The 240,451-nt window shown below is 47.3% G+C and overlaps 2 protein-coding genes and 2 long non-coding RNA genes across 11 annotated transcripts; 1 reads left to right on the forward strand and 3 right to left on the reverse strand.

Annotated features, from left to right (window-relative positions):
- The first annotated feature begins 92,051 nt into the window (after positions 1–92,051).
- Positions 92,052–219,733, forward strand: Tnrc6c (trinucleotide repeat containing adaptor 6C). 7 transcript variants are annotated; one of them, XM_059272209.1, is made up of 22 exons: positions 92,052–92,179; positions 135,797–135,896; positions 137,020–137,041; positions 153,046–153,372; positions 164,865–167,462; positions 178,664–178,876; positions 183,066–183,232; positions 185,862–185,942; positions 188,148–188,205; positions 191,917–192,059; positions 193,809–193,958; positions 195,124–195,264; positions 198,694–198,813; positions 201,193–201,276; positions 201,533–201,773; positions 206,915–207,082; positions 209,751–209,942; positions 210,400–210,543; positions 216,636–216,830; positions 217,634–217,704; positions 218,311–218,450; positions 219,085–219,733. In XM_059272209.1, exons 2-22 carry the CDS (start codon positions 135,834–135,836, stop codon positions 219,443–219,445), a joined length of 5,679 nt encoding a protein of 1,892 aa, XP_059128192.1. In that variant the 5' UTR covers positions 92,052–92,179; positions 135,797–135,833; the 3' UTR covers positions 219,446–219,733. The 7 variants fall into 7 exon arrangements, 6 of the variants coding, with proteins under 6 accessions (XP_059128192.1, XP_059128190.1, XP_059128191.1 ...); XM_059272207.1 differs by lacking the exon at positions 92,052–92,179 and adding an exon at positions 92,860–92,967; XM_059272208.1 differs by lacking the exon at positions 92,052–92,179 and adding an exon at positions 92,860–92,967 and having other exon boundaries at positions 195,127–195,264.
- Positions 110,775–112,709, reverse strand: LOC131917993 (uncharacterized). The gene is made up of 2 exons (XR_009380805.1): positions 112,366–112,709; positions 110,775–111,076 (listed from the first exon to the last, which is right to left on the reverse strand). It is a non-coding gene; the product is annotated as an uncharacterized LOC131917993 (long non-coding RNA).
- On the reverse strand, positions 191,399–210,769 carry LOC131917994 (uncharacterized). 2 transcript variants are annotated; one of them, XR_009380807.1, is made up of 2 exons: positions 209,676–210,769; positions 191,399–191,921 (listed from the first exon to the last, which is right to left on the reverse strand). It is a non-coding gene; the product is annotated as an uncharacterized LOC131917994 (long non-coding RNA). The 2 variants fall into 2 exon arrangements; XR_009380808.1 differs by having other exon boundaries at positions 191,399–191,924.
- A 5,177-nt stretch (positions 219,734–224,910) lies between the features above and the next one.
- On the reverse strand, positions 224,911–238,431 carry Tmc6 (transmembrane channel like 6). The gene is made up of 20 exons (XM_059272213.1): positions 238,310–238,431; positions 236,886–237,021; positions 236,658–236,776; positions 236,436–236,531; positions 235,768–235,926; positions 233,987–234,092; positions 233,789–233,885; positions 233,358–233,615; positions 232,786–232,976; positions 232,205–232,349; positions 231,242–231,397; positions 230,828–230,979; positions 230,558–230,737; positions 229,041–229,136; positions 228,798–228,873; positions 227,790–227,923; positions 227,506–227,682; positions 227,323–227,401; positions 226,439–226,506; positions 224,911–225,337 (listed from the first exon to the last, which is right to left on the reverse strand). Exons 2-20 carry the CDS (start codon positions 236,939–236,941, stop codon positions 225,202–225,204), a joined length of 2,481 nt encoding a protein of 826 aa, XP_059128196.1. The 5' UTR covers positions 236,942–237,021; positions 238,310–238,431; the 3' UTR covers positions 224,911–225,201.
- Between the last annotated feature and the right edge of the window lie 2,020 nt (positions 238,432–240,451).

Here is a 240,451-nt window from a genome sequence, read left to right on the forward strand (position 1 = left end):
TGGCGCCAGGTCCCCCTACAATGGCAGTGGCATTTGCACATGAGCTGTGACAATCATCTCTAGATTCCTTATCACACTGTGCACAATGAAGATGCTGTGCAAATCCTTGGGCTGTGTTGGGTTTGTATCTGTATTTTATGTTTTTTTTTCTCCAAACACCTTCCTTCCATCATCGGGCAAATTTGGGGAGAGGGAACCACAGATTCAGATACAGAAAGCTTCCTGCCTGGGGACTCAAGTCAGAGTCTGCTTTTGACTATCCCTAGTCACACAAATATATCTTGCATCTCTCCTGATAACCTGCCTGGGGGGACTGGATCCACTCTCAGAAGCTTGGGGGTTTCTTTATGTTGAAAGCCAGTGAGCCACCCCCTGCTCACACCGAAGGCCAGTGAGCCACCCCCTGCTCACACCAAAGGCCAGTGAGCCACCCCCTGCTCACACCGAAGGCCAGTGAGCCACCCCCTGCTCACACCAAAGGCCAGTGAGCCACCCCCTGCTCACACCGAAGGCCAGTGAGCCACCCCCTGCTCACACCAAAGGCCAGTGAGCCACCCCCTGCTCACACCGAAGGCCAGTGAGCCACCCCCTGCTCACACCGAAGGCCAGTGAGCCACCCCCTGCTCACACTGAAGGCCAGTGAGCCACCCCCTGCTCACACCGAAGGCTAGTGAGCCACCCCCTGCTCACACTGAAGGCCAGCAGCCACCCCCTGCTCACACCAAAGGCTAGTGAGCCACCCCCTGCTCACACTGAAGGCCAGCAGCCACCCCCTGCTCACACCAAAGGCTAGTGAGCCACCCCCTGCTCACACCGAAGGCCAGCAGCCACCCCCTGCTCACACCAAAGGCTAGTGAGCCACCCCCTGCTCACACCGAAGGCCAGCAGCCACCCCCTGCTCACACCGAAGGCCAGCAGCCACCCTCTGATCAAATGTGGTACCTAAGTCTGGAGGATGCTCTCACATACTCTCAGTTACCAGGAGCACACACTGCTGAGGTTGCTGATGCGGTGGCATGTCACAGTTAATGCTACCCTTGACAGGGGATGGAATAGGGTAGTGGTTGGAATGAGAAATGTCTCCCATAGTCTTGTCTATTTGCATACTTGGGTTCTAGTTAGTGGCACTGTCTGGGGAGGTTTAGGTGGTACAGCTCATATGTCATGCATTTGACTGCCAGCTGATGGCACTCTCAGGGGACACTTGGGAAACTCTAGAAGAGATGGAGCTTAGCCAGAGGAAATTGGTCAGCAGGGGTGCACCACTGAAGAGCACATCTGCTTCCTGTCTTCCATGAGGTAAAGAACATCTTTCACCACCTGCTCCCACTGCCGTGATGCTCTGCCTAGGCAGGAGTGCCAATCAGCCGTGGACTGAACTCCCTCGAAACTGTGAGCCAACATAAAACTCGACTTCCTTATTTTCATCAGGTATTTGGTAACAGTGATGGTAAGAGGTCACAGAGAGGCCTCTAGTACCTGACAGAGACTTGGGAGTGCCCACACTGTTTTCAATTTGACACCATGAGTAACTAATCACTAATGACTTAAAATAAATCTTTGGCGTGTATTCAGTTTGTATTCTATGATGGTCATACTGTGTGTATGTATTGCGTGTGTGTGTGTGTGCGTGGGTGTGCTTGTGTGTGTGTGTGTGTGTGTGTATATGTTGCATGCATATGTGTGTCTGCAGCATGCATGCACCCAGGCTCACAGGCAGATCCCAGAAGATGACACTGGCTTTCTTGTTCTACCACTTTTCAACTTACTCTCTTGAAGCAGAGTCTCTCACTGAGCTTAGACTAGGCTGGCAGCCAGCAAGCCCCAGTGATCCTCCTGTTTCCACCCCCACAGCACTGGAGTAACAAGCATGCAGAGTCTGCCCTGTTTTTAAAATGTGGGTGCTGGGAATGTGGGTCCTCATGCTTGAGCAGCAAGTATTCTGACCCTCTAAGCCCCAGCCCCAGTGAGCTGAGACTCTCTTCACGTTGACAAAAGCAATGGAAGTGATTATTGCTAAGACAGGTGAGCACAGAAACCCACCAAACTAGACCTTCAGCATGTGACCTGCAAGCATACTTTCCCAACCTTGTCAGAACAGCACAGACCAAGACAGTTCGAGAAACCAAAGTTCAAGCTCAGCCGCGGGCAGGAGGCTCCTCCTGAAGCTGTCGTCTCTGGTTGTAGGTGATTCTTCTCCCACATCTTCACGTGTGTGCCTTTGTTCCCTTAAAGGACAGCAGTCACCAGGGCTGGGGCCCACCCTAGCCACCTCTCGGCTTAACCATTTCTGTTCCTTGAGGCAGTCACGTGTACAGGGACTTCTGGAGTTTTGGCTTACTCACGAAATTTGGGAGGATACAACACGACCTATAAACAGATATGTAAGTTCTGTCTGAACTGAAACTGTTTTGGGGAAGGAAAAAAAAGTGAAGGGGTCAGCAAGCCGGCTCAGTGGATAAAGGTGCCTGCCTCCAAGCCTGACGACCTGAGTTCAATTCCCAGGCCCCACAGGGTGGAAGGAGAGAGGTGACTCCTGCAAGTTTTCCTCTGATTTCCACAAGTACACTATGACGTGTGTGTGTGTGTGTGTGTGTGTGTGTGTGTGTGTGTGTGTGTATCTATGCTCTCTCTCCCTCCCTCTCTCTTCCCTCTCCCCCGACTCTACACATATAAGCATTAAAATGTAATTTTGAAATGTTGTTTTAAAAAGAAAAAAAATAAGCGAAGGTCTTTCCAAAGTGGGGGGTGGGGACTTATTTCTTACCAGATGGCCACAGTTTAACTTCCTGAGCATTCCAGCTGACCCTACACCCTCAAGATAGGTAGATAAGAGCCCTGGGAGGAGCGATAGATCCAGCCAGGCAGGTGGATACCGGGTACTGTAGCCAACACAGGAGTCCCAGATGCTGCAGGGTTCCTGAATCCATCTAACCTTCCCTAATCCAGCCCCAGGCAGCCCTGCTGCAGGGTTCCTGAATCCATCTAACCTTCCCTAATCCAGCCCCAGGCAGCCCTGCTGCAGGGTTCCTGAATCCATCTAACCTTCCCTAATCCAGCCCCAGGCAGCCCTGCTGCAGGGCACACAGAAGAACAAGACACCCACTGAAGGTCCCCACCTGCTATCCAGCATCCTGCTGGGGACATCACTAGCATGGGATTCAGACAGCTCCAAGCCTAGGAAGCCTGACCCAGACAGGCATGCAAGGAGGAACCTTAGGCCTGTGCACTGAGTGTGGAGTCTCGAGGAGGGAGGGACTCCCTCATGTACTCTCCCTAGCCCATCCCCAAGACTCTGCAGACACAAGCAGAATGCAGACAGGAACTTGTGGGGAGGAAATCTGCCAGCTGTGGTACCTACTGCAAGCCCCAGGGGCACAGCTCCAAGTCTAGTGGAACTTCACCCATCTTCTGCATGTGTGGGAACCTGTAGCCAGGGTGGACCATGGCCTGGGAGACTGTGCCCTCTCCCTTCTGTAAGAATGGCTCTCCTGTGTGCTGAGCTCAGCACCGATGGATGGTCACCTTCCAAGGCTTGTGGATAGTCACTAATTAATGTAATTACAGTTGTGTAGAGATTACCTAGTGGGCGGGTGAAGTTGCTGTCTGATCATTAGAGGTGATGAAACCCGCTGAGCTCCGCTGGGACGCCGCCTCAGCCTCCCAGCTTCTGTGCGAGTCCAGAGTCCACGTCATAGGCAGGAGAAGAATGAGGGTGGTCTAGGGAATGAGGAACAGTTAGCCACTCCCTGTCTGTGACCTAAGGGCTCTATAGCAATGGCTGGTCTGGAGGAAATCTTGGCCTGGACCCTGGGGACTGAGAGAGAAGAACCCATCTGGGATGGGCTCTGGGATGGGGGGCGGGACTAGGACCCCAGGGCTGTGTGAGGACTTTCGCAAAGGCTGTGAGGCAGGGTAATTCAGGAACAGGTCTGGGATCTCCAGAAAGTCGCTTGTTTGCTCATCCATCCATCCATCCATCCATCCATCCATCCATTCATTAGCCACTGCTTTTCCTGTTGCTGTGACCAAACAGTGACAAAAGGCAGCTAAAGAATGGAGTATGTTTTAAGAAGAGATGCAGTCAGCTGTGGTAGGAAGACACAGTAGCAGGACCATGAGTCACCTGGTCACACTGCTTCCTCAGTCAGGAGCCAGAGTGACAGGAAATGGGACCAGGCTATCAGGGTTCAAGGCCCTCCCTAGGTGACCCACTTCCTCCAGCAAGCCTCCACCTCCTAAAGGTTCTGGTCTTTCACATCAGCACTGAGTGTCCAAGCACACACTCCTGTAGGAGATATCTCACGTTCAAATAGCATCACCTCATAAGACATCTAAACGAGAAACCATTTCCTGTCTTGGGGGGAGGCCCAGCACTCTCGGCTTCGAAATCGGTCTCCATTTGGTCAGTGTTTTCCCTCAGGGGTCCTTGCTTGTCCCCAGCAGGCCACCAGTGCAGCCCCATCACACACCCCTCCCTGGACTGTGTGGGAGAGTGCCCGCTGTCCTCCGGGATTCTCTGATGCACTGAGTCCCCTAAGAGTCGTGGGAGCATCGACTCAGAAGCAGAAAGGAACACTGATAGCCTTTAAACCGTGTGTGTGTGTGTGTGTGTGTGTGTGTGTGTGTGTGTGTGTGTGTGTAGGAGATGGGGGTATTCATATGGATGTATGTTTGAGTGTGTGTACGTGCGTGTGTGTGCATATGTGTGTGTGTAGAAGATGGTATTCATTGGATATGTACTCGTGTATGCATGTAGAAGATGGGATATTCATGTGTGTGTGTGTGTGTGTGTGTGTGTGTGTGTACGTGGAGAACAGAGGTTGATACTGGCTACCTTGCTCTTGATCAATCACTCTCTCCATTTGTTTATTTGTTTGTTTGTTTTGCAGTGTCTCTGGTTGGCCTGTAGCTCTCCAATAGGCTGGCTGGCCAGTGAGCCCCATGGATGACCCTGTCCATCCCCCACAGCACTGGGGTTATGAGTGTGTGCTACCATGCCAGGTTTTTTATGAGTTCTGGAATCCAATTCAGCTCCTCGGTCTAGCATGGCAGGCCCTTTACAGACTGAGCCATCCCCCGGTCCTGACCTTTAACCTTTCTGAAGCAGATTAGTCACTGCTGATGAAACGGGTTTTGATATTTACATGTTGACCTGGGGCTGGGGGTGCTGTTGGGTAGGAGAGAGTTTGCCTAGAGTGTCAGGACCCAGGGAGTCACCTCTTTTCAGAGCCCTGCTACTTGCCACATGGGGTGGAGAATAGGAAGAGGGACCTGTCCTCCAGACCTTGTCAAGGAACCCACTAGTGTCCCGGGCCCTCTTCACTACCTCCCTTCACCTCTGACAGAAAGCACTGCTGTCCTTCCCTGTATCTACGGAGACAGCGTCCAGGGCTTCCGACTGTCCAGCACCGAGGCAAGCCCAGAGTGAGAACTGCAGGGACAGACACGCCTCGGGTTCTGTGCTGGCATCTGTTCAGGGCAGCTTTCTCTACAGAGGAGAAGGAAGGGCAGGGGTGGCAGGGCCTGGCATCTGGAGACTTTGGATTCAAACAAGAAGCCCCATGGAGCCTTATTTGGAAGGGAAACTCGCCAAGTCTCAGAGCCTCGTGAGTCAGCCGTCAGGAATGCCCGAGACATTTCATAACAAATAATAAGGCCTCCGTATTAGCAGCATTGGCTCATTCGGCCTGCACAAACCTGTAAGTAGGCAGGTCCCGTGTTTTATCGATGAGATAGATGCACACAGCCCAGGCAGCCTGTTCGAGGTCACGGTGGGAGAAGGCAGTGGGAACAAGGGCTTGGCTTCCACCCCAGAGTGGCTCAAACACAGCCACCTTGTAGCCCTCCAGCGCCTCTGATGCATGAGTCAGTGCCCACAGTCTGTGTAAGAACCTGAACTACATAGGACCTGGGAGATTAGCATGAGGAAGATGCTGTAAAAAAGCAAGTCCGGGGCCGGGCGGTGGTGGCGCAAGCCTTTAACCCCAGCACTTGGGAGGCAGAGGCAGGCAGATCTCTGTGAGTTCAAGGCTAGCCTGCTCTATACGGTGAGTACCAGGCCAGTCAAGGCTATATAATGAGACCCTGTCTCAAAACAAACAAACAATAACAATAATAATAAGAAAGCAAGAACAAAAGCTAGTCTGGCCTCCTGGAAGCTGTTCACTCCTCCTCAGCATCTTGTACTGGTCATTAGGGGCTGTGTTCCAATATCCCCACAAATGTGAGTGCTTACAACCATACACACACACACACACACACACACACACACACACACACACACACACACACACACCTGTTGCCTCAGGGCTCTGTAGCCTGGAGTCTGTTGTGGCTTAGCTGGATATCCTGCATCAGGGTCTCTGATGCAAGCTGTACAGTCAGGGCCATGTAGATAAGGACTCCTCAGAGAGGATGGGTCCCCCAAACCACATGGCAGCTGGCAGTGTTCAGTGATTGTGGCCCACTATGCTGAGTACCTCAGTGTCTTCACAGCTGTTGGCAAGAGGCTGCTTTCTATTCCTTGATATGTGGGCCTCCCCGGAGTGGCCCCTGGTACCATCAAAGCCCAGTGGGGAGACAGGGAGACTACAAAGGGTATACGCAGCATATACGCAGCATATACTCAGCATATACTCAGCATCAAGGCAGCCTGGCTCTGCCCTGGCTGTCGGAGAGGAGACCTCACCATAGTGCAGCCTCCTCAGAAGTGAGAGAGAGACACAGTGTTCCCGGAAAGGAGGCATGGATCCCACGTTTGCGGACACAGGTCTAAATTACGAATGGCAGGGCCCAGGTGTTATCTGGAAGCTCTGGACCAGGTTGCTAATGGTTGTAGTGGTTGAGTACCGGGGGAAGAGGGAGAGTGGAGGGGCAAAAGGAGGAACTGTTCACTTAACAGCACCCAAAGGTGACCAAGTGGACACGCACATTGCCACGGTCTACCTGTGTGTGACAGAAATACCATATCCCGTCTCAAAGATGTGCTAGGAGCAAGGGAGCACCAGTGAGTGCTGTGGGGGAAGACAGCTTAGGAGGGCCCCTCCCAATACCCTCCCTGGGTCACCCAGCTTCCAAGGCCTGCCTGTGGAAAGGACCTCTGTCTATAAACATGTCCAGGCAGGTGTGACCTGGAAAATTCACTCTGGCTCCTGACAGTTCCTCACAGACAACACAGAGGAAGGGCTGAGCTTGGTCAGGCTGAGCGCTGGTCTCTACTCATGGTTAACCCCCAAGACTATCTGAGAGACATAGACTCCCTCTAGGGGATGAGGACCACCTCTTCCTACTCCTGAAGCCTACAGGTAGGTGAAGGGGTGTGATGAGGCAGGGGTGTGGCCCCGGAGGCTGGTTGCCAGGGTATGTAGCATCCCTACAGTCCAGGGAAGGGCCTCAGTGAGCTGCCCCGAGCCAGGCTGACCAGGCTCCTGGAGGGTTCACCTGCCATTGTTCTTCAGCAGTTATCCTGGTCACGGCCTCCCTAGAGACCTCGGAGAGCTGCTGGCACCGATGTGAGGAACACTTAGACTGAGAAATTCCCCAAGCTGTGGGTTACCGGGAAGCGACTGTGGGAACACACGTGAGGCCACAGATGGGCATCTCTACTGGAAGGCCCCTCATGACAAGGACAAGAAAGGACTAGAGCACAAAAGAAAGTGAACCACCAGGATAGGCCCTGGACTAGGGTAGGCACAGTGCCGGCCCTAGCATGCACGCTGTCCCGAGCTGGAGCCCCAGTGCTGTGTAAACCCCACACAGTTACCTGTAATCTCAGCACTCGGGAGGTAGAGGCAGGAGGATCAGTTCTCCTCTGAAGCCAGGCAGGCTACAGGAGACTGTAGCTAGAGTTTTCCTGCCTGGCCCACAGTCAGGACAAAACTCTGTCACCCGCCAGTCCCACAGCCACTCAGACCTGACCAAGTAAACACAGAGACTTATATTGGTTACAAACTGTATGGCCATGGCAGGCTTCTTGCTAACTGTTCTTACAGCTTAAATTAATCCATTTCTATTAATCTATACCTTGCCACGTGGCTCGTGGCTTACCGGCATCTTCACATGCGGCTTGTCATGGTGGCGGCTGGCAGTGTCTCTCTACCACCTTCCTGTTCTCTCAATTCTCCTCCCTGTTAGTCCCGCCTATACTTCCTGCCTGGCCACTGGCCAATCAGTGATTTATTTATTGACCAATCAGCAACACATTTGACATACAGACCATCCCACAGCAGGAGACTCTTTCTAAAGGGACAGGGAGGGGCACCTGAGGCAGGGTCTGTGGGCGCATGCCTGCTCTGGAAGGAAGAAACGTGCCACCAAATGAATGGTCAGTCCTGCTACACTCAACTCCACGGCTCACACAAAGCAAGTGAGTGTCAACGGTCCAAGCGCCAGAAACCAGAGCAGCCACGGCTGGGTCCAGAAAGGAGCTGACGCTAATTACCCCTCAGAAGTGAAGACCTGGCAGAAGGGCCAGAGGGGCATGGGAGCCACGATCAGGCCCTGAGCTGGGGGAGCACTAGCAAAGACAGGACATTACGTCAGAGACAATGTGATGGGGCCTTAGAGGCAGGGAGAGGCTTCCCTTTAGCCTGGAAGGGATCCTCATGGAGAGGGACAGCTTCAAATCAAAGTGAGAAAGCAGCTGCTGGTGTGACAGGAAGGTGAGAGAAGGCTCGGGAAAGCCTGCAGAGAAATTCTCCACACAGAGTATGGAGGAGCCAGGTACTGGGAAGGACCATCAATGAGGGGCTGGGGAGCCATAGCACAACATGGCTTCTTAACTTTCTGCCCCAGAGAGTGAGCTGTGGACCTGACTGCTTCTAACGGTGGGTTCCGACCAGCTTACAGTGACCCGCATCTGAAAAGGGCAGCCTGTGGTCTAATACCAGACCATGCACCAAGACACCAAGACGTCAGCAAGAGTGACAGGCAGAGTGTGAAAGGTACGCAAGGGCTCCAGCCAAGGCCTTCCACGGATGGAGCAGAGAGACAGCCCACACACCTGCACAGGTGAGGACACATTAGCACGATTGGGCTGTAAACATTACTGACTCATGTACTCCCAAAGGCTTGGGAGAATGAAGGCATCCAATTTACATAATTTGCAGGGTGTGACTTGCATGTCATTTGCATAACTTTAGTGGATTGACATATGAAGGAAGAGATTCCTTGTGAAGGACAGAATTTCAATGTCCAATAGGCTCCCAAGAATTCTGGTTTTCAATCCCACATGGACAAACCGCCATTTGGTATGAGAGGCTAAAAAGCGCTTGGATGACCCCGCCAGTGAGAGAAAGTGTGCACTGCTCTTCAGGACAAGCTACAGACTGTGTGTGTGTGTGTGTGTGTGTGTGTGTGTGTGTATGCGCGTGTTGTATGTGGGATGTGTATATATGTGTAGTGTGTGTGGTTTGTGTGGTATATGGCTGTGTGTGTGTGTGTGTGTGTGTGTGTGTGTGTGTGTGTGTGTGAGAGAGAGAGAGAGAGAGAGAGAGAGAGTCTTATCCTCAGAAGTCCCCAGATGTCACCTACGCCATTTTTTTTTTCAGCATGTCTCCTTCCCACACGCTGGCCACCAAGTTGAATCCAACTCCAGACTGTCCTGGCAGTAAGGACACAGCATGTGGGCTGGGAGTTCTCATCCTTAGCTGAGGAGATCCAGGGCCTCTGTTCTGCTACCTCCTGGAACTGACTGCTTAAAACTGCTTCCAGAAGCCTTCAGCAACACAGGATGTCCGCCCCTGCAGACCCTGGTTTTCACTGTTGTTATCTGGGGGCGGGGATATTAGTTGGTTGGGTTTAGCTTCAGTATTATTTAGACACACACTTTTCAGGGCTATTCCAAACACAGGTGTTTTAAGAATAGTGTCTTGTGTCACCCACTGGACTTGGGGTCTTGCTCCTTTGATCACTAATAGGGACCCCTTTCAAGTGAAAACCTCAAGTTTTTTCCTCTCTGTGCTTATACTTACTGAGCTCATGAAGAGAGGAGAAGCCCATGTAACAACTGATCTACCCATCCTTCTCCCACTCAACAAGCATCTGTCAGCCATCTACCCACTCACTCATCTATCCACTTACCCATTCCCATCCATCCGTCCACCCATCCATCTACTCTCCCATTCTTCAACCCAATCTCCCATCCACCTATCCATCCAGTCACCCATCTATCTATCCGTCCATTTGTCCATCCGACCATTTATCTTTCATCCACCTATCCACTCACTCACTAATCCACTTTTCCACTCCCATTCATTTATCATTCCATCCACTCTACCATCCTTCACCCCACGCTCTCATCTACCCACCCACCCATCTACCCATCTATTTACCCATCTGTCCTCCCATTCAGCCACCCACCAATTCATTCGTTCATCCATCAATCCATTCAACAAGTTCTCCTCCCATCCTTCCATTCGCTCATACATGCCACTGATCATCCCTACCCCTGGCTTTTAAACTCTGACCTTGACAAGCCACAGCTCCTTCCCCCATCTGGTGGAGAAAGCGATGTTCACACACAAGAGCAAACAACTCTGAGTGTGAGATGGGCCTGGAGACAAAGCACCAGGAAGCATGAGGGGCACACTGGGCTAACGTAGACAAGGCAGAAGATCTGAAGCTGAACCTCCCCTGCGGGCTGGTGTGTGAATCCTCCCTTACGTTCTCTATCTAAAAGACCCAGAACCTGCAACTAGGAAACTTCCAGAAGGCAGGAAGGGAGACAAGGTGGCCTCCCTTCCCAGGCAAGGAGGCCTTCTAGACTCCCAGAGACCAGCAGTTGAACATCCCTAAGGCTTCCTTCCTGCTGCTGCACTAGAGCTGGGAGGAACCTCTGTGCCCCAGGGAGGCCAAGAGGAGGAGGGATGGGCCATCTCGGCATCCCATGCCCCTAAGAGGCCAGAAAACACTGCCATGCACAGCCAACGCTGGTCTACTCTCAGAGAGGAAGGATCGAAAAGCAAAAACAAGGCCTGACCTGTTTCCAGCCTGCATTTCCTGCTTGGGAATCTGCAAGGTCCCGCTGAAGTTCCCGGCTACTCCTGCGAATGGCCCCCAACCCCAAGGGGTCTCAGTAGCTCAGCCTGTGGGGCCTGTGGGAGAGACAGAGGAGGGAGAGGACAGACAGGGTTGATGGCAACTGTGACAAAAAGTAAGAATGAAGAGGAGGAGGGAGGAGAGAACACTTCCTGCAGCTGCAGAGGGGTGGGGTCATGTGGAGAGGAAGGAAGACAGGTCAATACATCAGGGCAGTGGTTCTCAACCTTCCTGATGCTGCGACCCTTTAATATAGTTCCTCATGTTGTGGTGACCCCCAACCATACAATTATTTTTGTTGCTACTTCATAACTATAATTTTGCTACTGTTATGAATCATAATGTAAATATCCGATATATGATCCCAAAGGGGTCGAGACCCACAGGTAAAAAAGAACCATGACTTTAGGTAAACTCCAGATTGCATTCCTAGAGACAAGTACACCACATAGCTCTCCCAGGCTCTCTGCCCTCCCTGAGTTGGTACCACCTAAGGATAAGGGGTGTGGGAAAGCCAGAAACCTCAGTCCACCCCTGAGAACAGGCTGTCTTCTGACTTGGGCATTGGGAAGTGACCCTGAGTAGAAGACACCTGCTGGGACAGGAAGCCATGGAGGAAGTGAGCCAGGAAGAGCAGCTAAAGATAGGGCTTCTGGGAGGACCACAAGGCCCGGCACTGGGTACAGACAGAAAGCCTCTCCTCTCCAGGCTCCAGGCAAGCTTGGCCTCAGGGCTGCAGACCCGCACTGTGGCGGCTGTCCTCACTAGGAGCAGGAGCTGGCTGGCGCTGTTCAAGGGCTGCCAGGCTGCTGGGCTAAAGAGCCGCCTCTATTTTTAGCCTAGCCTACTTGTTTTATTTATTTGTGTTTTTGGCTCCTGTGTAAGAGATCTCAAGCTTTGGTCTGCCAGAATGAGGCTGCATTCAAACTCCATCCCACGAATGAGACCCCACACTCTGGCACACAGACGTACATGCACACTCACACACAGACATCCACATGTGTGCACCCAGAGACCAACACACACAGGTGCCCTCCCGCCCCCCTCTGCTCTCCCCAACTCCTCTGCCCCCTGCTGTCCCCTCCACTGTGCCCCCACTCCTCTGCCCTCCTCTACGCAAAACATCCCCACTCCTGGTCTGATTTTGAAAATCAAACCCTTATAATGACTGAAAGTCCAGTCCATTCTGCAAAGGAAACCAAAATGAATCCTTCTATAAGGCCAAAAACGGCTTTTGAAGGCACAGACCCCCTGTTGTTGCCAACTGGGAGAGAGCAGTGGATGACAGTTTGTCTCCTAGTGGGGTTGCTGTGTGTCCCACACCCTCATAAAAGGGACCCCTCTGTGAGAAGCAATTCCAAGGCCTGATTTTTTGTTTTACTGCTGCTCTATCGTGGTTTATGAAGAAGCCATGGGGGTGGAGGAAGCCAGGCAGCCCGAAGCAGTTTGCTTGTCCCAGCTATGGACTTTCAAAACCTGTTGTCACACCCCAGGCTGAACACCTTCCCTTTGCAGAGCATGACTGACATGTGAGGGTCTGTGTCTGGGATTTACTCATGGCTCCATTGCCTCAAATCCCTTTACTATGGTCCAAAGGGTGTGTGTGTGTGTGTGTGTGTGTGTGTGTGTGTGTGTGTGTGTGTATGTATGTGTGTGTGTGTATGTGTGTATAACTTTTTGTTTCTATGTTTTGAAACAGGCCTTTGCTATGTAGTCTATCCAGGTTGGCCTTGAACTCACAGTGATCCTCCTGCCTCTGTCTCTTGAGTGTTGAGATTACAGGTCTGTGTCACCACACCCACTCCTGTTTGATTGAGACAGCCTCACTCTGTAGCCAAGCTGGACTTGAACTCTCAATTCTCCTGCCTTAATCTCCCAAGTGCTAGGGTTCCAGATCAAGCCTGGACTTAGTTTCTTTCTTCTGTCCTTCCATCCTTCCTTCCTCCATCCCTTTCACCCTATCTCTTTTTCTTTTCTTTTTTCAGTGCTGGGGTTGGAGCCCAAGGTTTTCCATGTTAGGCAAGTACTCTGCCACTGACCTATCCCTTCTAAAAGACTCCTTTTAGTCACTTTTTCCTAGAGAAGAAGAAGATGATGAAGATGAAGAAGAAGGAGAATATGATGATGATGATGATGATGATGATGATGATGATGGAGAGGGAAGAAGAAGGAGAAGATGAAGATGAAGGAGAAGAAGGAGAAGAGGAAGAAGGTGGAGGTGAATGGCCTCTGAAGCTCAGCCGCTCTGGCTGGTGTGCCCATCCCATTACCCACAACCACTCCTCTGACACTGGGGTATACTTGCCTGTCGATAGGGCACAGAGAGGTGACTGGGCTGCTTGGGCAGATTTCTAGGTGTGAAGCTCACCACGGCTCCTGAGGACCCACCGATTGCAGCCAGCGAACTCACCAGCTCCGTCCTGCCAGCACTGCCTGAGCAGAGCTCTCTGGCTTATTCTCTCCGGGTCACTTGCTGGTGTTATTAAAACAGAGTGGCCTTCAAGAGACAAAGAGCTGCACTTTGGATCTGAGAGTCTAGCCCAAGAATTCTGTTCTTTCAGGCTGAAGATGTGTAGCTCAATGCTTACCTGGCTGGCATAAAACCCTGAATTTGATCCAGCAAGCACCACATATACCAGGCGTGGTGGCACACTCCTGTAACCCTGCCATGCAGGAGGTGGAGACAGGAAGACCAGGAGTTCAAGGTCATCCTTAGCTACCTAGCAAGTTTGAGGCTAGCCCGGATTATCTATTTTACAGTTGATGATGACTAACACACAGCTCAGGCCTGGGGCCAGCCTCCAAGTTCACTCCCTAAACTGAGGCCCAGGCTGCCCTTCAGTGCCCTGAAGGACTCAGGCTTTGCTCTAGCTAGACCCATTGCTCAACTTCTCTACCTCCTCCTGGGTGGAGGATGCTCCCTGCTCAGCCTGGTCTCCAGATATTGGGGAGCTCAGAATGTGCACCCAGGTAAGAGGGGAGTCTCCTTGTAGGGAGACTGAAGGAAACCTGTCTTCTAGCTGCTCTCTGTGCCCTAAGACACACAGCAGGGCAGTGGTGGAAGGAGTTTTTGCTCTTTTCTCACAACAGGGGGTGACTTCATGTTCTCACTCCCCGGAGGTTAAGGAAGCGTGGGAGATACTGAAGGGAGCCTCTTTTGCTCCCACCAGGCCTCTGCCAGCCCTTAGAAGCTGCCAACTTTCTGCCATGTTCTTGGCCTCGCAGGAAGAGAAGTGGATAGCTGCCAGAGAGAGCTCTGAGCTGAGATGGGAATAGTGAGCATGAGTGACAGGAGCCAGGCAACCTCTCCAGTGGAAGTTGTACAGCCTTTGGGCCCTCAGCCAAGAGCGCGTCTCTACTGGCTGGCATCAACTGCAGTGCCTCAGCTGTCTCCTCACCGGAGCAGAGGGCCTTCCCTGCTCTAGGTGTGTCATCTGAACACACCACAGCAGAAAGGCTCTCTTGCTGCCCCGTGGTCTTGCTGCTCCGTGGCCCACAAAGAGGCTTTGGAACCAGTTCTCTGTCCACTGTGGGGCTGTGCCATGTCCCCTAAGGACTTGCTGCTCCCCATGGCTCTAGGTAAATTGCTTTGCTGGGCTGAATTGCTCTGGTGGGACGAGTAAGGCCTGTGTGCATTTGGGGACCCTCCTGCCCACCAGTACTGAGACCCCACCTGCAGGTCTCAGTCCTTCCTGGACTTCAGGGCCAGGTCTCAGAGGACACTAAGGCCAGCTGAGGCCTGGGTGAGAGGATGGGACTGTGAGGAATAGGGAAAATGGACACCACACTGCCAGCTGTGTTCAGGCAGTCTGCTGTGGAGGTCCTGAGAGATGGACATGGGGCCCTGAGTCCTGAGGTCGCTGTGGAGACAGGTGGCGTCATGGGCTGGAGTCGTCTAGGAGATGATCTCCATTCCCTTCTGCACATAGCTGGTTCACTGACCTTTATTCACAGACCTGCAGGAAGCATCCTCCACGTGCCCAGTGGGCAGGAGGCTTCCCAGCCATTGGGCAGCGAGGTGAGCTGCTAAGCCTCCTCAGTCCCCAGGGGCATCCTGCTACTGGAGCTCCCTGCCCCCCCCAACACTTATTTTTTACATTTATTTACTCTGTGTGTTTGTGTACGTGTGAGTGTGTGTGTGTGTGTGTGTGTGCGCGTGTGTGTGTGTGTGTGTGTGTGTGTGTGTGTGTGTGTGTGTGTGCTATGGCTGGTGCATGGAGGTCAGAGAACAACTTTTGGGAGTCAGTTTTCTCCTTCCACCATGTGGAGGGCCCAGGAACTGAACTCGGAGCTGTCAGATTTGGCAGCAAGCGCCTTTTTCCCACGGAGTCACCTCATCCTGCTGGACCTCAAATCCTTCTAACTTTCAAGGCTTGAACCGGGTCCACCCAGCACCTGGGACCTGGCTTGTGTTTCCTACAAAGGCTCTGCCCACTTGGCTCTCAGGCCTCTGCTCCTGCTTCTGCTTAGCAGAGGCTGGCCTGGCTAGATAGAGTGGGGGTGGTGGGGTCAGGGATGTTTGTGTATCCACACAACTCCACTCCTCCTTCCCAATGCCATGGATCCAGGGCCACAGGGACATCGAAGCCACATCAAACTCAGCTGGCTGCCCCATGCACTGCCACCTGTCACATGCCCCAGTGCCTAGAACCATAGAACAGCTCCAGGCATCACAAAGGCTGGTTCTGGGCACCTCAGAGATTCCCATCCACTCCCAGAGGCCGCAGGGGCCGTATCTGGCAAGTAACTCCCCTCTTCAGCAAACAGACACCAAGAACCAGAGTCTTTCCTCGGTCCAGGGTTAGTCCTCCTCTTCCAGGGAGGCCTCCTAGGTGACCTGCAAACCTGACCCTGCTGGTCTCTGCCCTCTGTGCGTGAACACAGCAGGGCTTCTATGCTTGCAAGCTCTTTACCATGGCTTGCCTCGTACCCCATGGCCGATCTTGCCCCATACAGAGGCTAATGGAAGGACCCGATCCCTCCCTGACTTCTTTTCCACCCTCTCTGGCGTCCCAGGAGCAGAAGCTATCACTCAAGTGCTTCTGGCTGATGTGCCCTGGTCACAGAGAAGAGGGGATGGTGAGCCTAGGGGCTCCAAAGTGGTGTCCCATCGAAGGTCATGCATCACCCACCCCATCTGAGTGAGGCTGAGTGGCAGCTTCTGGGCTTTTCCTGTAAGGTCTGGAGCCACAGGAGCAATCGGGAGGGACCTCACGCTACTGTATTTGTCGAAGCCTTCCTGAAGCACTGGGCTTTGCTCGGCCTATTACCCAGAGGTCTCGGCAACTGTGTGTGACCTGTGTTCAGCCTTGGGATTAGCTCTCTTTAAAGACTTTCTTGTTTTATGTTTTCATTACAATTTTTCATGCAATATATTTGATCACGATTTCCCCTCCCCCAATTCCTCCCAGATCCTCCCTACCTCTCCACCCAACTTTATGTTCTCTCTCTTTCTTTTAAAAAAACAAACACACATACACACAAAAAGACAAGAAACACACACGAAGAAAAAACAAAAAAAGGAAGCCAAAATATATAAGAAAAATACTGGTAAGACAAAAAAATGCCCAAACAAGCAAAATGAGACAAAAAGTCTGCAAAAATACCATTGAGATCGGTTTTTTCACTGGCCAACTATGCCTGGGCATAGGGCCTACCCTGAAGTGTGGTTAATATAGCCAATGAGACTCCATTGGAGAAAACCGATTGTTCTTCTGCCAGCGTATCGGCTGCAGGCTGCTTCTTGGTTAGGGGTGGGAGCCCATGTCTACGTGCCCCTCTCGATTTTCTTGTTTCAAATTTTATTTTTACATTTACTTATTTTGTGTGTATGTGTGAGGTCTCATGGGTGTCAGAGCATGCACCCATGAGGACAGAGGGCAGAGGAGATCAGAGGACAGTCTGCAAGAGCAGGTTCTCTCCTGCCGTGAGGCCCAGGGATCAAGCTCAGGCCATCACATTTAACAGCAAGTATCTTTACCCACTGCATCATCTTGCTAGCCCACTGAAAGGATTCTTTTCTTTCTTTCTTTTTCTTTCTTTCCATTATTTTTTGCATATGAACATTTTGCCTTCACGTATATCTGTATACCACATGCATGAAATGCCTACAAAGGCCAGAAGGCTTTGTATCTCCTGGAACTGGAGTTACAGATGGTTGTGGGACACCATGTGGATGCTGTCCCACACAGGGAATTGAACCTGTGTCCTCTGGAAGAAGAGTTGGTGCTCTTAACCTCTGAGCCATCCAGGTACTGAAAGGGTTTTCTAAGCAGGTAGTGGGGAAGCCATCAAGATACACACAGACCAAATAAATAACCACTCATGGCAATAGCAAGATTGGCAGGGACCTTTATTCCGAGAGTGGGGGGCTGGGGAAGCCTGTCCAAAGATGGGAAGTGTAATACATTCCGTGTCACTCTGAAGACCATGCTCTCAAGGCTCCCTAAGCCAATAACCATGATAAAAACTTGAGGAGCCGACAGGGGACACACACCCTCGTGTCACTTTAAAGACACATCAGAACAACAGATGACACCAGGCCTGGCTTTTCTCTTCCCTGCAGACCCGTGTCTGGCTCCTCCTCTGAGCCCTTTTGCCCAGTTAATTCTGCACAGGCTGGCTTGACTGGGTGAGGTCAGTGTCCCTGGATGACACCTAGAGGATGAGCTTTGTCTGGACACCTGCATTCCTCGTGGAAGGGTGAGGCCTGTTATAAAAGGGGTCCCTTTGGGATGCCTGCTGCTGGCCCAGTACCACCTCCAGGCGGTCTGGTGGATGCAGTGTGCTCTCACCCCAGCACAGCCAATCCCACGTTCACTGAACTGTCCCATCATCTCACAATCCCCGAGAGTGTGCTGTGTAGGCGTCTTCAAAGCTGGAAAAGGAACAAGGCAGGACAAGGGGGCCTGAGTAGCTGGATACAACCTGAAAGACACAGTCCCAAGCCCGGCTCCAATCCCGGCCGCAATGGTGGCATCTAGGCAGGCTGGCTCACCCACTATGGAAAAAGGTACGCAGGCATTTGAATGTATTTTCCTTTCTTTGAGTTCTTTTTTACCTGCATTATGTGTTTTGCCTGCCTGTATGAATGTTCACCACATGCATGCCCTCAGAGGTCAGAAGAAAGCATAGAAGCCCCTGGAACTGGGGTTACAGATGATTGTGAGCTGCCGTGTGGGTGCTTGGAAGCAAACCAGCGTCTTCTACAAGCACTCTAAACAGTAACCCAGGCTGGCCAACTCTAGATCCCCCTGCCCCACCCACCCGAGTGCTGGAAAAGCAGGCACACACAGCCACACATCACCCCCTCTTGGCATCTCATTTAAGACCTGGAGGCCAAGATGACTCGAGGGCAGTACTCCCCATTGACATGAAACCATGACAGGCTCGGACTCTTTGTGAACTCCTGCTTCCCAGTCACTGCCTGCTGCTCAGCTTCTCTGCCTTCAAAGAGGGATCATACCCAGCCTGCAGGCAGATCAGGTGAGATTCAGAGCCTGGAGTGGTGGACAGATAGAAGCCAGAGCGAAGTGCTGGTGTTGAGGACAAAGGCATACCCTCCGGGTCCGCCCGCCACAGGCTGGAAGACTTGCCCATCACTCTAGCCTCCAGCTACACTCAGCGGCTGGCCGGTACCTCGCTTTCTTTCTCCCTCTTCCATTGTCCTCTGCAGCAGCGGATAACAGTAGTTACTGTCCTTTGTGGAGGTGTTGCACACACCTCAACACACACCAAACAAGGCCACACCTCCTAATCCTTCCCAAACAGTTCGTCAACTGGGGACTAAGCATGCAAATATATGAACCTATGGAGTGTAGGGGTGGGTATTCTCAATCAACAGACCAGTGTCCAGAGGAGGAAACTGAGGTTGTCAGCAGGTGATGAGGCTTGATGGCAGCCTTATATCTGTCTGGTGACCACTGTGCCAGCTTGAAGGCTTCAGCCTGCAAGCCATATGCAGCTGAGGATAGCTGTGAGTGCTGCCCAACAAAAAAATTGAAACTTTGAGACTTTTAAAAGATTATTTATTGTTGTGAAATATTAATTGGAGATGTGTTACGTTTGTTTATGCTGTGGAACATTTGTTTAATGATGTAAAGATGTGTTGCGTTCTTTTATGTTGCATTTGTTTAACTCTGTGAGGCTGTGTTACTGTGCCTGTCTAAAACACCTGATGGTCTAATAAAGAGCTGAACAGCCAATAGCGAGGCAGGAGAAAGGATAGGCAGGGCTGGCAGGAAGAGAAATTAAATAGGAGAAGAAATCTGGGAAGAGACGATCATCAAGGAGAAAGAAAAGGAGGAGAGGAGGACGTCAGGGGCCAGCCTCCCAGTTACAGAGCCAGCAATGGAATAAAAAGGAAAGAAAGGTATACAGAATAGAGAAAGATAAAAGCCAGGAGGCAAAAGGTAGATGGGATAACTTAAGTTAAGTAAAACTGGCGAAAAACAAGCCAAGCTAAGGCTGGGCATTTATAAGAAAGAATAAGCCTCCGTGCATTTATTTGGGAGCTGGGTGGCAGGTCCCCCAAAGAGGCAAAGAACAAAGTATAAAAAAAACCAACTAATTTTTTATTATTTTAAAACTATATATATATATATATATATATATATATATATATGTGTGTGTGTGTGTGTGTGTGTGTGTGTGTGTGTGTATCTGTGTGTGCATATATGCGTGTGAGTGCAGGTGCCCAAGGAGTCCAGAAGAGGGTGTTGGATTTCCCTGGAGGTGGAGTTGCAGGTGACCTGCCTGATGTGGGTGCTGAGAACCAACTTGGGTCCTCTGCAAGAGCAGTAAGCACTTTTAAGGGCTGAGCAGTCTTTCCAGCCCTTATGAACTTTCTCTTTTTGTAACTAGACTGTGTGATTCCCATGAACTTTGTAGATATTAATGTCATTCCACAATGTCAAAAGGTTGGACACGAATGTTAGGATCCATTGTTCCCCACTTCGTGGTTTCTGCCTATCTACACCCCTCCTGGACTATCAAATGTATTTAACATTGAATAATCACACACAATCATTGATTCAACAATGTTTACTGAGGACCCACTGTGTTCCAGGTACCATGTGTAGCAGGAATCTTAAAAGTTCTTATTAATAAAATCAAACCCAGGGCCAGTTATTGGGGTGAAATGATGGATGGTCAGAGAGACAGAACAAGCCACAGCTAACCTCACCTGGCCAACTTCTCAGCTGATCTTGTTTCCTCGGGCTGGAAGCTTCTGTGTCCTCATATCTGAATGGTTCTCAGCTGAACTGTGCTGCTCAAAACCTAAAAGCTTAACCTGCCAAATGCTTCTAGTTTCTGGTCCTCACGCCTTATATACCTTTCTGCTTTCTACCACCACTCCCTGGGATTAAAGGCATGAGTCACCATGCCTGTCTGTATCCTTGAACAGATGGATTTCTGCCTCTGGAATGCTAGGATTAAAGGCGTGTGCTACCACTGCCTATCCTAAGTATCTAGTGGCTTTTCTGTTCTCTGACCCCAGGTAAGTTTATTAGGGTACACAATATTTTGGGAAACACAATACCACCACAACCATGTGAGGGCCTGAGGCTAGAAAGTAAGCCAAACAGACAAAATTGCCTCCACACTCCCTTACCTGATGCAGTGTTCCATTGCTGTGAAGAAACACCATGCCCATGGAAACTCTTAAAAAAAAAAAAAAAGCATTTAATTGGGGCTGACTTACAGTTTCAAAGGGTTAGTCCATTATCATCATAGCAGGAAGGAAGCAGGACCTTTGTCTTAATTACTTTTCCATTGTTGTGAAGAGACACCATCTCCAAGACAATAATTAGACTAAAGAGTCTATTGGGAGCTTGCTGACAGAGGGTGAGTCCATGACCATCACGGTAAGGAGCATGGCAGCAGGTGGGCAGGCACGGTACTGAGCTGTGGCTGAGAGCTTGAAACAACACCCAGGAGGGAGAGAAAGCTAACTGAGAATGGTGTGGTGTGGGGTTTTGAAACCTCAAAGCTCACTCTCAGTGACACACCTACTTAGGCAAGGCCACACTTCCAAATCTTCCCAAACAATTCCCCGGAACGGGGGACCAAGCATTCAAATATATGAACCTGTGGAGGCCATTCTCATTCAAATCACCACAGTCTTGAACTCCTGATCCTCCTGTCTCCACTTCTTGAGTGCTGGGATTACAAGCATATGCCACCTCGGCTGGTTTGTGTAGTGCTGGGGATCAAACCCAGGACCTCCTGCATGCTAGGCAGACACTCCACCAACTGAGCAACATCCCCAGCCCTCTCTGGTGTTTCAGTGTTCCTAGGGAGACCTTTGTAGTGGCGCGCGCACACACACACACACACACACACACACACACACACACACACACACACACGGGCTCGTTCAACAGTTTAGAGTGGTGTGTGGTCCTAGCTCCCTCACCATTTGTTCCAAATTACCATTGTGTTCCTTTCTCCGTTATGACTGTAGCCTAGCATCTGGAAGGCATGCATGTGGCCCACTGATACGATGTAATGAGAGCTGTACCCACCTACCTAGAGAGGTCACACACAGAGGATGTTCGACCTGAGCTTGGGGCATTGTTTCCCTGAGTTTGTACACAAAGACCCTCCATAGCAGGGTAAACTCCAGGGTAGTGGGCAGACTCCAGAGTCGGGTCTTTGTTTAATAGGAGTCTCTTTTCTCCAGGCATCAAAGGGATTAATTTTGTAGAGTAAACAGACTTCAAAACAGGATGCAGGCTCTGAAAGCCTGCACCTGGCTTGCTAGTCCTGGCTGGGTAGAGAAGGAGAAGGATTTGAGGCAGCACATGAGGGAAAGAGGGGCCAGGAACCTTCTTGCAAGCATTCAGCAGACAGGCTCTGCTCCTACAACTGATGCAGAGCCCTGACTGACCTGGCAGGGATACCCTGGACAGTTAGGTGAGGCCGGCTTCCTACCCTGTTTTCCTGTGTCCACCTACACGCAGGAGCCTCACCTCCTGGCTGACTGTATCCAAAGATGTGCTTGCTACATTCCAGAAGGATTTGAAGACCATGCCTGGGAAAGACACATGTTCCCTGGACTGGTGGAGTCCCCTCCCCAAGCAGCCCCTTTCTACAAAACCAGAAAACTGGGGGCATCTTTGGGATCCTGACCCCTTGGGAATCCCCAGTTCAGATACTTTAATCCCAGCACTTGAGATCTCATGCCTTTGCTTGGGAAGTCACTTTTAATCCCAGCACTAAAAAGGAAGTGATATGGTGGGCAGAGAAAGGTATATAAGGAGTGAGGAGACAGGAACTAAAGGCTTTTCGGCTGAGGAAGTTCATTAGGCTAGAGGCCTCGGTTGAGGCTTTCCGACAGAAGCGTCCCTTCCAGCTAGAGGCTTTTCAGCTGGAGCCTTTTGGCTGAGGACTCAAAGAATTTCAGTCAGAGGATTTGTGGAGTTGGTGAGGTGAGATGTGGCAGTGGCTTGTTCCTCTGTCTCTCTGATCTTCAGGCAAAGTTTATTAGGGTACACAATATATCACCATGAGGGAGCCACAGCCACCAGCCCAGGGCCTCGAAGAGGACTGAGCTGTGTTGATGGCTCCTTATATCCCTGCACCAAGCACAGTTACTAAATGCTGAATGAACACGCGAATGAAGGAATAAACTAAGGATGAATAACTGAGAAAGCCTGGCTGCTCAAAAATAAGCTAGCCCAAGTGTAGCAGAAGTTAACGGAATATCACCAGAGGCCCAGGAGGCTGGCCAGCTTCAAGGCTCAGTGACAACCCCCAGTACCATAATTCATAGCATGTAGCCTTGTGGGAACATGGCTGCAGCTTTGGTCCTGTGACCTGGAGGATTTGGGAAGGACTATGGAGGCTGTGAGAGAAAAGCCATGTCTCCTCCTAGGCCAGCTCTTCTGTCCTCTGATGTATACACCACTTGGAGGTTCATGTGGCCAGCAGATGTAGTGAGGAAATCGCCAACCCTTCCCATTTGCCAGTCATTCCCAAGGGCCTTCCTGGAAATGGATCTCACACTTCTCTCAAAAACATCTTTAGGGGCTGGGGAGATGATGGCCCAGTCAGTAAGTGTTCGCCTCAGAAGCATGAGTGCAGAGTCTGGATCCAGAGCCCATGTAAAGAGCTGGCACTGTGGCCCTGGGGTCTGCAGTCCTAGCGGTGGTGAGATGGGAGGCAGACAGGCAGGTCCCTGGGAGCTCCTGGGCCAGTGTCCTAGCTGCACTTCGGTGATAAAAACGTTCTGACAGGCCGGGCGGTGGTGGCGCACGCCTTTAATCCCAGCACTCGGGAGGCAGAGCCAGGCGGATCTCTGTGAGTTCGAGGCCAGCCTGGGCTATCAAGTGAGTTCCAGGAAAGGCGCAAAGCTACACAGAGAAACCCTGTCTCAAAAAACCAAAAAAACAAACAAACAAACAAACAAACAAAAAAAACATTCTGACAAAAACAATTTGGGGGAGAAAGGGTTGGTTTTAGCCCACAATTCTAGGTTACAGTCCATCCTTGAAGTCACATTAGGAGGAGGTTGAAAGAACTGGTCACATTGTGTCCACAGTCAAGAGCAGAGAGAGATGGGCACATGCATACTCACATGCTTGCTTGCTTGTGCTCCATTTGATTTCTCCACTCATCTGCCTAGGGAATGTAGCCACCCATAGCGGGCTAGGACCTCCTCCATCAATTAACATAATTAAGACAACCTCCCCCGACAGGGCCGCCCAAGGTAGACAATCCCTCACTGAGACTCTCCCCAGGTGATTCTAGGTTATATACAGTTGACAATTAAAACTAATCATCACAGCCATCTAGCTTGTCCCAATGGCAAAGTTCCAGGCCAACCCCTAGGAAGCTGTGCAGGGCAAATGTCTCTGAGGGAATCAGGTTACAGAAGGCAAGGAGCCTTGCTTAGTAAACCAACGGTAGCCACTGGGAAAAAGGCTGCCTGCAGCCTGTTGGGAAAGGGCAGGGGTTGGGCAGGGCCGCAGCCCCTGTCCCCCCCAGCAGATGTGCTAAGGCTCAGAGGACAGGTGCAGCTCTCATCAGGGAAGGTGCTCAGCAGACATTGCAGAGGCAGACTCTCAGGGACCCACAACCATCACCAGGAAGTAAAAGAAGCAGCTTCCCCAGGTAGGCCAGTCAGAAGCCCTGGCTGCCTGGGAACAGAAGGGCGCCTGGCTTCATGGGTTTCTCATACTCGGTACCACAAAGTCCTGTGGACTTTGCTTGGCCAAGGGTGGGAGAACCCAGGCTGAGCACTTAGGGAGGAGCAAATGAAGCTCCCTGAGGCCTTGGGCCTGTTTTCAGACTCTAGCTTGAGAATGGGGGCAAGAGTGGACCCAGGTTGTTCTTCCCCGTGCCTACCGATTTGGGAAGGGAAGGCTCAAAATTTTCAAGTTCATCTATGTGGAGGGCCTGGGCCCACGCCTTTAATCCCAGCGCTCAGGGGCAGAGGTATGTGGATCTCTGTGAGTTTGAGGCCAGCCTGGTCTACAATATCAAGTTCCAGGACTGCCAGGGCTACAACAGAGAAACCCTGTCTTGGATAAAAAAATAAAAAAATAAAAAAATAAAAAAATTTAAAAAAAAATGAAAAAAAAAAAGAACTTTAGAAACTTTTGTTATTGTTTTTGCAAACTTTACAAGAGCCTCTGACAGTGATGAACCCCTTCCTGGATGCCTCCCAAGCCCCAGAAACTCCAGTTCCTTGGGCCTCCCAGGAAATCCACCCTGGCACAGCAGAGTGACACATAGCTGTGCACTGGTAAATGCTCAAAATTTTCATAATGAAATTATTTTAAAAGACTCTTGGCACCGTGTTTCTTCAGACCTTGCTGTCAATTGTGTATATATATCTATATTGTATATACATATATACACAATATAGATATATATAGCTTACATCTTCACAGAGTCATTACTTAAATAAAATAAGATAACCATGTGAATGTGTAAATGACTCGATGGCGCACAAGCACCTGCCCAGGGGGACCATCTGTAGCTGCTGTTCTGCAAATGGCTGGCACCATCAGACGCTGAGCCAGGAGCCTCCCGTCCTATCCCACCGTTGACCTCAGGAGCAATGCTGTTATGTAAGGAGGGGAAAGCCAGGCCATGGGAGGCCCAGCTAAGCCATCCCTGTGCTTACAACAGCCAGAGCCCTGTGCAGCCAGCCAACCTGGCCAGAATCACCAGGCTTCCTCTTTGACACGGAGCAAGTCCTGTGCTCCTCAGAGCCTGCTTCCACTAATGAAAAGTGGAAATGAGAACCACATACCCCTGAGACTAAGAGGGGCCTTGCACAGAGATAGGGTTCAGCAGACGGCCAAAGCTCCTTTCTCTCAGCTGGAAGAGGGAAGGCAGGGCCTGTTCCTTGTTCAGTAATACCAGGCCCCACTTGTCAGCACCAAAGGGGCTCAGATTGCAGAAACTCCCAGACCGGCTCCAGCCTGGCCGCCCTGACCACACGCATGCACCAATTCTGCCAGAAAGGCCAGGCTGCGGTTAGGAACAGCGGCCATTATCGTTTCCAGAAAATTCCTTTGAGCAAGGAGAAGCTGCTTGCCATTCCTGGGGCCTCTCAGCTTGCACCAGTGTGGTTTCCAATCAAGCTGGGCTGCACCACACACACACACACACACACACACACACACACACACGCATGCACGCACGCACGCATATCTTTATTTTAACTGTCCTCTCTCTGCTTCCCCAGAAAACCTGGGAATATGACATCCCTTCCTTTCACTTCCCCTGTGACTTCCAGCTCTGGTCTCTGATGACCCAGGTGGTGTTTATTCTGTCCTCCAGAAATGCCCTGGAGGGCTTGGTGTGAGTAGGAAGCCTGGAGATGGAGAGCGGGACCACACAGGAGAGAGCTGGGACACAGACAGTAAGATTCCCGTCTGTACCTGCTGAGTGAGGTTGTTAATTCTGCCTAGAGCAGGAAGGAGGACTAGACTCCCCAGATTGTCACTCAGGTATGACTACAGGTTAGCCTGGGAGGGTCCTGGGCACAGGTGAGACATCCGTGTCTTTGGGACAATAGGTAGAGTCAAAAGAGAAACAGAATGTAAAGGAGTGAAATTAGCAGTCTAGAACAGCGGTTCTCCTCGACCTGTGGGTCACGACCCCTTTGGGGGTTGAACAACCCTTTCACAGGGGTGGAGTATCAGATATCCTGTGTATCAGATATTTACATTTCGACTCATAACAGTAGCAAAATTATAGTTATAAAGTAGCAACAAAAATAACTTCTTGGTTGGGGTTCACCACAACATGAGGAACTGTAGTAGAGGGTCACAGCATTAGGAAGGTCTAGAAGGAAAAGCAGAGGGTGTAGGGGAGAGTGAGAAAACAGAGAAAGGAAGGCTTGAGGCTAAGGGCGGGGCCTCAGCAAAAGACAGGTCTGCCAGAGCACTAGATTTACCTGAGCCTCAGTCCACTGGAGCCAGAAGGCCAAGTTCTGAAGTACTGAGGCTGGTCTTGAAGCAGCCAGCCACACCCACTTCCTCCTCTACTTCCTCTTTCCTTCAATGATGGGTCTTTCCTCACGGAACTAACAGCCCTGTGCTGTGAGCATCCTGGGAAGTGCAGAGTATCTGCAATCCACAGCCCTGGCCAAGTGACCAAATGCCAGTCACGTGAGTGAAGCATCTTGGGGGCTCTGACTCCATCTAACACATTCCTGGCCGCAGCTCAAGACCTACCCAGCTGAGTCCAGATTCACAAGATAATTGCCGTAGTTACTTTCAAATGCTGTGACAAAACACCATGACCAAGGCAACTTACATATGAAAAAAAAAGAAAAGTTGGATTTGGGACTCAGTTGCAGAAGATTAGACTCTATGGCCATTATGGCCGGGAGCATGGCAGCAGGCAGGCAGGCATGGTGCTGGAGCAGTAAGCTAAGAGTATACATCCTTATCCAAAAGTAGAAGCGGAGAGACCCAACTGGAATGACATGGGCTTTTGACACCTCAAAGATTTGCCCCCAGTGACACGTCTCCTCCAACAAGGCCACACCTCCTACTCCTTCCCAAACACTTCTATGCTGGGCCTCATTCTCATTCAAACCACCACAATAATAAAATTAGTCTGTATTGATTTTTATATCAGTATACAAAATGATGGTTTCATTTTTAAGTAAAAAAAAAAAAAATCAAGCCGGGCGGTGGTGGTACCCACCTTTAATCTTAGCACTCAGGAGGCAGAGCCAGGCTGATCTTTGTGAGTTTGAGGCCAGCCTGGTCTACAGAGCGAGATCCAGGAAAGGCACAAAGCCACACAGAGAAACCCTGTCTCGAAAAGCCAAAAAAATCATTTTACAACTTCACTAGAATGACTTTGGTGGCTTAATGGGCGTCTTAGTCCATTTTGTGTTACTATCACACAAGATCTGAGGTTAGAAAATTATAAAGAAAAGAGGTTTATTTAGTTCAAGGTTTGGGAGGTCTAGGAGCACGTCACCCTCGTCAGCCTCTGGTGAGGGTTTCTCACACAGTATCTCATGGTGGGAACACATGCAAGGCAGAGCACACAGCAATAGAAGAAACAAATGCCAAGGGAGCCAACTCACCTGATGCATATTCACCTTCCCAGGAACGCACCCAATCCCAAGAGACCTAATCTCCTCAAGTTCAGGCGTCAATCCCTTCAGAAGTCTGTCTCCCAAATGACCCAGTCACCTCCCACAAGGCCACACCCTCTCTTGATGCTCCTGGAGCATTTGGAGATGAAGCCCTACATATGAACCTTCCAGGGCAAACCACAGCATGAGGTCAGAGTCCCAGCCAAAGGAATCAGAGGGGACATGCATGTGTGTGAGTGTGTGTGTGTGTGTGTGTGTGTGTGTGTGTGTGTGCAAGCTGTTCAGGGAGCTGGAACTTGCCCTTGGAAGAAAGACAGAAACAGGGTGCCTGATGACCCTTCTCTGCCTGAATGGTTTCTCTTGACCAGATGTCATGACTTCCCAGGGAAAATGCCCCCAGTCTCAGCAGCAGGATCTAGCAGAGCCTTCAAGCCAAAAATCAGCACAGCCTGGTAGAGCATGGGCTGGAGCAGGGCTCTGGGCCCTAGACTCAGAACTGTAACCTAAACTCTGGGGTCTGTTTTCCCCTGATGTGAAGCTGAATGATGTCTAGACTATCTGTCAGTTTTCCAGGCAAGATAGAAACACTATCAGGAAAAGCCAAGTTTGTGGGTGCACACCTGTGTCACAGCACTTGAGGGGTAGAGGAAGCCGGATTAGAGTTTAAGGCTATACTCTGCTACACAGTGAGTCAGAAGCCAGTCTGGGCTACATGAGACCCTGTCTCAAACAAACAATAAAAATGTATCAGGACAGAGGTCAATTGTAAGGGATTCTTCTTCAGGTTTGTGTGTGTGTGTGTGTGTGTGTGTGTGCATTAGTGTGTACACGTTTGTGTGTGAAGACCAGAGGTTGATGTCAGTGTCTTATTCAATCACTTCTCACCTTTTAAAAGATTTTAAATTACATTTCTATTTACTTAGTTAGGAAGGCATAAGAGTGGAGGGCACAGAACAGTGTGTGGGAATCTCTCCTTCTACCAAGTCGAGCCCGGGATAAAACGCAGGCCTCCAGGCTTGGCCGTGAGCTTGTTTACCCCCCAACCTCTCTCTCCCATTCTTCATCTTATTTTTGGAGTCAGTCAGGGTCTCTCTCTGAACCCAGAGCTCACCATTTATATAGACTAGCTGGTCAGAAAGCCCCATGGCTCTGCCTGGCTCTGCCTTCCCAGTGCCAGGATTACAGAGGTGAGACACCACACCAAGCTTTTTATGTGGGTGCTGGGGATCGGAATTCAGCTGAGCTATTATTCCAACCCCAGAAGAATCCTTACCCTCATTGCTAGTCCACAGAAAGAGAGGAGGCTGAGAGCTACAACCTGGGGTCTAACCTGGGGTCTGTTGAAGTTCACTCAGGCTAAGAATGCTTGTCGTCAGATGAAAGCACTGTGGGTCCATATCTTCAGATGAGGGATGCCTAGCTGGCAGAGTTTATGCAAATATGTTAAAACTGGACAACTTCTGAAATACAGAACACATCTGAACCCCCCCATAATCAGGTAAAGATGCACAACCCACACAATGCATTTATAGAAAAGAAAATCTAGGGTGATTCAGGCTGCCCACGGTCCTTTGACGCTCATGAGCAACCCATGGAGCCCACCCAGTCTTCCGCCCTCAGACGCCTTCTTAGAGACAAAGAGAAAGGAGTTACTTCTGCAACCTTCATACCTGTGGAGGAGCTGGCTCCCTCTCTGCTGCTTATAACCCCGTTCTCTGCTTCCACCATCAGCACTGGTTCCAGCAGCCAGTGCAGCCCCTAGAGTAAAGATCAGAGCATGAGAAGCCTAAAAGCATCACCAAGTAACAACAAAGCCTTGCACCTTTTTCCTACTGACCTTGCTGCTTCCTGCACAGGGCTTGCAATTAGAGGAACCTGGGAGAGAGTGCAAGAGAGAGAAGGAGATGCACCATGCGGGGGAAATAAATAAAAGTCACATATCACATTAGGGAGAGGTGCATGCTGCCAACCAATGGCAGCAGAGCATCCATCCTAAAGGTTGCACCTTGAGGGGGGTGCTGAGCTGTTTCCATGGTTTCTGGCCCTTCATAACATAATCCTCACCCAAACAGCACTCTTCCTGATCACCTTGTATCTGCGTGTGAGAGGAGAAATGAAGTAAGAATGATCGATGTGCTGGTATGGGGGGCGGAGGGGTGAGCATAGGGTCTTCCTCCGGGACAAGTGACTTGGGTTCCCGCCTGGACATTTATGAGGGCAACTCTGACCTAACTCTGATTTATAAAAGTCTAGAGTCAAACGCACAATGGTTTAGAGGGGAAGGGGTGAGATGTGAGCAATGGGCCCAGACAGAGTCCAGATACATCTTCATCTCTGAAAGGATGGGCAGGGTGGACGGCAGGGCTGGAACCCTGGTGCTGACAGTCCCAGCTCCAGCCTAGAGCACAGGAGTGCAGTAAACAGCAGCTTCTGGGAAACGAAACAAAATTTCATTGAGGCACAGTGCACATGCAATGTAAGTCACCTTTCCCCACACCCCCACCCCAAGACAGGGTTTCCTCTGTGTAACTCGGGCTGCCCGGGAATTTGCCCTGTAGACCAGGCTGGACTCAGATTGAGAGATCTGCCTGCCTGCGGCACGCCTTTAATTCCAGCACTCAAGAGGCAGATGCAGGCAGATCTCTGTGAGTTTGAGGCCAGCCTGGTCTACAAAACAAGTTCTGGAACAGTTTGGGCTGTTACAACGGTAAACCCTGTCTTGAATAACCAAAGAGAGAGGGAGAAAAGAAAAGAAAAGGTCTCTGTGACCCCTCAGAGTCCTTTCCTGCCCCTATGCAGTCTTCAACCACACCGCCCATCATGGCCTCAGGCCACCATGGTTTCTGTCCTGGATTTCTAGAACTTCCTTAGCCTCTGGCTTCTTTCCCTTTGGAAGTTTTGAAGGCTCTTTGTTGTTGACTGTACCCACAGCCCTGTTCTTTCCATTTCTGGCTAGCATTCCATCACACATGACTAAATGGCAACTTTTTAAAAATTATGATTTGGGAGGGGTTGGCATATGTGTTATGATACACTATGGAGGTCAGAGGGCAGCTTCCACCGTTACCTGGGTTTCAGGGATGAACTCAGGTCATTAGGCTTTCATTACAAGTGCCTTGACCTGAGGAAGTATCTCATGTGTCCAGTGGTAACATTTAAATATTTAATTGTGTGTAATTATGCTTCCAGCCCTGATTCAGAGTGCTGGTCCCTTTATGATCCTACTGCTCCATCTCAGATGCAGCTCAGCAGTTAAGAGCACTTGCTGTTCTTGCAGAGGACCCAGGGTTCAGTTCCCAGCACCCACATGGTGACTCACTGTCACCTGTAACTCCAGTTGCAGGGGCTCTGACACCCTCTTCTGACCATATGTATACACTCTGTGTGTGCGCACGTGTACACACACACACACACACACACATGCCTATAAAATAACATATATTTTAAAGAATTCTTTTTTAAACATAATCATTTTATGCAGCCCTGGCTGACCTGGAACTTGAATCCTCTGGCCTCAGCCTCAAAGGTGCTAGAATTACAGGCACGGGCCATCATCCCTAGTGCTGAAACATAAGAAATTCTTTTTTTTTTTTTCGAGACAGGGTTTCTCTGTGTAGCTTTGCGCCTTTCCTGGAACTCACTTGGTAGTCCAGGCTGGCCTCGAACTCACAGAGATCCGCTTGGCTCTGCCTCCCGAGTGCTGGGATTAAAGGCGTGCGCCACCACCGCCCGGCAAGAAATTCTTTTTAATTCTGGAGTTATAAAGGTTTTATTTTTTATTTTATTTGTGTGTGTGTGTGTGTGTGTGTGTGTGTGTTACATCTGAATAGCGTGTTCAAAGAGAGCATCAGCTCCCTTGGAGTGCAGTTAAAGAGTTATGAGCAGCCCACCATGGGTGCCAAGAGCGCGACTCAGGTGCTCTTAACCTCTGAGCCATCTCTCCAACCCAAGAGATCCTTGAGTGTTGGCATGTGCCAAGTGGGGGCCAGTGGCTGGACAGTGAGCAGAAGAGGGCAGCATCGGGACAGCACTGCCCAGACAGCCCCTCCCCATCAGCGATCCTGCCTGCCTGCCTTCCTGTCCCACTGTTCAGCAAACCCCGAAGCAGAGGGAACCGCGAGGCTTTCCAGCGGCCGGTTTGCTCACCCTTTGTCCTTTTCCACTCTCTTTCATTATCGTTGTCAAAATGCTCCTAATACAAGGCAAGTTCCCACAAAAGGAAAGAGAACGAGGCTCAGAAAGAATATGCCGGACCCACGCTGCCAAGAGCTTCCCTTGACTGCCAGAGAAGCCATGACCTGGTGCCCCCAGAGCAGAGGCTGGAGGGCCTGGGGACTGGGAACCCGCCTCCCTGCTCCCTTGCTGAGCAGAGGCATAGGTAAGGCTGGGGTCTGACCTCCAGGGACATGTACTTCGGACCCATGGGAGACCAAAACGGGCACCACCGCCCTCCTGGCTTTGGTGAGAGCTATCCAGGGTCTGAGAGAATTGGTCTCAACAGGACTTTTCTCACCTGCCCTAAGGCAAGAAAGCCTTCGGGGTGAGGGAAGGAAGTTTAGATTGGGGTGCAACGCCCCTGTGGGACAGGTTCCAGGCCTGGTCACCGTGTGGGCTCAGACCTTCACTAACTCCTCTTCCACATGGGCACAGGTGATAGGCCCCACTGCCCTACAGAAAAGCCAGCAGGCACCTACTACAAGATCCCCAGTAGCCAAGTGAGTGGTCTTCCACGACACCTCCCTCCATCTCAATCTGACCCTCCTGTAATCTCTCTCTATCAACTTGAAAAAACTCAGATCTTGGTGTGATCTGAGGGGGCTGGCTGGAGGAGACCCACCCAGGCCTCAAGAGGAGGTGACATGCCCCTGGCTGCCCGTTACTGAAGCGAGGGAGCTGAGCCAAACTGCTGCCGAAATGAACTGCTGCTTGTGCTTGTCTGCCTGGGAACAGAGGAGAATGAAGCCAGCAAGCCTCAGGCTCAGGAGGAGACTGGGTGGCCGGGTGGTGAGAGCATGGAGCCAGACTGCCTGGGTTCAAGTCAAATTAAATCTGCTCACTGTCTTCTGGTTGTGTCATGTGGACAGCATGATCAAGGAAGTTATGACACTCCCTCTGAATCTCTGCCCTAGTCACCACCCAGAACACATGTGGAACAGTGCCCAGTACACAGTAGGTGGCCAGGAAGGCCTGTGTTCCAAGCCCGGCATTATCTTGCAGCTAGGCTCTACCCTGTCAAGCATGGCAGCTCCCGCCCCAGCTGGCAGGGTATGATGATGGAGGATGGGTGCCCCACCACTCAGACAGGAACCTCTGACTCTTGAGGCCTGGCCTCCTGCCTGAGACAGAGGCAGAGCCAGGAAAAGCAAAAGCCACAGGAAGGCCCTAGGCTGCTGCTTGGTACCCCACACTGTCCAACTCCTGGGGGCCATTTATATCAATGATAGCTCCTGCCCAGGCTGTGGGGGAGTCCTGGAGGCTTGCAGGACCCACCCTGGGGAGCATTTGCCCACCTAAAGCTGGTTATAAGACTCAGAGGATAACACCAAAAGGAGAGAGGCAGAGGCCCAGGTGATTGGGTGCCAGGCCAGCCTGGGAGATACAGGCTGTCCCTTCTCCTGGGGCAGGAGGCCTCCTCTCTCCCCTGGAGAAACAGCTTCTTGCACCACTTCCATGAAGCCCCCTACATGTGGCTTCCTCTCAGCTTCACCCCTCAGTTGCAGCCAGTTCCATGTAAGATGTTAACCCGTCCCACACTGGGGAGACAGACAGACAGAGAGAAGGACACAAGGCTCGGAGTCTTCCAATGAAGACAACATTGGGGGAACCAAAGAAAAGAACAGTGGTCCCAGTGACAGATAGGCACAAGCCACTGTGTGCATATCCCACTACACATGTGTTCATGAGTACATGTTGGCTATATGTGCAGGTGTGTGAACACAAGATGTGAGTGTGCACATGCGTGTACACAAGTACCTAAGGTGCACAAGGGTGTGTGGTGGGCAAAGGTACCAGGGTGATGCAAAAAAATGTGCAGGTAGGTCTACAAATGGAGTGTACTCAAGTATGTGTATAAACATGTCTTGTGCAGCTGTGCTCATGTGTGCAAATGTACATATGTAGCAAACCTTAGAAGAAAGGGAAGGAAAGGAAGACAGAAGGGCAGAAACCCCGTCCCACCCCACCCCTGCTCTCAGTGAGTCAACCAGCAAGCAGCCCTGATGGTCTGATCTCTTCCCAGAGAGTCCATGGGATCCACACACAGCCCCAGGAGTCCACTGTACGTTATCATCCTCAGTGTCAAGGGCCCCTTCCATAGGTGAGTCCCTGAGACAGACAACTGGTCAACCCTGGCAGATCCATACAGTCTTCTAAACCCTAGGTTTTGTGGGGTGGGGGGAGAATCATAGCATAAGGGACGATCTCTCCCTTCCTAGAAATAGCTGCCTAGGTCAGGGCTGGAGCCCCACTTCCTGCTCCATCCAGGGCAGCTATCTGCACCTCAGCTGCCTTGTCTGTAACATAGGAGGAAGGGATGCCTCATTTGTTGTCGTGTGAAGATCAAATCTGTCCTATTTCCCAGGGCATGGCCTAGGATAGACTTTCCCTCTCCAGATCCCAGGACATGCTCAGCTTGCTCCCCTGCCCATATCTACAAAGAGCTCTGATGCTGCAGACTCGCAGCAGACAGGCCCCCTCTCTCATTTCCATCCCCGTCTTTCTCCCCACCTAAACCTGGATCCTTTGGCCCCATTCTTCTCTAATGGATTGTTCCATCCTTTAGGAATGCCCCACAAACATCTGTCCATCTTGTACCCAAGTCTTATATACAGAGAGGGGGACACCTCTCTTGGGGGCTTACACTGTGCCCCTGACACCCACCATCTTCCCTTCAGTCCTAGCGGACTGGGACTGCCTAGCAATTAGCTTCCCTCCCTGGACTGTATCCCTTTGAGGGCAAGAGTCTTGTATGCCCTGTGTCCAACCCAGGGTATATATCCAGGAAATATATGTGAAATGAACAAGCAAAGAACAAAACCCCACCCACAGGGCCAGGGATGAACTGATGATGGCTGCTGGGGAGGGGGGCCCTTCTACATCCACTCCATCCCCCTCCATGCACTCTTCTCCCCTACAGATCCTGCCATGTCCAGCTTTTACTCCAAGGCAGCTTGAGGCTGACGGCTCTGCCATCATCTGATACAGGCTGGCTCGTCAGCTGTTGCCATGGAGACCAGCCAGCAGTCAGCTCTGTGCCCTCCTGCTGCTGGGCATAGTGAAGGTATAGCCACAGAGAGAGCCCACCAAACAAGGGAAAGCATGTAGCTCCACACCCAGAGAAGCCTAGGGCTGGTCTCCACCTGCCTGCCTACCCCTCTTTCCTGCAGTTGGTGACCTCAGGGAGTCACTTCACCTCCCCTTGTCACCTCAGGGGAATGTGGACGAGGCTGTCAGCCTCTGCTGCTATGTAGAGATGAAATGAGCCCATGTAGTGTGTGGGACTGATGCCATGCCATTTTGACTTCTGCATTAGCTTTCTAGGAGGTGGTTGTGAGGGGTTTTGTCTCTGACCTTTATCCTGACCCATCACCCCCAACTCAAGTAGGGCTCCAGGAAAGTGGGGAAAAATGCATTCATCACAGCACTCAAAGATTTTGTGTGGCACCTGAAAATAAAGACAATGCCTGTAGGCAGGCTGGTCACATTTAAACATGGCCTGACTCTGACGGGCACCATAATGTGGCTGCCACAGTGGCTGCCTCCTGTAAGCAGCTAATGCGCTAAGGCTGGCTGCCCAGCTTGGGAAGATTTAGAGTGGCATTGCTGTGTCTGAATGGCCCCAGAGTCTCCCTAGTGAAGCGGGGGAGGGGGGGCAGGGGGGAAGGTATACCGTATACCGACATATGGAAGCTCTTTCTGGTGATGGCTGGGGCCGGAATATGTTAGGATGCCAGGACGAGGGCCAGCTCTTCAGACCCTGCATCTCATGTATGCACCGCAAACACTTTGCCTGGTCACTGTTCTTATTCGTGGGCACGGGTCTGTGGGGACTCAGCTCCAGGTGCTTGCGGATCACGTGGCTACACCAGCCTGAGTGGGCAGGGGAACTCTGCACCTGGATTTGGGGGAGGGTGCTGCAAAGCCACCTGGCAAAAAATGTGAATTTCTCCACCAGGAGGGATGTGGGGAGGGGCCGGAGAATTGGAAATAAGAATGGAGTCTATCACAATCTATGAAAGAGAAACTGTGAAGTAAAATGCCCCTTTCGGGGAGGAATGTTGGGTAAAAATGTTTAAAGGATGCTCTACCCAAACACCGGTGCTCTACAATCACAAGGTGACCCTGGCAATCTCTATTATAGAAGAGAGCAGAGGGGCCCTTGAGCAACAAGACAGGGGGACCCACCTCAAAGAGCGGGGGAAGCTGAGATTTGTCTTATGAATGCAGCTCCTCTGAGGATTGCTCAAGGGTGGAGACAAGCTGAGGGAAGCCAGCCTGGCATTTCAAAAGCTTTCAGGATACAGACTAAACGGTGGCTATATTGCTATTCCTTTGGACTCCTTGGCAGCAGCCAGCCAGCTTCTGGGTATGTGTGGTTAGCATCAGAGCCGGAAGGCTCTGCCTCCCCCTTATTCCTGCCTGAGAAGCACTCCCTCCCTTCCTCGGCTCCCACCCACCTCCTTCCCTCCCTCTCTCCCTCTCCCGCTCCTGCTCCCCTAGAGGGACTCAATTCCAAAGTGTAAATATGCAGTGTCTGTCTAGCTTAGGGCTGCTGTGGGTGTCAGATGAGACAGGGCCTTGGACAATGACCCGAGAGGGGAACACATTCCATGTGCAGGGAATGTCACTTGACCCCAATTTTGCTCATGGGGAGAGAAGGAAGCACAAGCTAATTCGACGTATTTTCAGAAGTTTGTCTGTTTTCTAGTTTCCTTTTATTCTTTTCCAAAGCTCTGCTCACCCAAGAAAATAATGTAAACACTTACAGTGGCATTTTTGTGGCCCCGGGGGTATTGATCTTTATTGTGAATCCAAAAATAGATAAGTTATTAATGTTCGACAGTGCAGTGTCAAGATATCTTTCATGGAGAATTCTGCTTGTATTTTCTCTGGATTAGGAAGGTCCAAAACCAGGGTCAGACACTGGCCCTTAGGGAACAGTCTGGAAGCAGCCTCCTCAGCTTCCGTCAGGCTCCTTGTGGGGGAGATGCCCAGTGCTCCTCAGGCCCCTCTGTCCTTCCCCACTTCACCCCAGTCTGTGCCTCCCCTCTTGAGCCCTACTCCATGACAGATACATCTCAGCTTAGGATGTCCCCAAAGTACAGCCTGGGGCTCAGGTTTGGAAGACGAATACAAAACTAAGTGTCTCTGGGTGGTTGTATGTTCCCTCAGAGATCATCCCAAGTTCTAAACTCTAGGACCTGTCAGTGGGACCTTACTTGGGCATGGGGCCTTTTCCAGTGGGATCAAGTTAGGGTGGGGTCATAATGCACGGAGGTGGTCTCTAACCTAATGACTTGTATCTTCAAGAGAAGAGGAGAATTTAGACACAGGCTCACTAAGGCAGAGATTGGAGTGGCAAATCTTCAAGCCAGGACAGGCTAAGCATTGCATGCGACCACCAGACATAAGGAAAGCAGCATGGGACCAAGTCTCCCAAGAGCCGGTCCTGCCAATAGACACCATGTGACCCTTGTCTCCATCTATGAACGAAGCTCCATGGTCCCTAGAAAGAAACAGGGTTTCTCACAATGAGTCCTTTTAGAAGCATTGTGAAGTCAACACCTGTGGCCAGTAGGGAGGCTGGTACAGACCAGCTCAGTCTTTGGCTTGGGCAAGGGTGATTTTAATGCCCACATCCCAGCATCAATCATGGCACTCAACGGGGCACTAAGGTTTGGGTGGACCCTCTGTTAGGAGGTCATTACTGTTTCACCATTCAGGGGTAGTCTGGGTGTCCCAGACCAAGTGAAGTCAATCTGGGAAAAAGATAAACACCATTCTCTCTGTAACCTCCTAGGGAATCTTTCTAGGCCCAGGTCCCCACAACTGGGAGCCTCCCACCATGGGCTGAGATCGAGGCATTACCTCAATGGCACATTTTGCTGAAGTCATGCACTCAGGTGGTAAGCACTAGGAAAGGCTAGCTTTACTAAGAGGCCAACAACTACGTGATGATATAGGGCACAAAAGGACCCTGAGTCTTTAAGACAAACTGCAGCCCACTTCAGCCTTGAATGCCAGACCACTGGTCTCTCACATTGCTCTTTCCAGCTGCTAGGATCACTCAGCCATGTGGAGGACACACTGGCCAGGACAGACACCTCCTAGGCCTCCCTCCAGACCTCAGCCTTTTCTTGGCTCAAAGCTGTTGAGAGTCACAGCTGACCAGGGCTTCCTGGGAGGCCACTGAAGACTCCTGGTATATCAGTGGGACACCAGCCATTAATCACTCCTTTCCTTGCTGTCGACCCAGGCAGTCTCCTGTAGATGCCACATAAACACACTTCACCTTTAAAGAGCCCCTGGTGCTACCCAGAGAGAGAAGAGGAAAGGAGAAGCAGAGGAAGGAGGAGAGAGGAAAGGGGAGAAGCTGAGAGCCTCCCCCACCCACCCCCAAAGCCTCCTACATCCCCCTCTCTGCCCCATGGGACTTTATGGGACTCTCAGGTCACCGAGGGGAGAAAGCTGAAAACAAGCAGGGATGGCTGCTGTGACCGACCCCTCCCCACTCTATCCATCACAGTGACAGAGCCCTGGCCTCTGGAGTCCAGGGGGCTTCCAGACAGGACAAAGGCCAACAAAGATGTCAGCATGCATCACTGAGTCTGCCTGTCCCCACCTCCCAGAGACCACTGCTGCTGTGGTCACCGATGGCTGGGACTCTGAAGCCATAAAAGCAGGCAGAGGATGGGGCACAGACCCCACCACTCCTCACCTTCCCACTCTCACATCTACATCACCAAGTTGCAGAGCAACTGCCGTGCTCCCAACATGGTAAAAAAACAAAAACAAAAACCAAAAGCATAGGGTAGAAGGCGAAACACAAGGTCATGTCTGACCCCAGGGAACCTGACACAGGAGGGACCCTAAGAAATCATTCAGATGGGTTGACATAAACCACAAAACAGGCGGGAAGGAGGCTGTGGAGCCCTGACGAGAGTGGGACAGCTGTCATCTGAGTTTTTAGGGTCAAATCCCAACAATCAAGGTTTTTTTGCTACTTGTCCCCAGTGCCAATTAAAAAGACAAGCGTTAGAAAAAAGCAAAGACAGATTTTTTTTTTTTCCCAGTGTGGCCATGTTGGGACAAATGGGGCCAGTGAGGTGACTCAGTGGAGAAAGGTGCCTGCCGAAAAGCTTGACAGTTAGACCTCCCAGGACCCACGTGGTGAGGCACAGATCCTAATCCTACAAGCTGTCCTCTGACCACACACACACACACACACACACACACACACACACACACACACACACGGTAAGGGATAGATCCTAATCCTACAAGCTGTCCTCTGACCACACACACACACACACACACACACACACACACACACACACACCTGTCCATAAATAAATCAATGGAATCTAGAAATGGAATCATATAAAAAGGGACAGATGAGCCGGGCGGTGGTGGCGCACGCCTTTAATCCCAGCACTCGGGAGGCAGAGGCAGGCGGATCTCTGTGAGTTCGAGGCCAGCCTGGTCTCCAAAGTGAGTTCCAGGAAAGGCACAAAGCTACACAGAGAAACACTGTCTCGAAAAAACAAAAAAAACAAAAAAAAAAAAAAAAAAGGGACAGATGAAGAGACCCCCCTCCCCAGCCCACCTTTAAAGCATGACGCGAAGTTCAGGTTTAAATAGAGGACAAGAGGTCTGGACAACCAAGGTCAAGGTGTGGTGTGGCCCTGCCCAGGACTGACTCATCGTTGTCTCAACTCCAGCGGGTCCTGCAATGTTATCAAATTCTCAGAACTGTATGAAATCCCTACCTGGGAAGCAAGTCCATTCTCTGGATTAGCATCAGTGTTCAGTCTTTCCCTCCCCGCAGCATGAGATTCCTGTGGAAATGTTAACTCTTTGGGGTCTTTTGTTTCTACAGTCAGGCAACAGATGTGTCTCTCTTTAAAATATTCTCTCTCCTGCCAGAATGGTTAGAGTCCAGAGGCTGGAGAAGCCAAGGATTCTCCCTCTGAACAACAGCCACATTTGACCCTAGCTAAAGTAGGAGCTATCCACACAAACACAGGCAACCTCAATGGACTAGCTAGGAGATGGGGGGCCATGCTGGAATCCTGCTCTCCCTGGAGGGGTCAGTGAGGCCAGCTCCAGGAGGCTGCTATACTCTCTGGACACTTAAGTTTCAGAAGTGGGTGTGTCGCTTCCTCCTGGTAGCAAGTTCAGGTGCTGAGAGGTGCCCTGCCCATGGCCAGACCCTCCCCTGAGCGGCCACAGCTAAGGGCTAGATGGGAGGTGGGTCAGAGCTGTCCATCTGGGCCAGCTCAGGACAGCACGCCTCCCCCAGCTCCTTCCCTCTTCTTGTTCCTTGCTGTCCGGCCCCCACCCCCACGCTCCATCTGCCTCCCAGAAACTAAACCTGCAACCTTCCTGAAGGGTGAAGGGAAGACCCTGATTCAGAAATAACTAGTCCATAGTCCAGATCAGAAATCAGCTCCCACTGACTGGAAACACAAAAAAGCTTCTAATTTCACTGTGAATACTCTGCTCTGCTTCCAACAGTACCCCCTCGCCCCCCCCCCCCGCAGAGATCAGCAGGGATCTGAGGCCTCCTGGGGAGCTGCACTCCCATACCGACTTCCCCTTAGCTCACAGTTCCGAAACTAGGACACAGCACATTTGGGATGATGCCACCAGGCAGAGAGGGACCGTTCTACAGAAGGGCTGTGCGTAAGAGGTGAAAATAGCATGTGGAGGTTTGGTCACACAGCAGGAACGGCCATGGAGATACACAAGGCCCATGCTAGGACAGACCATGGGGTGAGGGCACAGAGTGGAACTCAGGATCTCCAAATCTCCTCCGAGACAGCTGCAGGGCTACGGAGAACAAATGCCACAGGGCCAGGGGGAGACTACGGAGATGGCCGAGAGGTAAAGGGTTTACACTGCTCTGGCAAAGGCCCAGAGTTCGGTTCCCAGTACCCACATCAGGTTGCTCATGACCACCTGTAAGAACGCTCCAGGGGGAGCCAATGACTCCTTGGGCACTGCACTCACGTGTGCATGCCCACACAGAGACATACAATTTAACAAGTGAAAATAAATCTTCAAAGGTCGCACAGATCTGACTCCTCACTACACCTGGTTACTCACCTTGCTCTCCCTACCACAGGCAAAGAGGTCAACTGAGTCACATGCAGAGGGGGGCCCCCTCCTCTCCTCCTAGGGCCCTGTCTGAGAAGTTCTAGGTCAGAGACAAATGCTTCATGGTGCTCCTGGTGCTGCCAGGGTCTGTTAATCACACTCACCCTCCTAAGCCCATTTCCACTGACTTTCCAGAAGCATCAACCATCGTGGTGGGCGGACCATTCACCTGACGCCAGCTTGGAGCGGCTGGAGGATTGTGCCTGTCTGTTTGTTTATCTCCAGCAAGCTCAGTTGCTAAGGATTTGTTGAATAAAATACGGTGCTGTTTTGTTCGCTAGTTCTGACCTGCCTGGCGTCTTCATTTGTCCCTTGGAGAGAGAGACTTTCTGACCTTTGCTGTCTGATGTGTCTGGCAATGTGACAATGATTTACAGATTCCGGTCCCTGCAGGAATAGCTGGTTCCTGTGACAATGGCCAGGTGAGCATGTGGCTAGAGAAGTCTCAGGATGAGTGAGGACGAGGCAGAAACCCACCCCTCAGGTGAACCCAGGGCCTAGAGCCACTTAGGTGCTAGACAGCCATGTAGCAGGAATCTTAAAGAGTCTTATTAATAAAATCAAACCTGAGGCCAGTTATTGGGGTGAATGCTGGAAGATCAGAGAAGCAGAACAAGCCACAGCTACCTCACCTCACCAGTTCCTCAGCTGATCCTGTTTCCTCAGACTGGAAGCCTCTGAGTCCTCATCCAGAATGAATCTCAGCTGAACTGCTGCTCGAAAGCCTGAAAGCTTAAGCAGCCAAAAGCTTCTAGTTTCTGGTCCTCATGCCTATGTATCTTTCTGCTTTTTGCCATCGTTCCCTGGGATTAAAGGCTCACTTTCTGGGATTAAAGGCGTGAGTCACCATGCCTGGCTGTTTCCAATGTGGCCTTGAACTCAAAGAGATCCAGAGGGATTTCTGCCTCTGGAATGCTAGGATTAAAGGCATGTGCTACCACTGCCTAACCTCTATGTTTAATATTGTGGCTGTTCTCTTCTCTGACCCCAGATAAGTTTATTAAAGTGCACAATATTTCGGGGAACACAATACCACCACACAGGCAGGACCCTCAGAGACAGTGGGAGCCAGAGTTCTCTGGTCTAGAAGCAACTTACCTCACATGGTCATGCTGACCCCTGAGAAAAGGTTCATGGAGAAGCCTGGAAAACAACTGGGAACAGGCAGGAAGAAGAGGTGCTGTACCAAGGAAAGCCTGGGATTCCACAGAAGAGGGGGAGCCTTCCCTCTCCTGTGGCAAGTAGCAGAATCCCAGCGGGGCCTTCACCCAGCACAGAGCTTTTACCCCTGAGCTTCCAGCCACCCCACAAATCAGGTTTCCATCCCAAAGGGCCAGCCAGGAAAACCAGCAAAGGTCAAGGTAGGAAAGGCAAGAGCCAGGCAGATGTGTGTCCCATGGCGGGTTCTGGAACCAGCCAGGAGAAGCAAGGAAGACAGGAGCTCGCAGGAGCCACTGGGGCTCAGCCATCTCTGCTGCAGTATCATTTGCAAGTGGCTTAGGTGGCATGTCATGTGAGATTGTTTATGAAGGTCGATTCCTAGTTCCACCCACAGCAGCCCTCCTATTCTCCGGCTGTGAGTCGGCTCCAGTAGCTCTTTGGGTCGCTGACCTTTAACTTGAGACTGCAGCTGGGGTCCAGCTCTCCGTCAGGCACTGGACATCTGTCTGCCTTCTCTGACTCACTTAATCTGAGCCTCAATTTTCTTATCTGTAAATGAGGAAAAGGAATGATTAATGTTAGTTGTTTGACTGAAGAAAATGGAAGGTGACTCAGAGGTAAGAGCACAAGCTGTGTAAGCCTAAGAACCCAAGTTCAAATCCCTAGGACCTACGTGAAAAGCTAGGCATGGTTGTGTGCACTCGAAACCCAGTGTTGTGGGGAGCAGAGATAGGGGGATCACCAGGGCTTGCTGGCGGTCAGCAGAGCTCCAGGTTCAGTGAGAGACCCGGTCTCGAAGGGATAAGATGGAGAGTGACAGAACAGGACACTCAGCATCCTCCTCTCTGGCTTCTGCATGCACCCATGCACCCATGCACCCATGCACCATGCACAACCACACACATATGTGCATGCATATGTTCACACATACATCAGAGAGAGAATGTGTTTTAAGAGAAAAAAAAAAAAAAAGAAAATGTCTCTCTCCCTGCCCCAGCAACTATTAACTGTGGATAAATCCTTGGTGGAAATGCCTCACGAGCACCTGCCCTTTCCACAGCAGAGTGGCCGGTCCAGCCTTGTGCAGATGTTGTGTAGGTAGCACAGCTGCTGTGCCGCAGCTAAGTCCCACCCAGGGGTCAGCATTCCACACCACCTATTCTTTTTGTTACCAGGGACAGCTTTGGACCCTGCCACACACGGGTGTGGGGAAAACACAAGTCCTTTTTCTCTAATACTTGGGCAAAGGCATATTTGAGGTTCAGGGTGGCTAGTGACTCCAGCTCAAAGAAGCTAGGGAGGAGAATGTGGGGGTGCTAGGAGGAGTCCACCAAGCCTGGCAACTCCATACTTCCCCTGGGAGTGATGGTACCGCTGACACCCTCCTGCCACCCAGAGCGCGACAGGCCTGACCCTGGAGCTGGTGACGTGAGACCGGCAACATTCAATATCACTGGCAATGGTCCTTCCCAGAGAAAGGAACTACCTGTGCCATCCTTGGGCCTTTGTCTCACCTGGAAGGGTGGTCAGACACGGGTAAAGAACTGCCCTCTGGGCCTGCACAAACCCTAGGGAAATCATGGCCTGATTTGTCCATCCTGCCCGTTTGTGACTCATCACCCCAGCAGCTACATGCCCACGTCCAAGGCTCTGCCCCAGCCTCTCTCTCTTGCCACCATGCCTGTCCCCCTCCCCCAGAACCTCAGCTCCTAGTGACCAAGGGACGTTGGCAGCTGGCATTTGAGTCCACCCTGCTCCTCAGCTACCGTCCACATACCCCGCTTGTTCCAGGTACAAGGGCAGACTGGCTTTCCGTCATTATAGACTATAGCACAAAAACACAATAAAATACAATGAATGTTTTCTCAGCAAAAAAAAAAAAAAAAAAAAAAAAAAAAAAAAAAAAAAAAATCCATTAGATGAGTTACTGTTGTAATTTAATAATGGGATGGGAAACTACAGCAAATTACCAAAGTATATAATTAAAGTAAATCTATTTTAAAGTCCTTTATTGCTTGATATTTCTCAGCTCTCACGCTCTTTCATCTCTGCTCCCCATCGTAACCCCCCTTCCCTTTTCTGCGCGGGAGGGGGATGGGAGTGATGGATGCCTATGGAGCTTCACTACTCAGCTGCAAATTCTGCTCTCAGCTTGCTTCTCTCGAATGGACAAGATGTACTTGGTACCCCTCAGATCAGGGCTGCTCCCTTCCAGGATTACATGAGATCTACCACCCACAGGTGCCCAGGACCGCCATTCCTGGAATCTCAGGGTTTAGGAGCTGATTTTCAAAGACGGCCTGGGCTGGGGAGATGGCTTAGTACTTGCCACACAAGCATGAGGACCTGAGTTGGGTCCTCAGCGTTCACATAAATGCTGGGTGTGAGCAGTACATGACTGTCATCCCAGTGCTGGGATGGACTCCTGGAGCTGCCTAGCCAGACAATGTACCAAATCAGTGAGCTCCAGGTTCAGTGAGAGACCCTGTCTCAACAAATAATGGGAGACACAACTGAGGAAAATGCCCAATACTAACCCCTGGTCTTCATGGGTGGTCACACATGTGCACATTCACACAGACATGTACATACAACACACACATAGAAACACACACATGAGAAAAGAAGATCCTTCTCATGGGGCAGACAGAAGCCATTGACCTGTGGGCCTCAGATGTGCCCAACTCTTCCGTTTCTAAATGGGTGGTACACACAGAGAGCAACAGGAAGGCAAGGTGTAGAAAGGCTCAGAAATTAACCAGATCACACAGCGACAAGTGACAGAATTGGGATTTGACCTTGAGCACTTGACTGTAGCTTGAGTTTTCCTGCCTGGCCCATAGTCAGGATAAATCTCTGTCACCTGCCAGTCCCACAGCCACTCAGACCCAACCAAGTAAACACAGAGACTTATATTGCTTACAAACTGTATGGCCGTGGCAGGCTTCTTGCTAACTGTTCTTACAGCTTAAATTAATCCATTTCCATTAATCTATACCTTGCCACATGGCTCGTGGCTTACCGGCATCTTCACATGCTGTTTGTCATCGTGGCGGCTGTCAGTGTCTCTCTGACTCAGCCTTCCACTTCCCAGCTTTATTCTCCTCCTTGTCCCACCTATACTTCCTGCCTAGCCACTGGCCAATCAGTGATTTATTTATTGACCAATCAGCAACACACTTGACATACAGACCATCCCACAGCACTTGACATCTGGCCAGCTGAGCCCAGGAAGTGCCCGTCTGGGGTGCTTCTCTGCTGAAGGCCAGACCCCCGGGTGTGGTGAGCCAGGTCAGCTGCTGCAGAGGCTCAAAGGATGGGGAGAGCAGAGGGGCAGCTGTCACTCAGCCTTGTTTCTGCTTTCTAGAATTCAGTGTAAGCAGGAGGGGAGCCAGGTGGCCCAGTATGTGCAAAATTAAATCCACGAGCTAGACATGGTAGCTTGTGACTGTAATGCCAGCACTTGGGAGGCTGAGTGAGGCAGGGGAATCACTCTGAGTATGAGGCAAGCCTGAATTACAGGATAAGATTCTGTCTTAAAATAAAGAGGGGGTGAATTACCTTCATCAGAAGGCCTACAATATGTCACTGAAGGTCTCAGACCTTAAGCTTGGAAAAAGAGACTTCACAGCCCAGACTTCTAGGGACAGGAGGGACAGGAAGGGCCAACTGAGACTATACCCACCTCAAATCATCTCAGTGAAAACAAGTATTTTTTTTTTGGAAACATCATCTCCTGTAGCCCAGATCGGCCTCGAACTCACAGAAGCTGAAGATGATCGTGTGTTTCTGCTTCTCCTGCCTTGACCTCCCCAGTGCTGGGACTATGGGGTGTGTCACCCCACCCAGTTTTATGTGGAGCTGGGAATGGAACCTTGGGCATTTTGCATGCTAGGCAAGCACTCTACCAACTGAGTTACATTCCCAACCCAAAGAAAGAATGTTTATGGACCCTTCAAACTCAGGAAGACATGTTTTCCCTTTCCACAGCCCCCAGACTGCACACAAGGACCGAGGGACCAGGACAGAGACAAGACCACATGCTACTTTGTTAGCATAGTGAGCTCTTGGCTTTAGAGAAAAAACGGCCCTCAAGAGCATCAACAAAAACTTCCCTGACTGCCAGGATGTTTTGAGGGAGACGAGATGCTGCACAGAGCTATCACCCCAGTCAGCCAGCAGAGGTTCTGCCCTCCTGGCTAAGCACAGAACTGAGCTTTTCTTATAGAGGGGACCCAAGGAGCCCCAGCCACTGGAAGAGGAGAGAGAGGAGAGGTTGCTTTAATAGGCTGAAGGTCTATGCAAATGAGATGCAAAGTAGTATGCAAATTGCACCTTCTGTTTCTGAATCTCTAGTGTTTCCTGGGATGAGTCTCTGCAGCCCTGCGTAATTTCTAAAGACCACCTCTCCTCCAAGCCCCTTGTACATCAAAGACAGAACCACAAGCTCAATAAGGTAGGTGAGTGGGACTTCACAGAGGGCAGGGGCCTGCTGCTGCATCCTCTGCAGCACACAGCCCCACCGCCATCACCACTACTACACTTTCCAGTCCAGGATAGTGCACAGAGATATGCACAAAGAGCCCCAGGGATGCCTGAGAACAGTGAGGACAGGCACACGCATGTCCCTGAGCCTCTTTGCAGTGTCAGGACGGTGTGCTGAACCTGGATGCTGTAACGTATGTGGCGTTCTCCACTAAGACACCCAAGGAACAGTGTAGGGCTGTTTCCAGCATGGAGAAAGAGAGCCAGGTGGGAAGCCACAGGAAAGGAAGGAACAAGACTCATGGCCGTGCTCAGGGGCAGGGAGGAGACACAAGTCAGGACAGGATGGGCCTCCTCCTGCATCCCATTTCCAGGACTAGAAGGTGTGGCCCTTAAACAAAGGGATGTAGAGGGTGAGGAAAAACAGAGAAGTGAGAAACTTCAGAAAACACTATGGGGGATCAGTCCCCTGCCCCAACCCCACAACATGGCTGAGTCCTGCCGTCCTGGCCACTGACCTATTGAGGGCCTAGACTTCTCAAAAAGGCCATAGCATTAGGTGGCTCCTGTTCTATTCAGGGTCCTCAAAGTTGGTCAAAGATTCCTCAAGGATGCTCCACATCCTTCATCCCTTCCTAGGTTCCTTCTCTGGGTCCCTCTGACATCTCTTTGTCTAAGAACAGTGGGAGTGGAGGGAAGAGAATAAAACAATCAAATCAGGTGGTCCCTTCAGTACCTCACTACCTTCTGGCAACCTCTTTGGGTGTTGTTATCAGGCTAAAGCCCAGAGTGGCATCAGAGACCTGGGGGTGGGTGACGCTGCCACAGATGTCCCCTCCCCTCTGCTGGTGTCACTCTGCTTCTTACACCCTGCACTGTTAGTCTTTCCTCTCCAAAACTCTCCAGCAGAAGAGGAAGCCGTCTCAGAAACAAGCCCTACTCTGCAGCTACAGACCCACCAAGCTATAAACAAGGACAGACACGCTCACCCGGACCACACAGACTTCCCTAACATGGCAGCCGGGGCCAGGGACAGCCTGCGGTGGAAACTCTGAAATACATCCTCTCTCTCTCCCTTCCTCTAATGCCTACACCAGATCAGAGCTTGCTGCCATTCATTTCTAAAGTAGCCCCCCATTTCACCATCATGGAGATCGCCCTCCAAAGTGGGTGTGACCTTTGGCAGAAGCAAAGCCCTGGGTTACAAGGGAAGCTGGCATCTTGCTGCTGAAAACTCCACCCCAGGGATGACCCCATCGAGACTGATCACTGGCCAGCCCCTCTGAACAAAGCAGGCACTGGCAAAGTGTGATGGGCTGAACTGTCTTCCCCCAGTCCTTGTCAGAGCCTTACCCCACGGTGAGGCTGTGTGCGGAGGCAACTCTTTAGGAGATAATTAAAGCTGTAATAGGACATTCACAGAGAGTGGGACTGTGTCTGGGTTAACATTCGTGGTCAGCCTCACAGCATCTAGAATCACCTAGGATACCAACCTCTGGGCGTGTCCCTGAGGGAGTTTCTAGATTGGGTTAACTGAGGTGTGAAAACCCACTCTGAATGTGGGTGTTGCCGATCCATGAACTGAGCACCTGTACTGAATAAGGAGACAGTGAGCTGAGCACCCAGACTCCTCCCTTCCTGCTTCCTGCCTACAGATGCCAGGTAAGCAGTTGCCGCCCACTCTTGCCACCACATCTGGACTGCATTCTCAAACTGTGCACCAGAATAAATCCTTGCTCACTTAAGTTGCTTGTATGACCTCAACAGGAAAGGTAACTAATACTGGCCCTCAAGATGGAGCTGGTGGCCTGAGGACAAGAGACAATGGCTCCCTCTTCCTTTCACACTATGAGATACCAGTGTCTGTGGTTTCAGCCTCTAGCCTGTGGCACGTGATTATGGCAACCAAGCAGGACCTACAACCTTATGTGCCTTTAGAACTAATTAACACAGACATGGAAACACAGACATGAGGGTGGCCCACCAGCGACAAATAGACTCCAGAAAAGGTCCTATAAACTAGAAACCATTCTGCACAAGACCACAGGACAAGTGAGGTCCCAAATGTCAACCCAAGCACACATTTCCTGCCACCCTCCTGCCTACAGCTTGCTTCTGGCTTCGCTGTGGGTCCACCTGGGCCAGAAGTTGTCAGCCCCACCCTCTGGATACACATCTCAAGATGCATGCCTTTGGCCTATGAGAGGAGAGGAAGGGGGCATGTGACAGTTAATACTGTCAGCTTGAGAGAATGGAGAATCAGCTGCCAGACAATCCCTTGGGCTGGGGTCCTGGACTTGATACAGGAGGAAGAGAGCTGAGCACTGGCCTTCCTCTCTCTCTGCTTCCTGACTGAGGATGTCATGTGACCAGGGCCTCACTCCTGCCCTCCTTCCCCACCATGGACTGCATCCTTGAGCTGTGAGCCAAATAAACCTTTCTTCCTTAGGTTGCTTTTGTTGGAGTATTTTATCAGCAACAGAAACATTATTTAACACGGGGGAAAAATGCACTTGCCAGGCCAGGCCGGTTCTGAGCTGCACAGCCAAATAAGGAAGCAACAAAGGAGATGTGAACCACACTCCCCAGGCTCTAGGAGGGTGTCCCACCAGGGCATCGCCTGGAAATCCCGCCCACTCTACAAGCTGCAGAAACACCACAACTGCGGACCTGATAAACAGGATATGGGAGGTGAGTCCAGCCGGCCCTCTGATTAACCGTATGACTCTCTTTCTCTTAATTTCTCTCGGCTTCCATTTCTCCATCTGTAAAGCACGTTGTTATGTCTTACGAGCGATCCCAAAATCTGGGATTGATCAGGAACTACAGGATGTTTAGTTAGGGGATTGCTTTATTCTTTCTATGAGAAAAAGGAGGGACCAGTACCACTCCCATACTGCAAGTGAGAAAACTCGGCACAGGGTAGTTAGACCATTTATCCATCATCACACAGCAAAGATATGATGGGGATGGGGCCTCATCCAGGTACCCTGATTCAGATCCCACTTCTCAGACACTGTTTCCTGGTGCCAGCCTTGCTAGCCAGCACTGAGAGAGCTGGACAGTGGCTGCTCTCTTGATACCATTTTGTTTTTTAACCTCCGGTGAGGGCTAACTAGCTCCCAAGTACTTCGTAACAAATGACCCCAAGACAATAAACTTAAAACAAAACAGGAGCCAGGAGTCCAGGCGCTGTCTGGCCAGGTCTTCCAGTTTAGAAGGAGGACACTGCCATCAAAGTCTGGACTGCCAATCATCTGAAAGGAAGATCTGCCTCAATTCTCTCAGTTATTTATGGGCTGTCGAGCTGGGACTGTGTGGGCTGTTGGGCCTGCTTCTTTGCTGGCTATCAGCAGGAGGCCACCCTCTGCTCTAGCTAAACAGCCCCCTCCATTAGCAACTCAGAGCTCATCCAACTGCTTTGTCAAAGCCAGCACAGAGAGCGGGGCGTGTTCTGGCCGGACGGTGTGACAGTCCTATAGTAATCATGTCCATTTGATCAGGCACAGTCCCATTTGAGTCTTGGGGAGAGGACCACACTGAGACACAAGGTAGTAGGAGTCATGGAGAACAATCTGGTGGCCTCTGTGTGACATGGTGGTCACACAGTCACATCCCCAGTTTCCAGATGCAGGAAGAATGTCAAGAAGAGGTGACAGACACATCCAGGCTTCGTTTAGCATGACAATGTTCTCAACACCTTTGATGTCACTGTAAAGAGGTGGACTGGTATCCTGGCTGCGGCAGATCCAGAAGAGAAACCACATTGGTAATCTGTAAATATCCAGGGAGTCAGCCCTAGGCTGCAGGCTGTGGGAGCCAGGAGACGGAAGCTTCCCTTACTGTTGGGATCCTGTCATCTAGGAGTGTCTAGGCTGCACTGTATGCAGTCAGCACGAGCTGATGAAATACAGAGTTGAGAGTGGCCAGGGCTGCTGGTCCTGCCTCTACCCAATGGTCACTGTGGGAAGGGAGGTCGTCAGGCTACACACTGCTGCCTCTCCCATACCTGTCTTTCCTCTTTAAGTCTTTCGTTGATTCGAATTTGTTTTTAATTATGTGTATAAGTGTGTGACTGTATACAGGTTTGTACACCTGAGTACAGTGCTCATGGAATCCAAAGGAAGGTGTTATTTCCCCACCAAGCTAGAGTTATGGGTAGCTGTAGACGTCTTGACTGCGCTCTCAAACCCTCTGCAAGAACAGAAAGTATTCTTAACCACTGAGACGTCTCTCTACCCATCCACTTCCTGTGTGTGTGTGTGTGTGTGTGTGTGTGTGTGTGTGCGTGCGCGCGCATGCGCGTGTACATGTGTAGGCCAGAGGATGACCTTAGGTGTTGTTCCTCAGGTCTAAATCATGTACCGCCTTATCTGACTTGTTTTTGTACTGTTGCTGTTTTAACTTGGGTTCTGAGTATCCAACTCAGGTCCCTGTACTTGCAAGCAAGCACTTTACCAACTGCGTCCTGTCCCTGGACCCCATTTGTCTCTTCATCACAAATGGCTGAGGAGAGAATAAGGCCTCCAAGGAGGTCGATGCATCCTTCCTCCCCTACCTCACCTGTTTGGTCTCTGTTCTAGAATGGCTAGGTTCACACTCAGGCTCTGGAGGGCAGGTAGAATGTTGAAACTGCCTGGAGCCCAGACAAGCTTCCAAGCTGAGCCTTGGGAAGAGAGGCCTTTGTTAGGCGGTAGTGGGAGGGGAAGGCAGTCTCCTCCCTGAATACAAAGCCTGCTGGTGGTGATATCTAATGAAGACTTTTATGATTGTAAAAAAAAATTTTTTAAATCAGTCTCAGTGCTTTCAATCCAAGAGTTCATTTGTTCCCTCATTCATGCACTAAATAAGCCCCTAATTAATCTCGAAGCTTGAAGAAAGGAGGCTAGATTGCCGCTTTCTCTGCAAGGACACACTTCATATTTTGGGGGAGTTTGAAGAGCCTCTTGAGCGCTTCCTTCGGTGGTATTTTATCAGCTTTTTAGAGCGGCTTCATTAGGCTGTCGAGGTTGCTAATTGCATTACCATATTTTTAAGTCTCATAGGTGCGGGTCAGGTTTGACATCCTCCAAATTCTCCCATCTACTTGCCAGTTTGACATGTCAGAGACTTCCTGCACAGTTTGCTTCAGGAACAAGGGAAGGCAAGATGCAACCGCCACCGCCTCTCGGGCCTGCTGGCCACCACTGGCACGACAGTCAAGGAACTGAAGCAGGGGCTGCGAGACGGCTCAGTGGTAAAGGTACTACCTGCCTCCAAGACTCAGGACTTCACTTTGATCCCCAAGGTTCCCATGGTAGAAGGAAAGAATTTACAGGGAAAAAAGCATAGCTTTAAAAGTTACTGTGATGTCATCCTATGGAGAAAAAGATCCCTCCAATACCCTAGCCAAGGAGAGAGAAACAAAATAAGCCCATGTGTGCATGCATGCATGGCTGTGTATAGATATAAACATATGTGCACACGTGTGTTTACATAGACATGAATATCTGTATATGTGTGTTTAGACAGATATAAAAATGTAGGCATATATGATAACTAACTGTACATATGTGTGTAGGTAGATAAAAATACATACGCATATATATGATTATGTATTTAGGTAGATATAAATATATGTGCATATATATGAATAACATAGCTATGTTTATATATATAAATATACACACATATGAATATCTATATATTGCAAAGCTATGAATGTAGATATATGTGTGAGTATAAACATATGCATATATGTATGTAGATATGAACATATATACATATGCTGTATTAGTTATTTTTCTCATTTTTGTGACCAAATAGTTGAAAAGCATCGAATTAAGGAGCTGCAGAGATGGCACAGCAGTGAAGAGCACTTCCTGCTTTTGCAGAGGATGCAAGCTGCGTTCCAATTACTGGTCTCAGGCTGCACACAGCCTCCTGTTACTCCAGCTCCCAGGGATCCGATACCCTCTCACGCCTTCCACGGGCACCTGTACACATGTAGCATACACTCACATTACATGTAAACAAAAGCTTTTTAATGATTTTTTAAAAGGGACTGGAGATATGGTTCAGGAGTTAAGAGCATTGACTGCTCTTCCAGAGGACCTGGGTTCAGGTTGCAGAAACCACACGGTGGCTCACAACCTGTAACTCCAGTTCCGGGGGATCCAGTGCCCTCTTCTGGCTTCTGTAGCACCAGGCATGAAAGTGGTGCACATACTATACAGGCAGGCAGAACACCCTTACACATACACTTTTAAACTTTTTTTTTTTTTTTAATTTAAAAAGCAGGGAAATGATAGGAAATGGTGCTGGGCTATGCATCTCGAGGTCCCGCTTTCCCTGAAGAGCCACTTCCTCCAGCTTGGCCCCACCTCCTAAAGGTTTTACAACCTCCCCAAACAGCATCATTACTAGCTATAAACAAAATGGAAAGCTAGGCCAGGTCAGGGAAGCTTCGGTGAGGAGTCAGGAGTCAGGAGCCCAACTCAGCTGCATGTTCCCAAAAAGCAACTTCACCCTTGTAAACATGCATTCCCCATGTGCAGGAATAACTCTAACGTCCCTAATGACACCCGAAGGCTGCGCGCCTAGTCATGTCTCCTCTTGTGTCCATTGCCTCAGTGGAATAAATGCACAAGGCTTTATGCTTTTGGCATGTGCACAGTCCATGTATGTGCCAAGGAATACTGCTGGGTAGGTGCCAGGATTCCTCTTTTGAACTTATGGTCCCTCCGGTACAGCCTTCCTCAGCTTTTCTTTCACTTTTTTCAGTGTGTCCCCAGTGTGCCTCTGTTGTGTCCCGGTACCTAGCATGGATGGGTGCTATTCAGGTGCTTGTGAACTCTCTGGGACAATGAAAAAAACACCTACACACAGACACATACACAAGTCCGAACACACTAGCAGCCAACACTGAGGGCACAGTCCCTCCCTCCTCTCAACCCCTTGCTGTCCCAAGGCAGGGGCATCCTCCTGCTCTGGCCACACTCCTTCTTGCCCTTCTCTCTGCAGCTGTCAGCCCCCAAGCTATCCTCCACAGTGGACCCATTTGACCTGCTGGAAGACGTACACATGGGACTTTTTAATGACTATTTGCACCCTTCTAAGGTGATGGGCTTTTTAAAAGGCATACTGGAACCTTCCCTTCCCTCTCTCAGAGAGTCACTGGGTGTTCCAATCCAGCAGTCTGCCTCCAGGTTCCTGGGGAGCCAAGGAAGGAGGGTCAAATTTCACACCCGACTCAGGATGTATAATTTATGTGACGGTCACCTGCCTTGGGGACCTTCCCAGAGCCCACCTCAGTTTCATCTGTGAAATGAGAGAGTAACGACTCCCAGCAGGCTGTTTCTTGTGAGGAGTCAATGACCTGTGTCATGCAAGACTCGGAGCAAAGCTTGTCCCGCTGTGAAAGTTATTATTGTCATAGTTGTTTCATGTGTGTAGGGAACAGGTGCCGAGGGCAGGACACGGTGCCACACACCCACAACCCCAGCACATGGGAGGCTGAAGAAGGAGGACCGTGAGTGCATCCAGCCTGGGTTACTTAGTGCCTTAGTTCTCGGCAGCTTCAGCTACACGGTGAGACCATGCCTCCATAAAACAAAGGCAGAGACTAGAGAGGTGGCCCAGACGGTAAAGTGTCTGCCGTCTGTCCTCGTGTGCTCTCTGCCGATGTGACAAACACGGGGACCAAAGTCACTGTGGAGCAGAAAAGGTTTATTTCCTATTACATCCCACCAGGCAGGGAGCCAAGGCAGGAACCTGGAGCAGAAGCTAAGTCACAGACCGTGGAGGAACACTGCTGACTGACCTGCTTCCCCGGCTGCCTCAGTTACCTTTCAGAGCCAAAGCCCAACCGCCGAGGAGTGGTACTGCCCACAGTGCGCTGGGCCCCCTCACATCAATCAACTATCCAGAAAAGGCCCCCCAGACATGGCCACTGGCCAGTCTGCTGGAGACCGTTCCTCAACCGAGGTTCTCTCCTCCTCGATACGTAAGATTAACTATGGTATCTCCCAAGCATGAGGACTAGAATTCAGATCCCCAGCACCCGTGTGGAAAGCCAGGACAGCATGCAGCCTGCGAGCTTGTCACTTCAGCGCTGCGAGGTGGAGACAGGCAGCTCCCTGGAGCTCACTGGCCGGTTGGTCCAGCTAACTCAGCAAACTCTGGGTCCAACAAGAGACACCGCCTCAAACACTCGGGTGGAAATCAGCTGAGGAAGACGCCTGGTGCTGACCTCTGGCTTCCACACGTGTACCTGCACGCATATGTACACTCACACACCAACTAGTGCACACACACTTATACAAAAAAAAAAAAAAAGGGAAGTATTAGTAAGAAATACAGTTCTGCACTGTAGCCAATGATGGCTGCTCAGCCGGCTACCTCCCTCCTTTCTGAAAACCCCTCCAGCGTTCACAGTGCCCTTCTTTCAAACTACTGCTGCCTGGAGGTTTGCACCCCCACTCCCAGCCAGCCAGCTACTCATCCAACTTCATCAGAGGGAAGAGGATCGACACAGCTACTCCCCTAAAAAAAAAACAAACCATGTGGCCCCAAATCAATTCAGTTTGGCAGGACCAGTTTGCATCTGTGTCCAGCAGTAGCCTGTGGTTTCAGGGCAGAATGCAAATGATAAATTCTGGAATTAATAGCATCCAAGATTACTTCAAGTGCAGGAGCTTCCTCTCTGCAGGAAACAGCAGCGACCCTGTCAGCACATACCCTTGACTGTGGGGAGAGCGTTATTGCGGGTGTCTTATCTCGTTCAACGTTATTATTTCTCAAGGATAAGATAGCAGTGTGAGCCTATCAGAGCTATCAGCCCTCTGCTGCAGTTACCTATACTTGGTATTCACGGCCGAAACAGAAAAACCTTCTAGGGATTGTGAAAGCGACCAGAATTTCAGGCAGGGGACAGGTATTAAAAAAAAAAAAAAGAAAGAAAGAAACAAGCATGGAAACCAAGTAGTGAAATATTCCCTTGATTATGATTAAGGGAGGAACCAAGCACGAAGATTCAAAATGCCTTCTCCCCTCCCCCACACCCTCCCTCCCCCTGCAAATCATGACTGATGCGATTTCTCGTGGTTTTCAGAGCAGGAGAAGTCACCAGGGCTTCATCTGTTATGTTTATACTGACAGAAATAAATCTCTGCATTCGGAGGGAGGCTGCCCACTTGGCCCATGCTGTCTGGGGAATCGGGCTGACCCCACCCCAATTCCTCTAGCCTCCATCAACACCCCCACGACCCCCTGTGGATGAATCTAGAAAACATGGACCAAGACACACTTTGGCCTTATTGATCACCAGGCTGTTTCATTACCTCTGTGGACTGTAGATCAATAGGCTCACAGCAACATAATAGACTTTTTAAGAAAATCAATTAAGCAGAATATTCTTTTTTTTTTTTTTTTATTACAGAATTGAGTTTGCATGGCCCTTGCATAGATGTGTGGTTTAATGTGTACAGCACAGCTCCCTCCAAGAGCCATCTCATAAGGCACCAAGGCCAAGCTGCAAAGTGCACTGGCAGCAATAGAAGCTGGCTGAACTTAAGGCTGAAGAGGAATCTCAGGGAAATCAGGGAACCAGCCCAGGGGGTGGCCTTGCTAGAGAGCTGTGAGTAACCCCACTGGTCACCTTGCCTGATCCCTGCACATCCTTCTGTGGGCAAAAATCTGTCAGCGTGCCTCACTCATCTTGATTTAAATGACACGGAACTGAAGCTTCTTCAAAAGCTCAGACCGCTCTCTGCATTTCCCATTCAGAAAGCAGGAGGAAGCTGGGCGGGCATAAACATGAAATACGGCCAGGCTGCGGCTGTGCAGGTCTGCCACTGTGCCCAGCATGTCTCTTCCCTCAAGCCTGCAGAGGAGCGCCTGGGGCTCTGGGAAGCCGGGCCCAGGCTTTGTAGGAGATGGGGAGGCTTCTGACACCTGCAGCACCCCTCAGCTGCCCACGAACATTTGGAGAAAGAGGCAAATAAATGTGGGGAGGGGGGCGCATGTGTGGCGTGCAGGTACATGTCAGTGTAAATGCGGGAGGAGACCGGAGGACCGCCTCCATTGCTGCTCCTCAGGCACCTTCCGCATTTTGTTGGAGATCTGCCTTGTAGATTGTGCTCCTAGCCAGCAAGCTCCAGGAATCCACCTCCCCAGCACCAGTATGCCAAGTGTGAGTGAGGCACCACACTTGGCTTGTACCTGGGGTCTGGGGACCCTAACTCCGGTCCTCATTCAAGCACTCAACTGACAGCGTTATCTCCCCGGATCCCATGCTAGGGTTCCCGCAGCTCACTGACACAAAAGCAAATCCAAAGAGCGCTCCAGGGAGTAGAAGCACACAGAATACTACAGGGGGACACACAGAGGTCCTCAGCTGGTGGGGCCAACCCACTCATGATGCCTTCTGCTTCAGCCTTTTGGCGCTTTCTTTCTGGTCTGCCATGATTATGTATGATACACATTTTAGAAGAAGAGGAGGAGGAGCAGATTCTCTTCCCCTTTCTGGCAACTCTGAGATAAATGATTCAAATGGCCATGGTGACGTTGTTTGGAGCCCAGCAGGAGAGTGGCCAGAAGTCCAAGACGCTGCCAAATACGGGGAACCACGTGTCCCAGCCCGTGTAACATAAATAACCAAGTCATAAACTCCACAGAGAAGCTGAGCGCTGACATTTAAAATTCTCCCTCTGCTTTGTTCTCCTGGTTCATGTCATCGAAATACCAGGATGGAATCTCAGCTGTAATTTATGTCCATTTTGGAGTGGATCTTATTCACCGGCATTTCCTCCTGTCTGTGTCTGGCTGTCTTGAGCCTGTCCTTAGGTAACTCGGGTGCTCTTTCTGGGCCTCCCTTCTTGCCTCAACCCTGGGTAGATACTAAGAGTTAGTTTATTTATTCATTTATTTATTTGGTGTGCTCGTTTGTGTGTGTGTGTGTGTGTGTGTGTGTGTGTGTGTGTGTGCTCACCTAACATGTGAAGGCCAAAGGAGAACACTCCATAACCCTTGCTGGTGTGAGAGATGAATGGCTGGCCGCATTGATCCTCAGCTTCCCTCAGAGGGTAGTGCTGGGGAGATTCCTGGGGTACTGGGGTGCATGCCCCCTATAGGGAAAGGGAAACCGTTAGAAAGAAATACAAATGGAGGTCTTCTAGATCCAGTGATTTGGGGGTGACCACCTTCAAGATGGATGTATTGATTACTTTTCCAGTGCTGTGGCAAAACACCCTGAGCAAGACAACGAAGAAAAGAAAGCCATTAGGCTCATGGTTCCAGAGGGTTAGAGTCCATGACGGCAGAGCAAAGGCCTGGCAGCGGCTGAGAGCTTGTGTCTTCATCCACAGCAGGAAACAAAGAGCACACTGGGAATGGCAAGGGGCTTTTGAAACCTCAAAGCCCGCCCCTGTGATACACTTCCTCCAACAAAGTCACAACCCCTGATCCTTCCCAAACAGTTCCAACAACTGGGGACCAAGTGTTCAAATATCTGAGGCGACGGGGGCACTCTCATGCAAATCACCACAGAGGGTTTCTAGTCACAACAGACTTCACAGTAACTAGAAAGGATCTCAGCCAAACACTGCATGAGCCATCCAAGGAACCATGCTGAACCTTCCACACTGAACCACTCAGAGATTCAATGCTAACCCACACGGATACCTGGTTCTGAGACTCTTGGGGAACCCCAAAGGAAGAAGCAGCAGCATCCCATAATAAGCAAGGTAGAAACAACATCTCCCTGTGTGGCCTGTTGGTATAGTTTTCCCCAGAGAACTCTAAAATTTTGTTTTTATAGGTCTTACTATGTATCCCTGACTGACCTAGAGCTCACTAGGTAGACTAGGCTGGCCTCAAACTCACAAAGATTTGCCTGCCTCTGACTCCTGGGTGCCAGGATTAAAGGCATGTTCTGCCATGTCTGGTGAGAACTTTTTTTCCCCCTCAGAGAAGGACTCAACTAGACAAGGTATCATTCAATAAATAAACACAGGGACCTTCTATGTGCCTTGAGTTCCTCCAAGGAAATATCCTCAGGTTAGCCAGGACAAAGGGTCTACCTTCCAGGGACCTGTATGCTATGAACAAGACTGATAAAGGCAGCCAAGGCTGGGGCTCCTCAGCAGAGTGTGCCTGACTCAATTGCTCCTCCCCCTCCCCCAGCTAGAGGACTGCCCTGAACACAGTGCAATTTGTTATTAGACAGCTTTCTGTTACTATAACAAACTATCTAATGCCAGGTAATTATAGAAAGAAAGTTTATTCAGCCCATAGATTTAGCTTTGCTTTGGGAGTACTGCTTGTGTGCTGTTGTGACAGGCCTCTCTACATATTACAGGCTGGCCTTAAACTCACAATTCTCCTGTCTCAGTCTCCTAAGTGCTGGGGGGCTGAAAGTCCAACAGCACAGCCCTTCCTGGCGGGTGGAGCTCCTTGACTGCATTGCCTCATGGCAGAGGCCATCATGGTGGGCTGTGTGTAAGAAGAGGTTCCACATGCAGACAGGGGCCAGAGCATGGGAAGGGGCAGCAGTGACCTTCCACCAAGACCCGCCTCCAATGTAATCACAGTGAGGACCATGCTCTCAACACATGAGCATGTGTTGAGGAGGGCACCCTCAAACCATGGCCAAACCATAGCACTCCCCAGAACTTATGGACTGTTCAGAGTTTATGTCACCCTGTATCAGGTTGATAAAAGAGATGCGTTGTGGGGCAGGGGCGGGGAGTGGTTTAGTTGTTAAATTGGTTGCTGCATAAGCTTGAGGACCTGAGTTCTGATCCCTGCACCTGTGTCAAAGCCGGGCCTGGTGGTACATGTCTATTATCCCAGTGTCTGGAGAACAGACAAATCTCAAAGACCACTGGCCAGCCAGCCTCACTAAGTCAGTGAGCTCCAGGTTCAGTGAGAGACTGTGTCTCAAAAAACAAGGTGTGGAGTATGGTGGTTTGAATGAGAAATGTCCTCTGTTGGCTTGTGTATTTGTACCAGTGAGTGGCGTGGCTTGGGAGGAGCCTTGTGGAGGATGTACATTCAACACTGGGGGTGGGCTTTGAGCGGTTATAGTCTTGCCCCACTGCCAGTCGGCTCTCTCTCTGTCTGTATTAGATGTGATCTCTCAGCTTCTTGCTCTGACCACCAGATGCCATGCCTCCCCAGCATTATAAACTCTCCCTCTAGAACCACAATCCGAAATAAACTCTGGCTCCCCTAAGTCACTTTCGTCATGGTGTTTTAGCACAGCAACACAAAGTAGCTAATATAGAGGGCAGTCGAGGAAGATACCCAGTGTTGACCCCTGGCCTCCACACACGTGTACCCACAAAAACACACATAGGAAACGCATGCATTGCACCATGAAACTTTCCATAAGAGCAAACATAAGGACCTTATAGAAGCTGAGCAGGACCATATTTTACTGGCCTCAAACAACCTTTGCACACCATGCAATTAAGCCTATGGACCATAAGCATTCATGTGCACAGTACATGCACACACACACACACAATACAATACACAAACACGCACATATGCATGCTTACATTTGATTTGCATTAAGTACATTCTCATTTCCTCTATCCTAGGCATTTTCTGCCAGACCCAGCCTAGATCAGTGGTTCTCAATCTGTGGGTCATGGCCCCTTTAGGGGTTGCATATCAGATATCATGCATGTCAAATATTTGTATTATTATTCATAACAGTAGCAAAATTACGGTTATAAAGTAGCAACAAGAGAATTTTGTGGTTGGAGGTCACCACAGCACAAGGAACTACAGTGAAGGGTCACAGTGTTAGGAAGGTTGAGAACCACTGCTCTAGATTATGCTTTGACCTCTGTCGTGTAACAGTTTCCTGTTCCTGAGACTGAAATATTCCATCCTGCAGAGTAGCTCTTTAAACAGGAAGGCAAACAACTCAAAATATCTCCAGGAAGTCCCTGAAACTGACCAGATTCACTAGGCCCCTCCCTGCCAGAATAAGAAATGAAAGCTGAGAGTCAGCCTCAGGAAAGGAAGCTGTGGACGTTCTCCAGCCTCTTGAGCTGCCTGCAGGCTGTGCAGCGCTCCAGGTTCCCATCTTTGTGAGCTGTCACCCATGCTGGGGTGGGCTTTGGGAATGCAGCTGTCTTTGAGTTACTTCTGCTCCTGTAAGTAACCCCAATAAAACTCACGGATTCACCAAATTGGACTTGGGTGGTATCTGTACTTTGCTCTCTTGTGGGACCCCTATCTGGAGTGAGTAGATGAGTGTGTTGTGTCTCCCCAGGAAAAGTTTTGACTTACGACAACCTCTTTTTCACACAACAAAATGACTGATAGGCTGAACAAAGGCCCCTAAGAAATCTGGGTTCTATGTCCACGGCCCTCAGCTGCTGCTTACATGGAAAAGAGAACTTTGCAAATGTGATTAAAGTTGAGGATTTAGGGCTGGAGAGATGGCCCAAGGATTAAGAGTACGTACTGTTCTTGCGGAGGACTTGAATTTGGTTTGTAACCCTCACATTAGGCAGCTCCCAACTGCTATAACTCTAGCTCCAGAGGATCAAACACCCTCTTCTGGAATCCTCGGGCACCTGCACTCACATATGCATACACGTGCACCATGCATGTGCACAATTAGAACTAAATCTTAAAAAAAAAAAAAAAAAAAAAAAGTTTAATTTGAGGATCTGGTGATGGTAAGTTAGACCAGGATCACAGAAAGTTCTCATGTAGACTCTTATGAACAGGGCACAAAGGGAGTCTTCAGAGTAGACTCCATGCCTTCAGAAACTTAGATTGTAGTGTAGATAGAGGGTGATGCCATGAGCCAAGGAGGGCAGGCAAAGCTAGACCAGGATTCCTCCTAGAGTCTCAGAGTTGCTAAAACCTTGATTTTCTTCTCGCAGAACTCACAGGCGACTTCCGAGGGGCCAGGCAGCGGATTAGTAGTGGGATTCTCGCCTAGCATGCACAAGTGTCAGGTTACACTTCTAGCCCCCCTTCAAGAAACACCCTAGCCTTTAGAACTAGAAGATAATAAATTTTATTATCTCAGCAACTGAGCTTTTGGTAATTTGATACAGCAGCTGTAGGGAACTAATACAGCAGTAAAGTGTGTCACAGTCACTCTTTCTGTGATTTGTGATTTTTAACAATAATTTTAATAGAAGAATAAATTTTCATTTAAAGAATCAAATTCAATAAAATATTTCATGTATGCACTAAAATTTGCATTTACAAAACATAAATATTTCTTGCCACAGTCCATGCTGTTTCATTGTTTTAAAGTTGAAACAGAAATAAAAGCTATGTGTGCTCCTACAGATTGATGGGATCGGAGCCAAGCTCTCTTTCTTCGATGATGCCAGCGCTGTGCGGTCGTAGTTCATTTCCACTCCGCTGTCTAAATGTAGGGGAACGGGAGTCTGCCAGGGGAGGACATATAAAGACACCTAGGGGCTGAGATAGAGCCCCTTGCCACAAAAACCTGTCCTGAATGAAATCCCAGGAACCCATGTACAAAGTGGATGTGGTGACGCATATCTATAAACCCAGCACTCCTGCAGCAAGATGGGAGACAGAGACAGGAGGACTCCCCAAAATCTCCGGGGCCAGCTCAGAGTACACGGCACACAGGCAGAAACGAGAGACCTTTCTTCAATAAGGTGGGAAGGAGAGAACCAATTCCTGAAAGTTGTCCTTTGACCTCCATATGTACACCTGAGTGCTCGTGCTTGCACACATACACGCACACACAAATAAATGTTTTAAAAATTGTTTACTTCTGTTTTGTTTTTCAGAAAGGGTCTCACTGTGCTTCCCTGGCCAGCCTAGAACTTGCTGTATAGACTAGTCTGTCCTAGAACTCACAGAGATCCACCTGCTTCTGCCTCTCCAGTGTCGAGATTAAAGGAGTGAGCCTTCATGCCTGGCTGTGTGTGTGTGTGTGTGTGTGTGTGTGTGTGTGTGTGTGCATATGTGTGGACGTGTGTAGGTGCCTATGGTGCCCAGAAGAGAGTGTCAGATCTTTTGAAGCTGGAGTTACAGGCAGTTATGATTTGCCCAGCATGAGTGCTGGGAACCAAATTCAGGTCTTTGCAAAAGCAGCCAGTGGTCTTAACTATTGAGCCATCTCTCCAGCCTCAACAAATATTTTCTAAAGGCAATCAGGGCAATCCTGAACAGTCTCAAACCATAAGGAATTGCTTTCCAAAAGAATGCAAAGAACCATTCTGGTGACAGGGGTCAAAGATACGTCATTTTAAAAGTGTGTTCATTTGAAGCTTACATTAAGACTCCACAGTGACATAACATGTTTCAGTGTAAACAACTGATGTCCATCAGACTTGGTCAGTGTTAAGGTGTGTGGTGTTTAATAAAGAGCAGACCAGCTTCCATGAGTTTTATTATTGTTTTGAAACTTGTTCTGGGTACTGTGTGTTCTCACTGCCAGCATGTGGAAAGGACAGCTCCTGTGCCTGCCCTGGTACCACACTGGTTTCTCGCTGTCCAGGAAGAAGGAAGGGCGTTCTCTTGGCTCAGAAGCTAAGCTTTCCTTTGGCCCTTGGTTGCCAGGGGTCCAGGGGAACATCCAGGGCAGTGGTGGGGCTCTGGTGGCCGTGATGAGAGAACATGTGGGCAAGAGGTCAGAGGAAGAGGAAATTCCATGAGAAAGCCTGAGCCCTTCATGAGCAGAAAGCTGCAGAGATCCTTCTTCTACCCCACCCTGAGCAACCTGCAGAGGATCTATGGGAAGGATCAGCTGATCTCCCAGCAGCAAAAGGGTCCTTCTTCAGGGAGCACTCAGTCTGCTGAGCCCAGCCTCCCTGATGGCCCTGCTGAGGCCACCAACTCTTAGATGGCACATATAGGCCTACCCCTAGAGGAACAGGCTTCAACCAGGAGCTCCTGTCATGGGCCACTTGCTTCTGGTTGACCCTGGGAACCAGGGCATCTGGCTGTCTCCAGGCATGTGGCAGGCCTGAGGAAGGATGAAGTCACCGGGAAGCAGAGACAAGGAGAACAGGATGACAGGCCACTCTGCCCACCTGGCTTCTCCTCTGCAGCGTGCATGTCACATCATCACACTCACCACAACCACTCCCTGTCTCCATAGTGCTCCAAACGTGGGTGGCTTCCCGGTAAAAAACGGGGAGGCACCTATGGGCTTCCTGAACTGGGGGCCTGCAGGGCTATAGGATGCATTGGAAGACCTTGCCAGCAAGCAGTGTGACGCTGCACCTGCCCAAGAAAGCCAGTTATGGCACCAAGTCTTCCCCCCCACATTCCCTCTAAGACAGGGCTTCTTGGTACATCAAATGGCACCTCATCATCTCACCATGTCATTATCCTGAACCCCTTCCCCTGGCGCTCCATCCCTCAACCAGGAAGGGTCTTTGCACACCCCTTATGCTTTTAAATTTACACTTATTTGCCCCCCCTTCTTTCTCTCTGTGTGTGTGTGTGTGTGTGTGTGTGTGTGTGTGCGCATAATCTTGTATAATATTAACGGGACCAGCCTTAATATTATACATCCCAGGGGCTCAGGAGAGAGAACTACTAACGGCGAGGACTATTTTCGGGAAATAGAATCTCAGCACACCGAGCTCTATAGTCCACTTGCTTTAATTCCTGTGGCATAACATCCTATATACACAGCTTCAGGTCTGTTCTCGTGCCTAGCTCCTTTCTTGCCTGATTTCTCTCTATACTTATCTATTGCTCCCTCTAAGTTCTATCTTAATTCTCTCGTCTTAACTCTGCCTCATCTAGGTCCTTTTCATCTTGTTCTTAGCCAGCTAGTACTTCCCCATCTGGCTCTTCCTCATCTTCCATCTCATTCCTCTAGTACTCTCTTCTAGCCCTTCAATCTAGTTCTTCCCCATCTCAGTTTGTTCCTCTCAAGTTCTTACCTGTCTAGTTCTTCCATTCTCCTTTCTCTTCTCTGTCCCCCTACGTGCCCTGGAAGTCCCAGTACAAAAAGGGAGGGTCCGAGCTAAATTGTGTAAAGCTATTTACTTAACATCCACCTCACCTAGGCGGTGTCTCCTTGTGGAATTTACCTTAAGTCAGGAGACTTGCATGTGGGCTGTTATCACTGTTAGTCCTCGGAAGTTGGGCGCCCCCCTGGGCGGTATCTCCTGTTAGTCCTTGAAAGTGGCTAAGGGAGATAATCTGATTCCAGAGAAAGCCTTTCCTGAGGCTGTTCTCCAAATTCCTGGAATGTGTATGTCCAAAGAGTGATCAGTCTACACTGTTAGCCCTTCTAAGGGAAAAGTCAGTTGGGAAAACTATGAAGGCACACATGAATTTCCTAACAGAACACAGCTGATATATAACAAGCCAAATAACACCAAAAACTCCTTGGAATTTGGCTTCCTCTGGAGGAATTCCCTGATCCCTCCAGGTAGTGACTTTGCTATAACCGGCTGAGTTCTTATGATATATTCCTGCAGCCCGCAGCACCGTAACACGTATGTGGAGCTCAGACGACATTTAAGAGTCGGTTCTCTTCTACCACGTGGGCCATTGAATCACCTTGCCAAGCTTTGGCCTACTTAGTTTGATTTTAGGGAAAAGGTCTCCAGATGTAACTCAGGCTGCCCTGGCACTCACTGTGTAGGCTGGCCTCAAACTCAGCAATCTTCCTTCCCCAGCCTCCCCAGTGCTGAAATTATGAGCAAGAGCTACCACTCCAGCCATAGCTTTGGCCTTTGACCAGGAGCTTTCTGGAGAGGTAAGGACTTTCAGTAGTGCCCCTGGGGAGTCATTTAGAGGCTTTAGGGGCTATTCTAGGGGTCACCAGGACCAGCGCTCCATCCGTCCGTTCTGAATTGTGCTGGAGTGAGAACTGGGTGGGATGGGGAGTGGTGGGCAGGAGTATTTCCCACCCTGTCGGAATGCAAATCACTGGCAGCTGAGATGAACGATCCTGCAGGATGGCAGGCAGGGTTCCCAGTGGGAGACATTTGTCATTTCCACTCTCCAGCAAGAGCCCCCCACCCCCCGCCCCGCCTCTGCCATCCCTCCTCCCCTCCCTCCCATCCTCTGCCATCCCTCCTCCCCTCCCTCCCATCCTCTGCCATCCCTCCTCCCCTTCCTCCCATCCAGGTAGCTCCACCAGGGCACAGGTGCCCCAGACGAACAAAGGCAGCTCCCTGCCCCCATCTTCTCCTGTCAGAGGAGACTCTGTCTGGCCTGGTGCCACCTTGGATGTGGATTGCCCAGACTGTGCACAGGACAGCACCTCTTGGGCATAAGGCAATGGCCCTTTGTCTCTTCAGGGATAATACGAAGCCTCATACCTCTCTCCTCTGTGGGCTTCCCGGCTAATTGGCAAGTGTGTGCTCTGTGGCTTTGCAGCTAAGATTTTCCATGATGTCAGCAGAGCTCCAAGGTGCCTGGATTCAACCATCAGGCACAGAGCGGGGAGGGAAGTGTCGGGCCTGGTTGTGTTACAGTGAGAATTAGCATCCTGCTTGCCCCTCTCCCACTGCTGTAGAAATGGCTGATGAAGGGATAGCTGAGTGAATCTCCCTGAGACTGTGACGTTGCCAGAAATCCAACACAAACTATCCGGGCATCTCCTGTTCGGAGCTCCTCATCTTGAGAGCAGAAAATGGAGAGCATCACACACAGGACAGGACTCAAGTGTTCCAGACCAAGTGCCAAGAAGTAACATTTCACAAAGTCTGAATGAGAAGCCTTTCCTCAGTCCTGGAAATCCTTCCTCAGTCCTGGGGAACTGCTCCACCTGGCCAGCTGCCTTCCAGTGCTTGGAGCTGATTCCCCAGTGATGCTGAGCTGGGCTAGTGCATCGTACCCCTCCTCCCTCCCCCTCCCCCTCCTCTTCCCACCCATCTTACCCTTCCTTGCTCACAGCCAGCCTCCACACTGGGGGCCCAACAAGCATTTCCCTGCTGAATGAAAAAGCCAGCACAAAAAGTTCCTGTAGGACTGAGGCAGGGCAGAAAGACAGAAAATATAAAAGGAGAAAAAGAAGGCCTGGGGAACTAGCTTGCACTTCCTGCTGAATGAAAGTCAAGAAATTTCAATGAGCATGCCTGTCAAGACGCTCAGCAGGTGAAGACACTTGCCTGCAGTCCTGGAGGCTTCAGTTCAGTCCCTGGGACCCACACAGTGGAGGGGGAGAATTGGCTCCCACAAGGTGCCGTCTGACCTCCACATGTGGGCTGTGGCACATACACACACACACACACACACACACACACACACATAAATTAATACATCAATAAATGTGATTTTAAACGAGGAAGAAAACTTCAACATAACCGATAAGCCAAAATTGCCTCTAGAGAGAAGCCCAAAGACTTCTCCAACATGGATGCTAAGAATAACAACTTAGGACCACAAAGTTGAGCTCTGACCTCCAAACCAGTCCAGTGACATACCCACACCCACACACTAGTCAGTACAACTTTAAAACAATGTTTAATTTAAAAAATGAACTATGCCTACTTAGGGCTACAGTGTTGGCAACCTTGAGTTTAACTGTGCCAGCAAGCCTCTTTCCCCAAACCCAAAAATGCACCCCAGAAAATGGCTTTATGCTTCCATTTCAAGGAAATTATTATTATTTTGTGTGTGTGTGTGTGTGTGTGTGTGTGTGTGTGTGTGTGTGAGCATGTGTGTGTGGGGGTGGGTGGGTGGGTGTGAGCATGTGTGTAAGCATTTGCATGCAGGTGCCCAAAAAGGCCCGAAGAGAGCGCTGACTCCCCTGAAGCTGGCAGGAGTAAGCCACTTTGCGGATGCCGGGGACTCAGGGTCTGCAAAGGCAGTGAATGGGTGCTCTTAACCACTTAGCCATCTCTCCATCCCTCCAAAAAGAAATTCTTCAAGATAAAATACATAAATAAATCACCTCATATATATTTGACTTAATTTTTAAATGATACTTTAATTTTTTAAATTTAATTTAATTTTTATTTATATACTTATTTTAATTTATTTATTTTTTTGTTTTGCTTTGTTTTTTGAGACAGGGTTTCTCTGTGTAGCTCTTGGCTGTCCTGGAACTCACTCTGTAGACTAAGCTGGCCTTGAACTCAGAGATCCACCTGCTTCTGTCTCCTGAGTGCTGGGATTAAAGGCATGCGCCACCACAGCCCGGCTTAGTTTTTTATTTATTTAATTTATTTATTTATTTTTGCTTATGAGTATATGGGAGGGACATGTGCATGTGGGCGGGGCATGCACATGTTGGAGGAGTATGTGCATGTGGGAGGGGCATTACATGTTGGGGGGCATTGTGAGGGGCATGTGCATGTGTGAGGGGCATGTGCATGTGAGAAGGGCATGTGCTTGTGGGGAGACATGTGCATGTGGGGGGCATGAGCATGTGGGAGGGGCATGTGCATGTGAGCGCAGGTGCTTGTGGAAGTTAGAGGTATCAAATCCCCTGAATCTAGAGTCACAGGCAGTTGTGAGCCATCTGACTTGGTGCTGAGAACTGAACTTGGGTTCTCTGTAAGAGCAGCAAGTGCCCTTAACTAACCCATTTCTCCAGCCCTGAAATGTTACTTAATTTTTAAACTTTGCTTAATCTTTAAGCCATGTGGTAAATTACATCTTACATCTTTTCTTTTTTCTTTCTTTTTTAAACAGGGTCTCCCTGGCTGTCCTGGAACTCACTCTGTAGACCCATCAGCCTCTGCCCGCTGAGTGCTGGAATTAAAGGCGTGCACCTCCCCACTGCATGTACAGAGCATGTGACTTACACCCTTTGAACAATGTAATTTAGTAAGTCACAGAACTACATAGAGTGCTGTTTTAAAGACACATCTCTTGAGAAATCTTCTGGGAAGTACACGCCCATGACTTGGATGTATACTGTGCCCTTAAATCTAAGGCATGGTCCCATCTTTAACTCTGCTTAATAAACTGGCTTTGCTTCCGGTTGCCTTGTCCTCAAATTCTTTTCTGTGGTTTAAGCAAGGATCTGACTTTATCTGAGTGGTATCCCTAAGCTCCTTGGGCTGCTGGCAGGCCTGACAAGCTGTGTGTCCCCACTGCCCTGACAGAAGCAATACACACTCAGTTCTGGAAAGAGTTAAAGTTCTTCATCAGCGTTGGGGTTGAAAGCACATGCCTCCCTTTGGCCTTTACTCCTTCACATTTACCACTATCCCATCAAAGTCTACTTATTGAACATTTGCTATGCACTGTGGGCTGCTGGTGAGTGTGAACTGTGAACTATGGGCTCTGTTGACTGACTTGTCATCACCAAGGGCACCCAGAAAAGCTGATTCAGTGCTGTGTGCCTTAACCCCAGCCTCCCTGGAGCAGTCTAGCCAAACTGGTGAGCGCTAGGTTCAGTGAGGGACTCTGTCTCGAAAAATAAGGTGGAAGGTAATTGTGGAGGACACCCAGTGTTGAACTTTGGTTTGCGCACACGTGCGCACACACACACACACACACACACACACACACACACACACACACACACACCTGGACATGCACACAAGGGGTGGGGGGCAGGGAGGAAGGGCAGACCCAGCCTGTGAGCCAGGTTGGGAGCTTGACTCTGACCGACCTTCCCTCATGTCTGTCTCTTACCTTCTTCCGGCCTTCGTCTGAAAGCCCTTCTTGCCTGTGTCCCCCTTTTGTCAATGAACTATCCCAAGCTCCTGAATTAATGAAGGATGCTGAATCTATTCCTTTCTTTCTAGGTTTGGCTCTTCCCAACACGGGCTTCCTCTGCTGGAGAGAAGGCCTTGCCACACCCCACCACCTGCCCCAGCTCCCTCTGGCCCATCCCAGTCTCCTCTCCAGCCTGATGAAGCCTCGCCCTGCTGACATCCCACAGCCCTGGTCCCACACTCCACTCCATGGGGATCATGATGACTTTGTCAGCTCAGTGGCCTGAAGAGAGATGGGATGAGGGTGCACTGAGAACAGAGAGGAGGGGGCCCTTCAGTAAATGCAGATGTTTTTAAATCACTGTAATTAACTGGAATGGATACTGTGAATTGGAAGCATAAAAGCTAAATGGGCTTTTAACTATTTGTCATATACTTCAAGGGGTCATTGGAGAATAGAACACAGGGACGCGTTCCTGCTTTCTTCACAGCTGTTTTTGCCTGGTAAGTGTTGGGCAGATGTATACACACACACACACACACACACACACACACACACACGCACACACGCACACTCTCTCCCTCTGTCTCATACTCACATAGGAACACTCAGCACACATACCCTCCACTGTCTGTAATGTCTTTCTTTCTCACACTCAGCAAGACTGCCCTCAGGCAGTCTCAGGAACAAAGAAGAAACCGAGTACCACAAGCACAGGCTGGAAAAGTCTAACTTTGACCTCCTTGGAAAATTTGCTCAGAGGCCCTAGGGTCTTCCTGTCCCAGAGTTATATGGGGAAAGGGGGTGTGGGGGGCATGGCTTCTCAGGGGACAAACCCACCCAAGCTTGACCACTTGCCTCTGCCCACCCCAGTCAAGGGGTATATCCATGGACTTGCTGTCCCAACTCCTTCCACTAGAAAGGTGTGGGCAGGTTGCACACACTTTGGATCAGGATCCACAAAATGCTCGGGCACTTTTTGCTTAGACTTGTTCCTTCCCCATTTCAGGGAGCAGAAAGGAATCTGGGTCAGCTGTGGCCTGAGGGGCTTTGAGAGGCTTCGTAAAACCCCTCTGGCCAAGGGCCTCTTCACACCTTCCTCTAGACCCTGGTGATGGCTCTCACCCACTCTTAGCCTAGCCAGCCTGGAGGAAGGAAAGCCAGAACAGGGTTTTTCTGGGGACACCTATCCTGTGTGTCCTTGACATTGATGGTTCTGCTACAGGATGAGGCTAGGAGTCTGGGGCAACCCCACCCAGCCTACTATGTGCCCACACATTGTTCTGCACAGCTGAGACTTTCCTCTGCCTCTTTCTTTTGTCACACCCTCCCACTGGGCCCAAGCCTTAGAAAAGGAAGGGAGCCAGGGAGGAAGTCAAGGGCCAGACAGCTTCGATGGTCTTGGGATGGCTTCTAGACTGGAAACCTGCTTCTCTTGTTTCCCACAGAGCCAGCAAGGCCCTTTGGCTCTCTGCATTAAGGTTGCAGTGACGTAGGTCCCTTCTGAGCCAGGCTAAGATCTCATAACTTGGAGAACCAGGCTTTGGCAGAGGACAAGTCTTCCACCCACCCCGGACAGACTCAAGAGCCCAGAAACTTAAGCACATGACCTTGCTTTTAGTGTGGCCAGGGGAGAGCATGCCAACTCTCAGCTCCCCTTCCCTGAACTTCCCTCCCTTTCTCTATCTCCAGAGCACCTCCAGGGCCGCATCTTTCAGTCAAGGGCAAGACCTACAGTAAGAGACACACACACTATCTCAGCTAAGTGACCTATGTGCCTGCTTGTCTCTAAACCACTGAAATCAATGGATCGCAGAACTTACCCTTCATCCTGCGTGCTGGTAGGTTATTTCACCCTGGCTTTCTGTTTTCTTCTTTCACTTTATGCATGTGTGCATGCATGCTCCTCTGTGTACAGGCGCATGTGTTGGGGGTGTGAGTCTCGGGTGTCATCCTCAGAAGCACCATCCAGCTCCTTTGAGACAGAGTCTCTTATTGGCCTGGAGCTCACTAATTAGACTAGCCTGACTGGCCAGTGAGCTTAAAGGCTCCCCTTGTCCCCTCCTCCTCAGTGCTGAGATTACAAGTGGATACCAGCAACCAATGTATTTATGTGGGTCCTGGGGATCAAACTCAGGTCCTTGCGATTGATTGCAAGGCAAGCACCTTTTACTCCTATCCTTCATCCTTTTTTTTTTAGAATTAATAAACTCTAAAAAATTTATTTTTTTATTTATTAATTTTTATTTTATGTGTATGAGTGTTTATCTGCATTTATGAATGTGAACCATGTGTGTTCAGTAGCCATGTAAGCCAGAAAAGAGCATCAGAATTCTTAGACCTGGAATTATAAATGGTTGAAAGGTACCAATGTGAGTGCTAGGAACTAAAGCTGGGTCCTTTGCAAGAGTAGCAAGTGTTCTCCACGGCTGAGCCATCTCTCCAGCCCTACAACCTTACCTTTTCTAATCTATCACTAGTTTTCACAATTCGATGATAAGCCACTCACAGGCAGAGTCAACCCTATTGAGTCCCACATAACAGGCTCCAGCCTACACCACTTCCTGTTCCCTACCTGCTCTCTGCTGGCCCAGAGAAGCCAGACACAGATGAATGTCCTTTGACAAGGGCTGGCTTAGGCTAGCGAAAATATCTGGGTTTTAGTTCTCTTGTAGGTTCATATGGATGTTGCCTAAATTCGCAGGCCCAAGCAGACGTCTAGAAAATCCTGTCTCAGCGCTGGAGCTTCTCGAATATCCTGTCCCCATGCCTAGCTTTCTTTCCTGCCTTGCATTCTTCTTGCCTCTTCTTTGAGTTTCATTATATGGAGAACATGTCACCTCTGCCACCTTGTCCCAGCCAGCCAGGACTTTGTGGCAAAGGCTTTGCAGATAAGAGAGGAGCTGAAGCTGGGTGTGGTGGCCCATGCCTCAGTCCTAGCACCTGGCGAGCTCCTCCGGGATAGCCAGGGTGACACAGGGAAATCCTGGTGGGGAGGCAGGGGATGGGGGGGGGGCGGGGGGCAGGGGCTGAGTACATTTTCTCCTTTATTGTTTACTTTATGTGTGTGGGTGTTCTGCTTGCATGTTTGTCTGTGTAACACACACACACACACACACACACACACACGCACACGCACACGCACACGCACACGCACGCGCACGCGCGCGCGCACGGTGCCTGAAGAGGCCTGAAGGCAACTTTGGATCGCCTGGGACTGGAATTGCAAATGGTTCTGAGCTGCCATGTGAGTGCTGGGAATTAAACCCTGCTCCTCTGGAAGAACAGTGTCGGACCATCCTCTCACCAGCCCCAGAGCTGAGTGTCTAGGAAGCAATCACCTGACAGTCAGCCCTCCTTGGCATCCTGCTGCGTGTTATCTCCCTCGCTGCTCTCAGATGCCTTAGAAAATAGGATTTTACCACCACTGTCCTGTGAGAGAGAAAGGCAGCCAGTTAGTTACTCAAGGCTTCTGGATCCTGCTTGTGGGGCAGGGAGGGGTGGGAAGGAAATCACACATAGGCCCAGGGATATCAGGGGTGGGGAGGAAATCACACATAGGCCCAGGGATATCAAAGTCAGGTTCTCTTTGCTGGGGTTGCTGCCCGCCAGGGCTCGGTGCTCAGATAGCAGAATGTGCCTGCAGGAAAACAGGGATTGTTCTGCTAAATGAATGTGAACCAGTGTTCCCTAAGGGCTCTCAGCATCCTCCTCGCTTAAGCCAAGTGTTCCTACCATATTCCAAAACTGCAAGGGATAGGAGGGAGACAAGGAGAGGAGTGGTGAGGCAAAGCATAGACAAAATCAGACAAAGAGGGAGAGAGAGGTGGGGGACACGAAAATGCACTTTCATTCTGTAAATGAAGGTGCATTGTATAATTACCATCAAAACAAGTTTATCAAGGGCGAAAATGGTATCTCAGTCTATAAAGCACCTTCTGAGAAAGAAAGAGGACCCGAGTTCAGGTCCTCAGAACTCTCATTATAAAGGGAGATGGAGAAATACTAGTTAAGAACACTGGCTGCTCTTGCAGAGGACCCAGGTTCGATTCCCAATATCACATGACTATTCACAACTGCCTGTAACCAGTTCTAGAGGATCTGATGCTTCTTCTGACCTCCATGGGCTCCCTCACTCACGTGGTACACATATGTACATCCAGGCACACACATATACAAAGAAAGTAAATATATATTTTTTAAGCCAGGTTTTGCAAAGCACACTGTAGCATGAATTGTTAGAAGGTCTTATTAATTAAAACAAATCCGAGGCCAGTTATTGGGGTGAGCACTGGAAGATCAGAGAGACAGAACAAGCCACAGCTAACCTCACCTGTCCAACTTCTCAGCTGGTCTTGTTTTCTCAGACTGGAAGCTTCTGTGTCCTCATCCCAATGGCTCTCAGCTAAACTGCTGCTCAAAGCCTAAAAGCTTAACCTGCCAAATGCTTAACCAGGCCAAATGCTTCTAGTTTCTGGTCCTCACACCTTATATACCTTTCTGCTTTCTACCATCACTCCCTGGGATTAAAGGCTCACTTTCTGGGATTAAAGGCGTGAGTCATCATGCTTGGCCATATCCTTGAACAGATGGATTTCTGCCTCTGGAATGCTAGGATTAAAGGCATGTGCTACCACTGCCTATCCTAAGTATCTAGTAGCTTTTCTGTTCTCTGACCCCAGATAAGTTTATTAGGGTACACAATATTTTGGGGAACACAATACCACCACAGCACACCTGTAGTCCCACAGCTGGGGGCAAGGCAAACAAGCAGATCTCTGGAGCTCATTGGCCAGACAGACTAGCCAACTAGATGAGCTGCAGGTTCAGTGAGAGACCCTGACTCAAAGGAAAATAGGGTGGAGAATGGCTGGAAGACACCTGCCTGGCCCGTGAGCTGCTCATGAGCTTCCAGGTGAGTTTCCCACCACCACCTCCAATCTCCCAGGACTTTGGAACACTGAGGCTTCAGTGCAGAATCCAGCTTTTTCCAGGGTCTCCTGGGATGTGAGCTCAGGTTAGCAGGCTAGCACAGCAAGTGCTTTTACCTTGGGTCATTTATGGCCCAGTTTCTATACCTTTAACCATTCCAATTCATGGAAAACAAAATTTGTAGTCACAATTTTACTTTATTTTCAGGTTTGTTGGTTGGTTTGTTGGTTTGTTTGTTTGTTTTTCGAGACAGCACTTCTCTGTGTAGCCCTGACTATCCTGGAACTCCCTCTATAGAGTAGGCAGAGATTGCCTGCCTCTAATGGGATTAAAGCCATGCACTATCACTGCCTGACCAATTTATTTGCAGTTTTATGTATTTGGGCCAGTAGGTAAAGTAAAGGTGCTTGCTGCCAAGCCTGACAACGTGAGTTCAATTCCTGAAACTCACATGACGGAAAGAGAAAACTGACACCTTGCAAGTTTTCTTTTGACCTCCACACTCATCCCTTGGCATGCCTCTCTCTCTCTCTCTCTCTCTCTCTCTCTCTCTCTCTCTCTCTCTCTCTCTCTCTCACACACACACACACACACACACACACACCACAGACACAGACACACAGACACACATACATCTTTTTTTCTTTTTCTGTTTTTGGTTTTTCGAGACAGGGTTTCTCTATGAAACAGTTCTGGTTGTCCTGGAACTCACACTGTAGACCAGGCTGGCCTCGAACTCACAGAAATCCACCTGCCTTTGCCTCTCAAGTGCTAGGATTAAAGGCATGTGCCACCACCACCTGGTCACAGAACATTTTCTATGATTATTTTTTAAAGTCTTACGTGTCTGTTTTCCAATGTATTTTCCCAGCAGATTGGAGGGCTGTTTTATTTTGTTATTATTTCTTTTCTCTCCAGTAGCAATTAACCTGACAAACCTCTGTCCCCTTGCTTTCCATGTAGATGAACCACTTCAGACAACAGGAGATAAGCCTGGCGCTTTGCATTGGAGCCTTCTGAGAGAAGGCTGCCTTTTCAGAAGCATGCAGAACAATGGGGCTCGTTTTAACTGCGCAATCTTAGTAATTAGAGAGAAGAGGTCCCTCAGGTAACTGCTGAGAAAGGTCCCTTAATTTGACCCTCTTTCACACAGTCCAATTTTCAATAAAACCAGACACTTCACCTTATCCCTCAGGAGACCGACTCTGAGTCTGTAAAGCCTACGTCTTGCTGGGGCTCAGTCAGTTGGAAGGCCTCCCTCCCCAGCCCTTCACATCAACCAGCCCTCCCAGTTTCTGTCTGTTTCTTACCTAGAGACAGCCCCCGAACCCCCATGGCAATATCAGTCAAGTGCAGAGTGCTCTTCCTTCCTCCCTCGGCACCTTCCTTATTATTTTTGATGATCTGCTCAAACCTTCTGTTCCTACTGTCAGTGGAAATGCAAGGCGGTATTTGATGGTTTATTCATTATTTACTTATTTATTTATGGATTGATGTTTCTATTGCAATTACTGTTTTACTGGAAGTAAAAAGAGAAACAGATACCCACTTCGTACTCCAGAACACCCCTTACTATTAAACACAAGTCGCAGTATAGATGCCCATAGACTGCAAACTGCCTGAACTCACAGCGATGATGCGTTGCTGTGTACAGGAAGCTCCAGGTTGGCTTTTGGCCTCAGCTCCTCCACCCCCCTCACTTTTGTTGTTTGTTCCAATAGCTCAGGATGGAGGCAGCCACTGCAGTCAAATGTAATCTTCCTTCAGGCATAGCTTTCAGTTCCAGTACCCAGGAGACATGGGCATTTCTGGGGACGCTTATCCAATTCTGAGAGTTTGCTTCTATGCAGTGGGCTTTCTCACCCAGACCCTTTGCATCGCTGAGTCTTGGCACCAGGGAGCGTATCTGGTGTTTAGGACTGGTTGTCCACGGCACAACACAACACTCAGAACAGGATGGCCTCACAGGTAGCAGGCAGGTAGGGTCCTGGTGGAGAGGAGCCTGGCCATTTCCCTTCCTTCCTGGTCTGAGGATAGGGAACAGTGTGCACTGGCCCAGCACGTTTCAGTTGTCCCTGGGCCCTGCGCCTTCATTTTGTTGTTGTTGTTGTTGTTGTTGTCGTCGTCGTTTATTTTGCTTTTTAAAACATTTTTAATTCAATTTACTAATTTTGTGCATGTGAGTAGATGACTGCCCACATACCACAGCATGTGTGTGGAGGTCAGAGGGTAATTCGTGGGAACTGGCTCTCTTCCACTGTGTGGGTCCTGGGGATCAAACTCAGGTTGTCAAGCTGGGCTGCAAGTGGCTTTGCCCAGTGAGCCATCTCTCTAACCCTATTATACATGTACTTATTTCTTTATTTATGTTTAGACAGATCTCACTATGTAGCACTGGCTGGCCCATAACTCACTATGTAGACTAAACTGGTCTTGAACTCAGATATCTGCCCACATCTGTCTTCTAAGTGCTAGGTTTACAGACATGCACCCCCACACTCAGACTGCACCTTTATTCTTGAAGGACAGGCGGCAAGCCTCAGTGGGTTAAAAATGTGGCTGCCCAGTGTAAGCAAAATACTCTTTCTGAACCTCGCACAAGTCATGTAACCCAGTGTGATATACAGCTTTTCTCATGTTTATCTGACTGTATTCAATGTAGTTTTCCACTAATGAAACTGAATTCTTTCTTAATAAATGCAATACAGTGCTGTTCCTGAGCACCCAAGAATTTAAGATTATCATGGGCAACAAAACTCTATTCTTTAAAAACATAAAACAAAGCTGGCTATCGCGGCCACATAGGTCGAGGGGGCTGTGTGTGTGTGTGTGTGTGTGTGTGTGTGTGTGTGTGTAGTGCATGTAAGTATATGCATATGTACATACAGATGTGTGTGCCCTGCATGCATCATGGAGACTCAAGGTCAATGTCAGCTGTCTCTCAACCTTACTTTCTGAAACAAGGTCTGCCACTAAGCCTGGAGCTCACCAATTGGCTGGACTGGTTGGCCAGTGAGCATCTGGAATTCTCTGGTCTCTGCCTTCCCAGTGTTGGGATTACAGGTACTCACCACCAAACCTGGATTTGTGCATGGGTGCTGGGGATTCAAACTCAGGCTCTCTCACTTGCACAGCAAGCACGTTTCCCGCTGAGCCATCTCTCCAGTACCCATTTTTGGCTTTCTGAGACAGGGTCTCATGTAGCCTGGCTGACCTTGAAATCAATATGTTGCCAAGGATGACCTTGAACTTCTGGTCTTCCTACCTCCTCTTCATGAATGGCTGGGATTAAGATGTGCATCATCACACCTAGTTTACATGGTGCTGGGGGTCCAACCCAGGGCTCTGTGCACACTAGACAGGCACTGTCAACTGAACTACATCCCCAGCCCAATACAAACTTACTTTGTGAGAGAGACAAAAGCGCCTTCTCTCCTGCAGTCTGCGTCTAGCCCTGCGGCACCTTCCTCTCTGCAGCTGTTGGGAATGGGTTTAGGCTGGAGAGGTAAGAGGCCCTGCTCTTCCTCTTGTCTTTTTCCTTAAACCCCAGGCTCTTGCCGAGCCTTCCCCGTGATACTTACAGTCACAGACATCCCCAAAGCCTCCTCTAGTGTCAACGCTTAGCTCTGCCAGTGCTGCTCCGTACTGCTTAACTCTCCCACCACGCACTCAGATGTCACCATTAAAGCTCTCTAGTGATGGTCACCACCGGCGCCTACTACCTGCTTACTCCAGCCAGCCCTTCTCATCACAGAGCCGGTGGTGGATTTTATGACTCAGTTCGGGAATAGACTCCCTCCTTGCTTCCTGGGCACAGTTGCCTTGTTCCTCTCCTACCCTGCCCCTTGGTGGCTCCCTCCTCTTCCTGCCCATCTTAGTTTATTTTCCCATTGCCATGATGAAGTATTCTGAAAAGAAGCAGCCTAGGGAAAGAGGGGTTTGTTCGGGTTCATAGCTGAAGTGTATGGTCCCCCATGGCAGGAAGCCAAGGCTGAGAGAGCTTGGAGTAACCGGCCACATCACATCCATGGCCGGGAACAAAAAGCCACAAAGGCTAGTGCACAGCTCTCCATTTTATAGAGGACAATTTTCCATCCAGGGAATTGTCTCACTCATAGTTGAGTCTTCCCACCTCAATTAACTTGACCAAGATAATCCCTTCCAGGCATGGCCAGAGTCCCATCTCCTGGGTCATTCTAAATCTCATCAAGTTTGACAATTGAGATTAACCATCACACAACCCATAAATACCGTAGCCCTGGCCCCAGACACCGCTGCTCCATAGCTCTCCTTGAACGACATTTTAGTCATGAACTAGGACCTCTGTAGGGATGGTACTCAAACCTACATGCCGTACTTGAACCCAGTCCTGAATAAGGCTATCCTGCTTGGAAGACTCCCTGCTGGTGAGCTTTCCAATACAGTATAAATGCCTGAGACCATCAGTTTAGGAAGAGAGAAGGGATCTTTGCTCACAGCTTTGGACCATGCACACAACAATAATAAACACATTAAAAAATGGTAAAAAATAGTTACAAATAATCTCACCACACAGAGACAACAACTGCTAGCAATCGGGAGGCTCGTCTTCTAGCTCCTTTTATATAGTTAATGTGCGTGTAGCCAAAACACCCATACACATATATAAATTTAAAAATTAAAATAATAGAAAAATTATATGACAATCAAATAATTGTTTCAAAATGCATTTATTTGGGGTTTTATTTTAAGTAGATGTTTGGTTGGTGTACCTATTTTATTTATTTATAATTTTTAAAGATTTTTTTATCGTGTGCATTTGCTTGCATGTATGTCTGTATACCATGTGCATGAAGTGCCCTCGAAGGCTAGAAGGTAGCTTCTGATCACCTGCAATTGGATGTACAGACAGTTGTGAGCCACCTTGTAGGGACTGGGAACTGAAATGGGGTCCTCTCTGCAAGATCAGCAAGTGCTCTTATCCACTGAGCCGTCTCTCCAGTCCTACTATTCTTATCTTATTGTTTATATTATTTTATTTTTATGTACATAGCAAGTTTTTTTTCCCAACAGAACCATCTCCAGCTCAAAAATATGCTATTTCAAAAATGTAACCTGAAGTGTTTTCAAAGTTCAAACTGGGAAACCAAAGAGCTGGCTCAGCAGGTAAGAGTGCTTGCTGCTCTTCCAAAGGACTCAAGTTCAGTTCCCAGTGCCAACATTGGGCAGTTCACGACTGCTCTCCAAGGGATCTGACATCCTCTTCTGACCTCTGAGCCACGTATCTTACACACATGCACATACACCCCTCCATACACACACACACACACACACACACACACACACACACACACACACTAAATGAATACATTTAAAACATTTTAAAATCCCTAATTGAAATGAAGATGTCAGGGCCACCATCTTGGCGATCTCACATCCTATGACTTCTTCAGTCCTCCTCTTTCTTGTTCTTCCGGAAGCTTATGAAGAAGATGTTTAGTCTTGGCATTTCATAGGCTTCCAGCTTCAGCCAGCAGTTCTCAGGAACAAGCTCATGGGAGAACGTGACTATCCTCCTAAGACTCTCTGCAGAGACCCACTCTCGCCCTCTCTGACGCTCCCCTCAACGGGCTGGGACGACAGCTCGCTAAGCCACTGGGCATAATTGATAGCACTAGGACAAGACAGTGCCTCGGCATCTACTCACCTTCACTGTTTTAATCTCTCTCCAAACAGCCATCTAATGGATCTACGTTACTGTAAAATGCCAGGAACAGTGGGGTGGGTGTCTATAAATCGCTCAGAATCACAAGAGGTCCTGCCCTCTACCTGATTTAGGGTGCTTGAAGAAACCCAGATGAAAGCCTGCTCCATCCAGGCTCAGGGCAGAAAGCAACTGGGAGAAGCAGCAAGAAGCACAAAGTGATGGGCATTACGAAGGAACCGGGCAGTGTCGACCTTCTGAGCACCATCAATATGCATTCACTCCTGTGGAGAGCAGTAAGAAGCAAAGGTTGAGCCAGGCAGTGGTGGTGCACACATTTAGTCCCAGTACTTGGGAGGCAGAGCCAGGAGGATGTCTGTGAGTTCAAGGTCAGCCTGGTCTACAGAACGAGTTCCAGGACAGCCAGTGCTACATAGAGAAACTCTGTTTCAAAAAAGTAAAAATAAGTAAATAAATAAATAGAAGAAGAGGAAGAGGAAGGAGAAGCAAAGGTTGAAATGGCCATTTGGAAGCTGCCAAAGGTCTTGAGAGATTACAAATGAAGCCGTTGACTGATGTGTTTTATCACTTAGCACTTCATGGAGGTGCTTGGTTTGTGCCAGGCACCAGGGAATCCAGCTAACAGGAATGGCCCCAACCTTCCAGCAAGTCTCATGGCCAACTGTATGGGAAGAAAAGCCTGCAACCCTACAATGACCATAGTGATAAAAGTACTCTTGAGGTGACACAGGCTAGCAGGGCCAGGTTCATGTGCCAGCAAGCTTGGGACCTGTGCCATCTCACAGGGCTCCACACATGGAAGCCTGTCCCTGTGGGCATTGCTATCCTTTCTATTTATTCATTCTCCCAGAGCGTTATTACATCCCTACTGTGTGCAAGACTCTTTTCTAGGCCCTGGAGAGAAAACAGCAACTGGGAGCACTGAAACGTGTAGAACCCCAGCTAGAGTAGACACCACAGAGAAAAGCACCTACTACTTGCAGAATCCACAGACACTGAGTGACCACCTACTGTGTGCCACCTTCTACACCATAGGGTTGCCCCGGTTAGTTTTATGTGACTGTGACTTGGTTAGAGTATGGCATTTAGTTGTTCGGTTAAACACCACTTACATATTACAATGAATGTACTGTGTGGCCAAGAATGACTTTGAACTTCTGATCCTTCTGCCTCCACTTCCCAAGTGCTGAGATTAAAGGCACATGCCACCATGCACAGTTTGTTTATGGGGTGCCAGGGGTCAAACCCCAGTTCTCATGTACGCTAAGCAAGCACTCTATCAACAGAGCTACACCCCCTGCCAGATGTGAGTAGTATCTACATCAGTGTGCTTTGAGAAAAGATCATCCTCCATGTGATGCAGCAGACCTCATTTGAAGTCTGCTTGTTGAAGGCCTTAAAAGAAAGCAGCCCAAGGTTCACCAATAAAGAAAGAACTCTGCCCCAAACAGCTTTTGAACTCAAGATGACAATATCAACTCATCCTGGGCCTCTGTGGGAGTCCATTCATTCATTAACCACCAATCAGTCTTTCTCCCTCTCCCTCTCCCTCTCCCTCTCCCTCTCCCTCTCCCTCTCCCTCTCCCTCTCCCACCCCTCTTTGTTTCCCCACTGATGGTCAGAGTTGAGATGCAAAGGAAAAGGTTGCTGGAACCCTGAATGTGCCTACAAACTTCATGCCCCCACATTCCTGCTGCAAGTAGGTTAGGAGAGCTGTCCCCAGCTCAGCCAGTGTTCTCTTAGCAGGTCTTTCACCAACAGCCTCAGGAAGCCCACCTGCAGAAGCTGCACATGCAAAGCTCGCTGCTGGCTGGACACACGGAGAGCGTAGACCCCCTCCTCCCTAGTAGCTCTCACGCTTGGTCCCAGTTGAACTCCAGCACTTGGTGGCACACCAGCCCAGGGAAAACACATGTGATGATCACTGCCCTATATCCATGGCATGCCTGCAGTCTGCAAAAGAGACAGCAGCCTTCCAGGTGGTGGGAGAGTGTCACCACAGCCATGAGGACAATGCATAACAAGGTCTTTTAGTGATATGTATAAGATTCTCCAAAGAGAACTCTGCTGAAATGTCAGGTCTGGTGCTTTATTTAAAAAAAAAAAAAAAAATTAAAACATGTGTCATTGCTGCCGATCTGTGCTGTCTTCTGGGAACAAACACAGAGGCCCATTGTGTAGGCTGCCAGTTAGGAACCATGTTTGACACCAAAGCACAAAGGCCTGCTTGTGCCCCAATGGATCTTTCCACATAAATCTTGGGACAAAGGAGTCTGAGTTGGTATGTCAAGGTCTGGAGAGATCTTTTCTCCTGTTCTGCTGGCTAGTGAACAACAAGGATGACACAGAGGTTATCTCCTGAGTCCCATGTCGTCACTCCACTGACAGTACCCTGTCAGACGGGGCTGTTCAAGGGCTACACTCTTCCTAAGGGGAACTGTACCTAAGGTTGTGTGGTGTGTCTTCTCTGCAGAGCTGGAGAAGTTTTCTGTTTGTTTGTTTGTTTGTTTGTTTTGTGTGTGTGTGTATGTGTGTGTGCACCTGTGTACTCTTGTGTGGAGGCCAGAAGTTGACATCAGGTGTCTCCCTCAATTGTTCTCCACCTTGTACTTTGTAGGCAAGATCTCTCACTAAAACTGGAGCTTGCTGACTTGGCTCGACTGGCTGGCCAGCAGGCTCCAGGCATCCTCCTGTCTCTCCCGCCTCAGTCGTGCCTGGCTTTCACGTGTGTTCAGGGGGATTGGACTCCAGTCATGAAGCTTGTGTCCAAAGCACTTTCCTGACTGAGCTGTCTCTCCGACCCCAGAAGGAAGACTCTGAAGGGTAGCAAGAAAAGGAAGCCTGAGCAGGGCTCCAGCCCTGGAGAGGAATAGCCCCTGCTCTGACCAGCAGAAATCACAGGGTCTGGGGGCTGCAGAAATGGCTCAGAGGTTAAAAGTATGTACTGCTCTTCCAGCAGACTCGAGTTCAGTTCCCAACACCACTCCAGGGGAAACCAACACCCTCTCCTGGGCTCTGTGCAAAGATACAGGCACACACATACACATAAATACAAAATACTTAAAAGAAAAGATAAAAAGAACTCTAGGGGCCTTCCGGAATCCTTGGGGTTCATGAACCTGAGAAAGCAGCTCTGCCCAGAGGCAGGGCCCCTCAAAGCCAACAGCAGAATGCCTCCATCTGACTTTTTTTTCAATAAAGCTGACTCACTTATTTTTCCTGCTTTGAACAAGAGGGCTAACAGAAGTAAGAGTCATTTGGATAAACACAGTCCTCACTAAAACTACAGCCTGTTCTTTAGGAGTAAATTTTGATTGTTAAATGGGTAGAGGAAGGAAAGAGAGGTGTTTCTCCTGCATACTGTAGAAAAACAGTGTCAACCCCTCGGAGCACAACACTATGGCTGTGGAATGTCAGCATCACTCTATGGCATCAGTTCTCCCAGGTTCCAGAGAGGAGGACTTGGCATTCACATAACAGGCTTCACATCTGAAAGGAAGTTCACTATGTAAGCGATTGCGAAGCCATTGAGCAAAACAATAGAACTGCTATGCAAATGTTTTACATGAAGTTATTATACTAGTGTGAAAGACTTCAGTGTGAAACTTTGCTTGTTTTAAGATATATTTATTTTATGTGTATGTGTGTTTGCTTGTATGAGTGTGAGTATCATGTGTGCAGTACCCACAGAGGCCAGAAGAAGGCATTAGATTCCCCTGGATCGAGAGTTACAGACAGTTGTGAGCTGCCATGTTGGATGCTGGGAACTGAACTCAGGTCCTCTGCAAGAGCAATAAGTGCTCTTAACTGCTGAGCCATCTCCCCAGCCCGTGAAATATTTCTTATTCCTAGACTGAACCCAGAGCACACGGATTGAGCTACTCCAGCTAGCCAGCTTGCTCCTGTCTCTGTCTCCCAAGTGTTGGGATTACAGGTGGGTTGTCACGCCAACCAGCACTTACCTGGGGTTTGGGAATCCAACCTCTAGTTCTCATTCTGTGTTTAAACACTGAGCCATTGCCCTGGCTTCATTTTGTGGTTTCTCAAAACTATGCCAAGATGTGAGTCTGGAAGAATACAGTCTTTAAGTAGTCCTGCCTGGCCTGGAGAGCAATATGTAGACCAGGCTAGCCTCCAACTCAGAGAGATCTGCCTGTCTCTGCTTCTTGAGTGATGGAATTAAAGGTGTATACTACCAGCAGCAGAGGAGTTTTTAGAGGCAGGGTTTCATGTAGCCCAGTCTGGAGTAAACTTTATACATAGCTGAGGCAGGCCTTTAACTCCTGATCATCCTGCCTCCACCACTTACATACCACCACACCCAACTGGAAATGCTCCTCAGTGTGAACACAGGCATCTTTCAGGACTAGGGACAATGGAGCATTGCTCATCTTTCCAACTTTCTATATTTTCTACATTATTTCATGGAATATAGTATTTTATATTTGGAAAGAATAAAACAAAACTAAACAAACAAATGGTCGTTATGGTGAGAAGAAGGGGTGGGGATTTCATTATCTAGCCTCCCCCTTGGTCCAGTGTCATGTTCTCCCCATGGTCTGACAACTAGCCACTGGGAACCCTGCCCAGGCTGTTCGAGACGAACAATCAGGACCGCTGGCTGACTCCAGATCACACTAGATTCCAAATTTAGAAGCCTGGCAACCTCTGAATGTCACTGGACTTGGGTTTTTCTTCCCCTTTCCTCCGGCTTTAGCTACGTGTGCGTGTGCACTTCTGTGAGTGTGCAGCAGAATGTCCACGTCTGGGTTGTTGGGATCCTCCTGAGAGGCACACCGGCCCCTCAGCAGATGGAGCAATGGCCAACTCTTCTCAAAACAACACTGGCACTTGAAACCTGCTCCTGCGGAGCAGATCTCAGTAATGGTTCCCGGGTGGAGCTTTCCAAAACAAAGGCTGCATGCTAGAAGGTACACAGGGCACCTCCTTGGTGGTCTAAGAACGAGACCATCACGAGGTGATGATGCAGTACACACTCATAACCGGGAGACCGGCACACAGTGTGACTGGCTCCTAGTAAACCTGCTCTTTTTCCTCAGCCCACCGACTGCTAGAAGGCGAGACCTGGGCAGCTGAAACAAGCCAGTAAGGATTTTGGCCCTGTTCCTCTCGTTAGTCAACCTGTTGGTTCTAGCAGGAACTTCAGCTCTGAGTGTTGGAGGTCAAACTGGTCTCATTCTGCAAACTGCTACTGAAATCTGCTTCTGCTGCCCAAATTGCCAGCTTTCTTTTCCATCTAAGGGCCCTTGAGCCCAGCATGTCATTCTGGCCCTGCTCCCGATACTTACCCCTTCACTTCCAGCAGTTTTGTTTGGCATAGTATTTTGTTTATTGTTGTTGTTGTTGTTTTTCAAGAGAGGGTTTCTCTGTGTAACAGCCTTGGCTGTCTTGGAACTCACTTGGTAGACCAGGCTGGCCTCGAACTCACAGAGATCCGCCTGCCTCTGCCTCCTGAGTGCTAGGATTAAAGGCGTGCGCCACCACCGCCGTCTATTTTTTTTTTTTTTTATTACATTGTATGTATGGAGTTTTGTCTGCATGTTTGTCTGTGCAGTCCATGTGTGCCTGGTGCCTACGGAGGCCGGAAAGAAGCATAGGATCCTGAACCTGAAGTTACAAGTAATTGCAAACCACTATGTAGGTGCTGGGATCAACTCTGAGCCATCTCTCCAGCACTTTGTTTAGTTTATTGAGACAGTTTCTTTCATAGCCCACGGACTGGCCTAGAGCTCACTGTGTAGCTGAGGATGAATCTGAACTCCTGATTCTCCTGCCTCCACCCCGCAACTGCTGGGACCACAGATGTGCACTGGTATGCCCAGCTTTTGATGTCATTTTGATGGCCTTCCACCGCAATGCCACATGCAGTGCAAACCAGCAATGTCTGGTAACAGAGTCTCCCGTTCATCCGCCGTTTACTGAATGCCTGCAATGTGCTGTGCACTGGAGATTCCACAGCACGCCACTCAGACAGCTCTGCTCACATGGAGTCAACTAGACACTTCACAGGAGAGCAGGGAATCCAGCCCCTGTCGGGGCACAGCAGCCATTGGGGCTTGACCTCACACCACCGGGGACAACAAAAGAAATCCTCTGTTTTCCTTTGTATAAACATATTTGAAATAAATCCTCAACCGGCATTTATGGGAAATAAAATATCAGCTTCTTTCTAGGCATTTATAATAGTTTTAAATTTTTAAATTATATTTGTTTATTTTATACATTTTTGTGTTGGGTGTGGGGTATGCGCCTGCCACGGCTTTCTGGAGTTGAATGCAGGTCATCAGGTCTAGTAACAAGTGCCTTTATCCACTGAGTCATCTTGCTGGCCCTTAAAATTTAGTATTTCAATGTGTGTGTGTGTGTGTGTGTGTGTGTGTGTGCGCGCGCGCGCGCGCACGCGCGCGCATGCCATGACTCTCATGTGGAGGTCAAGGAACAACTTGGGAGAGTCAATTTGCTCTCTCCATCCTGGGACTGAATTTAGGTGGTGAAGCCTGGTAGTAAGTGCCTCTACCCACCATCTTGCTGGCAACATTGAAATACTTTTGGAGGAGGCTGGAGACATGGATCCATGGTAAGAGCACTTGCTGCTCTTCAGAGAACCTGGATCCAGTTTCCAACACACACATAGCAGATCACAAGCTTCTGTAACTCCAGTTCTGACATCCTCTTCTGGCTTCTAGGGGCACCAAGCAAATGTGTAATGCACATATACACATGCAGACAAAACACACACAAAAAATAAAAACAAGGAAATCTTTGGCTCGCTTTAGGAAGCAAAACTGGTCAGTGATATGCTCTCTCTTGTCTTGTATTTTAGAGGAGTGTGACGATAGGTAGGAAATGCAATGAGGAAATTAGGTACTTCCTAATGTATAATCACTGCAGAAGCACTTACACATGCATATGTACTTATATACGTTGCATTGGAACAGGAGCTGCAGAAGGCAAGAAGGGATGTATCTTAAGGGCTGGGCCTCCCTTGGGTGGGTGTTAGTAACAGAGGAAAAGTGATATGCGCTATCTGAGGAATGTGAACCAGTCCCAGCAAGCCCTCCTACTGCTTTTCCCATCTTCCTCGTGTCACCTGGAGTGACAATGGCCCTGATGTCCTGGCGTCCCATGCATGGTCACGTCTACATCTCTCTCTGCAACGTCTCCACTGCTTTTCTCATGGCTGTCATTCCACGCCAGCTCTGCTTTGTTCTTCCTTCAACAAGTAGTTATTAAATACCTACTGCATGCCAGGCACTGTGCCAGTGCTGGGATAGAATGGCAACAGAAGAGGGAGTCTGGAGCCTCAGGTAGGGGGAGATACAAGCAGTCACCAGGGCTCAGGTGGCAACGGAAGGGAGAAAACAGAGAGAACAAATGGATGATGAATGAATGAATGACCAGTTGTTTGAAAGGTCCTATGATCCTCACTCTGATCCATCCTCCCATGGTGCAGCCTGGAAAGCCACCACCTATCACAGCATTCAGCATGTCACCTCCCCCTCAAACTTTGAGCGGTTGTGTTCCAACTCTCAGCCTGATGGCGGTCTCCTTTTTGTTTCTGTGGCGCTGGGGATGGACCCCAAGTACTCACATATCTACACAAGCGCTCTTCCCTGAGCAGTCCCCTCAGCCCATGCTGGCTCAACACGCTTCGCTTCCAGCCTAGCTCTCTGCTCCTCATACCCCCTAACTTAAGGGATAACCCATTCATTATGGGTGTTTGTTCTACCTGTTCAGAAATTTCACCCCTAAATTCTGATGCTGAAATCCTATTTATTTGAGGGAGAACACTGGAGACTGATGGGAGGTGGCATAGAAGAAGCAGAGACGATGCGGGAGCAGAAGACAAGTAAACCTTCTCCTCAGCTTGCTCTTGGTTATGGTGTTTCATCACAGCGCTAGTGGCCCTGACTAAGAGAGCTGTCCCCTGAAGTGAGAAGTTGTGACACTGGGTCAGAAAAGTCACGAAGGAAGAATGTAACATCACTTACAAATATGATAGTAGAGATGGACATGGAGGCATTCACCTATAACCCCAGCCCTCAGAAGCTGAGGCAGGAGGACTGGAGCAAGAGTTCAAGCCAGCTTGAGCTACATAACAAGGTTTTGCCTCCCCACAACAAACAAAACAAACAAAAACCCACACAGGCATGGTAGCTCACGCCTATAACCCCAGTACTCAAAGGGGTGAGACAAAAAGATTGCCTTGAGTTTGAGCTCCACAGTGAGCCCCAGTGGAGCCTGGACTACAGTAGAAGACTCAGAAAAGGAAATGGGGAGGGGCAATGGAAAAGGTGCAAGATCTGCAGAACAAGGGGCAAAACTGTTCCTATAGTCACTGTGCCCTGTCTGCTGCTGACTGTCAACAGTTCAGGCAGGCAGATGTCTATTAGGTTGTGGTCTGTGTGAGTTCTTGCAAATACCGGCTCAGTGAGTGTAAAGAACAGAGGGGCTGGCCTAGAGTGAATTCAGACAGCGACTGGGAGTCCCCATCTGTGATATAAAGCCCCATTCCTGGTTTATCACTGGCTCTACCATGAGTACCGAAGCTGTAAGGAAGCCGTGGATGCCTGCCAGCTAATCTCTCTCCTCCCTCTAAAGAAAGCTTGCAACCTGAATCTCCTTAGCTCTGGCCTGGGTACACCAGATCCACCAGATCACCAATTTGGTGGAACTGAACCAGAGAAATGGCAGTACCCCTAAGCCACCTGCCTATCATCACAGGGCTCAGATAACGGGCTTTTTGGAGTACTCAGGACCGTGTATGGATGACCTCCTCATTGTGACTTGACAGTCATCTTAGGTTCTGTGTCTCACCCCGAGTCTTTGAGGCTAGACCTGAGCACATCCAAGGCTTCAGAATCTAACTCTTCCCCCTGTGGGCTCTGTTTCAGCCTTTACCCACCATCCACTAAGACGGGAAGCTAGACCCTATCTAACTTCATACCCCTTATCCACCACGTGGATCCCCTCCAACACTCCAGAGTCTAAGTCAGACTCATCTGTCTAGAGCGTCCTGTCGGACCTCAGTACTTCCATTTGGTTAGTTCCTGTCCACACAACTTTACCGGGCTCCTACCCAGCACTACCATCATCCACCTGGGCCTTCTTCTGCAACTTATCCGCCGTATTTCCCAGGAAGGTTCTTAGCAATCGAAAGCCCTACTTTGTCTTCAGCATCATGGACCGCCGTCTGTGATGCGCCCCACCCATCACCTATTCCTGAGCTGTTGCGGGCCCTGGAAACTCTCCCTTGATTCCCCAGGCTTGCTGGTGCTTTCTCTTCAGTGTTCCTCCGTGAGCTTCTGGTACTGTTTTCCTGGCCTCCCTCAAGGCTCGTGCCATAGGTCCTCTGGGAAGGTAGCCAGGAGACAAGCTACCTTCCTGAACACCTCCATGGGAGGTGATCATATTTCTTTGTGTATTGCGTGTGTGCATGTACACGTGTGCACATGCATGTGGAGGCCAGAGAACACCTCAGACATCATCTGCCTTGATTTTTGTTTTTGTCTCACTACGTAGCCCTGGCTGGCCCGGAACTCTCTTGAATTCAGATGTCTCTATGTCTCGAGTGCTGAGAGTAAAGGTGTGCACCACAACAACCAGCCACTTTGTTTTTTGAGACAGGCCTGAAACTTGCCAAGTAAACCAGGCAAGCTGGATAGTGAGGCCCTAGAACCTTGTTTCTGCTTTCTCAACACTGAAATTATTGACATGTGTTTTTTAATTTTTCGTGTGTGTGTGTGTGTGTGTGTGTGTGTGTGTGTGTGTACCAGCACTGGGGAATGAACCCAGTGCTTTGGGCATGCTCAGTGAGCACTCTACCACTGAGCCTCAAATATTTTTTCTAACACCACAGGTCCATATGCCAAACTATGAGTCTTAATTTTGAATTAAAAAAAATACAGTCCACCTTTTCTATGGGTATTTGGAAATCTAAGGTAGGAAGAGATCCTTATTGTGCCTGGCTAAACTCCAGGGGAGGAGACGATAACAAAGGAATCTGGAAGAGAGAAAAGGTTATGATCACAAAGTCAACTTCAAGAACAAATGTTAAATGACGTCATTTTGGTTCAATATTCCAACTACTGAAGTTTACAATGTTGGCCCACCCGCATCCTGGGCTCCTCCTGATTTTAGCAATCTACCTAGTGCATGCAGTGTATCTGCAGGATGCTATCTGTGCTCCTTCCTGGATCACGTGATAATACCTGCACTTTTGAGAAACACAAAAGATGCAGGTTCTCAGCAGTCAAGAATTAAACTGAAGTCAATAAAACGCTGACTAGAGAAGGCAGAAGTCACTGTGTGAGCCACGTTTGCCATCAGATCTTTCTAAGGGATGTGGGTTTTCAGGATGGGAAATACACAACAGGCGTGTGAAGCCGGCTTCGGAGAGTGAGTGAATCTGACGATCCGAGGGCTTAAAATACAGCAGAAAGAAGAAAGTGTACGGAGCTCATGGGACCCTAAAGGGAAAAGAGAGCAGGGAGTCTGTTGTGTCCCTTTCATCCAAAAAAAAAAAAAAACCATTTCAAAGCATGTTACTGACGGCGGCAAAACTGCATCGCGAAGGTACAACAGAGCGTTGTCTCTTCTTCCAGGCGTTGACACATAGACAGGGAATGGCCTTTTACAGCACCAACAACTTTCAGAAGCATCGCCGATTTCCCAGAGCGGCAAGGCGGGGGGCGGTGGAGAAGAACTAGCCTCCTTCCACGACCTTCCATAAAAATGGAGAAAAATCGGAGCTTTCAAAAATCTTCTCGTGGCTTGAACTGAAACTTGAAAGAGGACTCTGCGGAGCGCACACTACGCCTGATTGCCCACAACGGATTATTATGTATACCGAGGAGGAGCCAAAGAATGGAGGACCGCGGCGGGCTACCGAGAGCCAGGAAGGAAATGCGGGGTGTGTAGTAGCGGGAGCCCACGGTCTTCGGGTGGGCAGGTTGCGTGAGCGGCAGGGTGGGGTGTGGGAGCTGAAAGGAAAGCAGGCCTCCCGTGGGGGTTGTTTCGCAGCCGGGATTGTTTGGCTCGCAGCGGGGCGCTCCCCCGGGAGCCGCTGAGAGAAGGAGGGGGCCAGGAGGCAGCTGCCAGGAGCGCGCAGTGAGCTTCTAGGCCGCGGCCCGCGCACGTACGTGTATGCACCGTGGGGAGGTGCAAGGCGTGTGCACGGCACGGGCAGGACGCGCGCCGGTGCGTGCGCCAGGTTCAGGGCGCCGCTGCGCAGAGGGCTAGCGCCGCCGGGCGAAAACGCCGCGCAGAGCCGTGACGCCGCGGGGCGCAGACCCGGAGGACCCGGCGGCTGGGTAGAACTGAGTCTGTACCCCTTTGGCAGGCACGCTAACGCGGAGCCACAGTGCCCAGAAACAAGGGGTCACTCCGCGAGGCTCTTCGCATTGACCAGGAAGGAGAGCCAGCTCCGGGGAAAGGCGCGCGTCCGAGGCGCGTGAAGAGCGCGCAGCTCGCAACCACGCGCGCTCCCCGCGCGGTCTGGGCAACCACAGCGCGGGCGGGTATTAAGGGAGAAGGAGGAGGCGTGGTCTTTTCGGGACGAACCAATGGGCTCGGGAGTGGTGCCTGGAGGCGGAGCTCAGGATCGAGGAGCTGATTGGCCAGATCGCCCTCCGGTATGCAGATACGGTGGGAGTCACGTGCCAGGGGCCGGTACGACTTCCTGTTGGAGGCCAACGCGGGGCGGGGCCGGGGTGCGAGCGCCGCGTCTGGCTGGAGCGGGGGGAGGGGGGGTTCTTGTCAGTTAGAGCAACAAGATGGCCGCGGTGGCAGCTCCGCACCTCAGCGCGACGGCCCCGGGAGCCGCAGCCGCCGTCGCCGACCGCGTCGCCGCGCAGCCCTGAGAGCCGCCAGGCCGCCCCCGGCTGTCCCCGTGACAGGCCGTCCCCGCGCCGTCGCGCTCCCGCCGCCGCCGCCGCGGGCCCGCCCGAGCCGGAGCCGGAGCCGGAGCCGGAGCCGGAGCCTGGGGCGGAGGGAGCGGAGCGGCCCCGCGCCCAGCCGCCCGCCGCCGTTGCCGCCTCCTACCCGGGCTGCGTCCGAGACGCGGCCCGCCAGACTGAGGAGCAGGGCGCGTCGCGGCGTCGCGGGCACTGGACCTGGACCTGCCGAGACGTGCCGCCGCCCACCCGCCGCCCGCGCCGGGTCTAGATCCCGCGGCGTCGGCTCTGAGCGGGCCCCCGCCGCCGGAGCGCCTCCGAGGGCCCCGGGCGGCCGAGAGCGACCTCGCCACCGCCAGGCCCGCGCCGCCGGAGCCCCGCGGAGCCGCCGCCGGGGACGGAGCCCAGGTGAGCGCGCCGCCGCAGCTGAGCCCGGAGGTCTTCGGGCCCTTTGTTCGGCCGAGCCGGAGCGCGGCGGCCCCGAGCGACCCGCGTGCGACGCCGGCAGGGGCTGACGGGCGGGAGGAGAGGCGCGGGCAGCGAGCGCCGGGCCGGGCGTGCGGCACCGGGCTGGGGGACCCAGGGGTCGGACGCTTAGCCGTCCCCCCCTCCCCGCTCGCTCTCTTTTTAAACTAATGCAGTGGAGGAGAGTCGGTCTCGTTGCACGGTCCCCTGCAGACCGTGCGTTTCCAAAGGGTGGCATCCACCGATCCGCAGTGTGGCGTTGTTTAGCGAGCCGTACGCGACCCCGAGGGCCCCCTGCAGTTGTGAAATGAGGTGGATTTATATGTAACGGTGTTGCAAACGGACTGCGGAGTGCTGCGTGCGAGGAAGACGCGCCGCCGCCGCCGCTGCAGCCATCCCGGCCCCGTTAACAGATAACGAAACCCGAGCGCCCCGACGCCGCCTCTGCTTTTAAGGGATGCTTGGTCCGCGCCTTCACCAAGTAGGTGAGATGTAGCGAAATGCATCTGTAGCAGTTAAAGCCTGCAGATGTGGACGTCAAGCTGTCCCCCACCCCACCCCCCTGTGCGTTGGCCGGGCAAGGAGACGGTTGGCGCGCGCGCTGCGCGTAGCTGGAGGAATCCTGATGAAGGATGGTGCTGGGATGCTGTGCGGGAACCCTGGGAGGAGGAGCCGGCGGGGCTCGGCTGCACCTATAGCGTTCTGAGACATCTGACAGTGCTGATGCCTCCGTATGTAATTAGTTGAGTTGTCTCCAACCTTTGCCTTCGCCAGATGAAACCTCCATTTGGTCTGCTCGTTGGCTTCTGGGTATGAAGCATAGATTCAAAACTCAAAATGGTGCTCCATTGATGGCCAACTTGGGCATCTTAAAGGAGTTGCACGTCTCCTGGCTGGTTTGTGCCATTGTGTTGCCCAGCTTCTGGGTGGTGGTTGTTTTCTGGGTATCTGGTGTGCACTGGCTTGAACCAATAGAGCTAGTCCGTTCATGACCACATCGCTGAATGGCACCTGACTGTATACGGTGTTATTTTAAGCAGTTTCCTGTCTTTAGACTGGAATAACTATATAAATGAATTGAGACCCTCAAAATGTGACTCAAGTGACTTCAGAGGACAGTTTTAAGTGTGTGGGGTGCTGACAGTTATGTTCCTGGATTGCAGACTTCTTTCCCTACGAAATGAGAGGCTGAGTTAGATAGAACAGCCCAAGCCAGTTGAACTTGGCTGTCAGAGGGCACCTTGAAGAAAATTACATTTTTCCAGAACAGAAGAGGTGAGCCTTGCTTTTGACATTTCAGCGTGGCACTCACTAAGATGCTTTCATTGAGGAAAATTATACATAGGCTTTTAAAATGCAGGGTTCTGTTATATTGACTGAATTGATTTTGCTGCTCATGGGAGGTCTGAGTAGTTGGGACTTTGTTTATCCATACTGAAAAGATATGGATATATCCTACCAAAATACTTTAATATATGCATTCTTAGAAGATTCTTGAGAGTCAGCCGTAATCCCAGCACTAGGGAGGCAGAGGCAAGTGGATCTCTATGAATTTGAGGCCAGCCTGGTCTACACAGTTCCAGGGTAGCCAGGGCTGCACGGAGAACCTTGTGTCTCTCCTCTTTCTCCCCCCAAAAAGATTCTTAGGCTCTATTTTTCTTTCGTATTTTGAATAAGGAGAAAGTAGTAGTTCTGAAAGTAATAGCTAGATGTATATGATTTAATTATGTGGATTTGATTTTAAAACTATGAGTTTAAACTCATGCTTCTTGTCCAAAGCAATCTGACAGGGACCTCCTATGTGCTAGTATGGTGACAAATTAAAGCTTAGACTCTGAGATTGGCAAAGGTTCATCTTAATTGCACTTGGGATTCTGGTGTTTAAATGTTCTGGTGGTTGTTGGGACTCTTGTAAATGATGGTCTTTATGTTTAGTGTTGTGTTGTCACAATGACAGATATACTTTAATAAAAGGAATATTTTGTAACAGGCTTATATTTATGCTTATATTTTGGAGTACTGGTTATGCTGGAGTAAGGTGCATTGTTTCATTTGACATCATTGGCTAAAAAGTAGCCAAGCCATTTTTGGAGACGATTTGAAACTTTAAAGGACAGTATTCCTCATTGCTGCCACCTTTTTGTTAAGCAGTGTGTGTTTCTAAATACTGTTACCCAGAACTAAACCCAGGGGGAAGTCAGGAGTGGGATGAAGAGCAGCTTTTCTTCATTGAAGGGAGCTTTATGTGGAAGATAAAATTTCTGCAAGAATTGAGTGTATTACCCAACCCATTCATATCCACCAGCTGGGGAGAAGGAGGTCCTGCCTGTGAACTTACTCTTGATGGACCCAAATTGACATGGAGGAGGTGAGATTAATAAAATTACTTTTTGTGTGATTTGATTTGAGCGTGTGAAAGTGTCTTTGGCTTCAGAAATAGCTCCATTACAACCTAACGTGTAGAAGAGCTGTTTTGTAGACTGCCACCTTCTCCAGTATGAATTTGATCCATGAAGGGAGGGAGGGGTGTGTATGTGATGACTATTTACGACTCAGCCAAGGCTTACTGTGCCAAGGTACTATTTGAGATCGTACAAGAAAGGAGATTGGTTGTAAGTTCCTTAGGTTTACAAATAGCATCTGAGACAATGGTGATTTGGGGTTGAAGCTAGCTAAGAAAACTAAGTTTGAAGAAAGCATGAAAAGGAGATGAGGAGTCTGGATTTACAGCAGTCCTTGGATCCTGGAGAGGTGTGGGTGGAGGGAGCAAGAGGCAGAGCCCTCATCAGGCAGGGCTTGGAAGGTTCCAAATGAGCTAAGAAAAGCCAGGTGACAGTTTTTGTCCACTTGGGTTTGTTTTCCTTTAACTGAGATTACTTTGAGACAGTTAGATAGGCTTTTACCTCTCATTCAAGCATTCTTTCAGAGGGCCTTGTTGTGTGTGTAGGTGAGCAGGAGGGAAGTCTCTTGAGAGATGAGCAGGTGATGAAGTTCTCTGTCAGGATAAGTGGCTTCAGTGAAGGGGACTTAACAATACTTAACATCTTAATCACCTTGTTTGAAGACATCATTGCTTTGAGTAAGGAGAGCAGAGCGTCATTTTTGAACCAGTCAATATTTGGGGATAGATTTTTTTTTTTTTACAGATTTACTTTTTTAAGCCAGTTTAATTATGTAAATTAAATTTTTACAAATTGGCTTTTATATACTTGTGTTGTTGTGAGGAGAGTGTTTCTTACAAAATAATATACCTTTTAAAAATAAACTTTTAACACATAGATGTATTTCTATTGATAAATTTTCAGGTTATTCACAATTTTTCAAAAATATAATCACTTAAAAATACGAAGATTACTTGCCAGAATGCATATAAGTGATGTGAAACAGAAATGAAAACCCCTGTCCAGAGCGTGTTTGGTTTATTTTTTATTCTCCACTTTGATACAACACGGCTTTGCATGTTCAGGGTGCTGTGCAACTCCATACACTTTGTGCAGTTTTTTAGAATTGCACTAAAGTGACTTCTTGGCCTCAGATGCTTCCAGAGAATGAAGAAGCTATGCAGAGATGGAGAGCTATTTGTTAATTTAAGAATGCATTCCTCCCATGTAGCCCTCAAAACACTACAGAGCTGTGTGCAGAGCTAGACAATCTGGGCACCCAGCCATGAAACATCCCTGAGGCAGCTCAGACAGTGTACACACTCTCCTGAGCCCGCCTTCCACAGCTGCACACCACAACAGCAGGATCAGCCTTGTGAAAGCAGCCTTCTTGCTCGTGTAAATCCTGTGGCTCTTGGAGTCCCAGCTGTGATATAGTTGTGATCAAGAGTGGGCAAGAATGTGACTTCTGAAATATATGCCTCTTGCAGGCAATGAATTGAAATACTTTCTCTAGGAATTAGAATATGGAGTTGTCACTACCCCCTCCCCTTTTTCCTATTTGTTGCAACACATCTTTCCTGGTACAAACACGTGAGCTCACCTGGCCATGCACAGTCTCAAGGCTGAGGAGTCCTTTGGGAGATGGGTTCCCAGAGTACAAGCTGGGTTGGTCTGATGGGCTTTACTTTCCACTTCACCTCTTCATAAACCTTTCTGCCACAACAAATTTTTTTTGTATAATAAATGATACCCCAGGAGCCTTCAAATGCCCAAACAGATGCCTCATTTCTCAATCTAAAGATCTTCTCTATCTTCCTTCTTTAGACCTTCTGGTAGAGAATATTCTTTATATGGTCAAGCATCCTTCTTCAGAAGGCTTGAGCTGTGGACCTACAATATCGAAGCATCAAGTCAGATTATTCTCCGAAGCCAGAAAACTTTCACAGGAAAAAATTATCTGCTTGTCTTGAGCTTGCATTATGGACTTTTTATTCCCAAAGATCATTTCTTTTTAATTACTCTTTGAACTAAGCAGGAGAATCCAAGTTAAAATAGCAAGCTGGAATTAAGCTGGATCTGCAGGTAGGAGCCGGCAACTCAGGCCCATGCACTGCCTTCTTGCTGAGACAAGAGATCAACAACAGAGTTGTTCAGAAGCTGTGGGAGAGGGGTGCAGGAGTATTCCTTGGATCACATGCTGTGTTCCCACAGTTCATATGAAATATGAACTACCGAGAAAGAGGAAGAGTGCAAGGAACAGGCTTATAGTAAGTAAGCTTTGTTCTCAATGAAGGAGGCTAGAGGCTGATATTTGGAGCAAAGTTTCTTCTGTCAGCAAATACCCTGAGGAAAGAAATTGGTAGTTCTATAGACCCTAGTGCCAGAGTCACTGAGGACAGTTGTGAGGTAGGGAGGTGGTCAGTATCTTGTCAGTCAGATCTCCATTTAGGAAAGTCTTCAAAAATGCATAATAAACATTCAGTGTGGCTCCATGTCGAGACCATATTATTTAATATTTAACGGTACTCCCTTAAAGTAGTTGCCTTTATTGCTCCCATTTCACAGGTGAGCAGATGGAAGAACAGAGGAGGAAGGAATTTCCACCGTAACCTACAGTTCATAGGAGATGCCAGAATTCAAACTCAGTGCACCCCAAAGCATCACATACAGAAATAGTGTGGCTTTTAAAATGATCTCTTAATCTCAACTCCTTTGCACCACATTTCACCCACCCTACTGCTGGTATTGACAGCATGCTTTCTGAGCATTTTCTTTGTGTTAGCTAATAAGTATGAGTGTTCTGGTCATGTATAGATGTGAAGAACCTTAGCTGGTATAGATTGGTATAGATTACCAAGGCTGGTCAGTCAGCCTTGGTATGTGCCTCAGTCCTCTAGTGGCCAGAGCTTCTCCTTGTTCCCCTCTGCTGCTTTCTGTGTGCACAGCTACAGTGAAAGAAGGGACTTATGGACTTCCTAGAGTTGGCCTGCTGGTGATGGTATTTAAAGAGAGAACAGTCAAGAAAGGTTTGGAGGAAGCTACACACCCATACAGGAATTTGGCAAAAATCTATGGTTGGTGTATGCTTATGTAGTCATACACTTACCATATCCTCTTTGTAAGGGTGAGTTTCAAAGTAGATGCTTAGAGAAGTCCAGCCCAGTATTTCCCAGTCTTCCATGACCACCAAGCACAGCTTCCCTCTTAACTTGTAGTTTAAGGGAACTGCCCTTGGGAAATGCTGAGGGTGTGCCCATCAATCAGAATAGAAAGTGGCTTGATGGGGTGATGGTGGTGTGGACACACAAAACTTGGCTTGAAAAGTCTTGGTCCTGAAAGATGGAACTTCCTTGAGTGAAAGTGATAGCTCTACAAGGAAATAATGGGCAAACCAAGTTAGGGGGACACCATGGCTGAGACCTAGAGGGACTCTGTACTTAATAACTTCAATGGGCACTGGGACCTAGTTTTGGTGTTGTTAGTGAGTTTGGTGTTAGTTTTATGTTGTTAGTTGTGTGTTGGCAAGGGAAAAAAAACAAACATTGTTTGCCTGCTTGGAAACATGAACAATGGTGGATGGGGAACATCCCTTGAACAGATGCAGTGTTCAAATTATGGGCAGTATGACTGGCTGTGTGTGACAGGTGGCCTGGGTGGCATATTGACGGGGTGGAACTGAAAGATATTAAGAATTTGCAGGACAAAACACACAGGGTTGGTGTGGGTTGTCAGAAAGAAGGAATTCTAAGAGGCATGCTGCTCTTTGGAGGGTGTACCTGGAAGGCTTAAAATTAAGCCCCCAAGAAGCCATGGTGAAATGTCCCGTTAAATACAACACATCCTTGGTAAATATGGTTGGAGCAAGAGAACTTACTGTGTGAGGTTCTGTCCTGGGGTAGAAATTTGGATCACAGCAAAACCCAGGCATACATCTGGCCATGCGAGAGTGGGATTCTGGTGCTAATTATGGTGAATGCTATCAATGAAAGCAAGTTTTCTGAGTACCTGACAACTTATATAGCATCCCAAGATATACTTTAAACTTTATGGACATGGAATATTGACCAAAAGGAAGAAAAAGCAAATATTTTCAAAGTTGCAAAGAAGCAAGATTGGGGTATCACATAACTATTACAGTATAGCTACATTAGTAGTTTCATTGGGTGTTTTTTATAGATTACAACATTTTATTAAACAAATGTAACTTCCATAAACTTAAGGAACAATAGATTCTTGTTTAACTAAGACAAAAGATTTAAAAACAAAATAAACTTTTCTCTTTTTTACTCCTTTAGAATAGAATGAGAAAGTTTTTTAAATTTGTTTTTTTGAGAACAGCTTACTGTGTAGCTCAGGCTAGCCTTGAACTCAGTATTCTGCCTCAACCTCCTGAGTGCTGAGATTATAGGTGTAACTGCTACATTCTATCTGAGAAAACATTAAAACAAGTAAAATTGTTTTCTTTTACATAGTTAGGTGAGGAGAATCTTAGTCATATTGTACTTATCTATTAAGTCTTTAGTTAACTGGTTGCACATTAGTGCAAAAAATCTTCATTATGCTAATCATTTCTTTATTAGGCTTGAGTTAACTGTTAGTAGGAATATGCTATTCCTCTTTGTAATCCCTACAATCACTATGGTATTTTGTAAATATTAAGGTAAAATTTTTCAGGGGCTGGAGAGATGACTCAACAGTTAAGAGCACTGGTTGCTCTTGCAGAGGAGCAAAGTTCTGTTTCCAGCACTCATTTAGGGCTGCTTGCAACCTCCAGGAACTCCAGTTTCAGGAGATCTAATACCCTCTTCTGGCTTCCACAGCCACTTGCGCACCATGTGGCATATGCTCACACAGACACATTAATAAAAATAAATCTTTAAAACTATACTTTTAGGGATCGTTACTATAGTTGGTTACTAGAGAAGTTTCTCTGTGTAGAGTACTAAGAAATAAATATTTTCAATTCTGAGTCATGTATTTCTTCAGAGATGCTGCTTCCACAAGCAATCATGAGGGAAAGAGGGGAGTTGATAATTGAGTACTTCTGCTCAGGTTTTAGCCTTTTAAGGTAATGACTGAATTTTCAACTAGTCAGCCTAGTTGGGAGGAACAATAGAAGGGTGATGAGTCCATCTCAGTGGACATCAAGGAGATCCTTGCATCACTTTTTTCTATGGGTACCTGGAGGAATGGGTCGCTATTTTTCCCTGAGGCCCTGGTACTTCCAGTAAATGTCCCCAAGTAGAATCGAGAAAGAACAGCACATGGTATTTCTCACAGACATTAAAATTTTAGGTTTAATAAATAGCAACAATAGTATCTGTTGTGTCAACACATTGGATGACTATCTTTAGATACAAGCCCATTGAATACATGAGCACAATCCAAGGAAGAGATTACTCTGGCCAAGCTGAATTACCCGGTTAGCATATATTTAAGCTTATTGTTCACTTAGTAAGAGGATTTTTAAAGGATGTTGTCGAAATTCATTTCTTGGAATCACTTTTTATTGACTCTTAAGTACTTGTCAAAAATTTTATGTGTACGTATTCATTCACTCGTTTGTGGTTCTGAGAACCCAACTGAGAAGTGTCATGCATGCCAAGCAAGGACCTTTCCACTGAGACACACTCCCAGTCCCTAGCTATAGTTACTTAAATAGCCCCCGTGTGCCTATTTAGCCTTGGATGGCAGAACTTTGATTTGGTAAATCCTAAGGCTGAATAATTTTTATTTTCTAACTTGTAATTTTTCTGAGTGAATCTTACATTAGTCTAAGACACATCAGTTTCTGAATTTAGCCTTTAAATATGCTCAAAATTCTCATTTGTTTCTCTTGCAAAGCTTATTGTCCCCACCCCCTTTCCTGAGCCATCCTGATGCCACAGTCAGGAACCTGGGGAAAGGAACATTTCCTATACATCAGAGATAGAGTAAAGCCTGGATTTGGGAGCTGTGTACAGTCTGTCAAGCCAAAGACTGCAGCCCATGAAAGGTTCCAGATGTCACAGTAGCACCAGTTAAGGAGTGCTGGTCAGTGCCAAGTTCAAATCACTAAATGAATCACCTTGTTTATTCTCTACATAGATGAGAGAAGAGGCCAGGCCTACCTGTCTTCAGTTCTCCCTATCCCCATGGCTCTGTTACACTATCTCATTCAGGCTGGCTGAGTGATTTTTATCAACTCTAACATCTAGGGGAATCTTTGATTTTTGATCTGAAGTATCTGGCCTATTCATAAAAGATTTCTTAACCATCGGTACATGGGTCTCTAATGAGGCTGGAAGTTGACAGCTCCAGTCAGTGTCATTTGGGACTCTAAGTGAAACGCCTTTGATGTGTGTGGAAGAAACAGTACTCATGTGGAAACCCTGGTGTAAATGTTCCTTTCCCCAGGTTCCTGACTGTGGCATCAGCATCGCTCAGGCAAGTGTGCCCGTCTTAGTACTTAGAACTTGTGGGTTATTTTTATTCTGCCGCAGCAGAATAAAATTTTCTTAGAGCAGTATTTGAAAATTAATATTACTGAAAAATTTAAGTCCGTTCAAGGATTCTAGTTTTAATACAAGTTATGAAAAGGGGGCACACATTTCTGTGAAGGAGGGGGAGGAGGAAGAATCTGTGTCACCTTGAAACGGGAATGCTTTAGTTAATGGGCTAAGTGCAAAGGAAGCTGAGCCTTTGATATACAAGAGCCACGTGTGAATGGGTGATGCCTGCCTTTCTTCTGTCTAATTCAGCCACTTCCTATTCAATCTCAAACCTCAGTGGGAAAGCAATTTCCCACACTTGACCCATTTTTCTACAGCAGTGTATCTTTCTTTTGGTCCTTTAACACAAAAGTTCACAGGAATGGAGTATTGCAAGCTTCACAGTCTTACTGGGAAAGGAGAATCATACATCTGACTTTGGGACAAGCATGTTATCTTTTGTTCCTTATTTGGCTAGACTTTACGTTTTTAGTTTGCTACCGTGATTTTCAGTAGAGATACATGTTAAGTGATTGAAATTGGTAGAAAGGCAGGAAGAGTATTGGAGCCCAGGAGCTGGAGACCTGCCTGGGCAAAGAGTAAGAATCTTTTTCTTTTTTTTTTTTTTTTTTTTTTTTTTTTGAGACAGTGTCTCATTATGCATCCTTAGCTGGCCTCAAACTCACAGAGATCTGCCTGTCTCTGCCTCCAAGTGCTGGGATTAAAGACATGTCTCAGGCCTAGGAAAGAAAAGAAGACGAATCATCATGTTAGTAGGAAAATATCCCATTCTAAAACAGAAGAGGTTTCAACAGACATTTCATCAGAGAAGATACATAGATGGTTGGCATGTACGAAGGTACTCAGTTTCACTAGACATAGGGAGATGAATTGAAATTACAGTGAGGCACCACATCACTATTAGAATGGCTATCATCAAAAGACAGTAATGTGAGGGATGGAGATGGTCTAGATGACTGTCCACTGGTAAATATATAAAGAGGTGTGGTGTGTACTTAGGAATACTACTCAATAATTAGAAATAATGGAAGTGGGTATGATGGTGCACGCCTTTAATCCCAGCACTCAGAAGGCAGAAGGATCTCTGAGTGCTAGGCCAGCCAAGGCTACATACCAAGACTGTTTTACTCACATAATCATAAATTAATTAGTTGAGTAGTAGTAGTAATGTAATGTAATCCTAGAACAAGGATGAATCCTAAAATATATTGGCTGGGGGGTGGTTTTGCTCATGGTAAAGTACTTGCCCTGAGATTGATTACATCACATCACTACACAACAAAGCAGACAAAAATACATACCAAGAAGCCAGAGTTCACATCTATGATGGTTTCAGAAAGGGCAAATCTGCAGAAACCTAAAGTATATTAGTGGTTGTCTGGAGCTAACATGAGAGGGGGCTGGCTGAAAATGGGCATCAGGAATCTTTGGGAGATAACAGTGTTCTAAATCCTAAAAGGATTATAATCACTGAGTTCACTACTCTGACAATTCACTATAGGTCTTCAGAGAGAGAAAGAGACTGTCTTGTACCTCAGAGCTTTGGTGCATACTAAAATTGGTAATGCTTTTATTTGACATTTTTGGTTTTTTGCTAAAAGTATGGAGGACTGTTTTGCTTGGTTTTTAGGTTTGCATTAGCACTGCTGTTGGATATTCTAAGTGATAAAGTCATGATGATTCACAGTTGCAGTGTTACTAACAAGCAACACACATCAGCTCTAGCTTATCTGCTGTGTTTTTAACCATCATTCTTTTTTTTTTTTTTTTTTGTTTTTTTTTTGGTTTTTTGAGACAGGGTTTCTCTGTGTAGCTTTGCGCCTTTCCTGGAACTCACTTGGTAGCCCAGGCTGGCCTCGAACTCACAGAGATCCGCCTGGCTCTGCCTCCCGAGTGCTGGGATTAAAGGCGTGCGCCACCACCGCCCGGCAACCATCATTCTTAACTAATGTAAACTATTTAAAACTATAGTTCTAGGCAGTGGTGTAGTGCTTTCCTAACCTGCAGAAGGCTTTCTTTTCCATCCCCAGCACTGAAGAAAAGAAATTACATAGTTCTGTAGAGAAAACCAGGAAACAAAGAAGTGGTATGACTTACTAAGGTCAGACAGTCTTGGACTCAATCCCAAGTCTTGGTGAAACTAGTTCTGTGTCTTTGGGCATAGACAAATGTCAAAAGAAGAAAATTGTAAAGCATATTAGTTGATAAATGTTCTTTAAATGATGGTCTTCTTGCCAATAACCAAAGAAAAGTAAAATAATCAGGATTTAAAAAATTACTAAGTTGGCAAATGTAAATACAAGCCTAAGGAAGATGAGCAAATAAATTGTTCCAGTGGCTGGTGGGGGTACAGTGGAAAGAGCTGCAGATAGTGAGGTGGTGAAGTAATCATGCCTGTTTTAAAGATTGAAACCTTCTTTCCCCTCATGAGGTTTTCTTTTTGTTTAGCATATATATTAAGGGTTTTTTTTTCATAAATTAGTCTGTGCATGTTAAAAATATGCTAGTCAGTAAATTTTTATAAGTATGCACTTGTAAAATCATCTTCACAATCAGGGTAATAACTATGTCTGTTGAGGTGAAGTTTTGAATTGTGTGGGTGGAAGGAAGAAGCAATGTCTTAAAAGTTGGGCCTCCCTGAACTGATGGTGGAAGAGGGACTGGGGAAACCACTTGTTTAGTCAAGGTTCTCTCGAACAGACCTAATAGAATGTATGATTAATACATGTTGCACAAATCCTAAATGCTCTCATAATAAAAACCCAGAGCAAGATAGCAGGGTGAAAACTGAAAGATCAGAGAAGCAGAGCAAGCCACAGCTACCTTACACAGCTAATCTTACCTCACCAACTTCTCAACCTGACAGATCCTCTGCAAGAGAGTGAATTCCTGTCTCCTCCCACCTTATATTCCTTTCTCTGCCCAGCCCTGTCACTTCCTGTTTCAACCTTCCTAGTGCTGAGATTAAAGGTGTGTGATCCCAAGTGCTGGAATTAAAGGTGTGGCTAACTCTGTAGCTGGCTCTGCCCTCTAATCTTCAGGCAAGCTTTCTTAGTTTACAAATATATCACCACAGACACACAGTATAAAAGAGGGGTTACTAGAAGAATACCTATAGCTAACAGGGGCTGGGTAATTCAGCTGTGGCCCTCTGTACACTGGAGAGGCTGAGAACCTGGTAGCTCCACAGTTTCCAAGATAGATGCCTCAGTAGTGTCCCAATTGGTGCTTAAGATCTGGAAGGTTCCTGAGGCACTGCCAGTCTTCATTCCACGTTAGAACTCAGGGAAGCTGAGGTCTGACATCAGTGAAAGACAGCAGCAGCAGCAGCAGCAGCAGAGCAAGACCCCACAGCCCAGCAGGCAGTGAAGGCAGGCAAGTAACAGCACTGATTTCCCCTGGGAAGAGGGTCTCCTCCCCTCAGCTAATTCCTCTAGAAATGCCCTCACAGACCCACGCCAAGGTGGCATGTCTCTTAGTTGATTCCAGGTCCAATCAGTTTGACGTGATTAGTCATCATAGCAGTCTTGTGATTCTGCCTTATAAAGGCAGCTGTACATAGCTGAAATATGTAGCTGTCATTCTTTCTTTCATTCTTCTGGGAAAGTAGTAATCTCAAATATTATTTCATCTTTTTTGAGTAAAATCTGTTTTTCTGTGTTTCTGAGATAGGATCTTGTGTAGTTCAGGCTGGCCTGTAACTCACTATGGTCCAAGCTGACTGTAAATGCATACATACACCCTCAGCCTACCAAGTGCTAAATTACTGGCATGTACCACCATGCCCAACTGAATTGTTCTTTTGAAAATATAAAGCCATATGTGGTGGCTTTCCCCTGTAATCCCATAACTTGGAAGCCCGAGGCCTAAAGGATTGCCGTAGGTGTGAGGCCAGCTTGGGCTATAGAGGAGAGGACAAATATAAGAATATAGAAAAGCATTGTAGTTGTGAGACTTTGGGGCTTTGTACACAAGTAAAATCTGAACAAAAGTGGGAGCTATTATGGTAGCTATCTTTTGCTTTTCTTTTTTTCAAGACAGGGTCTCAATATGTCCTGACTGTGTAGACCAGGCTGCCCTTGAACTCATAGAAATCCACCTGCCTTTGCCTTCCAAGTGCTGGGATTAAAGGCATGTGTGGTGGCTGTCTTTTAGCCTTGGCCTGTAAGACATGTGAATAGAAACCACATCCATTCTTACCATTCCTTTGTAAAATAGAGTATATGGTCATGCAAAGAGAGAGAAAAGGGAAGAGAGGGAGGGAATAGTAGATTAGTTACCTTTCTTGTTGCTGTGACAAATGCCTAACAAAAGCAACTGAATTCAGGAGAGAAGGGGTTGTTTGGCTCAGTTTGAGGGACTAGTCCATCATGGTGAAGAAGGCATGGTAGTGGGAACATGAGGCTGCTGGTCATATTGCATCCTCTGTCCAGCAGAATGCTGGTGCTCAACTGGTTTCCTCCTTCCTTGAGTCTAAAACCTCAGCCCGTGGGATGCCTGCCCCCCCATACACATACTCTTTCTTCTTCAGTTAAACTTCCCTGAAAACACCCTCCAGGCATCCCAGGAGTTTGTCTCCCAGGGGATCTAAATCTTGTGAGGATGACAGCCAAGGTTAAGTATTTTAGATACCATCTTCCAGCATAGTCCTTTAAGTTAGGAAGAATAGCTATGAAAACCTCACCTTATCCTTATTTCTCTTCATCAGCTCATAACCAGTTTCTGATAACCACTGTCAAGCACAGTCTTGAGAGTGTTACTTCTGGGTTGTATTCGTAGTTATGTCTCTTGTAAGGTAATTTTGGCTTAATTTCTGGGTACCTTCTCTATCTCACCTGGAGGAGATGCTTAATAATGCACCCTGTGCAGTGTGCACGTGCTTGCCACACAGCACAGAAACACATCGTCTGTTTCTCACAGTCACACCTCTGCTCTGTAATTACCTACTTGTGTGTGCATTACTGTAATTTCAAAGAAGTGACTCAAGTCTACAGAGTGGTATTATTTTAACCCTATCGAGAACATAGCCATAGTAATTGATTAGTAAAATTTGTAAGGTGGGGAAGGAAGTTTCTTCACCCTGAAAACATCATAAATGCTGGAATATTAAATTATTCTTCAAGAAAGAGATGTAGGATGGAATTGCTGTCTTGTTAAGACTGTTAGGATATGTTTTGCAGCGTTAGTCAGTTTCACTTCCTGCATTTCACAAAGGGAACCCAGTCAGGGTTCGAGAAATACAAGTCTGCCTCCTATGCACTTAATTTCTATGATGTGGTACTTGGGTACTTCAGCAGTAAATAAGATGCCTGAAAATGCATAGTCACTGTATGTTATATGTATGTGTATACATGTATGTATCTTTCTGTGTATAGTTTGGTTTCTTCATTTTAGAGGTATGTGAAACAGGAGAAAAAATAGAATGCTTTAACATGGTGTTGACACTTAGCATACACTTGGCATGAATTGTTCAGTAGCAGATGTTTCAATATCTTTCTTGGGATACCTTCACTTTCTATTCTTTATAACAATCATAGATTTATGCCTTTTTGCCTTCCTTAGATTATTAATCTTGTAGGCAAGTTTGTGTTTAATTAAAACTTAGCTTATTGACTTATAGTATGCACTTGGTAAATACTGCTTGGCTGATTAAATATTGAGTATTCATGCTTTGGAGCTCTGTGATGACTTACACAATCTTCTTGCCTGCTTCTTGAGAATTGGGACTATAGTTATTATACCATCACACCTGACTTTAAAAAAAAAAAAATTTAAAAGCTGGAGAGATGGTTTAGCAGTTAAGAGCACTGGCTGCCCTTGTAGAGAACCTGATTTCAGTTCCCAGAACCCACATGTTGGTTCAAATTCATTTGTAACTCCAGTTCCAGAGTATCCAACACCCTCTTCTGTCCTTCATGTGTACCAGACACACAGATGGTACACATTCATCCATGGCAGGCAAGCACTCATATGCATAAGGTAAAAACAAACAAGCCTTTTAAAAACAAATAGATTTATTCATTTTATATGTATGTTTTGCCTTCATGTATGTATGTGCATCATGTGGGTGCCTGACGCCCTTAGAGTTTAGAAGAGGGTGTATGGTCTCCTGGAACTGTAGTTGTAGTTAGAAATGATTGTGAACCACAATGTAGGTGTTAGGAACTGAACCTGGGTCTTCTGCAAGAGCAACAAGTGCTCTTGACCACTGAGCCATCGTCCCAGCCCCAAAAGATTATTTGTTTTTATGTATGTATTACTAGTGTTTTGCCTGCATTAATGTTTGTGTACCACATGCATGACTGGTTCCTGTGGAGGCCAGAAGAGGGCATTTGATTCCCTAGAACTGGAGTTAGAGGTTGTGAGCTGCCATGTGGGTACTAGGAATTAAATGCAAGTTCTCTGGAAGAGTAGCTAGTGCTCTTAACTGCTAAGCTGTCTCTGCAAACTCACCCCCCTTTCTTTTGAGGTAAGTTTTTAGTAGGAAAGAAATGTTTATTGACCCTAACTTTGTGTTAGGCAGGATCTTCACTTTTCAGCCTCCTTTAGACTCCAAAAGCTTAACCAGAGCATGGAAAGGTGTTGATAAAGTAATTCTCCCCGGGATGGGGTCTAGCTCATTGGTAAAGCACACACTTAGCACATGCAACACCTGAGTCCAGTTTGTAGCATCAAAAGACAGCCAAACAAAGCAACTAACCTTAAGTTTCTCCTTCTCAGAATTGGCTATCTGTTCATGGTTTTTTGTTTTTGTTTTTGTTTTGTGTGTGTGTAAGCCATCTGAAAACTTAGAAAGAATTGGCTGTCTGACTTACTTTATGAAACTAGTTTAGTTGTGAAACAAAAAATGAAAAATGATAGCCACAATACTTACTTTAGTTTTATTGTAAAACTTGGTGTATTAGGATTCTCTAGAGGAACAGAACTTATAGAATGAATCAATATCTTTACCACTCCCCTCTCTCTCAGAGAAAGGGGATTTATTAGAATGATCCCACTAATCCAACAGTGGCTGCCTGCAAACTGGAAGGTCCAAGAATCCAGTAGTTGTTCAGTCCATGAGGCCGGATATCTCAGCTAGTCTTCAGTATACGCCAGAACCCAGAGGAAGTAAGCCGGCGAAGGGATAGGTTTGTTAAGGGATAGGTTTGTTAGCAGGAGCAAGCAAGCAAGCAGAGAGAGAGAGAGAAGCTTCCTTCTTCCTTGTCATTTATATAGGCCAGCAGATGTGACCTAGATTAAAGATGGAGCTTCCTGCCTCAAAGATCTGTATTAGAAGTGGGTCTTCTGCTGGGCTGTGGTGGCACACACCTTTAGTCCCAGCACTTGGGAGGCAGAGGCAGGTGGATCTCTATGAGTTTGAGACCAGCCTCATCTACAGAGTGAGTTCCAGGACAGCCAGGGATACACAGAGAAACCCTGTCTCAAAAAAAAAAAAAAAAAGTTGGTCTTCCACTTCAAATAATTTAATAATTTAATTAAGGGGAAAAGATCACACACAGATATGCCATTTGGGTTTCAGTTAATTCCAGATGTAATCAAGTTGACAACCAAGAAGAGTCATAATAGTTAATCAAAATGATAACTCATCAGTATTAGCCATTAGTCTGTCTCTCTCACTCTCATTTGCTCTCTCTGTGTGGAGTTTTGTGTGTGTGGGTATGCCATGCTACCCGTGGGGAGACCAGAGAGCAGTGATACCAGGTATCCACCATATGTGGCAAGTACTTTTAGACCTTGTTGCACTGGCTCCAGTGTTGGTCAGTCTTTTCGAGATAGGGTTTCTCTGTGTAGCCCTGGCTGTCCTGCAACTCACTCTGTAGACCAGGCTGGCCTAAAACTCAGAGATCCACCTGCCTCTGCCTCCTGAGTGCTGAGATTAAAGGCATGCACCACCACTTGGCGTGGTATTTCTTTAAAATGTGATACTTAAGAGAATTTGAGAAATGCAATAGCATGCTTAAAACAATAGGCTAGGGGCATGACTTAGTGGTAGAAACACTGGCCTACCGTGTGTGAGATCTTTGGGTTCCATCCACAGCCCAGAAGAAAAAAACAAAAGAATATTAAAATGAAGACTTGTTTGCCTTTGGACTACAAAGAACTCTACTGATGTTCTATAGCAGGTCAAGTGAGAATATCTGTAAGATTATCCCTGTTGCTTGCTGGAGAAAATTGCCGTCCAAGCCAGTTTCCTTTTGGACTTCTGCTCTTTCTGGGTTGGACAGACCAACCTTCTGCCAAAGACTAAAAAATGCCAGTGCATGATTGTCCCTGTGTTTGAAGATGTTGGACATTACCTTTGTGTGTGCAAACTTAAAGAGAAGCTTGTTTTAATGAGGCAGAGAAACTCTTGGTACCATGTGACCCTTCAAAGGTGTTTGCCAGCTGCACGCTCTGACTGAAGGGCTGGATAGAAAGGCACAATTGAGAAGTTGAGGAGAGTTATAGCAGGCACACAAACCTAGGGCTTACAAACTATGGTTTGGGGGTGACAGAGAAGGGAGGACCCTGCAAACAATCTAGCTTTTGGTTGGAAAAACCATCTGGGGAGAGGGGACTTTTATGTTCAGAGTCAGAGTAGCATAAAGCTGAAACTTTTGAATCATCTGGAATTGATTAATTAATCACCCTAGTCTTAAATGCCTGTCAGAGCAAAATTACACCATGTCTAGAGGAAGGTAACCTTGTCCAGAAGCTTGCATAATCTACAACTTTCCACACGTGAACAGTGAGCTGAACACAAAATGTATAAGATAATCATTGAGAGTAAAGACAGGCAGGCAGTAATAAGGTCTCCCACTGAAGAGCCAGATGTAAAAGTTGTCACATGGGGACATATTGATTAATACAGTTAATGAATTAGATGACAAGTGGAGAATTCAGCAGAAAACTGAAACTATGAAGTTCTTAAAATTCTATGCTTGAAAAGTACAATCTCTCAAATTAGAAATTTTACAGTAGGACTTTAGTGAATAGAAGATAGACCAGAAGAAAACTTCATGCCCCAGCTATGAGAAAGAAGGCTGGAAAGTGAAAATGCAAGAAAAACAAAAATACCGAAGAAGTAAATGAGACACTGTTGAAGTCCAAAATACTTAGAATTGAAATCTCAGAAAGGAGAAAGAATAAATCAGGAGCAGTGCTTTAAAAAAAAAAAAAAAAAAAAAAAACCAGCCACTGAGACTGGAGAGGTGGCTCAGTGGTTAGGAGCACAGGCTGCTCTTCTAGAGGACTCAGGTTTGATTCCCAGCACCAGCATGTTAACATCTGTAACTCTAGTTCCACAGAATCTGACACCCTCTTCTGTCCTCCACAGGCACTACTTGTATGTGGTGTGTAAACATACATTCAGACTAAACACCATACACATAAAAATAAATCTTTTAAAAAAAAAGAATCACTAAGGTCTTTGAAAACTAATGCAACCTGGCAGCCAAAAATTTAAAGGTTTAAGTATCACTGTAGATCTGCACAGAATGAGGAGAGGGCTGAACAGGGGGAGGAAGATGGCTAAAACAAAATACCAAAACCTTGACATTGACATCAGCCAGGGGAGCAAGCCAGGCATGGTGGGACACACTACTCTCTGCTATTCAGGAGGTGGAGGCTAAAGGATCACTTGAGCCCAGGAGTATTGGTGAAATTATTAAGGCCATTCCACATAGTTAAAAGGGAGGTTTATTTAGTGGCATAACTTACAAATGAAGGGATAGGTAGGTTGCAGGGTCTGGGAAAGACGCAGCGCCATCCGGCAGTGTTCTCTAGAGAACTCTGCTCCGTCTACCTCCACTCCAGGGTCCAGGAACCATCCGGATCTCGGGTCTTTAGGGCCCTCTCTTGGCCCCGCCTTGTAGGTGTGACAGTTACCGAAGCCTCAGTGGGGGTTGGAACTTCCAGATCAAGGTTGGAATGGCTACCCACTACACAGGAGTTCAGGTCGACCAGGGTAACATAGGGAGATCCTGTCTCAACCAACCGAATGAAGAAGACACATTATCTTCAAAGACTGAAGATCTACTTTGTAAAGCAAATAGAAATGAGAGGACAGCGGGACAGTAAAGTGTCCTGAGAAAGTAACTGCCAACCTAGAAATCTCTATCAGGCAAAAATGCCTTTCAAAGGTGAAGGTAGAGAATAGGTGCTTCTAGACAGACAAAAAAGAAAAGCTTGAGAGACTTTGCCATCAGCAGACCCATGCTGAAAGAATTGTAAAGAAGTTTCCTTGTGTAGAAGGAAACATTTTCCTCACTGGAAACACAGAAAAACAGAAAAGAGTGAAGAGCACAGGAGATGCTAAATAAGAAAATCTGAAGTGCTACTAACTGTAAGATAGCAAAAAATAGTAAAGGACAGCGGCACAGAGCACTAGAAACCAAACAGTTTAAAGTGTTGTGTGGTCCTGTAGTTTGTGTTAGACTTTGGTGATGCCATGCCCTAGGCAGTCTTTCCTACACTGGGTTAGTGAGAGAAGCACACTCTAGTGTCCAAGGATAGGGATCAGTTCCAGCCCTTCTTAGTGAACAGTGGACTGTTGGAGTTCAGGAAGCCCATAGCACATGTTGTCTATATGAACCTATGGTCTGTATGTCCTGGTTGGAAGAGACATAAGAAAGCTTGCTTCTTTCCCTCTGGTCTCTACTTGTGAGCACAGAAAGAGAAAACAGGCATCTGCAAGCCAAGAAGAGGTCCTCACCATAGGTCAGTCATGCTTGCTCCTGATCTTATTCACCTCTACCTCTAGAACTGAGTAAGACATGTTATTTAAATCACCCATTCTATAATGCCTAAGATCTGTATGCTAAGTCATCTGTTGTCCATGATGGGTTAACTTCCTAGCATCTAGAACGGTAGAAGCTATGTACTAACCTCATAGGGAATGAAAAGAAAGATGTCACTCAATATATTTTCTGCAGGACATGATTTTTTTTTTTAATGGAACTTCAAATTGAGAGAAGCAAAAAGAGCATTTATAGCTACCAAGCTAATGGTGGAGAGAGAGGGAAGTAGAATAGTAACTGTTTAAAAGATTGAGGGGAGAGAAGAGACAGAATAGGTAGGGCAAGTTCAGAAGGAGTGACATGATCAACCTCCCTGATAACAGATCCCTTCTTCCCTGAAAGTCAACAGCATCAAAGGAGGAAACGACAGACTCAGCCATGTTCTGGGAGGCACAAACTCACAGTCCTATTTCCAAGGGATAACAATAGTAAACCCTGAAAATAGTCCTGCGAGTTCACACCTAATAACTCACCCAGAATGTCGTCTTGTTATCCTAGCAACTTGGAAATGAGCGAGGATTTGAAATAAATTTGAAATAAATAAATTTCCACCAGCGGTCACAGAACAGTTTTGTTGAGTTGGAAGATAAAGGCAGTACTTGCTCTTTATGCCAGTGAACCAAAAAGTAGAAGAGCTATTGCTCTCCTAGGATGCTTACTCCTGGTGACTGAGGAGAAATTGAGGTGATGCTGTACCATGAGGCAAGGGGTCTCTGTAATTGGGGACTCCCTGGGATGTACTGCGGTAGAACTTCTGTTCTGGTACTGAAGAATAATGAAACACTGCTGTACCCTCTGTTGAGGAATCATGTTGTCATGGTGAGAGCACTGGCCAATTGAGGTTCTGAAGGAGGACAAAGGAAATGTGGAGTGGGCAGTGGAGGAGTAACTGTGCTTTGCTTTTCTGTCTCCCGTATTTTATAGACATACATTTGGAACTTAGTGTAGCACAAATTCTAATTGGGCTTAATAATAAAATCCTGGAGTCAGATATTGGGGTAAGTGCTGAAAGATCAGAGAAGTAAAGGAGCCAAAGTCACCTCTTACCTCTCCAACTCCTGTCTCCACCTCCCTAGTGCTGGGATTAAAGGTGTGTGCACTGCCTGACCTCTGTGGTTAACTAGTGGCTTAGCTTCACACTCTGATCTCCAGGCAAGCTTTATTTGTTAGATCACAAACGAATTATCACAAGTTAGTTCCAACAGTTTTTATGGTGATATTTTATTTGTATTAAAATGTTATTTGTATGTTAATAAATAAAGTTGCCCGGGGTCAGAGCTATTAGCAAGCCATAGGAAAGCAGGGCAGTGGTGGCGTACGTACGCTTGTAATCTCAGCACTTGGTAGGCAGAGCTAGGTAAGTCTCTGTGTGTTCAGGGATACAGCCAGTATTGGATACACATGCCTTTAATATCAATACCAATCATGGAAAACCTGGAGGTCTATACAGACAGACCGTGATGAGGCGGTCATGTGGTTGGGTTTACAACCAATGAGAAGGCAGAACAGAAATTCTATATAAAGACTTTAACACAGGAAGTAGCTCTGGTTTGGAGAGGTAGGACCACCGCAGGAGGAAGGGTAAGGTTTTAGCTCTTAGCTCTGACCTCTTGGCTTTCTTCTTTGCATTGGTTCTGTGTTTCTTATTTAATAAGAAGGTTGGTTACAGCTACAAGTTTTGTCTTTAGAGAAGAGACTATTTAGTGGGATTGTGATTGAACTGTAATGTATAATTAAGTCAGCTTTTTTTCTAGGGGAGAAGGTCAGAACATCATTGGGTGCAAACATTGTTTTGATGCTTTATGTGAGTTCAAATGCTTTTCATTCAGGGTTTATAGAAGCCAACAGCAAAGGGGATAGACTGCCAATAGTCAGTCTGTCTCTAAGATCCCAGTCTGGTAAATCCATATCCATCTGCCCTGCTTTTGGGGGCATGCAGGGGGTGTTTCAAGACAGGGTTTCTCAGTGTAGTCCTGGCTGTCCTGCAACTAGCTTTGTAGAGCAGGCTAGCTTCAAACTAACAGAGATCCCCTTGCCTCTGCCTCCCAAGTGCTGGGATTAAAGGTGAGCGCCACCACTGCCCAGCTTGCCCTGCTTTTAATGTAGCCAGCATTATGAACATTTCACTTTTTTTTTTTTGGTTTTTCGAGACAGGGTTTCTCTGTGTAGCTTTGCGACTTTCCTGGGACTCACTTGGTAGCCCAGGCTGGCCTCGAACTCACAGAGATCCGCCTGGCTCTGCCTCCCGAGTGCTGGGATTAAAGGCGTGCGCCACCACCGCCCGGCACATTTCACTTTTTAAACTAGCTGGCTTCATGTTAAGTCTCAATAAAAGGCAGGCAGGGACAGTAAAAAGAAGAGGTAGACAGAGGAGACTTCTTCCCTCCTTTTAGTGTGCTTGCTTCTGATGTAGCTACTAGAAGAGTTGTCTAGAGTTCGCAGGGGTACTCATTTTGGCACTTAACAAAGCAGCTCTCCACAACCCCTATGAAGTCTCTGCCTACTTATAAGACTCTTTGGACCAATTCAGACCTGTGCCCTCAGCTGGAATTCTTCATCACTGATTGTAGAGCAGCTGTGTGCCCTCTGGGGCCACATCCTCTTCAGCCCTGCAGAGGGATGTATGCTCTTTGCAGTTCTTAGCCCTTTCCTGATTCGCAGACACATGTTCATCTTGTAGGTAGTAAATATCTGCCCTTGCATTTTGCCCCTTCGGGTCCTGTTTTTAGTCCCCTTAAAACATACCCACTTTTGAATAGTTAACAAATCTTTGTATTAAATCTTCTCAGGCCAGGCGGTGGTGGCTTCCAGCACTTGGGAGGCAGAGCCAGGTGGATCTCTGTGAGTTTGAGGCCAGCCTGGTCTCCAGAGCAAGATCCAGGACAGGCACCAAAACCACACATAGAAACCCTGTCTCAAAAAAACAAACAAACAAACAAAAAACCTATTCCGGCCAGGTGGTAGTGTCGGGCTGGGTGGTAGTGGCACACACCTTTGATCCCTGCACTCAGGAGGCAGTTCGAGACCAGCCTGGTCTACAGAGCAAGTTCCAGGACAGGCTCTAAAAGCTACACAGAGAAACCCTGTCTTGAAAAACCAATATATATATGCATACATACATATATACTCAGTTCTAATTACTTGGATGATCTCTGACTCCTGGCTGTTCCTGACTACTAAAACTCCTGAACAAGGACTGCTGTAGTGGTGCCTGTGAGTTCTAGACAGCCTGGTCTAACATAGCAAGATCCAGGCCAGCCAGGGCTACATAGTGAGACCCTGACTCAAAAACAAAACAAAACAAAACAAAAAACCCACCAATAACCAAAAACAAAACAAGACTTCTGAACAGTATTTCTACTTAGTCCTCAGCATTGCCTTCAAAGTCCAGGGTGGTTAAACGGGGCAGTGATGTTGTTTTCTGTTGTGCTGTAGCAAGTGAACACAGCTTACAGGTTAAAAAGCAGTGAGTCCTAGGTCACTGTCTTGTTGGGCAGAGATTCTGCTTGCTAGCTCATTTGTGTTGCTAGCAAAATTGAGTTCCTTGAAGTTGTAGGTCTTTATTTCCTTTCTGGCTGTCAGAAATGCTCCTCACAGCCCCTTCTTTCTCCCATCTTCAAGTCAGCAGCTGTGTTAAGTCCTCATCAACTTTGAACTTCCTCACCTGCCTCTGCTCATAAAACCCAAGCTCTAAGGATCTGTGTGACTAGGTCAGGTCTACCTGGGTATTATCTGTTTTGAAGTCAGCTGATTAGGAGCTTGAATTACACTTGTGTATAGAAAGTGCATGTGAAGGAAACCAAGTGGGTTATATATAGCTCACTGGGAGATGGTGTGGGCATGGCCCTAGTGTCACCATTAACACAAATAAAACAAAATGACACACTGAAAGAGGAAAGAAAGGAATGGAGAGATGTTCATAAATGTGGAAATTAAGCTGGGGCAGTGGTGGCGCATGCCTTTGATCCTAGCATTTGGGGGCGGGGACAGACACATCTCCATGAGTTTGAGGCCAGCCTGGTCTACAAAGCGAGTTCTAGGACAGCCAGTACTGTTACACAAAGAGACCCAGTCTCAAGGGAAAAAAAAAATGTGAAAAATAAATCCTACAGAGCTTTCAGTTCAGTGAGTTTAGCTTTAGAGAAATTCTGGGCTGAGATGAAGTATTGCTATCTATCCAGGACTTGAGGTCCTTCTGCCTCTACCTTCCAGGGGCTGGGATCATAGAAGTTTATAATCCCGGCTAAAGCAATTCTGATTTTTAATTTTATTTATTTATTTAGATAGTGGGTCTTATTATGTAGCCCTAACTGGCCTGGAACTCTGTGTAGACCAGGCTGGAGTTGAAATCATAGAGATCTGTCTGCCTCTGCCTTCTGAGGGTTAGGACTGAAGGTGTGCGCCACCACTGCACTTGGTTCAGTTCTTTTGGTTTTTCGAGACAGGGTTTCTCTGTGTAGCTTTGCGCCTTTTCCTGGAACTCACTTGGTAGCCCAGGCTGGCCTCGAACTCACAGAGATCCGCTTGGCTCTGCCTCCCGAGTGCTGGGATTAAAGGCGTGCGCCACCACCGCCCGGCTTGGTTCAATTCTTAATCTTAAAATTTGTAATATGTTACTGTGTGTAAGAGAGAGCAGGTGTATGGGGTGGGGTGTATGTTAGAGGTCAGAAAACACTTTGGGGAGTTGGTTCTCTCCTTTCCCTGTGTGTTCTGGGGATTGAACTCAAGTCATCAGGTTTAAGTGGCAAGAACTTTTCCCTGCTGAGCCATCTCTCACCAGCCCTACATAATATTTTTCTGGCAGTCCTATTTTTCTTTTTGAAACATAAAAAGATGATTGTAAATTTCACTTGAAAGGATAAAAGAATAAAGAATTTTAAAAAGGGAAATAGTAGCAGTAACTGCAGTCTTATGAAATTGGAATGTTAGTGTGGTTCCCACAGAAGTGTGCAGGTGTTAGTGGAGGTTCATCTGTCACATGGATTCAGTAGAGGAAAAGAAAGTCAGAGTCACAAATGCATAGAGTCAGGATCATTTAGTCCTGGGACACCAGGTGATAGCCAGGTATTCTCTTAGCTGCTTAAGAAAGAATGGTAGAGGGGCTGGAGAGATGGCTCAGGTAAGAGCATTGGCAGCTCTTCCAGAGGTCCTGAGTTCAATTCCCAGCACCCACATGGTGGCTTACAGCCATCTATAATGAGATCTGATGCCCTCTTCTGGCATACAGGTATACATGCAGATAGAACACCATATACATAAAATAAATAAAAATTAAAAAAAAAAAGGTAGAGCCTATTCTTGATATTTGAAGTAATCATAAAGAAAGTACCACTTGTGTAAAAGAAAATAATTGAAGAAAATTGGAAAATAAAATAGCAGTTTCTGCTCATGAAAAATATAAAAATTTTTGTGATGCTGGGTGGTGGTGGTGGTGGTGGTGGTGGTGGTGGTGGTGCACACCTTTAATCCCAGCACTCGGGGTGTGTGTAGGGGGCAGAGGTAGGCAGATCTCTGAGTTTGAGGCTAGCCTAGTCTACATAGCAAGTTCTAAACCAGCCAGGGTTACTTAGTGAGATTCTGTCTCAAAAGTGAGTGAGTGAGTGAGTGAGTGTGTATTTTGTGTGCATGTATGCCTATGGATGAACCTGTGCAGTATCCAGAGAGGCCAGAAGGGGGTGTCAGATCTCTTGGGACTAGAGTTAAAGATGGGGTCATTTGGGTGCCGAGAATCAAACCTGGGTCCTCTTGCTCTTAACCTCTAAGCTGCCTCTCCAGCTCCTTACAGGACTCCATTGTTTGAATGGCTGTGCTGACTGGCTCCTTGAGGACAGGAACCAGACCTTCAAGAGGCACAGTGCAGTCAGTCTCAGAGAGGCAAACAGAGGACCAACTTACCCCCTCATCTGTGGCTTTTTAGTACAGTGCTATTTCATTGCCTTAAAAAGGATACCTTGGCAGTAGAGGAATCACAAGTGGTACTGAGTGGGCATTAGGGAGCTGGTCACAGTGCTGTTGGTGAGCAGCAGGATCTGGAGCCCTAGGTGCTGTGTAGAGCCCAAACTAGTTCTGTGCAATGAAGATTGTCATTTCACCTTTAAATTTTTTTTTTTTAACCTATGGAAGAAACTTGAAGTCTGACTCCTGTGCATGCTTTTGTATGTGTGATGAACAGAGAAGATGTACTTTTGTCTGAATCTCCTTCTTCTTCTTCTTCTTCTTCTTCTTCTTCTTCTTCTTCTTCTTCTAAAGATTTATTTATTTATTATGTATACAGTGTTCTGTCTTCATGTTGCCTGTATACCAGAAGAGGGCACCAGATCTCATTACAGATGGTTGTGAACCTCCTTGTGGTTGCTGGCAATTGAACTCAGGACCTCTGGAAGAGCAGCCTGTGCTCTTAACCTCTGAGCCATCTCTCCAGCCCTGTCTGGATCTTTCTTAAAGCTCCTCACTTATATCAATGTCACTTAGGAAAGTTTAGTCATAGTGACGGTTTAAACTTCTTAATTGCAATTAGGAGAACCTGAAGTGCTAGACTTTGTTCACTGTGGTGCCACTGGAGAAAGGGAACTGAGCAGCCCACGTTTATTTGTTGCTTTCTTGTGAATGTGATGTGACCAGCTGATAATATGTGAATTTTATGAGAATAACAGGGAACGTTTGCTTTTTTGTGTTGTTGTCAGTCACATGGTTCCTGAAGCCTCACATACTCCAGTATTAAAGTTGTCACTTTCAGGCGGTGATTTCCAGACAGGAATCTGAGGAGCAGAAACAGCAGTTGGGGGCAGGAAATACTCTTTACAAAGTGAGAGATTCTCTGGTCTCGTTTGGTCCAATAAAGAGTATATGGCTTTGTTTGCTGAACAAATGACTAAAGACCAAATTTCATTATTTCTTGCATGCTTCCTCTAAATCAGTGGTTCTCAGCCTTCCTAATGCTTTACCCCTTTAATACAGTGACCCCCCCACCATAAAATTATTTTCGTTGCTACTTCATAACTGTAATTTTGTTATTATTATAAATCATAATGAACATATCTGATATGCAGGATACCTGATAATGTGACCCCTGTAAAAGGGTCATTTAACCCAAAGGGGGTTGCAACCCACAGGCTGAGAACAGCTGCTTAAATCTCTTCAGACTTTTTTCTCCTCTGATCTGAATCTGATGCATAATTGAAAATATAAAATAAATTAATAATTTTTAAAAGATTTTATTTATTATGTATACAGTGTTCTGTGTTTATGCTTGCACACCAAAAGAGGGCACCAGATCTCATTATAGATGGTTGTGAGCCACCATGTGGTTTCTGGGAATTGAACTCAGGACCTCTAGAAGAGCAGCCAGCGCGCTTAACACTGAGCCATCTCTCCAGCCCCATAAATTAATAATTTTAATAAGTGTTTTTCAAATATTTTCTGAGAGTTTTGGTTTGGTTTGGGTTTTTCAAGGCGGGCTTTCTCTCTGTAGCCTTGGGTGTCTTAGAACATATTCTGTAGGCCAGGCAGGCTTCAAACTCACAAAGATCCACCTGCCTCTGCCTCCCGAGTGCTGGGATTAAAGGAGTGCGCCACCACCGCCTGGCTTTCTGAGAGTTTTTACATTTCACATTTCAATGGAAACTATCAGTAAATATTTTTAGTAGTAATGGTTTTCTTTCCTGCTGTTACAATTAGTCACAGAAACCTTTTACATTTGTTAAGTTTCATTATAGAAACTATTAGCTAAATATTTATCAACTGTGCTGAGCATATACCTTTTTTATTTTGAAGGCAAGCCCTCAGCAGTAGACGTTTGTAGATAAAGGAACAGGATGGAGGGTGGTTATCATCTCTTTTTATATTTGATTTTTCCTTTGCAGAGATTGTCATCAAGCTATTTCTGCCCAGGTCTTGTCTGCCTCCTGCCTCTCCCAAATTAGAATCTAGCTTGAGCATGTGTTAGCTTAATGACTCCTGAAGCTGAGTGTCGGTGTTAACAGCCCTCTAGTTCACAGAATTGCAGGGGCTTTGAACAGGAAGGTCCCCTGGAGACAGATGACTGGCGTCTAGTTCAGTGTTGATGGCTTGCTGCAGGCTTGCTTCATCACTTCAGTGCTGGCCTGAGGCTCTGGTGCTAGGCTTTGTCCTCTCTTTCACAGCCATGAAGGGTGAGCCTTTCCTAAACCCACATGTATCCTCAGTTTTAGGGCATAGAAATGACAAATTCACAGTGCTGCTTTCACTCTGCCTGTTGGTCTGAGATTCCAGTTTTATGTGATGGTAGTTCAATTCAGTTTATAGCTTTATACTCTGACTTAATTTATTCCTTATTTAAACACATCTGTGAATTTGTTTATTGGTGTGATAGTATTTTTAAACTCTCAGTTTATTGGCAGGCTTTGAAATAAGCTGTCATTTGAAGGTTTCTCTATCAGTTAAGAGAAAACAAACAAGCGTGTAATCATGTGAGCAAGGAAGACAAGCCTGAAGAGTCCTTAAGTGTATCAAGGGTTAGAGTAGTGGGGAAGATGAGCTGGGCATCCTTTAAGAGTCCCCAGACCTGAGACCCCACATCACTGGAAAAGGCATGGCAAAGAAGTCCCTGAGGTGCTTGTCATGTGGATCCAACTTGCCAGAAAGCTACAGTCCACTATGAAAGCAGTCCCTGGGAGCCCCTTTGCAGTGTGCTTGCAAGAACCTGCCTTGGAGCACCCAGCTGGGAGGTAAACTTGTCTATTTCTCTCCAGCGCCCTCTGCCAGAGAAGCTGGACATCGTGCCAGCTGGTGAAGGAAAAGTAGTTAAATGTCACAGATCATTTTCACAGAGCAGGCAAGAGGCAGAAGTTGGCACTGTGGGCAGTAAATGAATAACCAGCCAGTTCCTCACCTCCAAACACCTCAGCAGCAGGAAGTGCTGTTCATGAAGTATATAGTACACGTCAGATTTCCCAGTAAGCAGTGAGATCCTGTCATTGTTAATAACCAGCTGCTGTAGCATGAGCAGTTGGATGAGCCAGCAGAGGCTATTGGCTCTCAAAATTTCATTGGGAGTTTTCTTTCTATTACTTTAAAACATCTTCGAAAATGGAGTGCTGTTAAAATTATGCTGTGATTTTAAAATTTGAGACTAGAGGCCTGGTGTGATAGTACACACAGTTAATCCCAACACTAAGGAGGCAGAGGCAGGTGACTGTCTGTGAGTTCGAGGCCAACATAGTCTACATAGTGAGTTATAGGACAGCCAGAACTACATAATAGAGAGACCCTGCCTCAAAATTAAATAAACAAATAAGTGAAAAGTGAGACTACCTTGAACTTAATTGTGAAATAAAAAAATTCACAAAATCCAGGCATGGTGACAGGAGGATCAGGAGTTTGAGGCCAACCAGGACTGTAGGAGAATCTGTACCACAAAAACAACAAAACAAATAAATGTTACCCAGACTGGGTAGATGGCTGTCAGTAAAGTGCTTGTCCTAAAAGAATGGGACCTGAGTTCAGATCCCCAGCATCCACATAAAAGCAAGGCATAGTGGCATGCGTCTGTAATTCTGCCAGAGGTAGGTCCTTGGGGCTTGCTGGCTAGCCAGTCTAGGCAGTCAGTCTAGTGAGCTCCAGATTCAGTGAGAGACCCTATCTCAAAAAACAAACAAAAACAAAGAAGGTAGAAAATAATCGAAGACAGCATCTCTGGCCTTCACGCATGTATGCACAGAGTTGGGCATGTTAATATAGTGATGCCAAGGTAACTTTTTAGTAGTCAGAATGTTTACTGAATGAGATTGATTTTAAGGCAAATTGTAGTTAACAATGGTGCATCGGGTCAGTACTTAGTCTTCCTGGGCAAGCCTACATTAAAGATATGGACAGTTGATAACACTGTTTTTAGGATTCTTAAGTTACATGTGATAGAAAATAACAGTCATTTAGGAGAGAACAAAAATGAACTTTGGTCAGGTAGAAGTAGCTGCAAGAACCGCCCAGACAAGAAACCAACAGCCACCCAGAGAACTTGAGCAGCTGCCCCTGGTGAACAGGGGACCGCTCGCAATGCAAATATGCACCCAGCCAAGTGCTGCCTCCTGTCCCATCTTAACTGCCTGGCATAGCTCAAGCTCTTCCCTAGCTTAGAGGGCAGCCTCTGGGCACTGGGCTCAGGAATGTGTTCTGCCTTAGGCCACGCCCATACAGGCTGAGTTCAGCTTTCTGTTTCTTGGCTTCTCTTCCTCAGCGTTGTCTTCATTTTGAGATCTCTGGCTGAGAGAAGCCTACTCCAGCTTCCAGCCTGTAGTTCTGGATATTCCTTATGTCAAACCATCCCTGAGTCCGAGCACTGTGGCCCAGGTAATGTGCTGCCTACTAATTAGCTACATAAACAATGCTTCCCTGAAGGTACTGCCTCTCTAAGACCTTGGATTGAAGTAGCTCTGTAAAGGAAATTGAGGTACAGTTACCAGTGGGGAAGGAAAGAGTGTGCTATGTGTAGGTGATCATCATATTTTACAGAAGAAAGCCAGCAAGCGTGAAAACCAGTTGTTGTGCGGGTAAAAGAAAAAAAAAAGCTACACAACAGAAGATCACATAGAACATAGAACTCCTGTGAGACTAATTGGTGTCCAGAAGACAAATCTCAGAGATGTGTGTCCAAGGTGGGCAGTAGGGGGGCATTGTTTCTTAAGTGGGATAAATTGAGGGTTGCTGCTGGGATCTATCTTGCTTTGTTGAGGCCATAGAGGTAAATCTTTTTAGTAATAAACCTTTTTTTTTAATTTAATAATTTATTTTACATCCTGACTGCAGTCTCCCCTCCCTCCTTTCCTCCCGCCCCTCCTCCGTATTCTCTCAGAAAGGGGCGGGCCTCCCGTGGACATCAGCAAAGCATATCAAGTGCTGTGAACAAGCACCTCCCCCTGTATTTAGGCTGGGCAAGGCAATCCAGCATGAGGAGTAAGTTCCCAAGAGCCAGCCAAAGCACCAAGGACAGCCCTGCTTCTACTGCCAGGAGACCCATAAGTAGACCAAGCTACACAACTGTCACATATATGCAGAGGGCCTAGGTCTGTCCCATGCAGGCTCCCTGGTTAGTTCAGACTCTGTGAGCTCCCATGAACCAGGCAAGCTATTTCTGTAGATTTTCCTCAGATCTCTCTCTCCCTCCCTCTCTCTCTCTCTCTCTCTCTCTCTCTCTCTCTCTCTCTCTCTCTCTCTCTCTCTCTCACACACACACACACACACACACACACACACACACACAGGCTCCAAAAATTCCTCTTCCCTCTCCTCAGCAGGACTCCCCGAGCTCTGACCAATGTTTGTTTGGCCATGGGTCTCTGAATCTGCCTCCATCAGTCACTGGATGAAGGCTCTCTGATGACAGGGTAGTCACCAATTCAATCATAGGAGATGACCAGTTCAGGCTATGTATCCACTGCAGCCAGGAGTTTTAGCTGGGGCCATCCTTGTAGACTTGTGGAAATTTTCTCTTACGTCAGGCTTCTACCCAACTCCATAAAACCCCCCTTTCCAGTCATCTCTCTCAGCACTCTCCCCCTCTGCTCACCCCTCAACCCGATCCCTCAAGTTCCCATCCCCTCCCCCACGCCCACCCTGTCCAACCACGAGATCTCTTCTATTTCTCTTTCCCAAGAAGATCCGTGTGCCCGCCCACGCCCCCCTTGGGCTCTCCTTGTTACCTAGCCTCTCTGGGTCTGTGGATTGTAGCAATATTATCCTTTATTTTATAGCTAATATTCACTTATGAGTGAATACATACCATGTTTATCTTTCTGGTTCTGACTTAGCTCATCCAGGATGATTTTTTCTAGATCCATCCATTTGCCTTCAAATTTCCTGATGTCATTGTTTTTAACAGCTGAGTAATACTCCATTGTGTAAATGTACCACATTTTCTTTATCCATTCTTCAGTTGAGGGGCATCTAGGTTGTTTCCAGGTTCTGGCTATTACAAATAAAGCCACTGTGAACATAGGTGAGCAAGTGTCCCATAGTAGTAAATCTTAACAACTGAATCTTGGAGCTAAAGCCCATCTTAGTACCAAATGGCAGTAATCCAGGGTTCCTTTGGAAAGCTGGAGGCCACTGCTCAGATCTCTGACTCTTCTCCACATTCCAAACTAAAAGTCACAGTTGGGTCCAGACCATAGTTGACCTTACATTCAGTGAGCACAGACTCCAGGATCAGCTCAGCACTCCAGGCCTCCTCCATTCAGTACCTGGGGCATGGGTCATTTGGCAATGGGGAGTGGGTGTGAGATTTGGAGGGGTGTTGACCTTGCACTGCACTTCTCACAGCCTTGTTGTGCTGTTGTGTCCACTGTATCCAATGGAACCAGGGGGTAAGCCTCAGGCTATGATAGCTAGTACCAGAACTGGGAGAATCCCTTTCTGTAGCTGATTCCTCCCTGGCATCACTCCACCCCACCTAGCTCCCTCGAGCCCCTTCTACTCTTTCCCTGAAACCACTTTAGCTGCCTGGGCCATCCCTACTACAGCACAGTTCTGCGGCAACCTATACCCTGGTCAGAATTTGAGAGAAGAGAGAGATGAGAAAGTTACCTTCATACAGGTTGAGTTCCTAAATTTCCGCTCCTCCTTGGGGAGTCCACATAGTTGTGCTTATTCCTCACTGTTTGTATTTTGTTATTTTATTATACTTTGTCTGTTGTCACTGTAAATCAGCAAGAGAGTGAGTCTGTAGTGGGCTTGCTCTCTCTTTGGTCAGTCTCAGAAGTTCTAACTCATTGTATTACTTCTTTATGCTGGCTAACAAGTTTATGAGCTTGGTGGCTTACAGCAATACCTGTTCAGTGTTTCCCAGCTTCTGAGGGTTAAGGACCCAGAGTTAAGGCAGGGCTGGGTTTTTCCCTGAAGGCTCCTGTGGGGGAAGGTCAGCCCTCAGTCTTCCTCAGGCCATAGTGGGGCAAAATTCAGTTCCTTGCAATAATAAGATTAACAGTAAGTTGAGTCTTCAAAGCCCCTAATCAAGAGGAAGACATTAAAGCCAGTCTGCTAGAACCAAGTTTCTGTCACATAGTGAGGAGAGTGACATAGACCTTTGCTATATTCTGATGGTTAGAAGAAAGTCACAGGGTGTCCCTCCTACACTCAAGAGGAAGAGTCTGTCAGCTTTGTTACCCTTAGATCCTCAGAAGAGATGCTTCCTCACCTTCTGGTCCTGTCCTTCAGAATCGTTTAGTGCATGGGTCCTCACCCCTACTTTTAGGGTGTCATGCCAAGTGACCCAAGAGCTCTACGTCCATACTCTGTGCTAGTGACTGGACATTTCTGTGGAACCCAATCCTGTGGCTCTCACTCCCAGGACTGTGGATAGTATATCAAATACTAAATGTTGCTCAGGCCATGCTGGGGCTTTCCAGTCAGATTTTTCCCTCTTGACTGTCTTGACCCATTCTCTCATAGAGCCCTCAGAATCTAGCAGGAACTCCTGAACACAGCAGGTAACATAAATTGAATACAGTGAGAACCTTAAATATCTATGGTGGCTGGACAAGATGGATTTTCTCCCCCTTCTCATTTACCTCCTAACCTAAACACTGCAAGCAAAGTCTTCCTGAATTAGCCAGATTGATTGATTCATTTTAATTTTTGTTTTTTGAGGCAGGGTTTCTCTGTGTAGCCCTAGCTGTCCTGGAACTCCCTCTGTAGCCCAGAATGGCCTCAAACTCAGAGGTCTGCCCCCCACCCCCATTAAAGGTGTGTGCCACCACCACCCGACTACCCAGATTTCTAAATGATGATATACCCTCTGTCACTTACAGAAGGCTAGATAATGCTTTGATGAGATGAGCTTGGAGTACAGCCTGGTTAATCCCAGGATGTGGGTTCTTGTGTGCCTTGTAGATGAAACTCAAGATGAGAAATGGTTTCCATTTCAGGTAGCTAACCCCCAGAGGCAAATACAAACCCCAGTCCTTTTATTGACTCCTACTTTATAAATACAGGGAATAATCAACTAACAAAAAGTCAAGAAATCTGGAGCATTTCCTGTCTAGATTGGTTTTGCATTTAGTAGCTGAGTTCCCAGCCTGCCACATAATTTCTTTTGTCTTTTAAGACATTGTTTCTCTGAGGAAATGTGGTTTCAGACAGCTGACATGCGGCCCACAGAGCCTTGTGAAGAAGCTCTTCCTTCCCGCCCTTCAGGCTGCAGATTCCAGAATGTGAATATTGGCCTTTCCCACCCTCCGATTCCATGACTGCTGCACTGTTTGAGAATAAAAGAAACGCATGTATTGACATCCCAGACGCTAGCTCAGGCCAGAGCCCTCCCCATGATCCCACCACCCACCAAAATGTGTCTCACAGGTGCTTCATGTCCAGCCTGGCCCCAGCCTTAGCCCTGTAGCACGTTTCCTCCTTACCTAGTTCCCACTACAGAAACAGAAGCTGCACTGCCAATCAAAAGCAATGCTGTTTTCTTTAAGAGAAGCTGGGCAGGGGAGCAAGAGTTCCTTTGTAGTAACAGTAAGCTGAAAATAGAGTGAGCATGTATGAATGGAGGAATGATTGAGTGCATTATGATAACATTCACACCACAGTATATTAAGGAGCCATTAAAAAGTAGGTTTGACTGTCAGCTAGGGGTGGGGAACTCCTTCACCATAGGCGTACAATAAGACAAGAAAGATGTAAAATGGAATGTGTAACAGGGTCCCAGTTTTATAAAACAAAAATTAAATCAAATCCTTTGTAAAAACACAGATGGATGGAGACTTGGTAGTTGGTGTGGGCTGTCTGGAAGTAGAGGAAATACACAAGAGAATGGAGAATATAGACAGAGTAAAAAGGATGAGTTACGGTGGGTCAAGGAGATCAGAAACAAAGGTGCCTCTACCTCCAAAAAAAGCTACATGTAGTGGCTCATGCCTTTAATCCTAGCACCAGGGAGGCAGAAGCAGGCTACCTGTGATCTCAGTTTGAGGATAGCCTGGCCTCCATAGCAAGTTCCCAACTAGCCTGGGTTACATAGTGAGTTTCTATCTATAAAATAAAAATTAGAAATAAATAAGTGAAATTCTAGGACTGTGGAGCTGGCTCAGTGTGTGTGTGTGTGTGGTGGGGGCGTTGGTGCAGGGGAGCCTGCCTGTAATTCCAGCACAGGAGGTGGCACCAGAAAATTACTGGAGCAAGAAGAGCAAGCTGGAGAGCCAGGCTAGCCAAACCAGTGAGCTCCAGGTTCACCATAGCAGGTGGAAAAATTGAGGAAGACCCCTTCCTCAGCCTCCAGAAGGGTGCACATGTGCATGTGATGAGCCTGCACACACTAAAACATGTTGAGAACACCGACTTAGTCCCTATTTAATCAGTACGTGCTAGCTTTTTACAAAACTCTCCCATAGGTCCAGAAACTTTCCAAATTCAAGTTTATAATATTACTAATCCCACAAGACAGATAGTAACTTACTAATTATTACTTGATCATATCAGAAAAGAATATGTGCTCATGGAAGATGTTGTCCTTTGTAAGCTTTAGCTGAGATTAGAAACCAAAAAAAAGAAAGAGAAGAAAAGCTTTAAATGGTTCTAGATTTTTCTTGGGGCCATAGAGATAGGAGAGGGGCCTGCCACCAGGACACCAACAGCCCAGAAGACAGGAAACTAGTTTCCTTGGCTATCTTGAAGGCCTGTACCTCAGGCCTGCAAGTGTTTTCTCTGCTACCCTGACTGTCAGGCAGAGAGCAGTGCTAATGACAGTGACCTGCAAGAGTCATTTAGATGTATGCATTACCTTGTTTGTGGCTATAACTCCAGAGTGCATGCAAAGCTGTTGGCCAGAGGTGTGTGTTACATGAATCAGTCCCCCCTCCTTAGTCTGTTGCCTCTTTGAACTAGTAGCATGTTTTTTCATTGGTAATGTCCTTCTTGTGATACTGGGTTAGTGAACATAAAAAATGGTACTGAGATTTTAGTCTCTTAAGGAAGTAATGACAGCAGCTTGGAAGGACATGGAATAGTCAGGAAATAGAAGTTTCCATGAGGATCAAGACCAGACACAATAGAAATAGGAATAAGGAATAGGGAGTTAGAGTCGGGGTGCAGGACAGTGCAGGACAACTCCAGCAATGGGGCAGTTCTGAGTGGCTACAGTCTTGTACCTAATACTAGATCAAATGCATGGTAACCATAATAAATCTTCTCATGCACACAAAGCTCCTCAGTTTAGAAGAGAAACGTGATTTTGTAGGAAACAGAGACAGCCTTCCTATCTGCAGCTGGAAAAGAGCAGGTTTTACATCTGTAAAACAATGGCAAGGTGTTGTGGGAACACAGCATTCAAGAAAGTGGAAAGTTACCTAAATTTGGAGGACCTAGGAAAGCCAAACACACAGACACACACACACACACACACACACACACACACACACACACACACACAATAGTAGAAAATAACTTTGGGGGGGGGGCGCCCCGGCGTTCCAGACAGGGTTTCACTGTGTAACTAACTCACTCTGTAGACCAGGCTGGTCTCAGACTCACAGAGATCCGCCTGCCTCTGCCTCCCGAGTGCTGGGATTAAAGGCGTGCGCCACCACCACCCGGCTTAGAAAATAACTTTTTAAAATGGAAAATTATACATTGTCAGTCCAAGACCATCCAAGAGTTTCAGTATGCTCTTTAGAAAACTGAAGGAGAGATGGACATTGTGGTGTACACGTGTATTCCTCAACATGTAGGAGGCTGAGGGAGGATAATGGCAAGATTGATGCCAGCTTGAATTATACAGTGAAATCCATTCCCAAGAAAAAAATGAAGAAAACGAAAGAAAGATACTTCCAGTAAGCCAGCACAGAGCATGGTAGTTCATGCCTATAATTCCAGCACCCAAGATGCTGAGACAAGGAGGTTGTACGTTCCAGGCCGGCTGAAGCTATATAACAAGACCTTATCTCAGTAATTAAAGTCTGGCCATGTAGCTTGACTGTGGAGAACTTGCTTAGTGTGCCAGGATCTGGATTTTTTTTGTTTGTTTTAGTTTTTGGTTTTTTGAGACAGGGTCTCATTAAGTAATTCTGGTTGTCTTGGAACTCATTATGTAGACCAGGCTGGCCTTGAACTCACAGAGATCCTCCTGCCTCTGCCTCTGCCAGGATTAAAGGTGTGCAGCACTACACACACACACACACACACACACACACACACACACACACACACACAAAAAAAAAAAAAAATACAGAGCTGAAAACAAATTTACCTGCCTTGAAAACATCCATCTGCCAATGCTAAGCATGGATAGCGAGCACAGACACGACACCACTGAGGGTGTATACTCATGACGTTTCAGAACCTAGGTGTGGGAGACACATATGTATCTGCAGAAAAGCATGGGACCTGAAAAGGATTTTCTATTCAGTGGCACAGTCCTTCTGACAAGGACTGTGTGCTGAGATGCAGCAGCATGATGCCTTCAAATCAATTCACAACCTGACATATTAGACCAGCCAGGCCACCAGTCTAACAAAAAGGAAGCTTGCTCAGTTTCTAGAGATTCACTTCTACATACCTTTTTTTCTTTTAAAAAATTTTTCCTTTATTTGTATTTTATGTATATAGGTGTTTTGCCTGTATATTTGTCCATGCATCGTGTGCATGCAGGAGCCACAAAGGCCAGAAGAAGGTGTCAGATTCTCTGGGACTGGAGTTATAGGCAGTTATGAGTTTGTGCTGAGAATAAAACCTGGGTTGTTGTTAGAACAGTCAGTGCTCTTTCTTAACTGCTGAGCCATCTCTCCAGCCCTTCCAAAGACAGGGTTCCCACTATGTAGCCCTGGCTGTCCTGAAACCACTATACATAGACCAGACTGACCTTGAACTCACAGAGAACCACCTGCCTCTGCCTCCTGAGTACACTGGTATTAAAGGCGTGCACCACCATGCCTGGCTTACATGAACCCTTTCTTTTTTTTTGGTTTTTCGAGACAGGGTTTCTCTGTGTAGCTTTGTGCCTCTCCTGGAACTCACTTGGTAGCCCAGGCTGGCTTCGAACTCACAGAAAGTCGCCTGGCTCTGCCTCCCGAGTGCTGGGATTAAAGGCGTGCGCCACCACCGCCCGGCACATGAACCCTTTCTTAAAGAGCCATTTTTATTTCCCAGCAAAATGAGCAAGCAGTTCCACAAGAGCAAACAGTGGAAAGACTGAATTAAAACATTGAAGTGAACAGTGCTGGGTAGGTAAGGGTGTCAGTGTTCCTGTGCTCATCTGTGTTCTTGTCCTACCCTGGCACTTTGAGTCACATCAAAATGAGTGATTCATAGGTTCAAGATAGAGCTTAGCAGTTAAGAGCACTTGTTCTTGGAGAGGACCTGGGTGCAGTTCCCAGCACCTACATGGTGGCTCACAAGCATCTGTAACTACACTTCCTGGGGACCAGACACACCCTCTTCTGACCTCCACTAACTCATGTATGCACATGGTGCAAATACATACATGCAGGCAATACTCTAACATAAAATAAAATAAATACTTTTAAAAAATGATTCAAAATAGAAGTTGAATGTAAAAAAATAACTAGTAGGATACTGGAAAGATGCACAAATGCCAGTAGCCTAATAGAGTGTACTCAGCATTGCTGAGACCATAGGGGGATTAGAATCACAACTGAGTGAGCTAGTTAGTGTTTTCAGACTTACAAAGAGGAATAGAGGCTGGGAGAAGGGAAATACATAGTTTGTGTTCTGAAGGGGGAAGCATGCTAATTACATGGCATTGGGAATAATAATACTACTAAACTCCCCTTTTTTTTAAGTGACACAAAATATATCACTTATTTGGAGAGCAAATTGACCTGTAAGTCTTTCTGCCCTAATGTCATGTGTTAGGTTTTTTTAAGTTTATTTTGAGAATGTCATACATGAGCACTGCATCTACATCACTCTTGTGCTACTCCTTCCTCTAACTTCTCCCATACTCCCTCCCAAATTCACAACCTCCTCTTTAATTATTGTTACATATATATTCATATATGTGGTAAATGTATACTCATACACACACATACACATATATGCAATCTACTGAGTCCATTTAGCATTGCTGGTATGAACATATGTCCAGGGCTGACCCCTTGGGATTGGACAGCCTATGTAGGAGCTTGTCCATGAAGGAAACTGATTCTCCCTCTGTTAGCAGCTACTGACTACCTGTAGCCCTTCATCTAGGGGTAAGACCTTATGGAGTTTCCCCTGTCTATGTTGGCATGTCAGCTGGTGTGCTGGTCTTGTTCAGGTAATCATGTTGTTGAGAGCTCATGGGTGCGTTTTCCCTGTTATGTCTGGGCAATGCTGTCTTCCTGGAGGTGTCCTGGTCTACTTCCTCTTTCAGCCTTTGTGCCCCCCTTCCATGATTCCCCGAGCTTGGGAGTTGGGGCTGCATTGCAGGTCTGTCCATTGGAATTGGGCACTCCACTGTCAGTTGTTCTCTGCATTTTGGCCATGTATGGATCTCTGTACTAATCCCCATCTGTTGCAAAAAGAAGATTCTTTGATGAGGGGTGAGAGCTGTACTTACCAGGCTTGGTGGAGGACGAGGCTTGTGGACTGCACAGATAGACCTGAGCTATATGTACTTTAAAATGCTTAAAAGGGAAAATTGTAACATACACTTTTTAGAAGTTTTAGATTTTTAAACTGGTGTACCTGTCAGGTTGTCAGTTCTAGCAAGGACTGCTCCCAGCTGAATGGAGCTAGACAGAAAGCTCTGGACATAGCGGCATTGGGAGATAAACGGGCCTGGATCATGAGTTGAGGGTCATTCTCAGCTACATAGCCAGTTCAGTGCCAGCCAGGATTCATGAGGCCCCGTTTTCTGTCTGATTGTTTTAAAAGGCTGGGCTTTCAACTCTAGGTGCGGGGAGAAGTGTAAAATACAAATAAACATAAGAAGAATAAAAGAATAGCGATTAAAAACTCCAGAGGTTGGAGAAATGGCTAATTAGTTAAGAGCATTGTCTGCTCTTTCAGAGGACCTGGGTTCAATTCCCACATGACAGCTCACAACTGTCTATAACTCCAGCTCCAGGGAATTTGACACTTTCACACAGACACACATGCAGGCAAAACACCAATGTACATAAAATAAAAACAAGTCATTAAGAAACCAAAAACAATTTTAAAAAAATTCCAAACAGCAACTGAGCATGGTGGTGCACATCTTTAATCCCAATAGTTGGGAGGCAGAAAAGCAGGTGGGTCTCTGAGTTCAAGACTGGTCTAATCTACATAGTAAGTTAAAGTCAGCCAGGGGGACAACCCAGTGAGATCTTACCTTAAAAGAGGGGGAGAGGGTTCCACAAAAAGTAAAAAAGTCACCTGTATATGCTGCATATTTGAAGAAACAGCAGAGCCAAGCTGTAGGGTAAAAGGTCCAAGCCCACTTCTGGATTTGAAAACTCACCAAAATTTATCAGTCCCTGAGCCTGAAATCCCATCAATCCCCATTCTGGATAACTCTGCCATGGAACACACACACACACACACACACACACACACACACACACACACAGAGCCCTGAAACCCTGTGTAAAACCTGCCTGCTCAGTTCTTTGTTGCTTCTCACCTCAGCAGAGGCAGCCACCGTCTTGTGTCTCTCCCAATAAATCTCTTGTGTGAGGTTTGTTGTAGGGCATGACTTTGTGGTATTCCTTGGCTCCTGACTTTCAGGATACCTTTCCCTCCAGAACTGTTAACACCTTCACTGGGGAAACCTTCCCCCTCAGACCTGTAACACTTACACAGGCCCCATCCACCATTACCAAAACTACAAGAAAAAACAAGCCCTACATTTACTGGAATGGATCATTAAGTAACACAGAAAATGGGAATAGTAAGTACATCTCATTTATTACAGGGGCTGGAGAGATGGCTCAGCCATTAAAGGCCAGGCTCACAACCAAAAAGAAAAGAAACAGAAGAAGAATATTTTGGTTTGGTTCAGGGTTTTTGTTGTTGTTGTTTTGTTTTTTTGTTTATTTGTTTTTGAGGCTGGCCTCAATTTCAAGATACTCCTGCTTCCTGGGATTGGCAAGTGGACACCACGGTCCCACCTGCTAGAGCTGCAGCCGCTTTTCTTTTGTGGGAGGGTGGTAACCCGGGGATTGAACCCAGGGCCATACATGTGCTGAGGCAAGTGCTCTGCCACTGAGCTGTTATGCCCCCAGTCCCATAAAGAGCATTCTTAAGGATACCCAAGAAGCTTTCAGCATCCATTGCTTCTAAGATGACACCAGTTGACACACAGGCAAAGGAGTCTTTCCTTTCATCATTGTACAACATGTGTTTTCCCGTGGGCATGTATTACATTACAAAATAAAAATGTGATTAGATGGTGATTTTTGAAATTAATTAAAGAAACAGCAGCTGTAGAGTAGGAGTTAGAGGTAGAAGTGATTGCTGCTGGAGTGTTTTGTCATGTAAACATAAGCAGTCAAAAAAGAAAAAGAGCGGCTTTTACCTGGGCTGAAGAAGTAGCTGGCCTTAATGACTTTAATTTGCAGATGAATAGAATTAAGCAGAAGTCATTTTATTCCGCCTTCTGTAGAATACCTCTGTAACCCCTACCTACCCTTTATTACATTTCCTCTCTAAAGATAATTTAAGAGTCTCAGTGTGCTGTAGATTAGGGAAGCCTAACTGTAACAGCAGGTAGCCACTGTTGATACGGTTTTTATTTTCTTCCTAGATGTGTGGCTGAAGCTACGTGGTTGGACCATACTTGGTCACACTTAGGACTACCTAAACCTAGAATGCTGTGCATACAGATGGCTTAGTGACTGTACACCTTTTAGCATGAAAACATTCCTGGAGAGTATCTCTAAGATCATGAATAGTCATTTTTCAAAGTTCATAATGTGCAGAACTTCTGGAGTCATCTGGAAGCTTTAAATATGCTTGTGCCAGAGTCCCGTTCACAAAGATTTCATCCAGATGAGTTGCAGCAACCTTGGTTTTGGACATTTTTAAGTTTCCCAAGTTAATTCCGACTGGAAGCCAAAGACTGAGAAACCACTGTTTTGAAGAAAGAATATTCACAGATATCCCCACCATATCAATTTAAATTGGTTTTATTATGATAGTATTTTGTCATGAACAATCTGCCTCTAGGTTTAAATTCTTTTTATATTGATAAATTTAAAAATGCAAATTTATTAAATACAAAGCAACATCTATGCATGGGTAAATGATGCTTGGCAGAGGCTTTGGGGCACATTATTCCTGTTAAATATGCCTGCTCACCTAAATTAGTCTAGGTTCAGTAGGGATATAAAAATCTTACAGTGGTATAAATGGGTGTGTTTCATTCAAGGAATAAACCATGATAAAAGGATTAGCTGTCAACTGGGCATGGTGACACACGCCTTTAATCCCAACACTCAGGAGGCAGAGGCAGGTGGATCTCTGAGTTTGAGGCCAGCCTGGTCTATGTAATGAATCCCAGGTCAGCCATGGCCACATAGTGAGATTCCTTTTCAGAATACAACAACAACAAAGAATTAACTATAGAAAGTGATGTGGCCCCTAAGCTGATAGAGTACCCACAGAAGATCTGGTTTAGAAGGGAGTCCCCAGATGCTGGCACATTCACTGAGCAGTGGACAGATTGGCTGAGCTGAGCAGCGGGAAGCACTTCCAGACTCCCTGTATTTCAGCTGGAGCACATGAAACCCCACCAGCAGCCCTCAGCCAGTTGCTTGGACATCCACTGGAAAGGACCCCAGGGCATGTTAATAGTGTATGGATTGGATATCAGTGTGGCAGTCCTGGAGGCCAATGTTTCTGTTAAGAGGCACCACTTTATTGCAAGACTCATGAGAGAGAAATGACTAGGTGGCTAGTAGCAGGAGGCCTGGAATAAGATCCGTGTTGAGAGTGTCATTTGATGGGATGCTAGACAGCCAGAGCTGCAAGGTTGCCTATGCTAAGCCTAGGTCTGTAGCCATCAGGGGCTTCATACCCTTATGCTGACCCACAGTGCCACAGCATCAGGTATCAGGAAAGCCCTTCATCCTGTAGTACCCTCTAATGAGAAAGTTCCCCACGTCGCTGATGAATGAAGAAGGGCCAAAGCCTGTGTTGTTGGGAGAGCTTGGAGCTGTCAGGCAATAGTTAGTGATCACTGGCGTACCACTTGGGTTAGCTAGTCTCCTTTCAGCTCTACAGCCCAACTTTGAGGCTGCTGTGACCTTTTAAAGCAGAGTTCCTCTATGCTGTGTATCTTGTAATAGCTCTCCAGCTGAACAGGGCTCTGTGTAAAAAGATAATCCTTTTGTCTGACAAATGTGAAATTAGAGCATACATGGGAATCACCTCTAAAGAGCCCGATTTGTGGGGCCGGGTAGAAACCACAAATGGACATTTTTAATGGGTAGCACCTGGCAATGGCAGTCTCTTGAGCGAACACTTTGAAAAGCACTAGTCTGATGGGTTGTACCTTACTCCATGTCCCTCATACAGTGAACGGTGCTAGTCTGGTTCTCCACAAATGTGAACTGAACAGATGAGACGGCTAAGACACTTAAACAAACAAAGCAGGGCAATTGCTGTAGTACTGGGTGAACCTCCATTTCTGACATCCTTTCAAAGTGGCTCCATCCTATATATGACAGTGTCTACCTCAAGACTTTGTGTACTAATATGATCCCTGTCCTCTTCCCCAGAGTTGAGTCTTAGACCCCAGGGCCTCTCACATACAAGGCAAACAAGCACTCTTCTACATTTAGTACCCTCCCACACACAGATTGGGCTCGAACTTACCCTGTGGACCAGTCGTGATTCTCTCGCCTCAGCTTCCCAAATAGCTAAGATTATAGTCCTGTGCTGCCAGTCCCGGTTACTGCTTTTCATTATGTAAATCAGTCATCATACTAATACCAATTTTTAAATATTTAATAGGGTAAAAGAACAGGAAACACAAGAAGAGGAACGTTTGATGGAAGAAAAGAAAAAGAAAAAGCAGGAAGACAAGAAAAAGAAGGAAGGTGCTCAGAAAAAGGTTTGCTAGAATTCCTTCCTCCATGCCCTTGCAGTCATGTGTGCCGCATCTGCACTGACATAGCTGTCTCATGACCACACTTGATTTTATTCTATTACTGTTTTAAATCAATGTGCTAAATCTATAATTAGTAAATAATAGACACTTGGCTAGTGAAGTGAGTGTAAGGGTGCCAGCTTCAAAATGTCTTGTTTCAGGGGCTGTGTAGTTGATGTGTCAAGAATGTTCATGTCTTCTTCTGAGAGTGGATGGTGTCCAGCCCAGACAGCCCCATCTAAAACATCAGGAAGGGGCCATGAAACTAACAACATTAGAAAAGCTAGAAATAATTTTTGCAGTTTTGGTAAATATTCTTTGTAAGTCCTGTTTATAAATGTTAAAATAAGAAGTTCTATAAACAGTCTAGAGAGATGACTCGACAGTTAAGACCATCTGCTGCTTTTCCAGAGGTCCCAGGCGCAGTCCCAGCACCCCCAGCTTCCTGTAACTCCAGCGCCAGTGCATCCAGCCCCCTCTGCTGGACCTTTGGGGACTTGCATTCACCTGCAAGGTCTCACACACACAGAGGCGCATATATATATACACACACACACATATATGTATAACATATATATATATTTAAAAATCTGGTTTTTTAGAATTCTTTAAATTTTATAGTCATATTTCTGTTTCATTGCATGTAAACCAAATTATACCACCCATCTTTGCTTTCACTTAAGTAATGCGCCTTGTGGTTTGAAGGATACCTTCTAGACTGTGGCAGATGGGGAGCTCAGGTGGCTTCCATAAAAACTTTTTTGCCTGTAACTTAACACTGTCATGTAATCACAGCATGTAGACGAATACTTATTTTTCTCAGTAGTAAACTATCTGAGGTGTGCTTTTAAAATTTCAAGAATTAAAAGTCTTAGTCTGAACACTCGGGAGGCAGAGGCAAGCAGATCTCTATGAGTTTGAGGCAAGTCTGGTCTACACAGTGAGTTCCAGGATAGTCAAGGCTCCGTGTCTCAAAGAAACTAAAAGAGAAAAACCTAAAACAATTAAAAATCTGCTTATAAACTTTTCATCAATCTGTACATTCTACCCGATTGTTTCTAAAGCATTTCTGATTTTTTTTTTTCAGGCTGCTGATCCAAAAACCAAAGGTAAGTTGTTTGTTTGTTTTTAACATATTTTGGGAGGAGCATACGTTTTATAGCAGTACCAAACTTTGCAATGAGGTGACTTTTATAAAGTTTATTTTATGTTTATGGATATTTTGCCTGCATGTATGTCTGTGCACCAAGTGTGTGCAGTGCCCACTAAGCCCAGAAGAGGGCCTTGGATCCTTTAGAACTGGAATTAAGATGATTGTGAGCCACCATGTGGGTGTTGGGAATTGAACCCAGGTCCTCTGCAAGAGCTAGTGTTGTTAAACCCTAAGCCCCAGAAGGTGACTTTAAAACAAAGGACCTAAGTCTGCCTTTGACTCTACATTTATTATACATTGTGAAGCTCTTCATTTAAATCTGTTTTTATATATCTACATTTCATTGTCCTTAGGTTAATATAAAACTGCCTAGAAAATGTCATCTGTGTTTTAAAAAACACTTTTAAATTTCCTTTAGTTTAATTCCCACCAAATAAGGATTGAATTCAGGAAGGTGATTCATTTGGAATAAGACCCAGAAAAGGCTAATTTTTTTTTAAAGCTTGAAATTCCTTACTGACAGCTACTCCCTTGCAGACATATCTGTTTCTTTCTTACTGACGTGTAAGATTTCCAGAGCTTGCTTGCCTATTGGTCTTTTTTTTTTTGTTTTGTTTTGTTTTTTGTTTTTTTGTTTTTGTTTTTCGAGACAGGGTTTCTCTGTGTAGCTTTGTGCCTTTCCTGGAACTCACTTTGTAGACCAGGCTGGCTTCAAACTCACAGAGATCCGCCTGCCTCTGCCTCCCGAGTGCTGGGATTAAAGGCGTGCGCCACCACCGCCCGGCACCTATTTGTCTTAACGGTAGAAACAGAGGCAGCTCTCAGTGTGGCTCAGGCATCTGGCTTTGCTGGAGGTTAGAATGAGCTGAGGGAAGCTGTACCCCAGGCCCTCCACTTCATACCTGACACGGTAGGGACACTCGTGGGTCACAGAGACCAGCTCTGTTCCATCCATGACAGTGTACTTCTTTAAGCTTCAGGTTTTGCATCTTTAAAATGAGAAAAGTGGTGAATTGTTCTTGCCTCAGAAAGTTGTTACAAAGACAAATGAGCTCACACAGGAAAGGCCAATACCTAGAGTGTAACTGATGTTCAGTAAAGGGTTGTGCTGTACTTCACTGTTCCTTAAATCTTTTTGTCTTCCTTGAACACAGTTGCACATGTAGATGCAGTTGGACATGCACACTTGTTCCCATTGTCAGGGCTTTTACAAGAGTTCTCTCAGTTGCGGTCTGTACTAATACTTCACTTCTAGCTGGCGTCTTATAGTTTTCAAAGTGAGATTATATGTATGATCTCACTTGAACTTCATAATTGAACAGGACTTGAGATGAGTTCTTGGTTTTGTTATAGTAAAGGCATAAGTAGGGGAGCTCAGCTTCTGACCCTGTGCATCTGTCCTTGCACCTTGTCACTAGAGTCACGTCCAGAGATGAGTTCACCGTTAAATGAATGTTAGAAGCAGCAGGGTACAAGGACATCTCTGCTCTGTTAGAATATTTTTAGAAGAGTCCAAAAAGACTGGCCGTGGCTGTATTTGAATTTATGATTTCAAATAAAACAATGGTTCTTACTGTCATTTACAAAAACAGAATCTTTCTATATCATTCATTCTCTTCCCCCCCCCCCTTTTAAATGAGCCTTTTTCACAATCTGTTTCCATGGTCACTTATTAATTGTTTACTTCCCATCAGTGACTGCTCACTGCTGCATGGTGCCTGAACTAACTGTACTGCCCCTTGCGTGGGATTCCTGCTTTGTGTCACTGTGCTGACAAGTGACTGACTGTGGGCTCTACTGTCTCTTCTGAGTGACTGGGGCTGCCCTTTGGGTTTGTCCTAAAAACAGTTGTTTGTGTCCGTATAAACAGAGCAATCTAAAGTACTTCTACATAATTTTCTTTTTAATTAATTATTTCTATTTTATATGTATAAGTATATTGCCTGCATGTTCATGTATGCACCACATGTGTGCCTGGCACTCAGGGAAGCCAGAAGAGGGTGCTAGGTCCCTTGGAATTAGAGAGTGGTTGTGAGCTGCCATGTGGGTGCTGGAAACTAACCCAGGTCCTCTGAAAGAGCAGCCAGTGCTCTTAATCACCAAGTCATCTCTCCAGCCTAGAATGTTTTCTAATGACTATAAGCAGTGTCAGGTTTATATTTTTCTCAGAGTCCATCATTACTCAGTCCCATCAGAATCGGCTGCTGTGAGGTGACACTTTGGCCTAGACACTCGTGTTAGACAGGGCATGGCCTGATTTGGTGATGAGACGTGTTACATAGCAACATTTGTGCTCACACATAAGACAGATTTGCTCTTAGAACTTGCCAGTGTTCTCTTTGTTTCCCCTGTCGTGGCCTGCAGAACCCAGTGCAGGGCTACATCTATATGTCCCTCCTTTCTTCCCAGAGCCCTCACTCAGCTACTGCCTTTGTGCTAGGCCAGTTCTAGGCCCTGGCATTAAAGATTCTTCTTGTTGCTGCTGTTGTCAACCAGGGCTAGTAGTAATCTCAAGCTACAAAGTTCATTACAAAGCCAGGAGAGTCTGTGAAACGTCACCTAGCAGACCCTTACCTACTACCTTCTCCTGTCTCTGCAGCCAGCGGGCTTCAGAGCAGCCCATATCAGGAAGGTGGTCAGAGAAGGACAGCAACACTCCAGGCAGGGTGGGCCTTAGGAGTCCCTCCCTGTCTTGTCAGTCTAATGGAGAACACACTTCTCTCTGCCTTATAAATTTGAAAGTGGGGTTTCTAGGAAGTCTGCTTTGCAAAACCATATCTAAAATAGAAATTATCTCTGGATCTCTGTTTTATTTTAAGATTTATTTTTCTTTTATGTGTTTGGGCATTGTGCCTGTGCCTGCATGTATGTCTGCAGGGGCTGGAAAAGAAAATGTCCAGTCCCCTGGAACAAGGGGACTTCTAGACAGTTGTGAGCTGCCGTGTTGGTGACCGGAATCGAACCCTGATTCTCTCTAACCACCAAGCCATCTCTCCAGCACCTGGCTATTTTTTTTTCAAGTTCTAGCCTGTGATTTATTTGTGGGGGGTCTCATTCTTGTTTTAAAGATCAGGCCAAGTAGATGCGTTTCGGAACATCCTTTCTCTGGCATCCTGCCCTTAGGTCGTATCAGGAGGAACCATGTTTTCTTTGTTGACAGGAGACACTACTGCTCCCCTCTGGAGCTCTACTTGCAAATGGCGGCTCCACGCTTGTCTTCTACCAGTATTTCCCTCCCTCTGGGCCTGCTTGACCTCTGTCCTTAAGTCAGCTCTATGTAAAATGCCTTCCTCTTACAGAAAACATTGTTTTTAATTAAAAAAACAAAACAAAAGACATTTGGGAGACAAACACTGAAGGCTTATGAGTTCAAGGCTAGCCTTGCCTAAAGGGGGAGGGGAGATCACGATAGCTCAGTTGGTAAAGTGCTTGTTAAATAAGCATAAGAACCTTAAGTTCAGATGCCAGCACCTCGTGACAGACTGGGTGAGGTGGCATATGCCTGTAATTCCATCTCTGGGGAGTCCTGGGACTCTCTGGCCTAGTTTTTCCAACTGGTGAGCTCCAAGTTCATTGAGAGACCCTGTTTCAAAAAATAGATAAAAAGTAATAGAAGAAGACAACTGATGTTACTTTCTGGCCTCTCTACACTCACATGCACACACAAGTATGTGCACACACACACACATACACACACACACACACTCACAATGAACAAAAAAAACTCCTAAGAGAAACTTCTCCATCCTGAGCTATTTCCCAGTTAATGTCTATTAGCTATCCTTTACATCTCATTCTGTATTCACGTAAATACGCAGAATCCAGTGCTTTCCATAGTTCATGCTCTCTTATGCCCAAATACTAAGCCATTTAAAAACCTTCCTGCCAGCCAGGCAGTGGTGGCACACACCTTTAATCCCAGCACTCAGGAGGCAGAGGCAGGCAGATCCCTGTGAGTTCAAGGCCAGCCTGGTCTACAGAGTGAGATCCAGGACAGGCTCCAAAGCTACACAGAGAAACCCTGTCTTGAAAAGGAAAAAAAGAAAAAGAAAGAAAGAAACCTTCCTGCCAGCCTGTTCATAAACAGAATCATCCTGATAAATTCTTCTGCACATTATCTTTTTATTAGTGACTAAAAAAGGGCAGCAAACACCCAAGCCTGCTGCCTTGTTCGCTAGCTGGTGTCCAAACAGCAGCAGGCTCTCTCTTTCTTTGGGGTCCTGCCTTAATTTGGTTACAGATACTAATAGCTTTATAGGGGAACTTTGTGAGCCTGTTGTTTTCTGGGACCTTTTCATTGATTTGAGAGTTAGTCACATCATCTGTGAAAGCAACTGCCTTGATGTTTGGTTATGATGAAAGACCACTGAGTTAAGATCTTAGTGGTAGGAGTGTGAGACTGACATGTGTTCACTTTGTAATTGCTCATTCTCGGAGAAGGCTCGTTTTCTGCGCTTTATCATCAGTATGACCATCTGAAACCATAGTCTTTCAATGTCCATGCATGGGGTTAGGTTTTAGAGTCACAGGTTACATGTAGCTCACCTGAAACACACAAGCTTTTTAACAACGTGAATGAAGAGTTCTGGCAACCCGCATGTCATTCTAACTTTATGGTATAGAGATGAGAAGAAACGAAAACTTGATTCCTCATTCACTGAGTGGTGGCACTTCTGTGTAACTGAGGCAGCCAGGGCTCTCTGTCCAGTCCTCTGAATGCAGTAACCAGCATCTAGTTTTTATAAAACATCAAATCTCTGTTTTCCTACATTAGAAATGAAAATACAATGGCTAAAAATCTCAGGCTTACACTCATTTTCTTCCTAAGCCAGATGTTTTGAGGGTGTGTCTCCTAAAGGCAGAAGCTTAAAGTCTGTTCAGTGGGCTCAGCACTGTGCATTTTATATTGTATGACACTTCATCCTCCTGTCTGTAGGATGACTAAAGTCTTGGAGTTGAAGGCTCCTTCAGGATTTTCCAGCTCCCATAGTGCTGAGTGAAAAAATGCCAAAATGCCATCCCAAGGAGTTAAATGGTTTATGACAGCTCATTAGTGGCAGAACGAGACCCTTGGTCTCTGGTTGTCTCTTGTATGTTGTTTCTGCTACCACAATAACAACTGAAAGCACAGTCTATCAAGACTGAAAGAAATTCCTAAGAGATTTATTGTGTGAAAGGTATTTAGGGATCATCTTTTAAAGTTTTAAATGTTAGATTTGTCTTTCTTTGGCTCTGTTGTTCTGTGTTTAAGGGAATTTTTAAAATTCTACTCTTCAACCCGAGGGGGAAGAGATAATAAATGTGTTAATTTTCCCTGTAGGAACAAAGGAAAGTGTGTTAAGACTTAAGATGTTTTTAAATACAGAGACTGTTTTAAAAAATGAAAAACATATTGCTAAAACCCAAATACTGGGCAGGTACGTGGACATGTAAATTATTAATCTAAATTTTAAAGAAAGTCAGCAAAGCCCCTTGGCTACAGATTCAGCAGGTGACAGTCCAGGTCCCTACACTGCGTCTGCTCAGCTTCTGTCAGCCTGAAGGTAGGACACCTCTCTGCTGGGTCTGTCTGGCCACTGAGACTTTAACCATAAAGACAGTTTCCAAGGTGAGAAATTGCAGTTCTTAATTCTAAAAAGGAGCTGGCAATCTGCTTTCTGAGAAAGAATTTGAGAATGATAGCCCCATTTTGGCCTCTTTTCGTGTGTGTGTGTGTGTGTGAATAGCTTTATTGAGTTATAATTGGAGTGCAATAAATTGCAAATATTTAAAAAAAACAGTTTGCTGCATGTTGGAACGTATGCCCCTGTGAAACCGCCACTACCATCAGAATGACACCATGCAATTCCTAAGAGTATCTCTGTTCCTTCCGCCCCCATTTCTCCTGTCTCCTCCTTACCATCTGTCCCTGAGCAAACACTGACTTGATTCTGCCATAGAGTTAACTTTCTAACATGATCTGTAATAAGTGGAATCATATGCCATTGTGTAGTGGGTAGCCATTCCAGCTTTGATCTGGAAGTTATTTCACCAATACCATTGTACTCTTCCTCAGCAGAATCCTTGGGGATTCATTCATGTTGTGTAGTGTGTCAGTGGTTCATTCCTTTTTCTTGCCAGTTCGTGTTTCATTGTGCAGGCATACCAACAGTATGCATAGCCATTCACCTGCTCCTGGGCATTTGAGTTTTTTCCTGTTCTTCAGCTTTTATGAGCATTTATGTCCCAGTCTTAAAATAGTATATCACTGGATTTTCTTGAATAAATACATGGAAGAGAATAGTTATATTAATTTTTTTTTCAAGAGGCTGCCAACTGTTTTCCAAAGTGATTGTACTGTTTCAGTTCCATATTCCACCAGCACGTGGTTTGGACCTTGTTATGATTCCTAATAACTAGTGGTATTTATCTTAGTCAGGGTTTCTATTGCTGTGATCAAACACTATTGACCAAAAACAAGTTGGGGAGGAGAGGGTTTCTTTGGTTTTTACTTCTATATCACAGTTCATCATCAAAAGAAGTCAAGACAGGAACCTGGAGGCAGGAGCTGGTGCAGAGGCCATGGAGGGTGCTGCTTACTGGCTTGCTCCCCATGGCTTGCTCAGCCTGCTTTCTTATAGAACCCAGAACTACCAGCCCAGGGATGGCATCACCCACAGTGGGCTGGGCTCTCCCCCATCAATCACTAATTAAGAAAATGCCCTACAGTCTTGCCTACAGCCTGATCTTATGGAGGCATTTTAAAAATTGAGGTTCTTTCCTCTCGGATTACTTTAGCTTGTGTCAAGTTGACATAAAACTATCCAGCATAGTTTAGAACATTATTTTCACGTCCTTATTTGCCATCTGTGTATCTTCTTTGAGGAATGTCTGTTCCCATCAGCTGCCTACCTTTCTATTACTTACTTGTGATTCTCAGCTGGCCTCTTGAGCTTCACATAAAGGCTCAGCACTCTATCCTGTTTGCCTGATGTCTCTGTCATTGTCCTCTTTGGACCTGCAGTGACTTGATAACTTTGAAAGATGATGACATTCCTGCACAGTGCAAGCTTTCATTAGTCATATTCTGCTACTGGACTTTATACTAGTTAGCTCATTAGCTGACTAACAGTAAAGACCTATTGGATGCTCTAGGTAAGTATCTTGTTCCTACAAATATTTTAGTAGAGAGATGGATACATAAGCAAGTGAATGCAAGAAAATTTCTGGATACTGTGATTTACTTATTTTGCACTTTCTATCTGAAAAGATTTATATAGTTAGTCATCTTTTCAGTAAGTATTTCTGTCTCTTTAAGGACTGGAAGATTATCTGCTTTTAAAAATAGAAAGGTGTGGTGACACACACACATTTAATCCCAGCTTGGGAGGCAGAGGCAGATAGATCTCTGTAGTTCAAGGCCAGCCTGGTCTACATAATGAATTTGAGGATAGCCAAGGCTCAGAGAGGAGGAAAAACAAACAAACAAAAACAACACTCTCCTTATAGGCCCAAGTGTCTTATGGAGGATGGACAGAGATCTCAACCATCTATTCCATGTGTCTTTGCTAACTGCAGTGGCTGCTGGGCAAGACAGTAACATGGTTGATAAGAACTGAGGGCGAGGAAAAGTGAAGTAGGTGAGAAGTTCTGGAGGGAACCTGGGTAGTGCTGAACTGAGATCTAAAAGGGAGAGATTAGGACCCACACACACCGAGGGCACAGGCTTTGTTTAAGGCTGGTGGTAGGAGATTTTCCAGAACTAAATAGAAGGTTGGCGCAGTGCCTCAGGAGCTAGCAGAGGAGAGAGTGTGAGCAAGGCTTCAGGTTTGCAAGAGCATGAACTTGTCAAAGCCTTGTCTTCTCCCTCACCAGCTTCTCTCACTGTTTCAAGATTTGACACGAGCTCCCTCTTCTGGTAGATTGCACAGTTTTACATTTTCTGGGAAGTAGTCCCAAGATTTTACCTTTTTTTTTTTTTCTTTTTTTTCCCCACAATTTACCTGTTTATTAAAGATAATGCACACAGGCTGGGCGGTGGTGGCGCACGCCTTTAACAGCACTCAGGAGGCAGAGGCAGGCGGATCTCTGTGAGTTCGAGGCCAGCCTGGTCTACAGAGTGAGTTCCAGGAAAGGCACAAAGCTACACAGAGAAACCTGTCTCGAAAAACTTTAAAAAAAAGATAATGCACACAGCCCTATGGACGGTGTATTCAGTATATCTGTGTCCTAGAAGAACTCCTGAGACCCAAATTTACAAGCCTCTTTCTGAGATGAAGGAAGCCCTGTTTGTCCCAGAGCTCGCACACTTAAGGATGACTGTGAAAAGGAGAGGCAAGAGAGTACTAAAGGTGCATAATGAGCCTTCTGTGTCCTTGGTTATCTGCCCAGTGTGCTGCCTTAGTGGAAATGGACATGGGTAGGAGGCCTTCAGAAAGGCCAGTGGGCATTAATGCTGCTTTGCTTACTCAGCTTTAGCATATAACACAGTTTCCAACCTTATCTTCTTTTGAATGAAATTATTCTTATTGTTAGTAGTCAATATTAAAACAACTTTACACCTGGCAATGGTGGCACACACCTTTAATCCCAGCACTTGGGAGGCAGAGGCAGGCGGATCTCTGTGAGTTTGAGGCCAGCCTGGTCTACAGAGCGAGATCCAGGACAGGCACCAAAACTATACATAGAGAAACCCTGCCTTGAAAAAAGAAAGAAAAAAAAAGAAATAAAAACTTTACTTTTAGCATTAATGTTATCTAGTACACTATATTGAGAGTAGCATTTAATTACTCTCAATACCATTTCAGAGAAACTGGTAATGCGTTGGGACAGAACATACCTCTAAACATTGTTTCTCATATGTACTGGATTACACACATGGTCCCCTAGCTGCCATACTCCCTACAGTCCCAGGCCAACGATTGGATAAGTAAACTAATATGTCTGTTACACGAATGAGCACCTTCATCCTCAGAAGACCACAAGGCAAAGAAGATCTGGGTTGATAGGATTTGTGTTTTAAACAGTGACAATAGTTTAACTGTGTACACTACATTGAACTCTCTGTGGCCATGGCACTTAGGAATGAGTAGGCAGCAGGTGCCATCCTGTCTCTGAGGTCACAGCAGTGCCGGGAAGCTGGAAGCCAGGCTGAAAGTCAGGTTCAAAACACGGAAGTACGACAGCAGAGCAGAGGAAAGGCTGAAGCCACCTGAAGGCCAGAGCATGAGCAGTGAGCATGAGTTGTGACCGTGACTGGAAGAGGCTTTGCTCAGCATGGCTAGAACCAACACTGAGTGGCCCGGGACTAAGACATGTTTGTGTTCCTTGGGCTCTTAGAGACACTGAAACTGCTGACGGTTTGGAAAGGGTTCCCAAGTCACTGCAGTCTGCTCTGTGGGAGGATTTGACACTGTAGGGTTCGGGGGCTGCTTGGCCAGTTGGGACTGTGCTGCTGACCTCCTTAACAGAAAACAGAAAATTACTTCTTAGACAGTTGCTTTCAGAGATTGTTGCCAGCAGGTGTCGCCCTCACTTAAGAAACGTGAACTGCTTATTAATGCAGAGGAACTAAAATTTCTATCTTACTGAAAGTTTTTTTTTAATAACTGTTCTTTTGTAAGGTGGCCCTAGATTCATTTATTTGAAGAAGAGGATGGCAGAAATAGGATGTCTAAGACAGGGGCAGGAATACAATCAGAAATTTAGATCTGAAAAAAGCATGTAGCCATATGTGGCTAATACTTTCAGAGAGCCAAAAAAAATACTGGCTTAAACCAGAGAAGCTTTATCAGCACATCACGTAAAGAGGCCCAGCAGAGCAGCTCACCCTGTTTAGACTGTTGACTGGCTACCTCACTGCTTTGCTCATCCGGGCATCTCTTCTTTGGGTCCCAGATGACCAGCCCAAGGTGTTAGCCCTTCAGACAGCTGGAAACATTCTGTGAAAAGTAACTCATAGATTAGGAACTCAGCATGTTCACATTACTTTCCAGGACCCTCAGGCTTATCGCTAGTGTAACATATACTAAATGACATTTTTCCATTTGAGACAATATGCTAGTACTAAATGTGGAGTACAGAGTTGTAAGTGAAACCAGTCACCTGAAACAGCCTCTGGCCTCTCACAACTGCTAGGTTCTTGTTCTCTGTTTCTGTCTCAGCCTTTAAGGAAACAAATCCTTAAGTGTAATATATTTCTGAGAAACTTGCTCAAACTTTTCTTTTTAAGGAGCACATTACCTTTTTTTCTTTGGATCAGTACTGTCTAACAGAGACATAATGCAAACAGCTGAGAGCGTACCTCAGTGTTTAGCATGTGTTAGGCCCTGAGTTTGATCCCCAGGAGGCAGAGAACAAGAGGAGAGAGAAGAAAAGGTAGGGAAAGAAGAAATTCCATTTAGCTCACCATGATGACACATGCCTGTAGCTAGACAGGTGGCCAAAGCACTGTAGCCCAGGACTATGAGGCCAGGCTGGGTTGGTTTTGTTTGTCTATTTGAATCATGGTCTCATGTAGTTCAGGTTAGCCTTACACTTGCTGTGTAGCTGAGATGACTTTGAACTCCTCCTGATCATTCTGCCTTCCCTTCCCAGGTGCTGAGATGATAGGCCCATGCCATCACAGCTGGTCTTGAGGATAGTCTGTCTTATATGCACAGCACACCTCAGTACATTTAGCATTCAGTAGCCACATGTGGTTACAGTTTTATTTCCCCAGTTGTTGGTCCATTTGGGTAAGAAATCATGAGTTGTGTGTCAGTGCTCTCTATAGAAGGAGACACTTGGCTCATTCCCAGAGACTTATTGCTCCTCTCTTGGATATCTTCATTTGGAAGGGAAATAAATCACTTCCAAGTGGCCCTGTCCAGCTGACAGCTGAAGATAAAGCCAGGACCAGAGCTGGAGCAGCACTGGGGTTGTGTTTGGGTTTCAAAGAGGAGGCTGTGTGAGTGTGGGTGCTCACTCTTGGGTAGCCTAGGGCAGGATTGAGAACAAAAAAGGTGTGAAGGACCCAAGGAATGGTAAGAGATGGGCGGTGCCTCCTGACCAGTCTGATGAGTGTGGCTCTCTTGTGCCTGAAGTGCTGGGATGGAGAAGAGGAGCTGATGCCTCTGGAACATGGTATTTCCTGTGCCTTTCTCCATTAAAAAGTGTCTCCTCCCCTTTTTATTCTGTGATGATGAACTCTTCCCAGCAAAGGATATGGGGGGGGGGAGTGTATTCATATTTATTCATAATCACATGCTTTGAAGTAATAAACAGGAGACATGGGGATGCACGGCTGCAGTCTTTTCCTAGGTGACTTGTGTGCCCAGTAGTCTAATAGTATAAATAGTTTCTGTTCCTGTATCAGTACGCAGCAAACTTGTCCCGTGAAGGGCTGGGTGGTAACTATTTTAGAGTTAGGAGACCATGGATAGTCTCTCTCATGTATTCTTTGGTTTCTTCCTCCCATCCTTCAGAACTGTGAGAACTATTCTTCTTGGTTTCTGCCAGTCTCTGTCCCCCGTGGTAGCAGTTAATCAAGAGGAAGGGGAGGCTTCACAGATCAGACACACTTAGTATGTCAGACAAGCAACACAGGAGAACTGAATATTCTGTATTAATAGGTCTTAGACTTTGGTGGCTTAGACTGAAAATAAAGTAGCTGATTTACAGCATTTGCTTACTTAATGTGAATTCCTTTTCCTGTAATAGGTTTAACAATAACAAAAAATAGCCCTGAATTTGTCCTTTGGTCTAGTTCTTTAGTTAGTTGATATTGCATAGAATGGGTCAGTGTACATGACACAGCTACATGTGGAGGTCAGAGAATTTTGTGGGCTCAGTACTCTCCTTCAACCTTTACGTGGGCTCCAGGAATTAAACGCACCTCACCAGGTTTATGTGACAAGTACCTTTACCTGAGGAGCCACCTTCCTGGCTCCTTTGGTCTTTTGTAAAAAATAGTAGCAGTATAGTAGAAGAGACCTGGACTGGCAGTTTAAAGGCATAACTTCTAGTTCTGGCTCAGTGGCAGTGTTGTTGTCATTGGCCTAGTCATCTTTATGGCTCAGGGAGTAGGAAGCCAGGATCTCACTGGTGACCACAGGAGAGGTCTTTGGTCCTGAAGACTAGAAGTGAGAACATAGTCAGAAGGTGACATTGGATTTAAGCACCAGAAAGTCATTATCACCTTGTACAGTATGGCCTCCATGGACAAAATAAAAAAAAAAAAAAAAAAAAAAACCACCACAAACCAAAAAGGAGGACAGAGAAGGATGGGAAATAAGGAGCAGAAAGGGGCAGCTTACACAAACTCTCCAAGACCTCTCACTTCACAGAGGAGAGAAATTGGAAGGAAGCTGGGAGAACTGGGGGCCAGGGATAAGGGTGGCTATCAAAGGCTGTTGAAGAAGTGCGCATTTACCCACCCTCCATGGGAACACGAGTGAGTGTTAAATTCTTTTCTTTTGAAAGAATGGTATCTGTAGCTGGAGTTTTCCTGCCTGGCCCACAGTCAGGGCAAATCTCTTTCACCTGCCAGTCCCACAGCCTCTCAGACCCGACCAAGTAAACACAGAGACTTATGTTGCTTTCAAACTGTATGGCCGTGGCAGGCTTCTTGCTAACTGTTCTTATAGCTTAAATTAATCCATTTCCATTAATCTATGCCTTGCCACGTGGCTCATGGCTTACCGGCATCTTCACAAGCTGTTCCTCATCGTAGTGGCTGGCAGTGTCTCTCTGACTCAGCCTTCCACTTCCCAGCTTTATTCTCCTCCTTGCCCCGCCTATACTTCCTGCCTAGCCAACGGCCAATCAGTGTTTTATTGATTAATTAGCAACACATTTGCCATACATCCCACAGCACTTCCCCCCCCCCTTTTTTTTTTCCAAAAAGGAAGGTTTTAACCTTAACAAAGTAAAATTACATATAATTTGGGAATTTGGACGTAGCTTCTCTTACTACTTCCTGCTGGAAGGGGGCGCTGTATCTTATGGGGAAACAAAGAAAATTTTAGAATTATGGAATAGTCCATGAGGCTGTATGGTCTGAGCCAGATGCCTTCAAACCATTCTGGATGTTGGATCATCTGGGCCATGGTGTCATTGGAGACCTTCAGGGGGTCTTGGCTGGTCAAACCTGATGTATCTTAATCTGGAACAAATCCATAGCCTTTGGCTTTCTGTGGGAACAAAAGCAGAGACTCCTTTCCAAAGTAACATATCCTTACATCGAAATTTTGAAGTCAAGATATCTTTAAAATATGCATATTGGTTTAACTCAGCTTCCTTTACAATCAAATCTCTCTCTGTAGTTAAAAGTCCCAAAGACAACACAATCCAGATTCTCTGTGTAATATCCATTTTTACGTGGCTTTTTTTTTATACTACCTTTACTGTCTCTTTAAAGACTTTATTTTTTAAAACTATGTATTTGTTTCTATAACTCTATATATCACCTTTTTTGTCTCTTTCAAGCCTACGTATATTTTACACACATTGTAAACTATTACATCTGAATCTGTCTTATTGTGAATCTATTGCCTTAAATTGCAGCAGCTGTGGCTGCTGGCTCCGCCCACCTCAGCTTCCCAACATGGCTACGTTTACCACCAGCTCTGGGAGCTATCGTGGGTCTATGCTTTTATCCAAGCAGCGTGTAGCCCAAAAACCTCTTTTTTTGTTTTGTACCTGCAAAGGCTAAATCCACCACGCAGCTTAATGTGCCACTTGCAGAGGCCTGATTCCCGCCATACTGCAGGTTGAGCATGCACGCCAGGAACCCACCAGTACCTGAAACCAGCAGCTGCCGCTCATTTGAGAGAGACAATTAGGAAGCTGTTTTTAGCTCCGTTTTAGAATCTTTTTTCAGGTTTTAGGTGGAAACTCTTGCCACCACGTTGGACGCCATTTGTAGCTGGAGTTTTCCTGCCTGGCCCACAGTCAGGGCAAATCTCTTTCACCTGCCAGTCCCACAGCCTCTCAGACCCGACCAAGTAAACACAGAGACTTATGTTGCTTTCAAACTGTATGGCCGTGGCAGGCTTCTTGCTAACTGTTCTTATAGCTTAAATTAATCCATTTCCATTAATCTATGCCTTGCCACATGGCTCGTGGCTTACCGGCATCTTCACAAGCTGTTCCTCATCGTGGTGGCTGGCAGTGTCTCTCTGACTCAGCCTTCCACTTCCCAGCTTTATTCTCCTCCTTGCCCCGCCTATACTTCCTGCCTAGCCAACGGCCAATCAGTGTTTTATTGATTAATTAGCAACACATTTGCCATACATCCCACAGCAGGTATCTGCCATATTAAAGCAAGAGAAGATGTAAACATCTATAAAACAGGTTAATCTAAGACCCAATCTTTAGGTCTTTGTTTCGTGTCTGGAGAATCCTGGGTGGAAAATTCAGGGCATCCATCTTGCTTCTCCTTTCCTGGCCACTGATCCTGAGACCCACCAGGTATGCACATGCCACTAAGAAAGAAGAAGAAAAACAGTGCCTCTCTGTGTGTTAGCATTTGAGAAATGTGTCGCACAGTGAGAGACTACAATCTTAGTCTTCGAATAGAGTTAGCAGAGGTGTGCCACAGAGAACAGTGTGTTGGTTGTGTTTCTGTAGTGGCAGAAACTCAGAAAGGTTTTGCCTAATTGCTTTTATTTTTTCCTTCACACTAAAGTCACATTTATTTTCTGGGAATGAGAGGCTAAGGCAGAGTGGTAAGGCATTAGAGGCTTGGAATGGATTGTTGACACAGGGACACAGGATCAGCAGGAAGCACTGAGAGCAAGCAAGAACTTGCTCTAGAAAGGGCACCCTGAAGCTGGGCATGGTGGCACACACCTTTAATCCCAGCACTCAGGAGGCAGAGGCAGGTGGATCTCTGTGAGTTCGAGGCTAGCCTGGTCTACAGAGTGAGATCCAGAACAGTCAGGGCTACACAGAGAAACCCTGTCTCGAAAAACAAAACAAAAGGGGGGGGGTGCACCCTGAGAGTCTTACTTAGTCTGAGTTACTATAAAGAGAGAGTTTAGTTGCTTTCTTGACAGGCACAAGTGACAGAAAGATAGGAATGGCCCTGAGGGCACAGACAGTATAATGGTTACCTGATGTACAGTAGAGTCCATGCTGGAAGACCCAAACTCAGGCTAATTGGAGCTGCCGATAAAAGGAAAGGAAAACTAGCTTATAGACCATAGCATTGTCTTACAGTAGCTGTGACTCAGAAGGGCTTATAGTACCTAAGAGAGGTGTCTGGAGCGGCTGAAGAGACATCTCAACAGTCAAGAGCAGTCAAGCACATTGACTGCTCTTCCAGAGGACCCAGATTCCATTCCCAACACCCACATAGCAGTGCACAACCACCTGTAACTTCAGTTCCAGGGGATCTGGCACCCTCTGCTGGCCTCCATGGCACTAGGCATGCACATGCTGCACATAGAAAACACTTCAGAACATAAAAATACAATAAAAAGATACCTGGAATTGTTTTTTAACTCCTTTGTACAAAGCTTTTAGTCAGACATAAAAGGAAAGCCGTTCACAAAATAAGGTGGAAACTTTGTTTCTGTCTGTATATTCTGGATAATGGTTCACATTCAAGATGAAGGTGGGTCTGAGTATTGAGGGTCGGATCTTTTGCACCTGACGCATATTGTCTTTTTCATTAACATGTTTGTTACTGTTGGTGAAACAGGCCACCTGCATCCTTGTCAAGTCTGTAGCAGAGCACAGCAGTGTTGCAGCTATGGTCTCCATAAATGCCAACTCTGAGACCCCATAGTGCTCACTAGTCATTGACAGAAACCAAGATGCAGAATATTGTATTGTTACCATCAGAAGTCACATGATGCTCACACCTACATCCACATGGATGGGTGATTTACATATATGCACTAAACAGGGCCATGTGTCCTTGAGAGCTGTTTGTTTTATTTGAGTTTTAAGTTTCCTAAAGCTTTGGGTCATCTTTTTTCCTTTGGGACTTTGCAGTGCCAGAACTTACTAAGACCTGTTCAAGCCAGCCCCAACCTGCCGGTACCAGTACCAGTACTTCCACCAGCACTCTCTCTAGCAGCAGCAATGGCAAACGTTCATCTGCCTGTGGCCAGCAGCCAGCTGCATCCCGTTACCTGCCTCGGGAGGTGCCTCCACGCTTTCGCCAGCAAGAACAGAAGCAGCTGTTAAAGAGAGGCCAGCCATTGCCTACAGGGACTCTGACCAGTGTGAGCCCAGCACAGGCTGCTAGACCTGCAGGAGCAAGCCCTCCTCCCCTCCCTGGAGCTGGGACACAGCAACATCCCAGCAAACTCCAGCCAGGTAAGAACTGGGAAGAATAGGGCCTTTTTTTTTTTTTTTTTTTTTTTTGGTGTTAGAGATAGCACCAGGGCCTTGTACTTACTAGGCAGGTGCTTGGCTACTGCACTGCTCCCCAATGCTGAGACTTTCTTTCTTCCATGTGCCTATGGTCTCCACTACTCAGGCTGAGGTGAGAGGATCTTTTGTGTTCTAGAATTTGAGGCTAGCCTGGGCAATGTAGTGAGACCCTTGTCATGAAAAATGTATAGATATATAGATTCACACATACACACAAACTGGGCAAGGGGCATATATAGATATTTGCGTGATCATATAACATACATACACACTATGTATATGTGTGTATATGAGTGTGTTTAGAATATAACTCACTTTATGGATGAAAAAATGCCTGAAAATTGAATCAGTCTGTATAATGAGTATGAATGAGAAGCTGGCTCTTGACTCCCAGACAGACATCTTCATTTCACACCGTCTGTTTTCTCCCCAGCAGTGTCTGGCAGTGCTGCCGGCTGGATCTTCCTACCACCTCACTGACTCAGCAGCACCCCCCTACCCCCCCAGATACCTGCATGTTCCTAATGTGCAGACTGAGTTTTTCTGCCACCACAGAAACTTGTCCTCTCCCTGTCCTGGCCACCTCACAGAGGAGCCAGTGGTTAGTTTTTCCCTAGAGGTCCATGCAAAGGGCTACCCTCTCAATGTCTCTGTTCAGACCTTCCTATTGCTTATCTCCATCACTCCTGTTAGAGCTGCAATATGCCAGTCTGCAGCGCACGGCCGTGCAGTGTATGTACTGTGTGACTTGCATCTTTTGCTGATGAGTTTATTAGAGTCTCACATCTCAGCTAAGTTGAAAATAGCCTGTGGAGTGTCAGAACTTCCTGTTGAATAATTGACTTAGTAGACTGGAAAAGTCTCTAAACTGTGGGTCAAAACCTAGAAGTACTGATGATGCCACCCGCTAGTCCTTCGCTCATCTAAAAGGAGGGTTCTGGTCTGTAAACGGAGGCTTTTCTCTGTCCCGCCCGTCACCATGAAGGGAGCAGGGCCGTTTGGGGTTAGGTGAAGTGGGACAGTGATGCAATGGGACAGGTAAAATTTATCAGGAAAATGAAATCAGTAAGATACACTCATGACACAGAACAAGGAAGATGCCGCTGCTAATCCAGCTGTCATTGTTCTGCCCCTGGGAACCAACTACAAGCCACATTTCTCTGCCACTTGCTCCTGCTCCGACCACCCAAGAGAGAGCTCACAACCCCTCTCTTCCGTTCTTATTCGGTCTTACACTCAGAGAAGACCATGCCCTATAAGGCTAGTCACCCCAATACCACTGGCTGAACAGAACCAATTCCCACAGCACTGGTCTCCCATGACTCGAGTCTCCAGAGTTAGTTCTCTTTTCTTTCTGACTCAAATACTATTCCACAGAAGTTGAATTGGCCAAGGTGGGCATAGCTAGATGACTTGGCATTGTAGACTAACCACAAGAATTGTAGGTGAGCAGCTATGTCTACAGTATGGGAGAGCCAGGCCAGATTCTCCTTCCAGACCACAGCTGCCATGTCACTTACACTCTTGGCACTTGGGACTCTTATCAGGTGAAAAGGTCCTCCTTCCTCCTGGTAGATGGTTTCAGTTTCACACTGCATCACCTTGCCTGTGACAGGCATCATCCAATGCAAATGACAGCGTGTAGCAGGACTGCTGAGACTGAGGTGTATGGTAAGCATACACCCATCTTTAAAGCAGTTGTAAAGCAGGTTTTTAAACTCTCAGTCTTACTGACTCGGTTCTGTCACACAGTGCAGTCATGCTTTCTCACCTCTGTGACCTGTATGAAACATACCGTGACTAGGAGCTTCTCTTTTTCATGGTTCAAATGATTTACTAAAGCCAAACCTAGGTCAGTTCTGTTAGTACATTCCAGTATTTTCCAGAGGGATAATAAGTTCTCTGCTTGCATCAAAACTTAATCCCTCTTCTTTTCTCTCCTCCTCTGTCTGCCCCCCGACCCCATTACTTCTCAAAACTTTAACATCTTGTTCCCTGTTAGGCTAACAGTAATCGTCCTACTTACTGAGTGCTTTTTACCATTTGCTGATCTAAATGTTAACTACTAATTCCTTCAGTTCTCTCCAGGCTCAAAAACCACTACAGGCAGCTTGTGAGCCTGAAGAGAGTGTGAATTGGTGCCAGCTCTGTTGAGGGCCTGTGGCAGGATTTGTTAGCATTTTAAGTGCTCCATAAATGCCTAGAGCTAGCTGCTACAAGTGTGGGAATGTTTGCTTCCTGCAGGATCCTGCTCAGTGGGCACCCTCATCTCCATAGCACTAAAACTGACAGGCAAGTGAACATGTGTCAGAGGCAAAGGGATTTGACCATGGCCTTTTTGAAGCAGTTCTGACCTTTGCTGTGTGTTTCATGATAGTCTAGAACAGCCTGGCTATGCTTATTTGTTATTTTTACTTTCAGTGCTGGGAATGAAACCCATGGCCTTGTACATACTAATAAGTAAACACTCTTTTATTGAACTACATGCCCAGGCCTCGGCAACCTGAGGCTGAGGATTTGGTTACATGCTTGCTAGGCTGCAGGTCCCCAGAGAACAGTAATATACATTTTTCCTTCCAGATCCCAGGTTCTGTCATCCCCCTCTGTGTTGACTCATTATAGATGGTGTATTGTCACATGAAGCTTACTAGTGTCAACATTTATCCCATGTTGTAGGATGACCAAGATTTCTGATGCTTGCATGCAAAAATAAGTTGTGGCCAGGCATGGTAATACATGCTTTTAATCCCAGCACTCTGTTAGAGTTAGAGGCAGGATCTCTGTGAGTTTGAGGCCAGCCTGGTCTACATAACAATTTCCAGCCAGGGCTACACAGTAGAACCTAGTCTCAAAATAATAATAATAATAATAATAATAATTATTATTATTATTATTATTATTATTCCTGGATATTTGTAATGTTCAGTAATATGATGTGACAGTGAAACTTAGTCAAGTTTAAAGCAGAAACAGACTTTTATAATGATCTACCAATTTAAAGCTCTGTTTTCTAGCATCAAGCTTATTATAGTTAATTCTGTGCCTGCAGAATTATATGCAGTTGTTGTGTTTTTTGTTTTGTTTTCTTCACTCTTTTGGCTGTACTCTTTGGGGGCCTGCCACCCAGCTGTGGAATAAATGCACACATGGAGACTTGTTCTTCCTTATGAATGCCTGGCCTTAGGTTGGCTTGTTTCTAGCCAGCTTTTCTTAAATTATCCTGTCTAGGGGCTGGAGAGGTGGCTCAGCGTTTAAGAGCACTGGCTGCTCTTCCAGAGGACCAGGGTTCAATTCCCAGCACCCACATGACAGCTCACAACTGTCTGTAACTCCAAGATCTGACACCCTCACACAGACATGCATGCAGGCAAAATGCCAATGCACATAAAATAAAAATAAATAAATTAAAAAAAATTATCCTGCCTACCTTTTTGCCTCTGGACTTTTACCTTTCTCTATTTCTGTGTATCTTTTCTTTCCTTTTTGTTCCATGTCTGGCTGTGTGGCTAGCCCCTTTTCTTGCTCCTTGATCTTCGATCTTCTTTTCCCAGATTTCTCCTCCTATTTATTCTTTTTGCCTGCCATCCCTGCCTATCCTTTCTCCTGCCAAACTATTGGCCATTCAGCTCTTTATTAGACCAATCAGGTGTTCTAGACAGACAAAATAACACAGCCTCACAGAGTTAAACAAATGCAGCATAAAAGAATGCAACACATCTTTGCATCATTAAACAAATGTTCCACAGCATAAACAAACGTAACACATCTTCAACTAATATTCCACAACATGCAGTTTACATATAACTTTGTAGGTGGCTTCCCTCATGGAAACTGGGCTTTCCAATAAGTGTGCCCAATGACAAGTGACAGAAGCCTAGAAATGCCCTCAAAGGGCTCAGGGAGCAACTGAGGTGGGGAGACCACCCTGCAGCCTTAGCTAGAGCCATGGGTCTTGAGAAGGCAGACCTACAAAACTGAAAACACAGGCCACACGCCCTGACCTGGTCAAGGTGAGCTCTGTGAGGGCCTCTGTCCTTCCCAGCTCCAGTCCAGATGTTCTTTGTATAGGCTGCTACTGGTGAATGAAGCCTTGGCTTTGTCACAGAAGAGCCCAACAGGAAGTGAACTTTTACATTCATGTTAATTGGGAGAGAGAAGAGCTTGTTTAACCAACTGGAGGAAGACCTACCCTGCCCTGGTCAGATGAATGTTTGTGCACACAGAGGGACTCACACAGTGGAGTGTTTCTAAAGCATATTCTGCCGTGTTTTTTCTCTTCAGACTCTGGTTTTGCGAGGATTCAGGGTAACTCCAGCTTGAAGCTTGTGAGAACTTTTTTATTTTTATTTTTTATTTTGTTTTATTTGGGGTGGGGGGAGGCATTTTGAGACAGATTTTCTCTGTTTAGCCCTGGCTGTTCTGGAACTCACTCTGTAGACCAGGCTGGCCTGGAACCTAGAGATCTATCTGCCTCTGCCTCCCAAGTGGTGGGATTAAAAGCATATGCCACCACCACCAGGTAAGAACTTTTTCTTTAAAAATCTTATTAAACATTTTTCTCCTTGTACCTTTAGGGAGAACGATGTATTGTCTTCGTGCCTAGTTTGTACATCATAAACAGAAGCTCTGAAGCTCTGACTAGTATGTGGCAGTAGTTACTTCTTAGACCCTTTTTGGATTGAGACAGGAAAGTAATTAAGAACTTGGACTCATGCCAGTTTACATATGGACCTTGCTTAGAATATTACAGTGCTGGTCTGCAGGTGTTGAGGGGTTGTATAAAGGAGATCAAGGAGGAATGTAAAACATGCTCCTGCAGGTGGCTGGGGAAATACCAGTTTATTTGCATTCAGCCAGTAGGCAACATGCTGTTATTCTTTTGGCTAGCTTTCAAAAAGTAAAAAGAAAGAGGGATGGGGGTGGCTCTGGTGCTAATTGTCATTGAGTCCTGAAGTAAAATATTCTTGACAATTGAGAGAATTTAAAGAGGAAGGAAGATCGGTTTAGTGTCAGCTACAATTAGATTATCAAAGCTTAAAGAACCTGTCCGTGGATGCTTCCTACTCCTGCTATAAGGGGATAAGATGGGCCACTTCCCCAGGGTGGCGAAAGCATCTCTAGGTCCATTCCAGGCTGGCACGGTCGGCGCCTGCAGGTAGCTTGAGCCAAACTGCTGGGAGCAATCTGGCAGTTGCACACGAGGTGGTCATCATGTTGCAGTCAGAGCCCAGATGCCAGAGGCCACTCTGCAAGAGGCGACAGCTCTTGGGAGGTGGGCTGCACCGACTTCCGGGATTTCTTCAGACCCTAAAGCAGGAGAAACAGAACAGACCCTGAGCCTAGAATAGCTACTTTTCTCCAGCTGGAGTGTGTGTGGCATTCCAGCTTGTGGTGGGAGCTCTTGGCTGCAGTTCAGAATAGAGAAAATGGGAGAGCTGCACAGAGCAAAGCCGTGTCCGTGGTACTACTTACCCCACTACCAGTGGCTCCAGGCAGGCACACCCTCCCTACATCATTTCCTTATTGTATCTTCATCTTCTCAACCTTGAGAAGTCATCTCTTGTACAGAAACACAAGTGACAGATTATTCTTTTGGACACCGTTGTTCCCAGCAAATTTTTGCTTTGTTCCACCTTATTGACTACCTGGGCTTGTAGCAACTGACAGGTGAGATGTGAGAGATTCTGCCCCTCGATGGAATTTGGAACACAAAGTACTTTCACCCTTGGGTTTTTACATGAAATGTAAAATTTATATGTGGTAGAGAGGGAGGATCTCAAGAGCTGAAGACAGCTGTGACATTGACCCTGTCCCTACAAACCAGGTAGCAAGGAATCTGTGCTCTCAGTAGATATTAAGGAACACACACTGTCAAATTTTGAAACCACCAGGGACTACTTTCTACAATTTGTGGTTTATTACTTTGTGATTTCAGGTAAAAGACATACGGTGATGAAGACCAAGTGCCTTTACTGTCAGTGTGAGTGCCAGTGAAAGCATTCAACACACTGGCCTCACTTCCCTAGCTGATTCATTTGATACTAATGAAAACTTTGCTTACTGTAGCTTTTGGGAGGTTTGTATTAACTACTTTGCCTAGAAAATTTTATCCTCATATGGTAACATTTGGATATTTAAAAATCAAAAGGGGAGCTTTTCCCTTCCTGCTGTTATTTAATCCTTTTTGATTTAATCACTTAAGACAGCTATGTTGTTTAGATTTTTATAGAGACTCCTATTTATAGAACAGAAGCCGTGTAAACACAAGAGAATTCAGCATTACACTTGAACCCCATTTATCTTTCCTTTTTTAAGGGGAGTTTATTGATAATAGAGTGTGTGATAGGTAGCAGGACGAATCATGTTCTGAAGCATGTGTTTTAATTCCCCACTACTTAGGGGTTCCAGACTTCAGTGAGGCACCCCACCTCCCTCACCTCTCCCTTCTCTTGCAAGATAGACAAGGTTTGTTTGTGAGGTTCACTTAAGCTGGTGTCTGTGGGAACTCTTCAGAGTGCTGGTAGGTGTGTGATGTCTTAGAGAAGTGAAGATTCTCACTTGTCAACTCTGGGTATCAGAGGTAGATTTTAGCCTTTGAAACTCATGTAGGACTGGAGCAACGCTCAGTGCTAAGAGCACGTGTTCTTGCAGAGGACTGCAGTTAGATTCCCAGCACCCACTTGGCAGATCACAGTGGTCTACAATCCCAGTTCCAGAGGCTCAGACACCTCCATAGGTACCAGGTACACATGTGCACATATATGGACAACCAAAAATACCCAAGGACTAGGTACTGGGATTCCATGCATGCCTGCTACTTCCAGCTATATCACTTTTGTGTCAGGCAGCAAAGCTCTCTGTTTTCAAAGGTTGATGTGACCACAACATGTTCTTTCCAGTGACTATGATAGTTCTTCACACGTGGCCTTAACTCTCTAGAGGAACAGAACTTACAAAATGAAAATTATTATATGGAATTTATTAAAAGCTAGACCAGCAATGGCTGTCTACCAATGGAAGGTTCAAAAATCCAGTAGTTGTTCAGTTCACAAGGCTGCATGTCTTAGCTGGTCTTCAGTATACACCAGAATTCCAAAGAACTGTGCTGTAGTGCCAGTGAAGGAACGGACTTGCTAGAGAGCAAGCAAGAGTGTAGTCTTGCCGCTCCCATGTTCTTTAGGTAGGCTTCCCGCAGAAGGTGTGGTCCAGAGCAAAGGTGGATATCCCACCTTAAAAGATCAGATTAAAAGTGTGTCTTCCCCGGGCTGGAGTGATGGCTCAGAGGTTAAGAACACTGGCTGCTCTTCCAGAGGTCCTGAGTTCAATTCCCAGCAACTACATGGTAGCTCACAACCATCTGTAATGAGGTCTGGTGCCCTCTTCTGGCCTGCAGACATACATGCAGGCAGAACACTGTATACATAATAAATAAATAAATCTTTAAAAAAAAAAGTGTGTCTTCCCACTTCAGATGTTTTAATTAAGGAAAAGATGTACCCACCTACTTGGGTTTTAGTTAATTCCAGATACAGTCAACAACCAGGAATAGCTATCACAAGTACACCCCTTGGCAACTTAACACATAATCATATCTCATGCCATTCTTTATTTCAGAATGAAAACAATAACACAGTCATAATTATGCCTAACATGATATAACTATCCCATGTACAATCACATTATATATTTAACCAGGCCATAATTTCACCTAACATGATGTAACTATCCCTTGTACAACCACAAATGCATTAGAATTTTTAGGAAAGGTGGCAATGTTGCTTGAAGAACATTCTTAGTTTTTTTAATAATTTATTTTTATTTTTTGTGCATTGGTATTTTACCTGCATATATGTCTGTGTGACGTGTCGGATTGCCTGGAACTGGAGTTACACACAGTTGTGAGCTACCATGTAGGTGCTGGGAATTGAACCCAGGTCCTCTGGAAGAGCAGTTAGTGCTCTTAACCACTGAGCCATCTCTCCAGCCCCAGAACATTCTTTTAGAAAACTTAAATATGATAACCACTGATACTATCTTAATTGATGTTATATGATAAAGAAATTGAGGAAAGAGTGCACACCTTTAATCCCAGCACTAAGGAGACAGAGGCAGGTGGATCTCAGTGAGTTTCAGGCCAGCCTGGTCTACAGAGTGAGTTCCAGGACAATCAGGGCTCTTACACAGAGAAACTTTGTCTCGAAAAACCAGAAAAGAAAGAATTTGAGGAAAAGAAACACAAATATCTATACAAACACTCTTGTCAGTTATAATCCTCATTTCTGCAATTGGTTCCGTGCGTGGCCTTAGCTGGTATTTATAACTACCTTCCTCCACTACCTGTTCTGCATTTCCTCCACCCTCAGCAAACACCTCAGCAGGTCTTGGCTCTTTTCCTGGAGTAGGGACTCACACCTTCATTCCTGACAGGTCTGTGCCCTTTGTCATTCTGCCTGGATTAGTTGTAGTAGTTTCTATTGACTTTAGTCACAGGGCATGGTAGCACCAAGAGACTCTCCAAAGGATCTCCTGCACTTCAGACAGAATCCTTTTTACCTCCATTGTGGAGAAGCAATCCACTTTCCCCATGGTAATCTGCATCAGTCACCTCTCCTAACACTGTTACTCCTTCCTTAGCCTGTTGGCTTAAGGGTATCAGAAGCCCAAAGTGGCCAGGGGGATGTCTGAGCTTCCGGTTCAATGGAATATATTGTGTCTCCTGGCAGAAGCATTCCCCACTCTGGAACCAAAACTTTTGACTAGCAGAACATAAAGTCGTGGGAACAGGAAACTGAAACTTTCCTAGTAGGTCATTAGGGGTGACAGAGAGTGGAACTATTCCCCTTTCCACCTCTTGGTTCCTGGACCTGTGGATCTTGCTATAGGAGAAACTATGCCATATATTAGACACTGATTCAAAGCATATACCACCTTCTGGAGAACGCTGCCCGAGCCCTCATTGATGTTATAACTGTGTCTTCAAAAGGCCATTCCATCTTTCTGTCAGGCCAGCTGCTTCAGGATGGTAGGGAACACGGTAAGACAAGTGGATTCCATGATCGTGAGCCTGCTGTTGCACTTCTCTGGCTGTGAAATGAGTTCCTTGGTCTGTTGCACGAATCCTAAATGGTCTTACAATAAAAACCTGGAGACAGATATCAGGGTGAAAGCTGAAAGATCAGAAAAGCAGAGCAAGCCACCACTACCACCTCTTACCTCACCACAGATCCTCTGCAAGAGAGTGAATTCCTGTCTCCTCCCACGTAATATTCCTTTCTCTGCCCAGCCCTATCACGTCCTGTCCCAACCTTCCTAGTGCTGGGATTATAGGTGTGTGATCCCAAGTGCTGGAATTAAAGGTGTATGCCACCACTGCCTGGCTCTGTTTCTTTTTCAGACTGGATTAATCTCATGTAGCCCAGTGTGGCCTTGAATTCACGGAAATCCAGACGGATCTCTGTCTCTGCCTCCCAAGTGCTAGGATTAAAAGGTGTGTGTCACCACTGCCTGACCTCTGTGTTTAATCTAGTGGCTTGTTCTGTCCTCTGATCTTCAGGCAATTTTATTTGTTCAAAATATCACCACATTGGTCAGAAGCAATACTGTGTGGAATACCATTATGGTAGATAAAGCATTTTATAAGTCTGTGAATCACAGTGGTTTTGGCAGAAGCATTATGTGCAGGAAAGGCAAATGCATAACCAGAATAAGTATCTACTCCAATAAGGACAAAGCGTTGTCCTTTACACAGAGGAAGTGGTCCAGTGTAGTCAACCTGTCACCACCAGGTTGCTGCTGGTCACCCTGAGGAGTGGTGTCATATCTGGGGCTCAGTGTTGTTTCAGCTGTTGACAGATGTGGCACTCAGCAACAGCTGTAGCCAAATCAGCCTTGGTGAATGAAAGTCCATGTTGTCGAGCATTGTCCACAGAACAGGTCTTCCTATCTACTGAACTGACTACTGAACTCCTCCCCGGCTTTGGATCAGCACTTACATGGAACACAAGTATCTTCACATTCCTTCACCTGTTTGGAGAAATCTAGCCACATACTCTTCCCCAGATGTCTTTCTCAACAATTTTCCGATCATGCTCTTTCCAAGTCCCTGATCATCTAGCCAGTACATTGGTACAACCCGTAAATCAGTAAACAATTGCACATGTGGCCATTTCTCCTTCCAAACAAAGTGCATGACCATGTGTACTTCCTGAAGTTCCGCCCACTATGAAGATTTCCCTTCACCTGTATCTTTCAGTGTTGTCCCAGAAAAGGGTTATAATACTGCAGTTGTCCACTTCTGAGTGGTGCCTGAATGACGTGCAGAACCACCAGTAAACCAGTCCTGTCTTGTTTGGTCAGCCAATCAGAGAACACCCCTTGAGGCCATAGGTGCATGCTTGGCAGCATTGTGACAGGAGGAGAAACCATAGGCATTTGGGCAACTTCTTCATGCAACTTGCTGGTGCCTTCAGGACCTGCTCAGGCTCAATCATGAGTATATACCTCTTCCATTTGATAATGGATTGCTGCTCTACGTGTCCTTCATTATGACTGGGTGGATCAGATAATACTCATCTCATAAAGGGCAGCCCAAGTCGCATGGTAACTTGGTAGCCTATTGTCAAATGTTCAGTTTCCACTAAGGCCCAACAGCAGGCCAAGAGCTCTCTTTAAAATAGAGAATAGTTGGGTGGAGATGATGGTGGAGCCTTGCTCCAAAATCTCAAAGGTTTCTTCTGTGATTCACCTATAGAGGCTTGCCAAAAGCCCAAACAACATCCTTACCTGCCACTGACCCCTCAGGAGGATACCATCAGGTCAGCTGCATCATATGGTCTAAGTGGTAGAGCAGCCTGCCCAGCAGCCTGGACCTGCTGAAGAGCCTTCTGTTCCAGACCCCACACAAAGCTAGCAGCTTTCCAAGTCACTTAGTATATGTGCTGGAGTCACACACCCAAATGGGGATTATACTGTCTCTAGAATCTAAATTGGCCTACTAAATGTTGTCCTTTCTTGGTGGTGGAAGGGGCCAGGTGCAATAACTTACCCTTCACCTTAGAAGGAATATTGCTGCATGCCAGAAACCACTACTGGATTCTTAAGAATTTCACTGAGGTGGAAGATCCTTGAATTTTGGTTGCTACCTCCTACTCACTTAGTCCAATGAGCATAATGTCATCAATATAGCTGTTAAGAAAACATGCTAAGTCTTAAGGGTTTGTTTGTTTTGTAGTTTTTGTGGTGCTCTACTACTGAACTACTGAGCCACACTCACCGCCCCTTTAAGGCTCTTTTTTTTTTTCATTTGTCATTTAGAATTGAAAACTTGAGATTAAAAAAAAAAAAAATTCCCCAGAACTAGTTCTTAGAGTTCTTAGTTGATTCATTGGCAAATGAGAGGAGAATATAATTTTGAGTTTCATTTCATCTTTTTTCAGATCTTGGTCACAGTGGATTGGCAGATCATTATGAAAACTCCCATTGGGGACAGCAGCCCTCTTACAGAAGTGAAGCCAACTGCAGCTGGGATAAAGTGACCATAGACAGGACTGACCAGGAGGTGTGGCCGTCCATCCCAGTAACTGAGACTGAATCTGCCTCAGAATGTCCTACAGATACTGACCCTGCCTCCAACTGTGGCTCAGAGAACAGTAGCATGGCTACAGGGAGCGCCCAGGGCAGCTTCACAGGACATCCCAAGAAGACAAATGGCAATAATGGCACCAGTGGTGCGCTCGTCCAAAGCCCTTCGAATCAGAGTGCCCTTGGGGCAAGTGGAACCAACGGGAATGGAGGTGTGGCCAGAGTGTGGGGTGTAGCCACAGGCTCCAGCTCTGGCCTGACTCATTGCTCTGTTGGTGGTGGAGATGGAAAGATGGACAACATGATCGGAGATGGGAGAAGTCAAAATTGTTGGGGTGCTTCCAACTCCAATGCGGGCATTAATCTCAACCTTAATCCTAATGCCAACCCAGCTGCCTGGCCTGTACTCGGGCATGAAGGAACTGTGGCAACAGGCAACCCTTCCAGTATTTGCAGTCCAGTCAGTGCCATAGGTCAGAATATGGGCAGCCAGAATGGGAACCCAGTGGGCACCCTAGGTGCCTGGGGAAACTTGCTGCCCCAAGAGAGCACAGAACCACAGACGTCCACTTCTCAGAATGTGTCTTTCAGCGTACAACCTCAGAACCTTAACACTGATGGACCAAATAACACTAACCCCATGAACGCTTCACCAAACCCTATCAATGCAATGCAGACAAACGGACTGCCAAACTGGGGCATGGCTGTTGGTATGGGGGCCGTCATCCCGCCCCACCTGCAAGGCCTTCCTGGTGCTAACGGATCATCAGTCTCTCAAGGCAGTGGAAGTGGTGGGGAAGGATTGGGCAGTTCTGTGTGGGGACTGTCCCCTGGAAACCCTACCACAGGAAACAACAATTCTGGGTTTAATCAGGGGAATGGAGACACTGTGAACTCAGCATTAAGTGCTAAACAGAATGGATCCAGCAGTGCTGTGCAAAAGGAAGGGAATGGAGGGAGTGCCTGGGACTCGGGACCTCCTGCAGGTCCTGGCATCCTTGCCTGGGGAAGGGGCAATGGCAACAATGGCATTGGTAATATCCATTCAGGAGCTTGGGGCCACCCCAGCCGAAGCTCTTCTAATGGTGTGAATGGGGAGTGGGGGAAGCCCCCAAACCAGCATTCCAGTAGTGACATCAATGGGAAAGGATCAACAGGGTGGGACAGTCCCAGTGCCGCCAGCCAGACACCTGCCTTGCAGCCTGGCAGTGAACACATGAACTCATGGGCCAAAGCCGCATCTTCTGGAACTACAAGTGAAGGAAGCAGCGATGGGTCTGGCAATCACAATGAAGGAAGCACTGGGAGGGAAGGAACAGGAGAGGGCAGGAGGCGAGACAAGGGGGTTCTAGACCAAGGGCACATCCAGTTGCCAAGGAACGATCTTGACCCAAGAGTTCTGTCTAATACTGGTTGGGGACAGACTCCTGTAAAGCAAAACACTGCCTGGGAATTTGAAGAGTCCCCCAGGTCTGAGAGGAAAAATGACAATGGGACAGAGGCCTGGGGTAGTGCAGCTACTCAGCCTTCAAACTCAGGGGGGAAGAGTGATGGGTCCATCATGAACAGTACAAATACCTCTTCAGTATCGGGGTGGGTCAGCTCGCCACCTGCCGCCGTGCCAGCAAACACAAGCTGGGGAGACAGCAACAACAAAGCGCCAACTGGCCCAGGAGTTTGGGGGGACTCAATAAGCTCTACTGCTGTTAACAATGCTGCTGCCACCAAGAGTGGCCATGCTTGGAGTGGGACCGTAAACCAAGAGGACAAATCACCCACCTGGGGTGAGCCTCAGAAACCCAAATCCCAAAACTGGGGAGATGGACAAAGAGCAAACCCAGCCTGGAGTGCAGGAGCAGGAGACTGGGCAGATTCATCATCTGTCCTTGGACATCTAGGGGATGGGAAGAAAAATGGATCTGGATGGGATGCTGATGGTAATAGGTCAGGGTCTGGTTGGAATGATGCCACGAGATCTGGGACCAGTGGCTGGGGCAGCGGCACAAATGCTAAGGTGAATCCAGGTACAAATTGGGGGGAGTCTCTCAAGACTGGTACCCAGCAGAACTGGGCTCACAAGCCTCAAGACAACAATGTGAGTAACTGGGGAGGAGCTGCTTCTGTTAAGCAGACAGGGACAGGGTGGATTGGGGGGCCACTGCCAGTCAAGCAGAAGGACAACAGTGAGGCAACTGGCTGGGAGGAGCCTTCCCCACCATCCATCCGACGCAAAATGGAAATTGATGATGGTACCTCAGCTTGGGGGGACCCAAGCACCTACAACAATAAAACTGTAAACATGTGGGACAGAAACAATCCAGTCATCCAGAGCAGTACCACAACCCCGGCCACTCCCACGACCCCCACCTCGAGCAGCACCACACACCAGGCCGAGACGCCACCTTCACACCAGGCTGGCACTCAGCTGAATCGGTCACCACTGCTCGGGCCAGGTATGGTCGGGGCCCTCTGGTCATATCACTGGTGTGTACTATGTGTCTGTGTGAATCCTTGGACTGGTACTTTCATAGCAAATGACTAGTGTAGCTATTTTCCAAGGGAGCAAACAAAGCAAGATCCTCTAGTAGCTCTCCAAGAAAAGCACTGGGTATGCTCAATACAGCCAGGGTTTCCAGCCAGTTGGGTCCTTTTCATCATCATTCCAACAACCACAGGCTAATTTTGTTTTGAACTTGTGTTTTGCTATGTTGTACTCTGCTTGTCTGGGTTCTTTGTCAGTAATGGAACCGTTGGGCAGATGACATCCTTTTATAAGAGCAACTTTGAAATCTTTCTGCCGTGCAGCTGTATTCTTTCTGCCTGCCTAAACCACTTGTTCATGGTTCTGTGCATTTCCTTGGCCTTTGCCCAATCGATGAAGCATTACTTGATCTTAGTCAATACCACAGCCAGGTACAAGCTCGTTTTTCTGCCCTGTGCTGTGCAAATAGTCTGAGTCTGTCCCATACTGTAATCCAACCTTGCATGACGGCCAGCACCAATGAGATTTGGGAAGAAAGAGGCAGAGTCCTCTTCAGTGAAGCCCGGACCTCTTGCATTAGCATGTTTTTTGTAAGATGTCTTTATTACTAGAGAAAACAAGTGGTTCTCAGCCCTGGCTTTCCTTAAATTGCCTTGGCACGTCATAGGATGGGCTGTCAGTCCCAGAGAACCTGATTTAATGGTTCTACAACAGAACTTCTTCACTGATAGTTTTAAAGTTCCTCCCTAAAAATGAAACAATGTTTGTAAAACTTGAGTCATTATACAAGTCATATTTTTATTTCAGTTGAAAGACAAATTTCAAAGTCAGACTAAGACTTGTGTTTGGAGTTTGTGCTCTGTGCAAGTGGAAAGGAAGATACTGGGATAATCCAGCCAGAGCCACAGGCAACTTGATTGAGCAAACAGAACCCCATGTTAAAGCATAGGCAATGCAGGTGGACTTTGGAGAACCAGCAGGATCCTCAGGTTTCTATCTGGAATATTGGTCCATGGTACAAAGTACTATGCTCTAAACATGGTTTGTGAGAACTATATCATAGCACTCCCTGTATGTGGAAGGGAATACTGTCCAACTCATAGCTGTGTTCCGAGACCTCTAATACAAGTGAGGAACTAGAAGCTTCTTCAAGAGGCCTTGCCCCACAGATTGACTTCCTAGCCTCATGCTCTTCTTCTTAGACAGCCAGGGCCTGAATCAGTCTCATTTCTGTAGTTGCATAAAGTTTTGCCCTTGAGACAGTAGTGTAGAACTTGAGCAATTGACTGAGGGTACTTTGTCTGTGTGCCCATTCTACAGGAGCTTTCCTCATTTTTTACAGCAATTTCCTATAGTTATGATTTCTGGTGTTTTTAGTGGTCTTCTGGGAAGCTTTGAACCTCAGGGTACTGTGCTCAGAGCATCCTTGCTTTAAGTATGTAGCATACTGTGCAGAGGCTGCAGTCCACTCATCCCAGAGCTGCACTCCGTAAGTGAGCTGTGTCACACACTCTTCTTGGATCGGCCTTAAAACCGAGTTACTTCCTGGTAGAGCTGTTCTGTCCTGAGGACTGCTCATCCACGTGTGTCACTAGGTCCCAGCTGGAGAACCCTGTTCCTAGTTTTAGCTTTTCCTTTCTGTTTTGTATTCTTTGGGGGTTGGGGAGGGGGTTGAGGGAGATAGTTTTGTTGGTTTTGGTTGTGTGTGTGTGTATGTGTGTATATGTAGTGTGCTTGTGTGTATATGTATATTCATACATATGTGAACATGTGAGTGGACAGACGTACATGTATATTATTACTTGTAGAGGTCAGAGGTTGATATTACGTGTGTTTTTCAATCACATTCCACCTTATATATTGAGGCTCACCAGTTCAACTAGTCCACCTTAGATAGCTTGCTTCATGGATTCTCTGTCCAGCTCCTGAGTACTGGAATTACAGGCAGGCCTAAATTACAGTCTTCATGTTTGCATGGCAGCCACTTTACCCACTGACCCATCTCTTCAGGCTTCCCTTGAGTTTAAATGGACCATAAACGACAAAAGGAAGAAGTCTTCCCACCTAGGTGTCTTATAGGTTTCTCGTGGTCATCATGAGCCCGTTGTTCCTAGGTAGAGGCTTAGAGAGGCCTTTAGAATGGGTGCTGACTTGACTGCCCCATGTAAGATACTGGCTTACATGGCCTTGAGATGGCTCAGCAGATAAAGGTGCTTGCCCCTAAGCCTTGAAAACAGGAGTTTGATCCCTGGGACCTGTACAGTAGAAGGAGAGAACCAACTCCCACAAGTTGTTTTCTGACTTCCACTGGTACTCCATAGTTCCCTATCCTTCAAAAATAAGCAATTGTAATTTTTTTAAAAACAAAAGTAAAGATGTTGGCTTAAAACACTGTTCTGACCAGTCAGACTACTGAACAAGAGCTGAATGGACACGCACAATCAGTAGTATCCTTGCTCCATCCTGCTAACAGAACCCGTGGCGAGCTCATTCCATCTTCTTCTCCCATTCCATGTGGTACACAGGAACAAATGGGAAGAACAGGGAGGGATTCTTGAGTGGTTAGACGTCATGAAGAAGGACTTACAGCAATGAGCAACCTGAGAAGAGGCCCAAGGACAGGTGAAGCCTTTATAGGCATCTGGACTGTATCTAGAAGTCCCGAGAAACAGGAAACAGTTCTAAGAAGAACTTGACAACTTAGGTTTCCTTTTTGTAGAACTGGTTGTTCTTATTAGAAAACAAAGATTGCATCAGTGGGAATCTGCATGGGGAAGCAGGTGATGGCAGCCTCGAGGGATAGTGGCAGGGTGAAATGAAGGGGTGCTTAAAAGGACAGTGACTAGGGAAGCAGAGAAGTGACTCAGAGTGGTGGCAGGACCCAAGTAGTGGTGGTCTTGCTGGCGTTTCCGGAGCACAGGAGGCAAGAGATTCAGGTGGGAAGGGATAACACCAAAGGGTGTACTTGAAAGGTGAAATCTCAGCGCAGAGCTAGCTGAAGCTGCAGCTGTGAGAGAGTAACTGTGAGTAAGTAGTTCCGGTCGACAGAGAAATACCTAGAGGCTGGGGCTGGGGCTCAGTGAATGAGCACTTTCCTAGCGTGCTGAAGGCCCTTGGGTTCAATTTCCAGCCCCACAAAGAAAATACTTGAAGTGGCAGAACGGAACACATGTAAAAGTCGGTAGAAAGGATCATGTAGAAAAGAGCATGGATGCAAATGGAGAGAGCCCTCGTTTACTAGGGAAGAAGATCCGTGCTCCAACCTGTAGAAGAGGTAAAGGGTGAGTGCCCAGACAGGCCATCTAAGAGGCCAGGGGCTTAAGGACACCAATACTAGCCGTGAGGTGAGAAGGTGTGAGAGCAGAGACGTGATGTCTGTGTAGAAGATGGAACAGATTGCTAACCATGCCCAGAGGGCTGCCAGACATGATACACCCAGTAGTGGGTAAAATGGTCATGGTTTAGCCCCTGCAGGGCCTACCCTGCGTTAGCCAGTGTTCATGCAAGAGTCACAGAAGGTAGCAAAACAGCCAAGCTCCTGCCCTGTGGGGCCTGCAGACCAGTAAGGGAGCCAAAGTAGGTGAATTCTGTGTGTGACATGAGGAAGGGTGATGAGGGAAGCCAGGGGACCATGCTTTGGTTAAATGTGAAACCTGGGCACTGAACAGATTCTGGGACAAGAGGAGTGTCCCCTTCTGTACTCATTCGCATGGTATGTTTGTTGCACTCCACAGTTGACCTGCCACATAGGAATCCTGGATGGATCTGTCTGCACCGCTGTCCCTGAATGAAATGTCACAGGTTGCACCCAGACCCATAGATGTTCCCAGTTGGTGCATATTTTTCTGTGAATCAGCATTTTTAGTGAAAAAGGCAGAGTTCTGTCTGTTAGAAGCCTGAAAGATAGGAAACATTGGTGTCATGTGGCAGCATTCTACTAGAGTAAAGGGCTGTGTTCCCATTCATACACTTGTACCAGCCCAGAGAGGCCCAGCACTGTAACTTTGATCACTAACCAGAAGTTCTGGGCCCAGTTTCTGCTGAACCAAATTACATTAGCAGGCTGCTGCTTCAGCATCTGAACATGTGGTTCCTGGTTTGTTTGTGTGTGTGTGTGTGTGATTATGTGTAGGGATATATCTACATGCGGGTAAGTGTTTCCATGAATACAGGTGCCCCAGAGACCAGTTGTGAGCTGCCTGACATGGGGACTGGGAACTCTGGAAGAACCGCAAGTCTCTTACCTGCTGAACCATCCCTCTAGTCCCAGTTCCTGTTGTTGTTTTTTTTTTTTTTTAACTGAGAAATGACTGTTTTTAGGAACTCAGATTTTAAGGACTTGAAAGAATGAAGAAAATGAGGAGGAAAGACAATTGATGGGAGAAAAAAAATGAAGGAAGCCAGGCAGAGTAGTGCGCACCTTTAATCCCAGTATTCAAGAGGCAGAGACAGATGGATCTTTGTGAGTTCAAGGCTAGCCTGATCTACTTAGTGAGTTCTAGGAGAGCCAGAGAAGGAGGAATTTGAAAGCTAAAATGCAGTGTATGGAAAATGTGGTATAATGGTACAGTCTTCTAATCTCAGTCCTCAGGAGGCAAAGGCAGAAGGGTCAGAAGTTTGAGGCCAGCCCAGGCTACATAATACATAGTAAGTTCTACACCAGTCAGAACTACATGTGAGAAACTGGTTCAAAGCATAATGACACAGTGTAGTGGGAGAGGCCAGTAGAACCAAGTCTCTACATTGTGACCTGTGTGTGGAAAGCACTCTGAAAAGAGTTAGCACTTGAAAATGGCCACCACAAGCTGAGGGTGATGGTTCACAGCTTAAATTCCAAGACTCGGAAGGTAGAGGCAGGGTAATCTCTGATTTGGGGGCCACTCTGGTCCACATGGTGAGCTTCAGGACAGCCAGAGTTACAGCCCCTGTCTCCAAAAACGAGAAGGGGCACCACCATGGCCCTCATAGCGTGATGAGTAGTCTCACCATGTATGCACTGGTGTGCGTGCAGATGCGTGTAAATGTGTGTACATGTATATGGAGACTGGAAGAAACCTCAGGCATCATCTAAAGAACACCTAAGAGACAGTTCTTGTCCTAGGCCTTACCAGTTTAACTACATTGGTTCCTCCTGTCTTTCCAGTTCTGGGATTACAAGAGTTCACTGTGTAACTATTTCATCAAAGCATACATGACTACCAAATACAAATGCAGAAAAATGTATATGACACAGACTTCAAAGTCCCTGTGTCACCCCAGCTTCTGGAATCTGCATATTCTTAGAGTTGTAACAGTATCATAGAGGCAGCTGTGAGTTTAGATACCATTAACAAAGACAAAATGATGGTTTTTTTCCATCTGGTCAGTCCCTGTGTAGAAACTGTCGAGATTAGTGTGTTGTATAGCAGGTGATGGTGTTTGTATTTTTCTTAGAATATCAATCTCTCTTCTACCACTGTGGTATTTAGATCTCAGACCTAACGCAGGCTACCTCAGAGTCCCAAGTCACCAGAGCCCAAGTGTTTGCAAGCTTGTTTTTTGACCCCAAAAAAGCTGTTCTTTGACCCCAGAGAAGTAACAAACAGCTGACTGACAGCCACAGCAGCTGCCAAGCTGGATCAGATGAAGCTGGGGCACAGGCACAGGTTCTTCATGGCGCTACTGAAACCCTTCAGTCCAGACAACAAAAGCCATCATTTTTAGTGGCTGATTACATTTTTGTTGTTGGTAAACTTGGTGTTTTGTAGGTATTTTACTGCTTTGCTGTTGACCTGTGTTGGTTTTACATAATCCCCATCTATATCAGAGTTTGGATTTTAAGTTGCTTTTTAAATTGCTAATCATTAACAGTGAAATTAATCTCTCCTGTCTTATAAAATATGGCACTCCATTAACTTCTCCATTAACATTGTGTATTCAGTCTTATAAGGTTTGTAAATGCTACAAGACAGTTTTGTCTTGTTCTTACATTGATACTAGTTTTCTGGGAGTCTCAGTAAAATTCATGTCTGCTAGGAAATTTTATGTAGCTTGGCTGACTGTCTTGTTTGGACCTGACTCACCCCCTACCCTGGAGTTAGAACAGCAGTGGTAGCCTGAAGAAGTGTCTCTGTGCCTGTCATTGTATCAGATTCTCAGCTGCTTATGGAACGCTCACAGGTGCCCTACTGACACAGGATGCCAAGTCACAGCACTGCACTGCACTTTAATTTACGGTGTTCCTTCCTGATGACATTACCTGATTGCTTGTTCTGGGTCAGGCTGTCTGGCAGAACCTGGAGCTGTCCCTTATCTTGGGACCAGGCTGCTGTTTTGACCTCTAGTGGGAAGTGGCCAAGAACAAAAAAAAGTAAACACAGTATTTATGTTTCTAAGGGTTAAAGCAGATTCTGACAATGCCAGACAGCCTAATTATCTAGTGTACTTGGACATGGTATTCTATGACAGCTAAGTAGCTTGCAGACACACAGGAAGCAGTAACTACTAATATAACTGTTCAGGGTACAGGTCCTCAGCTGGTTCAAGTGTAGCTGTGGGACCTGGATTGAATTAGGTTTTGTTTGTCTGTAGAGGAGTGGGTATCTGATTTCTTTTTTTTTTTTTTCCTTTGAGTCTCACTCCATAATCCAGGCTGGACTAGAACCTGCAGCGATTATCCTGCCTCAGCCTCCAGTGTTGGGATTACAGGCCTTTGGCCCTGTACTTGGCTTTCAGAGGCTGTTTATTTCATCCTTGAATGTTGTCATTTCACCTAAATGCTCTGATCATTTATAGTGGGTAGCCATTCCAGCTTTGATCTAGAAGTTCCAACCCCCATTGAGATTTCAGCAACTGTCACACCTACAAGGCAGAACCAAATGAGAGCGCAGCCCATCCAGATCTCCGGTCTCCAGGCGCCTCCCTTGGCCCCGCCTTGTAGGCGTGACAGTTGCCAAAGTCTCAATGGGGGTTGGAACTTCCAGATCAAAGCTGGAATGGCTACCCACTACAATCATTTTTAGAGGTATTGGTGTATCGGAGACTAAGGGGGTCCAGCCCCTTGATAGTCCCCTCCCAGGGTCCGGGAAGAATCTACAACCAGCTGATAATTAATCTTTGATGAGAAGAAATGAATCTATGTACACGAAACTCCTTAGTCCATATGCTTTATTATTCTGTGTCAGTTACAAGCTTATATTCTGCTCTCATATTTAGCTCATTTCTAGCGTGATTTCTCTCTACACTTGTCTGTGGTCCCCTCTATGTTCTATCTTAATTCCTTCATCTAATTCTGCCCCTTCTAGGTTCTCATCCATCTTGTTCCTTCCCATATCATCTCCTCTCCCATCTCCTCTCTCTCATCTTGTTCTTCTTCATCTTGTTCTTCCCCATCTGGCTCTTCCTCATCTTCCATCTTGTTCCTCTAGTACTCTCTTCTAGCCCTTAATCTACTTCTTCCCCATCTCAGTTTGTTCCTCTCAAGTTCTTACCCATCTAGTTCTTCCATTCTCTTTTCTTTTCTCTGTCCTTCACGTGCCCTGGAAGTCCTGGTATATATACACTTACAAGCAGTATTCCCTTAGCAGTGCAAAGCCAGGCTTCCAGGGTCAAACGGAGGGGTGATAAGAATCACATAGGGAGGCAATAACTGTTAGTTATCATTTGCAACCCCAAAAGGAAGTGACCAATGGGGAAATGAATTAACTAAAGGCTAAATTCAGGTAATATCTAAGAAGAGGGCTCTTATGTGCTCAACTATAATCTTAAACGTGATTGGTAGAAAATGTTAGGAATCTATAAGTTGCTAGGTCAATGGGAGAAAATAAAACTGCCTTCTTTTTTCCTGTGGCTCCTATCTGTCCAAGCTATCTGCCATTTTTCTGCAGGGTGGGGGAAAGTGTGCTCGGTCGCTAGGCAACCTGTACAGCTAGATGCCTCTGGTGATAATTAAAGGGAGATCTGGAACTAGAGGTAAGGTTTGGGAAAGGAGGAAGTAAAGCTTAATTGGCACATCCGCCAGGCCTTCTCAAACAGGTAGCCCAGATGCTGAAGTCTGTTCTTAGAGAGTACAGAGGTATCTCTGATAAAGTACTTCCCTCCATCTGGGAATGGACCTGGCCGGATGCTGCCAATGATGATAATTACAGGGAGGCTTGAACAGGGGTTCTGGCTGAGCATAGCTGTCAGTGCAGAAGGTTATCTAAATATTCCTAGAAGTGGTTAGGTAAGGAGTTAGAGGTCTATAAAGTTAGTAAGGCTGTAAGAAAGGAGGGTCCGAGCTAAATTGTGTAAAGCTATTACTGAACATCCACCTGACCTGGGCGATGTCTCCTTGTGGAATTTGTCTTAAATCAGGAGACTTGCATGTGGACTGTTATTACTGCTAGTCCTTGAAAGTGGCCAAGGGAGATATCTGATTCCAGAGAAAGCCTTTCCTGAGGCAGTTCTCCAAATACCTGGAATGTGTATGTCCAGAGAGTGATCAATCAGTCCACACTGTTAGCCCTTCTTAGGGAAAAGTCAATTGGGAAAACTATGAAGGCACACATGATTTTCATAACAGAATACAGCTGATATATAACAAGCCAAGTAACACCAAAAACTCCTTGGGATTTGGCTTCCTCTAAAGGAATTCCCTGATTCCTCCAGGTAGTGACTTTGCCATAACCAGCTGAGTTCTTATGATATATTCCTGCAGCCTGAAGCATTGGTGCTAGGGAAAGATGCATGTGGAGGAGAGCATATAGTTGATCCAAGCAAGATGAGTGACCCCCATAGGCTCATGGAGACTGAGCTATTGTCCAACACCAAAAGAAGTCTCAGTTTGTCACCTTTCTTCCAGAGCCTGTAGACACACAATGGTGCCAAAGTCAATATTAGCTCCGTGTGAGAGTCTTGAAATCTGAGCAAGGGAAGATTGCACTTGAGGAGCTTGTTCAAGAGTCCTTCTGCATCCTGCTGAATGCCTGCTCTTCCTTCCTTGGGGCCACCTGTGATAGCTGTAGCAAGTTTGAGGCTGCTCACCAGGAGGCTGTGGTTGGCTTTAAAAGTCCAGAAAGGCTGAAGCTAACTACAAGCTTGAATTTGCATTTACATCACTGCTACTTGATCCAAAGCTTACTTTTCTGACACAAATATTAAAAGGTTTTATAAAGACTGAGTTAATGTGAGATCACGTGAGTTAATCGCGGAAGAGGCATGTCTCCCATTCACTACACTGAAACATGGGAAAACATAATTGCCTAGGTCAGTGATTGGTGATCTTTGAAGTCTTAAGAGCAACAAAAACTAGAGAGCAGCAAGCTTCAAGACCCCCATCCTAGGAACTTTGTTACTCTTCTTCAGTGTGCATCAGCAAGACACCATGACAACTCTATTTTAAGACTGGGACTCTAAAATTACCTTCCAGTCACCAGGCAGAGGGATTCAGTTTTCAGCAACATTACAATAGTTTTTAACAGAGAAGTGATTGGAGTGATTTGTACTTTTTATAGCTGTTTGGGTAGGGTGGATAGAGTTTGCTTTTCTGTATTTTGTAGGGCCATGGGGATTGGCAGATCTGCTACAGAAGTGAGAACGGCACCTATGTGAAAACCTGTGAACCACATTCATAGGCTCCCACTACAGGACCTTCATTTAAAAATAAATAAATGGGTAACAAAGTTGGAAATATAGTGTGGCTCCCAGAATTCCTATAAAAGCGAACATACAGACATACACACATAAAAGAAAAAAAAAACTTTTGGCAAAAAATGAAAGTATTTGAAAGTTTCAGAGGGGGATTTTGGTGGGTGGGTGGGTGGTTTGTCTTGGAATGGTTAGGATGGAACACAGGGTCTCACGGGTGTTTGCATACTTTGCCACTAAGCTTCCTCCTCCAGCCCTGAAGGATAATGTTCTTCATTTTAATATCAATGTTTTAAATGTAAATAAAGCTTGGTCTGCCTGATCCATCCAACTTTTTTTACAAAAGATGTCAGGATTGCTCTAACAAGAACACTAAACAGTGGACATGATTTTAATGCTGTGCATTTAAAATTATTTTCTATAAACTGAAAGTGCTTGTTTTGCGCCAGAACTATTTTAATAGGTTTCAGTGTGTCACATTCCTTCTGGAGGCTGGACCAGAGATCAGCTTAACCCACAGAAACTGCTTGCTTGGTTTCCCAGTCAGCAAGTACTATTCCACTTACCCCCAAGGCTTTAAATGTGAAGGTGGTGAATTCTTTGCTGCATACAAATGTTGTGTAGGATTTTCTACTGATTTTTAACAAGAACCAAAACTTTCCACAAAAATGGATTAACTAATTACTATGGTCTGACTATTTATACTTAGTTCTAACTTACTTAATTATTCTGTTAGTAATTTGTAGTCATGGAAGAGGAGGAATACCAGACCAGGAGAATCACTGCTCACTCTTTCGGCTGCTGACTCAGTACTTTTCTGCTGATTGGCCACAGTGCCACAGTATCAGCTGTGCGAGTTTTCTTCATTTAATTACCCCTTAAATTTGTAGAACTGCTTCTCCAGTTTTGGTTACGCTTTCTGTGTAATTACAGGTAGCAGTTGCCAACAGTAACTGATTGGGCTAACTTACCAGTTATTGTTGACAATTTGCTTAAACTGTTGCTCAACAGAGAGCTTGTAATTTAAAATGATTCATTGCTACATGTCCTTTTGTGACTAATAGGTAACTCCATTTTATTAGAATAAAGAATGTCATGGGGCCGGGCGGTGGTGGCGCACGCCTTTAATCCCAGCACTCAGGAGGCAGAGCCGGGCGGATCTCTGTGAGTTTGAGGCCAGCCTGGGCTACCAAGTGAGTTCCAGGAAAGGCGCAAAGCTACACAGAGAAACCCTGTCTCGGGAAAAAAAAAAAAAAAAAAAAAAAAAAAAAAGAATGTCATGGGATCTAATTCCATACTGTCTTTAGTAAGAAAATTAACAAACTTCACAATTGAGATAATAATATTCATGTTGAGAGCAAACAATTTAGAACTGGTCCCATCCTGTGCTGTCTTCTCTTCAGGTCTCTCTGGGCAGCCATGGCATGGCATTGCAGGTATTGGGCGCTGTCCTTGTCACTGTCAGCAGAGCAGGGGCCCTTGGAGGCACAGAATAATGAGTATTTAAATTGATTTGGAAAGTCACAGCTTGACTTTGGTTTCACTTGCATCCTCCCTCTTTCCCAGTTTCATCCGGCTGGGGAGAAATGCCCAGTGTTCACTCCAAGGCTGAGAACTCATGGGGAGAGCGATCCTCCCCATCTCCCCTAGTCGACAATGGCACAGCAGCGTGGGGGAAGCCTCCCAGCAGTGGCAGTGGATGGGATCATCCTGCTGAACCAGTGGTGCCATTTGGAAGAGCTAGCGCTCCTGCTGCTGCCCCAGCCCTGTGCAAACCAGGTAAGCCAAGCCTTCTGCATGCCTGGACCTGACAGTTAAGAAACGGTTCCTGGGGCTGGAGAGATGGCTCAGTGGTTAAGAGCACTGGCTGCTCTTCCAGAGGTCCTAAGTTCAATTCCCAGGAACCACATGGTGGCTCATAACCATCTATAATGGGATCTGGTGCCCTGTTCTGTCATGCAGGCATATATGCAGGCAGAACACTGTATACATAATAAATAAATATTTAAAAAAAAAAAAGAAAGAAAGAAAGAAATGATTACTGGGGCTGTGGAGATAGATCAGTAAGTAAGATTATTTGCTGTGGGGCGGGGATTATTTGCTGTGCAAGTATAAGGACCTGAGTTCAAATCTCCAGCACCTACATAAAAAGCCAGACATGACTGCACATGCCTGGAACTCCAGCATTGGAGGGCAGAGACAGGTGCATCCTGGGAGCTTCCTAGTCAGCTAGTATAGCCAAAATGCCTAGCTCCAGATTCAGTGGGAGATAGTGTCTTAAGGGAGTGAGGTCGAAAGTGATAGAAGAGGACACCTAACGCACTCTTTGACTCTTACGCACACACAGGACATGAATCCATAGATTTATGTGCCTGTACCATACTCACGAACATTCACGTGTGTCATACACACGAACATAATAAGTAAATGAAATGTTTTTGAGTATTCTATTTACAGGAATATTTTTCACTGAATTTTAGAACATACCTTTTTTTTTTTTCATTTTGTTTGTTTTTGGTGTTTTTTTTTTTTTTAATTGTTGTGTTTTTGAGACAAGGTTTCTCTGTGTAGCCTTAGCTGTTCTAGAACTCACTCTGTAGACCAGGCTGGCCTCGAACTCACAGAGATTCACCTGCCCAGTTTAGCATACCTCTATTTTAAACACAGGGTTTTTTTTTTTTTTGGGGGGGGGGGTGTTGTTTTTGTTGTTGTTGTTGTTGTTGTTGTTTTGCTTTGAGGGGTGTTGCTAAGTATGCATTCTTGTCACCGAGCTCTTCCCCATACTAATTTTAAAAATTACGTTTTTAGAATTAGAATGCTTTTTCTCAATACATTTAAACCAAGACTGTAAACAGTATTTGCCATGTTTGATTTATGACTACAAAAAGATTGTGTTTTGTTCTGCTGTTTTGTTTTGTTGAGACAGTCTTTCTCATTGTGTAGTCTTTTGGCTGGCCTGGAACTCATTTGTAGGATGGCTTCAAACTCAGCACCTGGCTTTGTATTCATTTTGAAAGAAAGAGAGGCGCCGGGCGGTGGTGGCGCACGCCTTTAGTCCCAGCACTTGGGAGGCAGAGGCAGGCGGATCTCAGTGAGTTCGAGGCCAGCCTGGTCTCCAAAGCGAGTTCCAGGAAAGGCGCAAAGCTACACAGAGAAACCCTGTCTTGAAAAACCAAAAAAAAAAAAAAAAAAAAGAAAGAAAGAGAGCATGGATTTCAATTAAGTTTCTTTGTGCTGGAAATGGTAGTGCATGCCTTTAATTCTGTCACTTGGGAGGCCGAGATAGGAAGATCTCTGTGAGTTCCAGGACAACATTAGCTACTCACTGAGGTCCTGTCTCAAAAAAAAAAATAAAAAGGAAAATCCACAGAACGTTCCTTTTTATAATATCCATAATGCTCTAAAATCTGGAACTTATGAACACCAACACAACATTCCAAATAGGAAATTCCACATTTTATGTATGTTATGTCACAGTCAAATTCTAGGCAGGCTAAAAATTACATTGTTTTTAAAAACAAAAGAAAGAAGCTTATTTCTTACAGCTCTGAGGCTGGGGAGCTCCTGAGCATGGCAGTCATCTAGCAGAAGCCTCTGGCTGGGTGGTGACATGCAGTAGACACCACCCAGCACCTAAGGCTGCTCTGTGAAATCACCAGGCTGAGCTGGCCGTGCTGACACGTGCCTTTAATCCCATCAGAAATGTGAGGGTTCGAGGCCAGGCTGGTCTAACAGTGAGTTCTAGGACAGCCAGCAGCCAGGTCTCTGTAGAGGGACTGGCTCAAAATTATTTATTATTATTATTATTATTATTATTATTATTATTATTATTATTATTATTATTACTACGACTACGACTATTATTACTACCAGGCTGTGGCTCAGTGACAAAGAACAGCTACCCACTACATACTTGCCTAGCTTGCCTATGGTCCTGATGCCCAAAAAAAGAAAAGAAAAAAGTTGGGCAGTGGGGGCTCAAGCCTTTAATCCCTAGGGATGGGGTAGTCTAGTCTACAGTATGAGTTCAGGATAGCCAGGGCTACACAGAAAAACCCTGTCTCAAAAAACCCATCGTGTGCTGGGCCTGTAATTTTGCCTAGCTTGCATATGACTCTACCTAGACTCATTCTCTAGAACCTCAGATAATAAATAAAATTTCCTTCAGGAAATGCATAAAAATTGTATATAGAATATAAATAACTTTCATGTTTCTAGTCCCTAATGTGTCCTAGTCTGAAATCTGAACCATTTCTGTTACCAAGCATTACAGTAATAGACATTCAAACCTGCAGCATCATTCACCTGTTTATAGCATTTTATGCCCACCCATTTAAATTCATTTCACCAAACAAGATGAATAAATGATGTCATTGTTTTCTTCTTAGGGTTAGGATTTGAAAATACAGTAGCGTCACATTTCTTGCTTTGCTTTTATTTTGAAAATAAAATTCTGTTTTGGTTGTCCAAGTCTGTACTTTAAACAACTTGAGCAGAGGTGAGTACAGGCTGCAGCTTGGTGGTAGAAGACTTGCTTTGTATGTTTGTTACAAGACCCCGGGTTACATCTCATTACTGAAAAAGACCACAAACAGAAACAGTAAAATATCTGTTCCCATGGCTGCAGAACTGTTCCATTTTCTTTGCTTGTTGTTAGATGTATGTCCAAGTTGATTGATTGGTTGACTGACTGATTGATTGATTGATTGATTGATTGATTTGAGACAGGGTCTCACTCTGTAGCCTTGTAGCCCTGGCTGGCCTCTTACTCTGTACATCAAGCTGACCTCAAACTCACAGAGATCCTCCTGCAACTGCCTCCCGAGTGCTGGGATTAAAGCGGTGCACTACCAAGCCCAGCTTCATCCTGGTTTCTTAAAAGGCAACATTTTGTATTTTACTGCTTTGCTAAAAGTGGGTATTTGTTTCATATGGTCACTGTTCTGGAAATATTTATTCTTGTAAATTTTGGTTAATAATCTAGGGGAAAAGAAAATTCCAGATGTTGAGATGTTAGCTTTTGTCCTCAGTCCCAAATTGTTGGTTTTTCTTTAAAAAAAAAAAATGTTTATTTTTATTTATGGTCATGAATATGTGTCTGTGTTGAATTATGTCACCTCGGAGGCCAGGAGAGAGAGGTAGGTCCTGTGGAGCTGGTGTTAATTGCAGTTGTGAGCGTCCAGCTTGGGTGCTGGACAGCAAACTCAGGTCCTCTAGAAGGTCAGAAAGCCCTCTTACGTGCTGAGCCTCTCTCCAGCGTTCAGTTTCAGCATCTTAAGCAGCCTGAACTTCAGCCTAGTTCTTCTAAGAAGTAAATAATGTGTAGCAGCTTTGACACACACACACACACACACACACACACACACACACACACACACACACAAAAAAAACCCAAAACCTAATTTTTTTAAAGGAGGAGGAAATAACATCTTGAAAAGAAAATTTAGTGTCTGTTTGAGTTCTGTCTTGAGTCTGTGGACATCTTCTGGGCCACTATTAGAAATGCAGGCTGCTGAGCTTCCCAAAAACCTGCTTCCTATAACGTGATCCCTTCCTGTTCCTCGCTCCTGCCTGTTGCCAGATGTGAGAGCCCTGGCCCAGGTGATATATTAACCCAGGGGTTATCTCTGGCTGAGACGAGACCTGAAAGGAGGACAGTGACATTTTTCGGGAGTCCACATTTGGTGGCATTTTCATGCTGTGAAGAGACTGCTGCACCCCCTATAGCCTCAAGACTTATTTTTAGAATGCCTGTGTATCCAAATGATGTATAGTGGTTGAGGAAGTGTGGAGTAGCACAGCTAGAGTTTAGAAGGAAAACATGAATTACACTTAAATCTTGTGCCTAAGAGAAAAGAAAAAGCTAAAAGGTAGATAGCATAGTTCATGTTTTCGCCTTGTGTGTCCTGTGACGCAGGTTTCTTCTGGAGCAGGTGAGTCTGACAAGTTTCTGTCTGCTCTCTTCCAGCTTCCAAATCTATGCAAGAAGGCTGGGGCAGTGGTGGGGACGAAATGAACCTGGGCACCAGCCAATGGGAGGATGAGGATGGGGACATGTGGAATAATGCTGCCTCTCAAGAAAGCAGCTCATCCTGCAGCTCCTGGGGCAATGCCTCAAAAAAAGGACTTCAGAAGGTAGGCACTGCTAGAGAGGCCTGGAAGCTAGGAGGCCTGTACTGTAGACTAGGCAGAGCCAGTGAATGGTGCAAAGATAGAATTCACTCCCAGGTAGCCTTGGGACTCTAATCCTTTCTGTAAATTGGAAGTTCAAAACTATTTTCCTATTCATAAAATTTTCCAGTAAGTCCTTTGGGGGAGGCTAAGGTGGTGTGTGGATTGCAACAAAATCATAAAATATGCACAAAACCAATAACACCCTAATTAAAGCCAAAAAAGAGGAAGAATGTAGGGGGGAAATACCATTTACATAAAAAAAATGCTGATCTCCCTGATACATAAAAGTATCCAATATCCCAATAAAAATGAGCAAAGAATGTAAAAATGATCAGATGATCAGAGGGGAATACGAGGTGCTGTCCAGCATATAAGAGGGTGTCCATCGTGACTCAGAGGCGGCCACTTGAGCCAATAGTGAGAGGTGCCGTTTTTCATCTCAGACCAACAGAAATCCAGAGGTTAACTCAACACCCTTGAGAGCTGGGCTACCCATTGACTGTGTACTCATTCCTCAAAACCAGAACACAGAGGTAAATGAAATACAAGCTTATCTGCTGTCCAGGCTGTGGGACATCAGTTCTCACTGCACCTTGCTGGTGTTGCCTGCAAATTGACGTTGCACTGCCATTTGTCATGGGCATTTGTAGTTCTTTTGTAACATTGTTGTCATCAAGAATGAAAATGAATATGATACTTAGTGCAGCAGCCAATTAGAATCTATCTATGCATCCTAATATGATGAACCAAACACTTGATGAAATATATACTTATGAAAACATCAACAAGTGATACTGTTGAGAGAAAAGGCAAGGTACAGAAAAAGTACATAGCACGGGCCACCAATCTATGGTAAGATGAAAGAGGGAAATAGTTGTGTGTACACGTATCTGTTTCTATGTAATGTTCCAAGTTTTCTGTTCTCCAGAAATATAAATATGTAGCTGGAGTTTTCCTGCCTGGCCCACAGTCAGGGCAAATCTCTTTCACCTGCCAGTCCCACAGCCTCTCAGACCCGACCAAGTAAACACAGAGACTTATGTTGCTTTCAAACTGTATGGCCGTGGCAGGCTTCTTGCTAACTGTTCTTATAGCTTAAATTAATCCATTTCTTTTAATCTATACCTTGCCACATGGCTCGTGGCTTACCGGCGTCTTCACAAGCTGTTTCTCATCGTGGCGGCTGGCAGTGTCTCTCTGAGTCAGCCTTCCACTTCCCAGCTTTATTCTCCTCTTTGCCCCGCCTATACTTCCTGCCTAGCCAACGGCCAATCAGTGTTTTATTGATTAATCAGCAACACATTTGCCATACATCCCACAGCATAAATAAGAATCTTCAAAGAGAGACTTCTTGGAGAGCTCAGGGTCTGATTAGATGAGATAGTATGGAGGACCTTTTTACTTTATCCCTTTTGTAATTTGGAATTATGAATGTATTGTTATTTTTAAAAGAATAAAGAGTTTTAGAAAAGCATTCAGTAAGCAGCAGGCAGAACCGAGAACCTGAAGTCAGCCTATCTGTTAAGGAGTAGAAGTGATTATAGACATGAAGAGAAGCTGTTTACAGTGGGGCTAGGGAATACAGTTGCCATGGGACCAGAAAGGCCCAAGTAGTCAACTACAGTGATAGGCTCTGGCCCTGGAAGCATGCCCTTCAGGTAAACTGCCTGCTAGGGGACAGAATACCTCCTGGCTGCTACAGCTCCATGCACTCTGCTGTGGAGCTAGCGCAGCCTCCATGGTGAATGAGTACACCTGTAACCCAGCACTCAGGTAATGAAGACAAAGGATCAAGAATTCAAGGTCATCCTCAGCTCCAAAGCAAGTTTAAGACCAGCCTGGCCTACATGAGACCCTGTCTTCAAAGGAAGGAGGGAGAGAAGAAACAGAGAGAATGGAAGGAAATAAGGACCAGGAAAGGAAATTCTTCTCGAGAAGGGTGGGCTTTTTAGTTTGGTTTTGTTTGGTTGTAGGGAGAATACTAAGACTGTTCACCTTGTGTACCTGGTTCTCGTGGCACCCTTTGTGCCCCTGCCCCTGGGCTGCCTTTTCTCTGTGGTTGGATTCTCTCCTCTTTGTCTTTTACATTTTCCTTCAGACCCCTTTCCTCTTGCCTGAGGGCCAGAATATGGATGAGGTTGGGTAGTTAGTAAGATCAACAGGCTTGTTCTTCCTTTGTTGTGTAATGTGGCTCTTTCATTCATTGGAACAAGACCTCCACATTTTGTCATTGTTGAGAATAAAGCTTATTCAAGGATAAACACCATGTAATCTTTAGTAAACTTCACATAGTGCTGAGCTTAGAGGCATTCCTTGAGACCAGTGGAAATGATACATATTGTGATGAAACAAATAATTTTATAATAGGAGAAATAATTTCCCTGCTCTTTGTTAATCCATAAATGTCATGCATTAGCCAGCCTACAAGTGCACCTGCAATTTCCCATGGCGTTAACTACAAGATGATGTTGGGCTCTGAGGAACACAGCACAGTCTAGTGTTTCTGCAGTCACTGAGTTTGGGCTGTCCCCCATTGAATGTGGCACATTAAAAGTAACTCTTGGCCTTTACCCTGTCCACTCTGTTCCAGGGCATGAAGACGCCTGGCAAGCAGGATGAGGCCTGGATCATGAGCCGGCTGATCAAACAACTCACAGACATGGGCTTCCCGGTAACTGGCAATTTGATGTCCTGCCCACTCTCTAAGTGGATGGCCTGAAAGCATTCCTTAGCCAGTTTGTGGTGTGTGATGAGGCATAGATGCTTTTTCTAGATGAAGTTACTATCTAATTATTGATTAAGTTCCCTTTAGCCTAAGTCATGAGTACAGCAAAGAATCACATACTTTCCATCAAGAATGTCTTTTTCTAAATAAAAGACTATGTATGATTTGTAATTTCCATGGACTTAGACAATTTCATATTTTCTTATGATTTATAATTACAAGTGAGTTTAATTCCTTTGTGTAGTAAATAAAAAGATCCAGCAAGAAACAGCACTGAGATAAAGCATCATGCCTCCCCGAGGCATCCTAACAAATCAGCTTCGTTCCTGAGTTTCCAACGATATGTAGACAGAACTAAGGTGTCTCAGATGTCCCCTGAAGAAGCACCTCAGTCTTCTCAGACCCTCAGGTCAGGTAATGGCAGTCAGAGAGCAAGCTGTTGCCCACATTCCACACGTAAGCCCTTCACATGTCTTCTTCCAAATCCTTGTTTGATGAGCATTTATCACTCAGTCACTATGTATGTGTCTAAAAAAAAGAATAGGTCCAGAACGGCCTCGTGCCTTACACTGGTGCTATACAAGGATAGCAGGACCCCGCATGTCCCGCCCCTAGTCCCTAGCAACTTTGGCTTTTTTCTTTTTTTAAGATTTTTGAAATGTTTAAAATATTCTTTAAGTACATGTGTGTGAGCCTATATGAGTTGATGAGCCTACAAAGACTAGAAGTAAATATGGGATCCTCTGGAACTGGAATAACAGTTGGTTATGAGCCATCTTGTGGGTGTTGGGAATTGAACCCAGGTACTCTGCAAGAACAGTAAGTTCTCTTAACCTCTGAGCCATCTCTCCAGCCCTTATTTTTATTTTTCAATTCATTCATTTGTTTATGGATAGTGGTGTTTTGTCTGCTTTAAGTCTATATCCCATGTGTATGCCTGCTGCCTTCGGGAGTCAGGAAGGTGTTGCATCTCCTACAGCAAGTTTAGACTGTTGGGAGCTACCTTGTGGGTGCTGGGAATCTAACCAGGTCCTCTGAAAGAGCAGCTGGTGCTCTCATGTGTACATAGTGTGTTTGAATGTGGGTTTGTATGTGTCAGATCTCTTGGAACTGCAATTGTTACAGGCATTTGTGAGCCACCCAGTGTGGTGCTGGGAAATGAACTGTGGTCCTTTGCAAGAACAAGCTCTTAACTGCTGAGCCATCTCTCCAGCCCCTAACAAGCAACTTTGATTCTCTTCAGAGGTCCATCTGTACTGATGAAAGGACAGTCACCAGCAGGAAGCTGATGGCTTGCTTGGTGTGTGTGAAGGTTTGGATGATAGAGACTGGCATTGATGACATACAGAAGGTTGATGTCACACAGGTCCTGGCACTCAGAATGACAGATAAGGCAGGGACTTGCATGTGAGTCCACAGCTCTGTAATCCTGCTGAGTTGTCACTACTCAGTACGGTACAGAAGCAAGAATAGGAGTGCTTACAAAGTTTCCTAGGACCCCACATTTTATTCCTAGGATGTTCAATAAAAATGTTCTTTCTTTTTGAGACAGGATCCTACTGTGTAGGCCAGAACGGCCTCAAATGCATAGAGATCTGTCTGCTAAGATTAAAGGCATGTGCTGCAATGCCCAGCTAATTAAAGTTCTTGGCTCTCCATTCTAGACTCAGTACAATCATTTTTAGCTACAAGTGTTTTCTTTTCACTTGATACTATCTCTGTAGCACTCAGAAGACAGAGGCAGGGTCTACATAATAGCGTTTCAGGCCAGTCAGTGAGACTCTGTCCGTGTGTGTGTGTGTGTGTGTGTGTGTGTGTGTGTGTGTGTGTGGGCGGGGGGTCCTCACTATGTCTCCCTGGCTGGCCTGAAACTTATATAGATGAGGCTGGTCTCAAACTCACAGAGATCTATCTGCCTCTGCCTCCCAAGTGCTAGAATTTAAAGGCATATGCTATTACACCTAGTGAAACCTTGTCTTTTTTTTTTTTTTTTAAGATAACATCTCTGACCTCAACAGCAGAGAAAAACATTTCCAATTCTAAAAACTAGTACTGGTAGCCGCTTCCTCTGCTGGAGTGCTGAGCTGTTCAAGAGCTGCTCTGGTTGTCTGTCTGTATGTGCTGCTAATGAGAGTTCTGCTTTGCCCCCAGAGAGAGCCAGCTGAAGAGGCCTTGAAGAGCAACAGTATGAACCTTGACCAGGCCATGAGTAAGTAACAGGGCATCTGTTCCCGGGTGCCTCTTGGGAAGCTTTGCTTTGTAAAACCATTTGCTTATAGTTATGGTTAAACTTGAAGACAAATCCAGGCTCCAGGGAAAGAGCAACCACAGAACACCAATCATATGGCGAGTGTCTGGGGACAGGTGAGCTATGGGGACAATATGCCATGTTAGCAGCGTATTTGCCTTTTTCTTTTCTTTTCTGCTAGTACTTCAACAAATAAATGGCTCATGTTTATATTAGCTAGTTCTTTTTGTTGCTATGACAAAAAAACAACTTAAAGGGAGGAATTATTTCTTTTGGCTAACAGTTTTAGGAAATTCAGTCCATGGTCACTTGGCCCTTTGCACTTGGACAAGAACATCATGGTGATAGGAACATGTGGTGAACAGCCATCTTCACTTCCTGTAGGCAGAAAGGAGAGAGGAATACAGGAAAGGACCAGGGGAAGACATAGCCCCAAGGACGCACACATTAGTGACCTACTTCATCTGGACCCTACCTGTCTTACCATCTTCCAATAATGTTATCATATATGAATCCATAGAGGAAGTAATCCATTCCTCATCTTAGATCATTCCTGAAACCACTCTTCCAGACACACAGAGATTTGCTGTACTGATGTAGACATTCTCCATCTAGAATAGTTGACATTCATCTGCATTGTGAGCTACTGGCATCCCAGGCCAGACTGAACACACCCATCCGTCCTTGGCCTGGAGTAGTCTGGCAGACACAGTGCCACAAGTACCAGTCAGGAACAAGTAATCTATTCTTGAGCTACCAAAAAATTGTTTATCAATTTTCTGTAAAATATAGTCTATTTTTAGGTGGGTGTGGTGATACATGTCTTTAATCCCAGCACCCAGGAGGCAGAGGCAAGCAGATTTCTATGTGTTGTAGGCATATATATATTCTATGTTTTTATGTTAATAGCAAACTTTACTTTCTCTGATATTTTACTGTGATATAATGTCATCGCAGACCTATACAACAGATTCCACATCACAAATGTCACCAAGAGATTTCACACAGCAGAACATGTGGCCCCCAGTGTTGACACCCATTTTACCCCTTATCTATTAGTACAGAAAGGAGAGACGTTATCACACAAGAATGAGTCTGCATGAAGGCAACATTTGCCTCAGTTAGATACTTGCCACCTCTGAACAGTTACAACAGTATCAGCTCATCATCACCTGACCATGCTCAGTGGACGTCTTGTAAAATATCAGAATTTGTAGATACGCTGCACTTCTTCTTTATACACAGTAATGTGGCAGTTTGGGGAGTTTCAAACAGGGATGTGGTTACTCTGGATGGGTGAACTCAACACACTAATTCCAAGTTTGGCACCTGTGGTCAAACCTGCAGGCATTAATTTCCCAGAGTTGTAGAATCTCATCCCCATGGTACTAGCCAAGGTCCCAGATGTAGTTAGGAAAACCCTCCACATTCCTGGGGTCCTGAGACAGCTGGTATCTTAGTTAGGGTTTCTATAGCTGTGAAGAGACACTGTGACTGTGGCAATTCTTATAAAGGAAGACATTTAATTAGGTGGCTCACATTTCAGAAGTTTAGTCCATTACCAGCATGGTGTGACATGGCAGCATACAGGCAGACATGGGGCAGAAGAAGCTGAGAGTTTTACACTTGATATGCAGGCAACAAGAAATGATTTGTCTCTCTGGGCATGACTTGAGCATGTATGAGACCTCAAAGCCCACCTCCACAGTGACACACTTCCTCCAGTAAAACCATACCTACTCTAACAGCCACACCTCCTAATAGTGCCACTCCCTTTGGGGGCCATTTTCTTTCAAACCACCACAGCTGGTAAGCACCAAGGCCTGCTAGGATCCCAGTGAGGAGTCCAGCAGCCAGGGACGACATAGCAAAAGATTCCTGCTTTTGCATAGTCAGGAATCCCACTAGTAGCAACCAGGGCTGCATAGCCAAAACCAAAATAATGTAAAAAAGGCACTAGTGGGCCACTGTTCTTCTGCATTATTCAGTCACCTTGGAGACCTATGCTGGAGGATGGGCACAAGCAGACAAGCATTAGTGTACATCTTTATGTTCTTGGCATTACATTTTCTAAAGCCACTGGTAGCATCTCCTTAGCCAATACAGAGCCCTTGTTTGGGGTAACCCAGGGAGGCCCCCACAATCTGTTAGCCATACCTACCCTTGTTTTATGTATGTTTATGTATCAGGACATATTATTTAACGTATTTTTGTAATAAAATGTGAGTTAATCAGGATTAATTAGTGTCTCCTGACCCTGGTAATATGGCCGTGATTTTTTTTTATTTTTTGGTACCCAGACTCCCAGCTGTACTGTCCATTATGCATGTTTTTAACTGTGTATATGCATGAAGTGTCTGTGAACACACATGTAATGGTACAGTGTTTGTGGAGTCAGCTCTCTCCTTCAACTTTTACTTGGATTCTGGGAATCAAGCTCAGGTCACCAAATTTGCATAGTCAGCTCCTTTCCTGCTCAGCCATCTCACCAGTGTCACCACGTCCTGCCTGTCTGTCCGTCTGTCCGTAGCCCATGCTGTGGGCACCTCCTGAGCAGCCTCACCAGTGAAATCCTTTTCTTCTCGCACTTCCCTCTGCTTCCCTCAGATTTTGTTGCTAGCACTGAACTCGCAGTCCACAGTGCTGCAGATCATGCCTGAAAGAAAATGAGCTGGCACATGTACTTTCTTTGCGAGGCACAGCTAGCTTACATTAGGGAGTATCTTTAATTCCCAAATCAACAAAAAACACACAGCTATGAAGAATATAGCACCAAATGTACCACAGGCACTTCCCACTGTAAGGTCCAACAAGAACCTTACCTTGGAGGCTGGGCGGTGGTGGCGCACGCCTTTAATCCCAGCACTCGGGAGGCAGAGCCAGGCGGGTCTCTGTGAGTTCGAGGGCAGCCTGGACTACCAAGTGAGTCCCAGGAAAGGCGCAAAGCTACACAGAGAAACCCTGTCTCGAAAAACCAAAAAAAAAAAAAAAAAACCATTTAAAAAAAAAAAAGAACCTTACCTTGGAAAGACAGAGTACTACCTTGTCTGACCTGAATTGAATACTTAGCAGCAAAGTCAAGTTTTCTGCCAACCTACAGGGGTCCACAAGTGACCATAAACATGCTACAGTGAGTGAGTACAGAATCCATGAATGACAGGGACAGACAATAGTACATTTATATAAAAATGCCAAATCATGTTGGGCATAGTGTAAAGCAGGGAAACCAGGCAGGTGGAAGCAGACTTGTATAGTACAGTTAAAGTGACCCAAACACAGTTCACCAGGCCAAAAGTTCTCCCACACTGGGCAGTGAATGGGAAGCAGTGAGCTTGAGGAGGGAGTTTTCTCAGGTCAGATGGTCTGGAAGGCCCCTGAGAAGGGTGGCTTGGAGGGAGGAAGCAAGTGCATGAAGACCTGGGGAGACAGAGGAGGATGGATGACTGGGCTCCCGAGGGGCTGGCAGAGGGCAGTGTGGCCAGAGTGGACAGGGCAAAGCCAGCAGGGCCCAGTCATAGGTGTGCAGCATGGTCATGGGGCTGGGGAGCAGCTCAGGCCTATGATGCCCCTGCTCCTTGCTAGCAGCCAAGGGGCCACCTTCCCGAAGCCATCGCCACCGCCTGTCCTGTGCTCCTGTGTCGTCAGTGTTGCTCTCTGTGTGTTGTGCCCCAGGCGCTCTGCTGGAAAAGAAGGTGGACATGGACAAACGTGGACTGGGAATGACCGACTACAATGGAATGGTCACCAAACCCCTCGGCTGCCGCCCACCAATCTCCAAAGAGTCTTCCATGGACCGCCCCACCTTCCTTGACAAGGTATTGATCTGGCATCTGTCTTGTTTCTGCCTCCTTCAGCTAGAAGTCTTTTCATTTGAGGTGTGTGTGTGTCCTTAAAGCAAGTCAGAGTGCAGAAAGTTGGGACGTTTAAGTGGCTTTTGCCTCAATTTTCCTAACATTCCTTATTCAGAGATATTATTGCATTATACATGATATCATAAGGTGTGGAAAGTGCTGGAACTGAAAACTGACTCTTCTTGTTACTACACGAACTTGACAGTTATCTGTTCTGTTATGCAGTAGGCCAGGGTCCTTACGGTTTTTTGTTTGTTTGTTTTTGTTTTTTGTTTTTGTCTTGCTTGGAATACTCAGTTCTTCCAATTGGAAATGATACATAGCAGGTTTAAAGAGTGGCAGGGTTGGGTACCTATGTCTAGCTGGCGCTTCTTGCCAGTGGCCACATTAAGTACCAATGGGAAGCTCCCTGGGTGTTTTAAATCCAGTCAACACTCTGTCCTCCTTTAGTAGTTATTATGGGACAATGTCCCTTCTTCAAAGTGGTATGACTCCAAAAGAGAAAACATCACTTTAAATTCAACTTAAAAGGCCGGGCGGTGGTGGTGCACACCATTAATCCCAGCACTCGGGAAGCAGAGGCAGGCGGATCTCTTGAGTTCAAGGCCCACCTGGGCTACAGAGTGAGTTCCAAGAAAGGCACAAAGCTACACAGAGAAACCCTGTCTCGAAAAACCAAAAAAAAAAAGAAAAAATTCAACTTAAATATTGAACCCTGAAAATAAAACTGAAGGAAGAAAAGACAAATGTTTAAAAAAAAAAAAAAAAAAATGAGGCTTGGTGGCACCAGCTTGTAATCCCAGCTACTCAAGAAATTGAGGCAGGAGGATGTCAAGTTCAAAGCCACCCTTATATTATGAACAAGACCTTGCTTCTAAGAAAAGGGAAACTTTCTGGGGATGTTAGCTTAGTGGTAGAACCCAGATTCCACCCAAGTTCTGTTCCTTAAAGGGCCCTTGACACCCTGACTTGCTATTCCCAGAGTCTCCTCATGTTTCACACAGGCAGATGAGCTATGGTATGTGTGGTTAGGAGCACATTTACACTAAAAATTGTTTTCCTGAAATTCTAAATTATTGGCTGGCCTCAAACATATTATCCTCCTGCCTCAGCCTCAGGGTGCTGAGATTCTAGATGTGTACCATTATATTAATTTTCATTTGCTGAATCTGGAAGTGTAATTGGGACCTGAGCTCTTTCTTTAAATTGTAGAGTAATCTGCAGGTTGGTCGTGCTGTTAGATGAGGTGTTAGATTTGCAGAGCTTGGCACTTTAGTGTAACCTCAGTGAAGCTGAGGTCAGTAGGATCTTGTTTATGACACTGAGAAAGTCAAGTGCTGCGTGGAGGTGGGAGCTGCGTGGAGGTGGGAGCTGCGTGGAGGTGGGAGCTGTGCTCGTGGAGTCTCCAGTTAGACTCACTGCTGTCGCTGTCCCTTTCCTACTAGCCAGGCCAGGGCGGTGGTATGGGGAGAACGCTAGAAGCTACAGTATGTGCTTGTCAGTGTCTTAGCAAAAGCAGCGTCTTAATCCTGTTTCTCTCTTTCTTTCCCCTCTTCCTTTTGCCCATGTCCTCCATTTTCTCATTATCCACACATTTTTTATCTTTTGATTCTTTATCCATCCACCGCCCCTCACTATTTCCTTGGGAAACTGTTTGGTGCTCTGCGTGCCGGTGGGCACCGCACACAGCTCACCCTTTCTTTCTCCAATCAGGATGGCGGCCTCGTGGAAGAGCCCACGACTTCACCGTTTTTGCCTTCCCCAAGCCTGAAGCTCCCCCTTTCCAACAGTGCACTCCCTAATCAGGCCCTGGGTGGGATTGCCTCAGGGCTGGGCATGCAAAACTTGAACTCTTCTAGACAGGTAAGGCTGTTGGGGAAGAGCAGGCTGTGGTCTGCATTCATTCTCCTGACTGTTTTAAACTGTTAGGGAATAAACTATATTGTTTGCAATTGGTACTTTGATAGGAGGGAACATGTAACACTACTGAAATGCTCTCAGGACTCCCCTGGGAGCACTCGTGCAAGCTCAGAACTGAGTAGCAGTTCTTGAAATTGAGCTCCTCTATAGGAATGTTTCAAGGTTGTTTTTACACTGAACTAATCGTGTTTGAGCTCCTCTCTGCACTCAGAACTCACTTGCTATTGAATGAAGTACTGGTCTGTTACCAGGTGGTCTTCACCATGGGGGCTCCTCTCCCCAGAAATAGAGGGGACTTCTATGAGATTTACAGAGCCTTCTGGCTGTTTTACCCATTCATGTTATCTGCGAGAGGTCCCTAGAAAGGAACTGGGAGACCTGAGTGCCTGTCGAGACTGAGCAGTCCCCAGAGTGTCTGTAGTTCCTGAAGAATTACCGTGGACCTCTCGGCTGTTAGCCACTCCTTGGTGAAGTTTAGTGGCAAGTCTGGACCCTGGACACCCAGTCTATCGGGGCACAGCACAGGCATAGTAGGCTCTGCTGCCCCGTCCTTCTCTGTCAGCCAGGTGGCTCGTGCCACAGTGTGTGAGAACACACCCCAAGGATGTTCAGTATATTAGACACCAGGTTGACGCTAACTGACTTCGCTAACTGATCTGGTGTTGAGGTTTGTTGAAGTAACTGAACTGCCACATTTCCATTGAAATAGACTCCTCTGCCTGCTGCACAGCGATCACCACATTTTCTGTCTGCCTGACTGAACATCGGTAGTTCAGTTCCTTCTGGGAAGGAAGTGTGTCACCCAAACCACGTCTTATTACTGTTATTTTTCAAACGTTCTTAATTATCTCTTTAACTGTGACAACATTGTTTGGGGACACTTTAAAATGCACTGTTACATGTGTGTCCTGTGATATAAAGTCATAGACAGCTTCCTAGGCTTCCATCCTCTATAACCTGTACAAATAGCATTCATCCCAAGTGCAGTTAGGGATCAGGTTGAAGGGGTAGGAAACAGAAAAAATCTCGGCATTCATGGTGGGAAACCTGTCACTTCACCCTTCCCCAGCACCCCCTCCCCCAATCCTAACAGCTGTTGTGTCTCCAGCAGATCCCGAGTGGCAATCTGGGTGTGTTTGGCAATAGCGGAGCAGCACAAGCCAGGACCATGCAGCAGCCGCCAGTGCAGCCTCTTAATTCCTCCCAGCCCAGCCTCCGTGCTCAAGTGCCTCAGTTTCTATCCCCTCAGGTCTGACTCCGTAGGCTTTGCACACTGTGCTTGGTTTTTATCTGATCTGGTTTAAGGAAATTACTGTGATAACCTGATGATATTCTTGGGCTATTTGGAATGAAAAACAAGCAGTCTGCTATTGACATGAGACATCAAGAAGAGGCCACCAGGACAACCAGGACAGTAATGCTTTAGTGAGATGGCAGTTGGGATTGTGTGTTAGAGTGCACTGCACTGGGCGTGGTGGCGCACACCTTTAACCCCAGCACTGGGGAGGCAGAGCCAGGCTGGTCTCTGTGAGTTCGAGGCCAGCCTGGGCTACAGAGTGAGTTCCAGGACAGACAGGATACATACCCTGTCCCCAAAAAAATAAATAAATAAAAGAGTGTGTGTGCTGTAAATTGGGAATTAGATTTACTGTTTACTAGCTGATCCTTTTTGCCTGGTGAGTTTTTTTTTTTTTTTTTTAAAGATTTATTTATTTATTATGTATACAGCATGTATGACTTCAGTCCAGAAGAGGGCACCAGATCTCATTACAGATGGTTGTGAGCCACCATGTGGTTGCTGGGAATTGAACTCAGGACCTCTGGAAGAGCAGTCAGTGCTCTTAACCTCTGAGCCATCTCTCCAGCCCCTGTTTTTTTTTTTTTAAGGTGGGGGGAATGTTGTTTGTTTGTTGTTTTTATGGTGTATGTCCCACTTAGGGTTGTCATGGCTGTGATGAAACACCATGACCAAAAGCAAGTTGAAGAGAAAAGGGTTTATTTGGCTTCTGCTTCCAAATAACTGTTGATCATTGAAAGAAGTCAGTTCAGGAACTTGGAGGCAGGATGCAGAAGCCATGGAGGGGCATTGCTTACTGGCTTTCTCCCCATGGCTTGCTCAGCCTGCTCATCTAGGATTACCAGCCCTGGAGAGGCACAACCCACCATGGGCAGGGCCTCCCTCCCCCATCCATCACTAATTAGAAAATGTGGTATTGGCTTGCCTACAGCCCAGTTGAGTCTCTTTCCTCTCTGATGACTGTAGCTTGTGTCAAGTTAACATAAAACTAGCCAGCACACTTTCTTTTTTGAGACAGGGTATGTACAAGACAAGATCTCTATGTAGACCAGGCTGGCCTTGAACTGACAGAGATCCATCTGCTTCTCTCTCCACCTCTCAAAGGTGTACACCACAACACCCACTTAAAGAGATTCTTTTTAATTTTATGTGCATTGGTGTTTTTGCTGTGTGTATTTCTGTATACCCATGTGTATGCCAGGCACCCCTGGAGGCAAAAAAAAGAGTGTCCGATCCCTTAGAACTGGAGTAACAAACAGTTGTGAGCCGCAATATGGGTGCTGGAAATAAACCCAGGTCTTCTGCAAGATGAGCCAGTGCTCTTAACTGCTGAGCCATCTCTCTAGCCCAGACCCATAGAGACTCTTTTATATATAATTTTTAGATTAAAATATAATTATGTAATTTTTCCCCTTTCCCCTCCCTCTAACCTTTCCTATGTACCCCTCTTTGCTTTCATCAAATGTATGGCCTCTTAGAAGCAGGAAGATCTCTGTGAGTTCGGGGCCAGCCAAAGCTACACAGCAAGATCCTGTTTCCAGAAAAAAACAAAACAAAACACAAATTTATGGCCTCTTTTTTTTTTTTAATTGTTGTTGTTGTTTTTGATGGTGCTGTGTATGTGTGTATCCTAAATATATAAATATAGCTTGTTCATTTTCTATAACGTTACTCCTTCTATGACAGAAACAAAGCTACTTTCTTACTAAGACCTCTGTTACCTAGAAGTTATTAGGATTTCTGAAGAATTTGGTTTTTTGAGACAGGGTTTCTCTGTGTAGTCCTGGCTGTTCTGGAACTCACATTGTAGCCCAGGCTGGCCTTGAACTCACTGAGATCCACTTGCCTCTGCCTCCTGAGTGCTGGGATTAAAGGCAAGGCATGCACCACCACTTCCTGGCTTTGAAGAATCTTATATCTAATCTGTTTTTAAAAGAGAGCATGGTGATCCTTCAACTCCCATTACCTGTAACATTTAATTTAAGTTGCTGTGTAATTTGTTGGAATGGATAATTTACAAGCAGCTTGTACTTCTGAAGGCTGCAAGTCCAAGAGCAAGGATCCAGAGGGTCTGGCACCTGTGGAGGGCTTGTTCATCTAAATGGCAACTTTGATGCAAGCAATAAGCTTCCTTGGGCATCATATAAGGACATTGATTCCACTCAAGGCAGAGCCATCATGACCTAATCACCTCCAAAAATTCCCACTTCTTTTCTTTTTTTAATTTTTTGATCTATTTTGTTTTATGTGTATGAGTATTTTGCCTGCGTGTATACATACCATTTGTGTGCCTGGTGTACAAAGAGGTCAGAAGAGGGTGTCTAAAGCCTTGGGACTTGAGTTACGTACAGATAGTTGTGAGCCACCATGTGGATACTGGGACTGAACCCAAGTCCTCTACAAGAGCAAAAAGTATTCTAAACCACTAAGCCATCTCTCCAGCCCCTGCTAAAATTCCCACTGCTTCTGACCACCACATTTGAGAGGTGTTTGAGCCTAGGAATTTGGGAGATCTATATTCTGACCTTCAAACATAGGAAGACAGTGTTGACCTGTGGAAAAGAACAGGTGTGTACAGTGAGTTGAGATGGCTGGAACTTGGTAGAAAAAAAAAAGTTACATGTATTATCGAGGGTGTAGCAACTCCTGTGGAGACTGGTTGGGGGCCTCTGTAAGATATATGCACCTTCCTCCTACTGAGGCAGCAATTAACTGGATTAATATCTTCTCACCTCCAGACCTTAAAGATTCCCTTTGGCAGAACATAAACTAACTTCTAATAGTACTAGCCTCAAGCCGTGGAAAGTAAATATACAGCCAAAGTATTTAGAGGAAGAAATCTTCTGGAAGGTAGCTTGGCATGGTGGCCCTTGCCTGTAATCCCAGAATTTAGCAGGTAGAGGCAAAAGGATTAGGAGGAGTTCAAGGCCCCCCACTACATAGCCAGTTTGAGGTTAGCCTCAGCTATATGAGATCCTGTCTCAAGAAAGAAAAAAAAAAATTAATTATCTATTTCTTGAGACAGGGTCTCACTACATAGCCCTAAATGTCCTGGAACTCACTCACTATGTAGAGCAGGCTGGCCTGGAACTCACAGAAATCCACCTGACTCTGCCTCTCAAGTACTGGGATTTAAAGGCCTGCGCCACCACACCCAGCTGAAAAAAAAAATACATTAGTTTTAGAAGACTATCTGTCTTCTGTATTCTGAACATGTTAACTACTGATGTTGAAATGTCCACAAAATGTTCTGGTAGCCTCTCAAATTCAGCTGTCAAACAAATATAATGTCAGTTAACCAGTTTGTGTCCAAAAACAAAGCTACACAGATAAGTGAATGTTTCCATAGAGATGGTGGTTAATCTATTTTCTATTCAACAGGTTCAAGCACAGCTTTTGCAGTTTGCAGCAAAAAACATTGGTCTCAGCCCTGCACTATTAACCTCGCCAATTAACCCTCAGCATATGACGATGTTGAACCAGCTCTATCAGCTGCAGCTGGTAAGCAGAAAGGTCCCAGTCTAAAGACCTCATGTCAGCAAGCAGCAAAAACACCCTAAGAGATGATGTTGCTATCACACTGTTTTCCACATTGCACTGTGTCTTGTGACTCTTCATGAATTAGGAAGGTTTTTGTTCAAGGGTATTGTTGTTCCTAAGCTTTGTAAATGTCTTAACCCTTTCCTGTTCCTAGTCTCACAGATCTGTAACCTGTCCTGTCTGTTCCTTTTATCTCTCAGAGTTTCTCCCCTGAGCCACAGAACACAAAACAATATTTTCTCACTTCTCCCAAGGATAGTATACACAAACACCATCATGGGATCATAGAGGAGAAAAATTGCTGCCATACCTGGAACATGTTCTTTGGCCTATTCAAACTCGGTCTCACACACCCTCAGTTGAGATCAGCTAATGTGACCCAGGAGTTCTTAAAAGTTGTGTGGTGGCACAATGCCTTTAATCCCAGCACTTGGGAGGCAGAGGCAGGTGGATCTCTGTGAATTTGAGGCCAGCCTGGGCTACAGAGTGAGATCCAGGAAAGGCACCAAAACTACAGAGAAACCCTGTCTGAAAGAACAAAAAAAAAAAGAAAGAAAAAAAGAGTTGTGTAGTTTAAAGGCTGGAGAGATGGAAGAGTCACAAGCGGAAGAGTAATGAGCTATGGTTACCAGAGTTAGAATGGGCTTTATTAGAGAGAAGAGGGGATAGGACAGAGAGAGAGACGCAGAGAGAGACAGAGAGAAACCGAGAGCACAGAGAGAGCTTGGAGAGAGACAGAGACTGAGAGAATGTGTGGGGGTGCATGTCCAGCTTTTAGGCTGGGACGCAGTCACCCGCTGATGATGTAATAAGGCGCCAGACGAGACCCCACCCCACCCCCCGAGCTGCGCATATACAGAATCCTTACATCTGTTCTTCCAAAGGGCCCAGATTCAGTGCCCAGCACTAGCGGAGAGCATGGGGGCATGCAGGCACACATGGTGCTGGAGAAGTAGCTGAGAGTCTTGCAGGCAACATGAAGTGGTCTGAGACACTGGGTGTGGCTTGTACATATTTGAGACCTCAAAACTCACCCCCACAGTGACACACTTCCTCCAACAAAGCCACACCTCCTAATAATACCACTCCCTTTGGGGGCCATTTTCTTTCAAACCAACACAGACCCCTAACTAGGGAGTCACATGCCTATGGCCCCCCACGGGGAAGCCTCCCTGAAGTGGGCAGCACACCTATGAAGTCATGTTGCTTCCTGGACTGACAGCAGTAGTAGGAGGCTACTTTGCCCAAGACAGAAAAGGGTTACTGGAAGCTGCACAGCTTGTGCCTAGGGGGCCCTGCAGAGCTTTCTGCACTGTCACAGGCCAGAGCTGGGTTTGAGGTTGACACACACAGTATGTTTCTCAGCAGGGTTTTCCCTGTGGTGGGGAAGGTACAAGAAAAGGCTGGCTTGCACCTGGTGTACACACAGCCTTTGTTACCCAGCAGGCTTTCCTGTGTAAGTAAGATGGAAGAAAAGCTGGCTTGCACCTTGTATATTCTGGTCACACCTACTATATTCTGGTCACAGTTTTTTTTCTAGAAAAATTAGAGAAATGAAGTTTATTACTTGCTACAGCTTTAGAACTTCTAGAGAATTCTTAAGTGAAAACCTTATCTGCAACTAATGAGGCATTTTTAACAGTATAGTACACCTCCATGTGGTTCTGTTTTAAGTAAGTCTTCTGTATGGTGTTTCCTGGAGAGAAAGGATCAAATGAATACCAAAAACAAACTGAAGAAATGATTCTGCCTGAGTCTGGATTGGTGACCCAGTGAGTTTATTGGCATTACTTACAGGAGCATGGGTGACTTGGGCAGCTGTATCACCAAAAAGCTCACCCACCCCAACATGGGTGACAGCTCACAAATGCTACATCCCTGAGCTCCCTGTACTACACTGGCAGGCAGCTACATCTGGTAGCCTTTTCCCAGCACCTGTTTACTGCATATGGAACCTCACAGAGGGCCTTGCGAATCCAGGTTGTTTGATTTGGAAGTACTATTAGGAGTCCCCTAGCTAAGAAGTCTCCCAAAATATGTGTTGTGCAGAAAAGCAATCAGTATTCAGCCAGCATTTGAGATAATCAAATGGGAAGACTGCATCAGCCAAAGCATTGTGCTCTTTTTTTCCCCAGCGTGTCCAAGAATCGGTCACTCAAGTTCTTGGTGCTGGCTCAATCACAGGATTGAGCTTTGTAGTGTTCTGCCACGTCATCTAGCCAATCTAGCCTTTAACCTAGATCATTCTAAGAATTTTTTTTTCTATTTTCTGAATGTTAAGGAGAGTGAATCGCTTGTTTTGATGGCTTTCTTACGATGTTCTGACTTTTCTATCAACAGGCGTACCAACGTTTACAAATCCAGCAGCAGATGTTACAGGCCCAGCGGAATGTTTCCGGACCCATGAGGCAGCAGGAGCAGCAAGTGAGTGTCACTTAGACTGACTTTTGCCATTAGCTCTAATTCTGGTAGGAGAAACCCCAGTGGATGAACTTAGCTTGATGATGGCTCTTCTCCAGCTGAACCTCCTCTTTGGAAAGTCCCAGGACCAGCTAGGTTTGAGATGAGGCTGGCCCAGCTGGTAGAGGCTGAGGTAGGAATACACGCAGTCTATAGCTCATCCATGCACTCTACCCCAACCCTGGCTAACATGCAGTATATGTATGTTTCCACCTGCCAGGTTGCGCGCACAATCACTAATCTGCAGCAGCAGATCCAGCAGCACCAGCGCCAGCTGGCCCAGGCCCTGCTTGTAAAGCAGCCTCCACCACCGCCACCCCCGCCGCACCTGTCTCTGCACCCTTCTGCAGGCAAATCGGCCATGGATAGCTTCCCCCCTCATCCTCAGACTCCCGGCCTTCCTGACCTGCAGACCAAAGAGCAGCAGTCTTCACCCAACACCTTTGCTCCTTATCCTCTTGGTGAGTCTACTATGGGTTTAAAAGCTACACAAGGTACAGGTATCTTCAAGTCCTTCCTGTGATAACCAGGACTGCTGTGTGGTAGGCAGAATGGCTGGCTGTACTGAGACCTACAGTCCAAGCACTTGGGAGGCAGAGGCAGCACTATTATGAGTTCAAGACTAGCCTGAATTATATAACAAGGGCCTGGTTTGATCCCTGGTGCTGGGACTGAGAAGTAGTGCTTGGGAAAACCCTCTATTGTGACAAAGGCCATTCAGTTTATTCTGGTTTGTCGTTGTTTGGTTTTTCCAGACAGGCTTTCTCTGTGTAGTCCTGGCTGTCCTGGAACTCGCTCTGTAGACCAGGCTGGTCTCAAACTCACAGAGATCCACCTGCCTCTGCCTCCTGAATGCTGGGATTAAAGGCATGCACCACCACCAACTGGCTTGGTTTATCTTCTGACTGTTTTTGGTTTTTTTCTTTGATACACCATCTCAAACTATAGCCTAGGCCAACTAAAACTCCCCAGTGTCGTCCTGCCTCCACTCTCAAGTACTAAGATTACAGATCTCTACTAGTCCTTGCTAGCCTCTGTCCTTCAGCCTCCGCTGTAGAGAGGAGTTTGTCTCATCTGGTCAGTGATGGTCACACTGATAAAGCAGACCCTCTGTAAGGTGGTTGCTGATCTGCACTCGTATAGTACAGGTGTGACCAGCACACAGAACCTGACCTGTCAGAACAAGTTTGATGCTGGAGAACTCTGGTACTAACTGGGGAACTAGGAGAAGCATTTCAGGATTGTCTGCTGATAGCTGGCAGAATCTGTTAGCATGGGACAAGGAGAATAAGTAGCTTCAAATGCATATCTCCAAAGGGACAAAGGCCAGTGGATAGCAGTGGATTGCTGCCAACAGCATACCTCCCTCTTTAGAATGCTTATATCCTCTGTTATTATCCTGTCCATTGGTCAAGACCCGAGTTAGGACTTTGGTTCCTTGGGACCAGTTCCCATCCACTGCTGATGTGTACAGTTGGCCTGGTTGCTCTTTGCCTCAATTTTTCTGTCCATATGAACTAGAAATAGTTATCACACAGGGTTCTTTTAAAGATTTCATGAGTTAATAATGTATAAAGTTTTTGGGTTGAACATGGTGGCTCACACCTGTGATGCTAGTACTAGAGCTGTTGAGCCAGTTAGATAGACTAATATAGACTAAGGTTCGAGGCCAGCCTGGCTAACAGTTCCTACTTAATAAAATGCAGTGTGAGCCAGGTGGTGGTAGTGCATACCTTTAATCTCAGCACTCAGGAAGCAGAGACAGGTGGATCTCTGTGAGTTTGAGGCCAACCTGGGCTACAGAGTGAGTTCCAGGACAGGTTCCAAAGCTATAAAGAAACCATGTCGCAAAAAAAAAAAAAAAAAAAAAAAACACTAACAAAAAATAATAAAAATAAAATATAATTGTGTGTGTGTGCGTGCATGTGTTTGTGTGGTTTGTAACCGTAATCCCACATGACAGATGCATGATGGACTTCTGTAGGGTGGTTGTTCAGAACATACTCCATTCTACATCCCACAGTGTCTCATATCCTGCTGTGCCTGTCCCTTAAACTACATAGACTTTACTTCTAGGAATCACCTTGTACAATGAATCTTTGAAATTGGATAAAGATTTATTTTGATAAAAATGTTAAGATATTGAAATTATAGTTATAATATATTTAATATATGTGATATAACATTGAAAATAGGCAGTTTATTAGGTATATGAAACTTTGCCTGCAAAATGTTCTGTCTTGTTGGCTCTTGGCTTTTCTCAATAACACACTGATTGCTGAAGAGCCACTTAGAAATGGAACAACCTGTGGCAGGAAACCAGAAGGCCAGGTTTCTCTGGGGTCTCTCCCCTTTCTCCCATTCAGACAGTCCAGGCCTCAGTGTCTCTTCCCTGATGGGCTTGATTGTGTCAACAGGAACAGTAACCCAGTGACCTTGAGAGCTCTCAAGAAGGAAAGGTTCACTGTACCATGATAAGCCAAAGATAAATACACCTATGATCTCAGCATTAGGGAGCTGAGGCAGGGGGATTGCTGTCAGTTCATGATTAGCCTGGCAAGTATAGCAAATAGCCAGGTCATATACCAAGACCCTCTCTCAAACAAAGAAATAAAAAAATATATAAGATTAAAATTGAGGCCCAGACAGACAGGTAAAAGTTCAGTGAGTAATGAAGTGTTTCTAGATATCAGGGTACAGCAGAGAGGACCCCTGGTGTGTTATTCAGGGACAGTCTAATGAGAGGATGCCAGGACTGGCTCACTGAATGGGAACGAGGCCCTTGAGTGCTCTGACACCAGCCCTTGTTACCACCCTACCTGGTCCATCTCTAAAGTAAATGAGGCTGATTTACACAGCTGTTCCTGTCACAGGATGTGACTGTGCATAAACACTTCAGTGGTTGAGCAAAAATGGGATGCTTGCCCAGTGTGGTGGCACACACCTTTAATCCCAGTACTCAGGAGGCAAACGGATCTCTTTGAGTTCCAGGACAGCATGTTCTATGTAACATGTTCCAGGACAGGCACATAGAGAGACCTCGTCAAAAAAACAAAACAAAACAACAACAACAACAACAAAAACAAAAACAAAAACAAAAACAAAAAAAACTGGTGCACAGAGCTTGCTTTCCATATGACAGCACCTGTTTGGCCCAGTAGTACCTCCTTATTGTGGCAAACCTGTTCAGTTTGCCATAGGACAAGCCCTCAGGCCCACTCACCTATCTACCCTTTGTCTGCATTGCCCACATACTCCCATGGACAGTTGAATTTGCAGCCCCTGCTCTGAAGTTTAGAACTAAAATGTTTGACTCTACTTGAGTGGTAGAGTTCCCTCTCCCATGACAGGTTTGAATTATGGGATGGGCCACACCAATGTGCAGTGGCAATACAGGAGCTCACTGTCCGAGAGGGGTTGGAAGCACTGGGTTGCTCTGCTACTGATTGCTCCTCTCCACCTGAGTGTCCGACCCACTTTCAGCTGGGAGCCTCACCAGGAATGTGTCACTGCAGCCTTCTGTTAAGATCCTCCTCATCAGGCTGGAGAGATGGCTCAGAGGTTAAGAGCACTGGCTGCTCTTCCAGAGGTCCTGAGTTCAATTCCCAGCAACCACATGGTAGTTCACAACCATCTGTAATAAGATCTGGCGCCCTCTTCTAGCATGCAGGAAGAAGAGTGTATACATAATAAATAAATAAATCTTTAAAAAAAAAAAAACAAAAAAAATCCTCCTCAGCAAGTCTTTATTATCCTAGCATAATGCTGTTCTTGCCCAATCCCCCCAAAATATTAGCTCACCATTCTAAAGGTGGGTAGACAGCAGCACCCACACTCTCACAGAGCTCCTGAAGAGTTATTTACTATTTAACTCATAAGTTCCATTAGTGCTGACTTCTGCAGGCTCAAGTTGTCCCAACCAACTTGTTCTTTAGGTGGTTTGTCAGGACTTAGAGGCAGTATGCTTGATCTGGTAGTTCCCACATGGTGCTGTGGATTCATCTGAACTTGTCTTGTCTGAACCCTGGTGTCCAGCACTGAAACCAGGAGAGAAGACTAGTAGCATGCTCACCTTAATTCAGGAGCAATATTTTAAAAAATATGTTGTAGGGACTGGAGAGATGGCTCAGTGGTTAAGAGCACTGGCTGTTCTTCCAGAGGACTGGGCTTGATTCCCAGCACCTACTTGGTGGCTCACAACTATCTGTAATGCCAGTCACAGGGCATCTGACTTCTTCTGGCCTCTATGGGCACCAAGCATGCAAGTGATACACAGACATACATGCAGGCAAAACACTCATACATACACACACATTCACACAAATATATATACATAGTGTCAATATATTCACACAAATATATAGATATAGATATATAGCATCAAAAGTTTAAAAAATAAAAATAGGGGACTGGAGAGATGGCTCAGCAGTTAAGGGCACTGACTGTTCTTCCAGGGGTTCCTGGGTTCAATTTCCAGCACCCATATGGCAGCTAACAACTGTCCGTAACTCCAGTTCCAGGGGATCCAACACCCTCACACAGACATACATGCAGACAAAACACCAATGCACATAAAATAAAAATAAATAAATTTAGCCGGGAGGTGGTGGCGCATGTCTTTAATACCAGCACTTGGGAGGCAGAGCCAGGGGAATCTCTGTAAGTTTGAGGCCAGCCTGGTCTACAGAGTGAGATCCAGGACAGGCACCAAAACTACACAGAGAAACCCTGTCTCTAAAAACCAAAATAAATACATACATACATACATTTAAAAAATAATAAATGTATACGTAGAGAAGAAGAAAACACATATTTTTCACCAGCATTAAAATTTATAGTTAAAAGTAGATGTTGTAGCTGGGTGATAATGGCACACACCTTTAATCCCAGCACTTGGGAGGCAGAGGCTGGTGGATCTTTGTGAATTTGAGGCCAGCCTGGGCTACAGAGCGAGATCCAGGACATCCAGGAATATACGTTAAAAACCTTGTCTCAAAAAAAAACAAACAAACAAAAAAAAGTGGCTGTGACAGCTAGTACCTGTAATCCAGTGCTTGACAAGCTGAGGTAGAAGGATCGCCGTGAGTCGGAGGCATACCTGGACTACACAGTGATTTCTAGCCCAGCCTGGGCCACACTTTGGGATCTTGTCTTAAAAAACTAAAATTTAAAAAGAAAATTGCAGTTGAACCAGGTATACTCCTGTAATCTCAGCATTTGGGAGCCTGAAGCAAGAAGACACAAGTTAGAGCTACATGTTAAAATTCTGTCTTAAAAAAGGAGAGGGGTGTGGGCATGGTGGCACGTGACCAGGGTCAGGAGTAGACAGCTCTGTGAGTTGGAGGCCAACCTGGTCTATATATAGGGGCTGACAAGGTGGTGGCACATGTCCATAACCCTACCTAACACTCAGGACTCAGAGGCAAGCAGAAGTTTTAGACGAGCTAGGGGCTACATAGTGAGACCTTGTCTCCAAAAAGCTGTATAGGCAGGGTGTGGAGTTACAGTGAAGTGTGTAGCTGTGCCTAGGGTGACTCTCCAGGGCTCTCAGAGTGAGATCTGTCAGGGGAGAGGCAAATACTAATAATGTCTGTGTTTTCAGCTGGATTAAACCCAAACATGAATGTCAACAGCATAGACATGAGCAGTGGTTTGTCTGTGAAGGACTCATCTCAGTCCCAGTCACGCCTCCCTCAGTGGACACATCCCAACTCCATGGGTAACTTGTCTAGTGCTGCTTCTCCCCTGGACCAGAATCCTAGCAAGCATGGTATGTATGTCCTGACCAAATGCCCGGCCCACAGAAGGTTGCAGTTGGCTTATTGATGGGGTAGTCTGAAGTATCACATGTTCATTCTGTGCATTTCTATGAATGCAACTCCAAAAGCCGAAGAACAGGAGTCTGTACTGTTACACAGTACCTGCAAGGTCCACCGTCAGGTCTTAGCTTCAAATGCACACCTCATTGAAAATGCCCCAGAACACCAAAGAGGGTAGGTCAGAGCCCATATGCTCTCTAGTTAACTCCTTTTCTGCCAACAGAAAGAGCCTGTGAGGCCTGGAGAGATGACTCAGCAGATAAGAGCAGATACTGGCTTTGCAGACGACCTGAGTTGAGTTCTGTCACACAATGGATGGCTCACAACTGCTTGTAACTGAAACTGTATGGCCTCTCTGGGTACTTACACTCACATGCAGATACCCACACCTGAATATACAAGAACATAGTGAAGAATTGAATTTTTTTTAATGTTAAAAAAAAAAGGACTAAAAGAATTAAAACACAAAAAGAAATAGAAAGGAGAAAGAAAAAAAACTGCTAATCATCATGTTGGCCTAGAGAGGTTTAGGGTATGGCTCAGTGGCAGGGGAACTAGCCTGGCTTCCAGTGGGCTAGATTCAGTGCACGGCACTAACCTGGAATGCATGAGGGCCTGAGTTTTATCCCCTGAACTGGAAAGGAACAAAAGAAATGTAATAGGGCATATAGTTTTCTCTTGATATAAAGTAATCTAAAAGGAAATTCCCCTAACAGTTAATTTAGCGAGAAAATCTCCATGTGACCTTTACCTGGCCCTGTCGTTGTTGTTTACTGTGTGTAAGTCAGTGCCCACTTTGTTCTTGCATAGTAAGAGCATCACTGCAGAAGAGGGAACGTAGAGATAACAGCAAACATGATCACTGACCAGGAAGATTTATGATAGGCTGCTTCCCAAGGTATAAAGATTTCCAGCTTGGGAGTGTGGGGGATGTTCTGTGCACACCTATAATCCCAGCAGTTGAGAGGTAGAGGCAGGAGGATCAGGAGTTCAAGGTCATCCTTGGCTACTTGTAAGTTGGAGGTCAGCCTTTATTTCATGAGACCTATCTCAAAAAATATTTTTTCCCCAAATAAGATTGACAACGTGGCTAGGGGTGTAACTCAGTCAGTGATAGTCCAAGAATCTGTGTTTATAGCCAGAGCACAAAAGGCATGGGTGGCACATGCCTTTAATCCTAGCTCTTGGAGGCAGAGGCTTAGATCTCTGTGAATTTGGGGCTAGCCTGGTCTACAAAGTGAGTTCCAGGACAGCCAGGGCTGCAAAGAGAGACCTTATCTTTTTAAAAAAAAAAAAAAAGAAGAAGAAGTCATTAATATTCACTGAGTACATGACATGAATTTAGCTCCTCAAGAGGCCAAGACGGTAAGATCACTTGAGCCCACGTGTTCCAACCTGCCTGGGCAAGTCTCTTAGAGCGGGGGAGGGTGTCACTGGGGAGATGGCTCAGCAGGTAAGAGCACTTGCTGCACAAGCCTGAGGACCTGAGTTCTGATCCTCAGAACCCTGTGTGCTCTCATATGCCTGTAACCCCAGTGTTTCCTAAAGCAGACAGGAGGATACTTTGGGCTTGCTGCCACCAGCCTAGCCCCAGGTTCCGTGAGAGACCATGTTTCAAGGAAATCAGGAGAGTGATAGAGCAAGACACCTGATGGCCTCTGGCCTCTATGCAAGCACATGGATGTACGCATACAAATCAAAAAAATTTATAAGTTTCTGAGCTGAGGCTAAAGATTAGTTGATAGAGTGCTTGCCTGGGTTGCAAGAAGCCTGAGGTAAAGTGTACAGCACCACGTAAACCAAGCTGGTTGGTAAATGCCTGTAATCTTACCACTAGAGAGGTAGAAACTGGAAGATCCAGAATACACATCAAGTTCAAGGCCAGTGTGGGGGTACGTAAGACCGTATCTCAAAAAGAAACAAACCTTCCAGCATGACAAACTAAAATAGTTTTATAGTGGCACACACCTATAATCGCAAGATTTGGTGAGCTAGAGGCAGGACGATTAGGAGTTTAGGGTCATTCTTGACTACATAGGAAGTTCAAGGCCAATCCAGACTATATGATATCATCTCAAAAAACAAAGTTCAGTAGTAGAGTATTTACCTAGCATGTATGAAGCCTTGTATTAGATCGCCCACACTGGAAAGTAATAATGATGATAATAACAACAACAACAGCTTTAATCCCAGCACTCAGGAGGCAGAGGTAGGCAGTTCTCTGAGTTTGAGGCCAGTCTGGTCTACATAGTGAGTTCCAGGACAGCCAAGACTACACAGAGAAACCCTGTCTCAAGAAACCAAAAGTAAACAAACACCAGTAACAGTAATGGTATGTGATTGATAATACTTGGGTAATCAGCGTCTCTCAGGGTTAGAAGCTTGGCCTCGAATACACAGTGCCCTGGGTTCTATGCCTAGCACCACAAAAAAATGTTTCAGTCATCTAAAGACCATATTTGGGCTGATACGGTTCTTAGAGAACCTTGGACAGCCTAAGGCTGACAGTCCATGTAACGGCAGGGGGTGAGTAAGATACTGCACCTGGAAGGGAAGGCTGCAGTGTATCCTGGGCGTCTTTGGGAGAATGTTCACTTGGTTCCTGGTCCTGTTCTGTAGGTGCTATCCCTGGAGGTCTAAGCATCGGGCCTCCAGGTAAGTCCTCCATTGATGACTCGTATGGCCGGTACGATTTAATCCAGAACAGTGAGTCACCAGCCAGTCCTCCCGTAGCTGTTCCTCATAGCTGGTCACGTGCCAAATCTGACAGTGATAAGATCTCAAATGGCTCCAGCATCAGCTGGCCCCCAGGTAAGACTGCACGATACTCGTGGGCAGCAGTAGAGCAAATGTGCCCTGAGCCTACGATGGCAAATAGAGCTGAGGGAGCCTAGATCTGCACTGTGGGTCCTGCAGTCATCAAGTCCATAGCTTGGGGTTTCTGTTGAGACTTCATGGAGTACACTGGTGTCAAGCATTCTTCTGTAGCTTCCCAGTTCAAGATAGGAGTAGGCCAGTGGCAAGGGGGAGTGGGGAAGGGACACCAGCTTCTACCTGGTAAAGGCATTCACACCTAAAATGTGGTAGCTGTTTCTAGTTTGCTCAAAAAGAATGACTGATCTAATGAACTATATGTAAGCAAGAGTACCTCTGAACCTAATTATCAGATTTTTAAAATTTCTACAAATATGAAAAAATGAATTTTAAGTGTCATGATGCAACATGAAGGTGCTCTAGAATGCAGCCTCATATTGCTTTCCATGAACAGAATTCCATCCCGGAGTTCCGTGGAAAGGACTTCAGAATATTGATCCCGAGAATGACCCTGATGTCACTCCTGGCAGTGTCCCTACTGGACCTACCATCAACACCACCATCCAGGATGTCAACCGCTACCTCCTCAAGAGTGGAGGTGAGGAGGGCCATCACCCCTGCCTTCTGTGGGCGGGTCTCCAGGCTCCTATAGAGGCATCATCTGGCTGTGTGTGGTCTGTGAGGCAGGTATGGCACCAGACATAGTTGGTTGGCACCTGTTCTGTTCACCTGACCATTGTGGCATCAGAAGATGCCTGGCAGAGCCTGTGAGGACACTGACATGAGGTGTGTGCATGTGCTGATGAGTGGGCTAACACAGCTTGAGTATCCTTTAGCCAGGTGCTCAGGACCACAGGAGCTTCAGATTCTGGAAGCTTGCAGAGACTGTCCCTAATCCACAGACAACAAACACAGCTTGACACTTATAAAAACACTCTGTAGATGAGTCTTCAACCAGCAAGTCATCCGCATCATTTTTAATCATTGTGCATTATGTTAGGCAATCACAGCTTCAGCCATCAGCCTTTCAGAACAAGGGTTGTTACTTTTTTTCTCTCTCACTTCTTTTGAGGGGGAGGCAGGGTGTGCAGGGCTCGAGACAGGGTTTCTCTGTATGGCTGTCCTGGAACTCATTCTGTAGACCAGGCTGTCCCAAACTCTCAGAGATCCTTCTGCCTCTGCCTCCTGAGTGCTGGGAGTAAGGGCGTGGTGAAAACACCCAGCTCTAATCTGTTTTCCTGCCTCATTGTTGATGCTGACTTTTGACACAGCCTCTTTCAGATATCCGGTGCAAAGCACTACCAGGCCACACTGTCAAGCTAGAAAGCTTGAGTGTAGGCTTTAGACACTCATTTAGACATGAGTGGAGGTCATCCTGGGAGGCATTTGCAGAGAGAGCTCCCTGTTGATGATAATGGAAGAACCCCCTTTCCATAGTAGCCTGTCACTCATGAGGACCTCATCAGTTCCCAAGTATTTAGTTAGATCACTACTTACAACCTTACCTGTTAAGGGTGTGTGTGTGTACCTCTGGCTCTTTAATATAATCGGCTCTGCATGGAAGCCTGTATGCATACCTTCCTCGCCAGCTGCCCTGGGGCTGATACAGCTACTGCTTTCAGATTGCTGGTGTCCTTGCATTATACAAAAACAGGAGCCTGTAGGAGGTGACAAAGTAAGAGTAAAGCAGAGGTGGAGGATGTAGACCCCATCCCTCGCTGCTTATTACTCTTAAGTGTGGCTCTGCGAGAATGGTAAGCCTCTGTGTTGATGGTGGAGAAATGCAGCAGAGGTTCTGCTGGTCCCAGTGTTAGGAAAGGGCTAGTTGCTTGCTATGCAGAGCTACCTGAGTCAAGCTTCAGTGGAGCAGTAAGTGATCCCTCAGCACTGAGCGGTACTAGGAGCATTCTGAGTGACCTCTACCATCTGCCCAAAGTGTGGTAAAGGTAGCCTAGAGAAATACATGCATTCTAGACAGCAAAGCGGTCATCTTCCAGTTCCATACATTCCTGATAAAGGTGTTAAACCTAGAACAGAAAGGAGGCCAAGCCTAAAAAAAGGTATCAGCTACCAGGACAAGGCAAAGAAACAGAATCAAGTTCCAGCACTAAAGAGATAGCCAACTAGCCCAGTGGCTTGAAGCTCTCTGTGTACATGGCCTATCCTATCAAGGATGTTGCTTTAGGGTCCTGTGCATTTACAGAAGTGCTCAGCACCAGGCTCAGACCCTCCTCTGCCATGTGCTGCATGCTAGAAAAACTTGTTCCTGCACATTGGTACCCTAGGGCTTCTCTGACAGGAGTACAGTTGGCACACACCACACCAAGTGCTATTGCACTTGCTCTAGGTCAACAGGTGGATGCTTCCCCACAGAACCCTGACCTAGTGCCAGACCCGGCCACAAAGGCCTTTGTTTGATTGACTGCATTGATGATCCAAACTAGAAAGAGAAGACACTCATGCCCAGTAGGGAAGACAACAGTTCCCAATAGGGAATGCCCACAGTCGGGTTGGCTTATTTTATGGACTTGGGCCGCTGTATTTGTTTATATTTTTTTAGGATATTGGATATGAGGGGGTTTGGATTTGAGGTGGTGTTTTGGAGGTTTTTTTCAATAGTTTTAAGACAAGGTCTCATGTAGCCCTGAGTATACTGTATAACTGAGGATGACCTTGAACTCTTGATCCTCCTGACTGCACCCCTAAAGAGTTAGGAATATAAGCATATACTGCCACATCCTGTTTTTGTTGTAGTTACTCTTACTTGTTTTGTTTTTTGAGACAGGGTCTCATGTAGCCCAGGCTGACCTCAGACTTACTCTCTAGATCAGGCTAACCTTGAACCTCCCCATCCTCCTGCCTTAGCTGAGTACTGGGACTATAGGAATTATCCCAGTATTTCTGATTTGGCTGAATGTTTTAATTAAGTTTTTTTTTTCTTAGTTTATTGCCATTGGTATTGTATTCTGTTCTGTATTAAAAATTCAGAGCCAGGCAGTGGTGGCACACGTTTTTAATCCCAGTACCCAGGAGGCAGAGACAGGCAGATCTCTGTGAGTTTGAGGCCAGCCTGGTCTACAGAGTAAGTTCTAGGACAGCCAGGGTTATGCAGATAAACTCTGTCTCAAAAAAAAAAAAGAAAAAAAATTTTACCAAGACCCAGTATTTGATGGGTACTGTTTTGGTTTGAACCCTTGAGAAGTGAACAGCAACCAGACTTGTGGGACTGTTTTGCAGGATCATCATACGAGACTTGCTTCATCTGGAAAGGGACATGCTTTTATGGGGTAGATTTCACTGTTGAAACAAAACATTGAAGACTAGGAGGTCCTGGTTCGGCTTGGCCCTATTGCTCGTTCAAGGAATAGCAATGAAGGGCCAGTCTTTCATCCTGTGATCTTAGACTGATGATGTCGCTGGGCTGAGGAAGTCATTTAGGATTATTGGTAGAGCAGACATCTTTTAAAACTAAAGACCCAGGGCTGGAGAGATGGTTCAGAGATTAAGAGCATTGACTGTTCTTCTAGAGGTCCTGAGTTCAATTCCCAGCAACCACTTGGTGGCTCACAACCCTCTGTAGTGAGATCTGGTGTCCTCTTCTGGCCTGCAGGCATACACACATACATAAGAAAGAAATAAATCTTTAAAAAAACAACAACAAAAACCTGAAGACCCACAGTATAGGAGTCATTGTCAGCTATCCTGAGCTCTAGGGGAGGTCATAGCATGTACAGTGGTGCAGCCAACTGAGCTGGAGGAACCATGGCTTTCTGTTTGTGTCGATGGGCATGACAGCCCAGCTGTGCCTAGGTCCCAGTTGAAGAAGTTTTTTCTGCCCTGCTTTCTGCCACAAAACTGGCACCATCCCTGTCCCCAGGGTCTTGATTTCTTTACAGACTTGTAAGAAAGGGATGACCAGAGCCAAACCAATCCATAAGGAACCCAGGTGTCTGAAAATTCCCATATGTCCTCTAGATACAAGGACAAGGTTGCTCAGAATAGAAAGCTGTGGCTCTGGGTATACACAGTGATCAGGACAGGTGCCTCTTTATTACCCCAGGTCCCCGAGGGAAGTGGGATTGAGAGATAGGCTCAGGCCAGGCGGTGGTGGTGCATGGCTTTAATCCCAGCACTTGGGCAGCAGAGACAGGTGGATCTCTCTGAGTTCAGTACAGCCAGGGTGATTACACAGAGAAACCATGTCTCAAAACACCGATGTGGGGGGTGGAGCTCAGAAAAGTTCTCTTGTTTCTATGTTCACCAAGATTTATATTGAGAAGTTTGGATTTTTTTTTTTTAAATTCTGTGGTTTTTGTTTGAGCTATGAAAGAATGAGAATTGCCCTATATTTAAATTCTTATCCTTTCAGTAGGGAAAATCCCGGTGATCCTTCAGCATCCTGCCACAGGGTTCAGCAAACTTCTCAGTAGTTCTCTTCCTTGTGACTTACCCACCTCCGATGATTTTTATCATTGCCCAGCCCATACTATGTCACCTTGGTTTTCTGGGACTTTCAGGAAGGTCTATTGTAGTCTTTCCCGGGAGCTAGGAAACACAACTCTGGCCTCCTCCCTACTCTGTGTCATGCCACAGCTCCTCATACCCCATCCACACTGCTCACTGCATGCCTACCACCCCATCTTAGTGCATGCTTGGTTCTACAGGGTTCTCCCCACCATCTTCTCAGAAAGCCTGACCACTCAGTGCCTCTGGCTGCAGTGGCTTTCAGCAGCATTGTGTCAGGTAGAAACGGGCCTCTTGACCTGTAGGAGCTTTTCCTTTCTGTCCCCAAACAAAACCCGGGCAGGCTCCAGCTTTTCCTGTTGGTCCATTGCTCCTCAAGGGCAGGGAGGCCATGTATGATGAAGCCAGGCAGGGACTTGACCATCTCAGCAGTGGGAACATGTATCCTCACTTGGGGGTGGTAATGTCTCTTCATGGGGTGATGAGGACCCCATGATATGTAGGTCTCACCTGAGTAGGTCAGCTTCCCCCTTCTCCGAGCAGTGACAAGGGCTTGTAAGACTGTGGGAATGCAAAGGCAGGCAGCAGCATCTGTGTGTGCTTACCTGAGTTTGAGGTGGGTTAGAGGAGACTGCAGCAGTCCCACTGTGAGCCCCAGCTCCACAGTGTGCCCGTGCTCCACTGTCCTGTCATCGTGCTGTCTGAAGCACTCTTCGGATACTGCAGCCCTCACAACTCCTTCAAGTAAATCATTTATTCTAGAGTAAAGGAAAGAACTCTTATAATATTAAAAAATTTAGGGTTTCTCTGTATAGCTGGCTGACCTCAAACTCAAACAGACCCACCTGCCTCTGCCTCCCTAGTGCTGAGATTAAAGGCGTGCGACTACACCAGGCTTTATAAAAGCTTCCTTAAGACACAGACACAAGATGTGTGTACACACATTGTCTTGGACTTGTGGATAAACCTGTATGCCGTCAAACCTCACCTAGATTTTCAAATGGTGTGCTGTGCAGCCTTGCTACACAGAGCTGCCCCAGGAAAGCAGTGTTGATGTACTCCAGCATCGCGGTCAGGTTACAGAGCCAGTGCTGCTGGACTGCTCCCATGCCTTCTGATTTGACAGAGAAGGGTGTTGAAACCTTTCACACCTCCACTGGGAAGGAGCTAAAGAAATAAGGCAAAAACCACCTTTCCTGATAGCATTTGGTTTACAGTGTGTCTAGCCAGTGTTCACTGTGAGGCTGTGGTCCTCCCATTGGCCAGGCTGGGGTAAGGGTCCACCTGTACTGTAGACGTGTCTCAGGAACACACAGGATTCCGGTGGCTGTTGCAGTTGAGCTTGGGCAGATGAAGGAGCTAGGGCCGATGGTGGCCATTGCTTCTGTGTTCCTCCCGATGAGTTCCAATGACTGTATCCCCACCTGGTGTTGTATCTCAATGCAGAAGCAGTGGAGACATCTGTGTACAGCTAGATTGACAAAGGGTTCCCTAGACACTTCAGAGATAGATTGTAGTGGCTGTGGGGGAAGTGTCTGTCAGAAGGAGACTAAATCCCCTAGAGACTGCACAAGAAGCATCTGTATAGACCATGCTTCTGACCATGACCATCCCAGCACAACTTGCTGGTAAGTTGAAGACTTATCAGCAGGACGTCGGAGGACTTGGAGGTGTAACCCAGTTGATAAAATGCTTGCCTAGCATTCACTAAGCCCTGAATTCCATTCTTAACACCAAATAAATCAGGTATAATGGCACAAGCCTGTAATCCTAGCACTTGGGAGGCGGAGGCAAGGAGGATCACCACAAGCTCAAGGCCAACCTGGGCTACATAGGAAGACCCTATCTCAAGCAAACAAACACAGACTTTAATAAATAATAATACAAAAAAAGATTAAACTTCAGAACTATTGTTTTCTTGATAGCAGATGTCAGCAGTTCAGCCAAGTCTACCCAGGGCACACACAGTATCTTTGAAGAGAAATTCGGAGAGAGAAAAGCTGGGTGCAGTGGCACAGTCCCTGGTCCCATCAGCTCAGGAAGCTGAGGCAGGAAGGTCATGTGACCTAGGAGTCGGAGGCCATCTTTGGCACCCCAGAGACAGGGAGCATGAGACAGACAGGCCGTCGTGCTCTGTCACTGTCAGTGCTGGGACTGCTGGCTCCCCAGGCTGGAGTCACTCCTCTGGGTGTGCACAGTGCATAAGCTCTGTCTCTCTCCTTCTAGGTAAACTGTCAGACATTAAATCAACGTGGTCCTCGGGCCCAGCCTCTCACACACAAGCCTCTCTGTCTCATGAGTTGTGGAAGGTACCCAGAAACACTACTGCACCCACCAGGCCACCTCCAGGCTTAGCCAATCCCAAGCCTTCCTCTACCTGGGGCACCAGCCCCCTAGGCTGGACCAGTTCCTACTCCTCGGGTAAGCACTGCCACCTCCTGTTGACAAGGGTACAGGGTATTTGTAGCTGCTCTACATGCTTTAGGGGATGTAGCTGTCTTATCCCATGCCTCTTATCCGACCCCTGGAGCCTGGGAGGTTAAGAAAGAGCTGGAGCGTCATAGACCAGCAGGGCACATACCACATAGACTGTGTCCTCAAAAAGACCATTCAGCCATTCTAGGCTTCCTACCACCTCAGCCAGTACAGGGGTCTTAATTTCTCCACAAGGTTCCATGGAAACATAATGACTTCCCATGCTAAAAACTAAGGTCCCTCCTTAGTGCTGTGTAGCGCTGTAGAGCCCCTCCCACCAAGTGCTTGGGCCACACGTGCAGTCACTGGGCTCCATTGGCAGCACGAAAGAGGAAGCACCCAGGCTGCAGGCAGCTACGGATGCCGAGAGCAGTGGCCCAGCCTTGTAGTAGCAGTCCTGCCCCGCTGTGTCCACTTCACTTCTTCACCAAGCAGAACTTGGTGTGTTGTCTGGGGTTGGGACAGAACAAGGTAGAGAGTGGGACTTTGCAGACGATTCTCAGGTACCCCGTCAAACCTACCCCTACGCACAGGCAGAAGAAGACAGGCCTCCTGGGCTGGCAGGCGTATTTGGGAAGTCACGGTTTTCATGGGCCATGGATAGAATCTGCTGTGATTATGAGATGGAGTTTATCAAGAAGGGCCATGGCTTCCACAGGGTCCAAAGACGAGAGCTTGCTGTATGTTTTAGGTAAGACTGGAAACATGGCCTGTGGATTGAGTTCTTGTCCCATGGACTTGTTACACAGGTTCTGCTTGGAGTACTGACACCTCAGGAAGAACAAGCAGCTGGCTCGTTCTGCGCAACCTCACACCCCAGGTACAGGTGCTGCCAAGTAGGGGCTGTCATGTCATAACCATGGGTGGCTGCTTGTGGCCAAGAAGGTAACTGCCCTACCCCTGGAGCAGGGAACCTTCTGTGTCAGGCATCTTCGTTCAGGCCTAGAGTGGCAGAGGCGAGTGTGGGGACAGGTAAGTGTGGGCAGACACAGCCACGTGATTCTCTCAGCCATGTGCCTGGTGGCTTAGTCACCCTTCAGAAGCTGAAAAGCAGTACTTTGATAAAGAGAACCGTTCATCGTACACACCTGTTCTAGGCGATTTGGCCACCTCAGACACATGGTCAGCTTGTAGTTCTCTGGCACAGAACTAGCTTGTCACCACAAGGCTACCAGGCTGCTGCTGTGCCTTTTGCAAACTGAAGAACTCAGAATGGTACTTTGGCCCTTCCCTCTGACTAACATAACTGAAGTAGCCCCCATTGCAGATGTCTGGCCACAGAGGCATCTCTCTGTGTCAGCTGCAGTCACTAGCCTGTCAGAGGGAGTGTGTTCTAGTATGCAGTGCGTCCAGTTTCCATACTGCTACTGCAAAACGTAGCAAGAGCTTGGAGGAGAGCATGGTCTGCCCTTTGCTTCCTCCTCAGATCGACGGTTCTACACTGCGGACGCTGTGTTTGCAGCATGGGCCTCTCATCACATTCCACCTGAATCTGACCCAAGGCAACGCTGTGGTCCGGTACAGCTCCAAGGAAGAAGCCGCCAAGGCCCAGAAGTCTCTGCACATGTATGTTTTTTCCTCAGCCCTCCCCCCACACACACACACACACACTGCCAAGTAGCCACAAGCGCCCAATGTTGTTAGGTGGGGTGAGTGAGTGTTGTGGCACCGCATCCACACTGCAGGCCAGAACTGTGTCCTTTCCCAGCCCTGATCGTGGAAATCCAAGATCAAAGTGTGGGCAGACTTGACTCCTCCTGAGGCCTAGCTCTTCAGCTTGTAGACAGCCGTCCTCTTCCTGTGTCTTCATGTCGTCACTGTGTTTGTGTCTGTCTGTCCCCTAGGAAGAGGGCAAAAGGAGCCTCTAGCCACCCAGACTCCAGGGTTGCTCACAGCAGCCCACTGCCCACTTGAGGGTGTTTTATACGTGCAGAATACACCAGAGGTGGGGGACACCGATAGCAGCTGAGCCCCCCATTGTACAGCACATGAAACATGAACTCCACACATTAATCCTCTGTGGCTGCCAGGAGGTTAAAATGAGGACAAATTCATTATCTGGTTTAGAATTAACAGTGACAGCACAGCCACAAGGCTAGGTCATGATAGCCTGTGACATGGTGATACTTTTGTCTGTCTTTCCTGGTAACACAGACGCAGGACTTGGGATGACACACTTACCCAGCCTTTTGCCTTCTAGGTGTGTCCTGGGAAACACAACCATCTTGGCTGAGTTCGCTGGTGAAGAAGAAGTGAACCGGTTCCTGGCCCAAGGCCAAGCCCTCCCACCCACCTCCAGCTGGCAATCCAGCAGCGGGGGCAGCCAGCCCAGGCTGGGCTCCTCAGGCAGCACCCATGGCCTAGTGCGCAGCGACACTGCCCACTGGAACACCCCATGCCTGAGTGGCAAAGGCAGCAGTGAACTGCTGTGGGGTGGGGTGCCCCAGTACTCCAGCAGTCTCTGGGGCCCTCCCAGTGCTGATGATGCCAGGGTGATCGGCAGCCCCACGCCTCTCAACACTCTGCTGCCTGGGGACCTGCTCAGCGGCGAGTCCATCTAGGGGTCACCGTCACTGGGGAGGAGAGAGCTGACCATGCCAGGCCCGGCTCTGAGGCTCCAGCTGATGGACAAGCTGCCCCTTCGAGTACCTCTGTCCAGTTTTGAAGATGAACCTTGGCCTCAGCCCTTGCGAACTGTTGAAGACAGTGCGGGCTGCGTTTGGTCAGTGTCACGTGCTAACGACAAGATGTTCCTCATAGCTTTTTATTTTATGTCGTCTTACGTTGTACGGTGTGTTGTCATTTTGAGTTTTAAGTATAAAAGCTGCTTAGAATAGTTCTATCATGAAGGGCACTTTTCAGACTGTGGGCTGGAAAGGGTTATTTTATGGTGGGGTGGGGGGAGACTTGAAGCCTATTTAAAGTGAGCCTGTGACGATTATGCACATTACCAGAGGCGGCGGGCGGGGCAGGCGGCTGCATTGTGCAGGCACAGAGCTGAGGCGTGTGGCCAGTGCTCTGTCCCCCTGGATCCGCCTATGCACATTACCCTTCTTTCATTACTTTTTCATGTCATTTTTTTTAATCCCAAAAAAATATTTTTTAAAAGTTAAAAAAAAAAAGACATATCAAACATGCAAATACTTGAACCCAGCAGGCCAATACTGAAATGTGAACAGTTCCACGTTGACATCTGTGCACAGAAACAGGCTCTAGGAAATGTCTACGTTCATAGCCTACGTGTGCGTGTGCGTGTGTGCTTGTGGAACAGTGTGTATGTGCGTGCGCACGTGCTCTTGCACAGTTAGCGCTTACTGTGTGTGCGTGTTTGAGTGTGTGAGGGATTTAACTGTGGGTTTCCCTTTTATTCAGTATATGCTTTTTTTTTTTTTTTTTTTTTTTGCGCCTTGGTCACATGTCATTGTTCTTCGCTTCTAACTTTGCACTGAGGTGTCCCTGCCCTGCCCTCGGCTAACCCTGAACAGTAGAGAACCCATGGGACAGGGCTGGTGACAATTCATGTGTAAATGTTTACTCAAGGACTCTGTTATTGCATTTAAAGTTACAGTGTATATCTCTGGAGAAATAATATGTCTATCTACCTTTAGCAGCTTTTCATTGTGGACTAATGCAAGAAGATTATTACCAGAGTATTGCACCATTTCCATCTGGAATATAAAGTTAAAGAGAAAAACAAAACCGTTGTTGAACTGTGGCCATAGATACTTGTAGAGAATGGGTGTTCCGCAAGGAGCGGGGACAAGCACTTGGACATGGGTTGTGACTGCTTTTGGAGGAGCTGTGGTTTGGGCTCCCACCTGTTTACAGACCTTTTGTTCTCCTTCAGACTTTAAAATAAAATTTTAAAAAAAATTAAAAAATTTAAAAGGAATAAAAAAAAGACTTCCATCGTAAAAAAACAAAAACAAAAACAAAAACAAAACAAAAAAAAACCCAAGCAAACAAACAAAAAACCTATTTTCAGAATGCAGATGTGTTACTTCAGAGCTGTGGGATGGGACGTGCTGTCCCCTCAGCCACCATGGACTCTGTCAATTGTCTTCACCCTTCCTCAAGGTGACGAGGCATTGTGGTCTCTGTCTTGCACATGCCGGCTAGCTCTCAGGAAAGCCAGGGCTCCCGGGGGCAGCTCCACACCATTTCATGTATTTTTAAACCCAACTCCTAGCACTGAAGATGTTATTTAAAAAAAAAAAAAAAAAAAAAAGAGGAAAAAAAAAAAGAAGAAAAAAAAACCACACACACAAAGAAGAAAAATACCTAATCTCTAATGTGTAGCAGTTACATATTTACCAAATAATGGACTCAAAAGAAATAGATGTTTGAAGAGTGCTTTATATATTAAAAATTGCTTTATGTTTTAAAGATGATCAATGTTTTGATTGTTTTGCAAGGAAGAAAGACAATGAAATAACACACCCTCAAGTATGTTTTAAAAAAATATATGAACATTGTACTCCCTGCCTATGTGGTCAGGAAACTTGTGCATTACATTTTTTAATTAGCTTTTTAATGGTTTTATCAAAACAAGAAAGCAAGTCCTGCAGGATCGCAGAGAAACGCTGGTTAGATTTCTAGAGGATCGTGAACTATGCACAATGGGGTTCATCATGTGTCCCACGGAACGGCCCTCCTCAGAGTGACTGCATCTCATCGCCATATGTGCGTCTAGATATTTGATGTATGTATATCAAATATGTGCGTGTGCGTGCGTGTGCTCCCAGACGTACAGCTTGCCATGCTGCCATTTAGCACTGAGTTATAGAAAAACTCCTAATGTTTTAAAACTGGGGATGGAAGTAAAGGATGTTTTCAGTTTTTGTGGGTCCCCCCCCCCTTTTTCTTCTTTTTTTTTTTTTAACCTTTTGAATTTAAAATGTCTCTGACTCTTAAGATTAAAAGAAAGAGTTTGTGGCGCTTAATGCCCCCCTCATGGAATGTGGTGGTTGGACGCACACCAGAGGTTGCTTTCAAAAATACAGCGCTTTGTTGAGTCTTAATAAACTGCAGTTTTTCTTGGCTATTCACTATTGCTGGGTCTTTCGTCTGTGAGAGGCAGGGACTTCCTTTTTCACCTGGTGTGGAGACAGCCTACCGAGTCTGCCGAGTCTGCACTGCCGAGTCTGCACTTGTTCCTGCCTAAACTCAGTCTTGGCTGTTTGACTTGGAGCTAGAGCCGTGCTCTTTGGTTTTGCTGAGAATATGTGGATCCTATCAGTAGCCACTGGAAAGCATAACAGCTTTCAAGTCCTCCTGGCCTGATTGAATAGGATGCATCTGAAGACCAGTATTGCCCAGGCCAGCAGCGGGTGGAGCCAGAGGCTACAGGTTCTCCCAGAACCACGGCCCCATACTCACTGTCACATGCCCAGTACAGGCATTAAAAAACGAGACCAGAGAGGCAGGGATGTAGCTCAGTGGTAGGGCCTTTGTGTGCAGGCACAAGGTCCTGGGTTCCATCGTCAGCACTATCTGGAAAAATCACAGTGATGTGCCCTCGTAGCCCCAGTACTCAGGAGCCTGAGGAGTAGCACTGCCTGAGTCCACAGGCTCAAGGCCCCCAACGCCTTCCTAAGTGGTTCATTGATCTCTGCCCCTAAGACCATATTGGCTAACATGCACAAAACGACAGTATTGTCAGCAGGCTCGTGGGTGGAAGTAGAAACACTGGCTCAGCTCTCACCCTCTAATGTTGACCCCACCGTGTGCTGAGGATGAGCCCTGGCCTCCCACAGGGGACTCGGGAAAAAGGGGAGCTGCTAGCCCTGCTGAGGACGTCACTGAAGGGCCCTGGCCTCGTGGGAACCCAAAGACCAGAGGAAGAACAAGACTCGAGATGTCAAGCTGCCCTTGGCCCTCCAGCAATCTCCAGCTCTGCTGGCCAGGACTTCAGCAGCAGAGCAGACCAGGGCTAGCCTAGGAGCTGCCATGGCACAGATGGTTCCATCTCCTGTGGGAAAAGAAGCAGTGGCTTAGAGGATCTTGCCTGCATTTGGGAGGTGCTGTTGTCAGCCTTCTGGTGCCTTCAAGACGTCCAGGGAGTAACAGTAGGTTTTGTGGAGGTGGCACCTGCCCTGGCCATCGAGGCTGTGTGGGACTTTGACAATGAGGACTAGCAGAAAAGGCCTCATGGGACTAGATTGGATGAAGTAAGCCTGATGTCAGGGATCCAAGAAGTGGTGGGTTTGGAGCTGCCCAATCACCATACTGTTCTGACAAGACTGTGGCACAGCAGTGAAGACAGAAGGCAGGATGCCCAGCCAAGGTGGTGGGATGGGCAGAGAATGCCCGCAGAGGTGGGCTAGCCTGACTGGGGCACAAGACATGGTGGGAGCTACCGTGGGCTGACCTAGGCTGAGTGAAGCGGCCAAGACATGGCGGGAGCTACTGTGGTCTGGCCTAGGCTGAGTGAAGCGGCCAGGACGACGGTGGGGAGGGCTCTCCCAGGAAGCTTCTTTGCAGCCGTGGTACTAGAAAAGACCTAGTAGGCCAGGGTGACGTGTGCCCTTACGAGCCAATGCTCCTCAGAGTCAGTGCCGGTAAAGGCGTCCTCACAGGCTCATCTCCTTCCTGCTGGCAATAAGGGAAGCATGCCCGGCCTGAATCCTACCAACCCATCCTTGTGAACAGTCTTCGGCTTAGGTGTCTGCATATGACCGATGATGCTAGATTTCACCCAGAGCAGTTAATCAGCCTTGACCTTTGTGTACTCCTTAAGGATCTCTGGGGTAGCAGAGGTACAGGTGTTTTCAAATCCCATGTGCTTCTCTGTGCAGCCAAGGTCAAGAAGCAGTGTTGACAGGAATGGTCATGCACACCTGCCATGCCAACATTAGGGAGGTGCAAGCAAGAGGATCAGAATTTCAAGGTCATCCTTGGCCAGCCTGGACTACATGAGACCCCCACACTGAGTTCTGTATTCATTGTGAAACGATACTACCTGCTAAACAGAAATTTGCAGTTTCAAAGTCTGGAGTTGATTTCATTTGCCAGTTACAGCTAACTCATCCTCCCTCCCTTTCTATGCCTACAAAACACCAGTGAGGGTGGCTTTGTAGAAGAGCCCATCCCAAGGTAAGGAATGGAGGTCAGGAGAGGCAAAGCATGGTCAGCTGGGGTGCTGACTGCCTTTGTGGCACTCGGTGCTCGGGCAGTGCCTGGATCACTGTGTTGGGAGTCACTCTATGCCTGGATCTGGGCTGACAGAAGACAGTGTTGGTGATTCTATGCAACACCCGGGGTGTCTTCCTTCCCTTCTCAGTGGTGTGTCCTGACCTTGTGAAGCAGAACTAATGATAATAAAGGTCGTCACCCACTGACGTCTTCATTTAGTACAGAATCCAGTTGGTTAGGCTATCTGGAGTGCCCATGGGGACTGGAGACACAGCACCATCCAGCCTAGATCAGCTGGGACAGCTTAGGAATGCTGCTGAAACACCCATGGTATCCACTTTAGTGTCACAGGAGCCTTCCATGTTGCTGGCCTTAGAGGTGGCACTGGACCAGCTGGGGGATGGCTGGTGTCAGCAGGGACTTCTGATTCCATGGGCAACGGTGGGCCCAGCACTGCTGGCATGTCCCGGCCCAAGGTGACCCCCAAAAAACTGCAGACTTGGAGGATGCTGTGGCTGTTCAGTCTCAGGAGTGAGACCAAGCTCCTGTAGCTCAGCTCACCAAAGTCATCTCACCCCACACCATCCACCTTAGACTGGGTACTGCTGGTCCCTCTACTGAGGGGCTGCTCACCCAAAACACTGAGTCATCCTTTGGGAGTTCTTCCCTAAATCTGCCCCCCTCTTTTACCCACATAACATCACCACTGATTGTTTTCTCACCCTGGGCACAGCCAGGCCTTTTGTCTTGCCCAGAAGAATGTGGCCACTTCCCCTCTGCCAGTAGAGGCTAACCTTCACTTAGCCCCAAGCCCTGAGGTTCCCATGAAAGACCTAGTGGGTCTTAAGCACCTGGCAGGAGCAGGTCACAAGCTCATCCCAAAACACAAACCCACATTACAAAACCCATTTAATCAGAATAAAAAAAGTTGAGGAAAGGGAAAGCCAGGGGTGGTGGCACATGACTTTGATTCCAGTACTTGGCAAGCAGGTCTCTGAGTTCAAGGCCAACCTGGTCTACATAGTAAACTCAAGACAGCCAAAGCTATGTAGATAGATCCTGTCTTCAAAATAAATAAAAAATGTAAAAACCCAGGGTAAGTGAGTCCCAGGGTTTTTGGAGTACTCCCTTGGAGTACCCCCACATCCTTGCTCGGTCACCTTGGGAATTTTGTGGAAAGAAGTCACTCTACTGTGGTGTCCCGTGGGGACCTCAGGTCCAAGTCTCTGCCTGAAGGGTCACGGTGACTGAGGGTGCAAGGTTCCTTTCTGTCCCCTCCATCCACAAGCAGGGCAGTTGCCGTGGTAGCCTCCTGAGTTCTGCCAGAAAGGAGAGTAACCCCAACCAACGTCAAAGTCTCTCCGACCTCTGTGGTTAGGGGCTCAGTAGATGCCCTGAGTCCCAGGTGATACATGTCAGGCCTCCCAGGTTGAAGGCTCTAGGGCAGTGAAGGGCAGACTGGCAGAGTCGTGTGAAGAACCACCAGGGGTTACATTCCAGGCATTTGCCGGGGGAGAGCTGCTAGACCACATGAACTGGCCACTTTGTGGTCCAAAACTGGAGTGTCAGTGGGCAATCAGTATTGTGTGGAGCAGCTTACAGTAACAGTCCCCTCAGGAAAGGCCTGTCATCAACACAGAGGATCTAGGGACACAGCATGTATATCAGCTGTGAGGACCACATGGAGCCAAGACCCTACTACTACTACTACTAAGGAAAACTGCAGTCTCTGAAAGGCACAGAGGCAGGGTTGTGTGTCTGACCTTGGGTTCCCCTACAAGACAGCCTGAGGCCCATGATGACTGGGTGTTCTCAGACGCCTCCAGTGCAGGACATCAGCCTCACCGTGTCCTGCAGAGAGGAACCCTGGTGATTTCTGCTGAGGACCTGCAGACATGGCCTGGGGGAACAAGCCTTAGCCTGCTGGGGATGGGTGGGCCTCCATGTGGGTGTGCAATGTAGAAACATGGTGTCTGTGCCCCTTTCAGCAGGGAGAAGTTCTCCTGTTGTCAAGGTCACTGTAAAACTCATCTGTGCCTGGAAAGATGGCTCAGACTTTAAAGGCACTTGTTGCTTTTCCAGAGAACCCAGGTTCAATTCCCGGAGCTTAACTCCAGTTACAGGGAATCGATGCCCTCTGACCTCCGCAGGCACACACATGGTGCACAGACATACATGCAAGGAAAACACCACCCACACACCTCAGTTGTGCCCGAAAGTGGCTCTCCATCCCTGGGGGTATCTCAGCAGCCACTCCCCTTTAACTGACATGGCAGGGACACTGAAGGCAGAGGGTGAGACAAGCAGGAGCTCACTCCTGGAGCCCAGAGGTGCCTCACCAAGGAAGCACCACAGCAACAGAGGAGTGCCACTTTACACCACCCTCCCTCTCCCAGCCGCTGACACAGACCTCTACTCACCTGCTCCGCTCCCCATCCTCGTAAACAGAGTGAAGCTTGTTGATCAGGAAGATCTTGTCCTCTCCCTCCTGGAAAGGCCAGAGCACAAGAATGAGAAGACAGAAGACCATCCATCCATCCCAGAGTTGGCCTGTTCTAGACTTCCTGTGGAGCTCATACTGTCTCCTTAATAACAGTGTTTTTAGTTCTGATCCCTTCTGATGGCCCGTGTATGTACATAGGGCCCCAGACATACCTAGGTCCTGACAGTACCTTAAACAGCAGGCTACCTGCCCACTCTTTCCGGAGGCCTGACTACTTCACGCCTGCTCTCTGCTTAACCCCAGTCACACAGAAGTGGCTCACACCAATCCCAGTACTCAAGCACCTGAGATAGGAGGATCACTTTGAGATTAAGGTTAGCCTGAGCTACAATGTAAGACCCTATCTCAAAAACAAAAACCAGGGCCGTGGAGATGGATCTGCAGAAAAGCTCCCCAGAACCCACAAAGAAGTGGGAGAACCAACTCCACACACAATCACTTAAAAAAAAAAAAACTTTAAAAATATTTAGCTGGAAGGTGGTGGCCTACTCCTTTAATCCCAGCACTAGGGAGGCAGAGGCAAGAGGATCTCTTGAGTTTAATGAGGCCAGCCTGGTCTACAGAGCAAGTTCCAGGACAGCCAGGGCTACACAGAGAAACACTGTCAAAAAAGAAAAAAGGATTGGAATTGTAGCTCAGTTTGTAGAGTGCTTGCCTAGCATACAGAAGGCCCTGGGTGCAATGCTCAGTACCACATAAACAAGGTCATCTCACCACAGGACAACCTGGGCTACAGAGTGAAACCCTATCCGCAAAAGCCACAGCAAACAGGTGTGCCGGGGAGCCCCCGGCGGCACTCACGTTCCGGATCTGCTCCTTGAGCAGACAGATGACCTTCCGCTGCCCTTTCACCACCTGGATGTTGAGGTAGATGACAGCCCTGAGGAAATGGGGGCTCAGGCTGAAGGCCGAGGGCAGGGCCAGAAAAGCACAGGGCACTACCTCAGGCCAGCCTCACTGCCACCCCCGCCTCGGAGAACTCACAACAGCAGGGCTGACATGAGGAAAAGGAAGAAAGTGTTCTCCACCAGGAAGTGGTGCAACCAGGGCAGCCAGGAGGCCCCGGAGCCGGCATGCTCCAGGCGACGCACCCAGACCGTGCCCGCCTCGTACATGGTGTTCAGAGTCCGGAAGGGGCCACAAATGCTTGAGGGCTTCACTCTGGAAAAAAGCGGGACAAGAATCCCTGAGGCAACAGTCCCACTCCTCAGCTAGGACAAGGCGTGTCCTGTGTCATCCCAAAGCCAAAGAACCGGGCCTCTACTCACTGCCAGACAGCATAGCAGAGGAAAACAGCCGCGCCCAGGAACGACGGGAAGCAGAGCAGGGTGAGGAAGACGGTGCTCATGTGAGACGCCAGCCAGGGTCGGCGAGGTGCCTGGCAGTTGGCCATCAGGCTTGCCTGGGGACAAAGGCTGTGAGTTGCATTCTGCCGGGGCCACCATGCCCTGCCCCCCAAGCACCTTTCCCCCACCCTCATATGATTAATACTACTTATCAACCTGACTGGCTCTGGAGTCACCCAGTAGACAAGCCTCTGGGCACCCCCGTGATAGTTCCTAGAGTCACTTAACAGGTGGGCAGACCCACCCTGAATGCTGGCGGCACCATCCCACTGGCTGGGGTCCCCGACTGCAGAAAACTGGAAAGAGCTGAGTACCAGCATTTCATCTCTGCTTCCTGACTGAGGAAGCCATGTGACCAGCTGCCTCCCGCCCCCACTGCCTTCCCTGTCACAGCGAACTGCCCTCTAAAGGAGCCAAAATAAACCCAATACAAAAAGGGACAGGTGGGCAAGGCTGAGCCTGCAGCCAGGCCCCACGCCAGAACCCAGGACAGGGCAGAGACAGCACTCTGGATCTGTACTGCCCATATCAGCCTGGTGAGTACACCACCTCCAGTGTGGAGGACCAGAAGGGGGCCCAGAACTAGTGGGGACCAAAGTCCTGGCTGTTAGCCCCTGAGCACACTAGGGAGAGGGATCCAGCGTGACTCCCAAGAGACAGCAGATGTCTCCAGCCTGCCTAAGATAGGGTTGTCATGGAGGAGAAGCCCAGTACCTCAGGCCTACCCTGCTGCCAAGTTACCTACTGTGTGTGTGTGTGTGTGTGTGTGTGTGTGTGTGTGTGTGTGTGACAGAGAGAGACAGGGTTTCTCTGTGTATCCCTGGGTGTATACCAGGCTGGCCTTGAACTCAGAGACTGTCTGCCACTGCCTCCCGACTGCTGGGAATGCTGGGATTAAAAGTGCCCACCACCACGCCCAGCTCACATTACCTTCTTAACGTAGAAAAGGAAAAGCAGCCTGAGTATCTGCACTGCAGGCAGGAGCGGTGAGAAGAGAACACCCAGCCTGTGGACGGACGGCAGCAGGCAGGGCTGGTGAGCATCCGCCCAGCCCTGCCCAGAGAGCCACCCACCCAGGACCCTCTGCCCACCCAGAACCAAAAGGCTGCCGCTGTGCCCAGGGGAGGAAGGCAGTGGCTAACAGCCAGCAGGAGGCAGGTGAGAGACCCTCACCAGGTCAGTGTCTGCCCATAAATCAGGTCCAGAACATTCCGAGCAATGTCGAACTCAGGCTTCTGCCTCCTTTTCAGCTTCTTCTCTGAGATGAGCCTGGACAGAGGAGTCCCTGAGAGATGGGCAGGGGAGACTCTCATCCCCAGGGCACCAGGCAGGGGCCACCTGCACCAGGGCAAGCCAGCACCCAGCAAATGTCAGGAGAGACAGCAGCCATCTGGGCCTAGGGGCTGTCACCACAGAAGCTCTTCCCAGCCTCTTCTCTAAAAGAGACACCAATCTCAACACATAGCATCAAGTGTTGTACTGCTTTAAAACAAAACAAAACGTTGGAATGGGCAAGGTGGTGCATGTCTGAAATCCCAGCACTCAGGAGGAGGCTGAGACAGAAGGATTATGAGTATAAAGCCAGCCAGGACGCTGTCTTAGAAAACACAAAAATAAACAATAAATCCTTACGTTTTCTCAGCACTCAAGAGGCCAAAAGCAGCCTATGCTACACAGTGAGACTGTGTGTCAAGAAACCAAGGGGTAGCAGGGCGTGGTGGCACACGCCTTTAGTCTCAGTGTTCAGGAGGCAGAGGCAGGTGGATTTCTGAGTTTGAGGCCAGCCTGGTCTATGTAGGGAGCTCCTAGCCAGCTGGGACTACAGAGACCTTATCTAAAAAAACAAAAACCAAGGACTTCTGGGTAGGCTGGTACAGGTCTGTAACCTCAGCTACTCAGGAGGGTGAAGTAGAAGGATCAAACTTGAAGGCTAACCTAGGCAACTCATCAAGACGGACCTCAAGACGGGCGGTGGTGGCGCACGCCTTTAATTCCAGCACTCGGGAGGCAGAGCCAGGCGGATCTCTGTGAGTTCAAGGCCAGCCTGGGCTACCAAGTGAGTCCCAGGAAAGGTGCAAAGCTACACAGAGAAACCCTGTCTCGAAAAACCAAAAAAAAAAAAAAAAAAAAAAAAAAAGATGGACCTCAAATGAGAAGAAGGGGCTGGTAAAACGGCTCAGCAGGTAACATGCTTACTGCCAAACCTAGTGACCTGAGTTCAGTCCCCAAGACCTCAGGGTTAGGAGAGAACTGACCTCCACATCTCCCAGTGCACACACACGTGCACACACACATGCACACACACGTGCACAAACGCACAATAAATAAATGTGTAAGAAAAGTTTTAAAAGGGGTATCTTATTCTTCAACTATCCTTCAAGCCATGGATTCTCAAAGAAAACACACAAGGACTCAACGAGCACTCAAAAAGCTAGATCCCACGCCCCCGTGACATTTTAAAGATGCCCCTCCCCCTCTTCCTGTCTCTGAGCATGCTGAAACCATTTTCCTTTCCAATCTGAAACTACCCCACATCCCGCCGCCCACCATCCTCCTTGATGTAGGGACTTCTCACGGGCTGGCAGGGGTAGCCAGCACACATCAACCCTGTCCCACCTGTCCCTGACTGACCAAGGTGGGAACCAGAGGCCCAGAGGGCAGGGTGGGAGGGCCAGGTGGAGCCTCCTCACCTCCATATCAGCTCCCCAAAAAGAGAGTCCAAGAGTGTGAAGATGAAATCCACGACCAGGAAGCGGTACAGTTCCTGGCCCACAAAGTCCTCCCAGCACTGGCCCTGCAAGGTGGCCACCCTGTGGCCCAGCCAGTGATAGCAAAGCACACCCAGGACAGCCATCTTCAGGATGAGACTCCTGTACAGGTAGAGGTTGTGAAGGCTGAGGGGAATGCCAGGTAACAGACGCTCCAAGGAGCCCTACCCAGCAGCCCACGCAGCCACACACCTGCAGATGGCCATGTATACTTCCAACACAGGGGAGTCGTGCCGCTCCAGAGTGGCCAGACCACGGAACAGGTAAGAAGCACCCAGATTAAGGACACTGACCACCAGGGGCAGGGCCAGCAGCTCCAACCCCTGGCCACCAGCAGCAGATCTCTATGAGGACAGTGAGAGGGCTCAGTGAGAAAAGGTACCCCACCCACGGGGACATATTCGCTGTGGCTGTCCTCTAAGAGCAGGCACTACAGGAAGGGTCTGGCTGGAAGATGGGAGCAGCGTGGCAGGTGGCACCCCCTCCTAAACACACAGCTTGTCCCAGCCTTCGTTTCCAACCACACAGGAAGCAAGGAGGAGTGTGAGAACCATGGGAGTGGGGTTGTGGGGTCTCAGTCCCAGGACATTCTGTCCCTTGCCTTACCTGAACCATGATCTCTGAGAAGGTGAGGACAGCCACTGCACAGCCCATCGTGGTGCCCAGACACAGCAGCCATCCCAGGCCTAGCACGACAACCTGCCACAGCCGCCCACACGCGCTCCGAGGGCACTTTCGCAGCTGCCACTCAGCCAGCAGCTCCTGCAGGTGGTAGGCAGCGTGCTCCTGTCACTGGATCCCAAGGCGACACATGCCCAACACACAGGCAGGCTGCCGAAGCCCCTCCCTTCCCTAAAGAGGCCCAGGCCACACCTGCTTCTGCTGGGACCCAGGGAATGCAGGATGGCTGCCACCTTGAGGCCCCATCCTCATCCCTTCACCACAGACCAGTCTCCAGGAATCCCAAGTGCCGAGCCTGTGGCCTTCGCCCATCCTATGGGCAAGGGTGGCCTCTAGCCAACCAAAGCCCCCCGGGATGAGGACACCTGTCCCCAGTAGAAACTCCCATGAGTCACAGCAGCATGAAACCCCAGAAAGGTAGAGAATTCCCATGAGGCCCAGCCAGCCCTGGGACCCTGAACCTTGTACAAAGGATTTGACCGATGCTTCAGTTACCCCTTGTAGTCCTTAGCCTCTGGCTACTTCAGTCATTAAATGACTATAAAGGAAGCCATTCTTAGCTGCAGCAGATGGGTTCAGGACAGGACAGAGTGCCCTGAGAAAGGGACCCCTGTCCTCCTCTTGGCTCAAGCCTAAGCACATTAGAGCAGTTTCTGTAACTCCAGTCCCTGGAGCTCAGGGCTAACACCACAGAGGCAACCCAACCGAAGTAAGGGTGTAAGAGCATCAGACCTGCCTGGACACTCTTAGGGAAAGATCACCAGCCAGGACCTCAAGGCCAGCTCGCAAACACCACTCCCAAACATCTTAAGGGGACCCAGGCCAGGTCTGCAGGAGCTGAATACTAATTTGGTTTCAAGGGCCATGTGTGGGCAGGTAGTTGCTCACCTTCAGCTGAGTGCAGATGCTGTCCTGCTGGACACGGGAGGCCCGCTTCTGAGTCACCTTGTAGTCCCAGGAGCAGAAGACCATAAGAGCATGGATGCCTTTAGTACTGCCAACCCGGTAGCTCTCCCCGAAGGAGTGGGACATACTAGCAAGCAGTAGAGACAGGCAGAAAGTGAACAACTGGAGGGATGGGTAGAGAGGTAGATGAGTAGGTAGGTGGATAGGTGAAGGAGTGGATAGATGATGGATGGATGGATGGATGGATGGATGGATGGATGGATTGACATGTGGATAGATTGGTAAATGGGTTGGCAGGCAGATAGGTGGATGGATGGATGTACTGACAGGTAGAAGAAAGCACTAAAAAATAGAGAGATGCAAGGATAGTTAGATGGATAAGTGGGTGGCCAGATGGACAAGTTGATGAGTGGTGAGTAGATGGACCAGTGGGAACTTGAGTAGGTAGATAGATGTGGGGAAATGGATGGGTAGGTGGATGGGTGGGCAGACAAGGAGCTATAGATGACCAGCGGATAGAAGGATGGTACTCAGAGTGAGGGCCACACGGTTGAGGTCATTACCTGTATACCAGAGTGATGCAGGTCAAGAAGAAGACAGCCCCCACTGTGAAGAGGTAGGCCAGTGGCATGTTATAGGGCAGACTGCCCAAGCTGGGGCTGCTCTGGCCACTTTCCCATGGGGAGGCACATGACTGGCTCAGCGTGGTGTTACTGTAGTAGCCGTAGTACATGACGGTGTGTGTGAACCAGCCCTGTCAGGAGGCCAAGCAGAGTCAGGGATCCCCTGCCCCCCCCCCAGCCCAGTGGTTCTCAACCTCCCTGATGCTGTGATCCTTTAATTCAGTTCCTCATGTTGTGGGGACCCCCAACCAAAAGATGATTTTGTTGCTACATCATAACTGTAATTTTGCTACTGTTATGAATTGTAATGTAAATAACTGATATTCAGGATATCTGATATACAATCCCCAGAAGGGCTGTGGCGACCCACAGGTTGAAAACCACTGCCCTAGCCTATGCTCAGGCCTCCAGGAGGGGAAGCCACCCATAAGGACACCTAGGGACAGGCAGGAGCCCACCAGGGAAGCTGGGACAGGACGGGCACAGGACATGGAAGGAGCTGAAGACCTCACCCCGCCTGTGAGGAGTTCTAGACCAGAGAAGGTAGGGACCGGGCCTGACGGGTCAGGTGGGAAGACAGCTTGCACTCCCACGAGGAAGGCCAGCAGAGGAAGCAACATCAGTGTGTTGAAGGCCAACAGGGTCTTGAGGAAGAGGAAGTAGGAGAGGACACTGGAGCCAAACTGGCCGCCGATCTGCTTCAGAGCATAGTGCCATGGCCTGGCAGCATACAGACCTGAGAGCAGAACCAGCCCCAGGCTGTGCAGGGCCTGTAGGGATAGCTGCCCGTCAGTCCTGAGGTGCTGCGATGCCAGGACAGATCATGCACAGCCCCAGGAAAAAGCCAGGGTCAGAAGTGCCTTGATTGGACAGCAATAGGATAGGTTGTCCCCCACCCCAGCCAGCCACACCCACAGCAGACATTACAGCTCAGAGCTCCTACCAGAATGCAGCTGTATCTGAGCCTGCTGCAGCAGGAAAAGATCCCGCCTCGGCCCTGCTGGCCCCTCCGCTTTCCCTTTGGGCTCCAACTTTTCTCTCTGGGGACAGAGACAATGCCCAGACCATAAGTGCCTAGACTACAGAGGAATGTGGCTGCCTCCTGGCTCAGGGAGGCCAGCTGAGGCCATGGCGTACTCACCGAAGCCAGCGCTTCTCACCCAGGCTCAAGGGCATGTTCCGGACCATGTGGTCCCGCTGGGCCACCGACAGACCCTGAAGCTCCTTCACTAGTAGGCTCCGCTTCTCTGCCCAGAGGAAGAAGGTCCCTCAGTACCAGCATTCTTCCCGCCGCATACTGACCAGGGCCCTGGGCAGCCACCAGCCCAACACAACCCTCTAAGACCCTTACAGCCAAAGCCAGACCTGGGCCAGCAGTCCAGACGGCCCTCCCTCGTTCTTCCTACCCCTTGGGCCCAGGAGCCCCTTCTCCCATTCCCAGATCCTGGCATCTTCCCAGCTGTGATCAGTCCTTATAAAGTGGAGGGCAGGGTTTGACCTGATCAAGATACTCTGGGACTCAACATAAAGAGTAGCGGGGTGCTGGAGAGATGGCTCAGAGGTTAAGAGCCCTGGCTGCTCTTCCAGAGGTCCTGAGTTCAATTCCCAGCAACCACATAGCGGCTCACAACCAACTATAATGAGATCTGGTGCCCTCTTCTGTCCTGCAGACATACATGCAGACAGAACCCTGTATACGTAATAAATAAATTAATTAAAAAAAAAAATTCCAGGACCCAGTGGTGGTTTCCTTCATCTTAGAGGTCCTAAGTCTGTCACAACAGATGCACAAAGTCACAAGGGAATGGGGGACAGGTTAGCACTGCCTCCTCATGGCCGCCATAATGCCAGTGTTAACTGTCACTTGATAGAATCACCTGGAGATGGGTCCCTGGCGTGCCTGGGAGGGATTATGTTGATTAATCAGTGTGGGAAGACCCACTGTAACCATGAACAAGAATGGGGGACCCTGAACAATATAAAATGGAGGAAACGGCCGAGTCCCAGCACTCATCGGTGGATACCCATGACCAGCTGCTTCAAGCTCCTGCCACCTGACGACCCACACTGGACCACAGTTTGAACTGTGAGCCAGAGTAAACACTGTGTCCCTTACGCTGCTTTGGGCAGAGCATTATCACCACAACAGGAAGAGAAACTGTTGCCACACCCCCACAAGATAAAAGACACCACCTTCCTCGCTACGACCAGCCCATGGGGGTAATTTCCCAACTCCAAATTTACACATAAATGATCTTCAGAGACAGGAGGATCTGAGTTCAAGGCCAACCTGAGCAGGCCTTGACCCTGTCTTCAGTCACCAAGGGCTGGAGACCCAGACCAATGGTAGAGCGTTTGCCTAGTACTTACAGTCCCATCCACAGAGAGGGAAGATGAGGGCAAGGGAGAGCAGACCATGGAGAAGGCAGAACATGGCCGGGTGGCAGAGTAAACAGAGAAGCTGGGGCAGTCCTGAACTCGGAACCCACGCCACTCTAACCCACTCCACTCCCACCGTCAGGAGCCTCGGGTTCTCCCGTTCCTAAGCCTCTTCACACTGGGGACAACAGGGGAACGAAACCAGGTCTGCTCCAGGCTCAGGCCCTGGCACTTGCCTCCTCCTCCTCCTCCTCCTCCTCCTCCGCCGCTGCGGTCACTTGGAAGGCTCCCTGGTGGCCCCCCTGCAGTGTCTTCTCTAAGTGCTTGGATCTGAGCTTCTGTCTCCGCTCACCCATTTATTCACCCAGCAGGAAGAAAGCTATGACTTGTTTACGGACCACATCACGCGCTGGAAGCCCCCCCAACACTCAGTGACGGATGTTGGGGGCATACTGACCCTGGGACCTCTGTAGCTCGCATCTGATACCCAAGGGGCCTCACAGCCAGGCAGCCCTCAGGCAGCAGACTAGGTTATTCACTCACCATCATCCTCCAAGATTGTGTGGTCCAGCTCCAGGTCATACAGGCGAAGGCTGGGCCGGGCAGAGCTCACCACATTGCCCAGCAGGGGCCGGCTGCTCCTGTGCCGGAGCCTCACTGTGCGGTTGTAGTACTGGGAGATGATGGCCCCACGGCTGCGGCCTTGGAAAACAAGTGGCAGGGGAGTAGACGGCAGGGACAGGTCTGGCCGTAAGTCCCTCTGGACAGATCTCAGCACCAGGCCTCCTCTTCCCTTAGCCCTTCCCAGGGCTGGGGAAAATCCCTTTGCCAGAAACCCAGGAGCCTCTGTTTGTTTGTCTGGTTGGTTGGTTGGTTGGTTTTTTTGAGACAGGGTTTCTCTGTATAGCCCTGGCTCTGTAAGTCCTGGAACTCTGTAAACCAGGCTGGCTTTGAACTCAGGGATCCACCTGCCTCTGCCTCCCGATGCTGGGATTAAAGGCCTGCACCACCACCGCCCGGCTCCAAGAGTCTATTTTTAACCCTATGACAAATGCTGTCAGGTTTAGAATCCAGCAAGGGTGAGTATGGCACAGGGCTGTGCTGGGCTTCAGGCCCCAGCAACAGGGAGGCTGGGAGCCCAGAGGAAACGACTCTAGGTTGACACCTAGGCCGAGGTCAAAGTCAGAACAAGGGCAGAGGGTCCCACTCACCAATGGTGCGACTAGGCATGCTGGCCAAGATGCGGAGAGTGGCCATGCTGTGCGTGGGGGCACCTTCAGGCCTTGGGGGGGTCTGGTAACCTCTGCCTAGGAATGATGGAGACACAGCAGCTGTCTCACCCAGCCCACCCCACCCACCCCAGGCCTGTGCATGCAAGGGCACATAGTCCCAGGTGCTGCCCACACCAGGTCGGAGGGCAGGCCTGAGCTCACCTGGAGCCAAGGGCAGCAGCTCCAGCCCCTCCTCTGCCACCCGAAGACTCTGCTCCTGAATGAGCTGGTGGAAGGAGTCATGGACTTCACTCTCTTCACAGGGGCTGGGCTCCCGACTGCTAGGGAGGAACCAGTGTGGGAATCCATGCTCCAGCCCTCTCCCACTTCCAGAAGGCTTCACATCAGACAGGGCGATACATCCCAGACCACCAGCACCAGGGTACTTACTCTTCGTCCCCTGTGGTCTCCGGGACATCGAGGACTAAAGCCAGTGGCTGAGCCATGGCTGTGGTACACCCTCAGCCCGGCTGCAGACCTAAGAGAGCTCAGAGACTAGATGCAGCCAATGGGACCCCCACACCATCTGTTGAGATAAAACCATCTTTCAATCCCTGGCACCCACTCCCTGGGGGCCCATACTTAAGACACAAGCACACTACAGGGATCCCCAGCCTGCCCCCCATCCACAGCTAAACAAATAATTAGTGAGTGGCCCCAAATAACATTCTCGCCTGTAACGGGCTGTGGGGGAGGAAAGAAAACAGGAAGGAAGCATGAGGCCACAGTTCCCCACTGGTTTCCTAGATGTCACTAGTCCCAGGAAAATGGGAGAGGTCTGTTCTCAGGCCTGGCCCTAGGACCTCAACTCTCTTAGAGAAGAGGGAGGGGCCGGGAGGCTCAGAGAACTTCCCGCCCGCCCTATGACCCCAAAGTGCTTTCTCTCGCAGGAAGTGCTGCCCGGCAGCCGCAAAGCCCTGCCCCCAGCACCGCCCAGGCAGCCCCCACTCCACACACAGGACTCCTTGAAACCCACCCCCAACGCTCGGGTCTGGGTGTTCCAAAGTTCTCATGTCCCCGGGAGACTGACTCCCTACATTCCCAACGCAGCTTAAAGCTGGAGGAGGAAGCTGAGCCGACACAAGTTCCCTTTGTCCAGCTCGGTCACCCCGCACAATTGCAGCCAGAACATTGTAAGGGGCTTATTGTCCTCCTGGCCTAAGGCCCTAAGGGAGGGCGCAGAGGAAAGAGCAGCCAATCACCTGACTCCTGCAGCATTGCCCCCCAGAAGGCAGGCCCAGGCCTGTCCTCAAATCCTCCCAGTCTTCACCTAGAGAACTCGCAGTTTTCGGGGAGCTCTCCCGACGGCCGAGAGTTCCCACGTAACCCCGATTCGCTCCAGGAACGCCCCCGCCCGCGCTGCAGTGGAGCACAGCAGGGAGGGGCCGGCCCGGAGCCAGCCGGAGGTGGCACCGCCCGAATGGAAAGCAGCCAGGCGAGGTGGTGCCCACTTAGTTTCAGGGTCCCCTCCCTGGCCACAGTACTTCTCAGGCTCAAGGCCCCAGGCTGCCGCACACCTCTTCTCCATAAGATGCTGAGAGTGCGCGGAGGCTCCCGGCCGGGACTCCGGATCTGCTTGGGCCCCAGGTCTTCAGGTCCGCCTGGGGCGGGCCAGGTGTGCGCAGTTCCGGGACGCATCATCCTGCGCCCTGAGCCAGACGGAGAGAGGCCCGCAGCGGCAGTTCCCAGGAACCCGCACCCAAGGTGTCAGCCCCCTGGCGGGAGCAACCGCCCCCACAGCCGAGCTGCGACCCTGCACCCGGGTCCAGGCGCCTAGCTGGAGGGAAGCAGCCCTGCTCCCCGAAGTGGCTCACCTGTGCGCGTACCCGCCCCGGGGAACCGCAGTTTCAGCTCCACCAGCAGAAGAGTCATTAACAGACAGTAATTAAGGGTCTAGGGGGCAATGTTTGACGGTTCCCAGACTGGCAGCTGGAGGTAGCCCCACCACCCGCCCACATGGCAACGGGCCCGGAAGGTCACATGACCTCCTCCCGCCCGCGGGTAGGCCCCGCCCATCCAAAACAGTGCCCTGTGCCCGCCAGCTTCGGACTCCACCCCAGCGCTCCACCCTGAATTCTGAGCAAAGTGGGCGCGGCCGAGTATTTGGATATAGACAACCCCTAGGTGGAGTCCCTAATTTTTTTAAGACTCAGTTTCTCCAAGTTTCTAAGCGGGACGTTATTTCCAAGCCCACACGTCCCGGGGTTACTTACCAGTCCCCAGCCTCTCCACGGGGATTGGGCAACCCCCTCCTCCCAGCCTCGGTTCACTGCTCCCCCATCTCCGGCTAAGGAATGGGGTTACCGCCTCCTCTGCTGTGGGCGTGGTATCTATTTCTGAAACCAGAGTTCAAGCCTCTTCCGGTACCCACTGTCCAAAATGTGCCAATTGCCTAGTTTTCTGTGACGGAGACATAGGCGATGACCTTTCTATTTCACAGACGAGGACATTAAGGCTGAGAAAGTTTCACCAGCCTCAGGGTGTCACCAGCTGGAGCAGGGGACTTGGCCACCAGAGTGCTCCATGGAGCCCCTTCCCCCATGTGACAGGCAGGGTGACCATGAGAAGGAAGTAAAAGGCAAAACCAAGCCCCCGCCCCCGCAAAAGACAACCGACACCAGAAAGCGTGTGGGGTACAGTGATGTGGTGAAGCCTGAGGTAATAGGGTCCGGCTGCGCTGGGGCAGTGGAGAGGGCAGTGACAGATTCTTCACAACTGTCCCTGTGTGGCTGACCCAGCTCTCCTCAGCTCCCCCTTGCACTTGCACTGAAATTTGCATGACTTCTGGCCCAACTTAAAAGTCATTTCCTAGGGAGCCTTCCTGCATGAACTTAAAATACAGAGCCACTGGGCAGGGACGCGGGGAGCCTCAGGGAATCCAGAGCTGAGCTGACAAGGCCTTAAAAGAGGTGGACACGGAGGAAAGGCCAGGGCTTCCGGAACTGGGGACTGGCCAAGATGACTGCTAAAGGGTCTAGTCGGTGAGTGACGTGCACTGAGTCGCTTCCTAAGCACTTAGGCTGGGCTTGGCGCCAGGACATACAGGAGGGCAGTGCCTGGGATGAAAGCGGGAAGTTCAGAAATAAGACACCAGCCAGGAGTGATGGTACAGGCCTTTAATTAACCCCAGGCTTGGGCAGCTATCTCTGTGAGTTCAAGGCCAGCCTGGTCACATAGTGAATTCCAGGACAGCCAGAGCTACACAGTGAGACCCTGCTTTGAAATAACAAAAAAGAAAAGAAATAACGCCAGCGTCCGGGAGAGCCAGAGGCTGGGTGTTCTGGAACCTCCACGTCTCACTATCACGCTCTCTGGGGCGACTGCGGAGGGCAGATAACGGGTTCCTCTGCTAGGCGGGAGGGAAGGGGGCTGGCAGGAGCCGGAGGGAGCGGAGGGAGGCCTGGTGCATGCCCACCACGCCCCTCACCTGTGTCCTCCCCCTCCGATGCAGGAAGTGCACACCGATGCAGAGGAAACTACGAGGAAGGCGGGAGTGGGTGGAGGGGAGGAGACGCTGCTTCCCCCCACAAGGGGAGTTCCTGTCACGTGACCCCACCCCACTCCCTCACAGCCCTGTCTGGTGGGTCCAGAGCTGATCGCACGAACGAGCTTCTTGGGGAGCTCGGTCCCTTGCCCCTTTGTGAGCTGCCTGCTGTGTGGAGAGGACGGTGAGGGCAAAGAATTGAGGCCCAGGGGCTGGACCAGGTCTATAGCTTCCTCTGGGGTGGCTTGGGGGTTCCTCCTTTTCTCACGGTTGGGGATGTAACCACGCCTCCTATTCTGGGTCCCTTAAGACCAGAGCAGACCCAGAAAGAACACACAGACCGGGGCCCTAGCACATCCGAAGCTGGGGTGTTGCAGAAAGCGGGATTCTAGGAGCTTTCAGGGTTCAGGACAGGGGTGACTTCCCAAAAAGCCAATGCGCACATGGAAAAGAGTGGGGATTGTGTTTTTCC

Source organism: Peromyscus eremicus, chromosome 8a (assembly GCF_949786415.1).
Source record: "Peromyscus eremicus chromosome 8a, PerEre_H2_v1, whole genome shotgun sequence".
NCBI lineage: Eukaryota > Metazoa > Chordata > Mammalia > Rodentia > Cricetidae > Peromyscus > Peromyscus eremicus.

What these genes read in the sequence shown, in the direction of transcription:
- Tnrc6c (XM_059272207.1), top strand. An exon ending in AGGAAGGTGCTCAGAAAAAG is followed by an intron (nt 135,897 to 137,019) that starts GTTTGCTAGAAT and finishes TTTTTTTTTCAG; the next exon opens with GCTGCTGATCCAAAAACCAA. An exon ending in GCCCCACCTTCCTTGACAAG is followed by an intron (nt 192,060 to 193,808) that starts GTATTGATCTGG and finishes TTCTCCAATCAG; the next exon opens with GATGGCGGCCTCGTGGAAGA.
- Tmc6 (XM_059272213.1), bottom strand. Translation starts at nt 236,941, where the DNA reads ATGGCTCAGCCACTGGCTTTAGTCCTCGATGTCCCGGAGACCACAGGG. An exon ending in GGTGAGAAGCGCTGGCTTCG is followed by an intron (nt 233,886 to 233,986) that starts GTGAGTACGCCA and finishes CTCTGTCCCCAG; the next exon opens with AGAGAAAAGTTGGAGCCCAA. An exon ending in TGCATCACTCTGGTATACAG is followed by an intron (nt 232,350 to 232,785) that starts GTAATGACCTCA and finishes ACTGCTTGCTAG; the next exon opens with TATGTCCCACTCCTTCGGGG.